This window comes from Zalophus californianus, chromosome 2 (assembly GCF_009762305.2).
Source record: "Zalophus californianus isolate mZalCal1 chromosome 2, mZalCal1.pri.v2, whole genome shotgun sequence".
Taxonomy (NCBI): domain Eukaryota; kingdom Metazoa; phylum Chordata; class Mammalia; order Carnivora; family Otariidae; genus Zalophus; species Zalophus californianus.
Genome location: NC_045596.1, coordinates 83,984,417 through 84,209,810, shown reverse-complemented (window position 1 = coordinate 84,209,810; position 225,394 = coordinate 83,984,417). Strand labels below are relative to the sequence as shown.

At 39.5% G+C, this 225,394-nt stretch overlaps 1 protein-coding gene and 1 non-coding gene across 4 annotated transcripts; one reads left to right on the top strand and one right to left on the bottom strand.

Annotated features, from left to right (window-relative positions):
* Positions 1 to 1,348: 1,348 nt before the first annotated feature.
* On the bottom strand, positions 1,349 to 110,931 carry NFKB1 (nuclear factor kappa B subunit 1). Of its 3 annotated transcripts, none has more exons than XM_027597801.2 (24): positions 110,806 to 110,931; positions 89,089 to 89,134; positions 84,306 to 84,381; positions 80,417 to 80,457; positions 76,285 to 76,383; positions 48,029 to 48,177; positions 38,652 to 38,815; positions 37,304 to 37,462; positions 35,734 to 35,838; positions 33,629 to 33,720; positions 31,608 to 31,746; positions 24,800 to 24,943; positions 22,592 to 22,681; positions 20,923 to 21,108; positions 19,635 to 19,776; positions 15,945 to 16,059; positions 10,862 to 11,063; positions 10,227 to 10,396; positions 9,783 to 9,885; positions 7,355 to 7,479; positions 5,892 to 5,958; positions 5,401 to 5,573; positions 4,476 to 4,656; positions 1,349 to 2,200 (listed from the first exon to the last, which is right to left on the bottom strand). In XM_027597801.2, the coding sequence occupies exons 2-24, from the start codon at positions 89,125 to 89,127 to the stop codon at positions 2,043 to 2,045; spliced, it is 2,919 nt and encodes a 972-aa protein (XP_027453602.1). In that variant the 5' UTR covers positions 89,128 to 89,134; positions 110,806 to 110,931; the 3' UTR covers positions 1,349 to 2,042. The 3 variants fall into 3 exon arrangements, with proteins under 3 accessions (XP_027453602.1, XP_027453603.1, XP_027453604.1); XM_027597802.2 differs by having other exon boundaries at positions 1,366 to 2,200; positions 80,417 to 80,454; XM_027597803.2 differs by lacking the exon at positions 24,800 to 24,943 and having other exon boundaries at positions 1,366 to 2,200.
* Positions 39,560 to 39,670, top strand: LOC113926057. The gene has a single exon (XR_003521142.1). It is a non-coding gene; the product is annotated as a U6 spliceosomal RNA (small nuclear RNA).
* Positions 110,932 to 225,394: the final 114,463 nt, after the last annotated feature.

Below are 225,394 nucleotides of genomic sequence, written 5' to 3'. Positions count from 1 at the left end.
TGGAGCATGTGGAGAAATGGCAATGTAATAAAACATAGAAGTAGAGTTAAAAAAAAATATTTCTTTGGGGCACACTGTGAAATGAAGAACCCAAACTGTTTACCTCCAGGGGACAAAGTCTTACTTAAAAAGGGCCTCCTCTATTTCAAATAATCTATTTCAAGATTATTCACCCATGATTTCCAGTATTTCTAGCATTTTTATGGTTTCATTTTTGATATATTTGGAAATTATTTTGATGAAGGGAAGTAGGAGTTCAGATTGACTTCTTCCCAGTGATTAACCAGACGGAACATCTACTTATTGATTACCCATGTTTTCCTCATTGATTTGAAATTTATTATATACTGAATTCCTATATATTTTGGGGTCTACTTCTGGATTCAATTATTTTAATCTTTTTATCCTCACCAAGATAATTCTCTAGCCCATGAGCTCTGGAACTAGACAGACCTGGATATAGACTCAGAAGCAGCTTAGCCACTGCCTACTTGAACTCTTGGAGCTCAATGTCCTTCTCTGTACATTGGGGATAATTCTGTATACCTGATTGGGTTATTTTCAAGATTGCATGACTTCATAGGTTGTGCAGAAGTGGCCATCATTAGCTCCCAGCCCCTGTGCAGGTTGGACTCCGTGGAAGCCTGCTCTGAGATGGAGCCGGGGTGCCCTGGGACCCGCGTCTGCGGCAGGGTTGGGGAGGAAGCCGTCCTGGGCAGAGGGAAGACCGGTGCCGTGACAGACCCAAACAACAGCTCAGCCAGCAAGGGGGGCTTGGGAGCACACACGGCCCTTCACCGTCGTCCCACGCCAGGGAGCCTTTGTACACCACGTCCATCGGTGTTACTTGGGGCCATCAGGGACATGAGTGTGAGCTGGTGGGGCGGCTCTCTGTGGCCGAGGCGATCCCCAAAGGAACTGACAGGTAGAGAGGCCTTTAGCCAAGTGGGCTCCTGGCGGCCTGGTCTACACGGCCTTCGTTAAAGAGGGTTCTTGGTTGCATATCACAGTGTTCATCACAGCACCCGTGTGCTGAGACCGCAGGACCTGATGCTTCGCAGGGGCCCTGAGAGCACCCTGAGGGGTGCGGAAGACTGGTGTCCAATGAGGTGGCGGGAAGTGAGGCGGTACAACCTGAATGAAATGAGCCAAGCGAGAATTCGACAAACCCAAAGCTTTCATCTCAGCTTAAAACACTGCTCTTTTGATCTTTTTTTTTTTTTTTTGGTTCATTTCTGGGTTAAAAACTGGGCTCTAAAGGGGAATGTGAATGTGATAACGGGCTGTGGAATGATCCCATGATTACAAGGAATCATCTTAGAAAAGTATTTCTGGAGATCAAACAAAATGAGATCATCAATTTGCTTTTCCTTTTATTATAAAAGTAAAATAAAAAATAGCATTTATAAATCCAACATCTTTTCCTTTAAAGTATTTGATCTAAAAAACATATTTACAATAGCAAAATGCAGAAAAGGGGGGAAAAGACCTTTTTCAGCACTGATTGTTACGTTTACATAATGACATCACATGTTCTTTTTTCAAATCACATAGATAACCACATTAGGAAAAGCAGTCAAGGCTTTTTTTTTTTTTAATTATACACCACATCACTTTCATTTTAAAAATATCCCTTTTCATAATCCTTAATCTGAATGCACGACAGTGCTGTGGACGGCCAGAGAGAAGACCAGGTGGGGACTGGGCCGCCTTTTAATGCCGGTGGGAGTGCGGGGGTGGGGGGCAGCAGCAGTGACAACGGGAAGCAGCTGGGAAAGCTCACTAAGCGAAATCGCCCACGGCGAGGCGGCGGGCCGGCCGGCGACCACTCGGGACCATGTGTTCGTGGATGGGACTAGTAACATTCCAGTGAGAACCGAGGAAAGAAGCCGACTTCGAAGGGCCTTGAATGAAATTCCGAGAGATTCAGGCAGGCTGGTTTTCCTCTGAGCTCCTGCGGATGCACTTCGGCTTCCTTATTTTGGACGATGGTGGAATTTCAGAGCTTTGGTTTACACGGCGTGAGGGAAAGGGCCGGCAGGCTAGATTTTGCCCTCTATGGGTCCTTCCTGTCCGTACTCGTGGGGCACTTTGCTAAGAGTCAGCAAGGAGCTGCCGCTGGTCAGAGACTCTGTAAAGCTGAGTTTGCGGAAGGACGTCTCCACGCCGCTGTCGCAGATGCTGTCGTCTCGGGCCTCGTCTGGGGGAAGAAGCACAGATTCACTGGGGCACAGCTGGGGGAAAAGGCAGAGCTGTGGCTCTCATACACCTTCTATGCCAGCCGGGCTCCGAGTCTGGCTCTAAGAGGCTCTCCGGCAGCAGCTCTGCCTGTCCCCAGGCCCCCACCCCCACCCCGTGCCACCCGCCTGTCACTATGTCCCTACTGAGCTCGCCAGCCGAGGGAGGCAGAGCCCCGAGCAACAGAAAAACCGTGAAGACATCAAGATTAGGCAAATGTTTTCAAATCTCTTTCTTACCGTCACGTTTATCAGAATCCTTTCTGATTTCTCCTAACTCATGGTGGGCCTTTTCTTAGAAATCAGGTGTATTTTTCCAACCACTGTATTACCTATTTTCCAGCTGGGGAAATTGCTGAACCCAGGCAAAATAAATGCGTGACTGAAGTAGGAACTAAAAATGAGATATTTCTCTGGGCCTCACGTGCTAGTAAATGCTACACATTGCCTCAAAAACCTTCCGGTAGCAGAGAAAAAGATAAGGTGATTATGATGAAAAGGAGTCTGTGATGAACAATTAGGTCACATTGTCCTTGTTGACAAGTGTCTTTAGAGATCTGAACAATGTTGAATTATTTCCTATAGAGAGAAACTGATCAAAGAAACAAAGTCTGATATACACAAATCAAAATGCTATCTTCTCGTATATTAAGTTCCAGTATTAAAATATAAAGACCCTAATGGCAGTGACACACTATTGTCTTATTACTAATTTGGTTGATTTATTGATTCATTTGATTCACTCACCCAATCTTTGATGGGTTTCTATTATGTGTAGGAGGAATTTTAAAAATAACTACAAGTCAGAGATCAAATCAAATGTTAAAGATGTAAGTATTTTCCTATTTCTTTGTGTGGAAGGAGCATCAGGTCATGAGATAGGAGATGACGGTTGTTTTGCTGGTGGCTACATTACTCCTTCCAAAGTGTGCCACATCTGTTCTTACTCTCCTAGAAAGGCCCCTGACAAGGTGACACTTGGGCTGAAACTGAAGGGCAAGAAGGAGCCACGAGGTGAAGATCTTTGCAGGGAAGGGGAAGAGAAGGTTCCGGTCCGAAGATGGGATCAGACTTGTGAGCAAAGGGTTTGGGGGACGGGGGGGTACAGGGAAGTGGGGCAGGAGGAAAGGCACATGAAAGGGATTTGCGAGAGAGAATGGATAAAGGAACCCTGCCTTTATTACTTACTGCTCCATCTTCAGAGCCTCAAACAGGGCTAGGCACACAGGATGTGTTCAATAAAGATTTGGTGAGTGGACAGGTATAACTGGAAGGTACACAACAGGTATAACTGGAAGGTACACAACAGGTATGGGCATAGCGCTACTTTTCAAAAAGACTCTTAGTGCCTGTTGTGTCACGAGTGGACTGAAGGGAGGGGAGCAGACCGGAAGCAGGGAGACTGACCAGGAGCTGCTGCAAGAACTGAGGCAAGAAATGAAGCGTAGATGGACAAGAGAGGTTGTCCCAGCGGAAGGACTGGGGGCTACGTGCGTGTTGACTGCGAGCAGCAAGTGTCCGTAGACGAGGCTCAGATTTTTGTTTTAACCTCCTGGAGGATATGGCAGAGCTTCTGCCCGACACGGCCAACTGTTGGTCTCTCAAGGACGCGGGAATTCGGGTTGCTGCTGTGTTCTTGGTGGGGACTGAGAGAGGGAGGGTCCAGACAGAGCAAGCGCCAAGTGGTTGCTGAGAGAGTGTGAGAATACATTTGGCGGGAGACAAAGGGTTACTGGGCTGTTGGGAGTGCGTTCTGTGGCATGTTTCAGGTGGGTGACAGAGGCTCAGTGCTGGGGGCCTGGAGGAGGCGCAGGGAGAAGGTGAAACCACTTCTGGGCCGAGGTGAGGAGCTGAGGGTGCTGTGGTGGGAACTGTGGTGTCATCCCCAGTCTGGGGCCAGTCCTGGCTCTCTACGCCTTGCTCTCTGAGTTTCTTTCTCTCTTTTACATTTAAGAAGTGAGAGAAACACTATTAGCCTTAAGCAGCCACATCATGTTGTTTTTAGTATTTAGTACGAATCCAAGTGACTCCCGGGTCAACGTGACTCCTTCTGGGGAGAGCAGCCCACCTGACCGGCAGCGTCAGGAGAGGCACAGAGGGGAGCACCTGTGAGCTGCGGGGGTGACAGGCACACGGGACAGGGGATGACGGCAGGGAGGACAGCCACAGCCCAAGACGCTGAGACACAGCCTGGGGAGCAGGAGGTTACCTCAGGGGCTGGTTCTGTTCTTCCCTTACCTAATGGTGACCTCGTGGAGGCAGGTGAGAGGGGCAGCGAGAGGGTCTGAGGTGCCACCTTCCCGGGGCCGGAGGCCACAGTTCCTGGGGCGCAGAAGGCCGCCTGGATCACTTCGATGGCTTCGGTGTAGCCCATCTGTCTCAGGGCCTCCACCAGCTCTCTTACTGTCCCCCCGGAGACCTGCACGAGAGACAGGAAGTGTGTGTTCCCAAAGTGTTCCTGAGCCGGGAGCCAGCAGGTGGCCTGGGGCCACGACGCACGCCCCACTCCCCCTCTGCGAGTGCCCTGGGCCAAGAGGGCTCAGACCGAAGCCAGCTGCTGAGCCACACGGCCTTCGCGTCGAGCTTCCTGTGTCAGCTCCGAGACCGCTCAGGAAATCAGACAAGCGGCTTCCAGTAAGCGCGGAGGGCGGCGAGGGGGAGAGGGGCTGAGGCAGTGAAACCCTACCTGCCACCAAGGTCATGCAGTATTCCTGTTTAGGCAGAAGCTCTGAAAACCACTGAGAAGCCAGAGCGAACGAGGGCATTTTCAGTAGACAATGATTTCACCTCACAGAAAACTGACTCCGTGTCCCGACACGGGATCGAGGCACGCTCTTGGGGACGGGAAGATAATGCATGTGGATCACAGTCTATCAAGTTGGTTTGGGGGGCGGTCAGAATTCGGCGACAACCCTGACCCTCTACCTAGGATTTCTGCAGGAAATCCCAAAGTATTTGAAAATCGGGAACACCTTAGGGTATCTGAAAACTGCCTTCTTCAGAAGGCGGGTTTCCACCCTGGCCTGGGTCACCCTCCCAGGACAGGGGTAATGACTGATTTTCCTCCTCAGAGTTAAGGGCGGTGGGGCAGGGGGGACGACCATGCCCAGGTCAGCGACGTTAACAGAAGAGAGTCAAGTACAAATGTGAGGTGATGGGTTACCTCGTAGTTGTCCATAAGAGTTTTAGAAGGAGCAGGACTCAGCCGGAAGGCATTATTCAGTATCCCCAGACCTAGTTTCTGTGCCAGAGTTGCCCAGTTCTTGTCCGGATCAGGGATTTCTAGCAACTTGTAGAGCTGCAGCTTTGCATCCTCCGTCAGCTGTTTCATGTCTCCTGAAGGAATGAAGAAGAAGCACAGCTGTCCCAAGCGACCGGAGACATCGGCGGGGACTGAGCACGGCCACGCTGCTGCCCTCGGGCTCCCAGTGGGAGCACTGAAGCTGCTTTACTTGGAGTCGGCAGCAGCCCCGCTGAGTAACAGCAGTATGCGTGCTTTAGCAGATTACAACTGGACGGTCTCCTCTGCATATGTCCAGGATCTTTCGATGCTGGAATAAGCCATCGAGCCTTTCACAGTTCGGCCTGGATAATGCTGCTTCTCCCTTAGCCCTTTACATGACTGTGTGGAGGGAACACTGGTTAAGAACTCACCTTGTGCAAGTAAATCATCAGATGTAAACTCTGGCTCATATGGTTTCCCATTTAATATATCAAACACCTGTTGGGGAGAAAACCGTGGAGAAACATTATACATTAAAGGGACCAGAACGGGAGTCAGTTTCTTTGTAATGAAGAACTGTGTCCTCCTGAGGAGGGCCTAGTACCCCAAAGATGGAGGAATGGGAAGGAGTTAGTCCCATGACCCACAAAGTCATGACAATGCCCTTTGGGCGAAGAAAAGCCCTGGGGGCTCTGGGGCCAGGAGGCGGGGCTCTACAGGGGCTTCTGAGGTGGGTAGGAAGACCCAAGCCAACCTTGCAGAGAGCCGGCGCCATGGTCCTTCTGAAGGACAAAGACAGTCCAAGCCACCAGATCGGCCATGTGTTGGTTGGAGAGTCATCAGTAAGTGATGTGTCCCCGAGGGCCTGGATGAGGACTGAGCTTACGCAGAGCTTACACTGAAGCCAGCCATGCCTCCTCACTGCCCCTCCTCCCTAGGAAAAGCCTTCTGAGAACGAATTCTATAAACTTGCTCAAACTGAGGGACGGTAATGCTCACAAGGCTTGATGTTCTCTTTCCAGCGCCAGCTACATTTTAAACTGAAAAGTCTTAGGTTAAAAGGAAAAACACAATTCTGTAGCTATGGAGACCCTTCTGTGTGCTCTGCAGTCACTCTGTGCTCGCTGACTTAGGTGAGGACATGGGGTCACTGAAGTGGGTTATCTTTGTGTGTTCTGTGGTGAGGCTTCTGGGAAAGCCAGGTGCTCAGCATTAAAGGGGAACCATGTGGTCTCTGCCAGGGTCACTCAGCTCAACACCATGGACCTCGAAGGGGCAAATAAGCAGTTTTTGGATGTGCAGCAGCGCTTGGCCCTAAGAAAGTCAATTTTGTTGTGTTGGAGATCCGTCTGCTACCCGTGTCCTCCCTCTGGCTCTTCTCCCTGGGCCGTGAAGACCTACTCACTGCTTTTCATCTTCAGACCTCAGGTCACTGGAGTTTGGAGGAAGAGTTTAAGTCTATTTACTATGTTTATAGGTATTAAAATCCTCAGAAGAATCCCTGGGTTCTTTTTATGTAAAGAAATCACTTAGCAAAGTTCTAAGCCAATTGTAACATTTCTCCTAGCTTCCGAAATGGAGACGGGGACCATTCTGGTGTGAGCTCAGAACGGGAAACTCTTGCGTGAATTTTGTGTTTTCTCTTGCGGAACCCTCTCTCACAACTTAACCGTGATCTGATTAGGCATACACTTTCACACTCATAACTCCGCTGACCTAGATCTTTCATGGATAGGCTTTTCAAGATAAATATGTCTCTTGATAAGCAGACTTTCTTAAAAATAAAAGGCTTGCTCTTTGGGGAGTAAAAACCCAAGAAGACCATCTGTTCTTATATTCCTGAATCATTAGCTCCCTCCGGAGCTGCCATCAAACAGACTGGAGCCACACGTACCTGCCAGTTGGTGGCCATATCTAGAGGTGTGGTTCCAGGCACGACTCCTTCATCCTCTCCATCTTTTTCCCAAGAGTCATCCAGGTCATAGAGAGGCTCAAAGTTCTCCACCAGGGGATCTGCACCTGTTAAGTCAAGTTACACAGCATTAGGTAAACCCCGATCCTGTCGACTCTGAAATGCCTGCAGAGGTCAGATTTCCAAAGGCAAAGCACAACAGCTACTCGAGGCAATTACCTGGATAATTTTTATTACATAAAACATGCTTCCACTGAAATATTCAGAGAACTTCTTTTAAATTCTAATTTATTTTGACTGTAAAGATGTCTTATGATACTCTATATAGCCAAGGACATTTTCAAAGACAAAAGACTTGGAAGTACCCTGACCCTCACATTTAACTCTCTATGACAGGTTTCAACCAAATGATACACCTTTAAGCTGAGGAGGAACGGCAGCAATTTACAGGGGCTGGGCTGCACCCTTAGGATTCAGGACCTAATTTAATGTTCAAGTTCTTGCCCACCACTGCACATGTCTCAGGCTGTTCTCCCACTTGCTCAAAAGAGCAAACTTTGCTGTATAGGGACAACAGGCTCACTTTTATTCCTGGGTACAGCACTGCCAGGGTCCCGATCCTTAAACAGACGAACACCGTAAAAACCTTCTCCTACGATGTACAGTAATTGAAAATTTTAGGGCTGATCTTGGAAAAATCTAGTCTGTTTCTTAATGTGCAGCAAGAAAACACCAAAAGTAACTCAGAGATTAGAGCTAGTTACCTCTTAGAGGCTTAGAGACTATTTTTATGAGAGTGTTTAGTCTAATGTCTAACGAACAGTAGTCAGTTCAGTACACCCTTCTGGGAAGAACTTGTTTTTATCTTGCTGGGAGATCATTTGCTTTGTGCCAACTTCAATAACAGGAGAGGGCCTAATGAGAGTCAGAGAAGGATCTTCATGCTGTTTCTTATTTCAACCTTCCAGCCCGGGCCTGATCTAGAAGGCAGTGAGTGCCATCTGACCATGGAAACAGAATAGAAACAAGAGGAACAATTTATGGGCTGGAGAAAGCTAGAGGAGCTAAGCTATCTGTTCCCGAAGTTACCTTCTTCATGACTGGGAGCTCAGGACTAGGTTTTTCACCCGAGTGCCTTCATTTATATCATGGAGAAACTGTTACTCGCCACTCCTTTCATGGGATATTAAGAATTCAAGAGAAAGCATTTTTGAAAGGGTTATAGCTTCTTGTATGAAGGCATTTCTTAATTATAACCAGTGACTTCCCAAACTATTCATACATTCTGCAATCGGAGTCTCTTGTCCAAGAGAAAGTTTGACTTGACCGAGACGAAGAAAAGAAAAGGCAATTGTTTATTTGGATGTGATTTTATTTGCTTAGAAGTATGTGGGGCTCCCAAAGAAAAAGTCTGTACGTCTTTCTGGACTCAGTTTTTAAAGAGGTATTTAACTCGCTCTGTTTTCTTGAATTTATCAAGCATTTATTTTCTAAAAAAGTTTTAAATAACCTCTATAGTAAATCAGGTAGCTCAAGGTTTGAGAGACTACTCCCACTAAGCATGTGTTGAGGTTCTAAGTATACAAGGCAAGAGAGATTCAAGGGTGAGCAGGGATAATCTTCTATGCTTCACAGAACTAGAGAATTAAATGGAATAACACCTGCAGATCCCTGAGCAGAGCAGGGGAGAGAAATAGTAGAGAGAATAGTCTGGAAGCTCAGATGGACGAGGTGTGATTCATAGTTATGCCTTTACTAGGACCCCAGGACTGGGTCCCACAGGTCTCTTCAGTCTGTTTCGTCTGCTGTGAGGTGGGAAAAATAATAATGGTACTTACCTCTAAGGGTTGTTGCAGATTAAATGAGACAGCGCGTCTGACAGGCCTAGCACAGGGCCTGACACATAGTAAGGTCAATAAATGCTAGCAAGTTCTAGTGCCTCACATACGGTAGTACTCAATACACTGTCCATTTGTTTTTTCCTATTATTTCTACTTCTAAGGGACCTCTCTTGCCGAAGGAAATTTTAAAATGTCTTCTACCAATCAACTTTTTTCCTGGAGACTTCTGACATGATCCGAGGCTGGTACTGTATCCGATTTCTTTAAGGAATCAAATTCAACTTTAAGAAAGATCTCCTGTCATGGGAGCCAACCTAAACCACCAATATCCAAAACAAACGGATGAACTAGAGGGTAAAGACTGACATGACCATCAGGATGGAGCCCAGGATTACAAGTCCCAGCAGTGCCATTCCAGGGGGCCGTGGAAGTGTGACTTTTATTTACTCCTGCATTTCAGCAGGAGCTCCTCGGCTTACAGAAGGAGGCGGGGCTGTTCAACCCGGAGGAGTTGGGTTTGCATTCCCGATAGCACGTTCCAGCTCCACCCGCCAGGCCGCCTTCCTTACCTGCCGCTTTGAGAAGAGCTGCCAGCCTGGTGGACCCTCTCCCGGCTGCTATGTGCAGGGCTGTAGTCCCATCATAGGTGGTACTGTCTACATGGGCATCACCCTAAAATCCAGCCCACACAGGAAAGAGTTAGTGGAAGGTTCTCTCCCCCTTTAGACCCCACCTTCTCCTGTCAGCAGGAGCCCTAGGTCCTAGAAAAGGTCTTATTACTAGCCCGGTTGCTATGTGGGGCGGGCTCTGCCACTCGAGAAATGCGCAGTTAGAGAGAAGGGGCCGATGGTGTCAGGACTGTCCAAAGCTGACTACCCCGAAGCCTCGAGTAGCTATGGAATAAAGAGAGGTGACCTCAGGGGGAAAGGCTATTACTGACATCACTCCTTGAAAAGACGGTCCTAATGCCCCCTTGGGAATTCAACGCAAAGGCAAACACGCGCGTCGGTCACCTCCAGGAGCAGGCAGCCCGCCAGGGAGATGTTGTCGCGCTCCACGGCCAGGTGCAGTGCCGTGCGCCCGGACTTCCGCTCCTGCGCGTTGACGTCGGCGCCGGCTGCCGCCAGCAGCAGCAGGCACGGCATGCTGTTGCTCGTCACGGCTACGTGAATGGCGTTTAGACCTGCGGCCCAAGCACAGGGACGGTCATGCAGCTGGGAGGCTGCTCACAAGGCGGCAAAACTGGACCCCAGGGAGGGAATGCTGTCGACTCTCAGCACATCTAGTGTCTCTGCTCCAGAGAGCCTGGCAAGGCGCCGCAAGTCTGTTGTTCTGCATGGAAACCCACGGTCTCCTCGTATGTTCTCAGGAGACACTGAGGGCAAATAAACATTGTTTGGATAAACGATGCTTTCTACACCTCAAGACCAGTGTTTGCTCAGGCCTCTGCTTTTTCTACCTCCTAACAATTCCAAATCATCTTTAAAGAAATTAGGGCAACAGAAATTCTCAAGAGAGATGACAAACTCCAGGTGACTAAGGGAAGCACTTTCGGGTGCAAATCAAAGAACACACATTTAGCAAGTAGCTACCAATTGTTTAGAAAGCAGAGAGAGAAGGTTATCCACAAAGTCTGCTCGTCTCTTACCTTCCCCGTTAGGGTGGTCCATCAGTAGTGCTGCCTTCTTGTGCTTGAGTAAAATACTGAGAATTTTATCTTGTCCTTCTTTGGCAGCTAGGTGCAAAACAGAGTTACCCAAGCGGTCCAGAAGGCTCAGGTCGGCCCCAGCCCGCAGCAAGTCCTCCACCACAGCCTCCTGCTTGGTGATCACTGCCAGGTGCAAGGGTGTCTGGGGAGTGGAGAAGGGTCAGGAGATACACTGGTCAGCGGCAAACACTTGAACCGCCCCTTCCCCGGGCTTGAACCTATGGGTTTCGTGGCTACGCTGCAATAGGCGGCCTCATGCCTCAGGGCCGTTTCCCATTGCCAGATTAACTCCTCTCTTTTGCAAATGAGTTACGCCCTGTTCCATGTCCTATGCTAATGAAGTGTGTATGCCGGACTGATATTGAGCCCGCGATAATTAAGATTATTTTTATTTTAGAATTCTTAATCGCTTTCTTGTTTCTCATTACAGCCTGCTGACCGCTGATACGTTAATTCTTCTCTTAATAAATTTAGTTTCCTTGAATTTGTAGCAGGAATCTATCTTCAGCTGATAATTTTGTATATTAACAAATCAAAGCAAGGCTACAGTTTTACTGAAGAGGGTGAAATGAACTAACTACTCAATAGAAACCAATTCACAAAGGTGCTGTCATTCTATATTGACGTGGAAAGTGAGTTTGCTGAAGTAAAAAATATTTTTCCGTGGGCTGGCTCTGTGATGAGACCAATCAATAGAACTCTGGGCACCCCCATTTTATAGCAGGTGTCAAAGGATTCTAAATGTCATAACCAGGACGATAGAACCGTCTCAGTAAGAGGGCTCAGATGAACAAGCGAGCCGAATCGCTAATACCTAATAGGTGCATACACAGTCCATTTGATTACTCTGCCCACAAAGTAGTGCCTCGGTGAATGCAAATGAGATGTTTTGCAAGCTGAGTGTTTTCAAAATGAGCAAGACAAACACAACTGCGAAAGTATCTTTCAAAGAACTGAGGCCACTGACAGAATGAGATATTTTTATACAAATCAGAATCCAGTCTGTCTAGTGACAATTTGCCTAAACTTTCTCTCTCGGTAGGCGATTCCTGGCCACAGCAGCGACAACAAGGGTAAGCCACCGACGCCGGGGCTGATGCAGGACAACCACAGCCCAGGAGGGGCTGCAAGATGCTCCCGCGGCTTCCGCTCCGTTACAGTGATAACTGCAGACAGCAGAAGCCAGACAGGCTTTTGGGCCAAATTTCCATTCTCTCTTTTTTTCATCTTTTATACCCCAGCTTGAAATAGAATGATGTCCTCAAAAACTTTAGATACTGTAGCCAAGAGCCTTCTTCTTAAGAAATAAATATGTAAAAAAAAAAGGTGCATTTATTAATATGACATGCTATTTGGGGAGATGAAAAAAATCTGAGAGAGAATGAGATTGTAAAAATGATCTGAAATTATGAAATATTATACCACTCAGAAATTTGTAATTATCTGTAGTTTTAATATGATTTTTTTCACGTTATACAAATTCTGTTACTATGAGTAAGAGAAGCTTTTTTTTTTTTTTAAAAACATAGTCCCACTGAAGGTTTTCTATGAAATTTCAGGCTTTAGATCTTTAACCCCAGGATTATATAACACAGTGTGGACTGTGTGTGAGAGTATAGTAAAATATCTATATTTATTTCAAGTGTCTATGTTTACGTAGCCACCATCTGGAAAAGTACTTACAAATGCAATAGTTATATTTGGGAGTGGGGTTGGGGGACTTGTATACTGCCAGGGAGGGCAACTTCTGATTTTCCAGTGTATTTCCTTATGTACAATTTAAAGAACTATGAACATATATTATATTTATAAAAATTAAAAACATAGAAGAAAAAAAATCCACATGCACAAAACCCCTCATTAATAAATGTTTTATCTGCATATAAAACAATCCATATCAAACACACTGAGGGGGTGATCTATGGTGGGGAGACAAGAAGAGGAGAGGGCTTGAAGGCAAAAGATTTCAGAAATTTTCAGAAGAATCCTAACTCTATGCACTGGGATTATTTTGAGTGTATCTCTAGAGAGTGGGTGGGAAGAGAGATTTGATCATGACAGATGGTCACAGAAATGTACTAAGATTAGTGAATGGTATTTTGGGAGATTGTCTAAGACAATTGCCAAATAATCCAAATTACTTAGAGAACTGTATAATTTTTCCATCGAGAATAGTTACCAGAGAAACTTTACAAAGCTAAACGAGTCCAAATTTTAGCCTTTTCTAGTTCTCAAATTGAAGTTGCCGCTGGGTGTATGTTTGAGACCTAGAAGGCATTACCAGGGGATCCCAGAATCCCTGTCCATGAATGAGAGCGGTGCTAAGTTGGGGGAAAATGGACCTGTGTTCTCCCGAGAGTCCCCAAATCGGAAGGCAAGAAGTGTCAAAGGTGGTGGTTTCAAGATTTTTGTGTCTAGCACATCAGAGAGAGTCTCAATATACGTCACCAAATGATACAGTAAGGAGGTCAGCACATAATAAATCACGACTACTCATCCTGTTGTGCGGTGTCCTTTGCAGGGCCTATTTATAAACAAAAACAAGTAATTCCTTGAATCTGACCCACAGCCAGCGAAGCGAAGGCAGTCTTTGAAAGGAGGACCGAGAAGCGACAGAGTGCCATTCGTTCCCAGTTTTATTTGCACGCTTGTGCTGGTTGAGAGGAACAATCAGTCCTAAAGCCTGAGAGAGTCAAGCTTTCAGGGCCAGATGACTCTCCAAATACCAACAACCCCCAAGATGGTATGAAAATTTGAAGACATTCTTTAAATGTCTACCTAAAATTAGACTTCACCCTCATTACTTTATGAGTCAGTGAAGAATCCCCAACTTCGTTCTTCCGTTGACATTAAGCATTACCACCAGGGAAGGAGCTGAAAGCCTTACATCAAGTGGGAAGCTTATTTCCCTTAATAAGGAAACACCTATTCACACATAACAATCTAGTGAGAGCTGCATGTCAACATTGTAGTTCTTTTGCTTTGAGGAGATAAAAATGATTCACAGCACCTGCTTTAACAACTCAGAACTGGAACAGGTACCTTTACTGTGCAATTAATTGTACATGATTGTGGGCCATATTTTTAGAGTGACAGGTATGCTCGGACCAGGCATCTTTGAGCACACTGTCCAGGCCAACGAGGGCTGGGAAGTCACTTCGGGTGGAGCGAACAGAAGGAGAAAATGAGAAAGCTGACAAGGGGCGAGATCAGGAGACTGGCACCAAAGCCAGGTAGGGTGGGGGCAAAGGCGGCTGGGAGGGGAGAGCGCCCCTTTGGCCAGAGTGGCTGGGTCAGGTCTCAGGCTCCCAACACCAGGCTCCAGGCTTTGGTTCTGCCAAGTGCAGCTCCAATTTCCTTTGCCCACCTAAGGTCTGCACGTGCCCATCAGGCAGCCTCACCGGGTCCCAGCTACCTTCTCTCGGCAACATCTGAGGACCTCTGTACCAGGGTTCCTCAAGTTGCTTTTGAACCCACAGAATTCCTGTTCAAACCCAATCTGAGCAAAACTCTGGTGTTTCCTGTCTTCCTTGATTTGAGCTTTCTGTTTTTGAAAGATGCTTTCTCCTCAACCAACCTTTTTTTACTTTTCTGTGTTCTGATTTCAGCACCCTTTATTTGATATACACTTAATCTAGATGTTGTCAAATGTGTTTCAGCAGACTTCAAAATTCTTACACATTATTGGCTTTCCAAACTTAATTTTTTTCAATTGTATTTTTCTTGACAGAAGTGACATATTTACTCTAGGTTCTCCTGTACTGCATATTTGAAAGTTGTTACGAGAATAGATCTAAAAGTTCTTATCACAAGAAAAAAAATTTGTAACTACAGGCAGTGATGGATGACGTGTAAACCTATTTTGGTGATCTTTTTGCGATACATACAAATATCGAATTACTGGGCACCTTAAACTAATACAATGTTATATGTCAATTATATTTCAATTTAAACAAGAAGAAAAAGATGCTCAACATCACTCATCATCAGGGAAATGCAAATCAAAACCACAGTGAGATATCACCTCACAACTGTCAGAATGGCTAAAATCAAAACCACAAGAAACAAGCGTTGATGAGGATGTGGAGAAAAAGGAATCCTCTTGCACTACTGGTAGGAATGCAAGCTGGTGCAGCCTCTGTGGAGAACAGTGTGGAGGTTCCTCAAAAAATTAAAAATAGAGCTACCCTACAACCCAGTAATCCCACTATTGGGTATCTACCCCCAAAATACAAAAACACTAATTCAAAGGAATCCATGTACCCCTATGTTTATAGCAACATTACCTACAATAGTCAAACCATGGAAGCAGCCTAAGTGTCATCGACAGACGAACGGACAAAGAAGTGATACACACACACACACACGTACACACACACACATACACACACACGCACACACACAGTGGAGTAATATTCAGCCATAAAAAAGAATGAAATCTTACCATTTACAACAACATGGAAGGAGCTAGAGAGTATAATGCTAAGTGAAATAAGTCAGAGAAAGACAAATATCACACGATTTCACTCTGATGTGGAATTTAAGAAACAAAACAAACAAGCAAAGGGAAAAAAAAAAGAGAGGGACAAACCAAGAAACAGACCCTTAACTATAAAGAACAAACTGATGGCTACCAGGGGGGAGGAGGGAGGGGGATGGGTGAAATAGGGGATGGGGATTAAAAAGTACACTTATTATAATGAAAAGAATAAAATAAATTTGAAAAAGAAAAAAAAAAAAGAAAATGGATCAACTCTTTGACAGATTTCTAAAGTTTGAACTTTGCCTTCCCCCAGCAGGATGCTGAATTTCCTTGTGGAGTGATTTCTATTATACTCACAGATTAAAGGATCCTGAATCATAAATAATATTCCCAAGTTATGGGCTTTTAGGATTTAACCTACAAAACAAAGCACTGTATTTGTGCTACTGTTAACATTAGAAATAACACGTACACACATGCACACACACACACGTAAGCATGTACAAACTGGATTTTTCTTCAGTTGGCATTTCCGCTTACCTGGTAGAGATCATTTCTCATATTGATAATGTCATCAGAAATCAAACCAGATGTGACTTCTAGTAGATCCCTCACAAGCTGAGCATGAAGATGGATGATTGCTAAGTGTAAGACACTGGAACAAAAACAGAGTGACACGAATCAACTAAAGGGTTAGTGTAAAAAAAAAAAAAAAAAAAAAGATTCCCAAGAAAGGATCAGACTTGCAGACCGAACCTGGTTCTCATACTTCCTTTTATTTGGCCCCCAAATGTCTTGAATCTCAAATGTCTTGAATCTGAGGCGGGAATGTTCTACTGCCTACGCAGGCAGCTACACTCTTTTACCATGCCTGCCTGGCCTCTGGGGACATTTTGGTCTGACCTCGTGAGGCATAAAAGCACCTGGGCCTTGAGGGAAAGAGACGCAAGTTCAAATCCCAACTCTGCCTCCGTGTGATAGTTCAGGGCATTTTCTCTTCTAGCTTTTTCCTGGCTTCTGTTGACATACAGATGACGTATGTAAAATGCCCGGCCCTAGGAACTGTTCAGGAAAATGTAGTTACCTCCCCTAACCTTCCAGCCTCCTCCAAAATACAGTGTGGTAGCTTCTGAAAGATCTTCCTAGATCCCAAGAAGGGCGAGTGGGGTCAGGCATTTCACTACTGGGAGAGGACTCTTGAGGTAAACTTCTGAAGGAACATGTGATTTTATTTCTCCCTTGCAAATACTCCCCCTGCCTGCAATGGTTTTGCTCCTCTTCTCTGCCTGGACAGTGCCTACTCCACCCTTCATATTCCGGTTCAAACCTTACCTCCTCTTCGAACTTCCTAGGCAGAGCACATGGTCTCCCCTCAAGTTTACTGCTTGGTTATGTAACTGCGGTTTTCTGTCTTTCCCCCTCTCTGGCCTGTGATCTCAGGGCTGGTCCTCCCTGGGTCAGCCTTACAGCCCTGGCACACAATTCAGGCACTAAAATAAGGGTGACAGAATGAGCCTCAGGGCTTATGCTAATAGGGCTGAAAATATTGGCAGGTGCCAAGCATCAGTCCTAGGGACACAAAAAATTTTTTTAAAGATTTTATTTATTTGTCAGAGAGAGATAGAGAGAAAGACAGAGAGCTCGCACAAGCAGGGGGGAGGGGCAGAGGGAGAAGCAGGCTCTCCGCTGAGCAAGGAGCCCAATATGGGACTCGATCCCAGGACCCTGGGATCATGACCCGAGCCGAAGGCAGACGCTTAACTGACTGAGCCACCCAGGTGTCCCGACACAATTTTTTAATTGTTAAAAAAACTTACTACTAAAAATAATTTGAAAGGACTCAAAAAAGTGGATACTTTGGGTTTAGAGCTTCTATTTACCAGGCCATGCTAAGTAGTTCACATATATGACCTGATTTATTGTAACAAGAAGCCCAGTGAGGTAGGTAATATTATCCTCATTTTTCAGATGATGAAATTGGGACTCACAGGTATAACAGAACTCAACCCACGTCACTTAGCTAGTGAGTGGCGAAGCTGGGAGCCCAGCCCAAGTCCAGTCCATCTGGCTCCAAAGCCACCTCTTCCTAATCCCTTAAGGCATCCCGATGTAGGAGGACATAGGCACTGCTCTGTAGAGCTGCAGATGAACCCCCAAGATAAGGAATATGCCAAAGTATGGACAGATTGCGATGGAGAGCATACTGAGTATCGCATGGTGGCAGGACATCTGGGATTTGAGGCACAGGCTAGATTTTGTCCAGTTGAAACATCTGAGGTGTCATGTTTTCAGGCCTCTTTCTTAGCAACAGTAAGTGCATCTTACTAGGGATTAACGTTGGCACAAGAGGGCCTAAAAAAACGAACTTGTGACTTCATTACTTGAGAGAGCAAACGAATGATGTCGAGGTTTCACTACTGTCTCTTGAAATGTGAGGCTGGAAGAAGCCTTCTAAAAAGGGCCCGAAGTCTGACGCAGACATGATGCACATGTACCAAGAAAAAGGTCATATTTCAAAACTGCCTAAAAATTTCCATGCGCAGCTCAGCATTTCACCGCAGAAGTACCTTCTCCCTCCCCCATAAATCTTCACACCCTCATGGGAATGTCCCCAACACCAGAAGTTCTTTTCTTCTCTTTATTGTATTTTCTGTGATGACTAATGGCTCCAGGACTCAGATTATTAGCTGAGCATGACAAGTTCAATGAAAACAGCCCTGAGGTGTGAGGACCAGCAGCTTTCCCCTGGCCACATTCTCATGAGGGTTCCTCTTGGGTCTCCCCTCTCCACCTCCAGCTGCGGCAAACCCTGAGAGCCTGCTGGTAGGAGTATATCTGGGATCCCAGGAGGGGACTCGAAGGATTCATGTTCTGCTTGGGCAGGGAAGACCACCTCCTGGGCCCCTCCGTATGCGTCCTTACACGTGCCTGCACCTGCCCCTCCATGCACCCACTGAATGCATGCGCCTTGTAGCTTCTGCACAACCCTCCCTCCATAGGCCGCAGGCTCCCGCTAGCTTCCACGTGCTCATCTTTCTTAGGCTCCTCAATTCCGCAGGCCCATAAAAATGTCACCTGAAACACTGTTGTCTTGGGTAACTGGCTGCTTTCTCTTGTGGTTCTATGCTGCTGAATGCTAATTGGAGTCTTCAACCCCGTAAAAGCATTCTGCTGTTCACAGCATTACACAAAGGAGGCTGTACCAGTTCCTCTCGTACTGTATTAACAAGGCCAGTGGTTATACCACATCCTTGGTTACGCTGCAAGGAATGAGAACAAAGGTCTCTGTTTGAAACCCTGAGGTTGGCACTTTCCTAAAGCGTTCGGTTCAGTGTTTAAACCGAGGCTTAAAACGCAACACTCAAGAGCTCCTCTACAGAAAAGGATTTCTCGGGGTTGACACTATTTTTGGAAAGTTTTAGATAAGGCACTTGACTTGAATCTGAGGGCCGTTGTCTCTTGTTGTTCTCACAGGCTTTTGAGATCATTTTAGGAGACTCAGTGCAAGGCCCAAGAGAACGGTTTTAGAAAGGAGCCAGGTGCTTTGCCAATATCAGCTCAGTAACAGCAGAGATTGACCACCGGTGCTTGGAATGCTCGCCTCCCACACGGCGTGAGGTAGAGCAGACACAGGGGCCTGACCGGTCACAGACTGGCAACCAGTAACGAAGGCAGGAGCGAAGGAACCAGTGCCTGGGAAAGAATGACAGTCGGCTCTTAATTGTTCTGTTGTTGTCCTTGCGCTGTCTTCTTTGGGCTTTTTCTTGAGTACACGGCCATCGTAAATACGCAGTTGGGGTAACAAGTGCTTGAGGGATCTGGTTGGACCAAATTTTATTATTATACCATTTCAGTAAATAAAGCAAATGTTATTAATCCCATAAATAAATAGGTCTATTAAATGTTATTCCACATGTTATCCCAATAAATAAAGAAAGGTTTTTGAAAAAGTACCACCATTCCCCACACACGTCTTCGTTTTCTTGCCCAGAACGATGTACTCTCAGATGAGGACTCGAGCTACGCTAGGGCCCAACAGGTGAGAGCCATGGGACAGGAGAAGCAAAGTAGGGATGCGACCTTACTGACACATTATTGTCCACCACAGTCTTCCAGTGACAGGACCCAGTACCTTTAAATGATTCTTTTTATCTCCAGCCAGTGGGCATACAGTGATTTTCTCTGTTCCCGACCCGAAAACAACTTTTGTTTGCACAAGTCCTGACTTACCTGTCCCCATTCTCATCCTGCACTGCAGTGAGGTGGCGCTGGACAGCCAGCAGCATCTTCACATCTCCTGTCACCGCATAGTCAAAAAGGGCGTTGGCATGCCGCTTGGCCAGCTGCATAGCCTTCTCTAGAAAGAGCTCATCTGCAAGGCAATGACCACAATCACAGTTGAGCCTCCTATACTTGCTCTATAGGTACGGCATGCTCGAGGTCAAAACCATCGGCATCAGGGTTCTGATACCTCGACACACATCGTTTGAGTTGCAAATGCTCCTTTCAGTACTTCTGCACTGTGTTCACTAGAAAAAGCACAACTGGACATTGGCTTACTAACAAATACAGAGGCTGATCTGAAAAATCGGTCTGTGGTTTGTCAGGGGAAACAAATTTAGAAATGTCTGTTATCTTAGGGGAACACTCAATCTCTAAATAATGTTGATTTGATTTACTATATTGTAAATAATCCATCTCCTGATGAAATAATCCTTCACTGGAGTCTTAAACAACTCTCCAGTTAGACAAAGTGTCAAAAAACACAGACAGACTTTCCACAGGCCTTCGGTGTGCTTGTGAAGTTTGCTTCTGGAAGGTCAGGGGAAGGCAAATTGAGATCTGCAGGCCAAAACCATGGGTGGCCTGTTTTTATATGATCCCCCCACCTAACTAACCATGCTTTGTACATTTTTAAAGTGGTGTTAAAAAAAAAAAAAGAGTATGTGATAGAGACCATAAGTGGCCAACAAGTAGAAATATTTGCCATCTTTCCCTTCCCTTTTCTCTAATGAGCACTGGTTCAAAATATGCGCAGAAGTGCTCGGTCCCTCTTAATCCTAATTGTTCAAAGAGGGCATCAGGGCAAAAGGAAACGGCCTTATTTTCAGGCAAAGTTCTACTTCGGTATGGCAGTCAAGCTACAGTCTCGAGAGATGAGACTATTAAAGTTATGGAAACTTTTCCCTATTATCTGTGATAGAAATGAATTAGATGATCGCTCAGGATACCCTAAAACTGCATAATTATGATTGGAGAACGCGTACGTAAACTTCAGTACTTTATATTCGAGAACAACACGCAGAAAACGGAAATCTCGGTGTGAATAAAATGTTCAGACACGTTTTTCAAAAAGCACACAGGACTCTGAAGAGCAAGCACACTGAACTACGTATTGATGCATCGTTTTTAGATTAACAGAAAATAAACCTGTGTTTTGGCAATAGTCTCCACACCTCCAACCACAACCCAACTCCTCACCAGTCAGTACAATGTAATCGTGTGTACGCTCACTTACCCTGAAACCTACAGTTCTCTCCCTTTACTCCCACTGTATACGTCAGAGCAACCTCGTCATCCCCAGTGCTGGACTCCTTATCTTGTTCTGTGGGTTCAGTTACTTTCCCAGGGAGGCTGGCCGCCTCTCTGTCCACACTCTTTCCACAACCTTCAGAATCATTTTTAGATGGGGTGTCTATGGTTCCTAAGATAAAAGCAAAAATATCAGCTTTTTCTCAGTAAAATCTATTCAGTTATAATTTACTGTTTCAACTGTTAGATAAAGATGAGAGGCAAGTTTACTGCAAAGGGGAAAAAAAAAAAAACAGTAATTTCAAATTCCTTTTAAAACAGTCAAATCATTAAGTAACCTGTTTGGGGGCTATTTTAAATGCTCACTTCTAAAAGACACATTTTTACTGAGGCATAATTGACATATAACATCATATTAGTTTCAGGTGTACAGTATAATGGTTTGATATTTGTATATATTGTCAAATGATCACCACAATAATTAACATCAGTCAGCACATATAGTCATAAAGTTTTTTTCTTGTGATGAGGAACTTTTAAGATCTTAAAAAATTATTTATACTTCTAAAGACTTACCTTTCATTCTGTTTATTTGTAAAGGAGAAAAAAAGAAATACAGCTCTTCTGTGAATTGTAGGGAAGTAGTTTTTGTTTTTTTTTTTAAAGTGAGCTCCATGCCCAGCATGGGGTTTTGAACTCACGACCTTGAGATCAAGATCTGAGCTGAAATCAAGAGTTCAATGCTTAACTGACTGAGCCACCCAGGCGCCCCTGGGAAGTGGAATTTTTTAAGTTTAAATAAAAACAGAGGAATTATTTTTTTCCTAATGCTATTTAACCAAGCAAGTTGTTAAGATGTGATATCAAGTCACGTTCTTTAGTGTGGGAGCTACTTGGGGCGCCATTTCTGTGCTCTTTTAGGGCCGACCACGCTATCTGACACGTGCTCTGAGAACACCTAGGTTTTATGAGCAGAACTGGCTCAAATCCAGGTTCTGCTGTTAACAGGTATGTGCCTTCAGGGGGTGAATGAACATGTCGGAACCTCAGTGTCCTCTGTCTGTAAAATGGAGACACTACTATTTTCCTTACAGAGCAATCGTGAAGATTACAGTTAAAATATGTAGCAGCCCCTGACATAAAACAGGCATTCCATACATGGGAAGGCTTCATTGTATTATCTCTTCAACGGGTAGACTAGAATGGATGTGCAATATAAATTATGAACCCGTGGTGTGACAACTGCAAATTAGGGGATGCATTTGATGGGAAAGGCCATTCCTATAAAACTCAAAATATCTGCAAAAGTATAGTATTTGAGAAGAAAAAAAAAAAAGGGAAAGAATAGCCAAGTTTGGTGACTTTTTTATGTTTGAAGAGTCAAGTCTTTCCATATGTCCCTTCTTAATGCTCTTTTCCTCCCCCTGGTCATGCCACTTACAAAGTCAATATATAAGTATAAACACAGCACTGGGAATAGAATTTATATTCACCACAGGGAATAATATTTTTTTTTGAAAAGTACCTTCTTAGTTTATTGGCATTTATCAATTTTTTTTTCCAAGGTGACAATGTTGTGATAGGTAATGATAAAAAACTTCTTGGCATTAATTTTTTTATTCCTTTCTCACTATTAAAAAAACTACCTTACTTACCGTGTTTCATCCCGGCATTAGATTTAGTGGTTCCAGGATGGAAGGCAATTCCACTGTATGTAGGAAATCCATAGTGAGGGAAGCCGTACCCTGAAATGGCAAGCAAAACAACTGAAACCTCATGATGTTTTGTTTTTTTGGTGTTTTGTTGTTGTTGTTGATGTTGTTTTTTAACAAAGACTCAGCCAAGCTTGGTGTCTTTTCCTAAGGTGAGCACAGGCTCTGGTGTGGGAGGGCAGTGTGCCCGATATGGTGCTTCCGTTGGGAGTTAGCAAGACACATTGTAGGGGATCGTGGGATGATCAGAATTCCACTCTGATCAAGTTTACATTTTGGCAACTCCGGCAATGCCCAGGCTTGGGGCAGCATGGAGGAGTGTTTGCTGGAGAAAGGCTCCCACTAGTGTGTGGAAAGGAGAAGCCAATGATGAGTGGTCACCACCCAAACTCAGACTTGCAGACACAGAGGACCTTGAAATAACCTCTGGCGGTTAAAAGTGAACCAAACAAAATACAGAAAAAATACTGACTCCTCAAAGGAAACATGGCCACACTGTTCATTCTCAGGCATTTTTGGTGGAAGCATAAACTCGTATGTAAAACTCTTTGGGGACCATCAAAAAAATCGAAATCTTGCCATTTGCAACGACTTGGATGGAACTAGGGGGTATTATGCTAAGCGAAATAAGTCAATCAGAGAAAGACATGTATTATATGACCTCACTGATATGAGGAATTCTTAATCTCAGGAAACAAACTGAGGGTTGCTGGAGTGGTGGGGGGTGGGAGGGATGGGGTGGCTGGGTGATAGACATTGGGGAGGGTGTGTGCTATTGTGAGCACTGTAAATTGTGTAAGACTGTTGAATCACAGACCTGTACCTCTGAAACAAATAACACATTGTATGTTAAAAAAAAAAAGATAGTAGGAAGGGAAAAATGGGGGGGGATCAGAGGGGGAGATGAACCATGAGAGACTATGGACTGAGAAACAGACTGAGGGTTCTAGAGGGGAGGGGGGTGGGGGGATGGGTTAGCCTGGTGATGGGTATTAAAGAGGGCATAACTGGGTGTTAGATGCAAACAATGAATCGTGGAACACTACATCAAAAACTAATGATGTAATGTATGGTGATTAACATAACATAATAAAAAAAACTAAAAAACTCTTTGGGGGAAGCAGCTGGTATTAGACGTCATACTCTCTGACACTGTAATTTTACTCCATTCCAAAGAATCTAATTTACAAAAACAATCTGGAATAAAAGAAAAGCAATGTGGACAAAGGAGTTCAGCAAAGGACAGTAAAAAACAGGAAACACATTCAAGTAAGTAGTGCTACGAATCATTAAACTGATGCTTAAAATATTATGCTTACATAAAATTTATATTGCCACAGGGAAATGCTTATGTTCCTTTAACCCATTAGGGAAAAGCAGCATATATGACTCTATATACACAATCATGATGTGTTGATAATAAATCATACAGGTAAAGAGATTAAAATACTATGCATTATGAGGACTGCAGCTTTTGAAATTTGAAATTGCAAATGCAAAAAATACATAGCATAATTGCACAGAAAAAAAAAATGTGAAGAAGTTAACCTTCAATGGCAGGATTTTATTATCTTCAGATTTTCTACAATGTAGTATATATAATATGAAATCCTTTCAATGTTTCCAAAGAAAACCAAGACAGTAGGGAAGGGAGGGACGGGAGGGAAGGAAGGATGAAAGAAAGGGGAAATATACCAAAACGTTAATAGACACAGTCTTCAGATAACTGGCCTTGGGTGACTTTTTTTCTTCTTTACCGCTTTTGATGTTACCTACGTACTGCAAGATGAACGTGCGTTTCTTTGAAAAATTCTGTTGGGAAATTTTAATTAATATATCGCACTCAATAACGTCACAGGCACTGGACCCACAGACAGTCTGGGAAACCTAGGAAAGGAAAATTCGACGCTCTCCCACGTAAAAAGCTTTATTATTTTATTTATTTATTTGACAGAGAGAGACAGAGAGAGAGGGGGAACACAAGCAGGGGCAGAGGGAGAGGGAGAAGCAGGCTTCCCGCCGAGCTGGGAGCCCGATGCGGGGCTCGATCCCAGGACCCCGGGACCATGACCTGAGCTGAAGGCAGATGCTTACTGACTGAGCCTCCCCGCCGCCCTGAGAAGCTTTAGAAAGAGTAGACTTGGTTCGTACCTGGCCCCGTACTTCCGGCAGCCCCTCCTCCACCGCCACTGCCAAACATGCCGCCGCCTCCGGCTCCAGCCCCACTCCCGCCGCCGAAACTATCTGAGAAATTAGGCATGAGCTTCTGCCGTTTCCTCTGCACTTCCTCTTTATCTGTATTTAAAGGAAGAGAAACCAGAGGAGAAAAGACTGATTCAATTCCACTACTAGCCACAGAAAGAATACTGATTCTGACGGTATTTTTAAACATCTTAAAGGGAAACAGAAGTCACCCAAGGAGGAAGAGATGCCAAATTTCAGGAAGCATTGTATTTATTCCAATGGATCTGAAGCCTGAGAACTGGCCTCAGAGAGACCCCAGAGCGGTACACGCCCAAATCCCCTCCACAACAGTTTAAGTCCCAGGTGTCATTCAAATTAGTGAATGACTAGATTTCCCGTCAAAGGTTAAGATACCAAAGACACAGAATAAGAAAACTGTTATTGAGCATTTTCATTTGGTCATTCACAATGACTAACCAACTACCACTGATAATGCCTCTACTATGAGCTAAGTGCTAGGGAGAACAAGAAGTGTGAATAGTCTTTGCTGTCAGGAAGCCCCCAATATATTTTCAAGGTTGCGGAGGGGGAGACCTGGAGAGAGAGAGCACCACAGTGCTATGTTCCTTAAATACATGGTGCGCACCAGTGTTCCAGGAGTTCATGGAAGCACTTCTAGTAAGTCCCTATGGGCTGGAAAACTCAGGAAAGGCTTCCAAGAATCAACTTTATATCAGGAGAGGGCAACGGGAGGATGATCTGGAGATGGGATATAGAGGGAAAGTAATAAAGGAAGGAATGTGCACTGTGTGCTTCTGAGGCTGTAGTGGTTCCATTTAGCTGAGGTCAAAGTTGAGCAGGAGAAAGTCTTGAGAAATGGGGTGGATCAGGACCACCCTGTAGAGCTCTGGATCATGAACCGAAGGGGTTTACCAGCAGGAGAGCCACTACATGTTTCTGAAGTGGGGGATGATGTGCACAGGGTGGTATTTTAGGAAGCTTCTTCTGTTATTGGTGCTTGGGACAAAATGAAGAGACAAAGCAAGAGGCAGAGATAGTCCAGACATAAGGAGATGGGGGCCGTTCCTTAGTGGGCACCATGATAATACAAGTGGGCGAACCCCAGAAATACCAGGAAAGAGGGATCGGTAGTCAGTGGTGACTGATGGGAAATGGGAGGCTGAAAGTCTAAGAGCACAACTTGACTAGAATACAGTGATGCCCACTGTGACTGCTGACTGTCAAGGTCTATACCCTCATTCCTTTTGTAGTTGCTGTTTTTCTTTTGCTTTTCACTCCCTGTTCTCACCAGCCCCACTGCCTTTGTGGTCCATTACAGTGTTCTTGTTTCTTCTTTCTGTTTCCGTTTCTTTCTCTTCTCTGGACTTCCTACCATAAATTTTTTTCTCCCTTTTCTCTTTTGGGCTAAAAGGGTGATGGAAGGTTTTTGTTTAAGTAAACAGCCAGTGTGGTGTTCTTTTTTTCAGTCAGCAGCCTGATACTTAACTACCGTCCTGTTTCTGATTCTTTAAGGTCAGTTTTGGTTAGTGTTTATGTTCAGAAAGATCTCCACTTATTTCTAATTCTGTGGTTGTTCCAGTCATCTCAGGGCTCGAAAGAATGCTCCTACTGATTACCTCACAGTGACCTTAGTGCCACTGGAAGACTGAAGCATGGAATAAGATATAGCCAAATACCCTTACAAATAATCGTTTAGAAACTGATCATGTCCAGACTTGTTAGGAAGAAGAAAGCCAATATGGGTCAACTTGAAGAGAATGTGCTTCCACTAGAAAGGTTGGCCTCAAAGTGGAAAAATTTTACAAATGTCCTTAATAAAGGTTTTGAATAGATTTACAATATTTTTCTGTCAGTTGTACTATAACCAACTAACAGTCATACTTATTACTCATCCTATATACAGTTGATCTCACATAAAATATTAATTCACTAGAAATATGAAACATAAGAGGGAAGCAGACCATTTATTCATCTTCATGAATGTTATCTATTGACATGCTTTCTAGCAAAGAGATCATTTGGTATTTGCTATGTAATTCTTCTGACTTAGAAAACAGAGATGTTCAATGGTTATATTTCACTGTAAAATGGGAATTTTTGAGAGTCAATTAAAAATATTAACTATTTTATACCCATTTAAGATTTCAATGACAAGAAACTGATACGGAAAATTTCATTATGACAGGTTTTTAAATAAAAGAACCTGCAGTCTAAATTTCCCCAGAAATGAACATGGAGATTTTCCCACTGTGTTCATTTATCTTTGTGGTCTGCCTTTGACAGTGGCATCATGCGTTGTACTATGAAACATCAACCTATTCTAGAAGGGACCTAAGTGGTCACTCACTGCAAGCCCTCCTTCTACGAAGAAGAAATAGAAGCCAGGATGATTAAGGGACTTATCAGAGAGCAGGGCAGAGTAAGGATCAGATCCCAAGTCTAGGGAGCTTTCCATTTTTGGGGAAACATTCCAAAATATCACTGCTTCCTTTTTTTTTTTTAAGATTTTATTCATTTGCTTGAGACAGAGACTGAGCAGGAGGGAGAGGGAGAGAGAATCTGAAGCAGACTCCATGCTGAGCGCAGTGCCCCATGCAGGTCTTGATCCCGTGACCTCAAGATCAAGACCTGAGCCGAAACGAAGAGTCAGACGCTTAACCCACTGAGCCACCAAGGCACCCCTCTGTTTCTTTTAATAATCGATGATTATGGTAATAGTTTAGTTCACAAACATAAACTTTTAATCTCTACCCTTTTTTGATGTGTGTATGCCTTAAAAGTACCTCATTCTCATTTTTCAGGTTCTAGTGTTCTAGTAAAGATGTCTGCATTCCTTTCATAATTTAAAGATTATGATTCTGTTTCTTATGAATCTCTATCTTTTCTGACTGAAAAATCACATGGTCTTTTTTTGCTTTCATACAGCAGTTCCTCAACTATCTTCTTACCTTTTCAATCATCCCTTTCTTATTATTTTGTCTTCCTTGAACCCAACCATCTCCCTGAAGTTTTTATAAGGTACAATGTCAATAACCATACAGGGTGCAGAGTTCTGGGATGGATGATTCTATACATTGAAAAGAATATGTTATATTTATTTGTCTGATGTCCTCCTTGATGGCACCCAACAAATTACTAGCCTTTTGGATGAGGAGGGCAACTTGGTTGGTCACTCAATAAGTCAGCTTTCATATTTACAGAAGCCAGGATATGGAAGCAGCCCAAGTGTCCATTGATTGATGAATGGATAAAGAAGATGTGGGATGTGTGTATGTATATATAATATGGATTATTATTCAGCCATAAAAAAGAATGAAATCTTGCCATCTGCAATGACATGGATGGAGCTAGAGAGTATAATGCTAAGTGAAATAAGTCAGTCAGAGAAAGACAAATACACGATTTCACTCATGTGGAATTTAAGAAAGAAAACAAAGAGAAAAATAAGAAAGAGACAAATCAAGAAACAGACTCTTAATTATAGAGAACAAACATGGTTCCCAGAGGGGAGGTGGGGGGGGGATGGGTGAAATAGGTGATGGGGATTAAGGAGTGCACTTGCTGTGATGAGCATGGGGTGATGTATGGAAGTGCTGAATCACTATATTGTACACCTGAAACTAACATAACACTGTATGTTAAGTAACTGGAATTAAAATAAAAACTTAAAAAAAAATAAGTCAGCTTTCAGATATATCTCAGCATCTATCAGATGATGTATATTAAGGGGTGCCTGGCTGGCTCAGTCAGTAGAGCATGCAACTCTTGATCTCAGGGTTATGAATTCAAGCCCCATGAGGGTATGGAGCCTACTTAAAAAAATAAAATATATGACATATACTGTTCTAGATGTTGGAAATGTAGCAATGAACATGAAAGACCAAATCGATGACTGAAAGGATATTCTTCTTATTGGAGATGGAAGAAGACAATAGATATACAAATTAATAGATAAGACAATTTTATGTATTGATAAAAACAAGGAACAATACAAAATTAGGCAATGACATAAGGAGTGACTGCAGGGCCTGGGGCAGTGGTAGGTGTGTTCAATGACTTCTGAGAAATGTATACAATGGTTCTCTGGGGTGTATAGTTTGGATTCGTTCTCATACACTTACTCTTACATTAAATGGCCCGCTACTTTTCGAACCAGTCATATGTCTGGTGTGATGATTGCTCCTTGCCATTATTTCATCCTGGGATTTTATAATCCAGAAGGTTTTATTGACTAAGATAATTTGTTACCTTCAATAAAATAGTTCTAATCTCACACGACTTAATCACAATGTATGTTGGCCATTCTCTCTGTGGGGCTCAACTTCTCTTATTTTTCCAGATGGTTCTTTTTATTTGTTTGTATTACATGGAACTTTTAGTCAATGACAGTCTGGAAGTGCTTGAAGCATACAGGTGGGGATTTTGAACTTTAAGGAGACCCCATTCTCTAACCCCAGCATCTGATAAATCCTATTATGAATGAATGTCTGAACATGCCCCCGCTGTATCTTACTCTTTTGATGAACAGATACCACTGGAAAAGGTAGACAGGCGGCCTAGAAACCAAGCTCAGCTTTGAATGTTTCTAGGCTCATACACGTGTAGGTAATCTGGGTATCCTTTTTAAACATAATTCTCTGTGTGAAAGAACTGACATTATGTAAAGATATATTTTAGGAGAAGAAATCTGTTTTTTCCCTCAGAAAGTACCCCCCAAATTAGCCATATTTTTCTTCTGTGTCTATTAAAGAAAAGTGTTTAATCGAAAGCAGTGATTTTCATCTTTATGCAGACTGATACATTTCGAAGACCTCAGGCTGTCACTGGCTGGAGAAATAAGGGGAGGTGGGCTTCTAGGGAAGGCCGAGTGGGTTGGCTCCCCACTTCCACTTTAACCAGAGCCTGTTGGGCATAAGTACTGGGATTTTGCATGAAATTTTAGGTGGAGGGAGAAAAAAGGCTCTTCTGTTGACAATGTTTTCACACAATGGTAACGGAATGCACTATAAATTGGACCCATTAGGGGACAGGTCACAACCTCTGAAAAGAAACAAGAACGCATAGAATCATCTTCTAAATGTTCCTGCCACACTGTGAATTCTAGGAAAAGAAGCCCTCTTCAAGGATCCCGCATCACATGTGGCTATCACAGGATCCAACACCCATGTGCACCATCACTACGGCACCTTTGTGGCTTCTGACGTCAGTCAGGACATGACCTGTGACAATCATTTCACTGACCTCCCCCAATGGTCTCACTTCCCTCTAACCCAGGGGTTTCTGATTTTGTTTGTGTCATGACCCCTTTTTCAGTCTTGTGAAGTCTATGGATCTCTTCTTAGAATCATAGTTATCAATATGTAAAATACAAAATAGGATTATAAAAAAAGCTAATTATGTTAAAGTCCATTTCTATCCTTGGACCCTTTGGGGGTCAGTGGACTCCAGGCTAAGACACATCTTTGGACAATTATCCCATTTAGGGGCCTATCATACTCATTCTGTGAGGATTCTCAATGCTGAATTTCCCACCCTGCTCTCTGGAGTTCCAGTCCTGCCTTTTGATCAGCTTATTAGGAATTTGCCAGAGAAACCTAAAAATGCAACATGTTTTAAACTGGGCTCCCTCTTTGCTCACTCAAACCTAATTTTGCTCCCTTGATTCTTTTACCAACTCAACCATGTAACAACCTTCCTCGGCTGGGATTCCTAAAAACATCTAGACTCCTGAATTTTTCCTTTACCTCCTACCTCAACCAGCATCTGGGTCTTCTTGACACCACCTTCTTCTTTCATTCTCTGTACTAATACCTTTATGAACCTCACCTTTTCTCACTTGGATTCTTGCATTACTCTTTGGACTCCTTGTCTGCTACTCAGATAGTCTCCTCAGTGTCCATATAAGGATGTCAGAGCCATCATTCTAAATCCAAACAGGCCTGATCATTCCCCTCTCCAGAATCAATCAGAATTCTTCAGCTGCCCATCACAGCACTTCTGAGCCTGGCCCTGGCCTTCCTTACCTGCCTTGGTCTGCAGTGGTCCATCTTGGTGCTCATAAGGCTCACTTCTTTCTGAACAAACACTAACTGTTCAGTTCCTCAAGTTTCTTAAGCCTAGGAAACCCCTACCTTCCCTGTTTCTCACCCAACTACTGAAATACACCCCCAGGCCGAAGAACCTTGAAGAAGCCTGCTTCTTGGTGGCTTCTTTCGAATCAAGGGTCCTCGGAACTCTAATAAGTGTTTTTGGATGCTTCCCTTTGGGAGTTTATCAAAATCCTAATTTGCATTATAACTATGTAAGGAGACTATTCTCTCCCCTTCTTGGGGTGTCTTTTGTGGGGAAAAGAATGATACTTTATTCATTTTTATGGTTCCGCACTGCATGGTGGCTGAGTCTCCCATTCTGTTGCCTGAGGCCAGTTGATGGAGTGGCTGATTCCCTGAACAGCCATCTTAACTGGCAGAACCCAAAGATCCTCAACAAATGGCAGGTTCTCAGATTCAAAGACCAATCCTAAAATGTCTAAATCTCATATAAGCTTGGTAAAAGTTAACACCATTTTGAAAGGCTAGACTTAATTCCATGATCCCCAAAATAATATATTACTTCTCTCTTCTCTAAAAATAAATACCATGGGACCGGGGGCTAATTCCTAGGAAACCATTCAAAGGAAGTGGCCAATTGATCTTTTCTAATCAGCTTTGTCCTTTTATGGGAAACAGCACAAGATTGTAAGCCACCGAGTTACCTTTGATTTCAGGGTAGTAGAGAAAAGGTTTGGGTTCGCTAGTTTCCAAATCAGATTTCCTTCGAAGTTGGACAAACACGGAAGCTGGTTTTGTGATGTTGACATCTTTATACTTTGGAGTTTTGAAGACGATGGCGAACTGCAGGATACAAAGATCCAAATGTTGGGGTAGGTCTATATTTTTTTTCCAGCAATGCTACTCGTTAAACGTATTCTTTATGCCCAATGTTTAGACAGAGTATACTAAAAAATACAGCATCCTAGAGAAAGTTACAAACTCAGAATTCTATGCCCATACGTTGTGATTAAATTGCCGCTGTGCAATTGAAATACAAGTCTATGCTAATGTTTTGCAAATCTTTATTTTCATTTGTCTAATATTTCAAATGTCTTCCAGTTGTAAATAACCATGTGAGTAAAATACATTGCATACTCCTCTTTCTCTTCTAAATCAGTCTTAAAATGCTCCAAAATTATTTACAGCCACATCAGAAACCCTGGTTGTGGAAAGAGAGAGTGAAGAACGTGGTACTACAATCAGCCTGCAGGTCGGCCGACAAGGAGAGGAAGCTAAATGCTGCAAGGGAAACATGTATTTTCAAGTGAGGATGGCCAATGCTCTGACATCGAGGACATTCTGTAACACCTCTAAGCTAGCCTCCTCATTAATTTCTGGTAGTGTCACAACAGTTTGGCATTTTTACAGTTTCTTGTTCGATTTTTTGACTATGTAATGTATTCCCAGGGATCAAGACTTTGTAAAATATAGAAAGGTACACAGTGGCATACGCTGTGTCTGCAGACACCTGCATACACCTCTCCTGGCACTCCGATCCAGGCAGTTCCTACTCTGAGGAGGCCCCCAGAGGGAAACACGATGACGCTACTCATTCTTTTTGTATTCTTCCAGAGACTCCTTATGCGTATACAAACACGAACAATTTTTTTATATGTACTTTGTTTTATATCTTTAAAAAGTTTTTAATGTTATACTTTTGAGATTTTTCCGTATTAGTTCATCGATTACTCATTCTCTTTAATAACTGCATAATATTCCCTCACACAGATACACCATAATTCATTTAACTGGCCACTTACTGATGGACATTTGGATTGTTTCCAATTTTGGGGGGTGAAAATAGTATTTCTCAATCACTCAGAGTGATTAAAATGCTTAACAGCATTTTCGCCTCTTGGTCATATCCTCAGTTGTCACTGGGAACTCCTGATTTATCATGATGATATCAGCCTCAAGTAGAACACTCTTCCTTTCAACACTTTTCATTAGAATATCTCTTTAACAGGTCTCACCATAATTACTGTGGTAGAACACCATAGCAGACGACTGCATCCCCTCAAAATTCACATGTTGAAGTCCTAATCCCTAGTGTGGCTATATTTGGAGAAAGGGCTTTTGTGGAAGTAACGGAAGTAATTAAGGTTAAATGAGGTCATGAAGGTAGTAGGTTGTGACTGGACAGAATTAGTGTTCTTATAGGAAGGGAAGAGACATCAGAGAGCTTCCTCTCTTCTCTCTGCCATGTGAGGACACAGCCAAAATGTGTCTGCAGGCCAGAAGGAGAGAGCTCTCACCAGGAATCAACCCTGTCAGGCCTTGATCTGGGACTTCTAGCCTCCAGAACTGTGAGGAAATAAATTTCTGTTGCTTAATACACCCAGTTGATGGTATTTCGTTATGGCAGTCTGAAGAGACTAATACCAATACTTAAAATATTTCCACTAAAGGACCCAAGGGCCATTGCCTTAATGGGTATGTGACCAGACATCCAAATGATATGTCTTAACAAGGTCTCAGAGCCAGTGGTCCAAGGCCTTGCTCATAATTCTATGGTTGGTAACTTTTCTGAGAGACCTGCAAGAGTCTTAAAAAAGTAGTACTCTTTTATGAAAATTAAATAAGTATTTATGATTTTTCCTTTTTCATACATGGAGATTAAGTACTGAATTTCAATAGGACAGAAAATGTAAAATCATCATCACCACCATCATCATCCACTTACTTGTCTATGAACATCTGTGGGGGAAAAATCTCCAAATCCTTCCCAGATCCCACCATTTTCCTCCTCTTCATAAAATCGAATCTGGATGTCATCTGCCAACAGTCACATTCAGGTGTATAATTTCACATAGAGTAATAATATTGATAAGCATGCTGAAAAAATGCAGCTGGTTCGAGATTCTACCTACTATGTACTTAAACTTTTTAAAAATTAATATGAAATAGACTTTTGAATCATTTAAAATTTTCACAAATTACTGAATTTTTTTTTATTAGTTACCACAGTAATGGACCCTGAGTTTCATTTACATTGAGAGAATACTAGATTTACCTATTCAATCTGATTTTTCTCTTAATCAGTCTTTGATCTTCCCATTTCTCCATCACTAACCCAATTCATTCCTGAGAAACATGAAGGATGCTGAGGAATATCAGAATCCTAAAAGGTGGTTCAAACTCATATAGATCTACATAATAATATTTAACTTATATAAAGTATACTATATGGCAGGCACTACTTTAAGTGATTTATATGTATACATGAACTGATTTCATCCTCACAATAACTGTGATGCAGGTATACTATTAACTCCTCATTTTGCCGAAGAGAAACTGGAGTCCAGAGAGGTTAAGTGACTTATCCAAGGCTGAATAGCTATTAAATGGAGAAGCCAGAATTTGAACACAGACTCCAGGCTCATAAACATTCTACTATGCTGCTTCCCTATAATACCTTACTAGTCCATACTGAGAAGCTGTTAAAAATATTATATTAGTCAAGTCCCTTTGGATGAAATAAGAATGTATAAATTTCACACTTGTGTCATGGATTCTACCTCTGCAGAAATATGATGACTTAACTCAGATTGGCATCTCCCTGGCTTCACTTTCCATTTTATAGGAAGGACTGTACTACTGACTTATGAAAACTAAGTTCATATTTCTATTTAAAAGAATTTTAGAAATATTAGGGTTGGATAAATCATCTCCTTATCTCCTGGTCAATTCCTTTGCTTTTGGGTAGGACTAAACTGGACTTAGTTTTTCAGACTCTTTAAGCCAGGTACAAGACTTCTCTTAATAAGCCTTTCCAATGTAATGATAATGATTAAGAATTGCATTTATAAATAAAGGTAGTCAGATTGTTTTTACTCATTGAATGCACACATATTACCTGAGTAGAATGGGCTAAAAGAAGGCTGATACCAGGATATGCAGAGAAAGTGTAAACTTTTTTTGGATAAAAATAGATATACTTTTACCTTAAAATTGGATTGTATTTTTTTCTGACTTTTAAATCTCAGGCCATTTGCCTCAAATCAGAGTTTTCTTTTTTTAAAGCCATCATTCTTTTGTTTAAGAGCTATATTTTTAGTTATGCACTCTTTACTTTGAAAATGCTCATCACTTTGTAGTGAGTAGATCTTTATTATACTATACTCTCTATCACTGTATTTTAAAAATGAGTTGTTTGAGAAAATAGCACAATCTCCTTCAGCTTTTGCTAATTTATAAATCTTGTACCATTACTAATGAAAGGTAAATGCCAAGAACCTTTCCTAAAAGTGAAAATTATGAGAAATATGCTGAGAATTTCCCTATAGTCCTTATTCTCTTTTTCATAATGGACATCAGTGTCACATTAAAGTTTTAGAGAAGCTTTCTCAGTGTTGCAATGAAGCCTTATAAGAGAAACTAAATTAACAATTTTACACTATATAAAACATTATTTACTCTGTGTGCATGTGTGTGTGTGTGTGTGTGTGTGTGTGTGTGCACGCAGGTGTGTGAAGCATGGGCTCTTACTCATTTATTTTAGTTTAACTAAGTTCAGATACCAAAGTTTAAAGTACAGAAACATTGAAATGTCACTGATTACAATGATCACTATTTTTTTTAATTTCTCTTAATTTCTATTGAAAGTTTTAAAATGAATTAGCTGGGTTTAAAAAAAAAACACAGACATATTTGGAAGAGGTGAATGTGTAAATTTTCTAAAGGAGTTCTATGGCAGAAGAGGCATATTACTGGATTTACTGCTAAAAAGTGACTCACAGACACACTCAGAATTACATTTCACATTTTGAGATCAGAGCATGTATTTACCTTTCTGAACCTTGTCACAGAGAAGATAAATCTCTTCCCCTCCAGTTACGCATCCAGCTGTCCTGTCCATTCTTACAATTTTCAAGTTGGACGCATTGGGGGCTTCTGTCCACAGGAGAAAAACAACAAACACCATGCTTTATCCTCAGCTTCATAAGCCAATCTCTTATGGGGAACCCTGCCCCTAGCACACATTAACCAAAGAAAGTTAAAACAGTTTATCGTGGTGAGCACTAAGCAAGGTATAAAACTATCGAATTGATATGTTTTATGTGTGAAAGTAATATAATACTGTATGTTAATTATACTTTAATTAAAAAAATAAATAGATGCTTTCACTTATATTGCTTTAACAAGGATACAAATAAAAAAGCTTTCGGAAGTCCTGAGAAGTCCTCACTTCTTGAGCATGGATCATTCATTACTACCATTACACGAGGCAGAAAGGAACAATATTTGTATCTCCCACTAACACAGTAAGAAAGATTAATACAGAAAGAGAAAGAGCTTTTCTGATGTTTCAGGAAGTACCAAGCCAATGGATTTGTGGAATTTCATGTAGGTCAAGACCTTCAATTATTTCCACGATAGTGATATACTATTTACAAGAGTCTTAAAAATTTAGAAAAAGCACAATTTTCTTAAACTGCTTATAAATTCTTATCTTACAGAAAAGAAAAATGGAGAGGTTATAGTTCTTTTCCCCAGACTAAATTAGAATTCTGTGTGGTTAGGGGCAAAAGTTTCTTGTGGTAATAGTATAAAGCTTCCTTTTTTTTTCCCCCTCCCACAGCTGCATTTTAAGGTGATCTTTAGTATACAAGTCTACATCATTTTATAACTCTTTCACTTCCCTTCCAACTTGTTTAAATTAGAGAAATCGGTCAGTTGTATACTTGGGGCATGGAGTTTTCTACTTAGACCAAACTCTATAAAGTTTCAGTGAGCCTAAGTACCACACTTGCACCCTCTGATTTGTTTAATAAATCCCATGCATACCAGACAAGAAATCTGCAGGGTAAAGGCTGAAGACCATTGTAAAACTCTTAAAAAGTTCTAGGAACTACAGACTGAAATAGAATTTTGAAGTCACATATTGTCTAGACTACTCATTCAGTTAACTTGAAGTCCTTATCTTGATAAAAGCTAGAACATGCAAGAATGAAGATGGATAAGAATAACAGTTGTTTTTTTATTAACATCTCTTTAGAGCCTCAAAAGAAAATATTGAGATATTTTTCTAGGAGCACCGACAATATATCCTCATGCCATAAGTGATTCAAAGTAATAAGAGATCTGTCACCCTCAAATGGCACATAAAAGTCTAGCATGCACATCGGAGGAAGGAGAACCATATTTGTTGCGCACCTCGTAACATTCACTTTTAATCTAGACATCAACGTTTCAAGCTGGATTTTAGTATTCCCATTTTGTAGATGATTAATGTGAGGCTCCAAGTGATTAAGTTACTGGCCCTGGGACTCTGAGCTAGTCAGTAACTCCCAGGGCTGGCTTAAGTCTGTACTTGACACTACACCGAGCTGCCTCGTGGTAGAAGTCAAGGACTCACTGCTGTCATAGATGGCGTCTGACACCACGGGTTCCAGGCGCCTCGTGAAGCTGCCGGTGCTATCTGGAAGAAAAGCTGTAAACATGAGCCGCACCACGCTGAGGTCCATCTCCTTTGTCTGCTGAAGAGCTGCCTGGCGGATGATCTCCTTTTCCCGATCTAGGACCATAGAGCACAGCGCATTCATGCCCAGGGAAAGAGTGAAGCCAGAACACTTTAGATGTTTTAATAAAGCCCAAAGAAAGAACATGAATTGAAAACAGAAATCTGTTTTTTTCTTTTGAAAGTGTTTGTATTGCTAATACAATTTTAAAAACTGTCTCATTTATGTCATCCAAATTAAAGGCATCAGAAGAAGACTTGCATTTTCTCTGGATGATAGTGAAAACTGTCCTCTGTGTATCGAACTGCCTCTCTCCTTTCTTTTCTTTCTCTGACCTCTCCTGTTTCTCCCTACAGTTACAGTTAAAGGCACAAAAGATGTGAGGCCATGGAATGCAATAAGTTGATTATGCATCCGTTGTATTGTGAAATGTGAAAATTAAGTCTTCCAAAGGCTCCCGGAGCACAGGGACTGTGTTCACTCCATAGCGCCTAGCACAATGCCTGGCACATGGGAGGTATTCAAAAAGTGCTTCTGGAGAAACTGAATGACTCAACTGCATTTGACTCCTTCCTTGTCTCTTGATGGAGGCTGGGTTGCCTGAGTATCAGATGATGACAGGATGACCAGACTAATGGACAACGTGTGAAAGCGGCAATGGCACATGTGGTAGGACAGGGATTGGGGTTGAAAGAAAAAAAATATAAGTAAAAGCAGGGAAACATAAAATTATAGCATTTTTACCAGAAAGAATAGTTTATGATGTGTCTGAAGAGCCTGAAGAGATTCCTTCTAATAAGGTGAGCCAGGGGAGGTAAAACAGAGGGAACTAAAACAGAGGAACTAAGTGTTGGCTTATGCATTGGTTATGACAGGCTGTAAAGGGCAAGGTGCGGTGTTTTAGGTCGAGGAAGACACATATGAAGGTATGAATCTGCATATCTGTATGAGTCTGTTCAGGGGGCAGTGATGGGGAGAGGGGCGTATGTGGTGGGACTGGAGATAAGGCTGGAAAGGTGGCTGGGGCCAGATTGACGGCTTTGTATACCACGCCAAGGAGGTACAGATTTTATCTAGAGAACAGTAGGACGCCATCAAAGGTTTCTGAGCAGGGAAAGTGTGTTGGCAGCTTGGGGTACAGTCTGGGAGAAGGAGAAACCTGGGGCAGACAGATGAGCACCTAGTCTACACACAAGCAAAGGAGAGCTGATCTCAAAGGATCAAGGCTGGGAGCACGACACTCACCTGTGAGCTGCCGGTCTCCTCCACCTTCCGCTTGCAAATAGGCAAGATCAGGATGCACCAAAAGTCCGGGATTATAGCCCTTTGTACATGCCTCTGTCATTCGTGCTTCCAGTGTTTCAAATACTTTTTTCTTTGTCACATGAAGTATACCCAAGTTTGCAAAGCTGGAGAAAAAACAATAACAGCAACAATCACCCCCAAAAGTTAGGCCGTCAATGACGAGAGTCTGGTTTTACTTTAGCAAAGTGGCTTTTAAAAAAACACACAAGCCCTCAATCGCTGGAGTCCACACTATAATCAAACACATTACTATGTCTGCAGTGAAACATATAAAGCAGACTCACCAAATGGAATAATAAAGACTATAAACCACTCCACATCAGGTCAGACTGGGTTTTGCCACCAAATGAGTCTGTGGCAAACTTAGCAAAATCTTTTGGTTTTCAGGGTTTATTCAACTTTCAAACGATGATTCAGGGAGTGGGGTGTACACACACACACACATATATATGTCTTGGTAAGGAAGTTTTACCTAGACTCATTTTGAAGTATTTTCTAGGAGAATTTCTGAATATAGTACTAACTTATCTAATTCTTTTAAAGAATAAGAGGAATATTATAATTGGAAGGATTTTTTTCTTTTGGATCATCCTTGGGTTTCTGGAGGGGCTTTAAAGTCTATAGTGGAGTCCCATCTCCTTGCGGGTTATCTCTAAGGCTGGAATTACTTATTACCACTAGAATGCCATCTAACGCTACATGTTTTCAGGACGGAGAACCTTTTATCTTGTGAAGTCTACATACATTTTGGGCAAAATATGCTAATAACCTAAATAAAACAAGTTAAGGGATTTTAAAGAAAAGGCATAAATTACTCCAGCTATTCATTTTTTAAAGTACATGGAACAGCGCTCGTTTTGGCAGCACATATACTAAAACTGGAACGATACAAAGAAGATTAATTAGCATGGCCCCTGAGCAAGGTTGACATGCAAATTCGTGAAGCTTCCATATTTTTAAACCATAAGAGACTCTTAATGTCAGGAAACAAACTGAGGGTTGCTGGAGTGGTGGGGGGTGGGAGGGATGGGGTGGCTGGGTGATGGACACTGGGGAGGGTATGCGCTATGGTGAGTCCTGTGAATTGTGTGAGACTGATGAATCACAGACCTGTACCCCTGAAACAAATAATACATTATGTGTTAGTAAAAAAAATTTAAAAAATAAAGTACATGAAACAAAAAAGTATACTCAATAAACATAATACAACGAACAAAAAAGTACTTTACCAAGGAGACCCATTCATTCAACAAATATTTGTTCAGCTCCTTATTAGTGCCAGGCAGTGTCCCAGGTGCTTTCGTCAGCACCCAGGAATATATTCACCCTTCGTAGAATTTATATGCTAGTGTAACCAAAGAGAAGAAACAAAGAAGAGATGTTACAGTATAATTTAGAAGGTAATAAATGCTACCAAGAAAAATAAGGTAGGAATGGAGAAAAGGAAAGGTAGTAGTAGAAGACATGATGTTTTAAAATAGGGAGAGGCCAGAAAAAGTCTCATTGAAAAGATGACACTGAGCAAAGACTCAAACAAAGTGAGCGAAAAGATGTGGATATATGGAAGAACAGTGTTCAAAGCAGAAGGAATAGCCAGTGCCAAGACCCTGAAGTAGGACCATAACTCGTGTTTTCAAAAGACAACAATGGCAAGAAGGCCGAAGTTACTGGAGGAAAATCAACAAGAGGTGAGTGGTAAGTGAAAAGTTCAGAGATAAGTGGGCACACAGATCTTTTAAATCCCTGTAAGCTTTTGCAAAGACTTTTCTTTTGCTCTGGCTTTTACCCAGAAAGAAAGAAAAAAGATTAGTAATGGAAGACAAATATTATGACAACTGGACTAGATGAAACAAAGAATAAGATAGTGTGGGAAGACCAGATGAACCAGAAGAAGAAAATATAGGAGGTGAAGGCAGAATGAGATGAGCGTTCATACAGAGGCCCAGAGACACAATGAGAAACATGTCCAGATAGTGACAGAAAAAAGTAGGACATGAAGTAGCATGATGTATAAATCTGTCAAATCACTATGTTGTACACCTGAAACTATTGTAACATTGTGTGTCAATTATACTAAAAAAAAAGGTAGAATAGCTGAGACACACAGAGAAGAAAACAGACCAACAGAATATAAGCTCCTGATGGCAAAGATCTCCAGTGCTTAGAACAGTGTTTGACATATGGGTGTCTAATAAATGTCTGTTGAATAAATGAATGCATGAATTCATACAGCACGGAAAAATACGCAACATGACATCGTGAGATATGCACGGAAGCACCGGCAGTTTTCCAGAAACAACACCTTCATCTTTTGGCCTTTAGGCTGTACTCCTATGTAGATCATCCACCACTACCTACGTATAGGTAGTGACAGTGACAAACACCTATGTAACACTTTACACTTTACCATATAGAAAGTGATTTTCATGTATATTATTTAATCCCTATTAAAAGGGCATCTTTTATGTGACTAATTTATTTACTCTGGTAATAAATGAAACAATAATATATAAATAAATCATAATAATAAAAAAACAGTAATAAATAAATAAATGAAACAATACAGAAGCCAATCTTCTGTTTCAGATAATGAGGGGAGTAACAGGGACCGTATTGAACCTTTAGCCTTGAGTAACATAAAACACATGAAAAAATGGTTTTCCAACACTGGACAACAGGCAGCACAGGATAGTGATCCTTAAGAAAAACAACTAAGGTGACTCTTAAAATAATGCTCAGGTTAATGCCTAGAGTTTCCAGGCTGCAGCATAGGAAGGGAGACCTAAACAGGACCTGGTAATCTCCCTGAGTTTTGGAGACAGATAAAAATTTGAGGAGGCTAAAGAGGCTAGAATTCACAGGCAGAGAACCAGAGAAGAAAGAACCACATACTGAGAGATATTCAGAGATGTACAGTGGCCCTGCCTTGAGTCTTCAGCTAAGTACTGGTCAGAACATGTGTGTGAGGAAACAACCAGAGACTTGGGGGGGAAAAGCCACCAGAAAGGAGCAGGCAAAACATTTCTCGGAGCACAGTGGGGCTGGAATAGTTCAATAAATCTTGTAATACATGAATCATCAGGATGAATATTCAGAAAGTTATTGGCTTAGTAATGGTGTCAAATTAACCTCAGACTAAAGGTTGATCTGGTTTTCCTAACAAAGCTTAAAAGTCAGTCCAGAAAGCATCAAACTGTTCGCAAATTTAATTTCATTCCAATGTTCAAAAATATTTAAAGGCATACAAAAAAAAAAAAGCCAGCATGCAACAACCTAAAATTCAAAATGTATACCAATCAATCAAAAGTTACCAGGCATGCAAAGACACAGAAAAATACAGCTTATAATGAGAATAATAATGACTCAATAGAAACAGATCCAGAAATGAGACAGAACACAAAATTTGTAGATATGTACATTGAAATAGCTATTATAGATATATTCCATATGGTTAAGAAGGTAAAAAACTTTAATATGTTAAGGAGTACTTGCAAGATATAAAAGAGACGTCAAACAAACCTACAGAGATGAAAACTGTAATGGCTGAAAACAAAAATACACTAGATGGAATTAAAAACACGTTAGACACTATAGGCTAAAGGATTAATGTACTTGAGGACACAGAGAACAATCCAAAATGAAACACAAGAAAAAGAACAAGTTTTAAAAATAACAGATCACCAGTGAGCTATGGGACAATTTCAAACAGCCAAATATACAGATAATTGGTGTTTCAGAAGAAAAGGAAAAAGAGGAGTGGATGGAAAAAATATTTTGGAAAAATAATGGCTGACATGTTTTAAAATTTAATTAAAAACTTTAAACCCAAAGATCTAAAAATCTTAATGAACCCCAAAGCACAAAAAAGAAAACATGAAGGAAACTATGCTAAAGCCCATAATAAAATTGCTTCAAACTAGCGAAGGGAAATGAAAATTAATGAAGAGAAAATCTGAAAAGCTGATAGAGAAAAAAATGACACACTATGTGAAAAGGAACAAAATACCAAAATGACAGCAGACCTCTTGCTGGAAACAAGGCAAGCCAAAAGACCCTGGGGCAGCATATTTGAAGAATGTGAAAGAACATTGTCAACCTGGAATTCTATACTCTTCAGAAATATCTTTCTGAAACAGAGACAAAATAAGGAGTTTAAAGATGTATGACAACTGAAGAATTTATCAGCAGCAGACTAGCAGTAGAAGAAAAAGGAAAGGAAGGGCTTCAGGCAGAAGAAAATGCTACCAGACAGAATTCTTGACCTATGAAAGAGAATGAAGAGCACTGCAAATGATAAGTAGGTGGTTAAATATAAATACTTTTTTCCTTATTTAAAATTTCTTTTAAAAGATAATTGAGCATGCAGTCATTCTGGAAAACAGTATGGAGTTTCCTCAAAAAGTTAAAAATAGAGCTACCCTACAACCCAGCAACTGCACTACTAGGTACTTATCCAAAGGATAAAAAAATAGTGATTCAAAGGGACACATGCACCCTGATGTTTATAGCAGCAATGTCCACAACAGCCAAACTATGGAAAGAGCCCAGATGTCCATCGACAGATGAATGGATAAAGAAGATGTGGTATACATATATATACAATGGAATATTACTCAGCCATCCAAAAAAATGAAATCTTACCATTTGCAACAATGTGGATGGAACTAGAGGGTATTATGCGAAGCGAAATAAGTCAGTTAAAGAAAGACAAATACCATATGATTTCTTTCATATGTGGAAGAAAGAAAACAGATGAACACAGGGGAAAGGGAAGGAAAAATAAAATAAGATGAAAATTGAGAGGGAGGCAAACCATAAGAGATGCTGAACTCTAGAGAACAAACTGAGGGTTGTTGGAGGGGAGGTGGGTGGAGGATGGGGTTGTTGGGTGACGGGCATTAAGGAGGGCACTTGATGTAATGAGCACTGGGTATTGTATGCAACCGATGAATACCTAAATTCTACCTATGAAACCAATTAAAAAAAAGATAATTGAGCATTTAAAGCAAAAATTAAAAAAACAGTATATTGTGGAACTTATCACATCTGTAGATGTAAAACAGAGCACACAATAGTACATAGGCTGAGAGAGGAGAAATGGAAGTACTGTTCATATACTATATATGAAAAGGTATAATGTTACTTAAAGGTAGACTATGATAAATTAAAGATAGTATAGGAAGCTGTAAAACAACTTCTAAAAACTGTAAAGAGGTATAAACCAAAAGGGAGATAAAATAATAGCAAATAATTAATCTAAAAGAAGACAGAAAAGAGGAAAGGGGGAACAAAAATCAGATAAGATAAGCAGAAAACAAATAGCAAGATGGTAAAGTGAAACCAAACCCTAGCAATGATCAGATTAAATAGAGATTATTTAAAGACATCAATTAAGAGGCAGAGAGTGTCAAATAGAATAAAAAAAGTAAGACCCAACTATATGCAGTGCATCTTTACTCTGAATATAAAGACACAAATAGGTTAAAACTAAGAGGATGGGCAAAAAAATTAATGCTAACATTAATCAGCAGAAAGCTGAGGGGCGCCTGGGTGGCTCAGCTGGTTAACCATCTGCCTTTGGCTCAGCTCATGATCCCAGGGTCCTGGGATCGAGCCCAGAGATGAGCTCCCTGCTCAATGGGCAGTCTGTTTCTCCCTCTGCCGCGCCCCCCTCCGCCGCTTGTGCTTTCTCTCTCCTGCATAAATAAATAAAATCTTAAAAACAAAAAAAAAGGTGAAATAGCTATATATTAGTATCAGTCAAGGTAGATTTTTTTCTTTTTTAAAGATTTTATTTATTTGACAGAGAGAGAGGGAATACAAGCAGGGGGAGTGGGAGAGGGAGATGCAGGCTTCCCGCCGAGCAGGGAGCCCGATGTGGGACTCCATCCCAGGACCCTGGGACCATGACCCGAGCGAAGGCAGATGCTTAACGACTGAGCCACCCAGGCGCCCCTAGTCAAGGTAGATTTTTGAGCAAAAAAGTATTACCAGGGATAAAAGGGGGTCATCTCATAACCATAAAAGGATCAATTCATTAAGCAGACATAAGAATCCTAAATGTTTATGTATCTAATAAAAGAGCTTCACAATACAAGAAACAAAATCTTATAAACTGGAAGAAGAAATAGATATATCCATAAATATCGTCAGAGATTTCAACACCTGTCTCTCAATAACTGATAGAACAAGTAGGGAAAAAGTCAATAAGGATACAGAAGCCTTGAACAACACTATCAAACAACTTGACTAAATTGACATTTATAGAACATGCATTCAACTTGATTAGACTAATCATTCTTTTTAAGTGCACAAGGAACATTTACCAACCACACCATATTCTGATCCATCAAACAAGTCCTCAAACAAGACTTCAGATCTCTCTAAATCAGGGCTGCCAGGAAACAGAGGGTGTGGTGATTATTGGTGAGGAAGGTGGCTTAAAGCAAAGTCAAGTAACAGTTTCCATTGATTGAAAATTTCAGAGAACTAAAATGTTGTTGAAATAAACCGTCGATATTCAAGGTCAAAAATAAAATACCGAACTAAAATTATTTTTATGAGGACAGGCACTAAAAGCTAACTAAATAAATAATAAAATGTAAAAAATTAAAGCTAAATAAAAACAAATTTTTAAAGGCAAAATCCCCCAAATGTAAGCACTCAAACCTACAGTTGTGACTCAAGTTATCTAAAACATGAATATTTTAATCTAGATAACGAAATATCTTTGAAAATAGAAACTAAATTTTATTGAGAACCTCAAAGAAAAGTATTTTTTTGGCTTTGATAATTTATTTTTTTAGTTTGCTTTTAGTTTTTAAATTTTAATTCTAGTATAGTTAGCATATAGTTTTGTATTAGTTTGAGGCGTACAATATAGTGATTCAACACTTCCATACATTACTCAGTGCTCATCAAGATAAGTGTACTCTTAATCCCCTTCATCTATTTCACCCTCCCCCCAACTTCCCCTCTGGCTTTGATAATTTAAAGGTTATTTATCTCCCCTGAGTTATTCCATATATATTCTTTTTGATATGTTGGATTGGTGCCCTGCTCATGAATATATACTCTTAGCCTAAGCTGTATTATTGAAGACAGGTTATCTTGGTTCCATTTCTAGTATTGACAAGTCTAAGGAATAACTCTGGCTATCTTCCTAAATTTCCCTAGGTGCTATTCTTACCTACAAGTTGGAACCAAATAATAGTAATCGATGACATTCCATAAATACATATGTTGCAAGTCAGCTCATGTTGTGTCATAATATTAGCTAATGTTAGCTCAGTCTGCAATTTTTGAGAGGTAAAGGGCCTGGAGATAAACTCTGTAGCCTAACACTCATATTTTATAAGGGAAGGATTTAAAGTGCTCAACAAGTCATATAAATTGCCCCTAACCCTACTGCTGAGAGTGACAGAAATGAAAAGAGAATTCTGGTTTCCAGACTACTAGCATATTCTCTCTACTAAAATGCAACAGGTTCTGACATTAGAAACTTAAATAAATAGATAAATAAATAAATGGGACAAATCATGAAGGAATTGCTGTATTTTAGAAAACACTGTAAGCAAAAGTTTCTCAACTAAAAATCAATTATAAAGGGAGTACCAGTGTTTCACAGAACGCTCTAAATAAGAAAGTCTACTGAGTCTGTTGTAACTCTTACGTGGCATCCTCTTGACTAAATTTCTTATAGGGGTTACAAAAATCCCACAGCATTATGATGAGACATCTTGATGATCAAACTTAGGAGTGAAGATGCTCAAAATGTTTGCTGAATGAATGAGTTCTCCCAACAACAGAACCCCACTGCAGGAGAGTAAAGGATTTTTTTCCCTACCTTAGAAACAGGGAACTTACTTCTATTCCCGCTGTAGGTTTCAAACCAAATAACCATTAGTTCCTTCTAAAATCCTAGAAGATTACTAAGCCAAGCCACAGAAACACCAAATTATAGACAACATACTGGCCGTTTTATAATAACAAATATTATTAGCAAGGAACTTCATCTACAATTTCCTCTAAAAGGATATGATTATCACACAGATTAAACAGGACCAACACTTCAAACTGACAGCACCCTACTCGGATAAATCCGCAGAAACACTAAGTGATCAATTAGTCTGAAACTCTGACAATTACCCTGCATTTCAAAGCTCTCATAGGTCAGCCGGGAACTGTAAGAGTATTCCAAAACAGACGATGAACCAACTGTGATAGTCAACAGGAAACAGGCCAGCCTTTCAAGAGAATGTTGAAACAAGTTCATATAAAGCACAACTGAATTTTTCAAATCAATTTAAGCTTCTTCCTCCAATCTAGAGTCTTTTTTTTCTAACATCAAAAGAATCAGATTTTAGTGACTTAAAAGAAAGCTCTCTCTCTAGGTTTTTCACACTTGAATATTTTCACAGTCAAACAAAGAAATACCTAGGAACATGAAAGCTCAACCTCCCCAATACCAACCAACTTAAAACTTGATTGGAATTCAAAGCCTGAAATGCTTACTTACGGCTGATTTAAACAATTCCTTTCTTTTGAGCGAATAGTCCAGATTAACTGGGATTTTATCATTAACTGTTTAAACCAGTATTAGGAAACCCTAAAAGGATATTCTTAAGAATTAAACAAAATTAATTTAAAGTTTCTTACTCCTTTTGGGCTGAATTTATTTTACAATCTTTCATTCATTTAAAATTGCTTGTTCTGTCTGTCTAACTCTTAAATGAGTATGTCCCTTTGTATTTACATTTCAAGTCTAATGAATGCCAAAACAAATTTGCATTCCTGCACTTTTTCTCTGTGTACACTTTCTAAATAGCAGAGAACTGAAACAATATTTATCTATCTTTTTCATGCTCAAAATGTTCACCCTATAAATCCAGACTCAATAGTTCATTAAAAGAATCATCAAGAGTATAAAACGGTCTATAAGGTGTTTATTTCTGCCATAGTTCAGTTTCTTCTAATTTGTCTTTATCTTTATTTCCAGAAGGAAGATACAGCTAAAAGTGGCACAAATGCCTCATAGGTTAAGTGACCATATAATTTATCATCCAAACTGGGCCACTTCTGAGACTAAAAGGGGGTCCTATAAATAATTAGGCCAGAACCACCATGCAAACTCAAAAAAACCCAGACATGCGGGTTTCTTTTTCCTTGGGAGTCCAAGTGAGAGTTCACAGTTTCATCTTAAGGACCTCTGAGAGTCTTGGGAAGGTTCCTAATGAAAAGGACATATTCAGTCAAACTCCCCAGGTGCCATGTTGCATCTGCTCCTGCCTCCCACAGTATCAGACACCCTCACTTACCCGACCACCATGTCCTTGGGTCCAGCAGTTACAGTGCAGATCCCATCCTCACAGTGTTTTCCCACCAGGCTGTGTGCATGCAGGTGGATGTTTTTCCCATTTGTGACCAACTGAACAATAACCTTTGCAGGTCCCACATAGTTGCAGATCTATGTAAGAAGCACATTTAAAAAGTTAGTACATCTGACCATACTGCAACATGGAAAAATGCTTATGACAAACCAGTAAGTGTAAAAAAGTAGGATACAAAATTGGGCATACCTGTACATATATGACCACAGTTCCATTTTTTAATAAAAAATATGTGATGAACAAAGGACGGGATGGAAATAAAGTAAAATGCTAATGCTGGTTGTTTTGGGTATGGAGGATATACTCCAGGAAGCAGGCCACTTAAAATGTTGCATGTATTGTTCAAGTTGGAACAGCACTTCGTAGATGATGCTGTGTGGCCATGAAGCATCCCCCTTCCTATGAGCCGAGAACACATTTTCATCTGTACCCTCATCACAACTTTCAGTCATGAATGAATGCTGGGTAAAAGATCCATGGGAAGGGAAGTGGCGTTGATGGATTGATGGAAATCGAGGGAAGGAGAGAGGGAAGCAGAAGCAATGTAACCCCAAGTCTCTGCCATGAGATTAGGCAGGAGACACAGTCCTGCCAGGGACCTGGCTCTGAAGGTTGGCCATGGATATCCAAGCCTATGGACTTGGCCTGTGGTGATCTGTCAGGACACTGCAGCCTTCATCAGCACTCTCTGCTATGAGCTCTGATAACTGAGTTACATATGTCCAGGTCATAGTAAGTTTCTTCAATTCAAGTAAGTGCACTCCCTACCTGCCAATCCTTAGGTCTGACACCTATTTAGCTCTTGTTTTATAAAACCAGATTTTTCTATTTAAGGTCATTTATCTTTTTAACTGTCATACTTTTAAAATGATGACAGGAGCCATAAAAAGGAAGTAGCATGGAGAAAAATGGCATTTTAAAGCAAAGACAGCTTGGACACCCTTTCTCTTCCAGTTGGTCCTCCAGCCCCCTCTAGTAGACCACGGATTCCTCCCTTGAGAAAGCCCCAGTACTAAAATCATACTAACAGAATGGACCAACGGCCTTATTTTTACTTTCCTGAATCCTGTAAGTCAGAATACTGTGATAAATTCAGCCAAACTATTGAAAATGCACTATATTTCCTTAAAGGGTAACCAGCCATCCTGGTTTGCCTGGGACTGAGGGGGTTTCCAGGGCTTTCAGGGCTAACACTGGGAAGAGCTGGTCATCCTATTTCCTTAGCTCATCTTGTCTCTTTTTGAAGAAGTGACTGACCTAAATCCAGGATCTCCCAACCATACAATCATCAGAAATATTTTATTCTGTACAAGCAGCCCATAGCTTGGAAGGAAAAGAAAGTAGACCGAAATCCCATCTAGCAACGAATCCTTGATGGAAGTCTTTCCAACATTAACTTGAGGAAGAATCTACACTTGCCAATAAAATTTCTTGGGAAAAAGACAGAATCCCCTTCAACCAGTCTACTTCTACTATAAATATCATCAAATGGATTCATATTCCATTGAAGCAGGGTTTTGTTAGGATTTTTTCAATATGGATTTTTTCCCAATGCAATCTCTCACTGCAAGAGTTGAGGAGAAGTTGATCAGAGCTGGGATTGTCTGGCAGAGGGTTTTGGGGAGAGAAGTTTCCCGCCCTGAGCAAAGGACAGAATCCTTTCTAATCAACAGTATAGCTCCCCTGGAAACACTAGGGCCTCTCTGCCTGAACTTTGGCCCAGAGCTGCTGCCAAACCTTCCCAAGAAGAAGGCCTTTCCCATGAAGTGGCCTCCTGTCCTTGCAGAGCAAGCTCATGACAAAGAATGCTGAGGATTAAATTTGGATTTGACTGCCACCTCCGAACACAAATAATTTCTAGAGCAGGTATAGCACTTAAAAAAGCCTTCTGGGCACAAAGATAATTATGAACTTAGTGCTATCCCTTTTAAAACAGGCAGAAGAAAGGCTTTGCCCTTCAGGGCAGGACAGGGAATGAAAAGTTCTGGGTTTGCGCCAAACTTGGTTGTTGTGCCTGCAATAGTCCCTGGATTGCCAATGCTGGTTCTGGGCCTTGGTGTCAACATGTGAAATCAGCCTTTGTTATGATGACATATTCTACAGGGACTTCTTTAGCAATAAATGAACAGTGAAAAGCACTCAACAGACCATGTAATTTCACTCCTACGTGCTCGGAGCACAGGAATGCAACAGTGTAAGGCATGATGAAATGCTTCACTTGGGTGAAATCAGGTAGGCTCTCCACTTAAGCAGAACACCAGAAAGAATCTAGCAATTAGAGCCCAATGCCTTTGGATACCAGGACCCTTCAATGTCACCACTCTGAAGGAATCAGTCACTCTGAAGGAAAGAGTACGAGGTGTCCTCAAAAAGTACTCACATCTTTTCTTGCTATTACTTCATGACTGAAGGGTGGCAAGAATGAGGAACTGAGTAGTCTCTGAGGTAAAAGGACCTGAAAACTTTGCCAGTGACTAATGTGCAGTTTGATCCATTTAAAAGACTTCAGGTCAGCATGGCATCATCTGGTTTTTACACCGACCACAGGGCAACGACAGGGAGGCCCCTGGGTTTTGTGGACTTTCCAAAATACTGACTGAAAGAAGAAAGCTGAAGTGTGGGGACAGAAAAAAAATGATACTATTTTCAGGTTGTATGGCAAATGAAGACAATGGAATTCTAACTTAGGGGAGGCCATACTTCAGAGAATGCTGCCATGACTGAAAGCTATTTGCAACTGATCCAGAAATTCATTTGTTCTACACAGAATTTGGTTATTTTTATTCAGCCTCCCTACTTCTTTGAATAGTGGTTCCCTTGAAAATTAAGTTTACAGAAAGCAACTGTATCTGCCAGGAAGGCTGGGTTATTTTTGAAAGAGTCTGAACATAGCAGGCTCTTACATGCTAAGGGCTTAAATACAAGTTAAGCTTTCAGTGAAGCCAGGGAGACAAAGGTGAAAATGTGAGTAATTGGCTACCAAGGGACACTGGAAGAGCGTGTACTTCAAGGGCAGACTATCCAGGTCTGAAGACAGTTCCACCATTTACTAGCTGTGTGACCTTGGGCAGTGTTCAGTTCCTCATCTGTAAAATAGGGATAAAAATAGGGCCTTGCGGATTTGTTATGAGGATCAAGTATGTTAAAGTTTTTAGAACGCTGCCCAGTAAATAAGAGCAATATACAGTGTTAACTATTATCTTTGGGCCTTGGTGTTATCTTATTATCTTATTATCTTATTGATTACTGTAATGTACTTCCCTACCTAGAGATATAACAGCCCTGAGATGATTTTTTAAAATTCCCGTCTAAAGGCAGGGGCTGGAATAAATGACCAATTCAAGTCACTTTTGTTCCTAGGGTTAAGTTTTTGTTTTTTCCCAGAGTGCCATGTTTTATTGGGCTTTGTTAATTTTTTAGTAATAAATTGTGTTATTATAGTAACAGCTATCATTCTGGAGGTGCTCAGGATTTCTCAGCTTCCTTGATGAAATTAAACCTTTCTTCCAGGAGCTTTATGACACAATAGTCCTGACGACCACAGGCTAGATCTGCTTTTTGAGTAAAAAACAGAAACCTAGTGTCGCATATAATACCAAACTTAGTCAAATCACCTCCTTTTATTCAAAGTTACTCTCTGTCATGCTCTAGCAAAGTTCATACTGGTTCTTAAAAGGTGACTAAGAGAAGTAGCCCAAAATTTTCTGGGAATCAAAATTTGAAATGTCCGGTTTACTTACTGAGGAAATTTGACCGAATCACTTTGGCAGAAGAGTAACATGAATGTGCGACGTGACACACGAAGGAGTTCTTTTCTGTTTAGTTTTTCTCATGAAGTGATAACCATGATGATGATGATAAGTGACCAGAAGGAGGAGGGAAAAAAATCCATAATTTTCAAACAGAAATCTATCCTAACTTTACTTGTGTACCTAACTTTGTCCCTCTTCGCTAAAGCAATGGGGCAATCTGATTCAATATAAGAGCTCAGACGTCAAGCTGCCAGGCTCAAATCCCTCTGTTGCCACTTATTCTATAGCTGGGTCAATAGGGAAAGATGGCTAACATCTCTGGACATCAATTTCCCCATCTTTAAAATGAAATGAAATGCACTTGATTTCACAAATTGTTTTTAAAGATTAAATGAGTGAATACTGCGCTTGCACCTAATGGGATTAGCAATCTCAAATATAAACCCTTTCTCCTATCCAGACTATTACTTCACTGAAAAGCAAAACATATCCATTTATTCAGTGAATGTTTCTTAGGCCCCTTCTATGTTTCATGCACTACAGCAGGTCGGGGAATGAAGGGATACAATGTGAGTGCAAAACAGACATAACCTCTGTTCTGATGGGAATTAAAGAGCGGGGCTGATAGTCCTCAAAGAAACTCACAGAGAAATATACACACCTAACTGTGAAGCCGTTACAAAAGACATAGGTAATAGGGATCTGACCTGGTCAGAAGTCAGAGAAAGGTTCCTGAGGGAGCAATGAGCGCTGAACTCTGAAAGAGGGGCAGGAGTGTAACAATGGAAGGGGTGGGTAGGAGACAGCAGGTTGAGAACAGCATGTACAATGGCTCTGTGGTGAGAGTCCTCCTCACTGTCCCCCCAAGCCATACTCATCACCAACTTCTTAGGGTTTCCTGCAAGTGGTTCCAATCTCCCCAGGGGTGTCCCTCCCATCTCTTCCCTATCTAGAACCACTCGTTCTTCAAAGGTAGGACCTAAATATGCATCTTCCATGGCACTCTCCTCACCACTTTAGCTCACAAAACTCCACGACTGTCCCCTTTGGGGTGAATGTGATTGGAATGGGGCAGGAAAAGCAAATGCAACTTATTGCAACAAGAAGATGGTAAAACCAATGGGTAACTTAAGGGTTACTGGCTTACCTCTCTTGCTTGTTAAACACCCAGAGCACATACATCTATACCTCCTAACTTACTGTTCTTACGGAAGGCAAGGGAACGTGTTAACTCAGCCAATCTTCACGTCAGCCCTGTGGGGTGAGTAGTGGTACCCCATTCCACAGCTGAGGGAACTGAGACACATTAAGGTGAAGCAAACTGCCATCGTTCCTATAACTGGAGTAATGGGCAGCCCTGTGAACCTGGGTCTGTCCAACTCCAAAGTCCATTCTCATTTTCCATTACATGGCTACCACTGGCTCAATGACTTTTTCTTTTGTAAATACCCCATCTTCCTGGTGTCCTACAGCTCTCCTTTGCCTAGTACAGTGCTGGGACATGACAGTTATTCCTGAATAACCTGTTTGTTTGGTTTTGTTCGTGTGTGTTGTGAGAAAGGAGGTCTCAGAGTTAGTAGTGAGATGGCAGAAGTGCACTTGCCCTCTTGCAAGTCTCCTTCATTAAAAAAACCATGCCACAGACACCACTCAACTATACATTGATTCTTCTCTGTTAGGTTGCACCTCAGATTATAAAACAAAGAAGAAAGAGAGCAGGAGGCCCAGGGAGGGGGTTGAAGAAGAAGGAGAAGAGGAGAAAGAAGGAAAATAATAGTTTTCATTACACATCTTCTCTTGGTGATGACCAATAGATTTTACTATTCTTTATTCTTTTTTGAGCGCCCAGGAAGTACAGAATCACCTTTATTAAATGAGACAGGACAGAACCATGTCTAACACACTTTCTGGCACGGAGGAGGAAGATGCTCAGTAAAGCTGGTTCTTTCTTTTTAAGGTAGGGGATTTAAAATTGATCCAGTCTGGGATCAAATGCCAACTCTTTCTTCTTCTAGCTCTGTGGCCTTACATATAAGTTAGGTAACCTCTCTGAGCCTCACGCTCCTCAGCTACAAAATGGGCTAGTAATGTGACCTCAGATGGCTGCTGAAGGACTACACAGTGCCGGGCACATGGCCAATTCCATGGGGGGCACCAGTTTCTTTCCTTCTCTTTTATTTTATAAAGGGCCCGGTTCTCCCTGGGCCTCCCAGGGACCCTTTTGGGTAGACAGAGATGACACTATCATCCCCATTTTGTAGATAAGAAGACAGAAGTTGAGACAGATTAACAAGTGATATAACCCAAGGTCAGACAGCCAAGAAACAGAGGACCTTGGAATTCACCCTATGTCTTCTGAATGTAAGTGAGGTGTTCTTGGTAAGGTGGGATGATGTGAAAATATCCTCTTTGACCCATTCACTGTTGATGACATGGCTGTTTTTCCAGTAGAGCTCCTGGCTGTGCACTGAGTCAGTCACATTCCTTTACCTTGTTTACTGTCCTACTTGCCTGACCAACAACACATATGACTCAGATGTCAGGCTGGAATAAGAAAGGCAAACTGCCATCAACACAACAAAATGCGCTAAGAGGGTGTTACAACTACACAGAGAGAGGAATAAAATCTGTCTACCTATAACTCTGCTTTCAAACTCTTGAGTTTTCTGTCATACTTTGACCTAATGTTTCTTTTTTATCTGTTCTATTTTAATTTTGTTTTATTACATTAATATAGCTGCTTACAAATCATGATTCTTTCAGAAAATAAGTAATATGTTTTCCCTAACTTCAAGAATTGTTGGGACTTGTACCTCAACAGGTGTCATCACCTCATTAGTGAACTACAAATAAATCCTTACCCTTTATATGGCCCAATCATCCATGGTTGCAAAAGAATAGAGGAAGACTACACAACATGTAACTTATGAATCAATCGTGTTACAAATGTTCACTTATAAGCCAGTTTTTTGGAACTGGGGTTTAGTCTAGAGCAGTGGGATTCTGGTACATCTCTTACCTTCCTTACTGCACTATGTGCGTGCTCAAATTCTTTTTTTTTTTTTCCAACACAGCATAAAATATATAATATCTAGTCAGCCGTTCAAAAAATATCCCAACTCTGACCACTTCTCCCCACCGCCACTGCGATCTGTCTCCCAACTGTGTTTCCTGTGCCTGCCGCACTTCCCCGCCGCCCTTTCTCCTGAGTGATCCTGCTCAAGTCAGGTCACGTCAAGTCTTGTCACTCCTCTGCTCAAAGTCCTCCCAAAGTGAAAGCTGTGGAAGCTGAATGATTAGCACGAGGGGACTCATTATATTGTTCCACGTATATATGATTAAGATTTTCCATGATAAGAAGTTAAAACAACTCCAAACCGTCCAATGCCTTTCCATCCTAACAGTCCTGGGCGATCTGACACCTCCACCCCATTTCCTCCTTGATCTTGTTTCTTACTGCTCCCAGCCCAGCAGTCACATAGCCTGCTTGCTGTTCTGGACCTGGCCGGCTCAACTCCCGCCTGAGAGCTTCGACACTTGCTGTGTCCTCTGCCTGGAACACTCTTTTCTCCGGATACCTGCAAATTATTGTGTCTTTCTTCCGACTTTGCAGAATGCCATTCTCTCTGGGGGGCGGGGGGGAGCTTTCATGGCTCACTGTCGGAACTTGACCACTGCAATCCCTGCATTCCTTGCTCCTTTCTCCTGCTTTACTCTTCTTTCTACTTAATTTACAACACACTTTACTTGTATTGATTATTGCCTCTCTTCTCGACTAGAATAGAGGCTTTATCAGAGTAGGGACACCGATTCCTTTCCTGATAAATCCCCAGTGCCTGCAATAATGTTTGTCATATTGTGGGCATTCGATAATTGAATCTTTAGTGAATGCACGATGAAATAATTAAGCTATGATTAAAATGTGATCCATGGAAGGCAATTTATTAAAATATAAAGAGCTGTGCTAAGTAGGAAGTGGAAATAAGGTAACTACATTCTTTCTCTTATTATTTTAGCTTTTCCAAAAGAAAAACATGGCTAGGGGCGCCTGGGTGGCTCAGTTGGTTGAGCGACTGCCTTTCGCTCAGGTCATGATCCTGGAGTCCCAGGATTGAGTCCTGCATTGGGCTCCCTGCTCAGCAGGGAGTCTGCTTCTCCCTCTGACCCTCCCCCCTCTCGTGCTCTCTCGCTCATTCTCTCTCTCAAATAAATAAAATAAAATATTAAAAAAAAACATGGCTAGATCCCACTGTAACCTCTCAGTAGGCTATTTAAATTAGAATATGATTATTTTACATCAGAGCACCACATTAGCCTATGTTGGTGGAAGGGTGTCTGGGTAGGTGCTCTGGAACCCCAGGACGGTAAGAGGAATCCAACTGCTGAGTGGCAGGAATTCTGGTAGCTGTAGGAAAGGGAAGGAAAGGCCACTCTTAAATCATCTCCCTTGGAAAACCAAGGTAGCAGCTTTCCTCTTAAAGTCCAAGACACCCCCAGGTCCTTCCCTCTCCCCACCCTAACTGTTGCCCATCAGGCATTCTTCCACAGTGCTAACTAGTCCTAGCCCCTGACTCAAACATATCTCTATTCTGTGCCTTGTTATTGCCCTCAGGGACCCAGAATTCATATTTCTGGTCCACTCTGGTTTCACAGTCCCTTCCTCCCCATGTGAGAGGGCTCTTCTTTGATGTTCACTCTGGTGACTGACAGCAATAACCATCCCGCAGGACTTGATCATGAGACAGCACAGCTACACCTGCAAGATCTCAATCTACTGGGGCTCCTTTTTTTCCCCTCCCCTAGGCTCCCTTTCCATAGAGATCAGGCTCTGGAGTCAGACAGTCCTGGCTCTAATGCCCCGCTCCTCCCATTATTTGCTATGTGATCCTGGGAAAGAGAGTTAGCCTTTTTGACTTGTTTTCGCATCTGTATAATGTGAATGCAAATACATAATCTCTGAATTTTCACGAGGATTAAAGAAGATCATTTAAAGTGTCTAGCATAGTTTTCAGTACCTGGCAGGCACAAAATAAAGGACAGTGATTCTCATTTGTCTCTTCATGCCTTAAACAGATTATCTGCAACTGAGGTCACCTCTCACTTTGTTGAGAAGGTGGAAACCATTGCATGCGAATCTGTTTAACCTCCTCCTCCTTACTGTTCCTCAGGCTCAAAATGTCTCTGTTACTTCACATAGCCTCCCCTAATTCTGAGAAAGGTAGGGCTGGCTGTTCCCTTTTCCAGAGTTAACCACTCAGTTTTTGCCCTTAGTGCCTACTTATTTCAGACCTCCTTCAATTACCCTCCTCCCTTACTCTCACAGGGACCCTTCCTCTTAGTCACAAAACATGTATAGTCTTCTCCCTTACTCTAAAAAAAAAAAAAAAAAAAAAACCCTTTCCTGATAAATGATGACAACTGTAAAGGTTATTAGCATTTATTCAAACCTACGGGCCAGGCACGACACCAAGAAATACAGAAAAAGAGAATGATTCTTTCATTTCATCTTTTCCCTAATAACCCAGTGAGAAAGGTTCTTAAAAGGTATTTCTCCTTACGAAGTGTGCCGACAAAGCTCTCATCACCTATGCTGTACTTAACCTGTAGCCTTTTGCAAATGAACTAAATCCCCTATCCACCGCACCCCCCCAAGGAAAAGTGCTTCAAGGTCATGATCGGACTCCCTGTTTCCAAACCCGCTAGCCATTTCTTATTCTTCCTTCCTACTTAACCTCTCAGAAACCTGGGCTGTATTACCATTCCCTTCTAGAAACTCTACCCTCCTACTTTTCGGACACTTCTGCTAAGGTGCTCTCCTTCCTCCCCAAAGGGAAGTTTCTTCAGTGATTCAGTCTTTATCTTTACCATGATCACTCTCTTGATGTTCTTTTCTAGTCTCCCAGAGTTGTCTGTGCCAAGCAGGTAACTCCTTAACTTAAAACCCGTGTGTTTACCTTCCTTTTAAGCGTCTGTTAACACCACCGGCTGTCTGTAGAGCATCTTCCTGTCCATAACATCTTTATAACTTATCTGCCCGTGACTGAATTAATCGCCTTTGTTCTGGAACCTACTGTACTATTTGATGAAACCACCCCCTTCTAAGCAATTGCCCTGAATCCTCCCTATCATCTTAGACTCTTTGCTGTCTTCCACACTCAATCAGCTGCCAAATTTCAGCCAGGTCATAGCCCCCCAAATCTCTGGCATTTGTCTTTCTCTTCTGCTCTCATTGCCTTAGTTTTTATCCATCTCAGCCTGACCTCCGAGTTTAACTCATGGAGAACCAGTGCGGTTCTTCTAACTGGTGTTCCTGTGCCTTTCGCTTCCAAAATCCCTTGGCACGTTGTTACCAGGGTTATATTGTGAAGGCACAAAGCTGAGTATAGCAGCTCATTCTTGTATTGAAACTTACGTAATAATCTACCCATTTTCCCCCAAACCCAGGCCAAATTCTTGAGCCTTACACAATTTGGCCCGGTCATACCTCTCAAGCCTTAGTCCTACCTTTCTCTTTCATGTACTCTTCACACCAGCAGAATTATTCACTATTCCCATTCAACCTCAGATTTCTATTTTTGAGGCTTTGCTGCTGATTTTTCTGCTTGTGTTCTTTTCTCCAGTTAGAGGTTTGCTTTCAAATTTCTACCTTTCCCTCAAGATCCGGGCCAAAATGCAATCTCTGACTCAAAGTCTTCTATGACCACCCTAACTAGCTGGCTCTTTGTCTTTGTCTTGGAGCCATTAGGTCATTCATTGTTCCATCCAAAAAACAAAACAAAACAAAAAAACCCAAACAACTTTATTCAGCCACCCCTACATGCCAGCTACAGGTGCTGATTAGGTAGCAGTGAACAAAACAAACACAGTATTTTCATCTTTCAGCTATTTCAGGACATGTTTTAGTTCTTCTATTAAACTGATTGATCCTTGAGGACAAAGGGGCTATTTAATTCTTCTTTCCCTTTCCCCAACCCCCGGCACAGGAACAGAATCGATTTAATCAATCCTTCTTAAAAGAATTAATGAGTCTGGTTCGATCTCGGGTTTCAGCACCAAATAAATAAATAAATAAATAAATAAATAAACAAGTAAGTAAATAAAAGAAGAACTAATGAATGAAAAAATATTTGGCTCCAGGCTACAAGGAGGAAGGAAGGAGCAGCAAGTGGTTAACCACTTGGGGGGGCAGCAGCGAGCAGAGAGGAGAGGGGGGCTGACTGCAGGGCCTACCAGGCTATCTTGCCCTGAGGTCACTGTCCTGTGACAGGGTTTGTCTCACTAACAGAACCAGGAGGGACTGCCCAGGAGGAGTTTCTGAAAAGTTTTAACAGAAAGTGTGTGAAATTCTACTAACTCTACTAACTCCCTGGCTTGAAATCACAGTGAGGCCATTGAACCCTGGCCCTATATTTATTTCTTAGGAGATTATTTTGTTGAAGCACGTTTCCACTGAGAAAAATAACTGCCGTTTATACACAGACTGGCCGCAGCGAGGCTACCTCTTTTAAGTTTTATAAGTTCAGTTCTCAGGCGGGATTTAACCCTGACATACAATTTCCCAACTGTGCTGGGGGTAGGCCAAGGTGGTAGGATGGCTGGAAAACAATCATCGAGGTCGGTTCCAGGTAAAACAGAAGTGAGAGCTGGAGGAGGGAAGTGCTGCGTGGGCCACAGGCCCTGGGTGATCAGAGAAGTGGACCTCGCACACCCCATCCCTGCCACACTCTGCCAGGGACGGCTGCCAGGAGAGGGCTTTCCCCACCAGCATCCCAGAGACGCACTGTCACCCTCCCGCCTGAAAGAAAGCAGCCAGAACTTCACCGTGTCAGTTTATGTTTTTAAGTCACTGAAAAATATCCCAGGAGTGCAAACTCAGGAAAATTTAACCCACCTGAAGCCGTTAACTTATTTTTTAGTGTGATCCCAGGTTTGGAGAAAACAATAGGGATGACAGCACAGTTGGTCGAGTATGAATAAATTGTGTTTAACATAAATGGCCTCAAAATTCTTAAATGTATGCAAGAATGTTTTCCTGAAGTCTGCAAATTTTCAGGTAAGAACATCTGGGTTAATTTTTAGTGCTAAGTTTTCGTGCTCCAGTGAGCAGCCAGAGGTCTAACCACAGCCACTGCTGCGATCCTTGGTTAGCCACCTGTCCTCCTCGGGCCCCTGAAGTCTTTGTAGAATCACTACATAATGACTAATACATCTTCCAGCTCTAAAATTCTATGATTCCTGTTTATAGGTATAGGACACACAGGACAACACCCAAAGATCACATTTTCAAACTGAAGGGGAAAAAAAAAAGTTTAAGATCACAGAATTTCTGAGTTGGAAGGAACCTAATAGATAAACTTCATTTTAAAACTGTGAACATTTTAAAAACATGTCACCACAATTACAAACTGAGAAAACATACAATCAACACTCAAATTACCTGTTGCAATGGGGCCTCTGATAGCATGGAAAATCAAAATTCAGAGACAAAGAAAACCTTTATGTTAGGCACAGATTTCAACTTTTGTCATTAAAACTGAAATTGAGTACCCACAGTGTTTATTTTCAGTTAATTCAAGGAGGGCCCTGCTGGTAGTTAAGTCTTGATAATAAAGATCGGTCTCTTCTGGGGATATGTCAGAAATGCGTCAATTACACAAGTGGGTGGAAGTGGGGACAGACAAGCAAAACAAAGTCAGAAGGAGAAATTTTAGTCTACGGAAGTTTTTTTTTAAATCCATACAAACTACATGAAAATAATTAGAAGGATTAGACCACATAAAAGGTATGACTGATGTATGTCCAAAATAAAAATTTTAGGTTTCTGATTTATTTACTCTTTGAAAACAGAAATTATTAATATAACTTTTTAACATTATCTTTAAATAGTTTAAAGTCTCTCAACACATTGTTTTTGACTCAAACATGATTTGAGATAATTAAGATTATCTTCCAACTGGGATATTCAAATTTAGTTGGGATTAGATATCACTAATTTCGTTCTTCTTAAAGGCATAAAATCATCCTCACGACATATTTTTCTTGCTTACAAAACCCATTCTATTAGTTTCACTGAAACCCACTGGTTAAAGAAGTAATTAAATAATTTGGCTTTCAATGACTGAAAGTACTCAGAGACATCATTTGATGTAGAATTTAATTTGTACTAGAGTAAATACAGCTGCCTGTACAAGAATGTGGACCACTCTGGGAAGAAGACAATTAACTGCTCCTTTCTTCAGAAGGAAAGTACATAAGATAAGGCATTTCAACTCTTCTTCCGTGATTTCCTGTGGAAAACCCCTACTAAATTAGGAGAATTACGAGTGAGTAGAACTGGGAAATTTTCTTTGTCTGATTTCTTGTTGCCACTTTATTGGCTAATTTACATCCCAGACATTGATGGAGCAAAAGAGAAAACGCGACCTAAGTGTCAGACTGAGGTTAACCAACATGTTGTACCATCTACATACTATGATGTAAGCAAAAGGAGGAAGGGGGGAAACACCAAAATTTCTAACAAGCTCTAAAATAACAGCCAGGAATTTGGAAAAATGGCAGGACTTTAAACCTGCAAAAAAAAAACCCCTTCAATGTGATAACTTTATATTGTTCAGTTCAGTATAAAATGACTAAAACACAAAGTATATTAAATGACTCAAACACACTGATGCTTGGATGAAATGATCTGCAAGTTATTGATTTCCATTTTTGGGGATTTGCCAGAAAATTATAACTGCCTTATAACCAAATCCTGATTTCCCTTATTATAAAGTTATTAACGTATTAAGCAAAAAAATATTTTTAAAGACATAAATAAAAAGGAACTTTTCTGACCATAGAGGATCTTACATAAGTTAGCTTCCCTGCCCTGTAGTCTTCCAGTTTATTCCTGAGCCAGTGCAGTGACAATGAACTTCGTTCATCCTGAGGCTATACATTCACCCTTAGGCAGCTCTAACTCTCAGTAACAACTGAAACCGCTCTCTCCTAGAGTTTCCATTCATTGTTCCTCATTTCATCCTCTTGTGATAGGATAAAGCTCATCTTTCCTCTCCCATGATAGCCATTCAAATATTTGATAACAACCAAACTCTCCAGGCTATTAACAATCTCAGGTTCAAAGACTACTCCCTTTTGAAGGTTGAGTTCTGTCACGATTCTGCCCTGAACAAACTCAGGTTGGTTTCTATTTGTCTATATATGCGGTGCCTGTCAGTATACACAGTTCTCCTCCAGTGGCCCTTCAACAAAGAGTGGGAGCGAGACCACCACCTCTTTGGTTTTATATACCCTACTTCTGTTAATGCAGCCTAATATGGAATTACTTGTTTGGTGGTCACATCACACTGTTGTGATGTTAAGTCCACTGTTACCTAAAACTTCTAGATCTCTTTGCCTGCGTACCCCACTCTGTATCTGTGGTAATTTGCTTTTTGGATGCCTTCATCTCCTTTAAATATCACTGCTTAAGAATTTAGCCCTTTGCTCCCTGCTCAGTGGGGAGTCTGCTTCTCCCTCCTCCCTCTACCCCCACCTCGCGTGCTCTCTCTCTCACGCTCTCCCTCAAATAATAAAGAAGTCTTAAAAAAAAAAAAAAGAATTTAGCCCTTTGCCCCAGCTTTTCAAAATAAATTTGAACTCAAATTATTTGTTATCTATCACTTCATGTTTCTGCAAATGTGGTAAGGCCTCCATTGGAGACATTGATAAAACACATTGAAGTGGCTGGGGAAAGATCCCTAAGGCTGGAACTATTCTTCCCGTAGACAGCATCAACACAAGAAATACTGTCAGGGGCAACTGGGTGGCTCAGTCGTTAAGCATCTGCCTTCGGCTCAGGTCATGGTCCCAGGGTCCTGGGATTGAGCCCTGCATCGGGCTCCCTGCTCCATGGGAAGCCTGTTTCTCCCTCTCCCACTCCCCCTGCTTGTGTTCCCTCTCTCAGCTGTGTCTCTGTGTCTCTCTCTGCCAAATAAATAAATAAAATCTTTTTTAAAAAAAAGAAATACTGTTAACCCCTTAAGTACCAAACCAGAGGATCTCCAGCACCTCAACCATGTTCCCACTCCAGAAACCTGTCAAATAAGACACGGAGGTACACTTGGTGGGATTTGATCTTACTGAGGTGCTTGAGATGGATATCCAGCTCTCTAGCCTCTGGTTTGGAAATATACCTATCAAATGCCAGGAGCATTCTGTTACAAATGGGGATGGGGGCGAGTTGGAAGTGTGGAAGCCAGAAGGTGATCCCATGTAAGGCTGTGTTTTCCTCCAGCCCTCCCCAAGATACACACACGCACGCACACACACATATGCACACGCAAACAGACACACACACACACACACACACACACACACGCACTGCAGAGCATCCTTGAAGAGGCATTCCTCCAGCAAATCTGGGTAACATCTATATTACCATCCTGTATATATCTGTTTCCATGTAGCCCTGGGAGGCAGAGATGATCACATTCATGTGTGTGACCAGGGCGCATAGCTCAGCACCCTGCCTGGCATGTGGGGTGTACTAGATAAACATGTGCTACATGAATGTGAGGAAGGGAGGACAGCCAAGCAGCCTTTGAAACCTACACATGGAATGTCCTAGGTTTAGATGGATTCAGGTTTCTGAACTAATAATCCAGAACACAATTTACATCAAGGCTCTCACTGATTCCTTTTGTGTCTATATTCCTATTTTTAAAAATAACAAAACAATTTGACTTTACCATGATTTCTAAAGAGTCGAGTTAATTTCATGTAAATGGTAGATAATGAGATTGAAAAATACTGATACTCAAAAAAATAAAATGAAATCAATAAGGATGGGAAATTCCTAAAACTGAACACAGCAAAAAGGATGACTATGTATCCCAATGATACCGTACCTATATAGAAGGATAAAAATTTAATCCAAGACACTTCTGCACCCATTGCTTTGAATATCCTCTCTTGACTATATTTGAAGGTCAAAAAAGAAAACTGCAAAGAAAGTCTGAACTATATTTAGTTAAGTTTGTATTGATATCAGTATAGCAATTTAGAAGCTATTCTGTATGTACTACGGGGCTGAGCAAAATGAGTAGGGATACTAATATCGCTGGCAACTAGGGTTTTCATTATTAGAGAAAGGTGACACAAATATGGAATGGGGGAAGGAAAGGAAGAAGTCTGTGGGGATTAGACTGGAATTAGAGGTATCGGTATGAATTCAAAAATTTTTTTTAAAAAATTAATTTTCTAGCTCTGTCTAATGAAAGCCTGGAAGAAATTTCTCTGATAAAAGGAACCAGGGCTTCTTGAAGAGATGGATGAATCCAGGGTTGGCACAGGGAAAGTACAGGGTGAGCTTAGGGCATTCTATTATTTCAGAAATAAGGAAGTATTCAAAAATTGAGTGGGGACATATCAAAAGGACAGAGGAGCAAGTACAAATAACTCTCACTGGCCAAGACTGGGACCAATTTAAGCATCAAAATAAATAATGACAGGAATGGCTTATAATACACTGACTAACAAAATGACCAATGAGTACATACTGATACTAAAAAAAAAAAAGTTTTTAAAGGAATGCGAAGAAGAGAAAGCTCTGTATTTTTCTTTTTTGAGAAAGCTTGATTTTTAAAACAGAATTCCAACTAACAAAAAGTAAAAGGAATGATATAAGTCGAAAATCACAAGTTTGTCATCATCAATTGCTAATAATAAATAATTCAGTAAAGAATCATCCATGAATGCTAAAACCACTGGGAGAAGAAGACGAGGAGAGTGGCTTGTACCAGGGAGGCAGCAGTGGAGGTAGGGACGAGTGATTAGGTCCTGGGTAGGTTCTGAAGGCACAACCAGTAAGATGGCCTGATGGATCAGATGTGGGGTGTAAGAAGAGAGGTGTTCAGGATAACCCCAAGGGTTTTGGCCTGAGCAAGTGGAAGGATGGAACTGCCATTTTCCAAGAAGGGAAAGATACTAGGAGGAGCAGTTCTGTAGGGAAGATTTGCCATGGAGAGAGACCTCTGAGGAGTCTGAGGCAGAAGAGGCCCATTTTGACTCAGAAAAGTTAGAGATGTGGCTAAGGTCTAAGTTATAGTGTCCCAACTCACTGGGACACAGACATGGATCACCTGATTCTCGGTCAGGTACGGTAAGGGAGGAAAAGGAAGAGAAGGCTGGTGAGATGGAAAGAACGAGACGGACAGCAACTGGAGTGAAGCCTTGAAGGCTGGTCAAAGACGTGATGCTTCCAGTAACAACCTATTATTATTACATCATGTTAAGTGTCTCTTCTTTACTACATTATGATAGTACTAGTGCTTCTTTTGGGAAGTCTGATTCTAGCATTTCCTGCATGTTGAATCCAAACAATTTATTGGTCACCCACTACATATGATTCCAGGTGCTGGAGATACAGCAGTAAACAAGACAGAAAAAAAAAATTCCTGCCTGCCCTCACAGAACTAACAATCATGTTACAGACATTTTCATGATTTTTTTTAATTAAAAACATAAACATATCCTGAGTGAACACTTAATGCTATAGATGTGCTGGGTGCTTTTATGTCAATTACTTCACTTAATTCTAATACTTATATGAAGCAATTCATTATCTTCTGTAGATCCGACTATTGTTCATTGGGGTTAATATCTAGGATATGATCTCATACCTTTCTCTTTATGAAATCTTGCAGTGGTACAGATGGAATTGGTCTGACCTGCTCACAGGAGCTGGCTGTTAAATTTCCAGAAATTTTGCAAGCCAGTATTTCACACTGATAGCTTGAAATTGACCATGGTGGGAGTACTTACATCCAGGAAACTGACAAATACTACAAATCAGGGCTTTGCTTTGTTCTCCTGGAGAGCCGGTCATTAAACAGTTACCAGCACACATGAAGGCCCAACATCTACTCAATGGGGGAAATAACACAGGAGTTACTTTCTTAAATAAATTATTCAAAATACTGACAAACTTCTCTAACTTGAAAGATTTTCTGCTACTCCCTAAATACATATTAATGATATATAAGGGAACACAATGGATACACGTAAATGTCTTTCTGAGTGCAAAATGGGGCTAAAATGATCTTTATCCCATACTTTGAGACCACTAGTTTATAAGCTTAATGCCAGAACATACGCCTAATGAGTTGAATAGTGTTCCCTTGAAATTCATGTCCACCCAGCACTTCAGAATGTGACCTTATTTGGAAATGGGGTCTTTGCAGATGTAATTAATTAAGATGAGGTCATACTGGACGATGGTGGGCCTGAAACACAATGACTGATGTTTTATAAGAGAAAGGACAGGCAGATCCAGACACAGAGGGAAGACAGCCATGTGAAGACAAAGGCAGAAACTGTGGAGTGCTGCCGCTAACAAGTCAAACACTGGCAAGGATTGCCAGCACCCAACCACCAGAAGCTAGAGAGAGGGAGGGAGGATTCTTCCCTGGAGCCCTCAGAGGGAACATGGCCCTGCTGACAACTTGAGTTTTGACTTCTAGCCTCCAAGACTGTGAGAGAGTAAATTTCTTTTGCTTTAAACCACCCAGTTTGTGGTAGTTTGCTATGGCAGCCCTAGGAAACTATAATACAGTACTCATGCAAATGAAATCAGTGCATGCATAGTGTCAAAGAAAACACAGTTAAGGAGCCTAACAAAAGTTTAATACACTGCTTTCTGGCTTCCAACTACCTATATTTTCATAAGAAATCATGTGTTACATGTACAAGTAAGCTTTTGGCACAGGATCTCTTTTCAATCTCCTACTTTAATAACCCCAGAAGGAAGGAAGGACATGGTGTAAATAGAGTGGAAGCAATACTAATTAGTGAGGTTGTGCTAAAAATAATTAGTGGACTGGTGAAGCTTTTGTGTAACTCCATGATTCCATAAACCAATCAGGAAGGTTGTCACTCAACACTTAAATTAGTGTGGGTATATAAAAATAAAAGCAAAGGGGTGCCTTGGTGGCTCAGTTGGTTAAGCGTCCAACTCCTGATTTCGGCTCAGGTCATGATCTCAGGGTCATGAGACTGAGCCCCGCATTGGGCCCTGCACTGGGCGTAGAGCCTGCTTGAGATTCTCTCTCTCCCTCTGCCCCTCCCCCCCGCAATCCCTGCTCACATGTGCTCTCTCTCATAAATAAAATAAAGCAAAATAAAATGAAGTAAAATAAAAGCAACTATCATTTTTAAGTGCTTACTGTGTGCCATGCACTGAATAACTTAATTTATATGCATATCCTATGGAGTAGGTATTATTTATCTCAACTTTACAGATGAAGAAACTGAGGCTTGGCCAAGTTGAGCAACACTGCTAGTTAGTGGCAAAACAAGGAATCAACATCACGCCCAACCCTAAACTAGCTGACTTCAGAGCTAATGCTTTAAAACCTACAGGTGTGGTCCATAAGCCACACCTGACCTTACCTGAGCCCTAGAACCTCTAAGCATAGAACCAGAAACCTACAGCTTTATCACCTCCTTCCAGGCCTTCAGTCATTCACCTGTTGCTCTCTCTCCTGCACCCTTTATCTCACCCTTTCTTTCAAGTTTTCCATCTTTCTGTGCTACATTCCAGGAAATTATTTCAGATCTACTTTTCCATTTGATAATTGAAATAGACTTTCTCTAATCTTGATTTTAACTCATTCACTGAGTTAAATCATTTCAGAGATTATATTCTTAATTTGGAATCCTGCTTTTTTCTTAACAGTAGCCCATGAGCAGTTTTCCGTGTTGTACAGTCTTCATTTTTTTAAAATTTTATTTAATTATGTTGTTTTTTAGAAACAGTGGCATATTTTATTCTGCAATTATACCATGACTTACCTATTCATTCATCTGTTGTTATATCTTGTCATTATATGACATAAGTCCTTAGAAATTATCACAGAATTATAGAATCCCATATTGGCTGAACGACCCATTGTTGCTTTTTTTTTTTTTTAAGATTTTTACTTATTTATTTGAAAGAGAGAGGACGAGAGAGCACAAGCAGGGGTAGCAGTAGAAGGACAGGGAGAAGCAGGCTCTCTGCTGGGCAGGGAGCCCGATGTGGGGCTCGATCCCAGGATCCTGGAATCGTGACCTGAGTCGAAGGCAGATGCTTAACCATCTGAGCCACCCAGGCGCCCCTAAACGACCCATTGTGATTTAGCATGTGTGGAACGGGTCCCAGGCATCTCTGATGCATCTCTTGGGTGATTCTGCTGACCGAGAACCACAGATTTAAAGGACCCTCACGAATAGACAGACCCTTAATATTTCAATAATGAATAGTATCCCATGAGTATGGACTCTTAAATCATACTGTCTGGGGCTGCCTGGGTGGCTCAGTCAGTTAAGGGTCTGCCTTCGGTTCAGGCCATGATCTCAGGGTACTGGGATCGAGCCCCACTTCGGGCTCCCTGCTCAGTGGGGAGCCTGCTTCTCCCTCTCCCTCTGCTCCCCTACTCCTGCTCTCTCTCCCTCTCTCAAATAAATAAATAAAATCTTAAAAAAAAAAATCATACTGTCTGAACAGAAATCTTGGGCTCCATCCCAGAAAGACTGTGAGACTCAGGGTAAGCTTCTTAACTTTTCTAGGCTTTGATTTTCTCATTTATCAAATGAGGATCAGAGAACCTACCTCAGTGGATTGTTGTGATGCCTAAATGAGATGATGAAAGTAAGCACAACAATCCATTCTTATAATCGTTCTATTGGGTTGATGGGGACCTCGATGTGAGAGGAACAGTCTGTGAAAGTCTTTACGCACCTTCCAGCGCACCCTCAGGAGACCTCAGGGAGGCGAGTATAGGCCAGAGGGTTCTGATCTGGGCCCCGTCCCCCCGCAGGTGAGAATAGTAGGCTGAGACTGCAGGGGAGTCTACCATCTCACCTCTAGACCAGCTGACAGGCTGAGAAACAGCTTGTCGGTGGAAGAGGAGGTGTTACACATTTTGAGGGCATAGTACTTCTGGATATTCTTATCTTATCAAGAAGAATTACCAGTATGTGACTTTATGAGACCTACATTCTTGAATGGAATGGGGAGACACTATATATAATCTTCAGACTGAGACCACAAGGGTTAGAAGCCATCAGAGATTTGCTTTAGATTGAAGAATAGTCCCAGGACAATCATGTATTTAAAGAAGAGTAGAGGGAAGAAAACTAAGAATGACCAGCAGAGGAAGGTCACCAAGCCAGGACCGACAAAACAAAACTTAAAATTCAGACAATCTGGGGTTCCCTTGATAATCTCTAAGGGTTAAGCTTCACAGCTATGATCTCTGCTAGAAGTTTCCTTAATGAGTAGCCCTCTCTAGTTCATAATAGAGACAGTGAACACATATGGTGAGTTTAGAGGGCTATTTTTAAAAATATTCTACCAGGTAATATTTTGTTCAAGGGGCCAAATGCAAAACTTCTGAACTACTGGAAAGAAAAATTATCTAGAAGTCTAGATTGTGGTTGCACACTGGAGAGAGTTTTGTCTGCTTGCCTAGAGAGGACCGGACACACAGGGCTCAAAGAATATTTGTTAAATGAATTTTCTCTCTTTTAATTTCAATCACTAATGGTTACCTTCATGCTGAATCAGCATCAATATGGAAGGGCAAGAGAGAAAAAGCAGTGAAGTCTATTCACTTTTTTCGTCTGTTGATAGTAAGTCTCCCTTCTTTTCCACCCTACAACCAAGGTAAAGGGAGGCTTTCCTGAGCTTTGTGTTGGCAACCTGAAGTATTCAACTCACTTAAAATGGATTAAAAAAAATGCGAAAACATATACAAAAATAAAAACTGAAAAAATTTACAAAGACATTCTATACATATATATACACCAACTAATCTTTTAATTAGCTGCTATCAAAAAGCTAAAGAGATGTACTTCACAGCATTGATTCTTAACCATGTTTGAGTCCTTCCCTTTGAATATCTGATTAAAAAGTTATTTCTTCAGAAAAATGTATGTACATTTGCATAAAATTCTGCACAGAAATTCAGAAGTCTCAAAGTTCTCTGAAACCACAAAAAGGGACCCAGGCCACAAAGCCCTCTCCTCAATATACAGAGCACAGGGCTCTCTGCCTAGGGGATGTCGTTATTTCCCCTATGAACATATGCAAATAGGAAACAGCTTAGGGTTGCTGATGGAAATTTTAATAAATGCTATGAACCTAGGTTCTATATGCATGCCTAACTGATTACTGGTGATTTTCTTCCCTGTTTTTAGAAATTGAGTCAGATTAAATTATTCAAAATTCGTATTAAAACTAGATCCTTAAAATGGCAAACCTCCTGGATCAGACAAGTTTATACAAAGGAAAGGTTATGCAAGGATATATGATAGCCTTAAATGCCACAGCAGATCAGCCAGTCTTTATTGGACCTTGACAGAACTCACCATTTAGGATTTTTAAGTGAGAGGCACTGAGAGTGGAGATTTAAAAAAAAAAAAAAGAAATCAAGTGGGTAGGGGGACAACAAAAAAGCTGTTGTTGACCTACATATTTCAACACATGCCTTCTGTTCAATGTAAAACACTCAGGAAAGAACACATATGTGAGACAAGCTTTCAGAAAACATTCGATTAAAAATAGTTACACTCCCATCAGCTGTGTTTCAAGTTGTAGTCCATTGCATTTGATATTTATAACTAAAGAGAAAATAAAAATACCCACTGGTAAGCTATTTGTATTTTAGAATCAAGGTCACTGACACTGATTTCTGTTTGGCATAGAGTGGGCTCTGCTGGAGGATGGGTACTTTCTGCCACACTGGAAAAGAATCACTGGGAGTTTACAAAGCCCCATGGAGCTGCTCCTATTGGCGCCTTTCCACCTCTGTGAAGAGGAAAGCAGCTTGATTAATAAAAAAATCTGATGCATAACTTTCGGGAAAAAGGGAAACGAGCCTTCCTAGGCACTCCTTGCTGAGTCAAAAACAGGCAGGGACAAGCTTGGCCCCAAGGAAGCTACTTGGGCTTTTCTACCAGCCTCTTCCATTAGGAGCTTCGTGATGAAATCAGAAGTGAGGAAACTTTAAAGAGAAATTTTGCTGGATAGTATAATAGAATATTAAATGTTTAACAACAGGAAAGCTTTCTTTAAAAAGGGCAAGATATAATGGTTCGTCCACATATTTACTTTCCCTAGATTTTTCTCTTAATGTTATTTTGTTGTTGTTGTGAGTCAGAATAAGCTCCACAGTGTAAATGAATAAATTCTTTCTAGCTGATAAAGACGAATCAGCAGGATCAAAGTGAACACTGATCTTCGACGGAGCCTAGTTTTAACTCTCGTTTGCCCTGAAAAGGAGCCATGAAATATAATAGAAAATAAGGGTGGAAGCCAGTAAAAATTAGTTCTCCTGAAAATGCCAATATTTATGGAAGCATACTTAGCGTAGTAAAAGTATTAAAGCATATCAGAGAATGAAAGTTCAGAGTAGTGGTTTACTTACCAAGAAGGAAAAAGTGATAGAAGGCTTGTAGCTGTAACTGCGTTTCATTGATAGATTAGAAGCTCACATGGTAGAATGCTAAGATCTATTAAATCCAGATGGTGTACCTGGTGTCTGTCATACCAATTTTTAAATGTTCTTAAAATATGCTTGAAGTATTTTGTAATTAAAACAATTTTTTTTTAAAAGAATGTGAAGGGGTGCCTGGGTGGCTCAGTCTGTTAAGCGTCTGCCTTCGGCTCAGGTCATGATCTCGGGGTCCTGGGATCAAGGTGCTGCATCGGGCTCTCTGCTCAGGAGGGAGCCTGCTTCTCCCTCTCCCTCTGCCTGCTTGTGCTCTCTCTCTCCCTCTTTCTGTCAAATAAATAAATAAAATCTTAAAAAAAAATAAAAAGACTGTGAAGACTTACACAGCAAGGCTCTAGAAATCGGAACAGGATTCTGACTTGAAAGAAGCATGCAGAGCACCAGATGGTCCCGTAGCTCATAGCCTGAGTTCTAGAAATAATCTCCACATGGCAAGAGTGCGTCTAAGCCTGGCTTACACCCAGCTTATCAGAAATAGGGTTTTAGGCATGAGACAAAATTCCAGTAGAAAAAGGAGTGGGTAGACCCCTAGAGTTGTTTTAAAATGATTTAACTTGAGTATCATATCTGGACAATTAGCAAGAGAGTAAGCCAAGTGGGTTTTACGTTCATGCACTCTATAAAGTGTTGTTAGGGGTCACAGTGAACCCCAGCAGCTTTCAGGGTGGCCCCCGACCCTTTGCTGTTGCCTACGTGTGACAGCACAGGGAGCCTTTCAGAGGCCTCTCACGGGAGTGGTGTGCTCGAAGAGAGGGAGAGAGAGAACAGTAGGAGGCTGGAGGTGAGGAAAAGGCAGAGCCCGTAATATTTCACTGTTAAAACTGAACAAATGTACTTAGTAAGGATGTAGCATATGTAGACCTCAGAAATAGCATTTCTTCCCAGTAAATCTAAATGCCCTCCCTCTGAATTCCTGCAGGAATGCGTTCTGCGGTGAGTGTGGGGCACCCCCTGTTATACCTTCCTCCACTGGAAGGGAGGGTGAGGACAATTCCACTGATGCTCCCACTGCTCACACACCGACAGCGGCCCTGCAGGCTCGCTGCCTGGGCTGAGCCTGTTTCCACTTTCACTTTCTCTTCTGCAACAGTTCATACCCGAGTGCCAACAGAGCTCCTATGTTAACTTTTAGATACGTAGTTATCAGAATATGGAAGGTTGAAGACATCTTTTTTCTTCTCTTTTCTTTCTCTTTAATATCCAGTACGCTAGCTCAGAGATCCGAGAAGAAATTATACAGTCACTGTGATCATCATCTTGAAAATAAGTATCTACTAATAATGGAGAAAAGTACGTATGTTTGCAAAATAATATACTTGGGCAATTCCATATAACCCATGTGCAACAGCTTTATAAGTAGAAAAGTACGCATAGGAGAAAGGTTCCGGTTGATTTGACCCTGCATCTAGATCAGTGGTCCTAAGGCAGGGTAATTTTGCCCCCCCAGGGGGCATCTGGCAATACCTAGATAACTTGGTTGTCACAGTTGTCGAGAGGCTATTGGCTTCTAGCAGGTAGAAGCCAGGGATGTTGCTGAATATCCTGCAACGCACTGGCAAGCCCCCCACAACAAAGAGTTTTCTGGTCCCAAATGTCAGTAGTGCCGAGTCTGAGAAACCCTGATATAGTTGTATCTGGCCCACTGCTTCCCCCTTCCAGCCTCACACAAGAAGGGTGCTTAGTTCACTACAACAGAAGACACGTACAATTGTAAAGATCCTCCTGAGGAGAGACAGATACTGAGAGCAACTCTTTCCTCTAAATTTTACAGAGAGTAGGGATTTAAAATCCCTTTGTAACCTGAAAGGTCCCCTTTTAGGATCACTATTAAAAGTGAGATTGGGAGAAGAGCTCTAGGACAAATGCCTCATGGTTGTGTCTTTCTCTCCCTCTTCTCCAGCCTTCTGAGTAAGAGCTTTTAAGATAAATAAAATGACTTCCTTTAACTGTTATGAACAGCAGAGGCATTTAAACTCTCAGTGAACAAAGACAAGCTAGAAGAACAATGACAGTTTGTAACAGATTCTCTAAACTGTTCTTCCTTCTCTTACAACTGGACTAAATGCTTAATAAGTATATGTTGAATTAGTGAATAAAAAATAAATGATTGGGTGAAATAATGACACTGTAGCTCAGGTGTAATAATGAGCAATCTTACACATTTATATTTTGACTTTATTTTTAATTGTTTATATACCTGTATTTCCCACTAAGTATTAAACTCCTTGATACAGAAACTATGATTTGACAAGAACCTCTAATGTCTCCACTAGGCTGTTTCATTTCTAAATTATTTTGTAAATGTGAGGCAGCAACCACTACATGAGAAGGATGTATGAAGACTGAGCATAAATGGATAAAGTTTTTTTTAATTAGGTAATAAATTTACAACAAAGGTAATGCTATGTATTTGTTAGTATCAAAAATTGTTACTTAGCCACAAGAGACTGGAGGAATTCAAGTAAATAGTTCACGAAAATACCATAATTTACATTTTTGGTACAGAGCCAGTCCGGAAAAAAAAAACAAAACACCCAGTTTGTCTCTTAATGTTAATTCTTCAGTAATTATAAACAATACCAAAGCAGATAACATGTATCTTTCAATTATCCTTATTGTAAGCACACACCCATAAACACATAAAATATTTATATAGATGATACACAGTCACATATGTTAAAAAGATAAGCACTGGAAGGGGCCTGAGTGGGTCAGTCAGTTAAGCATCCGACTCTTGATTTCAGCTCAGGTCATGATCTCAGGGTTGTGAGTTCAAGCCTCACATGGGATTCTCTCTTTCCCTTTCCCTCTGCCTCTCCTTCACTTTTTGCATGCATGCACTCTCTCTGAAAGAAAGAAAGAAAGAAAAAGAAAGAAAGAAAGAAAGAAAGAAAGAAAGAAAGAAAGAAAGAAAGAAAGAAAGAAAGAAAGGGAAAGAAAAGAAAGGAAGGAAGGAAGGAAGGAAGACAGAAAGAAAAAGAAAGAAAAGGGAAAAAGTGGTGGATTTGACTCCCTAACATCTGAGTACCCCTTCGCCCCCAGCCTCTCTCCCTCTTGTTTTCCAGAGTTACAGTTCTCTGCTCCTTTTTGCCCTTTTCCTCCCATGCCCTGTGCCCTCGGTCCCTGCCTCCAGCACCACACATGCACACACTCCACGGGAGAGTTCGACAAGCAACAGCCTTCGAAGAAGAGCCAGCGATCCTTGAGAAAGGTGAGTGAAGTCCTCTCTCTGAGCCTCAGTCTCCTCACAGACATTACACTTTTTACTTACAGGGGATTGTTGTGAGGATTAGAAGAGGGGGCGCCTGGGTGGCTCAGTTGTTGAAGCAACTGCCTTCGGCTCAGGTCATGATCCTGGAGTCCCGGAATCGAGTCCCGCATAGGGATCCCTGTTCAGCAGGGAGTCTGCTTCTCCCTCTGACTCTCCCCCTCTCATGCTCTCTATCACTCTCTCTCTCAATAAATAAATAAAAATCTTTAAAAAAAAAAGAGGATTAGAAGAGATCATATATGTAAAGCATTTGGCAACTCTTTGGTGCTTAATAAATGCTAATTCCTTTGTTTAATTGCTCCTCTTTCCTCACCCAGATTCTAAAGGACTTGAGACCATAAGGCTGTGGTTTCCTTCTGTGAGTTAAACACATCATATTTACCCTCCCTGATGACCCTGAATGGGAAAAACATCTTCCATCCCACACGGCAGCCAGCTTGCAAACATGACAGGTAGGGCAGATGCTAGATACTATGGGTGAGTTTCACTCAAAAGGTAAGGAATAACATCACAGTATTTTGTCTTCTGTCTTGGAACAGGGATAAGAAATTAGAGAGGCCTTCACCTAGAGGTGGAGAGGGAGGAGAGGGAGAAGGCAGAACACAAGGCTGGCAACACCAGAGACAAATTTCCGTGTTGCCAAATTTCCTTCACATCACAGTTTTACTGAGGCTCTGTCCTATTGCCCTTCACCTAGTCCTCAAAACAAACCAACAACAAAAGATATGAGAATGTTCTACCCTGAGAGGCACACACACCTTAGTGGGAACTGAGCTGATAACCTTTTGCCAAAGTCCTGAATTACTGAACAAACAAAACTTTTACAAATGGCGAAATTGTAATTATTGACTGGCTTATCTGCAAAACGCTTAGCAATCAGCCTACGAAACACGGAGTCATGTTATGAGAATAAAAAACTCAAACTAACTCTGAGAACAATATTCTCAATTAAACTAACAGACAGAAAAAGAACTTGAGGATGTGTAAAAGGCTGGACCAAGCCCGCTGTAGGCACATCAGGAAGCAGTAGGTTCCTAGGACCGGCATGTGTTGTTGTACAGTTGCTCAAGGAGAGGCCCTACAGCACTTTCAGGCTCTCTGTGGAACACTAATATTCATGTTCTCATTCCCTCTCTACAAGACTCTATGAGGTACACACCATTCACATTTCTGCATCGTGCACATTAGGGTCCAGAGGTTTAGAAGTGTTGGACAAACCAGTGAGAGCCTGGATCGGAGTTCATGCTGTTAAATACCGTGCCACATAATCCACACACCCAGTCATCTGTTGTCTCTCACTGAATCTCCAAAGGGCTGAAATCAAGCACTTCTTTCGAAGACTTATTAAAATTTCAGGAAGTATTACAACGAAAAAACACTTGAAGGTGATCAAGAAATAGTAAAAGTTGGTTAATGTTGAAGTAAGTTCTACTCCATGGAAATATTAATAGAATCTTAAAACGTGTCACTTCTATTGCTAAGAGACAAATTTCTACTTAAAAATTATAATCATCATGCGAACAGCTTAGGAGCAAAGGCAGATGGTATTCACTTAAAGCATTCCATTCTTTTGCTCTTAGGAAATCAAATCTTCCAGAATCATATAGAAGGACACCACAGACTTACTTTGACCTGAGGGTAGGACTTCTTGTTCTTTTCACTAGATGCACCAGGGAGTCCACCATGGGATGGGCCTTCACATACATAACGGAAACGAAATCCTCTCTGCAAAGGTGAATACAGAGCCAACAAGTTTGAGAAACACTTGTTAAAAATTATAGGGGCAAAGTTATATACAAATGTTTAATTCTTGTGTGTATTAGGTGAGAGAGGAAAAACATACACTGTGAAAGAGGACTCTGCAAATGAGAACCACTTTTCCCATAATCTTATTATAAACATAGATGTTAACTGATACTTGTGTACTGAGCTGTGGCTAAGTTAGCTGTGGCTAACCCTGCAGGACCTCTCCTGCTGTGCATATGCGGAGAGTGAGCCGCTGAAGATTTTAAGCCTTGGACTCGACATGCTGCAGCTTGTTTGAATCAGAGCTTCCTCATCTTGAATTGCTGCTGCCAAGCTCTGAACTTGGCCATATTACTGACTTACGCTTCTTTGACTCTTACTTAAAGGAATTCCTTTATCTACTCTGATTACAGTTGGTTCAGGAGGGGATACAGAAATGTCCTGTTAAATATACTGCATCCGTGTTGTAGAACACACTCCATGCAACAGTTCAGAAGATTTTGGATTTTATGATTATTGATATCATCAAGCTCAAGCTTGATATACTGACCCGAATAATCCAAAACCAGATAATCTCTTTCAATATTATTAACCCAAGAATTCTACAGATATAGTACATCAGTGAAGAGACAGCTGGAGGCCTTTAACCATGTGAACTACTGTGGGCTGATAAACACCGAAGTTCCATGTTGTTGTTGTTGTTTTTTTTAATCTATACAAATGAGAAGATTAGACAAGACCATCTGTAAGGTCTAATCCAGTGCTAGCATTTTATGATTTACAAAACTAACAGTGATAATTGTACGTATTTGTATACCAAGAATAAAGCAAGGACGATTATGAAAATGGATCTGATATTAAGGAAGCTTAATAATGAGGGAGCTTTCAATATTTTTCCTGAAAGACTCAACTTTATAAAGCTGTCAGTCAATATGTGTTAGTGTTATAGTTTAAGCTTAATCAGACAGTTTTTCTTTTTTTAAATCCTTTTCAAATATCTTAATATACTTTAAGAAACATCCTCACCTTTCATTTATTTTTACAGTGGGACTGATTTCATATAAACAGTGCTAGATCACTAGGCCATCAGGAGCTCCGCACACCCACTACTTGCTGGTAGGGGCTTTCTACCTTGCATACTCAACAATTGCAAAGCCTGGCAAATGCAAAGGTTTTAACAGCTTTGAGCTCATGGGCCAATGTAGAAATTCTTGCCCTCCTTAGATTGCACTACATTTCATTATGCTTCATAGGGTCTTGCAAAATAGTCTGAGTGGTCCAGGAGCCCTGAACTAATAATTTAAACCTCTGGTAACAATCTGGAACTGTCCCTATATTTTCTGAGAACTTTCTGATTTCCAAAGGGGATCAGTCCTAAAGCATATTTCACGGGATGAGTGAGGCCTGAAGTAAATTCCCTAGTGTGGGAAAGTTCCTCAAGTCACACATGGATCTGGAGTGTATGATCAACTCAATAAATTGGGACTTAAAGCAACTTTTGCATATGACTCCTCAGGAGATTTCAAACCTAATACCAGGGAAACCTTTTGAGGTGAGCTTAGGAGCAATTCCTCTGTTTTGCTTCTCACCAAATTCAAACCAAAAAATAAGTTACATGTTCAGCCCTGTACCTTTTGTAGACAAAGGCTTTTGGCTTATTTTTAATAATTAAATGAAATTTCTAAAAGCACGAAAAAGCAACAGCATGCATGACATGAGCCTCCAGAAGTGACTAGCCATAAAGATATTTATTGACTGTTAATCTACTTAAATACAACCTTGGTTTTTAAAAAGCATTAGATAATTAGCACTGAATAATATGCGACAGAACTGGATATTCTAAAGATTAGTAGTCTACGCTATGACTCATCTCAGAGCTGGGGAAAATTGTGGCAAAGAAAAAACATTTTTCTAACTTTTATTATAAAAACTTTAATAAAGTAATTCATTGTCTTTAATAACAAAATTCCTTTAGGCAGGTGGAAAAATATATACATATATACTTCTATATCTTATTGGGAGTCGTGTCAAATAGAATATGAGTAAAGAGACATGTCTTAATAGCTTGCTAACAGTTTGAAAAACAATAGATAGTATTCATGATTGCATAAGAGTATCTAAACTTCTGTGCAAAGGAATTTTTAGCCTGAGGATGGAAATTTATTACATTTTTTTTCAGGAAGATAAGATGTCTTCACATGTATAGTCTAAATGTGTTTCTGATTCTAAAGTTTTGAGATTAGAGGTTTGTCGATCCACAGCCATTCATTTTAGTAACTCCATTTGCTTATGATGAGTCATCAACCTCAAAGGCAAGGGCTACATCCATCCGGTCAGAAAGTCTGACTTAAATACAATCTTTTTACTTTCACTGGAGTCAGACATCAAAATAACATCAGCTTGGTAAACAAACACATTGTTTTACTCAGGTGAGCTTTTAGACATCTACGCATAGTGAATTAAATTTTGAATTTTGGATTTACACAGCCCTTTCGGTAAATCATATGTGTCAATTTTTCCTTATAACTGTTGGACCCATAATAAGGAACTGCATTTAAAAATTCTTGTTTATGCTTCTGAAAATAAATATTTGAAAAACATGCTTTGCCTGGTACGCAGAGACACAGATTTTAGTTTGATCTCTCACTTTCAAGAGCTAGCAGATTTTGAAAGCTAGGAAGTTTTCCAGGAGGCGAGACCACTGCACAGACTTCCAAGGGGATAAACTTCCACTGGGAGGGTCTTTGAGAAAACTGGCTACCTCTTGTGAGAAGTCACTGTTAAAGAACTGGACATGGAGGTAAAGCAAAGGCAAGTCATGTTGGCAGCCCATGGAGTCGGTCTGCCACTGCAAACGACCAGAACAGTGTCCAAAGTCTCATGTGGCATTCCATCTCCGCATCAAAAACTTTTATCTCAGTCCAGCCTTATAATGATAGTTAAGATAGTTCTATCCTTTAAATTCTAACTGAAATCTAAACACATGTCACAATTACAGTAACCACAATGGATGCTTTATTTAAGTTCTTGACCTAGTTAGGATTTGTTAGATGTTACACAATGCAGAAGAGCTACTAGAAACATTAAGAAAGGTTTTGGGTATTAACTGCAAGACAGCAGGTATACGCATCTCCAGTCTCACACAAATGTGGTAATCACATCCATTCAGAGATTTACTTGCTCTGCCCTCATTCTGTGGGGGACTTATACTAGTCTCCTAAAAATCCCCTCATAATTAAGCTCTCCCCTATACCTTCTAAGAAAAACATGAAGATTCTCTTTCCTCCTCTTTCATAGCAATGGTCCCATCCAATTTCCAATAAATATTTATCCACAGAGTCAGGGCATGGTGAGGTAGCCACTTCAATTCCCAAGCATCCCCGACAAAATCTAGTGGTTAAGAGGAAGAACCTGATAAAATAAAATGCTCCTCTCCTGTCTCCAAAGGGGCTGAGTCTCAGGCTAACACCCAGAGGGAGAAGGACTCAACTGTCCATTCTAATACATTACCTACACCTCACTGGTACTTGTAATACCTTAGGTCATGTGTCCCAAAGAAAAAACAGAAGGGGCTGGAGCTTCTAAAGGAAGGAGGAAGGCTAAGAAATTACCGTCTGTGCAGGGACAGGGTTGATGGGTATAAGTTAGTGTCTATGAACTGCATGTACGGTTGTTTCCTTATAAATGAAAATGAATGGAGACAACCTATGCCTTTCCTAGGAGTGGCCGCTAAGCACAGAGATGGTGGAGATAGTGAGGTAGTAAGGATCTGTAATCATCTAGGTTTTACAGAACTACGACTGAGGCTCAGGACACTTGGAAGAATGACTAAGATAAATGTAAAGCAGACAAATAATGTTGTCAAATAATTTGGTAGTAGGCTGCTAAACTTCTAGATAAGCTACTTCCTTCATAAAATTCACTTATTATTTTATTCAGTGCTTGAGATACGAATATGAGACTTATGGATCTCACATTTAAAGAGGAAGTCCCATCCCTTTAATCCTCTTACCTGTTTAGGTTGCTCTAATATTTGAAGGTATGGACCATCTGCTAAAAGTGAAAACAACAAACAGAAAGCAAAAGAAACTGTGAGGCTTCTCAAATTTGCTACAAAATATAAAGTAAAAAAAAAAAAAAACCCTGAAACTATGTTTTTAAATAGAGGTTTCAAATTCATTTGTTAGCTAAAATTCCATACTGATATAAATACCTTCCTCACTTGACTAGTAACTTTATTTTTAATAACAGTTTTATGCGTTTAGAGAACCACGATAAATAAACATATGTTGAATGGTGATAGCACATTGCATCAATCCAAGAAAAGGTGTGATGTCCATCTGGCAAGGATGAAGATGTCAACAGCCTTCAAAATCTTGACTACTAACAAAGCATTTTTAAAATGACACAAATACCAGTTAAAAGCAGCAACCATTTCCTGGGCACCATGACATTTCCTTTTGCCTTCACCTCATTAGACACTGACTTCCATTCCTCAAAGAGAACGTGCTTAATGTGAAAGTAGAAGAGACTGAGCTAGCGCCCACATGTGTGAAATACACTGATAGTGATCTCAGGCTACCTGCCTTTCCTGAACTAAGTGTTTGGTTCCTTTCCCTTATCTGAATCCCCAAGTACTGCCTTCATTCCCCAACTGGCTAGGTTGTTTTCCCTGCCCTCCCAATTTCATTTGGTCTATTGCACCAAAAATCTGGTGGACATTTCCTGCTAATTCATAGCTTTTGATGTTTGTATACAATCTCTGAATACTGAGTACTCTCATATCAACTCTTCTGAAACAGCACAGGCATTTTATAAAATCCTGTAAAAAATTTAATTGACAATAGCTGCATTTCAATAAATTATGATAAAAACATAAAGAAGACTAGAAGCTTAATCGATACCCAGACTATATCTGACTTTGGAAAATTCAAAGGCAAATCAGAACCTCTGGTAGTATAAAATCAAATTGTTCAATATGAGAAAGTCCCTAAGCTCCCCAGCTGGTTTTTATGTTAATAGTATAATAACCCTCAGCTCTGCAATAGAGGCATATGGTGTTTCTCACTCATTTGACTGCAAATTAAGATGTCTGATACTAACAAAATTGTAGGAGAATGTTTCTGTGTTCATTTCAGTCTTTCACAGTCTCTTAACCAGAAGTTCATTCTTTTAGATAACAGAAGTTCATATTATTTTAGATAAATAAGTTTATGAAGAAGATTTAAATCTTCATGTTGAAATTAAAAAAATCAACTATAACTTAAGAGAGAATTTATTTTTATCTTCTCAGTGTTATGATGAATCAGGATAAGGCTAGAGAGGAAACAAAGGTATAATTATTTCCTGTTATTATGCAAGAAATTTATAAGGAAGTCAGTTGAAAAATGACTGAATTTGAAGCAAAACATACACAAGAAAGGAAAAATGGGTAGTGACTGGCCAATGCAGTATTAATTTAAGAAAATTATCTTCTCTTGTCTGTATGAAATTTATCCTGGATACCTTAAAATACTTTTAGGAAAAAAATTGCAATTTAAAAATTCCAAAAAATGGCTAGAACTTAATTTTTGACAGGGAAATAAAACTGCTTAGAAATAGAAACATTTTCACACTACTAATACAGCTTTGTGATAATGTAACAAATCTACTCATAAAAACATTCCCTCTTGAATGCTGTATCAATAAGAGAAGGCTCTAAAAAAGCAACCTTTGTATGTCATGGAAAATACAGAAGAGTTAGATCACGTTTATGTTAAACTTCAAGTCTCTCACTTATTAACTCTTCTAAAAATACTTGAAGATTTGCTATTATTTTTTGCTGTATGGCTTAATTTCCTTTAAATATGTGAAATTCCAAGTTTTGGGAATTTTATTAGTGAAGTGGGGCCATTTTTCTCTTTTAGGGAACACACTCAAAAGTTAAATCAACTAGAAAATTAGATTTGATATGCATGTAGTCATTTTAATGCCAATTTTATTTTGGCCACATTTCTATGCCATGAAGTAACATCCCACTATGCAGAGAAATTTAACTTACAGTATATATAACATTATAGACCTAAAAGTTGTACCGTATCACATAAAATTTTCAACAAGTAGTAGAACTAATAGTTTCAGATTTCAAGAAGATAAAACATCCATGAGAATTACAAGTTAATATTGGCTTAAATAACCTCTCTACCCTTTAAAAAGTGAATAAAACATCCATACATCTTGGATCATAATAATTGGACTATGCCACTGCAACAGAGAGGGAAAAACATAACAATAAAAATGATGAGGTAATAACTGGAATATGAGATTTTGAGGTATAATTTTAAGAGTTTTTCTAATACTATGGCAAAATAATTTCTACAACATGAAGCTCTGACCACATAATATTTACTGAGATGTTTCTTTTTATAATCTTATTTCAACCTCCATAAACTTGATGAAATAAAAACATTAAGAAGGCATTTACTCAGGGTACTATTTAGCATTTACAAGGCATTAAATGGAAATGTTTATGTTTTCTGACGACAGAACCAAGTTCTTAGGCTTTCAATAAAGCTAAGAAAGAACTTTGATACTAAGAAAGAACTTTGAACCCCAGAATAAAAAGTTCACAGGAAACACAGAAGCTACCAAGATCTTTACTTGTTCCCAGGAAGCTGACCTACAGCTCAGATTGGACAGCACTTCACGAGATCTCTCCTACAGCAGCCTACAAAATACATTCTGTGGGGTAAAGAGAAAGGCCTCAGCCATACAACTTCTGCTAGGGAAGGTCAACATATAGCAGATTTATTTTTTCCCTCCCAAGAATTCCTAGATATACATAATAGTGATAAAAAAATGCAGAATATTTTGATCTAAAAAAAGAAAAAGTGGCTACCATAGTAACAATATTAATTTTAAGTGAGAATGATACAAACTGGATGAAGTCTCCCAATGAGGACAAGCAAGTCCATGGTAAATAGAATAGCTGAAGTCCACTCGGTGATTACAAGTCTCTGGGTTTTTTGTTTGTTTGTTTGTTTAAAGATAATCTCTACACCCAACATGGGGCTCAAACTCACAACCCCGAGATCAAGAGTCGCATGCTCTACTCACTGAACCAGACAGATCCCCCAAATACAACACTCTCTGTTCTATATACAACTTCCACAATTTACTCACGCTGCCTCAGAGCATATGTTAAGTCCCACTAGTGATATGAGGAGCACATAAAAAGAGCCATCACACAAAGCTTACATACAAATCAATAAATAAAAAGAGACTAAAGGAGCTGATTTTTTTAAATCATCCATATGAGATTCAACAATTTGTCAATGGCAATAATACAGTCATATTAGAAGGAAGGATGATTAACCTAAGTTTTATCCAATTGGTCAGACTATGAAGCCAAAAGCTTTTAAAAGATGATTTTTCTACTGAGATGATTTTTATGATTTTTGTAAACTTTTGTAAACTTTGTTTCCCCAGTGCCTGGCACACTGGATGGCACACAACAGACGCTCAAATAAATGTTTGGGGAACAGAGGTGAGAAGTGGAGAATACCTCATGTGCATCTGGGATAAAGGAAACAGGAGTTATAAAGAACCCAGAGCTAATAAGACTGGGTGAAAAGGAAAATGCTACCAGAAAAAAATTCCTTCTGAGCCATCCTCACAGATATCACTAACAATTAAGTCAGACAATGGGTAAGTGGGATGGAACACCACTTTTGTGCAAGTATAGTCTGTGCAAATATAGTTCCAACAAGTCTAGTGAAAGTTGGTTTTTAAAACATGTATCACCATTTCCTTTCTAGGCATATTAGTGACTTGCTACAAGAAGCTATTAGGGAATCTTGAATTTAAAAAAAAAACAAAAGCAAAATAAATGACAGGGTAACAGGGATGAGGAGTTTTCTTACCTGTAGTTAGTGGCATCTCTGGTTGAAACAACTCTGGGTTAAATATTGTATGAGTCAAAGGATCCAAATGAAACATCTGTAAAAAAAAAATTTAAATAATTCAATCTTTACTTTTCCAACATTGTATTAAATATCTGAAGTTGAAACACCTAAAACAATTATTGGAACAAAAACGAAAGCACAAAGAAAAATCTGAAAATATTTCAAGTCAGGATTTTAAAAACATGTTCATGAGACCTAGCGAAATTCTCATGTGTACAGAACTTTACATGTTTGGGCCATGTTTATGTGACAAAGGGATCTGAGAAGAATGACCTAACTATAAAGTCCACAGAGGCCAGCACCTGGTGTAGCTTGCTTATTAGTATATCTTTAGGGCCCAGTGTATATTTATCACAGAGTGGATACTTAATATTTTTTTAATGAATGATTTAAAGCTGTACTCTCAAAAATATGAGAGTAAGAATATAGTCCTAGAAATCCTAGAAATATTTCTCTGATGATGGTAAAGAAACTCCTGCTCTAGCCATACAACTTCAAGACCTATAAGAATTAGGCAACAGCCCCGGAGCAATTTACAGAAAAACTAAAAATGTAACTTACAGTCTAAGCAGCAGATATAACTGAGCACAGAGCTCCCTCACTTTTTTTTTTTCCACCTCTACTTACTTAGCACAATGCAAAATACCTGGAATTTAACAGGTGTGATAGGCTGGATAATGGTCCCCCTCAAAACAACTATATCCTAATCCCCAGAACCTGTGAATGCTATCTCATATAGCAAAAAGGAGTTTGCAGATGTTATTAAATTAAGAATATGGACACAGAAGGGCGCCTGGGTGGCTCAGTCTGTTGAGTGTCTGACTTCCGCTCAGGTCATGATCTTGGGATCCTGGGACTGAGCCCTGCATCAGGCTCCCTACTCAGCAGGGAGTCTGCTTGTCCCTGTCCCTCTGCCCCTCCCCCTGCTCGTGCTCTCTCTCTCTCTCTCTCTCTCTCATATGGACATAGAGAGATAATCCTGAAGTATTCAAGTGGGCTCAGTAAGAGGGATGGAGGAGATCAAAGTGAATGGTAGGAGATATGACAATGGAAACAAGAAGCTGACGTGATGAAGGGGTCACAAGCCAAGGAATGCAGGCCACTTGTAGAAGCTCAAAGAAGCAAGGAAAAGAAATCCTTCAGAAGGAATTTAGCCCTGTGAACACCTGGATTTTAGACTTCTGACCTTCAGACTGTAAGAGAATAAATTTGTGTTGTTTTAAGTCACTAAATGTCTGGTAATTTGTTACAGTAGCAACAGAGAACTAACACAGTGGGCAAGCAATATGTGTTGATTGAATTATATATTCTATCTTGATAAGTTACTAATAAGTACTTACCCCAAGAGAAAATTTCCTTTCCATTTAGTTCATTCAGGACTTAAAATTTGTACTTCTGAGCTAGCATTTGTTTCAACCTAAAGTCTGTGGACCGCACAAAAACCAACCATATTTCATTTTTTATGATATGCTAGTTAGTAAGCTGGTATTAAACAAAAAGAAAAAGGAGCATTACAATTTACTCCTTTTAAAAAAAAAAAAGATTTTTACCTACTTGAGAGTGAGTGAGCGAGACAGCGAGATAGAGAGAGACAGCAAACAAGCAGGGAGGGGGCAGAGGGAGAGGGAGAAGCAGACTCCTTGCTGAGCAGGGAGCCTGATGCAATGCGGAGCTCGATCCCAGGCCCCTGGGATCATGACCTGAGCTGAAGGCAGATGCTGGAGCCGAAGGCAGATGCTTAACCGACTGAGCCACCCAGGCACCCCTCCTTTTTTTTTCTTTTATTACTATATTGTTGGAGGTTCCTGGAACCTACGAGCCTAGTATGCCTAGTTAAATCAAGAGTAAGAAGCACAGTGTTTAAATAAAGAACATTTCAGATCCAGTTGTGAGGTATGCAAATTTTCAGTTGAGGAACAGTAAATCTGCTCCACTTCAATGCTTAAGAGTAAAGTTCATCTATGCTATCCATTGTTCACTGGAAAGGAAACATAGGAATCAAAAAACATGCTATTGTAAAAAATGGGCCCCACCTTACAGAGTATTTGCCAGTCTCAGAGAAGAGATGACCTAGCAAAAAAATGTCTTCCCTATGGTCCTGCGAGTGGCTAAAATAACCGAGGAGAGGGAAGAGCGGTGGTCTTGGAACTGAGGCGCACACTCCACTTCAGACAAGGAAGACAGAAGCCGCGTTGTGCGCTGCACCTTGCATTGTGTATCAGGTCACGGTTGGACAGCAAATTCCAGAATATGTTAAAAACACTGGGGATATTTCACTGAGGACATGTACACTTCAGGAAATATATACCGTTAATCTTGAGACAAGGAGAAAAAAAAAACCTCCTACTTCAAGGACCTCTCGCCTCAAAAATGGAAATATCAGATCGTACCCCACCCCTATTGCTGATGATCACAAAAGTGCCCACATAAGAAAAACTCTCGAAATGAATGTTTTCAGCAGGTTTTACTTTTGTGTGGCATTAAAGGACCATCTCTTGTTGATAAGATTTCCTGTGTATAGACAGGAAAGCATGGTCTAAAACCAAGGAGAACAACCCTAATGCTGATTAGAGTCTGCCTTCAAATGTTAGAGATAGCATATTAAAAATGAAAGGTAAAACATGGGTTTTGATAATATGAGTGGCCAAATATCTCTTCTGCTGTAATCAAAGAAAATGTTCCTAGATTGATCCTATATCACCATTTGTACAATAAAATTTAAAAAGAGCATCTTAATGTGAAAAGCAATGTATATTCATTCTTTCTAAATAAATCAGAAGATTGTCAAGAGTAGTGAATGCTACACAATATTTTATTTGCAGAAGTGATACCAGATCCCTTGAAAAGTATTTCACTTTTGGTTTTATTTTCCTGTTTGCATGCATACATTTGGAAAATCCATTTTTTAGGTGGTTGCCAGTGAAGTTTTAATGTGAAATGATTATGAATCTTGGGCCAGGGTGTCCTGGTACCTAGTGTTCCCTCTCCTTGTCTAGTCTAGCAAAATACATTTTCCAAATCGCAGCTTACAAAGACTTTCTCTGGAAAGTCGTTCATAACTCTGCTCTTCCCTCCAGGTAGTAGAGTGATCCCTTTTGACATTTCTAGCTCATTCTGTACAAACTACTATGGCAGCATTTATCACTATATAGAAACTATGTTTCTGTTCCTCCTATTAGAATGGCAGCTCTATCACTTTGTAGTCCTTCTTAGCCAATGTTCTGGTACATAGTAATGCCTCAATAAATAGCCGAAATACTCCTTAAAAATCATTATGTTAAAAATTTAATAGTGCTATTGTAATTACCCTAGACTCTGGAAGTTGCTTTCAAATGGTTCATTTTATATACATCTAATATAAAATATATAAAACACATATGTATGTATGCACATACAGAGGGAGGGAGGGAGAAAGAGAGGGAGGGATGGGGAGGAAGCAAAATATTCAACAAAGATCTGTTGGACTATTCAATATTTCTATAGACCTGAAATTTTTCAAAGTAAAAAGTTGGGCGAAAAAAAATTGGTATCCCTTCATAACCGAAAATAAAATTATAATGAACTGTTATATGTTCCCCAAACACATTCATTGCCCATTCAGTCTTTTCAACATCCTTGTGAGTATGGGGCTAGCATTCCTATTTTGCAAATGAGAAAAGTGGGATGGTGGGGGGCCAAGTGATTCTTCAAGTTTTAAGAGCTGATCAGTAGAAGTCAGCATCTACAAAAATATATTTGAATTCTAAGGCCAGAGTTCTTTTCACTACACTAATTTGCCTCCACACTAGATAAGCTTTAAATAAATATTTTGTGTTTCCCCCCAAAAAGACACATTCAAGTCCTAACCCCCAGTGCCTGTGTACGTAACTTTACTTAGAAATAAGGTCTTCACAGATGTAATCAAGTAAAGAAGATGTCATACTGAAGGGTGGACCCTAAATCCAGTGACTGGGGACTTCGTGAGAGAAACGAGAGGGAGATTTGGATACAGGGACACAGGAGAGACACCCAGGGAAATAGGCAGGTCTGCAGGAGCGATGCAGCTACAAGCCAAGGAGCACTGAGGATTGCTGGCAACCACCAGCAGGCTAGGAGAGAGAAGCCGGGAACAGAGAGTCTCCTTCAGAACTTCCAGAAGTCACCAACCCTGTCATCATCTTGATTCTGGATTTTGATATTTCTAGCCTCCAGAACTGTGAGAGAATATATTTCTGTTTTCATGTTTTGTTTTGTTTTGTTTTTAGAGAGGGAGAGGGGGAGGGTACAGTGGGAGAGGGAGAGAGAATCCCAATAGGCTCCACACCCAGCACAGAGCCTGATGCGGTCTTGATCCTACAACCCCGAGATCATGACCCGAGCCAAAACCAAGAGTTGGACGCTTAACTGACTAAGCCACCCAGGCACCCCATATATTTCTGTGTTTTTGTTTTTTTTTTTAAGCCACCTGGTTTGTGATCATTTGTTAAAGTAGCCCTGGGAAACTAATATGGTAGTTATCATTTGACCCGTAGCATATATAATTTTTATGCAATAGTACGTGTGCTAGGAGGGTTTAAGTTACTCATTTTATATGACACGTCCTCTCTGACCTCACATGGAGGGACAGGGAAACTGCAAAAACAATTTAAAATAAATTTCTACCAATTTTAGAGTTTTCCTGATAACTACTACTGCTGCCTCTGTATATTTAAAAATATGAATACATTTACAAAAAAATTATCAGTGAGATTATAATACTTACTTGTTCATGCCCTCCCAAATATGTATCGTCTTCTGCCATTCTGGAGCTGTGTATCAAAACAAAACAAAATCAGACTATAAGAATGTAATGACACTTAAGAATTCCATCATGCAGGAGTAAACTATATTATTCCAGTAAGACCAAACATAATCCTTTTTAAAAGTCTTAGGAGGGGGGACATCAACCTTAGAAGAGAAGTTCCTTTTTGAAATTGAAATCTACCAGCAGGAAAATTGCACAATCAAAGAATTACCACGTATGTACAATCCAAAACCATGGCAAGCTCACAACAGTGTCCTGGAGTTTGGTGCAACCAATCTTCATCCTCTGTATAAAAATCATACATACTGAAATTCTTAGAGGTCATTTCTATTTGTCACCATCTAGACTTCAAGGATTTAGTCTTAGCTCTGTGTGTAGATTACTTTCCAACCTTTCATGAATTCTGCGATGGTACTAGAACTGTATCCAAGCTTTCTACCCACTTCTAGAGTTGAAAAGCTCAGAGAAGGTCCTCCTGCTGTCAGAGGGGCCTGGTCAGTGATTTGTGCAGCACTAGGAGGGGACAACTACGGTGTGCCATGCTCTGCCCTCCAGTGCGTTCCACTGCAGTAAGTCATTTCCTACCGTTGTCCAAGTGGTATAGAAAGGCGCCTGGGTGGCTCAGTCGGTTAAGTGTTGGACTCCTGATTTCGGCTCAGGTCATGGTCTGGGGGTCCTGAGATCAAGCCCTGTGTTAGGCTCCACGCTCACAGCGGAATCTGCTTAAGATTCTCTCTCTCCCTCTGCCTCTGCCCCTCCCCTCATTCGCATGCACGCTCACGTGCTCTCTCTCTAAATAAGTAAATCTTAAAAAAAAAAAAAACAAAGTGGTAGAGAGAGATTGTAAGAGTCCTTATTATCAAGGCTACAGTCTCAGATTTAATCAACCCCAGCCAGATATTAATGTACTGCAGGCCCTAGCAGTCTTCTATTACCCAGAGGCCCTGAAAAAAGTGAGAAACCACATGGCCAGATAAAAACAGTATCTAAAAATCACATATCATTTTGGATTTACTTACTTAAGAAATATCCTTCTCATTACTTTAAATACAGGCTGATTTTATTTAAATTTACCTAGATCAAATTTTAGATCTATTTACGTGAAAGATTAAAGGACAAAAAAGGCTGAAAGCAAATATTAACTCCTGAAATAAATTTTTCTTTCATTTTTTACTGAAATATAGTTGACACATTACATTAATTTCAGGTATACAACATTCCTGAGACAAGCTTTTTGTTTGTTTGTTTTTTTTCCCATGAAGTCTATAAAGCACTTGGGATTCGGGCTGAGAATGTTAACTGTATGCCAAAATCTGTACTCTCCTTTTGCACGGTAATAGTTGTAGCTGGAAATGTAACTGCTCAGCTAGACTATACCCCACACTTCCTTAGAATGAGGGATGGCCACTTGATGAAATGCTCACCAGTGGAATGTCAAACTATCTCTGTGCCACTTCTAGGTCGGGGCTTAAGGCCCTTGACATGTGTCCTCCATGTTTTTGTTTTGTGTTTTCTCTTTCCTTCTGGATAAAACCTAGACATGAAGAAGACCCAGCTTCTACCAGAGATGATGATGAGTGGCAGCTAATACTGGTAGTGATGTGAGAGAGAAAGAAATCTCTTTGGTCTTTGACGTAGGGCATTGCTGGGTCTCTCTATTAATACAGTCTAATGACTACGTCTCCAGTAAAGGACAAGATCCTTCAAAGAGGACCCTGGTTTTCAATGACATCCTCTCCTGCCAGAGGCCTCTGTGCCTGACAAGGAGTGAGCAAGCCTCCTGAGAACTGCTAGTGGGATACAGAGCAGTGTCCAACTTCAGCAGAAGGGAGAAAGGTGTGTCCTATAAATATAACTCCATGAGGATTTGAAAGAAATATTTGTCTAAAACATAAAACTGCTGAAGATTGACAAATGACTGTAATCAATTAAGATAAGTAGCTTAAAAAACGGGGGGGGGGGGGGGGATTGCCCTGATACAGTAAAAAGGAATTAAGTCATTCAAAATTCCAGAGTTCTTCCACTACTTGGGTGTGTGACTCTGGATATACAACGAAACTCACTATGGCCTTGTTTCTTCATCTGTAAAATGAGGGGTTTTGATGGGATCGACCTCTGACAACAGTAGAACTTTGCTGAGCTTGCAGTAGGTTAGTTGACTAATAAATGCTTACTCAAAGAACAAATCACAGCTCTTTTTGTAAACTTGGATTTTTACATGTACTTAGGTATATATCTATATTAAAGAGTCATTATCATAATTTTCAGTTATTTGAAGAATACTAGTAAAATAATAAGTGTTATACTGAAATGCAGTGCTAATGCCAGCTGCAATATTCCATGTGGAAAATCCTTATTCTTAGAACACCCAGGAGTCCAAACTTCCAAGAAAGATATTAAGACAATTTTTTTTCTTTTTTGCCTTTAGGCTTTCCATTAATGTGGGCTGACCACCTGAATCCTCTCAAACAATCTTAGCCTATGGTCTTCAAAAGCAGAGGCGAGACTGTTGACTTATTAAATAGACAGAATCCATTGAGTACCTGTTACTTTGAATATATATGTGTACCTGTACATGCGGCTGTGGATGGCTTCCTGACCTTTGAATATAAAGTGGCCCTCACCTTGATTTTAAAAACTCAACTAAAATTACTCTATTAGAACTGCCACAGGGTTCTTATCATGATCTTTACTGTAGTTAAAACTTTAATGAAGATCTCCAAACTGTAGGCACTGAACAAAATACCCAATTAAACACAGTCCTCCTGCCAACATCCTCTCCATGCTTTTTGCCCAAAAGTGTGCCAAAATATCACTGTTTTAAAAGCCCAACAGCAGCCCAAGAGATACCAGGATGGTGATTAAAATCTGAACTTTTACAGGCTTTGTAAGGCAGTTAAATTCACCGTAAAGAGCTGAGGTAACAGGAACCCTCGGAGTGATGTCAATGTTAATTCATAATTTAAAAATAAAATGTCAAAAGAAACCAAGAATTCTTTGGAAAGGATGAATCACTGAGTAATATTTGCATCAATTGTAAAAGCAAGTTTTATTTCAAAATTCTGAAATACCAGCTAAGCTTTTGGAACTGAAGGATTAGGAAAGACCAGGGAAAGCCCCTCCTGCCCCCCTGCTCCCTGAGCCCTTCCTCTCACTTTCCCTTCGCACAGTTCTGTGCTTTTGAGGAAGGACCTTGAAACAGAAAGGAAGATACTGGGTTGACTAGTGAGAAGATGGGCCTAAGCTCTGCATCTCTCTCCTCCAATGGTGAGGTTTTCAGGAAAATGTTCACCCGTGGAAAGAGAAATAGAAAATGTAGCTAGCTAGCAATAAAAATAGCTTCTCCAGAGAATTGTTTGTGTTTCTCACATGAGAGGCACAATGTTATAACTGGCTAAGTTCTAAACACGCGACTAGTTCTATATGAAATGCCTAATGGATTATTTTCTGCACATCTGTGACAATCGCACCACTGACCTCAAAGGCCAGCACAAAGAGTTCTTAGTGAAGGCAGCAAGACCAAGCCCACTTCCCTCCTTATAAGTGGAGGAATTTTCTAGGATCAGATATATTCACATTCTTTGGGCAGGGCCCACTGTAAGGAAACATACTCTTTTTGTTCTATTAGATTTCACTAAAAAGAAAAACAACAAACTTTTCAAACCCCCTAATGGGTGACAATCTGCAGTTTGAAAAACAGAATTTTAGGTGCCATTCAGAGGACACAGCTGGGAATCAGAGAGATAAAGTGTCTCTATTTTCAAGATTATAATCAGCTATAACAGAAACCACTTAGGTGTAATTTTAATACCTCATCCTGGAGAGCAGTGAGGATGAAATTATAGGAAAGACAGTGACTTTTCACCATTTCTCTGTTGAATAATAAATTGATATAGATAAAGGCTATTTATCTAGACAGAGGAATTTTTTTTTAAGATTTTATTTATTCATTTGAGACACAGAGATACAGAGAGAGAGAGAGAGAGAGCATGAGCAGGGAGAGAGGCAGAGGGAGAAGAAGCAGGCTCCCCGCTGAGCCAGGAGCCCGACGTGGGGCTCGATCCCAGGACCCTGGGATCATGACCTGAGGCGAAGGCAGATGCTTAACCACCTGAGCCACCCAGGTGCCCCTAGACAGAGGAATTTTTTGGAAGTGTACTGTAAGGTATACACACATGTGTACTACACGTAACGGGAAACATTCAACTGAGATTATCTTTTGACTCTGCAATTCCACTTCCAGAAATTTGTACTAAAGAATTATATGAGCATATGTGCAAAGAAATTAGTACGAGGATATGCACTGCCGCAAAAAACTGGAAACAATCTAAATGTCCTCTGATAGCAGATTGCTTAATTATAATTAGGCTACACTCATAGCTTATATGTTACGTAGCTGTTAAAAATAATAATTTGGATCCATATATAGTGACATGGAGATTATTACTCCTTAAGTTATACATTCCTATGTCTTAATTTTCTAACTCATCTATGTAATTAGAAATATATGTTAAGAAAAAAGAGAAAAACACTGCTGAACTTAAAGTTGAAGCTTAAAGTTTAACTCTGACATCTTTAACAATTAATGACATAGTGAATCACACATGAAGTATGAATGAGTGAACAATTTCTAAGCACTACTGGCATCCTCTTCAAATAAATATAATAGAAAAAATTTAACTTTAAAGGGGCTACTTTTTTACATCTTTCTTCTGATATATCGGTTTAGTGATGATGAAAAAAATGTTAATGGTGGGTTTACTTTTCTCAAAATAGCTCTATTAAAACTTTTTGAAAAAAAATCAGTATTTGTAATCTACCACATTTTAGATTTGTATACTCACTTTCCATGTTTTCCACACCTCCAACCATTTTCAGTTCCTTAATGTTTTATTTGGGTGCAATGCTACCAATGTGACCAACATAGAAAATAGCTCCCTCAGAAGTACAAATACATCACAGTTGGGGCTGGTACAAGGTCCCTGTTCACAGTGGAATGCCAATCTAGTCGAGATGGCAGATACATATACAACCTTCAATCGTTAACTCATGCAAAGCTTATTAGCATAGTCAGTGGCACATAGTAAATGTTAAGCATCTTCTTAGAGCGTAACAAATTTGTTTATGTTAGATTATGGGAAAAGTAATAGAGACAGTAAGGGTTTTAGGCATTCTGAGAACAATCAAGTACTTTTCTTTCCTATTCTACATGTATGGATACACTGCCACATTCCCTCTTTCTCTCTATCCTTATTACTCTTGAATAAAATGTCTGCATATTTTGCCACTAGGGACATGTGGCAATGTCTGGAGACATTTTTAGCTGTCATGCTGGTGGATAGTCCTCCTGGAATCTAGTGTGTAGAGGTTAGAGATGCTGCTAAACATCCTATAATGCACAGGACAACTCTTTACAATGAAGAAATATCTGACCCTAAGTGGCATTATTGACAAAGAGAAACCCTGATGAATGCCATCAAATGACAGTACTTTGGTTCACATGTATAAAGAACTAAACTTATTGATTACTTCTCATGAATCAGGAATTATAGCTAGTGCTTCATGTATTTCACTTATTTTTTCACCATATTCCTGAGAAATATGGTCTTGGAGGAGAAAACTGAGGTTTACAGAGAGTAAGTCCTTTGCTGAGGTTGACAGAGTAATGCGAGCTAATCTTACTTCACAGACTATGGTTCGTTCATTTACCTAAGTGGCAGATATGATTTTTTTCCTTGACTTACAATTTTATTCATTTTCATCCAGCATCTTTGCTTCTGGTCTTCTGCATGTTCAGTTGGAGCTAGTCTACCCATAGCATAGCCTGAAAAGCCGAATAGGACTGTGACAATGCACTCAAGTCAGTTCTTCCTGAGACAGTCAAATGTGGTGAAAATACAAAACAACAATAACTCCAGCAATAGCTTTGAATATCTCCTTTGTTCAATTACAAAGGATAGAAGGAGAATCAAGAGACTCTCTAAAATACGTCCATAGAAAACACCATACTCACTAATGGTATAATAAAAGTATGTATATCTTTAAAACTAAGGTACATTGAAATATTCCTTGAATGCATTCCTCCCTCCATTAATTTAGTCATTCATTAAAAAAAATATTTAGCCTTCCTATGTGTCAGTTACCAAAGACAGCAAAGTATACAAGAGTGTATTCCCAGGGCCCACAGCTGTGGTCGACTGAAAGCAATGACCAAATGTTCTTTGCAACCCCACCCAACAAAAGATAAAATCTCTTTCTCCTCCATCCCTTGAATCTTGGCAGGCCTGTAACTGCTCTGACCAACAGAATGAGACAGAAGTGTGAGTTTAAAACACCAGTTTCAAGAGGCCTTGCAACAGCCATTCTTGCTCTCTTGGAACACTGCTGCCATGTGAACAAGCCTGAGCTAGCTCACTGGAGAATGAGAGATGGTGTGGAGCAGAGAGGTCCTACTGGACGCCCCCCTAAACCAGACAGCATCAGATGAGCAACCACAAGACTTCAGAAATCAGCAGAGCCAGCCCGGACCAGATGACCTACTAGAGAGATCACCAAATTGAGGGCAATAACAAATGTTTGTGTTTTAATAAGCTTTGTGGTACTTTTTTACACAGTGAAAGCTAACTAATGCAATAGTTAGGAAGACAGAGAGGCAAAAGCAACGCAACATGGTAAGGGTCACGGGAAGTGGAGGGTGTGTAGGGCATGGGTTATTTATCTTGGTAATTTAGTAGTTACATTTTCTTTGTTAGGGTCCTATTCAGAACCCACTCCCCAGCCCCCACCCTTTGTACTCATTTTTACTGTATTTGCTTATTCAGTTCCTAATAAAACAAATGAAACAAGTACATTAGTCAAAAATAATGTAATGTAAACAGAAATAAAATTATTACTGAAAAGCCTTCAAAATGTAAGTATTAATACAGTGTTATTAGCTTTAAGCACTGATACCATTAAAAACAATTTATAAAGCTTTTAAATACTTTCAACTCTCTAATATCTAAAATCAAATTAATCATTCCTGCTGCAATGGCTCTGTTCTTGACTTCCCAATTTCTGCCAATATATCATTGTCTCAGGTACTCAGGGTCAAAAATTCAGTCACCTTTTTCTCCTTTCCCTCTCCTTATTTCACACATATTCAGTCAATAACCAATTTCTGCTGATTTCTTCCTTATATTATTTCTTGTATCTTCCCCCCCCAACTTTCCATTCCCACTGTTGTACCCTAGTTGAACTCTCACTGCCTCACTGCTGAATGACAGTAGTAGCCTCCCTACTGTTCTCCCTTATAAGGTCAAAAGCCCTCAACCACTCAGATTATATTATTACATTAAATCATATTATAAACATCATCTATTACTATGTCCTAACCAAAACCCTTTATTACAGACAGACTGATCATGTAAAAATGCCTTGCTCATTTCCATCTTGTGTTTTGTTCATGGTAGCCTTGCATCCTGAAATGCCATCTTTCTTACTTACATATTACCTACTCCTCAAGCCTCTACTCAAATCTGACCTCTGCCCAGAAACCCTGTACTTCCTCTAAAACCTACAGCTATGCAGTCCACACAAAGGCTATAACCCTTAGGTGTACTGGTGATTTTACACTTGACAACATACTGGTCTACTACAATTTAACTTTATATATTTACCATCTTCTTAAGTGGATAAAATGCCTAAAAAGTAGATATAAGAGCTTCGCTTCTTTGTATCACCAAATTAGTAAATACTAAGGACTTTTAAAAATTGTTATTATATTAATAGTAGGAAGCACTGCAATTTCAGATTTGTCAAAATGTGGACTCCTGGTTTCAGTCATGACAGGGTAATGATTATTGAACTTGCCCGACTCAACTGTAAAACTATACCAATAACTGAAACAATAATGGAAGTCACTGGACATGGAAACACTTGAGGTGAGCTCTAAATTCACTTTTTGACTGAGAGTATGTTCCAAACCATGACACAAGGAAGTAAGAGTCCAAACAGAGAACAGCAATCTCACTGGGCAGGGTATGAGAAGTGAGGAATTTACACAGACAAAAAGGCTCAGAAATCTATATAGGGGTCACTTCTGGTTAATGAATACATACTAAGCTGTACTAGTGCAGGACAAGTCTACTAGAAAAACGGCTGCTGGAAATCTAAGAGCTGAATGGAGATTCCAGAAGTTTTGGGAACCTATGAGAAACACTGAAATTCCAATCATCCAGGGTAGAGACATCACTCAACGATCTAAGCATTCAGCTATGACCCCAGAAAGACCACGCTATTGGAATAAGGGACATACCCTAGAATAAAGACTACTCTAAGCCCAACTTTATAAAACCAGGTGATTCACCAGTAAATTTATCGCGTATTACAACAAAACTCAACACTTTTTAAAGGAAGACAAAAATACATACTCTCTACAATGTAGTACTCACAATGTACAACAAAAAGGACAAAACATGCAAAGAAGTAGGAAAACATGACTCAAAAGAAAATAATGACACAGATTATGGAATTGGCAACCAATGACTTTAAAACTGTTAATAGCAATATGTCCAGGGGCGCCTGGGTGGCTCAGTCGTTAAGCGTCTGCCTTCGGCTCAGATCATGATCCCAGGGTCCTGGGATCAAGCCCTGCATCGGGCTCCCTGCTCAGAGGGAAGCCTGCTTCTCCCTCTCCCTCTCCCCCTGCTTTTGTTCCCTCTCTCGCTGTGTCTCTCTGTGTCAAATAAATAAATAAAATCTTTAAAAAAAATAGCAATATGTCCAAGAATATAAAGGAAAAGATGAACATAATAAGTGGATAGGGAATCTTGGAAGAGAAATAGAAATAAAAAAGAAAAAGAACCAATGGAAAATTCTAAATCAAAATGGGATTTTATTAGGTGACCTGATCAGCATATTGAACACTAGAAGGAAGAATCAATAAACTTGAATATTAGTCAATAAAATCTATCTAAACTGAAGCACAGAGAAAAAAGGCAGGAAGAAATTAAGACACCTTTAATGACCTATGAGATGATAATCAGGTGGTCTTAAACATATGTGTCATTTAGAGCCCTAGAAAGAGAGAGAAGAAAAAATATTTGAAGAAATAATGGCCAAGAATTTTCCAAATTTGGTTTAAAAAAAAAATCAACCCATAGATCCAAGAATCTCAAAGATCCCCATGTTGGATAAAGACAAAACCATGCATAGTCACATCACAACCAAATTGATAAAAACTAATGCTAAAGAAAACAATCTTAAAAACATCCAAGGACAAGGGGTGATAATGGTAAGTATGATGGCTGACTTATCAGAAACAATGATGAAAATTGTGAAAGAAAAAAAGATTAGCGTACAGTTCTCTACTCAGCAAAAATAACCTTTAAAAATTAAGGTGAAACTGACATTTTTCAAATAAACAAGAGCTGGGAGAATTCATCCGCAGCCTGTTAAAGAAAGTTCTTCATGCTGAAGGGAAATGATACTGGATAGAAATTTGGATCTACATGAAAGAATGAAAAATGCCAAAGATGATGAAAATGTGGGTAAATATAAGACTTTTCTCTCATGTGCAATTAAAAAAATATGATATACTTTGGGGTTTATAACATATGCAGAAGTAAAATGTGTAACAAAAATAGCACAGAGGAAGGTTAAAGGACAAGTAGAAGTATACCACTGTCAAGTTCTTATATATGAAATGTTACAGATTAACCTGTGGTAGACTCAAGGATGCATATTGTAATCCCTAAAGTAAACAGTTTAAAATACAGGCAATGAAGAAGATGAAATGGAATTTAAAAAATAAACTTATTCAAAAGATGGCAGGAAGGGAGGGAAACAATAAACAAAGAACAGATGGCACAAGTAGATAATAATTACCAAGACGGTACCTTAAGCCCAACCATATCAATAATTATATTCAATGGCAATAGACTAAACAGACCAAAAGAAGGTAGAGATGGTCAACGTGGACAAAAAAAGCAAGACCCAAATATATGCTTTTCATAGAAATTGTTAAAAATTAAATATTAAAGACTCAAGTAGTTTAAAAGTATCAGGATAGAAAGTTATGACAGATATACCATGGAAATACTAACTACACAAAAGCATGTTATACTAAAGTATCAGATACAGTAGACTTCAAGAGAAGAAATATTACCAGGGGCAAAGAGAAATATTTCTTAAGAATAAAAGGGTCAATTCATCACAGAGAAATAATGATCTTAACGTGTATGCACATATTAACAGAGCTTCAAAATACAAGAAGCAAAAGTGGCAGAACTAAAGGAAGAAATGGAAATATCTACAATTATAGTTAACATTTTTAACACTCTTCTCTCAGTAATTGATGAAAGCAAATCAACAGAACATCAGTAAAGATATAGAAAATGTAGGAACAACATCATTAATAAAACTAAGTGCATGTATAGAACACTCCAATAACTGTGGAAGACACAAGTGCATGTGGAACATTCACCAAGACAGACTGTAGGCTGGACCATAAAACAAGTCTCAATAAATCTCAAAGAAGTGAAAGCATACAGATATGTTATCTAAACACAGTAAAATTAAATTCAAAACCAGTAACAGAAAGATACCTAGAAAATCCTCAAATACATTTTGATCAAGATGTTAAACTGGGCGGGGAGAGAAGTACCTCTTAGAATCAATAAAACATAGTAAATATAACTTCTTTTCCCTGTGTGAGAGAAGCATATAAATTCTTACTGTATCATGTCCACTGTACCCATGGAGGACAGAGATTTTCTGAGAAAGATCAGAATGCATTCTAATATGTTCCGTAAGTATCAATCTTTGCCTATGCTTGTTTTCTTAATCATAAATGACTGAAATTTATAGGGTCAAAAAGATGTTCTGGACATTTTCTAATCATATTATAATTAAGGGTGATATATATTAAATGGCAGATTCCATTCTAAGTAAAATTTATTTTTGTTTATAGTAGGATGAAAATGATGAATCTAAATTTGTATCGCTAGAGAAGTTCTCTAAAGATTACAGTAAATTAGATAAAACCTTACATGTTATAACTGAATTCACTCATGAGATATTGTTGTCTTCCATTTCCACATAAAAACCAATTCAATACATTTACTCAAAGTTTGAGGTCTTTCATTCAGGTGGCATAAGAAAGGGATTTGATTTACTACAGGTTTCTTCTCTAAAAATAAGAGTATGATGGTGGGGGTAGCGGGTGAAGGATGAATAGGTGGAACACAGAGGACTTTTAGGGCAGTGAAAATACTCTTGTATGATATCATAATGATGGATACATATCCTTGTATATTTGTCCAAACCCAAAGAATGCACAACACCAAGAAGGAACCATACACAAAACTATGGGCTTTGGGTGCTTACAATGTGTCAATGTAGGTTCATCAACTGTAATGAATGTACCACTCTGATGAAAGATGCTGATAATGGGGAGACTATGCATATACAGGGGCAGGGGTGTATGGGAAATCGCTGTACCTTATCCTCAATTTTGTTGTGAACCTTAAACTGCTGTAAAAAAAATTAAGACTTAATTAAAAAAATGTAGTACAACCAACTTTTAATTTCATGTCTGGCCTTTGTCTTGAGCACCATTTTGGAGTATTTGTATTGTCAGACTGAAGAGGAAGTAGACCTCACGAATTATGAATTAGAGATTAATATTATTTTGATCAGATATAGAGAAAACAATCAAGTTCTCTTAAATTTGAGTGTGACTTCAGTTGGATTTTCATTTTTATTTATCCTCACATATCTATAATAAAGTATATCCTTTAAGTTTTAAATGAAAAGAATTAATCATGTGAACCAGCAATACTTGCTTGGTTCCATGGATATGGTGACAATCGCTCTGGAGGGAGAAAAGGTTTCCTTGAAGAAATAAGAACAACAGTGACCTTCCAATTACACAAACACACAAATGATGATTTGCAAGCATCAAAACCAGGCCTTATACAGGGAACTTTCAGTCCTTAAATCTAGTTATGAAGCCATTTCCACATTGACCACTCACATAAATCCTTTAATTTATGCAAATGTCAGTCTATAAAGGAGGAAAAAACTACATTCTCTTCGGGTCTGATAAGGTCTGATTTGAGTACTTCTTTCTCCCATATCTCTTTGTCAGTGACCTTGACTGCTGGGCAATAAACAAAATATTTACTCAAACTCGTAAATGACAAATTAATATGAAAATGTGATTTGTTTTTTATTTTTACAAATTATATTTTGTTTAGTGATTAAAGTCTCAAATGAACTCATCTTAGGGCTTTTAATCATAGCACAGTTCTTACTTGTGTGAAGCTCATTTTTAGCACCTTGGAGTAATGAATTCATTCAGTCAATTCTCAATTGTATGTGGATGAATTTATATGTGGACTCATGGAATCAACACGCATATAATCCAAAAGTCATTAGTGAAAACTTTTATTTTTTTTTTAAGATTTTATTTATTTATTTGACAGAGAAAGAGAGAAAGCGTGAGCACAAGCAGGGGGAGCACGACAGGGAGAAGCAGGCTTCTCACGCAGGGCTCAATCCCAGGACCCTGAGATCATGACCTGAGCCTGAGGCAGATGCCCAACCGACTGAGCCACCCAGGTGCTCCATTAGTGAAACTTTTTAAATGAGAGTGAAGGGTAGGTGTCCTGACTATGAAGGGGCAGAAATAGGGCTTTTGGGGTGCTGGTGATGTTCTTTCTAGAGCACCACCTAAGTTAAGTGTATTCACTTTGAGGTAAATCATTAAAGCTGTACTCTTATGATTAATGCAATCTTTTAGTTATGTGATTCTTCAATTTTTAAAAGGCTAATGTAAAGAGAAAATTTTTAAAAACTGAAAACATTACATGATCTAATAAGCTCCATGAAATCATGGATTTCTCTCTTGTTCAGTATTTTCCCAGTTCCTAGAACCTGGCACATGGAAAGGACCCAATGTATATTCAAATGAATTAATGGTTAAAAAAGATATCTTACTATGCAAAGGTAGAAGAGCTTCTACAAAAAAGCAAAGATTCCTCTACCCCACCTCTCCTCATCTCCAATCCTGCTTTTCAGAGTGACTGACTTTTTAACACTCTTAACTTTCTCTTTTTGGTTTTCCTGGGGGTTCTTTTCATATCTACAAATACTATGTTTATATCTTTTTTCTTAATTTGTCGATTTTAGACATTATGTTCTTGTTCTGACACATGAGGATTGAGCTTACATTACTACCACTTCCCTTTTTTCCTCCTCCAACTGTAATTATAATTAAGGAGAACCTGAACCCAGTTAGAGTTAAAATATTGTATTTTATATTCAATTTCTGTATCAAGTGTGTCTTCAATTTCTTTGGAGAAATATGAATGTAAATATATAGTAGAGATTAATAACAAAAAGATGCAACCCCAGAAACACCTGATGTCAGAAAGAAACTAGACTAAGACCATAAATGATAACTCACAATCCAAAAATGAACAGTTCCTCATATTATCAAAATGACAGTCAAGAATTGTCTTTGTACCTTCTCACACGCATTTTCCTTAAGGTGACCTTGCTCAATAGAGCAAGAAAATCTGAAGTCTTCCAAATAATACTATTATATCAAAGAAACAAAGAATTTTAGAAGTAGATGGTCATTTAGTCTAACCCTCTCATTTTTATACACAGAGAAAATGAAACCCAGAGAAGTTAATTTGCCCAGAGCCACACAGTTTAATCAATAGCTACCTCATCAATACCTGCTGACATTCTGTCTAGTTATTTACTTACTCATTTAGCAAACCTACCAGGTGCTACGCAAAGAAAAAGTCAAGATAAAATCCTCACCCTCAACATATTTTCTGTCTAGAAAACCTAAGAAGTCAAGAGAACATGGATTGCAGGCACCTAACTTCATGGAGAGGTCAGGGAGAATGGATAGAGGAGAGCAAGAGAGAAATGACGCCGGACCATCCCTGAAGGTTGAGTAGTTGGCGAGGAAGGGAAGGACACTCCTCACACAGGGAGTGAGTATACAGAGGCATTCAAAGGGAGAACACACAGAAGGTAAAGAACTGAAAACTGATGTGGATGATTTGAGAAATAGGGGTGGGGGAGGAGCAAGGGTGGGAGGTGAGCTGTGCAGGAATGAGCCTGTGAAGACAACAGAGATTCATTTCAGAAATATAAAGTTTGTGACATGATCAGACTTGCGCTTTGGAAAGCTGACCTTTATGTTGGAATGAATGACAGAACTGAAGGAGATAATGAATCAGGAGACTGCAAAAATGAAAGCTAGAAGTTCAAGGAGGAAGGGATGTTCTGGAGGCGAGGAGGAGGCTGAATTAATAGAACCTGGGGACTGGAGGAGATAAATGAGAATGCATGAAGAATGGGATCCTAAATTTCTGGCACGGGGAACCTACCAAATGGATCACAGTGGGCTGACACCTGCATGCCTTAATGTGCGTGGGGGGTGGGGGAGGGACTGCAATGTGGTGAATGAGGATGACCATAAATTTGGTACCGGCATACTGATGGGGATATCTATGTGAAGATACTTAAGTGGCTCCACAATAAAATTACTGTTTTTTTGTGGCTTGCCTTGAATGACTGGATTCTTCCAGTTTAACAAATCCTTAGTAAATATAGCACAACTGCCCCCCCCCCCCCCCCCGCCAATCATCCATTTATTTCAGATACAGGATTGAACTACCTTTGTAAACAACTTGGACTGATTCTTATTTGGCTATTACAGTACACTTTCTAAGAGAAATGGGATACTTTCTCTGACCATCATAAAAAAGAACTTGAGGGTAACTGACTGCTAAGGCAATGTTTTAAAAAAGTCAGGGGAACCTGGGTGTTCAGTCGGTTAAGTGTCTGCCTTCGGCTCAGGTCATGATCCCAGGACCCTGGGATCCAGCCCCGCCTTGGGCTCCCTGCTCAGTCTGCTTCTCCTTCTCCCTCTCCCCCTGCTTGTGTTCTCTCCCTCTCAAAGAAATAAAATCTTAAAATAAAATAAAATAGTCAGGAAATATTAAAATGTTCTAAGGTGTACTTGTTAAATTTAGTTAAATGCCTAAAATGGGAAATTAGGTAATGATATGGAGAGAAACCATCAAGATATTTTATCAAATGAATGCTATGTTATGGCATGAGAGCAAGGAAATACATTTAATTGTCAAATACCATGCTTTTGATTTTAATTTCCCAGGTGTACTGAGGTTTGCTTAATCACAAGTGACTTCTAAAATGTTTTCAGAATGAGGAGGCAATAGCCATTGTTTGCAATTAATCAAAAATAGGATAATCCACAGTGAAATGCCTATAAAAAAAGTTCTTTTCAATCTCTCTCTTTTCATCATGACTCTCCCCTTCTCATCCATGATACACAGGACTTATCCTTTTCTCTGGAATTCTGATTCACTTTCTAGATTATTTTTCTTGTTCATATTCAAGTCAGTAAGAAAGTTCAAGATCTAATTTTATAGAACCCTCAAAATATAGTCATTCTCTCCATTCCTAAAATTCTTGCCTCGGAAGGCCTATTTTCTAAGACAATCAAGTAATTTATTCTCACTATTTGAATGAATTGCAGGCGTGGGCACAGAACCAATAAACAGGTAGACTGATTAGGGAGTCTGTCATCACTTTTAATTATTATTCTTTCATGCTTGATATATGTTAGAATTGATTTCTGGAGATAAAAACTGACTTCTGGAGGGAGCGGTATGTCCTGACATTGAAATAGAGCATAATATGTTCAGTCTGAATCACATGATAAACAATAACAACAAACAATTTTTTTTAAATGACTGCTATTTTGACCAAATTCATTCTAGCAATCAGATTTTTTTAATATTAAATGCTTTCTATAGAGGTATGCTTAACTTTATGCAGGCTTTGTATTTTTTTAGTTCAAGTTAAAGAAAAAAATCTCACCAACAAATACTCATGTATCAAAAGCCTTAAAACTAAGAAAAATCCATAGCTTTATTTTCCACTATTAAATGTATGAGCTGGCCATAGATTTTTGACAAATACAGTAAAAAAAAAAAAGGCCAACATTATAGTTTTGTGTTTTTGTTTATGTTTATGTTTTTGTTATGTTTCTCTTTATCAGCTGTAGACTGAGCTGATTATGTAACGGAACACAGCGGAATTTATCCTTCTCTGAAACTTCTCGCAGGGAAGCTACCAAAGTACTTGGATTATATTTTATTATTTTAACTAGCAAACACTGCTGTGAGTACTTTTCAACAATGACAGCTTTATAGTGTACTTGTTATATAAGTACACAGGTAGTTTCTTCCACAGTTTATTGGCAACCATAAAAATGATTACACATAGAAATCTTTGTAAACAATTCTTTAAATTTCATTTTTAAAACCTGAATGTATGTAAGTGATTCGAAGAGAGGTCCGTGTCAGCACCAGAATTAAGTGGGCAGCAGAGCAGGGGGGACAGAAATCAGCAATTTCCAATAACATGGTTCTGACTCTCCCTGGGGTCAGGACACCAGGCCTGGACTGCTGGCATTGTGCTCTTTTCTAGTCTGGATGGCAGACTTCATAAATCGTGTCCACAGAGAACACACGGTTAGCTTTAGCGTTTCAAGGACAGTTTTCCAAAAATGCTACAAGTGAAAAATAATCAACAACACCCCGATGTGAGGAGGTCCTGGGTATTGCAAAATCACTAAAGTGTGAAAGTGGAAAATACAGTATACCTTACTAACTGCCTGCTTGTTCCTGAGGTTTTCCAGCTAATAACTTTTCCCCCTTCGTTTTTTATAGGTTTAGGTAAGTATTTAATTCTGGATGGCTTAACATATTTTGGTTTTACTTTTTAATTGATTAATTTAGATAGGCTTTAACAATCTTTGGATTACAAAGCAGTGTCTGTAGCACTGTTTCCTTTTTTGGAGATACTACTATTGAAATTACAGTTTCAATGGAGCTCAGGGAAATTCTAGAGTAGCCAAAAAGTTACATTTTTTCACTTGCATAAGCACCTATTATCATTTCAATTACTTTATTACCTGGCTTCGTAAGTGCCTCTAAAACTTGGAAACTAAAAGCCTTTTTTATTTCCAGTTCATAAACTCATCTTTCAGAATGAAATGCTTTCCTTTTGAAAGGCATTGGGTACTTTTTAAGAAATTCCTTGTTCTAGTAAACTTTGTGTGCTCTTTAGATAAGAATATAATATCTAGGAAGCAAGAACTAGTTTTTGGTTTCTTTCTTCCCAGAAGGCAAAATAGTGTAATTTTTGTTCCTTGTAGAAAACAGCTGCCCTAATTTTGAACAAACAAAACAAAACTTATGCCATTCCTTCACTCAAAAAATAGTTATTGATGACCTACTAGTACCAACAAGCACAATGCTGAATGTTAGATACGCCTTTGTCAGTATAAATTAGAGATGATCTCTTTTCAGCCAGAACTATAGGATTTTGATTCTTTCAGATAGCTCTTTTCCTCTCCTTTCTATTATTTTTTTTTAAGATTTTATTTATTCATTTGAGACAGAGAGATACAGAGGGAGAGCGAGAGCATGAGCAGGGGAGAGGCAGAGGGCGAGGGAGAAGCAGGCTCCCCGCCAAGCCAGGAGCCAGATGTGGGGCTCGATCCCAGGACCCTGGGATCATGACCTGATGCTCAACCATCTGAGCCACTCAGGCGCCCCTCCTTTCTATTATTTCTTAAAATAATTAGGTTCTTAAAGAATAAGCCATATAGAATCTTTATATTCTTTAAAGCTCCATCAGTCAGAATCTTTTTTTCACATTTAAGGAAATTGAGTCTATAGTTTAAATTTATTAATATCTATTGAAAGTATGGGTCAGAATAAAAGGTGGTTATAATATTTTGGCCTAATGGTGAAATATAAATAAAAAGTAATAAGCCAATTTGTAATGGGGAATTAAGCCTCCATTTCATTATTCTAATTTCAAAAATAGGCAACAAATCAAAGCAGATGAAACTTGTACTACTGATAATTAAATCTATTAGTTACTACAGGAAAATAAGGAGAGAATAATAATTAATTGATTTCTTTTTAAAATTTAAAATACAATATTTTTATGATTAATACTCTAAATGTTTTCATTCATAATCTACTCTTGAGGATTCTATGATCTTTAACAAATGACATCTTATACTACTTATATGTAAAACTGTTAGGCTTTAAATTATTTGTAGTGAGGCAATAAAATATTATTTCACAACTTATTTTCTAAACTATTAGTTGATTTTCAAGGGTAGGTCTATCAACCTCACCCAAAATATTAAAAGACAGCACATTAATTTGCACCCAGGAATACCCTCTTTAATACAGCAGAGACCAAAGGTACAAAGCAAGTTTATCATCATGAAAAGAATGCTTTTTTTTTCAATAGTGAGGCACTAGGTACTCATTAATGAAATATTACAAAGATAAGAGTCTTAGTTACGCTACTCTACTACCTTTACCAAATTATGTGGTTTCAAATATTAATCTTCATTGTTAAAAAAAAAAAAAAGTCAAGGAGCCAAACTAACTTGTAGGACTGTGACACAAGTCCAAACACTCCTTCCTAAGGCTGAATGCCTCTAGTTCTTGAAAATCCTCAAGGTCTCCTCAGTGACAGGGTCAACTCATAGGGGTATATATGCTTCTGATGATTTACCTGCTCACCTCTAAGAACATTACAGGGGAGTTCAGGATTTGTGGAAGGTGCAAGAGTGCAAATGAGAATTCCCAGAAAGCAGCACAAATTGCTTCAGTGTGGTTTACTGGTCACCAAGAAGCAGTTGTCAATTAACTCTAATCAGACATAAATGTAGATGTAAGAGTAGAACATTTAAAAGTGTCCTAAGACACTAAAATTCTTTTCTTCCTTCTCTTCCTTCTTCTGTTCTTACAATATGTAACGATCTTGCCACCTTAGATGATTCATACTATAAACAGAAAACCAATAAAACAATCGCCCTGCTAATTTGCATAGCCACTGATTCTTATGCATCCATTCCTGCTAATGTGATTCCTGTTCAATCTGTAGACTGGAGGAGCATAATCTGAGTATTTACTCTATTGGTTAAACTATTCTGCATTTCCAGACACACTTTCTATTGCAGCCATCTCTATGCGCAGAAGAACACATCTTCTAAGAAATTCTGAAGAAGAAAAAGATGATATTTTCACTACTTTATCAAAAATCCACATGGAAACTCACATTTTTTTTACTTATTATTTTAAAATGTCAATACTGTTCTTACTTCTCCCAAGTTCAAACTAATTGAAGATTATGAAGTAACCACTTCCCCCCAGAAGCCAGAACTTTCACCTCTTCTGAACAGGGGAATACCTCTCATAAATTAGGTAAAAAAGAAAAAAAAAAAAGATCTTGCTGATTGAATGATAGTCCAAGATTCCTGCAGCCGCCAGGTCTTTATCTAGCCCTTCTATCTATCACAATGAGCAATCCGGGAAAGTGAAGGTAGTAACTTACTTCAATTATCTGGAAGTCTGAAAGTAGTAGTAAAAACCAGCCTTAAATATTAGTTTCTTAAACTAGCTTCAGTTTGTTCCAAGGAACATGACAAGAGAAATAGGAGGAAAATGATCACTAAATCTAACATTCTAGCTATTTCAGACTAAGCTTTTTACCAAAGGCAACTCAGTCATCACAGATGAACTTAAGAGGTAGAAGTAAGAAGGAAGTGTGAAGATCAAAGTAGTGCTTACAAAGGGGAACAACTATTTTTGTATGTATACTCTAGTATTTACTAACTGGGTTTGAAAAACAGGGTGTTTATTCAGCCCATCTGAATGCCAGCTGCGGAACATAAGATCAAATTGAAATTTGCAAACAAAGATAATAGATTTTCAAGCCCTAACTGCCAAACCCACCAACACCTAATTGGATTATAATATTTCCTTTAAAAAGTCTTTCAAACAGGTTAGAAGTGATTTACTATTCACAGCAAGGAGTATTTCAGTGCCAGCATTAAATCTACACATAATGAGCCTTTCTTTGTGTTCACATTTGTCCAGTAGGCTGTGGCCCAGGAAGACATTTTATCTAAACAAGCTCCAGAGGGCATTGGGGAGTTGCAGGTATATCAATATGGATGAATAATTTCAGGAGATTTCATGTTTCCATTTATGATATATGTTCAACTCCCCTTAGCAACTTAATTACATGATAAACGTAAAATGCTACAGGAAACAAATCTTTATATTTCCTGTCTTCCCAAGCTCATAAGCTCAAAAAATACTTTGCTTTAAATTATGTACATTTCTTTAGTGCACCAAACAGTAAAAGGATTCATCTCTAGAAAGCACAATATTAAAATGAGGAAAAAAACATACTTCAGCTAAGAACTTTATTCTAATTAAGAGTCCATTTTAGTTTTAACAAACACTATGCAATTTAAACTATTCAAGAATATTCTACCGAGATGTTTTGCTAGAAAAATAAGCACTGGACATCTTGATCCCAAGCTTCAGTGTTTACCAAAGATCACCAGTTTACAGAACATTTGTATGCCAGAGTTATTAAATGTTTTAGTAAAACTCTAGTCATGTTCTCAGATTATGGGCTTTATAACAAAATCTTTAAGTTAAATATAGTTATTTAATAAGCTGCAATGCTGAAAAACCCGACTTAACGAAGTCCATGAAAAGGTCTTAAATCTTGATAATCAAGTACTATATCATCAAGTCCCATTTAGGTTTCAGTATAGGCCAATAAATCAGGGCAAACATCTCCACTGTTATCTATTTTTAAAGACCATAAGAAAACTTGTATTTAGGATAGGCTTTGTTTATATCATTATTTTTGTTTTAGAGGTCATGCATGATACACGGTGCTGTTGTCCAAGTGCTTTACATAATCAGTGTCTAAAAAGTGCTCTAAGTAGGTAATTTCTTTTCTCAAATGCCAGGCCCTGTAGGGTTAGTACCAGGCCCTCCTTGATTTTTGAAAACAAAGATACGGATCCTATAGTAGGTGAATACATTACATCCTGGTTGGTCGGTGTGTGTGTGTGTGTGTGTGTGTGTGTGAGAGAGAGAGAGAGAGAGAGAGAGAGAGAGAGAGAGAGAGAGAGAGAAGTGTTCTTTTTGAAGTAGGAGATGAAGGAATGGGAGAGAGTGAGAGAGAAGTGTTCTTTTTGAAGTAGGAGATGAAGGAATGAGGCTGTTCTACTCAATTTGGGGGAGCTGGGGAGGGCTTTCCCAGTCAAGAGGACTGACATACACTTCTGCTTTCATTTCATGGAACGCCCTTAGGTGAAATCTGGTTCAGCACTGCACCAACCACCTTCCCCTCTCCGAAGCTCACCTCAACCCTCAAGCCACCCGCCAGGAGGGGCTGGGGGTGGGGGTGAACATTAAAAAAAAAAAAAAAAGTTTGCGAGAGTTCCCCCCACAGGTCCCGGTTCCCGCCTGGCATTGGGACGCGAGGAGAAAGGACGGCCCGGGCAGCAGCGGCCCTCTGGCCAACAAGCCCCTGCGAAGTCCAGATGTGCCTTTTGCCCCTCTCTCCAAGCCCATGTGCCTCTCAACTACTGTCAATCTGGTCCTCCGTCCGGTCTAGCCCAGCGGTTAGTGCAGGAATGAGGAAGTCCGAACAGGGCTAGAGGGGGTGCGGGGCGGGTAGGTGGCGGGACTCGGGCCACACGTCCCCGGCGTGGCCCCCACTGGCCCGAGTTCGGCTTACCGTGGTGGCGAGTCCGCGCTCGGCCTCCCTGCGCCTGTGGGCTCCCCTCCCGGGCGGCGCGGGCCTGCGGGCCGTTGAAGGAAAAAGCAGCGGCCGGCCGGAGCCGGAGCGGGTCCGGTGCGGGTCGGGTCGGGTCCGGGCGAGCGGGCGCGCGGTCTCGCCGGGCCGGGCCAGTCAGCGCCGCGCCATGTCCGCAGCGCGGGCGGAGGGAAGCGCAGGGCGCGCGGTGGCCGGGCCGCGGCAGTGCCGCCTTCCCGGCCGCGGCGTCTCCGGCCTGGGCTGCGCTGGGCTCTCGGAGCGGGGCCGGCGGCGGGGCGCAGGCCGAGGGCGGCGACGGCGGCGGCGGCGGCGAGAGGCCCGATCGACGGGAAGGGCAGGGGAAGCTGTCAGCGCGTCGCCGGGCCGCTCCGGTGGCGAAACCTCCTCTTCCTGCCCCGGCTCGCTGGTGCACTTCTCTCTCTTTCTCTCTCGCTCACTCTCTCACTTCCTGGCTGGAAATTCCCACTGACGTCGAGAGAGAAGACAGACGGACACCCGCGCGCACGCAGCGGGGGCGGGAGGTGGGGTCGCCGCCGGGGGTGGGGGAAGCCCGCACTTTTGTGGGCGCCGTGCGCCCCCGGCCCGGCCTCGCCGCCCCGGCTCGGCTCCTGCCCCTAAGAGCCGCTGTGGGACGCAGGACTGGGGGCGCGCGTTCAGCGGCCGGGACGCCCGGGTGCCCTGCGGAGCTCCGGCTCCCCAGCGGGCGCTCCCAAAGCCTCAAGGGCAGGAGCGGACGGGGACGCCCCCCTGGAAGCGCCTGCGGGGCCGAATTGTCCCGGGAGGCAGGCGGCGCGGAGGCGAAGGCTGCGCGGCCGTTGGAGTCTGGCGATCCAGAGCCCTAAGGACAGGCCCAAGCATCTGGAGGGGATGATGGGGCGGCCTGGAGCCAAGCATGCTGTGTATAAAAAGAAATCTCATCTATATATTCCTTTTAAGTTGTCTCGTTTACACAGATCTCTCCACAGATTAAATGGGATTGCTATATCATAACTGACTTCTGTCCAGTGGATTCTGAACATCTACTGGTTTTTGGTGAGGTCTTAAATCTCCTGGTTATGACAGTTATTCAGAACGTTCATCTGTAGGGTGTTGTCAGGCCTTTATGATAATTACCGTGGATAGAATTATAGTAATGGTGGTAGCAATAGTTTTTGGTTCCCAGCTGATAAAGAGAATACTGATCCAGCGGATGGGAGTTTTTTTCTTTCTTTCTGGAGAGAGCACTATTAGAACTGGCAGACAGGTCTCCCTGTGACCACCATTCTGTAGCTTATGGGCTTCTTTACGTGCCTGGCACCTTGCTAGGCAAAGGGCTGGGGATACCTTAGGATAGAATAGCTCCCAGAATAAGAAACCTTGAGCTGAAATAGATACTGTAAAGCTCATTATCTCACCACTGGGTTCCGTGACAACTGTGTAAATTTAACTTTAAAAACCCTAATAAGCACGCAATCACCACGCGGTGTTGCTATGGCATTTGATTGCGGTTGCAAGTTGGCCATTGTTTTCACGCCGGCTCCCAGCCCCCTTTCCTCCCTCCCTCCCCTCCCCGAGGCAATCACAGGGTTCTCAAAGGAGTGTTTGGCAGGGGTGTAGAGATCCATTTTGACTGGGTTTGGGGTGAGTCTCTGCAATGTCTTTGGAATCAAGCAACAGTCTACCATGAAGCGATTTCATTTAACTCCCAGAGGTTATTTGTACAACTGGAATCCAGGAAATTTTATAAAGATTAAAGACAATGACTTTTTAGAAACCCCATGTCGTTATTTATAAGACATTATTAGAGGGGCGCCTAGGTGGATCAGTCCGTAAGCGTCTGCCTTCAGCTCAGGTCATGATCCCAGCGTCCTGGGATTGAGCCCTGCATTGGTCTCCCTGCTCAGCGGGGAGTCTGCTTCTCCCTTTCTCTCTGCCCTGAGGCGCCCGCACGCAGCCTGCGCGCGCTCTCTCTCTCAAATAAATAAAATATTTTTAAAAATACTTCTATTAAAAAAAGACATTATTAGAAATGTTTTCAATATTGTATTTTAGTAGATGAATATATAGTGTACGTAAAATTATTTTTGCCACTCATATGAGTATAAAGAGTGCAAACTTCCATGAAACGAAAAAGTATTAGGGAAGTAGTTTTCTTTACTGGGCAGATGTGAACATTCGCAGAGTGAATGTGGGGTGTGGGGTGTGGGGAAGTGGGGGTGGGGTAGCCCATTGATGAAAGAATGGAGAGATAGGATTGTTAGAAGAGTAGAGCCATCATGACATATTTTGGGAACAAAAAATAAAGAGTATTATTTAGTAAAATGGATTAAATCAAATTTCAAATTCAAAATTTTCCCACAGAATAAACTTAAAATTGAGGATGGGGTGTTAAGCAGATAAATTAGCTTCCTGAGGCTGCCGTAACAATTACCAAAACTAGGTGGTTTAAAATAACGGAAAGTTATTCTCTCACAGTTCTAGAGGCCAGAAGTCAGAGATCAAGTTATTGGCATGCTCCCTTTGAAGGCTCTAGAGAAGAATCTTTCTTTGCCTCTTCCTAGCTTCCGGGAGCTCCCACAATCCTTAGTATTCCTTGGCTTTTAGCTGCATCACTCACATATCTGCCTCTGTCTTCACATGGCCTTCTTCTCTGTGTCTCCTCTGTATCTTTTCATCCACATCTCCCTCTCCTTTCTCTTATTAAGACACTAGTCATTGAATTTAGAGCCCATCCCAATCCAATATGACTTCATCTTAACCTGATTACATCTGTAAAGACCCTATTTCCAAATAAGGTCATGTTCATAAGGACCTGGGGTTTAGGACTTCAACATTATCTTTTAGGGAATGCAATTCAGTGCGTTACAGTAAGCAAAACTGTAATAGTTGCCCACCTGCTCTTTTTGGTTCACCAGTTAATTTTCATGTATTCCTGCTTTGTTTCCTAACACTTTTTCTATACCCTGTACATACCTGCTTTAAGGAATGTTTCTTATGAATTCATCTACCCTAACGTGTCAAAGGGCATTTGTCATTATCAGGCTACAAAGGAAAAAATGCCCAGATGTGGAATTTCACACATCAAGACTATGGAAAGGACAAGTTGTGTGGTGTTTGTCACCAGTCTGTGAAATCACATAAATTTCCCTTCTCCTGAAGCTGGGTTTTGGAAATGTTGGTGTCCAGAGAAATTTTTTCTTTAAATATATATATTTTTAAAGATTGTATTTATTTGTCAGAGAGAGAGAGAGCATAAGCATGGGGAGAAGCAGACAGAGGGAGAAGCAGGCTCCCCACTGAGCAAGGAGCCCCACATCCCGTATCATTTTTTTTTTAAGATTTTATTTATTCATTTGAGACAAAGAGATAGAGAGAGAGACAGCATGAGCAGGGGGAGAGAGAGAGGGAGAGGGAAAAGCAGGCTCCCCGCCAGACCAGGAGCCCAATGTGGGGCTCGATCTCAGGACCCTGGGATCATGACCTAAGCCGAAGGCAGACGCCCAGCCATCTGAGCCACCCAGGTGCCCCTAGGTATCATTTCTTGAGTGAATATTGTATGCGAGGGAGTATGCTAGGCACTTATTTTTTTTATCTCATTTACTTTTTAATTTTTTAAAAAGATTTTATTTATTTCTTTAACAGAGAGAGAGAGAGAACCCAAAAGTAGGGGGAGCAGCGGAAGGAGAAGCAGCTCCCCACTGAGCAGGGAGCCCTGACTTGGGGTTCAATCCCAGGACCCTGGGATCATGACCTGAGCCAAAGGCAGACGCTTAACCGACTGAGCCACCCAGCACCCCTGTCCAGAGAACTTTGAGATTGAGATCTGTATAGGGCATACATTGACAATGAGAAATGATTTAGTGTGTGATGGGGATTCACAAATGCAGATCCATACGTCTGAGTCTTGCAAACTCTAAGACCCGTCTCGGTGATACAACAGGCCTGAATTGCATTTCTGTAAAGGGTACAACTTGCTTCAGGTCATGAAGCTACCTCAACTTGTTTGGTCACAGGTCTTGGCGATGGGAGCCAAGATGAAATGGAAAGGTTTCACTAGACTTGAAATCAGACTTGAGGTGGAAACCTGGCTTTGCCTTGAATTATCTGTGTAACCTTTGCCAAGTAATAGTTTGTATGAACTTCAGTTTCTTCACTTGTACAATAAACATAACATTATGGCTTATACATTGTGCTGTATAATAACTATCTGTAATGTCTTACATTTATATGTTGTATTGCTATGATCTGAATGTTTGAAAGTTCAGATGTTGAAATCCTAACCCCCAAAGTGAAGGTACTATGAGGCCTTTGGGAGGTAAATAGTTCTCATGATTGGATTAGTGCCCTTAGAAGAGACTCCATGAGCTCCCAGGTTGGTGAACACGTGGAGGTGGGGGAAGAATGGCATGCCTGGAGAGAGCATGGAAGCTCTGTGTCCTTTTCCCATGCCTTGCCCTATGGATCGCTTCATCTGGCCGTTGTTTTGTATCCTTTATCATATCCTTCAATACACTGGCAAATGACACAGAAATATTTGAACACCATGGACTGTTTTTCCATGTACTGAGACTATACATCATCCAATGACTATCAGTTTGATGGGGAAGTTATTGAGGAGTACACATGCTCCTCCATGTCAACAGAGACACGAAAAGGGTATCATTTGACTAGTGACACCTGTATCAGACAACACACACACAACAGTCAAAAAATCAACAAATTGGGGCACCTGGGTGGCTCAGTCGTTGGGCGTCTGTCTTCAGCTCAGGTCATGATCTCGGGGTCCTGGGATTGAGCCCCGCATCGGGCTTCCCGCTCAGCAGGAAGCCTGCTTCTCCCTCTCCCACTCCCCCTGCTTGTGTTCCCCCTCTCGCTGTGTCTCTCTCTCTCAAATAAATAAATAAAATTAAAAAAAAACTCACACAAAAACTTTTTTTAAAATCCACAAATTATTTGGAAGCTATTATGATGATTTGTGGGACAATTTGTTCTACAAGCCTATCTTTTGGCATACATAAACCAATTCCTGAAGAATGGGCCAGCAGCTGCAAATACACGGCTTTAGCACTGCAAAGGCTAGATTCCCCACTTCCTATCCTTCAATTCACTCAGGGATATTAAAAGAAAATATCATATTCAGACAACTGAACAAATTATTAAATTCTTGTGTATGCTGTTGGTAGAGAGAGAGAGAGAGAGAGAGAGAGCGACTCCAGAGACCTACCTCCTCCCTTTTGCCATGTGAGCCATGTGAGGATACAATGAAAAGTCTGCAACCTGGAAAAAAGCCTCATCAGACCAGCTCGACTTTCAGCCTCCAGAAGCCAGAAATAAATTTTTGTTGTTTATAAGCCACCCAGTTTGTGGTATTTTGTTACAGCTGCCCAAGTTAGCGGACTAAGATGTATATATGCAACAATAATGTATGTGTTACATTATAATAACCCTACCTCACCGAGCTCTAGAGCAAAAGGGGAGAGAGAGAGAGAGAGAGAGAGAGAGAGAGAGAGAGAGAGAATGTAAAGCTTATACAATGTAAACGTTTAGCCTAAGAAAAAAGACTTGACATTAATTTTCTCCTAGGCTTACAGGGCAAATGTAGTTCCACTGTTGACACACACTGGGTAACCCACTCAGCTTTGCAACATCTCTCCCTGCTGATAGTGGAGCATTTCATTTCGCCACCACTGGAGTGCTTGCCGTATTCTGTGTGGTGCTTGCACAGTTAGCAAGTCCTATTGCATGGACACTCAAGTAGCCTGTGTAAGTGGTTGCAAAAGAGAAAGAAGATACAATCTCTACTAGAAGAATGACCCCTTAGGGAATAGCCGGAACAAAAGTAATTTGTACTCTGGATTATTTCACTAAGAATAAAACCAATCTGAGAAGGCAAAGAAATCACCTTCCTCTTTAGATTATATAAAGAATCCAGAATTGTATTCCCTTGCAATGAAGATAAAGACAGCAATACATTTTAAAAAAGAATGTCACTAGGACGCCTGGCTGGCTCATTTGGTAGAACATATGACTCTTGGTCTCCGACTAGTGAGTTGGAGCCCCGTGTTGGGTACAAAGTTTACTTAAAAAAGAAAAAAAAAACGGTCATAATTCTAAAAAAAATAATAAAAAAATTAATATATTAAAAGAAGAATGTCACTGATCTAATAGATACTAACATCTTTTCTATCAGTGCAAATGGATATTTATGTACTGCCATCACTGCCTTCAAAGAGCTCACAAAACACAAAGGAGTGCTTGAAATTATAATCTAAGGCAGAGTACAATGAATGTTTTCATGGAGGTACACCAAATCCTTAGGCATAGGTAGGGAGAGAACCCACGATGCTTGCAGTATTGCCAGGTGCTTATGCTCTTCAGCTGTGGAGTCCAGTGCTAAGTTCACCTTTGAAACTGTACCTGATTGTGCTCTTCACAGAAAATAATGCACTCCTGTTCTGCCCTGAGTCGCTGTGTGACCCTGGAAAAGGAACATCATTGTTCTAAGCCTCCTTTTCCTTACCTGTAAGACAGGATGATAATTATACCCACCCCATATTGGTATTGTAAGGGTCAAATGAGATACATGTCAGATGCTCAGGAAACTCACATTTATGTTGGTTATTATTATCAATGCAGTTGTTTCTCAGAGGAAAAACCAAATGACGAAGATAGCATTTAGTGGATGTTAGAATAGTGGATAAGATGTGATGGTGAATTGGGGGCGCCTGGGTGGTTCAGTCTGTTAAGTACCTGCCTTTGGCTCAGGTCCTGATCTCAGGCTCTTGAACTCAAGCCCCGCAGTGGGCTCCCTGCTCAGCAGGAAACCTGCTTCTCCCTCTCCTTCTGCCACTCCCTCTGCTTGTGCTCGCATGTGCTCTCTCTCAAATAAATAAATAAATAAAATATTTAAAAAAATATGATAGTGAACTGATGAGGAGGAAAAAAACCCCAGATGAATGGAGTGGTGAGAGTTCAAGGCATGAAGTCTGACTTTAAAACACAGTTTATAACAAAAAGACTGCCACTTCCACTTCCTAAAAGTAGAATTGTATGTTGTAATAATTAAAAGAAAAAAATCTAGATTTAGGGATGCCTGGGTGATTCAGTCAGTGAAATGTCTGCCTTTGGCTTAGATCATGATCCCAGGGTCCTGGAATTGGGACCGTGTTGGGCTCCTTGCTCAGCGGGGAGTCTGTCTCTCCCTTTCCCTAAGCCCCTTGTGCGTGCGCTCTCTCTCTCTCAGGTGAATAAATGAAATCTTAAAAAATAATCTAGATTTATTCCCAGGCACCCACCTGCTAACATTTTTTGTCTATCACCTCTCTAAAGCACACTCATAGCACTTAAAATATATCCCATAAATAATAATGAAATGTTCAAAAAGACTATTCTCTTAAAAACTGTAAACTAAGGGCCTGATGGAAACAGGGGAAGTACGTATTGTTTCACCAAAGAATTGGCCATAAAAGCATATCCTATACATGGAGAGACTCAGGAAGAAGGAGAGGATGTGGGAGAGCCAGGATTTGAATCTAAGTCAACTTGACATCTACATGCGGGAGGCTGAGATGCAGGTGGTGGGAAAGAAGTTGCAGTTTGTGAACATATAGAAGTCCTGACATCATTTACACTTTTCTTTGAGGCAGACAAGAAGGAATGGAATATCTATTGTTTTCCTCTTTATAGAGATCACAAAATAATAGTCTTTTGCTGCTTCTAGACAATAGTCATTCTGGAATTTACCAACAATAAAAGTGGGCAAAACAAATACTTTCTTTTTCAAAGACTTTTATAGCAAAATACATCCTAAATAAATGAACTACTCAGACCAGAAAGAGTTGATATTTTATGTGATCCTTTCATAATCTAAGTGAAAGATGATTTGGATTCAAGCTAATGTAATGGTAGTAGAAATAGTAATCTCTATCATTTATCGAATTCTTCCAATTTGTGACATTGTTTCCAGTGTATTTATATGATGTTTGGAGTAAATAATACTAGCGGCTATTAAAAAAAAAAAACAAATGTCAGGCGACTGGGTGGCTCAGTTGTTAAGTGTCTGCCATCGGCTCAGGTCATGATCCCAGGGTCCTGGGGTTGAGCCCCGCATCGGGCTCCCTGCTCTGCAGGAAGCCTGCTTCTCCCTCTCCCACTCCCCCTGCTTGTGTCCCCTCTCTCGCTGTGTCTCTCTCTCTGTCAAATAAATAAATAAAATCTTAAAAAAAATAAAAAAAACAAATCTCGGTGACTTAACACAACAAAAGTTTTAAAGTTTACTTCTCTTTCACACAAAATTCACTGCAAAGGTTTGTGGTTGGGTGGCTCACCTGGGCAGCTCTTCTCGAGCGATTCAGAATCTTTCCATCATCCAACTTCACCATTGTTATTTGTTGCTTCCAGTGTTGCCTCAGAAAAGGAAGAGAGAGCATAAGAAATGTTAAGTCTTCTTTTAAATGTCTTTAATTGAAAGTGACACAATACTTCTGCTTACATTCCATGGTCCCACTTCGATGCAATGGATCCAGGAACTACAGTTTGTCTGGGTATTTAGGAAGAGGAAACAAGTTGAGTGAGCATATGGTTAATAATTGCTACATACATATTAACTTATTTAATTCTCCAACAATTGTATAAGATAGGTTATTACCCCCATTTTTACAGATGTGAAGTCAAATCATTGTCCTAAGTTTTCATAACCAATATGTAGAAGGGGAACCCGGATTTGACCCTAGCTGATTTGCCTCCAGCACCCATGCTCTTAACCACTACACTAAACTATTTTTCCAATGAAATGAAAAGGAGAAGAATTTAAGAGATTTTTAGGAGATAGGGCCAATAGGACATGTTTATAGGTTATATGGGCAGTATGAGTAAGAGAAAGAGTGAGAGACAGCTCTGAGATTTTTAGGCTGGATGATTGGAATGGTAACATCACAACTGAGAAAGAATCTATGGGAATATCATATGTTCAGTTTTAGACGTGCTAAGTATGATAAACTGAATGAGATCTCCATGTGAAAGTGACTAATGCTCAAATGAAAATTCAAGCCTGATGCTCAGAGAGACATACGGTTGGAGCTCTAAATCAAGAAAGAACTGCATGATAGTAGTCGTGACCCAATATGAGTGACCAAAGAGAGCTGGAAGAGAAGAGAACCAAAGAGAGAAATCGGAGGAATAATTATTGCTGGGATTGATGTGTGTGTGTGTGAGAGAGAGCGCGCGAGAGTACAGGGAGCGCAAGAGCAAGCTGGGGGAGGGGTGGGGACAGGAGATGCCTAAAGACTCCTGAGGTGCCATCGAAGGCAGGAAGAAGGCCTAGAAAACGAGAGAAGAGAGAGAGTTTCCGGGATCAGAGTGTTCTACAGTGTCAAATACTGAAGTCAGTTCCTGAAAGGTGAGGATGAGAAAAGACAGTTGAATTTGGACATTATGAAATCCCGTACATGGTTATAGGGCATGGTTCTGCAGCTAAGGAAAAAAAAAAACCAGTCTGTATTCTGCTCACTCTGTTCACTCTGTTTGGAAGAATAGAGAATTTTACTAATGCTCAAAATGGTGATGATAACAGTGGTCGTGGTCCTATGTTACTTTATGGGATTGTTTCAGTATAATGATGAGAGCCAAGAGCCAGAATCTAACCTAAAAAGTGAGTGGGAAATGGAGAAGGGAAGGCCGTAAATGCAAAAGAATCTCAGAGTTTGGAGGGAGAAGAAGGAAGGAAAGAGAAATTAGTGTGATTCTTCGTTTATTTAACTAACGTTTATAGAGTGCCAGGGGTAAAGAAAGTTTGGAAGCGTTGAAAGATAGTTTACTGAGTTAGTAGAATTCATAAAAGAGAGAAGATTAATGAAGCAGCAAGGTGCCAGAAGAAAAGAGAAGGGGGATATGTAGGGGTCACAGTCTAGGTGAAGGGATTAGGGAGGACAAGTCTTCCTGTCTGAGAAGTGAGGAGAAGTGAAGCGAAGAGAAGCTTCGGAGGAGATTAGACTCTAATCATCAGCTGAAATGCACTAAACCAGAACCAAGGATGGCTATTAGAAGTTTATTAGTTTGTTAGGGCCAACATAACAACATACCACAGGCTAGGTGGCTTAAACAATAGAAATTAATTTTTCTCATGATTCTGGAGGCTACAAGTCCAAGAACAAGGTGTTGTCTGTGTTGGTTCTTTCTGAAGTTTCTCTCCTTAGTTTTTTGATAACTGTCTTCTCCCTGTGTCTTCACATGGGTCCCTCAGTGTGTCTGTGTCCCAATCTCCTTTTCTTATAAGGACACCAGTCATATTGGAGTAGGGACTACTCCAATAACCTCATTTTTAACTTGATTCGCTCTTTAAAGAGTCTATCTCCAAATACAGTCACATTCTGAACTACTGGGGATTAAGAACTCAACATATGAATTTTGGTTGGGACACAACTCATAACAGAGATATCCTCTATTGATTGGCATAAAGACACGGAGCCAGAAAACCACCTCATCCCTGTTTGCCCGGGACTATTCTGGCTTTAGCATAGAAACACTTTGTGTAGGACATCTCAGTCCCCAGCAACCCAGGGTGGCTTGTCAGGCTACTTGAAGCCAACAAAACTGGTTTGAGTGAAATCAGACTTGCTAATGGGCATCCCATTGAGACAGCTATCAATTACTTGTTTTTAAGAAGGAGGTTTCTATTTCCTGAAAGATTCCATATCTAGTTGTCAAGGCTATTCATAAGTGATGGTCTGATGCCTATATATATATATATATATATCTTTAATATATCTAATAATCTCTCTCTCTATATATATATCTTTAATAGAATAATCATGTCCTTGCATATATATTTCTCCTGACAAACTTTTATAGAAATCTGGAAGAACTCATTGTAAGAGTAATATCCATTATAATAGATCTCCATTTATCATTTTGGCAGCAAGACTTCTGTAGAAAACATTTTCAGGACTTGTTTTTTTTTTTTTTTTAAAGATTTTATTTATTTGACAGAGAGAGACACAGTGAGAGAGGGAACACAAGCAGGGGGAGTGGGAGAGGGAGAAGCATGCCTCCCGCGGAGCAGGGAGCCCGATGCGGGGCTCGATTCCAGGACCCCGGGATCACGACCCAAGCCGAAGGCAGAGACCCAACCATCTGAGCCACCCAGGCACCCCAGGACTTGTTAAAGAACAAATTCAAATAATGCTGTTTATCTATTGACTATTTCACTGTTTCAACAATTTTTTAAAACTTTCAATTCAGGGCACCTGGGTGGCTCAGTTGGTTAAGCACCTGCCTTCGGCTCGGGGCATGATCCCAGTGTCCTGGGATTGAGCCCCACATCGAGCCCCGCATCAGGCTCCCTTTTCGGCGGGAAGCCTGCTTCTCCCTCTCCCACTCGCCCTGCTTGTGTTCCCTCTCTCGCTGTGTCTCTGTCAAATAAATAAATAAAATCTTAAAAAAAAACCCATTTCAATTCAGTACGCTTTAAAAGTACAGTCATTTCACATAAATGAATTGTCTTTACAGCATTATATAGTCCTTCCAGCCAACCTTTTCTGAGTGTGTGAGTGTTGAGTGTATGTGCCCGCACAGTTGCAGGAGCTGATGTTAGATCTGGGGAAGCAGGGGAGCCCTGCATAAAGCTGGGAGTCACACTGGGAACAGCTACCCCTGGTGGTCCCAAGACTGTCATGCAGTGAGGTCCACAGTCCCTGAGTTGAAGAGGGCAGTGAGATAGATGGCCAAGTCCTACTGACTTTCTCAGTGGCGCCCTTTCCAACAGCCAAAATTGCCTAAGATCCTCTTATCTGCTTCTCTAGTTCCTGGGCCATTATATTTAGTTCATTGTATTGAACTGTATGATATATATGTTATATATATCATATAAATCATTGAGTCCATATTTATTATTTTTAATATAAAAATGTAGAACTTTCAAAAATAATGTCATAAAATAAAAAAGTACAGAATATAAAAAGAAAATCCAAGTTGATAAATATAACCGGTTGAACTTGCTCTGTGGAGCAATCTGAGCGTGGACAGAAAGCAGAGGGTACCTAACAGAGCCATGAAGGAGAATTTAATGAAGAAGTTTTTGACAGGGGTGGGGCAAAGTTAAGGGAAACCAGTAAGTGATGGCAAAGCATCCCAGAGATAACAAGAAAAGGGAGACTTTGCCACTCCTAGGCTTTCAAAGACAAGGAGAGAGAACGGTTGCCCAGAACCATGAAAGAGCTGGTAGCTGTAGGAGAAGAGTTTTAGAAAAGAGTTGGGCATTTCACTGAGGAACTGGCCACGGACAGCTCACCCCATGGCAGGGAGGGAGCCAACAGAATATATTACCCAACACATCTCCAGTGTTTCCCATTAAGATGACTTAAATGGAAGCCAGAGGCACAAAGCAAGATGGAGAGAAGTGGAGAGAGAGAATGGATCTGGAGGAGAAAAAGCAGAATATCCCGAACATAATGCAAGTCCAAAGTCACTATTATAAAAAAAGAATTTAATGGTCAGTTTATAGTGGTGCATGCAGACTCCTGCAATTAATTCATCCTGACCGGGACAAAGGGTGGTTGTGGGGAACAGAATGGTACAATGCCTGGAAATATCATTATACAAGTGTGACCTGAAATACTCAGGAATCCCATTCCTTTTACAAGCCTGTTAGATGGAGATTAAAATACGGAAGAGAATCTATCTATTCTTACCAGAGACTAGATCAGAAGAAAGCCTCCTAAGTACCAGATTACATTGGTCCATTGAAAAATAATTTTTGGTGGTTTGAACCTAAATTATTTCTAAAGCATTTCATCCACCTGGTCAGATCAGGTCACTTCTCAGTTCAAAATCTTCCAATCGTTTCCTCAGTTACTCAACACAAATACCACAGTCCTTACAATGATCTAAAAAGATCCTTCATAATCTGGTTGTTTGCTGATTCTCTGATTTCATCTCCACTCCACTGGTTACTCTCTCTGTCCCAGAAAATCCGCCATTGCTGCTCCTTGAACACCCCAAGCACACTCCCCACACTGCCACCGGGATCTTATGTATCCACTGTCTTCCATGCTTGAAACACTGGGCAATACTCCATATGGTGCACTCCCTCACTTCCTGCAGGTCTGTGCTCAAATGTCACTTTGTAAAATAGTAACACCAGCCCTTCAGCATCTGCAATAGAGGTACAATCATATTAAAGTCAATTTGAGTCACTTTTTTCTTTTCAAAGTGGCTTTCATTGTTGCTTTTAGAAAAGTCAGCCTGGAACAGCCTAATTGCTGCTTTTCTGATTTTTTTTCTTTTATTTTCCTTTTTTTCTGATTTCCTTGTGATGAATGTAGATGTGGTCTACTTTAAATGCCGTACTTTAATTTTATTGTTTTTTTTTAATAGGGCTTTTGGATCTTAGAATTTAATATCTTTGAACAATTCTGGAAAAATCCTAATCTATTGTGTTTCCCAATATTGACTAATATTACTAATAATATTATAAATACCATTATGAAGTTATTACTGTCATTTTTATGTTCCAATATCTCTTAATATCTTTGTCTCTTCCTAGTGCATTCTGAATAATTTCTTTACATTTATCTTCCAGTTTACTGATTCTCTTTTTCAGATTTATCTTCCAGTTCACCAGTTCTCTCTTTAACCACATCTTATTTGCTATTTACTACAGCAACTGCATTTAAAATAATAAATTGTCTACATTTCTTGAAACTGTATCTTTGGAAATTTTTTGAAGCTTAGATTAAAATTGAATACTCCAGAGAATATTTATGTTTCTTTTTGCCTATACTTTGGGTATATTATTAGTTTAGGAACACTTTAAAAATTTTTTTCTATTTTTTAAAGATTTTATTTTATTTATTTGAGAGAGAGAGCACGTGTATGAGTGGGGGGAGGGGCAGAGGGAGAAAGAGGAAGAGACTCCCCACTGAGCAGGGAGCCCGACAACAACCTTTGACTTGGTCACAAGACCCTGGGATCATGATCTGAGCCAAAGATAGATGTTTAACCTACCGAGCCACCCAGGTGCCCCTAGTTTGGGAACACTTTAAATTAAATTCCCTACTCAAGTGTTTTTGACCTCCACATATAAATTGAGTGGTTATGGATTCCCAGGAGAGAATTTTTTCCTTTTTACATAGTGACAAGGCCTAGACAGGCAATTTCTCAGCTGTTCATTCCTGTTTTCAGCTTTGAGAACATATGAATTTCTGACTTTCATGCAACCTCAGCAATGCATTAATTTTTAGAATATGTTATGTGGCATTTCAATCAGTTATTTCTTTTTTTAAATTTTTATTAACATATTATGTATTATTTGTTTCAGGGGTACAGGTCTGTGATTCATCAGTCTTACACAATTCACAGCGCTCACCATAGCACATACCCTCCCCAGTGTCCATCACCCAGTCACCCCATCCCTCCCATCCCCCTCCACTCCAGCAACCCTCAGTTTGTTTCCTGAGATTAAGAGTCTCTTATGGTTTGTCTCCCTCTCTAGTTTTGTCGTGTTTCATTTCCCCCTCCATTCCCCTATGATCCTCTGTCTTGTTTCTCAATCAGTTATTTCTATTAGTTATTTCATCTTAGTTACTTCAGTCAAGAAGTGCACACTGTGAGAAACACATGGAGTTATTACATATTTTTTAAATGATAGTTTTTTTCCCTCTAGTTAGGGCATCTGTCATAGATTTAACTGTTAATCTTTTAAATTTTAGTTATATATTCTTGAGTGATTTTATTACTTTTTAAAAAAGTTTTCATCTGACTGCCAACAGTTCTATTTCAGGGAAACACCTGTTTGAAGTGTTTATCTTGGTTTTCCTCTCTGGCTTGTTGGTACTACTAGGGCAAGTAGTTATTTTCCACTTCCTGTTCAGACCTCAAACTTTGTATACACTGACCTATAAGTAAGGGTCAAGTAGTTAGGGTCTTTTATGCAGTGGCAAATTTGCAAGGGGGAAAGTTTCTGCTCTTGTGGGCTGGTGGTGAGGCAACTGGCAATAGTCAACATCCAGCTGAGGCTTTGGAAGAAAGTCTTTCTTCTTCTAGATCTCCTCGGGTGCAAGGGAGGACTCTTTTCTAGCCTCAGGGGCCAGGAGCAACTCATCTCTGGGTACAGATCTCCTCCATAGTGTCTGTCTGGATTAGGTCAACTCCCACAACAAACAAAGAAACACATAAGTAAGCATGTGTAGCTCTTTCCTGGAGGTGTTAATATGTTTCCCAGGACTAGCTTTCACTGGGACCATGAAATCCAGACCTTTGCTTTATGCATGCTCCAAACAAAGGAGAGTGAGGGTTTATCTTTTCCTTTAGAAGACCATGAAATCTATGACTCAAGTGCCCCATCCAGTTGCCCCTGCTTACCTGCTCCAACTTTGTTCTTGTTTGGAGAAGTATCTGAGGGGGGTTGGGAGGGGGCTTCGGGGATCTGGGCTCAGTTGCCCATCTTCCTACAATGCCCTTTGAATCATATGTCTACTCTTAGTGACAAAGAAACTCTCAACTAAAAGACATGACCTAAGAGTGCCAGAGAGGCTGTTTGCTAAGGGAAAACAGGAGTGCTATAATTAAAAGAAGGAAAAAGAGATGTTGGGAGGGTATAAACATCTGATATTCCCTGTATTGTAGCACCTATAAACCTGACACATAGTAGATATACGTAGACTACAGTTTTTAAAAAAATGTAATTTGGTTAAATTCCAGGAATAGAATTCCATCCTGATTGCGTATTGTAAATTATTAATGTGGTTCTCAAATGAGAATATGCTTATCTTGGTTAAGATGTTTTTCACTGCAAGGTATAGAATCCCAACTCAAAATGATTTAACAATTATGGAATATTATTAGATTGTGTAGTTGAACTCCTTAGATAAACAGGACTTCAGATCCAATGCAATGAGGACTTTGGCTCCCTTCCCCTCAGAGGCATTTCTTTCTGTTTTCCTGTCTCTGTGTTAGCAGTTTTCTCTTGCTGGCTTTCTTCTTGGTCAAAAGATGGCTTCCAGCTATACCATGGACAACATACATTCTCTTTTTCACACTGAGACACTGAGAGGGAGACAGAGAGAAAGAAAGAGAGAGAGTTCTTATGACTTTTTTTAAGATCAAAGAAGAACTTTCCCCCAAACTTTTAGCAACCTTTTCTTTGATTCTTGCTGGACAGAACTGAGTCATACACACATTCTTTTTAAATGGCTTTATTGAGTTATAATTGACACACAATTAGCCACATGTATTTAAAGTACACAATTTGATAAGTTTTGTTATGGGTATACACCATGAAATCATCACCACAATCAAGATAATGACAATATATATCACCCCCGAAAGTTTCTTCAGGGCCTTCTGTACTCCTTCATTTTCACTCCCCCGTCCTTAACTGATCTGCTCTCTGTCTCTATAGATTAGTTGGCATTTCCTAGAGTTTTACATAAATGGAATCATTCGGTGTGTACTTTCTTTATATTGGGCTTCTTTCATTCAGCATGATCATCTTAAAATTCACGTTCTGTTATCAGCAGTTCATTCCTTTCATAGTTGGGTAGGATTCTGTTATATAGATATACCACAACTTATTGATTCATTCCTTTGTTGATAAACATTTGGGTTGTTTACAGTTTTGGGGCTATACAAATAAAGTTGCTAAAATATTTGTGTATAACTGTGTGGACATATACTTTCTTTTCTCATGGGTAAATGCCCAGGAGTGAAATGGCTGGCACATATGGTCAGCATATGTATAACTTTTTAAGAAACAGCAATCTGTTCTCCCAAGGAAGATATTTACAATCCCACCAGCAGTTTATGAGAGTTCTAGATCCATCATGCCCTTGCTACATTTGGTAAGGATGATCTTTTTCATTTAATCACTCTAATTGGTATGTATGGTGGTATCTCACTGTGATTTTTTGCATTACCCTAATGTCTAATGATGACAAGCATATTTTCATGTGCTTATTTTCCTCTTTTGAAGAGCAGAATTTTCAAATTTTGATGAAGTCTAATTTATCAATTTTTTTTTTTTTTACTGCATTGTGATTTCAGCATTGTATCCAGGAATTCTTTGCCTAATTCAAGCTCATAAAGATTTTTTTAAAGATTTTATTTATTTATTTGAGAGAAAGAATGAGAGAGAGAGAGAGCACATGAGGGGGGGAGGGTCAGAGGGAGAAGCAGACTCCCTGCTGAGCAGGGAGCCCAATGCGGGACTCGATCCCGGGACTCCAGGATCATGACCTGAGCCGAAGGCAGTCGCTTAACCAACTGAGCCACCCAGGCGCCCTCATAAAGATTTTCTATGCTTTCTTCTAAAACTTTGGTAATTTGAAGCTTAAATTTAGATCTATGATACATTTTTCAGTTAAGTTTTGCATATAGTGGTGCAAAACATGGATTGAAGTCCTTTTTCTCTTTTATTAAAGTATGTGTATCCAATTGCTCCAGTATCATTTGTTGAAAAGACTACTTTTTCTCCACTGAATTGCCTCCACAACTTGTCAAAAATCATCTTTACATGGTCTATTTCTGGAGTCTTTATTTTGTTCTATTGATCTTTTTTGTCTTTACGATGATATCACACTTTAACTATTTTAGCTTTATAATACATTTTGAAATCAAGTAGTGCTAGCCTTCCAACTTTCTTTTACTTTTTCAGAGATATTTTGTCTATTTTATGTTCTTTGAGTTTCTGTATGAATTTTAGAACCAGCTTGTCACTTTCTACAACTAGTATACTAGGATTTGGGATCCCATTAATTTTACAGGTCAATTTGGGGAATATCGGTATGTTAATAATGAGTGTTCTGTCCCATAAATAAGGTATATGTCTCCATTTATTTAGAAAATCTTTAATGTTTATCAGCAATGTTTTGTAGTTTTGTGTTTTAAACTTTCACATTTTTTGTCAGATTTATCCCTAAGTATATACATATATATATATTTTAAAGATTTTATTTATTTATTCGAGAGAGAGCGAGAGAGTGTGTGTGTGTATGTGTGCAAGTGGGGGGAGGGGTACAGAGAGAGGGAGAGAGAAACTCAAGCAGATTCTGCACTGAGCACGGAGCCTGAGTTGGAGCTCAATCCTAGGACTCCAAGATCATGACCTGAGGGAAAATCAAGAGTCAGCCACTTAGCCAACTAATCACCTAGGTGCCCCCCCTAAGTATTTATATTTTTAATGATATTTAAACTGTACTTAAAATATTTAATGCTTAATTTCAATTTTTTAATACTAGTATATAGAACTACAATTGATTTTTGTTTATTCATCTTGCATTCTACCACTTTGATGAACTCACTTTTTACTTCTAGGAGGGGCTTTTTTTTTTTTGTAGATTTCATTGTATTTTCTACATAGATGATTATATCCTCTGTGAATAAAAGGTTTTATTTCTTATTTTTTTTAAATCTAGATGCCTTTTATTTACTTTTTTTGCTTGATTGAACTGAATCACCAGCACAACACTGAATACAGGGGTGCCTGGGTGGCTCAGTTGGTTAAGCATCCGGCTCTTGATTTCGGCTCAGGTCCTGATCTCAGGGTTCTGGTGTTGAGCTCCCACCAAGCCCCTGCATCAAGCACCCATGTCCAGCCCCTTGTCCAGCCCCACGTTGAGCCCCGGTTGGGCTCTGTGCTCAGCAGGAGTATGCTCCTCTCCCTCTCCTTCTGCCCCTCTCCCCACTCATGTTCTTTCTCTCTAAAATAAACAAATAAATCTTAAAAACAAAAACAATGCTGAAAAGAAGTTGTGACAGCAGACATCATTGTCTTCTTCCTGATTTTAAAGAAATGATGTTTGTTGTAGGTATTATAGATGTCCTACATCAGGCTTAGAAAGTTGCCCTCTAATCCAATTTTGCAGGGATTTTTTTTTTTTAAATCATGTATAGGTGTTGGATTTTATCAAATGCTTTCTTCTGCATCAAGGAGATGGTCGTATGGTTTTTCTTTTTTAGTTTATTAATGTATTGAAATGCATTGATTTTTGAATGTTAAATGAACCATGCGTTCCTGGCATGAATCTCACTTGTTATTATATATCATCTTTTTATATATTATTGAATTCAATTTGCTAAAAATTTGTGTAGAATTTTGGCATCTATGTTCATGAGGGATATCCATCTGTAGTAGTTTTGTCTTGTAATATCTTTGGTATTGGCTTCAGGGTAATGTTAGCACTTTAGAATGAGTTGAAAAGTGTTCTCTCTTCTTTGATTTTTGTGTGTGTGTGTGTGTGTGTATTTGTGTGGAATTGGTATTATTTTTTTTCATAAATGCTTCATAGACTTTACCAGTGGAGCCTTCTGGACCCAGAGTTTTCTTTGCAAGAAGGGTTTAAACCACAAATTCAATTTCTATTTATTTATTTTGTTTTATTGAGAGACAGGGCATGCACGAGCGAGTGGGGGAGGGGCAGAGGGCGAGGCAGAGAGAGAGAATCCCAAGCAGGTTCCACACACAGTGCAGAGCCCTATGTGGGGCTCCATCTCATGACCTTGAGATCATGACCTAAGCTACAATCAAGAGTCTGCTGCTTAACTAACGGAGCCACCCAGGTGCCCCTACAAATTCAATTTCTTTAATACATATGAGACTCTTCAGGTTATCTGTTTCTCTTTAGTAGTTAACGTCTTGTAAAGAATTTGCCATTTCATCTAAGTTGTTCAATTTATGATCATAAAGCTGTTCATAATATTTCTTTATTATCCTTCTTAAAAACTTATACTTTTTAGGAGCACCTATGTGGCTCAGTCGGTGAAGCATCTGCCTTTGGCTCAGGGCATGATCTCAGGGTCCTGGGATCGAGCCCCACGTTGGGCTTCTTGCGTCTCGGGGAGCCTGCTTCTCCCTCTCCCTCTGCCTGCCGCTCCCCCTCCTTGTGCTTACTCTGTGTGTCTCTGTCTCTGTCTCTGTCAAATAAACAAACAAACAAATAAATAAATAAATAAATAAATAGAATCTTTAAAAAAATTATACTTTTATTTTGAGATAACTGTAGATTCACACGCAGTTATAAAAAAGAATACATAGATCCTGTGTACTTTTTTACCCAGTTTTTCCCAATGGTTATATCTTGCAAAACTATACTACAATATTACAGCCAAGATATCACCATTGATACAGTCAAGCAATAGAACATTTCCATCACCAAAAGGATTCCTTCTATTGTACTTTAATAGCCACATAATCTTCTTTCCTTCATACTTCTCTTCTTAGCCCCTGGCAACTACTGATCTTTTCTCAATTTCTGTAGTTTTGTTACATAAAAGATGTTACATAAATGGAATCATACAGTATGTAACCTTTTGAAAACTTTTTTTTTCACTAAGTCTAATTCCCTGGAAATTCATACAAGTAAATGTATGTGTCAATAGTTCATTCCTTTATATTGCTGAGGGGTATTCTGTGGTATAGATGTTTCTGCTTATTTACTCATTAAAAGACATCTGGGTTGTTTTTTACTTTTTGGTTGTTGCAAATAAAGTTCCTATAAACATTCTTGTATAGGTATTTGTGTGAATGTAAATTTTTATTTCTCTGAGATAAATGCCCAGGAGTATAATTACTAGGTCATATGTCAGTTGCAAGTTTAATTTTTTTTAATTTAAAAAAAATTTAAATTTTTTATTGTTATGTTAATCACCATACATTACATCATTAGTTTTTGATGTAGTGTTCCATGATTCATTGTTTGCATATAACACCCAGTGCCCCATGCAGAACCGGCCCTCTTTAATACCCACCACCAGGCTAACCCATCTTCCACCCCCCTCCCCTCTAGAACCCTCAGTTTGTTTTTCAGAGTCCATCATCTCTCATGGTTCATCTCCCCCTCCAATTTCCCCCCTTCATTCTTGCCCTCCTGTTATCTTCTTCTTCCTTTTTTTTTTTAACATATAATGTATTATTTGTTTCAGAGGTACAGATCTGTGAGTCAACAGTCTTGCACAATTCACAATGCTCACCATAGCACATACCCTCCCCAATGTCTATCACCCAGACACCCCATCCCTCCCACCCCCCCACCACTCCAGCAACCCTCAGTTTGTTTCCTGAGATTAAGAATTCCTCATATCAGTGAGGTCATATGATCCCCGTCTTTCTCTGATTGACTTATTTCACTCAGCGTAACACCCTCCAGTTCCAACCACGTCGTTGCAAATGGCAAGATCTCATTCCTTTTGATGGCTGCATAATATTCCATTGTATATATATACCACTTCTTCTTTATCCTTCATCTGTTGATGGACATCTTGGCTCTTTCCACAGTTTGGCTATTGTGAACATTGCTGCTATAAGCATCGGGGTGCATGCACCCCTTCGGATCCCTACATTTGTATCTTCGGGGTAAATACCCAGTAGTGCAATTGCTGGATCATATGGTAGCTCTATTTTCAACTGTTTGAGGAACCTCCATACTGTTTTCCAGAGTGGCTGCACCAGCTTGCATTCCCACCAACAGTGTAGGAGGGTTCCCCTTTCTCCACATCCCCGCCAACATCTGCCGTTTCCTGACTTGTTAATTTTAGCCATTCTGACTGGTGTGAGGTGGTATCTCATTGAGGTTTTGATTTGGATTTTCTTGATGCCGAGCGATGCTGAGCACTTTTTCATGTGTCTGTTGAACATTTGGATGTCTTCTTTGGAAAAATGTTTGTTCATGTTTTCTGCCCATTTCTTGATTGGATCATTTGTTCTTTGGGTGTTGAGTTTAAGAAGTTCTTTATAGATTTTGGATTCTAGCCCTTTTTAAAATTTTTTTAAACTTTTAACTTTTTTAACTTTTATTTTATTTTTCTTTAAGATTTTCTTTTTAAGTGATCTCCACACCTAACATGGGGCTTAAATTTACAATCTTGAGTTCAAGAGTCATATGCTTGGGGCCCCTGGGTGGCTCAGTCTGTTGTGCCTCCAGCTCTTGATTTCGGCTTAAATATGATCTCAGGTTCCTAAGATGGAGCGCCATGTTGGGCTCGGCACTGAGGGTGGAACCTGCTTAAGACTTTCTCTCTCCCTCTCCTTCTGCCCCTCCTCTCCTGCGTGCGCACTCCCTCTTTTTCTCTCTCTAAAAAAAAAAGAGTAGCATTCTCTATCGACTGAGGCAGCCAGGCGCCCTGCATGTTTAATTTTTTAAGAAACTCCTAAACTGCATTCCAGGATGGCTGTACCATTTCACATTTCACCCAGTGATATTTGAGTCCTCCAGTTTCTTCACACTCTGACCTGCATTTAGTGTTGTCACTATTTTGTATTTTAGCCATTCTCATAGGTGTGTTATAATACTTCACTGTGGTTTTAATTTGTACATTCTTAAGGGCTAATGGCGTTGAACATATTTTTATGTACTTGCTTGCCATCTGTTTATCTTCTTCAGTTAAGTTTCTGTTCATGTCTTTTATCCATTTTCTAACTGGATTGTTTATTTTGAGTTTTGAGAGTTCTCTCTATACTTTAAATACTTTGTCCTTTGCTGCCCATATGGTTTGCAAATAGATTCTCCCAGGCAGCAATTTGGTTTTTCATCCTCTTAAGCACATCTTTGCAGAGCAAAAGTTTTTAATTTTGATAAACACCAAAGTATCATTTTTTCCTTCACAGATTATGCTTTTGGTGTCAAGTCTAAGACTTCTTTGCCTAGTTGGGATCCCAAAGATTTCCTTTTATGTTTAAAAAAAGGTTTTATACTTTACATTTTACATTTAAGTTCATGATCCATTTTGAGTTAATTTTTAACTGAGGAGAGTTTTTTCTTTTGTTTGTTTGGTTATGCCTATGGATGTCTAATTGTTCTAGCAGGACAATTCAAAAAGGCTATCTTTTTGCTTTTGAATTGCTTGTGCACCTTTCTCAAAAATCAGCTGAGCATATTTCTGTGAGTTTATTTCTGAGTTCTCTATTCTGTTCCATTGCCCTGTGTGTGTCTATCCCATTGCCAATTCTCACAATCTTGATTACTTTAGCTCTACAATGTCTTGAACTTGGGTAGACTGGTTGCTTCCACTGGAAAAAGTCTGCATTTTTTTTCAAAATTCTTTTAACTGTTCCAATTCTTGTGTTTTTTCATATATATTTCTAGAGTAATTTTGTCCTTTCATTTTTGTTTTTCTAGTTTCTTTATATTTCCATTTTATTTTAGAATAATTTTGTCTGCATCTACTAAAAGGTTTGCTAGGATTTTGATAGAAATTATATTAAACTTCTATATTAATGTGGGGAGAATTGACATATTTACTCAATGTTGAGTTTTCCCATCCATCAATACAACGTGTCTCTCCATATATCAGCTCTTTGATTTCTTTCCTTGCCAGCTGGTTTTTTTTTTTTTTAAGACTTTATTTATTTATTTGACAGAGAGAGACACAGCGAGAGAGGGAACACAAGTGGTGGGAATGAGAGAGGGAGAAGCAGGCTTCCTGCCGAGCAGGGAGCCCGATGCGGGGCTAATCCCAAGACCCTGGATCATGACCCGAGCTGAAGGCAGATGCTTAACGACTGAGCCACCCACGCACCCCACCAGTTGGTTGTTTTAAGCATATACATCCTGCGCCTATTTTACACTTAATATTTTATTTTTTTGAGTGATTGTGAATTGTATTTTAAATTTAGTGTCCATGTAGTCATTGCTGGTATATAGAAATACAATTGATTTTTTAAAGTGTATTTTGTAGTCTGTGACCTTGTTGGACTTTCTTATTAGTTACAGGAGTTCTTTTGTAGGGCCCTTGTGATATTGTATGTAAAAAACCTTATCTGCAAATAGAGAGTTTTATTTCTTCCTTTTTAGACTGTATGCCTTTTATTTGTTTTTTAGCTTTACTGCAATAGCTAGAACTTATAGCATTATGTTGAATAAAAGTGGTGAGAGTGGGATCCTTGCTCCCCATCTGAGAAAGAAAGCATTTGGTCTTCAACCATAAAGTATGATAGTAGTTTTAGGCTTTTTATGGATGCTGTTTATGAAGTGGAGGAAGTTCTCCATTCCATTTTCCTTATTTTTTATTTTTATCATGAATGGGTGTTGAATTTTGCCAAAATATTTTGCTGCATCATTTGATATGATCATGTGATTTTTTTTCTTTAGTTTTTTTATATGGTGAATTATATTGTTTGATTTTTAAATATTGAAGCAGACTTGGACCCCAGAAATAAATCCCGCTTTGTAATGGTATATAATTCTTTTTAGATATTGTTGAATCTACTTGTTAAAATTTTCACATCTATATTCATGAAAGATATTCATCTATAGTTTTCTTTTTTGTACTGTTTTTGTCTGGTTTTGGTATCAGAGTAATACTAACTTCATAAAATAGATTAAGAAACCTTCCTTTCTCTTCTTTCTCTTACCTTCCTTTCTCTTCTGTTTGCTGGAAAAATCAGGTAGAATTGGTGTTAATTCTCCTTTCAATTTTTTGGTAAAATTCTCTGGAGAAATCCTCTGGGCTAAGATATTTCTTTTTTTGAAGTTTTAAAATTATGAATTCAATTTTGTTAATAGTTAGAGGGCTATTTAAACTATTTTATACTGGGTGAGTTGTGGTAATCTGCATTTTTTCAGGAATTGATCTATTTCACTTAGGTTGTCAAATTTATGCATATATAGTTGTTTCCTTATTACCTTCTGATGTCTTCAGGGTCAACAGTGATATTCCTATTTTATTCCTGATATATCTGTTTGACCCCTTTGGATTATAGTTTAGTCACAGGTGAAATAAGAGGCTTTCACCAGTTAAGATCCTTTCTATCTAAAGACCTACCACACCGTATGGAACCGTGATTCAGAACAACACATGCTTATCCTCATTTTAAGTGGAATATTTATTTCCAGCCTCCCTCTTGTAAAACACTGATGACATACTTAAGATCGGAATTCAAACTCTTAGAACAATACTGTGGAAGTTGTTTAGAGTTTAGATTTTTTAAAAACCAGTAACAAAGAAGTGGTAAAGAGTTAAAGAGCTGCTCTTCTAAAATCCGTTATTCTACAAAATAATCTATTTTACAGTTTCATAGAGAGGATTCAATCATTCATTCCCAATAACTCTAAATTTGGGTTTTAACTGAAAGGATGTGGATAGTAAACAGTACTCCCTCAAACAGTTCACATCTTTTTATCAACAAGCTTAAATCCTGCTGAAGGAAGGAAGTTGAATACAGGAAATAACTCATTTAATGACGTCATGCATTGAAAAAAAATACTATCTCTACCATCAGCACCAGCATCACAGACTTAGATCAAACCTACCTCTATGCGGCCATTAATGATGGATCAGAAATTTTGCGCTGATTCACCTCAATTAGTTGTACTATCAATTGCTTTCTCATTTTCTCCTATATATATATTACTAGTGAGATTCGTTGGCAATTTGTGTGGGCCTTCTATAAAAGTGCTGGTTATACTAAAATTTACATGCAAGGAAAAGTTCAGTTGTAGTAGCAGCGGTGGTGGTTGTGTTCCTATAACTATAGGATGCTTTTCGAGATGGCGCAATCACCATGGAAGCAAGAGTATGGAGCTTGGAGTCAAAGCCATCTGATTATGGCCGATTATGAACCTTTGTATTACAACTTATTAGCCATATGATATGGGCAAGTTACTTCAACTTGAACTTTAATTTCTTGATGAAAAGTGAGATTAGTAGCAATTACCTTTTAGTGTCATGAGAATTAGAAAAAGTTTCCACAAAGAGCTTACCACAGTGCCTCCCTGATAATAAACATCCAGCAAGTGGTGGCTATTATCATTGCTCTACAAGAAGAAAAAGAAATAAAATAAATTAGTTTTTCAGTACTACTTTAAATACTGAACTGGAGTTGTAAATTTAAATGACATCTGGCTAGCAGGTATTGTTTCAGTAACTCTCTGAATTTCTCACAAAGATATTTATGAAAACACAGTAAAAAAATAAAAACTCATATAACAATGAAAACTAAGCCTGACAGGGTTTTTTAAAGTTATTCAAAGAGTAATCACAATTAATGGTCATGCCCATAATTTATGGCCAGTGGGGGTGGTTTTGTTTTGTTTGTTCTTTATTCTTTTTCTTCCTGAAATGGAATTAACTTATTTCCTTGAAAGTAGGTAGAGAAACCTATTATTTGCTTCCCTCTCAAAAGAAAAAAAAAGGTTCTGTGGCAATGGATAAAAAGAGGGGAGGACTATCTCTCTGTAACCCAGGAATTATTTTCGAGGCACCGAGAGGATGGTTCCTACTGTGATCCCAATCTCTTTCTTGGTTCATTGGTACCCATCTTCATAGATCCATTTTGAAACTGCAATCTTTATGTAACCATTTAGAAATAAGACAGGATATATGGAGTTTTGGTGATCATGTTAGGCAGTAGACTAGCGAGAACAACAGTGGCTCGTTGTGTATGAAGAAATACAGTCCTGAAAGAAAATGAACTTATTTAGGGTAAACATTGAGAGAACATTGGGTTGTGGATTTTGTGTATCCTGTGGGATGAGAGGGTCAAAGAAATTGGCAGTCTGGGTCTCAGAAGACCCGAACTCAGGCCTATAAGATAAGAAGATTAAACCAGTACATTTGCACGTCAAGTTGCATCCCAGAAATAGCCTAAGGAGAGAATTCTATTAACACCAGAGACTGAGGTAAGATTATGGGCAAGTAAGACTCTGACTGTTGGCATTTAGAAGGCCTGGATAAAACTCTTCATTGTTCAGTGGAATTAATGAGGGAAAAGAAAAAAAAAATTAAGGTGTGCTTTTTTATTTTTTAAAGATTTTATTTGTTTATTTGCGAGAGAGAGCGAGAGAGAGAGAGCGCAAGCAGGAGGGAGGGGCAGAGAGAGAGGGAGAAGCAGACTCCTCACTGAGTAGGGAGCCTGACACAGAGCTCCATCCCAGGACCCCAGGATCATGACCTCAGCTGAAGGCAGATACTTAACTGGCTGAGCCACCCAGGTGCTCTTTAATGTGTGCTTTTAAAAGAAAAATGAAGACAAGAAGAAGCCACTTTTTCCCCTGAGAATTTAGAAGGATTGCATATTTTGAGATGATTTTCTACTAGAACCAAGAAAATGTTTTGGAAAACTTTTTGGTAAAATCATTAAAATGCCAGAAAAGATAGTCTTTATGAAGTTGCAACATAAAACTGAAGAAGAGAATACAAATTAGTCTAAAGAGATAGCACTGTGAAATGTGCTGGGAAAATGTGATAACATAAAATCAGCTGCCTCAGATGAGGAAATTGTCAAGAAAATGAGAAATCTAGTAGAATTAAAAGCAATAAGGTAGTCAATAAAAGCAGACTCAATTTAACAGGAATTTTAATCAATGATATGGCAGAATGACTTGAAAAAATTTTCCTAGAATGTAAAAGCAGGAAAAAAAAAAAAAGGAAGAAAAGATGGTAGGTACAAAGGATAGAGAACAATGATCCATACTAAAAGTTATAGGCTTTCAGGATGTGAGGGCCATCTGGGTGGGACATCTGTCACCTCACTGATCACCAAGGTTGATTTGGCTGATCTGGCTGGCTAGGCAGGTGTCCCTGTCCTCCCTCACCACTCGATGTGTGCATCCTTCTGGAAGCTGCATGCTCAGTCTAACACTAGGACCTTCCCCGATAGAGGAGGACCATTTTTTGGTCAAGAGTATAGGAATAGCTGCCTTCCCCCACTAGACCCTCCAAACAAGCTCTTGAGGTCCATTTGTAAGAGAATGTCAGGTAGTCAAGCTTCCAAGACTCCAGACACAGCCAAATGAGGTCCTGTGTGTCACAGTCTGCCTTTCTCCTAAAATAAGGAAAAAGAAAACAAATATAGGTTTTCAGAATAGGAAATCAGAAGTAAAAATCAAAGATTAAAAATTGGAAAAAAACAACCAACCAATCAGCCAACCAATGCTTTTCTGAGCAGAAAAAGAGATACCCTAACACTATGTTGGTTTAAAAGACTTAACCATGTGGGCACCTGGGTGACCCCGTCGGTTAAGTGTCCAACTCTTGATTTTGGCTCAGGTCATGATCTCAGGGTTGTGAGATTGAGCCCTGTGTGGGGCTCCACGTGGGTGTAGAGCCTGCTTGAGATTCTCTCTCTCTCTCTCTCTCCCTCTCCTTCTGTTCCTCCCTGCTTGCTTTCTCTCTCTCTCTAAAAAAATAAAATAGAAGATTTACCATGTTACAAAGAAAATTAATGGAGAGAGAAGCATATCTTAGCAAAAATTTCCATTTTAAGGATAAAGCAAAAGAATTTTAAAAATTTTAAATATAATCATTTTGAAATAAAACATGTTACCTATGAAACAAAAGTCAGCAGACTTGAGAATTTTCTTTCACAGTAGTAAATATCAGTTTATAAGGCATTCTTTTCTACAGAATTTTAAAGGGATAAAACTGTTGCCCAAGAATTTTATATCCACTCAAGTTTTTGTTTACCTGCAAAGGCAACACAAGGACACTTGGAATATATATACAATGGCTCAGAAAACATACTATCTACATACTTTTTATTTAAAAAAATTACCTGAAGACATATTTCAGATGACTGTGAAGTTAATCAAAATTTAAACACATATAAGTGTTTATATACAAATATATATGTAAATGGACTTATAGTGTACATTGAAATAATTCAAACATAAAAGTAAGTGCATTAGGGTTCTCCAGAGAAACAAAACCAACTGAAGATTATATAATATATATTATTATATATTATATAAGATTATATAACATACATTATTATATATTATATAAGATTATATAATATATATTATATTCTATATATAATATATAGAATGAAAAATTGGCTTGTGTAATTATGAAGGCAGAGAAGTGCCAAGATCTGCAGTCAGGAAGCTGGAGATCCAGGCCCTGGTACAGTTTCAGTCTGAGTCTGAAAACCTGAGAATCAGGAGAGCTGATGCTGTATGTTCTAGTCCAAGTAAGTCCAAGTCCTAAAGCAGAAGAGGACTGATATCCCAACTTGAAGGCAACTAGGCAATGAGAATGAATTCTCCCTTAATCAATCTTTTTCTTCTATTTAGGTCTTCAGTGGATTGGATGAGGTGCACCTGCATTGGTGAGGGCACTCTGGTTTACTTACGCTACTGAATGAAATGTTAATTTCATCCAGAGACACCATTCCAGACCCACCCATAAGAGTGTTCATCAAACGCATCATTATGTGAGCACTTTGTCATCTAGTCAACTTTTTTTTTAAAGATTTTATTTATTTATTTGAGAGAGAGCAAGAGAGAGAGAGTGAGAAACAGCATGAGAGGGGAGAGGGTCAGATGGGGAAGCAGGTTTCCGGTTGAGCTAGGAGCCTGATGTGGGACTCGATCCCAGAACTCCGGGATCATGACCTGAGCCGAAGGCAGTCGCTTAACCAACTGAGCCACCCAGGCACCCCTCATTTAGTCAACCTAACACATAAAATGAACCATCACACTGGGTTGAAATAATTTGTTGTATGTTTGGTTATAAAAAATGAATGCAAATGTCAGAAATAGTTCTTTAAAAAGAATAATGTTAAAATTATATATAAAACTAAGTCACAATAAAGTGGGCCTAAATGTCCAGATAATATGAATGAAGACTATGAATCAGTGAGGAGAATGCTAACTGGGAGAAAGTAAAAAGATAGCTAATTGCATTTAAAAAAATGTTATGTGGAAGTCAGCAAAGAATGGAAAAGAATGATTTTTAAGCAGAGTAGCAATATAACTTAAAACAGGACTGAAATCTTCCAAATCGGCAGAAGATAAAATCAACCCAAATAGCAATGACAGAAAACAGAGGAAGTGACATAAAAGCCTGCCAAAAGGAAGAAGGAAAAAAAAAGCACAACCAAAGATTGTAAAATAAGATGATATCAGTTCTGATAATAAATTTAAATGGGTTATACTTCCCAATTAAAACAAAGTTTTGCCAAATGAGGAGGTTAAAAAACAGTATCTCTGTGCTGTTTTCAAGGGGCACTTCTAAAAAACCCCACACATTTTAAATATAAGAGATTGGACAAAGATTCATAAGGTAAGTTGAAAAAAAGAGATGCCATTAATGATTTCAAACAATGTACATATCAAGGGTTAAGGAAAATATTGAAAGGCTAGAAAGGTAATTTCTATTGTGTACACTACATTGCACAATGGAGTTATAGCAATCATAAATTCTTATGCAACGACTAAAATATATCAACATATAGAGTAAAAATTTATTAGGAGGAAAAAAGAAATGGACAAAATACTACAGTTGCAGGAAAATTTAACATTCACAACTCAGGGTTTGAAAAATAGAGTAGGCATTTCTTTTTTCTGCCCCATGTTGCTTCATTTGAGAACTGTCCCTCCCCCAACCCATCAGAATGTTTTGGTGGTGTCTGTCAAGAGGCCGCATCTTGGCCATACAGGACTGGGCAAGTTTAGCAGATGCTTGACGCCCCACTCAGATTTCTTTGGATTCCTTTTGACCAGTTTTGTGAGTCCATCCCCAGCTTTTGTGTGCTTAGCTGTTAAAGCTCTGCTCTTGAACCCCTTCGAGGCTAGCGCTTGGGCATTGGGTCTGCCTTGTCCTGGTCCCTTTGCCTGAGGAGGACAAACTTGGAGGTGTAATTTAGGCTCCAGAGCTCCCTTATCCGGCTTTGGCAATTGTAGGCTTCTTTCCCTCCCTGTTTGGCTTTCCCCACTCCTTTACTCTTTTCTCCTGGAAGCTGGTCCTTGATAAATTACTCTCAATGGAATTCCTGACTCAAGATTTGCTCAAGATCAGTGTGAAACCTGACCAGAGATGGCAGGTGACCTAAACGGACCAGAGTGGTTTGTCTTTCTAACCCAAGGATTGGCCGGAGTTGGGCAATTTACCTAAACTAGGTCAGTCAGAATCCTTTATCTGGTCTTGGCATGGTGCTGGGAGAAAGAAAGAGTGTCTCTAGAGATCCCTCTGATGACAGCATGCATGGACCACCTAAGTCTGGATTTCCCAGGAGCTTTCTCGTTGCCAAATAGACAGAGCCTGAGAGAGGAATGAATTCGGGCAAGTAAAGCTAAGAGAATAAGAAAGACAGTACAAATCACTTAAACCCCGAATCCAGCCTTTGCTGAAGAAGTTTGTATTTTGGCAATTCGGGTTATATTAGTTCACTAGCTCTTTTTTTTAATGAATTGTGCTACTTTGAATTGGGTTTGTTATTTGCAACGAAAAGATCCCTAACAATGTAGCAGTTCAAGCAGGAAAGAATAAGTTTTCAGAGAGTTTGAATAGTATAATTAATAATGGATTAATAATAGATAGTCTCTGGAAATGAGATGGACTGTACGTCTCTTTAAGGTAGATAGTATATTGGGGCACCTGGGTGGCTCAGGTGGTTAAGCTTCCAACTCTTGATCTCAGTTCAGGTTTTGATCTCAGGGTTGTGATTTCAAGCCTCTAGTGTGGAGCCCACTTAAAAAAAAAAAAACAATAGGGCGCCTGGGTGGCTCAGTTGGTTAAGCGACTGCCTTCGGCTCAGGTCATGATCCTGGAGTCCCGGGATCGAGTCCCGCATTGGGCTCCCTGCTCAGCAGGGAGTCTGCTTCTCCCTCTGACCCTCTTCCCTCTCGTGCTTTCTATCTCTCATTCTCTCTGTCTCTCAAATAAATAAATAAAATCTTAAAAAAACCCAAAAAAACAATAAAATAAAATAGGTGGTATACTAGCTACAAAAACAACCTCACTTTATTCCTCGAAACATAACTTTCAAAGAACACATTTTCTAAAATGTAACTATCTTAGAAATTAATTGTAAAAGGTCAAAGAAATACAAAGACTCATATGGAAACTAAAAAATCTTTCTCCCATAACATTAGGATAAAAAAGAGAATCTAAAATTAATAAAAAATGGAAATGTTAGTATTATGTGGATGTCATTTTAGAGACAATTCTCTGTCTGACCCATATTTCTTTTTGTGCCCCTTCATTGTTTCAGTATGCAAACATTTAGACCAATCTGCCTCCCTTGGCTCAGGAAAGGGATGTGGCAGGGTAAAAAGAAATATTTTATTTCTTATAGTTATGGAATCTGTCTGTGAAGAGCTTAAGGTCTTTAGGGAAATGTTGAGATACAGAGAAAACGTTTGAGCAATGGTGGTAAGATATTTTCTGCTACTCCTCTCAAGAGAAAAATACTCCAGAGTTGGAAAATGAGGGACATCATCACTGGAAGTTCTGTATTGGGTCCTTGTGTCCTGTCTCATTAGAAGAGTTCTGGGAAATGGCGTCTGCCTAGAGAAGGAAAGACTGGCGAGTGGGTCCAGGCCCACAGGTAGAGAAAGTGTCCAGAATGCCCGTGCCTTAGGGTGGCTGTCACGTGTCATTGTCACCTTGTTTGGGTTGATAATGTTCAAGCCCTGAGGACGAGACTTGATGATGAATATCTAAGCTGGTGTCTATGTGGGTTGTCAACACTGAGGAGCAGATGTTCTACCTTTCACCTTGGTGCTACATCAAGAACCGTAAAGGGGCGAAGGGGGCCAGCCCTCCCTTGACTGACTCCTGGTGGAATGGGAACTTGAAATAGATACTGAGTTGATTTGTAGAAAAATAAAGTAAGTTTTATTTCTGATGCTTTTGAGTTTGTGACTAAAACTTAAAGTCACCACACTTCCTAGTCACACTTGTGGGATGTGGTCAAAGGAGCTTGGGAAAGCAGAACTTTACTTCTTTAACTCCAATCCACTAACCTCAAGTGCAGCCTTTGTTCATGTAACTGAGGTTCATAGAGCTAGTTTAACACTTCATTTTTAGAAATATGTCAATTTCAACTTCAAGTTTTTTGGCTTTTGCATTCAATTCAGTAGCCATATTACAATAATGTTTATAATATAATCTAGTGCCTTCTGTCTTTCCTTCTCCCCGCCCCCACCCAGGACCCAGAAGAGCTTTCATTTTTCTGATGTAAAACCTTATGATGTGACTGACTTGCAAGAGTATTTATCATCTTGCTACAAAATTCTATGTTTGGATGAAACAGTTGATATTACCCCAGTTTTTCTGTTTGGGTTTCTTGTAATGCAGGAAAATAGTTACTTCAGGAAGACTAAGGTGAAAGTCCTGTATCTCAGAAGGTAAAGAGAAAAGCACATTGATAATTCAGAAATGCAAATTGCCCTTTGACAGAAAGTATACATTGAAATGTACAAATACACTTTGTCTTGATTGCATGTATTTTTATATCCCATTCTAGGGTCCACTCCTTCACTTGCAGTCTAGGCTGCGGTGGAGAGTATAAGACAGCTCTATGTCCGTGGACTTGGGAGAATGTGCTCATGTTCGCTACTGAATCTTGGAGATAGCTGAAGTATGAAATGTAAGGTCAGCTGAACTATGTTCCATCTCCTTCCAGACTGTTTTTGGTTTGAGGGTGGGAGCATTTGCTATATAGTGCCCGCATCTCCCTTCACACTGTTTTAGTGAAAATTTTACCCCAAATTTGGCCTAGGGTCTTCTAGGTTTACCGAACTACTTCAAGTTTAAAAACAAAACCAGCTATATTCATGGGTATGTTAACGAAAAGTTGGAAAGAAGCATATGAGGGAAAATTGAACCTGCCTCCTAAAGTCCTGAAAATTTTTCTCTTTAATTTCCTTGTGGTTACCCACAAAACATAGAAGTACTTTCCTCCCTGTAATTCCTAAGTGACATAGGAGGGTTTTGCTTGTACTTCACGTTGCCACAAAAATGCATCAGTTCATTTCATCTCTTTTCCTGTCTTCCACAAATACTTGTGCCACTCTAAGCATTTCCTCCTCTTTTCAAACTACACAGGTCCATAAATTTGGTATTGTGTTTTTATAAGCTTGTGTGTGCCAGGCTCATCCAGATAGAATCTCACAGAACAGCCATTTCAAGTAAGAAGACATATTACTGGCTGCATGCAATTCACGTTCACGTGATTAACAATGTAAACTTTTTTCTTAAAAGAAAGAAGATTTCAAAACCAAAGACTTTAAATTATATATATGTATATGTACATATATGTATGTATAGATATAGCCATGAATATTTCCCAAAATAACACGTTTTAAAATTTCTTATTTAAATTCAAATTAGTTAACATATACTGTATTATTAGTTTCAGGGGTAGAATTTAGTGATTCGTCAGTTGCATAGAACACCCAGGGCTCATTCCTTCAAGTGCCCTCCTTAATACCCCATCCCCCCACCCAGCTCCCCTCCAACAACCCTCAGTTTGTTTCCCAGAGTTAAGAGTTTCTTATGGTTTGCCTCCCTCTCTGTTTTCGTCTTATTTTATTTTTCTTTCCCTTCCTCTATGTTCATCTGTTTTGTTTCTTAAATTCCACATATGAGTGAAATCATATGGTTCAAAATAACATTTTTAACATTTATAAATCTAAAACTTCTTCATTGCATTCTTTAAGTTTTCTCATCTGTCATGTAAAAAATGTTAGATTATATTATCTTTATATTTCTCTTCTAGCTCTACATTTCCCTTTGAACCTTAGTAAAGTAGAATTTGGTGGATTTTTAAAAAGCAGTTTGGGTCATAAACTTGCACATATATAACAATTAGCATGTCTATTCTTTAGAATTTTGAGTCATTCCAAACTGTGCATGATTCATTGCTTGTTCATTTTTAGTTCACTCCAGATGAAAAATTCACAAGGTGCAAAAAAGGGGAGATATTATCCTAGAATATATCTTAGTCTTTAAAGTTTTGAGGTTTGTTTCTAATAATAAGAATATTACACATTAATGGTGAGGTAAAATTTTGTAGGAAAAGAACAGCAGGACTTTTAATCAACATATTTTGAAGTCTTCACAGTATATCTCAGTGGGATAAATACGAGCCACTTTTTTAAGTTAGGAAAGAACTTCTTTTTTAAGTTACTCTATTCATGATTTAAAGTGATGAGACGTATGGTTAATATCTTTCTGCATAGGAGTGTAAATTAGGAGACCAGTTAATGATAAGAAGGGAAGCCTTGAAAATTGAACATTGATCTGAGGCTGTGGCAACTAGAATCATTGTGAGTCTTATTGTTAGTCTGCATCCTTGCTCAGAAAGAACAACTTCATTCCTGATTTCCTCTCTAAAAGGTTTGTCTGCTACTATTTCCCAGACATCCGTGGCTATTATATTTTTAATGACTTTTCTATGGGGAAAGTATGAGAAGCAAAAATACAACTCCCAGGGGTTGATGAAGTAGCCAGTAGTCCCAGGGCAAATCTTCTGCAATAGTGGGAATGGGTTAAAAAAAAGAAATGAACATTTACTGAGTTTTCTTTTTTCTTCTTCTTTAAATTTTTTATTGTTATGTTAATCACCATACATTACATCATTAGTTTGTGATGTAGTGTTCCTTGATTCATTGTTTGTGTGTAACACCCAGTGCTCCATGCAGAACGTGCCCTCTTTAAAACCCATCACCAGGCTAACCCATCCCCCCACCCCCCTCCCCTCTAGAACCCTCAGTTTGTTTCTCAGAGTCCATCGTCTCTCATGGTTCGTCTCCCCCTCTGATTTACCACCCTTCATTCTTCCCCTCCTGGTATCTTCTTCTTCTTTTTTTTTCTTAACATATATTGCATTATTTGTTTCAGAGGTACAGATCTGTGATTCAACATTACTGAGTTTTCTTAACGTGTACTTGGCTCCATGCCAAATCCTGCACAAATATAACGTGTGAAGCAAGTTGTTCGTGAGGACAGTTGTGGAACTACACTTTAGTCATTGTCTCTCGACTAAAATCTGTGCTCTCCTTGTGTCCCTCTTTCTGTCCTTTGAAAATCGCAGTAACTTCTTTCTCTTCTCACTAGCCAAGATTTTTGTCCTATGTCCCCAGGTTTGTTTCACTTTCGAGTACAAAATTAAGTTCTAATATTGTCCCAATGCCTTTTCCATCTCAACAGACTGCGGCCACCTTACCCTCATCACACTATCTTTCTCCCTCCCAATGGAACGCACCGGACCCTTTTCTCTGAGAACCTCCGGTTTAATTCCAGTCACACAAGCTGCAATGAATGCTGCCACCTCGTGGCATTTTTTGAAGAGCTGAAATCTGCTAAGTCAAGACTCGCGCTTGGTTCAGATGCTATTTGCCACTAACTACACTCCTCAGACATGGCCCTTCGTGTATTTATTCTCTGCTTGCTTCGAGTCATCTGAGTCGGGGTGCTTATGGGAAAACAAAAAAATCTTGGATTGGGACATCTGTTCTCCCACTCTGTTCAACCTGATGGAATTTGAAAACCTCGTTGGTGACTCTGTTTTGCCATTTAATAGTCAGCAGGGAAAGTACTTGATGCCCCTGAAAAAAAGTGAAATCTTTGATGAGTACAAGCCTTCCACTGTTTATACTATACATAGAAGTTTGAGGCAGTAGCCATGACTTTAATTTGGAGCACTCGGCCATATAAAGCCAAAATTCGGTGAAAATTTTCTTGCCACATTACTATACATATTTGCTTTAATTTTATTTTTTATTATTTTCTAAGATTTTATTTATTTATTTGACAGAGAGAGAGAGCACAAGCAGGGGGAGCAGCAGAGGGAGAGGGAGAAGCAGGCTCTCGCCTGAGCAGGGACCCCGTTGCGGGGCTCCTTTCCAGGACCCTGGGATCATGATCTGAGCCGAAGGCAGACGTTTAACCAACTGAGCCACCCAGGCGCCCCCGTATTTGCTTTAATTTTAATTGATACAATCCACCAATGCTTGCAATAACATAGTTTCAGTAAATTATGTCATGCAAATGAAAGATTTTAAGTTGTGTTACTAGTTGGTTCAAAATAGACCAATGCTAGTTCATTGGATTAAATTGCCATTGATTTTCAACATGTAAACAATCTGGCCGAATTCCTAAAAATATGTCAGGAAAAAAGTTAACACAAGGAACACGTTGATTTATTTTGATTTGTGGAATTAAGAAAAGATCATTTATTAATTGATCGATGAAAAGTCTTTTAATCCATATTCCTTTTACTCCTTTCAGGGAACAGAATAAACAACAATAAATACAAATAAAAAATATTTATTTGTTAAAAACGAGCCGATTAAACAGTAACATAATAACATATCTATATAAAATAACTATATCTTCCAATTCTTTCCAAAACTAATTTTCCAAAACAACATTTAATGAACTGAATGGCCTTCTTTTACATTTTTACACATCTCTTTAATGTCTGGCTTAATGAACACGACTCAATTTTCATATCTATTTTTACAGTCAATCTGTTGAAATATGTTGTTTCAAAGGCACTTTTTGGTTTAGTTATTGTCTGAATGCCTAGTACCCACCACAAAGCCTAGCACATCCTAAGCTCCGTAATGCTAATTGAATGAATGATGAACTCCCAAGCTTGTCATTTGTAACGGTACCTGAATTCTCTAGATTAATTTATAAAATTCTCTTTAAACTTAGCAGTGGATATGGCCATTGCAGTAAGCAGATGCATACTCTTCACCTGTTACTGGTCAGAGTGTGTTTCGGAGATCAGCCGTACTTAGGCATCACTCAGGTACCTGTGAGAAAGGCTGAATGAACGTCAGACTCCACCCCAGACCTACAGAATCAGAATCTGCATTTTAGCAAGATCCCTCAAATGATTCCTGAGCACTTTCCAGTCCCAGTCTGAGAAGCACTGCTTGGAAGCATCTTTGTTGCCATTACCATTTCTGTGTGGCTATAGAATTCATTCTTCCATAGATTGCTGTTTTCCTCCATGAAATTATTTTATGACTTGACTTTGCGCTACTTTCTAATTGAGTCTATGCAAAATAAGTTTTCACATCTTTGCTTCCCTCTTTCTTTTCTAAGGGTGCTCAAGCTTAGAAACTGTGAATTCCTACTTCTGAGCTGTGAGTCAGGGGGGCTTTCTATAAGGGAAACTCCCTTCTAGGACCATCTGATTAAAATTTTTAAATGATCAAACCAGTGGATGGCTATTAAGATATTGCTGCTTATGTAGTTTTCTTCCATGAAAGAATGTTTGTTTGGTGTAGTATAGACCTGGCACAAATTTAAGGGAAGACTTCTTGCCACAAATTATTTTCACAGCTCCCGAAAGAGAAAGTAATTATCACAAGTCAGTTAGGTCTTTTTCTTTTTCTTTCTTTCTTTCTTTCTTTCTTTCTTTCTTTCTTTCTTTCTTTCTTTCTTTCTTTCTTTCTTTCTTTCTTTCTCTCTCTCTCTCTCTTTCTTTCCTTCCTTCCTTCCTTCCTTCCTTCCTTCCTTCCTTCCTTCCTTCCTTCCTTCCTTTCTTTCTTTCTTTCTTTCTTTCTTTCTTTCTTTCTTTCTTTCTTTCTTTCTTTCTTTCTTTCTTTCTTTTTCTTTCTTTCTTTCTTTCTTTCTTTCTTTCTTTCTTTCTTTCTTTCTTTCTTTCTTTCTTTCTTTCTTTCTTTCTTTCTCTTTCTTTCTTTCTTTCTTTCTTTCTTTCTTTCTTTCTTTCTTTCTTTCTTTCTTTCTTTTTTTTGTCCTCCTGAGATTGCCCAGGTGTAAAATTATGGAAGGGGGTTGGATCACTAATTTGTTCATTTAATTATTTGTTTTCACTTAATTCACTCAACAACTTAGTTTTTATTAGAAAGACAACTTTGGCTGATTTTAACCTGCCTAAAGTTATTAAGATTTTTGGTATAGAAAAGCACTTACAGTAGTTGTTATTTTACTTTTCAATTTAATGAGATGCTTATCTAAGTGTGTCTATGTAAACAGCTCCAGCATACAAAGCAGCCCCGGCCAGGGCCAGCATCAGTATGCCTGGGCTAGGCCATCCTTTGCCTGAGGAGAGGTCCTATGCAAGTCTGGGGACCTGTGGCAAGAAAAAGAAAACACACTTGGAAAAATTAAACTGCCAACACACATGCAGGTTTTGTCCTGGTACTTAATCACTCTTGGTAGAAATGATCTGTTTACTAGTGGGTTGTGAAGGACCCTGGAAAGAGCCTGGGACTTTGGAGTCAGATAGACCCAAATCCCCTATGACATGGTGGGTCTTCTCAGAACTCCAGATCACTTTTTTTTTTTAAAGGTAACAGTGATAACTTAGAGCTATGGTTGAATACTGTTAAAAAACAAAATTCAGGGCACCTGGGTGGCTCAGTTGTTAAGTGTCTGCCTTTGGCTCGGGTCATGATCCCAGGGTCCTGGGATCGAGTCCCACATCGGGCTCCCTGCTCAGCGGGAAGCCTGCTTCTCCCTCTCCCACTCCCCCTGCTTGTGCTCCTGCTCTCACTGTCTTTCTCTGTCAAATAAATAAATAAAATCTTTAAAAACAAATAAAAAACCCCCACAAAATTCAACTGAATAAACTCGAAGATCTAATTGGCTTTATTAAACGATACATGAATTGGGCAGCATCCTGTCTAGTAAGCAGAGGGGAGCTCCAAGGAGTTGTGCAGAATGGAAGGTTTTTAATAAAAGAAGGATGTGGCAAGAAAGCTCCTAGAAGAAGTAAAGGATGGTCCTGAAATCGCTCAATGTAGGTGAGTGCATGAATGAAATAGTGTCTAAATGCTTGCTAACAGTTCAGGTACTTCCCACTCATGTTTTCTCACTTAATCCTCACAATACTCTTATGATGTAACACTAACTAACACATTTGTCCCAGACAGTGTTCTAGGCTCTTTACATGTATTAACTCGTCTGATACTTGTAACAATTGTTTGATTCTTGAAAGTATGTATTACTGTTATAATTTTCATTCACTTATGAGGAAATTAAGGCACAAAAGGGTGAAATAAGTTGCCTGAGGTTATGTTCACAGACAATCAGTCTCTACTGATTGATTTTGAACCAAGCAGTTTGATTTCAATATCCGTGCTCTTAACTGTCATGATAAAGTTGTTCATCAATTTTCCCATTTTGTGAGTGAGGAAGTTGAGTATGGGTTTCGTTAGAATCACACCATCTATAAATTGCCCAAGCAGGGAATTGGGCGTGAGCTGCCCACCTGTAGGCTAGGGTTCTTTCCATTACAGCACATTTCTAGACATTTCATTATGACCTTAGAGATGGAGATTTCCAAGAAGAGCCTATTTGAATCTCCATTGCCAAAAAGGTCAAGAAGATTCATCATCTGAGGCACAGTAAAACAAAATAAAGCTTTCCTGTATTTCAACAAAGCCCCTTTATGTATAAACCTGTAACATTCTTTGAGGCTCCAGTCTACACATCTTAAGAAATATATAGAAAGATGTTATAGAAAGCCCAAGAACTACATGGAAAAAGGATGGAGGAGCTGCTGTGTGAGGGCATATCTGCAAACGAGGGTGCTTCAATTCAGGAGAACAAACATGACGGTGAATTTGCCTAACATCTAAGAATTACAAAATTTATGACCAACTTTTAAAACAAATCCCAAAATACTATTGAAGTTTGAATAATTTAAGTCTTTAGAGTTTAGTCTAAATAAAAAAGTTTTATTTATTTATTTATTTATTTATTTATTTTAAGATTTTTATTTATTTATTTGACAGAGAGATAGAGAGAGAGCACAAGTAGGCAGAGTGGCAGGCAGAGGGAGAGGGAGAAGCAGGCTCCCCGCTGAGCAGGGAGCTCGACACAGGGCTCGATCCCAGGACCCTGGGACCATGACCTGAGCCGAAGGCAGACGCTCAACCGACTGAGCCACCCAGGCGCCCCCAAATAAAAAGTTTTAGACATTGGATTATTCTAAACTAATGGAGGTAACTAGACCAATTGGGATAAATACATGAATGTGTTTTTAAAGGCTTGATAAGTTAAGGGACACATCCCTAATGTGTAATTGAGGAGAATTTGGCCTTATTATTTATCTCTTATCCTTGAGATAGACATCCAAGAGCTTGGTGGCAGGAATCAGACAGATCTAGGTTTATACCCTAGTTCTGCCTCTTAACTTGTTATATGACCTTGGACAAAATTCTTAACCTCTTAGTTCCTCAGTTTTTTCATCTGGACAATGGGATACTAATGATCCTCACTTTGAATTAGGTTTGAATTGAATTAAAATCATTGAATTTAAACACATGAAAAGTGTAAAAAACAGAGACTGGTACATTGACAGGGCTCAGTAACTATTGACTAAAGTTATTAGTCATTGTGAATGCCCAAGATGGCATGAACTACTTGTCCTTTGCCCCAGTCAAACTGGTCTCAGTTTTAGGAAGATAATCCAGAAATATTTCAGTAAAAAACAAGATCTACTGTTCTCCCATACCACAGAATTTTTATGTGGAACCCTCTAGTGATGTGGTAGCTTTGTCTGCGTAGGGTAAAGTCCATGTCATAACTGTTCCCAACTGTTTGCATTTTCTTTCTTTCTTTCTTTTTTTTTAAGATTTTATTTATTTATTTGAAAGAGAGAGAGAGAGGGAGGGAGTATGAGTGGGGGGAGGGGCAGAGGGAGAAGCAGACTTCCGGCTGAGTGAGGAGCTCCACTCGGGGCTCAATCCCAGGACCCCAAGATCATGATCTGAGCCGAAGGCAGACACTTAACCCACTGAGCCACCCAGGCACCCCTCTGTGCATTTTCTTTCAGAGATTTGAAGGTGTTAGATCTGACAAAGATACTAAGAGCTTTCTTATTAAACCTGTATCCTCCGTGTTGCTTCAATGTGCCTACATATTAGGCATGCGGGAAGCTTGCTGAATGAAGAGAATGGGTAAATACCTAGTGAATGGTTCAGTGACTGGGCAGAAAACTCCCATGAACAAAGAACTCTGGCTAAGATGTTACCTTGTTCCTGACTGAGTCAGATAGAAAAAAGTCACGCAGATTATTAATACTAGGAAGCTAATTCTTCTGTGTGTGGCAGTGGTCTAGGTTTTAATGGAACAAGTGGTTAGAAAGTAAAAACCATCTCATCTGAAATAATTTCCAGTGTGTACTTACAAAATAAGGGTGTGTGACCCTTTACACACATACTGGCCACAATTCTAAAAAAATCTTCAAAAGCACTGCCAGTTTAATGAGGAAAATGTTCAATTTTGTTAATAAAACACAAAGGTAGATGATTGTGCTTAGATATTTTTCTTTTCCAGGATGGCTAAACAATTTTAGATATTTACATATATTAAGAATTCGTCAAAAGAAAATGCTGTTAAAAAATTGGAGAAACTTGGGGCGCCTGGGTGGCTCAGTCATTGAGCGTCTGCCTTCGGCTCAGGTCATGATCGCAGGGTCCTGGGATCGAGCCCCGCATCAGGCTCCCTGCTCCGCGGGAAGCCTGCTTCTCCCTTTCCCACTCCCCCTGCTTGTGTTCCCTCTCTCGCTGTGTCTCTCTCTGTCAAATAAAGAAGAAAAATCTTAAAAAAAAAAAAATGGAGAAACTCTTACATTCATGCATTTGTAATGTAAGTAGGTTCAATCTTTTTCAAAGAGCCATTGATATTTGTAACAAGAACTATAACAAATTTCATGCATTTCCACTGGAGTCCATTATTGAGAATTTATTTTAATCAAACAATTGTCTTTCTCTCTTTTGACAAAGACTCTCTCTTTGACCAAACTTTAGTCAGGCTCCTCTGAGCACTCTTCTCAACTAAGGCCTTAACCTTGGCCTTTCTTGCCTGTCTTGCCCTAGCTGGGCCTGCAAAAATTACATTAGCAAGAATTCTCCCACCTTTGATACATGATCACCCTTAATATCTGATCAAGTTCCTCATCCCTACCTTTGCTGTGTAAGTCCTTGGCTTGCTTTTAGCAAGGTTCATGTGAGGTCAGTTTAGCAAGAATCCCCCACCCTTGATAACCCCTCTTATACTCTTATTACAATAGTCTTGAATAAATTCTTTACTATCTTTAACAAGTGTCAGAATAGTTTTTCTTTAACTCTCTCTCTCTTTTGTTAGAGTAGAGAATTGGAAATGACCTTAATATTTAATAGTAAGGGGTTGACTAAATAAATTCAAAACCAAAATCTTTGAAATAGCATGCTGGCATTAATAAATGCATAATGGTCAACGCTCATAGACTACCACTGTTCACACTGAATTAAGTGCTTTATCTGCTGGCCTCCACAAGAAACTGAAAGTCAGCAGGAACCCAAAGGAGCAGAGCTGCTCTTCATCTTGCATCCTTCGCTTCATTATTCTCTTCAGCAGTTACTTCTTCCGTCCCTCAGACCTTGTAGCAGGAAACATGGCTGTTGCTTCATCGCTCACATATTTAGTAAAGAGCAGACCCTTCTCCTTTTCCTTCCAGAAGGGAGCAGATATCAGAGGAAACAATTCTATCCTTCTTTCCACTCTTATGGCATGTTCCTGCTCATAGGAGGAGGACTAATGTATCTTCCTGGTGACACAGAGCCATGACTGGTCTGCACTGAGTTTTCTTAACCAGCGATGAAGTCATGGCTTCAGAATGTGGGTCTCTTGTCTCTGGTGGCGTCTGTGTTGGCCCTTGTCCTTTGTCTCCTGGAAGTAACAGGCAAGACAAAGGTTTGTGAATGGCAGGCCAGTTTAGTTCTAGGCCTGCTAATGGGTGAGTGGATTAAGTGAAGCTGCTCCGGGGGGCCCAGAAGTCTCATTTCAGGAAGAGTCTCAGCAGAAAATTGTGTGCCCCAACATGTTACCAAACTCTTTGTTTGGGGATTATTCGGTTTCACCTGACCTTGTAACGCCTGGTTGGTACTTTGTTCTCTAACTGGATCCTTATGAATATTTGTCAGGTCTTAGGAATCAGGGAAGAAGGCAGTGGCTTGCTGGTAAATTGGCTCTTGGTGGGGGGAGGAGAGAGAAGGGCTGGGTTTGTAGCAGTTGCTGATGTTTGCAACGTAAATGCTCCATCACAGTGTATTTCCAGCTCCCGAAAGGCTGCTGGACACAGTTTCTGAGTGTTTAACCAAAGATCCTTGTGAATGCGCTCTAGCACACCACGGGAAGCTTCATCCCGTGTGATTCACAACAGTGAGGGAACAATTTTTCTCACTGTTTCCCAACTTCTGGGGAAAATTCTTAGTGGCCCAGCTTGTCTATCAGGCTTCTGTTCCCAGTTTTATCAACTGTGACCAAGAGACCGGGACCACACACTAGAAGGAAGCATGGTGTTTGGAAGTCTGCTGCAATGGTCAGAGAGGCACCTGGGAGTCAGTGTGGGCTGGGATAATTTCCCACTCTTAGTTTGGGTCTCTCCAAAGCAGAACCTGCAACAAAGGCTTAGCTTATGTACTTAGATATTTTTAGTACATCTGAGTTTATCTTAGAATCTGATTCTGCAAAGCCGAAGTACAGAACCGATAGGGAAAGAGAGAAAGACGAAGATATATTACTACGTTTACAAAGCTAACACTTCTGTTAATATTGAGTAATAAAAGGACAACCTCCCCAAATGATACATGGTGAGAAATGAGCTGGGAGTTGCCCCAGGCCATCACTGGAGCTTGAGAACAAAGCCAGTGCAGATGAGGGTAGAGCTAAGAGAGGAGGGCACAAACCAAGTCTGGTGACATCACTTGATGTCACTTGAATTCCTGGATTGAGATGTGCTGTGTGTCAGCTCTATGAACCACTCTCCCTCCTTTGATTTTGGTTGTGCGAACCGATTCATTTCTTTTTGCTTAAGCCAGTGGGAAATGTTTTCTGTTACTTGCTACTAAAGAGTTTCAACTGCTAGACTTCCACCATAACAAGGATCACATCGTATTCTAGTTGTTTGTTAGTGTTTTTTCCAGGAAGTTGTTGCTTCCTTGAGGTCAGGGCTCATGTGTCTTATTCAGCCTGTGTCCCCACACCTAATAGAGCACTTGGCACATGGTAGAATTTCAGTAGATGTTGGACTGAAGGAATAAATCTATAACCGTAATTTGGCATCTTCTGTATTGATACTTTTAAGTCTATTAGTGCTTTCCTTTTATTTTATTTTATTTTATTTTATTTTATTTTATTTTATTTTATTTATTTTATTTTATTTTATTTTATTTTATTTTATTTTATCTTAATTTTTAAGAAGGCTCCATGCCCAATATGGGGCTTGAACTTACGACCCTGAGGTCAAGAGTCCCATGCTCCACTGATGGAGTCCGCCAGGCACTCCTGTTAATGCTTTCTTTTCTTTCTTCTTTTTTTAAGATTATTTATTTATTTATTTGACAGCGTGCTAGAGAGAGAGAGCACAAGTAGGCAAAGCAGCAAACAGGGAGAGGGAGAAGCAGGCTTCCCGCAGAGCAGGAAGCCTGATGCAGGGCTCAATCCCAGGACTCTGGGATCATGACCTGAGCTGAAGGCAGACGCTTAACTGACTGAGCCACCCAGGCTCCCCATGTTAATTCTTTCTTAAAGAATATACATGGGTTAATCTTTTTTTCATGCAGAGAAGAAAAACATATGAAAATTTATAAGAAAATTTGATGAAATACATTCATTCAGGAAAAAAAATAGATGATTAGAGTTAACATTATTTAAAGATGTCCTATCAAAAGTACATCTCTTTAGACCATTTTTTTTCTTTCTGACTATAATAGAGCTAAAAGGTTAGGAAAGGTATAGTTATAACTGATTGATTTTAAGCTGTAACTAATATAATGGAAAGACTTTTTTTCTCTGTTTTTATTTGTATGGACAAAATTATGGCAAAGAGAAAATGCCATGATGTTGATAATATTTTATCTTGTTAAAAGAGACTTATCATAGGGGTGCCTGGGTGGCTCAGTTGGTTGAGAATCCAGTTCTTGATTTCAGCTCAGGTCATGATCTCAGGGTCCTGAGATGGAGCCCCACATCAGACTCCTTGGTTGGTGCGGAGTCTGCTTGGATGCTCTCTCTCTTTCTCCCTCTGCTCCTCTCCCTCTGCTTCTCTTCCCGCTCTCATGCACATGCACTCTCTCTCTCTCAAATAAATAAATAAAATCTTAAAAAAAGAAAATTATCATGAATAATTATGATCTTATAGATTAGAAACTCACAAAAGATAAGTTTATTGCATATTTGAAAGTTGCTAAGAGAGATCTTAAATGTTCTCATCACAAGAAAAAATATTATAAGTATGTATGGTGATATTAATTAAAATTATTATAGTGATCATTTTGCAATGCATGCAAATATCAAATAATCATGTTCTACACCTGAAACTAATATAAATTATATGTCAATTTATATCTCCATTGAAAAAAAGAAAAGCTTATTCCATAACCCACTTTATCCCTTTATATTAAGACTATACTACCTCTTCCCTCTTAATTGAAAAGCTTTCTGAAAGAGAATCGATTAAGTGAGAAATTCAGAAAGCCTACAACTATTCATTATTCTACCTGCATCTTTTGCACATGGCTCATTGAATGAAAATTTAAAGCAATCTTTTTTTTTTAATTTAAAACAATCTTTATGTGAAACCTTAAAACTATATATGATCATCCAGATTGAATCATGAAGCTGTTATCTGGGATGCTCACTATGTAGCTTTGCTTTTGACAAGAAACTAAAAGTAATGAGTGCCATCCAAATCTATTTCTCTAGAATCTAACATTTAGGAGAACAGAATGCAGATAAACAAAAAGAGGATATATTTTAATAATAATATGTTGAGGACCGCAATAAATTTAAAGCAAGCTACAAACTCTATTTTCCTGTCAGAACCTCAAATACCAGTTTTCACTAAGCCAAAATATTAGCAGCTATTAAATTTCAGTCCCTAAATAAACTTCTTTTAGACTAGTGGCAAAAATTTAAATTTTTTTTTTTTTTTTTTAGTTAAAATTCCAGACTGAATCAAAAGAGGAGGGGAAAAAAAATATCCTTTTTGCCTTTTAGTTAGGTTCAGAAATCAGGAGCAAATTAAGTGTGATAGAAAGAGCACTTTATGATTTCCTTCTTCCCAGATAAGGGACCGACATGTCAGGACTGGCTTCCTTCAAGTCTGACGATGCCCTGCTTGCTCTGGGTTAGTGAGTGGCTGCATTAGTGTATGAGGTTAGTCTATCATGGAGGCTGAGCATTCTTTCACAGATGTTTTCTAGACTTCTACAGAACTGGAATGAGTAAATAATGACTCTGCATTTCTATAATGCTTGTCTTTATTTGCGAATATTCACTTTATATTTTCCCTTCCAGGATCCTTTTGAAAATAGTTTCATCTTGATTGATTCTCCTTAAAGTCATTTATGTTAGAGAAATTACTGAAATTTGAAAAAAAAATCCAATGCTATGATTCTTCAGTGTGAATTTGAGCTTACAATATTTTAAATGAATGAATCTCTCTAGTAGAAATGAAATATTTCACCTCCAGACCCTTTGTCCTAGATGTAATTATTTTCATGATTTCATATTATTTTTCTTGAAACTGTTAAGACTTAAATTTTTTTTGTTTAAATATAGATAGCAAACATTATACTTTGAATTTTATGTAAATGATACACTGCTAACTCTTTGAACTATTTTCCAGACTTTTAAAAACCATTAAAAAATGTTTATTGCTACTAAAATGTCCTTTTTGTAATTAAAAAATTTTGTTATAGGGTTAGCTAGGGAGCTGGTCAGAATGCAGGAAGGCCACTTTAAAATCTAAAATCCTCTCTTGATTTATTAAGAAATCTTCCCCTCTCCCTTCCTTCCTCCTTCCTTTCTTCCCACCCTCCCTCCCTTCTCCCTCTCCGTCCCACCCTGTCTGTCTGTCTCTCTTTCTTTTTCTTTTTTAAAAGGATGATCTCAGTCTGGAATAAACATTCTTGCGAAACTGGCCAGGAATTTTGCCAAGCATAGGGTGTACACGTCAGCTGTTTTCTGGAAAATAATTGCACCCTGTGACAATGTCTCTGATTTTAATTAGTACTGAGGACTGCCTCCGAGGCATTTCATCAAGCCGGTCTTTCTTACACAGGCAGGGGCTTTTCAGTTCATCAAATGCCGATCAAGCAGATAGATGACATTTGACATTTTGTAGAGGTGAACAAAATAATTGTTATCATTAATAAGCCAGAACTCACAGAACCAATAAGCCACTCCTTAAGTATACAAAAGGCTGAGGACCTGCATCCTGAAGAGCGCAGGGCGATCTTCAGGGTGCAGGGATCTCATTACCCAAAGGAAACATTTAACTCTGCGAGTATGGGAAGGCCATTCTCCCGGAATGCCCTGGCACGTCTGGGGGGCTTGTCATATGGAGCTTCCAAGGTTTAATCAGTCATCTGGGGTCTGTTGTATTTCCAGGATACTTACATCTGCTTGTGTGTTAAATTCAAGAGGTCTTAATTCCAAGACCTGAGAAAAGAACTACCCCATGAAACTGGATTGAGAACAAGGCATCCAGAAATTCACAAACCTGAGAACAATGTGTTGCCAGTAGTGCTGAAGAGGGGAAAGGAAGCTTTGTTTCCTCTTTCCACAGCTGTTCCCCTAATATCACTGCAAGATGACTGAAGATTAGGAGAAGTGTACATCTGACAAGGAAGACAATTTCTAGTCGTTACACAGTGTCACACAGTATCAACGTGATTTTGTAATAGAACAAAACCCACATCTGTGGACTGTTTTTGTATGTCTTCTGTGTGTAAAAAGGGGATTAGTCAGTTTTCATCTGAGGCTTTGAGGAGGCTGGAAAGCCACACATCTGTGGGTGAATACGATCTCCTGTCCGAGGTGGGAATCCCTGATGTTAGGTGCTCTGGGAAGAGGAGGTTCTCAGACTGGAACTGGACTGACATACGTTGAGGGAAGGAACTCCCTTCCTCTTCTGGGTCTCTTAGTCTAACTACACCAGAAGACACTGTTCTATGCTTGTGGGTAGGTTCTAAGACTGCTCATCACTAAAGTGCTGGAACCTGACCCAGCCAGGCTTCGAGGAGTACACACACATCATTACGTGCGAGCGATGCCATCTACGTAAAGGGTCTCTTTGCCCTGTGTACTCCTGGAATTTAAAAATGCCACTTTTTCCTGTTTTCTGCCTGGTTCCTCCCTCCACTCCTTAGTGCAAGAAGTTAGACAAGAAGTTCAATATTAATAGTCAAGACAAGCTTTGCATTGCTTAAGAAACCTAGGTCTTATTCAGTCCAGGAAAACTGGGGGAAGGCTGTAGTGTTCTGTCTGTGTTGTTCTGTATACCTTTTCACTTCCCAGGATGGTCCTGCGGTGCACTCAGAGTGGGGAGACTTCGTGATTTCTGCTCTGGTGCTAAACTCAGCCACAGGAGCCTCTGCTGATGTTTCTAAGGCTAAGCACGAGAGCCCAGGCACCCACAGCATGGTCTGTGACTGAGACACTGCCACATCTGGGGGACAGCATCTGGGTGGGGTCTTGGTCTCCATCTCCGGGGGGGGGGGGGGCGGTCTGTGGAAATATGCAGTCTGGTCCTCTCTCTTGTCCTGAGGGGCCTCTCCTACCTGGTTCAGGTGCTTACCTCTCTACCCAATGTGGCTGCCCCTTTCAGGGCAATTTACCCTAGTCATCTAACCACTTCTAAACAAAAGTACGACTTTTTTTTTTTTTTTTTTGGAGAAGGGGGTTATTAGTGAGGATTATTTCTACTTTTCTACTTTTTAGCTTCCAAACAGAAAAAGGTCAGCTTCCTGCCACCTTCTACCCTACAATGCTACCTCCAAGGGAATCAATTAGGATTCCACCAGGATTTGGGATTACCAAGGTCTAGCCTTTTTCGGTAGGGAATTAGAATGGTGGTGGTGGTGGGGTGTTAGGGACATGATTTAATTTTCTCCTAGTGACTATTCAAAAACCAAGGGATTAGTTAAATCTTTTCACATATTCCCCCCGATGGAGCTAGAATAGTTCTGTTTCCATCACACTTCCTATGGTTATTCCTTTACTTAGTCAAATCTTGTTCATATATGCTGGCCATGTTGCAGTTTTACTTGTTGTTGTTAAAGGAAAGGCCTTTGCCCAAAATTGGGTGAGGGTGTTAAACGTGAAAGGGCATTCCCATTCTCCTCATCTTAAACCCACCTAGGAGTGGCAGGTGTCAAAAGTGAGTTCCCTCAAGAGAAATTAATCTGTCAACTTGAGATGGGGCTTCATGCCTCTGCTATTCTTTTTTGTGTGACAATTTTTTGACCATTTGGCAAGATCTGGATTTTATTTATATTAAGGAAGAGACAAATTTTTATATTAAAAGCCATGGCTCTGCTGGAATCCTATGTATTATGTGGCACTTGCTGTTGCAACTAGGGAAACCTCCTAAATCTTGCATCTTGTATTTGTGTTTCCTTTTCTTTCTTTCTTCTTCTTCTTCTTTTTTTAAAGATTTTATTTATTTATTTTATAGAGAGAGCAAGCGAGTGGAGAGAGGGGTAGAGGGGGAGGGAGAGGGACCGGAGAGAACCTCGAGAGGACTCTGTGCTGAGCAAGGAGGCTGACATGGGGCTTGATCTCAGGACCCTGAGATCACCCCGACCCCAAATCCAGAGTCAGAAGCCTAACCAACTGCGCCACCCAGGTTCCCCTGTATTTGGGTTTCAAGGTGACATGGCATTTCTTTCTGACTGACAGGAGAAATTAAGAAGAATCCTTTGCCTCAGAAGCTCAGATAAAAGGGAAGCAGAATGATAGTCACAGGGTTCCTCCCCCCACCTCCTATTTCTTTACTTGTTTAAACAGTATACGAGTGAATCTAAGCTAACTAGTTGCATAAACTTTGCATTTCTGCCTCTAAGTCATGACTTAGTCAAGTTTTGTTAATTAGTAACTGTGTTTAAAGAGTCACTACAGCTGGATGTTCTTAGTGCTGTGATAGAAACAGAGAGAAAATATGTGAGTTCCTGTTTCCTAGGTTGGACATACTAATAAAGGAAATAAGTAGTTATTTTAATATTTTGTTTCTATTTGAGAACTAAATGGTGATTAAAGCTATGAGAAATAGGTCATTTTAAAAACTACGACCAAACTGTTGCAAATATTTTAAAAACACGCAAAACTGTAGTATATTTTCTTTACTTTTGAACAAGATTTATAGATACTCCAATTTAAAAAAAAAAAAAAGAATAATTACCCTTGAATGTGATGAATTTCCAACTCCAGTTTTCTAGGCCGCTTTATTTATTTATTTGCTTATTTATTTTTTTAAAGATTTTATTTATTTATTTGATAGAGAGAGGCACAGCGAGAGAGGGAACACAAGCAGGGGGAGCGGGAGAGGGAGAAGCAGGCCTCCCGCCGAGCAGGGAGCAGGATGTGGGACGTGATCCCAGGACCCTGGGATCATGACCCGAGCCGAAGCTCGACTGAGCCACCCAGGCGCCCTCAAGGCCGCTTTAAAAAGAAATCTACTGCCACCTAGCGTCTAACTCCCAGAATAACTGAATTACTGTGTTTAGCCGTATTTGTAAACTGGTGGCGCTTGGTGCCGCTTGGTGGCGCTATGGACAAGTACATTCGAGGCACAACTCCCCATTTCCGTACTACTTGCTTTATCTTTGCTCATAAGAGCTTGTTAAATGTGACAAATACATTGTTTTCCCTTTCAGATGAACGGTGCTGTATTTTCTAAGACAATCTGACATATTTTTGGAACTGCTGTTTAGGTTTAACCTCCTAAGTCATGAGAAGGCTGAACACCTTCAGATTTAATTCCTGATTCTTGACGTTTTCCGGCTTTCAATAATTCAAACTAGATTGTCCTTTCATTCCTTTCTCCCATTTATCCATAAAAATGTAATCCAAACCAATTTCAACATGAGGACAAAAGTTTAAAACATTTGCACAAACACCAAGTGAAAATACGCAACACATTTCCCACATAATCCAAAAGAAGAAAGAAAAACAACTCAGATGTAACCATAACAGAAGATTTTTGTATTTAAAAGTGTGTTGGCAGAGGGGATAACTTGTTTTAGAGATTAAATCTAGTGGGAAAAATGTACCTCTTAACAAAGCATCTGCCTGAGATGATAATTCATTATAAGGTGACACGTAGCTTGGGTCCAGAGAAATCAAGAATGTTAGTATGGAAATTTTTGTACTTTAATATGTGAACATACTTTAGGTTTTATTTTGTTTTTGATACCATCAAATTTGGTAGTAGTGACAATGGGAAATGAAATTAATTCCATTTCCTCTAACTGGCAAAAAAATTCTTGAGGAAATTGCTCTAATAAGCTGACTTCCCTTCTGGTTATGCAAGCAAGAGAAGGATAAAACAAATCAATGTTTGAAAACATAACAGCTGGTTAAAATAAACACTGTACCCTAAACACATCAAAACATCAAATAAAGCTTTGGTACTTAGTATTATCTATCTATCATCTATCTATCCATCCCCCATCCATCACATGTATATAACATATACATCCATATATTGTTTAGCTTTTGCAATTTTGTTAAGTTTGGTATCTTAATGCTAAGAATATAATGATTCTGTCTAAATAACATTGCTAGTGAAACAGGAAGACCAAGTGCCAAAATGTTTCTTTGGTGTATGTCCTGGTATTGATTATCAAGATTTTAAAGGTTTATGAGAAATGAGTTCCCATAGCTTGTCGCAGCACAATAGAACATATTTGTTTAAGAAGCAGAATCAGCCCTGTAAATACAGAGAACAAACTCTTGGATGCCAGAGGGGAGGAAGGTGGAGGGATGGGCAAAATGGATGAGGGGGAGACAGAGATACAGGCTTCCAGTTGTGGAGTGAATAAGTCACCGGAATAAAAGGCACAACCTAAGGAACATAGTCAACGATACTGTAATAGTGTTGTAGGGGAACAGGTGGGAGCTACACTTGCAGTGAGCAAAGCATACTGTATAAACTTGTCAAATCACTATGTTGTACACCTGAAACTAATGAACATTGTGTGTTACATAGACTCAAATTTTAAAAAAAGTAATTTACTTGTTTGATTAGATTTCTTTGTCATCCCCGTTAGCCTCTATTGCAAACCCCATCGTTCTCCTCCACATTTGACTCGCAGTGCTCTCAGTAGAGAGCCTTGTCCCCTAATCGACAGAGTTGGCCACCTGTCGGTTGTCAGCCTACCCCGCCCTTACTAATATAGAAGCATTTCCCTGCCTCCTTTCCTCATCCTCGGAGGATGATATGCTCCTGTTTCTTCTCAAAACCAGATGTGGAGCCCTTGGTTCCAGCCCTCCCTCCTGTCTCCATCGCTGGAATGTTGCCTCATCAATCACTCTCCCTTGGTTCTGTACTTCCCACCTTAATCTTTCTGTTGGCTCTGATCCGAAGTCCACAAACCCAAAGTCTTTCACATCCCTAAGAAACAGACAAACAAAATATCCTCCAAAAACAATTTTTAAAAATTCTCATAGCCAATAAGCAAAACAGATACAACATATAAAAAATCAGCTGACTTGAAATTTTTGACCTGAAATTCCCCTTTGACTTGCATTTCATCTTTTCCTTCCTTTTTTTGTCCATGAGTTGTCTCCACTTTTTCATGTAATGTTCACTCCTCAACTTACTAAACTCTAGTTTCTTCTCTTAACCCTAGACTGACAGAATTTGTGAAAGTTGCCAATGCCCATTTTATCTCTTTATTTTATTGGACTGCTTTGCCAAATTTAACGGAATTTATCACAAGTCCTCCTTGAAACCATCCAGTGTTCTCTTTATAGTTTTCTGGTAATCTCTGTTTGGTCTTCTCTTACTCTGTTCATTCCTTAAATGTTGATTTCTCCTTGTTTGATTCTCAAATTTTCCCTCTTCTCATTTGGCACCAAGAATTTTTTTTTTTTTTTGGCATCAAGAATTTTTAAACCCAAGTGGGTCTCCTGGGTGGCTCTCGGTTAAGCCTCTGACTCTTGATTTTCGCTCAGGTCATGATCTCAGGGTTGTGGGATCAAGCCCCCCCATCTGGCTCCGTGCTTAGTGCAGAGTCTGCTTGAGATTTTCTCTCTCCCTCTGCCCCTCGCCCTCCCCCACTTAAGTCTGTGTGTGTGCACATGCACACTCTCAAATAAATAAATTAATTAGAAAATTTTTTTTAAGTACAGGTTTTCAAGGGTCCACAGACCTCTTGAAACTCTGTGCAGAATTTTGAGTGTTTGGTTATGTGTAATTTTCTAGTGAGAAAGTCCAGAGTTTACAGTAGATTCTAAAAGGCATTCATACCCCTTAAAAGTTAATAATCACTGTTCTCTGTGGTCTTCCAAGGTGATCTTAGCAATTAATTTAGTTTTTAAACAACTAATATGTTTCAAGGGCTACCTAAGTGAAGGTATAATAATTTTATTAAGTAACCTTCAAAAGAACTGTATGAAGTAGGTATGATAAACCCCACTTTACGGATTAGGAAACTGAGGCACTGATCCATAAAGTGATTTGGCTAAGGAGATGCAGTAGGCAGTCGCTGTCATGGTTTTAACTCTCTATGTGCTGATAATTCTCAAGCTCACATCTCCAGTCTGTATCTCTCAAGCTTCAGATTCGTGGATAACTTGGTAAATCATTCCCACAGAAGCCCTGGGGGTAACAAGCTCAATATTTCTGACACCAAATTGTCTTCTTTCCCCAACCTGTTTCTCTTGTATTTTCTATTCAGGGGCCGTGCTACGGGAGTCATCTGCATGGTTTCCTTTCCTCTTCTACATTTGACCAATCTTCAGTCCTACCGAATTTAAATCCAAATTATTGCTGCTTCAGTTCAGGCCCTAATCATCTTCCACCTGGTTTTATTTTTTATTTATTTATTTTGTTTATTTTTTAAATTTTATTTATTTATTTGAGAATGAGAAAGAGTGAAGGAGAGCATGAGCAGGGGGAGAGGCAGAGGGAGAAGCAGATTCCCCACTGAGCAGGGAGCCTGACGCAGGGCTCCATCCCAGGACCCTGGGCTCATGACCCGAGCTGAAGGCAGACGCTTACTAACTGAGACACCCAGGAGCCCCCGCCCGCTGGCTTTATGTAACAACGTCCTACTCACTTAAAATCCTTGGATGACACAGCATTGTGTGGTGACAGGATAAATGAGACAGGCCTTCCCTGATCCAAACAAACCCAACCTACTTATCTCCAACTATCTCCAGCTTCTTTCTTCCCATGAGTTACCCTTGATTTATGCTTAATTATGAGGTGTTCCTACCAGATATCCTGGTATTTCTCACTTTCATGCATGAGCTCCTGCGGTCCCCTCTGTCTGGAATACACTTCACTTCCTTTTTTTCATTTTTCCTCCAGCTGAGTCCTATTCATTCCCAGGTGTCACATTGTGAAGACTTGCAGGCTCATTCCCTGTGCTACATGATTTGCTGATGGGACAGATGAGAAAGGGAAGAACTGAGGATGACTTCAGCGTTTGGGCCTCAACACCTAGAAGAATGGGATTGTCATTCTCTGAGAGGGGAAAAAGTGAGGTTTTAGGGGGTAAGATCATGATCTGGCTTTGGACATATGTATGGAGTTTGAATAAATATTAGATATCCAAATTAAGTTATTGATTAGGCATTTGGCTAGAAGAGACTGGAATTCCGAGGAGAGGTCCAGACCAGAGATAGATATCAGCATAGAGATGGTGTTTAAAGATATGGGACTGAGAGAAAGTACCAAGGGAATGAATGAAGGTCCAACGACTGAGGCACCGATATCGGAGTAATCTGTTTATGTGTCTATATCCTCATTAAATGATGAGAAAGGGTTTCAGTCACCCCTTTCTTTTAAGTACCTTGTGAAATACTGTGTGCATGAGCTTTGCTTAATAAATGCTCATTGAATCAAATGAGTGAGTGAATGGGTGGATGAGCCAAAATGGGAGATATTAAATAGAGGTCACTAAGTCCAATATCTATTGGACTCAGGCAATTTTGCAAGTAAATGAAGGAGCTTAGGTGTAAGTAATAAGTGGCATGGATCATGGGAAATTGAGAAATACATGCCCTGGAGAAGGGAGAAGCCATAGCTCAACTCCATTTGATTGCTACTGTGCATAAACGTAGGTCAAGTGTAGTCAACTGTTCAGATTTCAAGAGAAGCTGTAAATCTCTGATTGTTTTAGTGTAAAATTTTCTGTGAGCCAAGATTCTGCAGGTCAAATGAAATTTGTCCTTGAATCTGTTCATTATCCCACCAGGTCACACCCTTTGATTAAGTAGTTCAAAATCATTTTATAGATGGAGAAAAGCAGGCCATTATTTTATCTATTTTTTAAGATTTATTTATTCTAGAGAGAGAGAGTATGCGTCAGTGCACATGGTGGGGAGGCAGGGCAGAGGGAGAGGGAGAGACAGTCCCAAGTAGACTTCTCACAGAGCGCGGAGCCAATGCAGAGCTCCATCCCACCACCCCGAAATCACCACCCCAGCCAAAACCAAGAGTCAAACACTTAGCTGACAGTGCCACCCAGGCACCCCATCTATTATCTATTATTAGATAGGGTACTACCCTTGACAGGCATCAAATTACTCTTTAACCCTTTGGCCAACATTTAGGCTGACTTTTAGCTTCAACAGAGATGCAGAAAAAATGTAACCATGAAAGCTGCTCAGTAAATATTCTTCTGCTTTAACTTGATTTCTTAAATCACTCTTTTAATTTGGATTCCAAAGTTTTAATTACCACATGTATCAGTTTTCCCATCTGAAAAATGGGGATAATAAACTTTGCCTTAATTATCTAATGGGTTATTATGAAAATCAAAAGAGATATTCTATATTTAAGTAATTCGAAAGTCTTAAATAGAAAGCAGCTGTAATGTGTTTTTACCACATCACTCCAGAGGTTAATCCAGGATAAGACATAAATAGCTGGTTAAGCTTAATGATCTTAGCCAGTTTGATATCATATAGTGGGTTCTTTCCCCTGACATTTAATTGTTTATTTCCCCCCAATTTTAAATTCTTACTAAACTTTGGAGTCAAGAAATATGTAGAATAGTGTAATAGGGATGTTTTGTTAATGGAAAATTGAAAATATTTATCTCAGAGAATAAGATATTATAGCACACAAATACTTTGGAAATTAGGCAACATGTTGGTGAGGATGTGGGGAAAGGAGAACACTCTTGCACTGTTAGTGGGAATGCAAACTGGTGTAGCCACTCTGGAAAAAGTATGGAGGTTCCTCAAAAAGTTAAAAATAGAGCTACCCTATGACCCAGCAATTGCACTACTGGGTATTTACCCAAAGGATACAAAAATACAGATTCAAAGGAATACATACACCCCAATGTTTACAGCAGCATTATCAGCAATAGCTAAACTATGGAAAGAGCCCAAATGTCATCAACTGATGAATGGATAAAGAAGATGTGGGATGTGTGTGTGTGTGTGTGTGTGTGTGTGTGTAATGGAATATTACTCAACCATCAAAAAGAATGAAATCTTGCCATTTGCTGCAACATGGATAGAGCTTGAGTGTATTATGCTAAGTGAAGTAAGTCAGTCAGAGAAAGACAAATACCATATGATCTCACTCATATGTGGAATTTAAGAAGGAAAACAAGTGAATATATGGGAAGGGTTGGGGGGGAAAACAGGGAAATATACCATAAGAGACTTTTAACAATAGAGAACAAACTGAGGGTTGAGGGAGGGAAGTGGGTAAGAGGATGGGCTAAATGGGTGATGGGCATTAAAGAGGGCACTTATTGTGATGAGCACTGGATGTTGTGTGTAAGTGATGAATCATTGAATTCTACTCCAGAAGCCAATATTGCACTGTATGTTAATTAATAAAATTTGAATAAAAATAAAATAATTAAAAACAAATTAGGTAATTCAACTGTGTCACTTTGAGAGCAAAAAAATAAGATGAGAGGTGCTATAGAGCTTGGACAAGTTTACATAATTCAAACTTGAAGTCTTTAGGGTACATAGCATAAAAGTGAAATTTACAATCAGGTTTTTCAGGTAGGAAAATACTGTTGGCTGAAGTCTAAGGCAGTTCTGCCCTGTACAGAATTCTGCTTTCTATCATTTATTCATATTATTGTGAGGCTTCACTGAGTTATTTTTAAGCAAATCCCACCCCCCCCATTTAAAAGGTATTATATGTTGAGGAGTCCAAGATGGCGGAGGAGTAGGAGACCCTAGTTTCATCTGGTCCCAGGAATTCAGCTAGGTAGTTATCAAACCATTCTGAACACCTACGAACTCAATTGGAGATCTGAGAAAAGAATAGCTGCAACTCTACAAATAGAAAAGCGACCACTTTCTGAAAGAATGACAAGGCAGAAAAACTCACCTCAAAAAAGAGAACAAGAGGCATTACTGACTGCCAGGGACCTAATCGGTATGGATATAAGATGTCAGAACTAGAGCTCAGCATAATGATTATAAAGATACTAGCTGAGTTTGGAAACAGCACAGAAGACACTAGAGAATCCCTTTCTGGGGAGAAATAAAAGAACTAAAATGTAATCAAGTTGAAATAAAAAAGGTTACTAATGAGAAGCAATAAAAAATGGAGGATCTAACAGCTAGGATAATTGACTCAGAAGAGAGAATTAGTGATATAGAAGACAAAATTGATGGAGAATAAAGAAGCTGAGAAAAAGAGACATAAACAACTACTGGATCATGAGGGGAGAATTAGAGGGATAAGTGATACCATAAAGTGAAACAATATTAGAATAACTGGGGGACCCTAGAAGAAGAGGAAAGGGAGAGAGGGGCAGAAGGTATATTGGAACAAATTATAGTGGAGAATTTTCCTAATCTGGGATAGGAAACAGGCATCAAATTCCAGGAGGCACAGAGAACCGCCCTCAAAATCAATAAAAATAGGTCAACATCCTGACATATAATAGTGAAACTTAAAATTTCAAAGAAAAAGAGAAACTCCTGAAAGCAGCTCAGGACAAGAGGTTGGTAACTTAAAAGGGTGGAAACATTAGATTGGTAGCAGACCTATCCACAGAGACCTGGCAGGCCAGAAAGGACTGGCATGATATATTCAGGGTGCTAAATGAGAAAAATATACAGCCAAGAATGCTTTATCCAGCTAGGATGTCATTCAAAATAGAAGGAGACATAAAAAGCTTCTTGGACAAATAGAAACTAAAAGATTTTGTGATTGCCAAACCAGCCCTACAAGAAATATTAAAAGGGATCCTTTAAGCGAAGAGAGGGCCCAAAAGTAACATAGGCCAGAAAGGAACATAGACAATATACAGAAACAGTGACTTTATAGGTAATACAATGGCACTAAATTCATATCTTCCAATAGTTACTCTGAATGTAAATGGGCTAAATGTCCCAATCAAAGGACACAGGTATCAGATTGGATGAAAAAGCAAGACCCATTGATATGCTGTCTGTAGGAGACTCATTTTACACCCAAAGACACCTCCAGATTGAAAGTGAGGGGCTGGAAAACCATTTATAATGCTAATAGACACCAAAAAAAGCTGGAGTGAGGGTTGATGGAGTGGTGAGGGGTGGGAGGGATGGGGTGACTGGGTGATAGACATTAGGGAGGGTATGTGCTATGGTGAGCGCTCCGAATTGTGTAAGACTGATGAATCACAGACCTGTACCTCTGAAACAAATAATACATTATATGTTAAAAAAAAAAAAGAGAGAGAGAGAGAAGAAGAAGATAGTAGGAAGGGAAAAACGAAGAGGGGGAAATCGGAGGGAGAGACGAACCATGAGAGACTATGGACTCTGAGAAACAAACTGAGGGTTCTAGAGGGGAGGGTGGTGGGGGGATGAGTTAGCCTGGTGATGGGTATTAAAGAGGGCACGTTCTGCACGGAGCACTGGGTGTTATGCACAAACAATGAATCATGGAACACTACATCAAAAACTAATGATGTAATGTATGGTGTTTAACATAACATAAAAAAAAAGTTGGAGTGGCAATCCTTATATCAGACAAATTAGATTTTAAACCAGGCTGTAATAAGAGATGAGGAAGGACACTCTATTATGATTAAAGGGTCTATCCAACAAGAAGATCTAACAATTGTAAATATTTATACCCCTAACATGGGAGCAGCCAGTTATATAAGCCAATTAATAACAAAATTTAAGAAACACATAGATAATAATACAATAATAGTAGGGGACTTTAACACCCTCCTCACCGCAATGGACAGATCATCTAAGTAGAAGATCAACAAGGAAATAAGGGCTTTAAATGACACACTGGACCAGATGGACTTCACAGATATATTCAGAACATTCCATCCTAACGCTATAGAATACACATTCTTCTCTAGTGCACATGGAACATTCTCCACAACAGATCACATCCTGGGTCACAAATCAGGTCTCAACTGGTACCAAAAGATTGGGATCAGTCCCTGAATATTTTCGGACCACAATGCTTTGTAACTGGAACTCAATCACAAGAGGAAATTTAGAAAGAACTCAAATACATGGAGGCTAAAGAGCATCCCACTAAAGAAAGAATGGGTAAATCAGGAAATTAAAGAAGAATTAGAAAACTCATGAAAACAAATGCAAATGAAAACACAACTGTTCAAAACCTTTGGGATGCAGCAAAGGCAGTCCTAAGAGGGAAGTATATGGCAATACAAGCCTTTCTCAGTAAACAAGAAAGGTCTCAAATATACAACCTAACCTTACACCCTAAGGAGCTGGAGAGAGAACAGCAAATAAAGCCTAAACCCAGTAGGAGAAGAGAAATAATAAAGATTAGAACAGAAATCAGTGAAATAGAAACGAAAAGAACATTAGAACAGATCAACGAAACTAGGAGCTGGTTCTCTGAAACAATTAATAAGATCGATAAACCCCTGGCCAGACCTATCAAAAAGAAAACAGAAAGGACCCAAATACACAAAATCATGAATGAAAGAGGAGAGATTCACGACCAACACTGGAGAAATACAAACAATTATAAAAACATATTATGAGCAACTATATGCCAACAAATTAGTTAATCTGGAAGAAATGGCTGCATTCCTAGAAATGTATAAACTACCAAAACTGAAACAGGAAGAGATAGAAAACTTGAACAGACCCATAACCGGAAAGGAAATTGAAACAGTAATCAACAGTCTCCCAACAAACAAGAGCCCAGGGCCAGACGGCTTCCCAGGGCAATTCTACCAAACATTTAAAGAAGAATTAATACCTATTCTTCTGAAGCTGTTTCAAAAAGTAGAAATGAAAGGAAAACTTCCAAACTCTATGAGGCTAGCATTACCTTGATCCCAAAACCAGACATAGATCCCACCAATATCCCTGCTGAATACGGATACAAAAATTCTCACCAAAATACTAGCCAATAGGATCCAACAGTACATTAAAAGGATTATTCACCATGACCAAGTGGGATTTATTCCGGGGCTTCAGGGATGGTTCAACATCTGCAAATCAATCAATGTGACACACTACATAAATAAAAGGACAAGAACCATATGATCTTCTCAATAGATGCAGAAAAAACGTTTGACAAAATACAGCATCCTTTCCTGAATAAAACTCTTCACAGTGTAGGGATAGAGGGAACATATATCAATATCATAAAAGCCATCTATGAAAAGCCCACAGTGAATATCATTCTCAATGGGGAAAAACTGAGAGCTTTTCCCCTAAGGTCAGTAACACAGCAGGGATGTCCACTATCACCACTGCTATTCAACATAGTACTGGAAGTCCTAGCCTCAGCAATCAGACAACAAAAAGAAAAAAAAGGCATCTGAATTGGCAAAGAAGAAGTCAAAATCTCACTCTTTGCAGATGACATGATATGCTATGTGGAAAACCCAAAAGACTGCACCCCCAAATTGATAGAACTCATACAGGAATTCAGCAAAGTGGAGGATATAAAATCAATGCACAGAAATCAGTTGCATTTCTATACACTAACAATGAGACAGAAGAAAAAGAAATTAAGGAGTTGATCCCATTTATAATTACCACTTAAACCATAAGATACCTAGGAATAAATCTAACCAAAGAGGCAAAGCATCTTTACTCAGAAAACTATAGAACACTCATGAAAGAAATTGAGGAAGACACAAAGAAATGGAAAAACATTCCATGCTCATGGATTGGAAGAACAAATATTGTGAAGATGTCTATGCTACCTAGCAATCTGCACATTCAATGCAATCCCTATCAAAATACCATCAACGTTTTTCACAGAGCTGGAACAAATAATCCTAAAATTTGTATGGAACCAGAAAGACCCCGAATAGCCAGAGGAATGTTGAAAAAGAAAAGCAAAGCTGGTGGCATCACAGTTCCGGACCTCAAGCTCTATTACAAAGCTGTAATCATCAAGACAGTATGGTACTGGCACAAAAACAGACACATAGATCAAGGGAACAAAATGGAGAACCCAGAAAGGACCCTCAACTCTATGGTCAACTAATCTTTGACAAAGCAGGAAAGAATGTCCAATGGACAAAGGACAGTCTCTTCAAGAAACGGTGTTGGGAAAACTGGACAGCCACATGCAGAAGAATGAAATTGGACCATTTCCTTACACCACACACAAAAATAGACTCAAAATGGATGAAAGACCTAAATGTGAGATAGGAATCCATTGAAATCCTAGAGGAGAATACAGGCAGCAACCTCTGTCACCTCAGCTGCAGCAACTTTTTGCTAGACACATCGCCAAAGGCAAGGGAAGCAAGGGCAAAAATGAAATATTGGGACTTCATCAAGATAGAAAGTTTTTGCACAGCAAAGGAAATAGTCAATAAAACCAAAAGTCAACTGACAGAATGGGAGAAGATATTTGTAAATGACATATATGATAAAGGCTAGCATCCAAAATCTATAAAGAACTCATCAAACTCAACACCCAAAGTACAAATAATCCAATCAAGAAATGGGCAGAAGACATGAACAGACATTTCTCTGAAGAAGACATACAAATGGCCAACAGACACATGAAAAAAATGTTCAATATCACTCAGCATCAGGGAAATACAAATCAAAACCTCAATGAGATATCACCTCACACTGGTCAGAGTGGCTAAAATTAACCACTTAGGAAATGGCAGAGGTTAGCGAGGATGCGGAGAAAGGGGAACCCTCCTACACTGTTGGAGGGAATGCAAGTTGGTGCAGCTGCTCTGGAAAACAGTATGGAGGTTCCTCAAAAACGTGAAAATAGAGCTACCGTATGATCCAGCAATTGCACTACTGGGTATTTACCCCAAAGATACAAATGTAGTGATCCAAAAGGGCACCTGCACCCCAATGTTTATAGCAGCAATGTCCACAATAGCCAAACTATGGAAAGAGCCCAGATGTCCATTGACAGATGAATGGATAAAGAAGACGTCACACACACACACACACACACACACACACACACACACACACACACACACACACACACACACAGGAATATTATGCAGCCATCAAAAAGAATGAAATCTTGCCATTTGCAACAACATGGATGGAACTAGAGGGTATTATGTTAAGTGAAATAAGTCAATCAGAGAAAGACAATTATCATATGATCTCATTCATTTGTGAAATTTAAGAAACAAAGCAGAGGATCATAGGGGAATAGAGGAAGAAAATAAAATAAGACAAAATCGGAGAGGGAGACAACCATAAGAGACTCTTAATCATAGGAAACAAACTGAGGTTGCTGGAGGGGAGTGAGGTGGGGGTGGAGGTAACTGGGTGATGGACATTAAGGAGGGCACTTGGTGTAATGAGCACTGGGTGTTATATGATACTGATGAATCACTGACCTCTACCTCTGAAACCAATATTACATTATATGTTAATTAATTGAATTTAAATAAAAATAAATAAATTTTTAAAAAGTATTATACATTCCTTTCAGAATATTTGAAAAATACAGAAACTGAAAAGAAGAAATAAAAATTACTATTAATTCCAATAACCAGAGATATACACTGTACATATTTTGGGATATTTTCTTTCAGATACACACACGTTTGTGTGTATATATGTTTGTGTGAATATGCACACACATAATATATATAATGTATATACATATAAATACTTTAGCAAAAATGGAATTGGTTTTTTGATCTTCTCCTCATCTAATGGTAGGAGCTTCTCATTGTGTTTATGAATTTATCTTGTCAAAGTAAGTGGGAAAAGTTAAATGAGGATAAAGGGGTTTTATGCCCTGAAATAACATCTGCACATCTCTCTAATGATTTGTTTGACTAGTGAGCCATATTTAATCCATCAGTACCTAAATGCAAATTGGTTATTTGGCTTGAATGTATAGATTGAATTATCACTACAACTGCTGATAGAGTAATTAAAATGATGGAACCAACTGGTGCTCCTAGCATTAAAAACCTACTACAGCTAATCTAAGGAGATGTGACACAAGATGCGCTTCTTAAAGCTTTACTAGTTATTCAAAGTGTTATTTGTTCCCTGAGGCTTTTTTTCCCTTAAATTATATCTCAACTTTCACTTCTACATGATTATATGCTTTCCTAAAGTTCCAGTTTATACCATGTATCATTCTGTGGCATTTTGTTACTAATAAACAGTTAAATGACTTTTAAAATCAACAGGGTAACAAACAAACCCACACATGATCATCTTTGCCACCTCAGTTTTAATTTAGTATTGTTAAAAGTTAGTAGTGCTGTGATTTTCTTATTAGGTCACGAGAATCATTTGCTGTCTCTTATTTTCCTTGCCGTTGTTTCCTTCTAAAATTTCAGAAAAAAATTTGCTTGACCATCAGTTTTACACAATTGACATTAGGTACAGATATGAAAAGTTTGGTGAATTTTGGGGGCAGGTTTTATTTTTATGATAAGCTCCAATGCAGCAGAAATCTTTAATGGCACCTTTCTCTCAGCTGGAGCTGGGACTATTTTAAAGGTACCACAAAGATCCTGGAGCAGTGACTCTATCTTCTCATTTCCGGCTCTCAGAGAGGTAGTCCTGTGCCCCTTGTTCGATTGGAAGGTATGCATTTATAGGCACTAGGACACTTTTTCATTCCTAGTCCAAAGTAGGAAATATCCTGGCATGTTCATAAGGGATAATCTATTTAACATAAGAGGTAGAAGTTTTGTGAGCTTTTAACAAAAATTAGAAAAATGGCTTTCTTTCATTCTTTTCATAAGAGAGAAAAAATACGAGGTTTTTAATCATAAATCCCCAAAGGCTCATCACTGCTCTCTATGAATAAATTTAGTGAGAAATTTTTGGTCTCCTATAGTAATACCAGAGACCAGGAAGCCAACTTTATTCTCCCATTAATATTTCTAATATTATTGGGGTGCCTGGCTGGCTCAGTTGGTCGAGCATGCGACCCTTGCTCTCAGTGTTGTGAATTCAAGCCCCACACTGGGTATGGAGCCTCGTTAAAAAAAAGAAGAAAGAAAAAGAAAAGACTATTTCTAGTATTGTAAGATATAAATTTGCATACGCAAGTGAAAACTTTTCTGTTTTCAGGAGAGCCTGACTGGCTTAGTTGGTGGAACATGCGACTCTTGATCTGGGGGTTGTGAGTTTGAGCCCCACACTGGAGGTAGAGATTACTTAAAAATAAAATCTTAAAAAAAATTTCTATTTTTAAATAAAAAATGTTCAATTTGTTAACAAGGAGAATTTGATAGAGTGATAGAAGACAGCACGGGCATAGAGACTGGATGGAATCGAGTGCAACTGTGTTAACAGATTGGAAAATATTAGTGGGCTTTTCTCTCAAAAATAGAATCCATGTATTCTAGTCAACCAATTCTGTCTCTCCTGTCTGGATTGTCTCTAATGTCTTTTTGTTTTCAGTCTTCTGACAGCTGTGTAGCCTTTCTGTATTTTAAATCTCCATGTTTGAAATAACTGGTGTGTTTTCTGTTTTCTTGGAGGGGACACTGATGAAGTGTTATGTTTTAAACTGAATAAAGATAAAAGTGTGTTTTTCCCTACTAATTAGTGGCTGGCACTGGGCAACAAGACCATTTTAAACCGAGGCAAAATAACTGAGATACATTTTCTTTGCATATCTGAATCATAGTGTGAATGCAATTTGCAACTTCACTATACATCTCATTTCTACTTTTTGCAGCTTGGAACTTCATTTAGGATTAATGTTTCTTTGTCACAGTTCTGCTAATGAAAAGTAACAATTCTGAGCAAGATAATCCCAGACTTTTCAGGACTTTTTGCAAATACTATTCAGAGTACATATTTCATTAGAAATGTTTTCCTAAAATTGTAAATTGGCTCCCTTTTAAGATTGAGATGCTACATATTGTTTTCACATAAACCAGATCATGGCTTTTTGTAATTTTCATTTATTTAAAAACACGTGATACCTTCAGGGGTTTCTATTATGATTAACCCAGTGGTGTCTTTACCGGCATTATCTATTCTGCTTCTTACCAAATCCTACCCACTATACAAATACTCAGAAAGCTTTCTTATCATGGGGTTATGATCATTTATTAAATTATAACCTACTTCCTCTCAAAAAGAAAATTTAAGATACCTTACTGGATCACACATGGTATAATAACATAAAAATTAAAGAAATGTATGTACAAGGAAAAGAGATTTAAAATGTTGAATTTTAATTTTAGAAAGTCACTGATACACAGAAATGTATGCTGCAGGGTTCCACACAACTCTTAAAAGAGAACTACATATTTATGTTTGGTTCCAAACTTCTGATTCATCAAAGTCAAAGGACACCATTATGAAGTAAAGAGAAACACTGTCTATATAATGATAATGATAATAATAATAATAATAAATGCAGATAGACCTAAAGAAGTCAATGTTCTGGGCGCCTGGGGGGCTCAGTTGGTTGAGCGACTGCCTTCGGCTCAGGTCACGATCCCGGAGTCCGGGGATCGAGTCCCGCGTCCGGCTCCCTGCTCCGCGGGGAGTCTGCTTCTCCCAATGACCCTCCCCCCTCTCGTGCGCGTGCTCTCTCTCTCTCTCTCTCTCTCATTCTCTCTCTCAAATAAATAAATAAATAAAACTTTAAAAAAAGAAGAAGTCAATGTTCTTCTGGTTACAAAATTTGAGGAAAATTTCCCCACAAATTTAGTATTTTGGATGCTTAAGAGTAGGACAAAGAGTATTAAAATATCACATTAAATAGTATTTGATTACTGAGGTAAAAAAAAAGAGAATAGGACAAAGAATCTTGGAATGAACAATATTAGCAACAACAGCCTTAAAATCAAAACAACCTGTTTCCCGACCTTCAGTGGAAGTGGAGGGCATGGGGCGGACGCATGATGTCGTAAATGCAGTTCTAAGTGGGTAGGACAGAAATGAACAAACAAAAAACAAAGAAGCTCTCTTAATGTCTGAGGTGATCTAAGGATCAGTATCGGAATTACTTATTGGGCTGGGTGGACTCTATTCCCCATCATTAGTCCTTCCTGAGTATTATTTCTTGCACTTTGACTTTTGATAAAAGTTGGTTGATGACAGGTAATTGGAGTAATTATTGGAGTAATTATTTGGTGTTACTGATTGAAGTACATGTATTTTCAAAACTCACATACCTCAAAATGTGTTTATTGGGAGAATCAACTGAGCAAAGAGAAATAAGTAAATGTCCCCTTACAAAAATTAAGGTGCCTAACTTAGACTTTGTCTTGAGGAGGCACTGGCCTACCTCTGAAGAGTGGAGGCCTGGGGAACACTATAGACAGCATAAAGATTTTTCTCAGAAAACAATTCTGGGTCTGCTCCAGGATAAAGGCAAATCAATAAACAAGGTTCCAAAGTTCTGCACTGTAGACCATGGGTTTGACAGTTTTAACCTGGAAAATTTTCAAAGCAGAATTGCCCGTAGCAAAATTTTAGAAATCCACTTGTGAAATGCGTGAGTGTGAGAGCTTCCCAGAAAATCTTCGGCGGGGTCCTTATGAAGTGTACCCTATGCTAATGAAAAGTGTTGACGTGCCGTTTAGAGTTGTTGATTTCAACCGATTAAACCTTGGAGGACATCTGCCAGAAATGTGAATTGTGTGTTCAGAGATAAATTGACCTTAAATGAACTCTTTCTGACTGTTACATGGTAGGAAGATTGTGTATAGAGCCCAGCACAATCATAAAATAGGTCTCTTTTTAGTTTTTGGGGGTTTTTTGGAAGGGGAATTATATGTGGGTTATAAATTTGAGATTGGTATCTCTCAATTCCTTATAGTCTTAATGAGATTGCTGTTAACTGGGTATTTGTCTGTAAGTTATTAACAAGTTACTAATATTAGGATTTTCCATACAACTGCTCAAGAAAGGTGGAATAGTAGAATAAGTACCCAGAGGCCTTCTGAATCTCCACTTAGTAGATATGAGCCAAAACCATATGTGGGGGGCCTGACTGGCTCAGTGGGTAGAGTATGTGACTCTTGATCTAGGGGATGTGAGTTCAAGCCTCCTGTTGGGTGGAGAACCTAGTAAAACAAACAAAAACTCTATGTGTTGAAGGAACCCTCAGTGACTGAACTTGTGTATAATGAGTCATACCTCAGTCACATAAGATGGCTTCTGTCCTCTGAATAACCTCATGACTTCTTCATTAACATTTCTAATTTTAACTGAGGTGCTATAGCATGCAGAACTTCAGGAGTGGATCAACAAACATTACCATAGGAGCTTGGGAGGAAGGGAGAAGGAAAAAGAAAGTTGGCATGCTCTAAGGCTTTAAAAAAAAAATAAAACAACAATTTTTCATCTTTTTTTTTTAAGTAGGCTCCACACCCAGTGTGGTGCCAGACATGGGGCCTGAACTCACAGCCCCAACATCAAGACCCCGAGATCAAGACCTGAGCCGAGATCAAGAGTTGGACGCTTAACCGACAGAGACGCCCAGGCATCCCAACAAGTTTTTCACCTTTAATCTCTCTTTAAAAATTGCAAAAGTTATGTGAGTTTAGTGTGAGTAAAATAGTATAAAGATAAATTTAAAAAGTGAGTGATTAATCATTTTTCCCACCTCCTTTTCTACCTACCCCCTCTCCTGGGTCCTCCCAAGTGACAAACGTTCACAACCTGGTGTCCACCCTTTCACACACTTCTACATGCTCATTCATTCCCAAACCTGTATGTACATACATGTGAAATCCCATGAGTCTTGAATTCAGCTTCTTCTTTCTCTCAACAGACCTGGACTTGGACTATCTTTTTTCTTTGTCTTTTTCTTGTTCTAAAAAGATTTTTGTATTTGCTTGAGAGAGAGAGAGAGTGATAAAAAGCGTGCGAGGGGAGGGGCAAAGGGAGAGGAGAGAGAGAATCTCAAGCAGACCTCCTGCTGAATGTGGAGCCCAGTGCAGGGCTCAATCTCACGACACTGAGATCATGACCTGAGCCGAAATCCAGAGTCAGATGCTTAACTGACTGAACCACTCAGGCGCCCCTGGACTATTTTTTTCTTATGGACATTGAGTAGTTGCTATAGCAGCCTGGGCTGTGCAATGAGGGCTGGCAAGAAACTTGGAAAGAGCACAGCAGAGATGGCTCTGGGGTCTCAGGTAGGATGACTCAAATGGCTGGGGTGACTTGAGTGACTGGGGATGGAGATCTGTTTCTAAGACAGCTCCTTCATTACACATCTCTCCTGGGCTGTGATGACTGAAGAAGCAGCTCAGCTGGGATTGTTGGTAGAGCCTCTGTCTGTGCCCTCCAGCACGGCAGGCTCGAGGTAGTCATATTTCTTCTGTGGTGGCTCAGGTGATTCCAAGCTGAGCAAGGCAGAAACTGCATGGCTTTTTATGACCTCACCCTAGAAATCACACGGTTTTGCCTCCTCTGTACGCTGTTGGTCAAAGGAGTCACAGGCCCACTCAGATTCATAGGATGGGCACATGGGCCATCTTTTGATGGGAGGTCAGGTACAAAATTTGTGGTCACTATTTAAGAGTCCTCATATGAAATAGTTATCTGAGAAGCTCATACTTGCATTGTATCAAAATGGAGTATGGAAAAGCTAATGGGCAGACAGTTTTGTGTTGCTCTTTTAAAAAGTTGTTCTTTGAAAACATAGGGCTGAGTATATTCTAACAAGGCAGGACCATATTCTTTGAGATTATTAAGTGCCAATAGAGATTTAAAAGCATGAAAGTCAGCCTGCCAGAGAAGATCTTGACTGCATCATGGCAAGAATTCCTCATTAAGTATTTTATTTAGCTTGAGCTGTTAATCACCTCTTCTAAAGGTAAAAACCTTACTGACACTGAGGTAGAAATAGGCCTGGGTCACAAAGTTCAGAATCATTGCCCTAAAAATACAGCTGAGAAAAGCAAGCTTCTCAGGTATCACGTGTGCTTTGGACGTGCATGGTCTCACCCAACACAGTGATAATGTTGGCTTCCTTATCTCCACATCTGCCTTCACTAGTGCTTCCAGCAGTGGAACTCAGGCCCTGCACAATCATTTATTATACGTCAGGGTTCACAGTGCAGCAAGAGGTTTACAGTAAAACTATAGCTAAGTGGTGGGCATGGTACCAGGTGCTCAGATATAAAGATGAATAAGGCAGGGTGGCTGCTTACAAAGAACACACAGTCTGGTGGGTGTTTCAGGCATGTGAACAGATAAACTGCAACACAAGGCGTTACTTGTAAATGAACCAGGTGATCTCAGAGGGAGATCTTCCTGCCTGGGTGTTCACCTGGATTAGCACCTATAACCACTACCTCTCTGTCTGCACCTGAGCCTTTGAGCCTTATCTCTTATCTGGCCTTCTAGGATGTCTCTTTGATAGTCTTCAAACCCAGTTTTTCCCTCTGCCTAGTTTTTTTGCTTTAAGTTCCGACCTGTATTTTTATCTCTTTCCCTAGCATTCTCCCTCCTCCCCCGATATCCTATTTCAATGCTGTTTATTGCATCTGTGCTCTAAAGCTTGAGGGCCAGAGATTCATTCATTAAAAATATATAAGCTGAACAGTGACTCTCTGCTGGGTGAAATGTTAGATGCTGGGGATATAGTGGTGAGGTGGTTAGATACAATTCCTGTCTGTTGCAAGGAGCTTAGTTCTAGTATGATGCCTCCTCAACTCTTGAATTGTATGCCCAGCCTAGTCAAATGTGGGGTGGTGTAGACCCTAAGAAAAATCAGAAAAGCCTTTCTAAGTCAGGTGAAATTTGATCTACTTATTTTGTTTTTTTAATGAAAAAATAGTTTTCCAGGTAGGAATGGAGGTAGAGTGGGGAAGATCAGATATTCATGCAGAAGGCATAACACATGCAAACAGTAGCAAGGACGCAGTTTGGGAGATGAAGAGAAATTCATTTTTGAGTGTAGTGAGGCATATCAGTGAAGCAGGAGAAGTAGATTGGGGTCATACCGGGAAGGGCCTTTTATGGATAGCCCTTTTGATTAAGCGTGGACTTAATTTTATAGGCAAGGGAGAGTCAGCAAAAACTTCTAATAGGTTTGTGACAAAATTGGATTTGTTGTGTGTTAAGAAGATAAACCCAGGGGGATGGTCTCAGAAGTGGGGAAAAGACAAGTGACAGGAAGGTGATGTCACTTAGGAGACTATTGTATTAGCCTAGATTAGAACAAAGAGGAATGGGAGCCTGAGGAAAATAGCGGAAGAGGGAACAGAGAGTAGAGGTTAATTCTGTGACAGCATTTTAAGGTGGAATCAAGAATGCTTGGCCACCCATTAGCATGGAATGCTTGATGGATGGTAAGATCATGAATCTAAGGTGGAAAAAAGGGAAGAGGAGCAGATTTTGTAAAATGATATCAAGTTTTGTTTTGGATACTTGGATATTCAAGTGAAACGAACAGTAGGCAGTTGGAGACTTTGATAAGAATCCCAAAAGGGAGAGTAGATGGGCTAGAGACCCATTTTTGGAGGCCAGAAGAGAGGCAAGTGGACAGAGAATTAAACAAATATTTGAGAAAAGAGGAAAAAATTAACAAAGATGTGGAATCAGTGACTAAGGAGGCGAACTGGGGAAAGATTAGCCTCCTGGAAGAGAGGAAAGGTCAAATGGATGAGTAGTGTTTCTTTGCTGACCAAAGTTCTGTGACTGCCAGAGTCAGATGTTGGCCATGTCATGACAAAGATATAATAAGGGTCAATTGTCAGCCCTGCTGCTTGGAAGGTTGCCATTGATGGTTGCACCAAAGGTGATATCCTGTATATTTCCTGGCCCTCCCTCTTGGTTCTTGCCTATCAGGAGTTAGAATGGAGTTAAAATACTTCCCAGATTGGTCTGTCTCCTGAGAAAGAGAAGACTCCAGAAACTTGGTATACCACTTTCCAAAACTTGGAAGACATCACACACATTGTTGTGTCTTGGGAGATAATAGCACTCACGTTTTGTTTTAAACCTGTTTTCTGTGCCTGAATTTCTTTTGCCCTATTTTTTTGGTTGAATACAAATTTTTGTTTTCTATTATGTTAGAGATGTTTTTAAGTGTACATGTTATGAAATTTTATGCTGGACAATATTTCAAATTATTCTAATAACTTCCTCTCTGGGAAAGTGGTAAGAATTCTCTCTTTCCTTATCAAACATAAATGCACAAGCTGACCTGAAGAGAAGACTTGTCCAAATGTCATTTTTTTTTCACAGTTTATTTATTCATTTAATTCATTAATTTACACTGGGAAGTGTATTAATTATAAATGTTCCACTTGTTCAGGATGAGTCATTTAATTTGCCCCGTCACTTGTGAGTAGTGTTTGATGTCAAGGGATCTGGGCTCAGTTCAGATGCTAAGCGACACTTAACTGGGGTGTGGTGGAGTTAGGGCAGAATGATGCTGGCTAAGTGCCTCAGAAGGATTAATATCCAAATCCTGGATTATCTAGCTGGATGAAAGCACTGCTTGTAGAGTAGAAGAGAGTATAGCAGCCAGGTGACCTGGAATTAATCATAACAGTGGAGGGAAGTCACCATAAAACCAAATCAAACCAAGTCAAATCACTTAGTCTGCCCGAGGCAGGAGATACTGGGATGGGGCTTATGGGAGCCCTGAATTTCATTTCCAAGATTTCGTCTTTGCACCCCCTCATTGTTTATAGCATTTTCATTTTTATTCCTTCTATGTGATGCAATCTGTGTGATGACTCCTTCCTTCTTTTTAAAAATTAGATGTTAATCAGCAGTGTAATTGAAGCTTTCCTGTTTGACCTATGAATGGAAGTGCTCCATTATATACATTTAACCAGGCTTTCTTTCAGATCAGAATCTCTGTTGTAAAATACAGTGGCAATCACGCGACACCTATTGGCTTGTATCCGCTCAACTCTCCGTGTACAAGTTGTATTTTTCTTACTTTATAATAAATACCTCGAGGGTAGGAAACACGAGCCTTTCACCCGTGTGTCCATCCAGCCATTTACGTAAAATATGAGTATCTCTGTGTCCGGCACTGTGATGAATTTAGGAATGACCAAGTCTTTTCCCTCGAGGAGCTCATGGTCAAGTTAGGCTGGTGGTTCCCAACTGTGGCTGCACCTATGAATCACTTGGTTGCCAGGCTTCACCTTCAGGAATTCTGTTTTCATGGTGCTGGAGTGTCACCTGGCTGCTCCAATATATTTTTTTAAAGCTTCCAAGGTGATTCCAGGAGGCAAACAGTTTGAGCGTCACTGAGTTAGGCACATAGACCCATATTATGTTAAGTCTATAACAAAGAAAAAACAGAATTTTGCTGGCACACAGAATGAAATACAGTCACATAATTTGTTTTTCTTTTACTCCTCGTAGCACCGACCATAGGGCACAAAGTCTTGAATATATTAAACATTTCTTTAATTAATGAACTTATTACCATTAGACTCAATCATCCACTTCAGTATTATGAGATGCTTTTCTGTATTGCAATTAAATTAGGACAACTCTTTCATTTATTAATTGGCTTTCTGTCCCAACTTAAAGAGAGCTTGGGGTCCTTTTAAAAAAAGAAATAATGAATTTAGTCATTTCTATATTTACCTTTATAGAATTTGGATTCTTGATTTTATTTGTTAAAATCTAATTTATCTTTTTATGGGTGAAATTCTTTTTTGATTTCAAAAAACCTGACTTGTTTTTTCTTATTGGTCTTTCCTAGTTTAGTCAGGTAGCTTACACATGTAAGTGATCTATTTTAATGCACTGCATCTGCTTAAAATTTTAATCGCAACTCCCATAAAGTAGATACGAAACTGATATCAACTCCTGATCTAGGGAGAACATTTGAAAGATCACTTAGGCAATATTATGGTACTGTACTTCTCTTCAACGGGGAATCCATTTCTGCTCAGATACCCACTGTGGAAATGACTCTTCTCACTCAAGTTCAAATGAGATAAAATTCCCCTCTGTTCATAGTAATCGTGAGATTGGAGAGCACACAGGGTTAGACTGCTGAGTGCACAGCTCTAGTCCAGCTCTAGTCATGCTAAGAGAAGCTGGTTTTGGGGGGAACCAGTAAACAGTGGCAAATATTAGTGGTATATTGAAGGTAGCCAACCTCGTCAGAAATGTTATTGATCAAATGTAGTTTTTTTTTTTTTTTGAGAGAGAGAGAATGTGTGGGGGGAGGGTAGAGAGAGAGGGAGAGAGAGAATCTTAAGTAGACCCCATGCCCATCGTGGGGCTGGACGTGGGGCTCGATCTCACAACCTTGAGATCATGACCTGAGCTGAAATCGAGAGTTGGACACTTAACCCACTGAGCCACCCAGGCGACCCTGATCAAGTGTAGTTCTTACAGTGAACTTTGAGCAGTTTCAGAACAAAAGTGTAAAAATCTGCAAGTAAGACTTTGGCATAGGAAAATGGCATCTCAACACAGACCATGTTTTCTAGTTTCCCTTGCAGAACAGTGTGTCCATGTGACTAATTTCTGGGTAAGAGGATGTGAGTAGAAGATCTATGTGCAGCTTCAAGCTTTTGCTCTTGGAAAGGTTCTCTCCTCTTCCCTGTCTGTCTTCCCACTTACTGAAACACACATGTGGTGGTGAGCTACATTGGAATATGTGGATAAAGACAAAGATAATAGGAACAGAGACCTGGATGATTTTACGGAGCAGAGATATCATACCTACTCAGACTTTTATGGGACAGCAGAATGAACTATCAAATTCAAGCCAGTGCTACTCTGAGTCTCTGTCATATGCAGTCTGTACCATATCTTAATTCACTGTTCCTTCAACTTGCAGTGTGTTTTTTCAAATAAAGATGGATTTTATTTATTTATTTATTTATTTATTTATTTATTTATTTATTTATTTTAGAGAAAGAGAGTGCATGAGCAGAAGGGGAGGGAGAAAGAAGGGGAGGGAGAGGTTTTTTGTATCTTTTTACTTTCACCTTGCTATTCCCTGTACCTGAACTGCATTTTCAAATGCATTTTCTCCATCAGCCAGGTAAACACCTACTCCTTTTTTAAGACTCAGATTAAATATTACTCTCTCTAGGAAGTCTTCCTCAATATTTCCATATAGAAGTGAACATCCTTTTATGATTGCCCTCAGTAGACCTTGTACCTAATTACAATAATGACAATATATACACTTCATTGAGTATCTACGGTATGTCATATACTTTAGATTTGCTTTGCATAAAATAGCTCATTTGTTCTCACAACAGTTTTATGGGGTGTGTGTATTAAACTCATTTTATAGATGAGAAATCCAGACTTGGAGAGAGAGGCTAGAATAATTTGCCCTAGTTCATAATGTTAGAGTAAATAAGAGAGCTGGAATTCAAAGACAGATAAATCTGGTTCCAATTCCATGTTCTATCTACCCTGCCTTCGTTGTAGCACTTCTCATATGGCCTCACATTTATTTGTTTACGTGTACACCTTGTCCAATTATACTCCGGATTCCTCACCTCTAGCTCATTGTGGGAGCTCAGTAGATACACGTTAAATTAACTGAGCTACTCCGTTTTCCTCACCATTTGCCTTCCGGAGTTCTGGTATAAACTCCAGACAGAGCACCACACTGCAGGTGCAGGGCCACGGGCAATCCCTGTCTCGTATTCTGATTTCTTTCTGGATTGTGTCTCTGTAATTGATCTAGTGCGTCATCTGCTCTGCCAGGCAGTGTATTAGTCTGCCAAGGTTGTCATAACAAAATACCACAGGCTGGCGGGGGGGGGGTGGTGGGGTGGGTAGCTTAAGCAGCAGCAATTTATTTTCTTCAGTTCTGGAGGCTGGAAGTCCAAGATCAAGGTGCTATCAGGGTTGACTTCTGCGGAGACTTCTCTTCCTGGCTTGTAGAAGGCTGCATGCTTGCTGTGTTTTCATATGGTCTTTACTCTCTGACACACATGCCTGGTATCTCTGTCTCTTTCTTTTTCTAAGGATATGAGTCCTATCAGATTAGGGTGTGGCATCCTAATCACCTCATTGTTTAAGTGAATTTCTAGGCCCAAGATGGAGCCATTCCTGCCCCCGGTGCCAAGTCCATCCTTAGATAACTTTCCTTCCCTGTGAATGCTCCCCTTGACCTAAGCCACAGTATATCCAGTCAGCCAATTCCAAGCCAATTCTGGACTCTATACTTATTTTATTGTTCCTTATTCATTTTTCTCTTTTTCTCTTTTTTGCTCCTTATTCTTTATCCAGTAAAGTTTCCTGCCTTCCACCCCATTTTGCAGTTCTCTGGATCCTTGGGAATAGAGGCTGCCCGCTTCATGGAGTGTTGGATGGAAGTTGTTGGTGTCACCTAAATTGTTTTCTTTAGTCATTTTTAACGCTCCACACACAAAAAGCTCTCCTCCTCACTATGTTCTCTGTATCCTGCTGCCCGAAAGTGTTGTGAAGACGTACAGTATGCCGGCTCAGCCTCCCTCATCCTTAGTTTCTTAATCTTTAAGATGGGGATAATGGTAACAGTCCCATATAACTCATGACATTTATTTTTTGTTTTCTTTTTCTTTAGTGTCAAATGCAGTAATATTCAGAAAGTGCTTTACCTATTAAAGGTGGTAAGTCTGAAATGTTCTTTCCCCAACTGCCTGGTAAGTGTTGACTCATTTTTAAGACTCAGATTCAATATCACCTCCACTGTGGAGCCATTATTCTTGCTTTTCATATGTGTTGACTGGTGGATGGGTGAAGTTTTTAGATCCCCAGGGACCAGATCTCATTTGGGTAGAATATAAAAAGAGCACAGATAATTTGCTGAAATCTTGTAAGTAACCAGCCCTTGCTTTTCTAACTTTGGAGGTACATGGTCCTGAGTAAGTCCAGGCACAGAGCAGACTTCTGGTTACTTTTCCTTCCTTCTCATCCCATTTCTCATCAGTGTCTTACAGAAAAGAGTGTAAGATTTGAAGGTAGATTGAGCAGGGGTTTAACTCTTGATTCTGGGGGCGCCTGGGTGGATCAGTCAGTTGAGCATCTGCCTTTGGCTCAGGTCATGATCCTGGAGTCCCAAGATCGGGCCCTAAGTCGGGCTCCCTACTCGGCGGGGAGCCTGCTTCTCCCTCTGCCCCTTCCTTACCCCCCTCCTCTCTCCCTCTCTCAAATAAATAAATAAAATCTTTGAAAAAAAATCTTGATTCTGCAACTACCTACTTTTTTGACCTTGGGCAGCTCATTTGACCTCTATGAGTCTCAGTGCTCTATGAGTCTAATACTTCAGACAGAATTGCTTCTCTGATTTGGTTGCTACCTCTGCATGGACATCAAGTGCAGGAGTTGTGGGTGCAAGAGAAAAGAGACAGGTGGAGGAGAGTGAGAGGGAGAAGTACTAACAGCCGCGAGGATAAGTGGCATTTGTGCCATTCTTTGAGTTTTGATTGCCATGTGTGTCCCCAAATTGGGATCTCTCTCTAAAACCCGTGGCTCTTCTATGTTAATTTCCCACTGAGTAAAATCAGGCTTGTGTTTTCTTTTATAAGCAGTACTCTGTGTTTGGGGGAGACAGATGTCATAACTTATCACGGAGTTCTAGGAACTGGAGCGGGAAGCAGGAGGCATGACGGGTAAAGCAGGTGGGCAGGCCATCGACGCCCATAAAGTGTGTGTGTGTGTGTGTGTGTGTGTGTGTGTGTGTGTGTGTGTGTGGAGTGTTCTTATTGTGTTTACTTGGCCTAGAGTATAGGAGAGCTTGAATTTTCCAAGAAGGTGAAAGAATTCTTGTTTGGCACATGTGACGGCACGAAAGAAACTAACCTTTCCTGATGGTTTCCGATTTGCAAGGCTCTAAGGAATTTGAGGAGGGTGAGCCAATTGAGCAGCAGTGGAAGCTGCACAAACTGAATCAACTGGGTATTTTGAAGCTTGCACACATACTGAATATGGCCCAGGCCTTTTCAGTAAACATTTATGACATTTCTCAATTCTGAGATAGCGAAAGAAAAAAAAAATGGAAGCACCTAACAAGAAGAACCAATTTGTGAAAGGACAGAAAAGGTTTTATCATAAGACTTCCAGTAAATGCTGTTTCATTCCAAGATTATCTGAAATGCTTAGTAGTGACTTAGAGGCTTGACCTCCCCCTGCTCTAACCTGCTGTTGGGTAGAGATTCATTCTTTCATTAGAGTGATTTTTTTCCAATGGACAATGTTAACCCTTACCCATCCAGAGATTTAACATAAGCAATGTACTTGTGGTTTGAGAGACTCCAGGGAAATGAATAGACAGGTATCTAAGAGCAAAGTTCTGTAGTAATGATTGGGTTATAAAATTTGCATCTGAGAAGGGTTTTTTGGCACCAGGAGAGAGAAAGTGCTGGGAAATGGGAAGTATAAGGGGCAACTGTCTCCCAATCCAGACTGTACTTCCTCCACCCCGTCCTTGTGGTCTGTCCTGTCTCTTGAAACACCTTCCCTTGGAAAACCTTGCCCAAAGAAGCAAAATCAAGCGCATGTATATCAAAAGGTGACTGATACATTGAGTGCCTCCTTAAATTAAGGAATCAGTGGCCTTGGTTTGCGTTCTTTTAAGCCTGTTTCCTTCTCTGAAGAATAAAGACAATAATAATAGCTATGTCTAGTGAGCATCGACCAGGTGCTTCACATTCATTATTTTGGTCTTTAAAACAACCCTATGGGGCGCCCGGGTGGCTTAGTTGGTTAAGTGTCTGCCTCCGTCTCAGGCCATGATCCCAGGGTCCTGGGATGGAGCCCCACAACGGGCTCCCTGCTCAGCCAGGAGTCCGCTTCTCCCTCTCTCTCTGCCCCTCCCTCCACTCATGTTGTCTCTCACTATCTCTCTATCTCAAATAAATAAGTAAAATCTTAAAAAACCCCAACCTTATAAACTAAGCACGATTTTCTCATTTCTCATTTAAATAGAAGAGAAAATGAAGTACAAAGTGGTTAAGTAATATACCTGAAATCACCATGAGTGAGTGCCTGAGTCAGGATTCAAGGCAGACCTGTGGGATTGTGGGACTGACAGCCTGTTCTTGTTGGTGGTGCACTGCAGGCCTCCAGGAGCACAAGTGCTGTCCTCAGGACTGAAGTGTAAGCACACCCTGTGTGAAGTTGGTACATACCAAGCATTTTTCACATGTTGGTTCCCTTACCCTTTACTTCAGGTGCCCAGACCCTTCATGTCAACATTATTTCCTTCTTCAAGATAGACTTGTGTGTGTATGTGTGGGATCCAGGGGGATTGATAAGATGCCCATGTTGATCCAGTACCACAATGATTAATCATGAAAAAGATGTTCAGCTCCTGGTCGCTTAATTTTAATTTATTTAAAGGACAATCAAATTCTATTTTTCACTGTACTTTGGGCCTAGATATGAGGGGAAGCCTAAACATTGGAGGATTGGGAGAAGAGACATACTTATAATGAAAACTGTGGTACCATGTCCAGTATATAAGGGGACAGGCCAGAGACTCTGTAGTGGGGTCCCAGGGGAGGCAGACAGTGGCCGATGCAAAAAGTCTCTTCACTGAGGAGTTCAGAATAAGCTGAGCATTGCAGGACAAGGGCCCAGCAGGCTTGCGTGAGATTAAAGTAAACCCATAGGCCAGGGTCCAATGGTATAGCAAGTTTTTTGATTTGAAGAAAGGACCTACTTTCTAAGAAAATAGTAATGAGGCAAGATTTCTCAGGGTCAGTGGGGGTGATTTAGCAATCCAATAATGGTGACGTGTATCTAATCTCTGAAGGGCCTTTGACCATATCTAACTAATAGTCTAGCTCTGATAATTCTGGGGTAATGTGTTGACTGATATTCTCTTTGAAGAGAACTTTGAACTATAGATTCAAACTAGAAAGAAACAATAATCAATAGTAAAAGAAAAGCCAGGCAGGTAAGAAGCCCTAGTTTTAGGCTGCTGAGGAGTGAAATGTACTGCAGATAAATGCCAGGAATTAATACCAGGCAGTGAATTGGAAGTTGGGCCTTCCCGGAAGGGCTCTTTCTTCTTTCTTTGCCTTTTTTTTTTTTTTTTGAGATTTTATTTATTTATTTATTTGACAGAGAGAGAGAGACAGAGAGAGAGAGAGAGATAGCGAGAGAGGAAACACAAGCAGGGGGAGTGGGAGAGGGCGAAGCAGTCTTCCCGTGGAGCGGGGAGCCCGATGTGGGGCTGGATCCCAGGACCCCGGGATCATGACCTGAGCCAAAGGCAGATGCTTAACCAACTGAGCCCCCCAGGCGCCCCCTTTCTTTGCTTTTTGCAGGAGACTACATCGAGTCCCATTTTTACTGACTGGAAAAAATAGTGCGTGAGCAGACAACGACTGCCAGAGTGACTGCTGAGTTTTGCAAATCTTCCATCAGCCCTGCCGAAATCAAGAAGAGAGAAGTTTGGTTTAACATCTCTCTCTCTTCCTCACAGTGCACCACCACTACAGAAACAAAAACGAGAACAAAAACAAGTAAGACACAACAAACAAAAGCAAAATTCCATACTAGACAGCTAGTGATTGACTCCCATTGCAGAGGCTGAACTAGTAGTTGTGTCACAGCGAGGCGATGGCCGTATTTTATTTTTTTAGTCTGGTTCAGACATGCTGTTTAATGAAAGCAGGTACTAAATTCAGGGATTCGGTATTGGGGATCTAATTATAGATCACAATACATGTGGGCCTTCACCGTGCCTAAGCTAGAGTGTGTGATGAAGGTCAGGACGGGGAGTCTGCGGCCTCTAGTCTGAGGAGCTGTCCCCAGAGGAATCTTCCTTACAGATTTCTCTCGCACTCTACTCTTTCTGATCCAGGGAGGGCGTCAAGTGTCCTATATATAATTCTCGAAGATTTCCTTTGAAATTTACATCTTAGCAATCTGTCTCATAATTCAATTTTATCTTTTTAATTTTTTAAAAAGATTTTATTTATTTACTTGATAGAGACAGTACAGGTGGGGGAGGGGCAGAGGGAGAGGGAGAAGATGCTGAGCAGGGAGCCTGAGGCAGGGACTTGATCCCAGGACCCTGGGATCATGACCTGAGCTGAAGGCAGATGCTCAACCAACTGAGCCACCCAGGCGCTCTCATAACTCAATTTTATATCTGATATCTTTTTTACTTTGGTTTTTAGTTGCAACTTCCAAGTTAACATTCTGGGGTGTGTGTGTGGGGTTGCGGGAGAGAGAGAAGATTTGAATAGTCCTTATTTTCTTTTTTATGCTTATCTCTATTTTTTGTAATAACCATATATTACTTTTATAATAAGAAAGATTCATAGGAAGTGTGACTCTCATTCATTTATCTTTTTAGCTCCAAAATGCTCAATGAGTGGTAGACAAATTCATAACACCAATCATGTACAGAAAGATTGCATGCATAAGCAAAGTAAAACAGTTTGGAGAAATATCTCTCCACTTACTTTAATTTTGAAATAATTTTAAATGTACAGGAATGTTACAAGAATATTACAAAGAACTCCGAGAAATCTTTTGTCCAGAGACCGCATTTAAGTTTCCCATTATTGTAGTAATGGTTCTTATAGCAAAAGGATCTTATTCAGGACAATGTGTTGCACCCGGTTGTCAAGGTCTCCAGTCTACTTCAATCTAGAACGGTTCCTCAGTACTTCCTTCACTTTCAAGACCTTGATATTTTTGAATATGATAAGCCAATCATTTTATAGAATGTCTATCAATCTGGATTTGTCCATTGTATCCTCGTGATTATAGCTGAGTTTTGCATTTTTGCAGAATATCACAGAAGTAATTCTCTGTTTTTCCCATCTATCCTGTCAGGAACATACCGTGGCTCTTTGTCTCATTACCAGTGGAGTTAATATTAATCACTTTATCACGATGTGTCTGCCTGTTTTTTTATTATAAAGTGGCTTTTCCACTTACTTAATATTCATGGGGAGACACCTTGAGACCAACTAAAATCTTTTCTTTTTTAAATTGGTTGACTCTTTTTTCCCCTTATTTTTAAATTTTATTTAAATTCCAGTTAGTTAACATAAAGTGTAGTATTGGTTTCAGGAGTAGAATTTACTGATTCATTACTTACGTGCAACACCCAGTGCTCATCCCACGTGCTCTCCTTAATGCCCATCAACCACCTCGCCCTTCCCCCCACCCACCTCCCCTCCAGTAATCCTCAGTTTGTTCTCTATATTTAAGAGTCTCTTATAGTTTGCCTCCTTCTCTGTATTTATTATTTATTTATTTATTTATTTATTTATTTATTTATTTATTTATTTTAGAGAGTGAGAGAGTGAGAGGGTGGGTGTGAGCAGGGTGGGAGGGGCAGAGGGAGTGGAAGAGAGAAAATCTTAAGCAGGCTCCACACCCAGTGTGGAGCCCGATTAGAGTGCTCAGTCTCACAATCCTGAGATCATGACCTGAGCCAAAATCAAGAGTCAGATGCTTAACTGACTGAGCCACCCAGGTGCCCCTTTTTTGTTTTTGTTTTTAATTTTAATTTAAATTCAATTTAGTTAACATATACTGTATTATTAGTTTCAGGGATAGAATTTAGTGATTCATTAGTTGCATGTAACACCCAGTGCTCATTACATCAAGTGCCCTCATTAATGCCCATCACCCAATTACCTCATCCCCCACCAACCTCTCCTCCAACAGCCCTCACTTTTTTCCCTATAGTTAAGAGTCTTTTATGGTTTGCCTCCCTCTTTGTTTTTATCTTATTTTATTTTTCCATCCCTTCCCCTATGCTCATCTGTTTTGTTTCTTAAATTCCACATCTGAGTGAAATCATATGGTATTTGTCTTTCTCTGAATGACATATTTCACTTAGCATAATACCCTCTAGTTCCATCCATGTTGTTGCAAATGGCAAGATTTCATTCGTTTTGATGGCTGAGTAATATTCCAGTGTGTGTGTGTGTGTGTGTGTGTGTGTGTGTGTGTGTGTGTGTATACATCTTCCTTATCCATTCATCAGTCGATGGACATCTGGGCTATTTCCATGTTTTGGCTATTGTTGACGTTGCTGCTGTAAACATTGGGGTTCATGTGCCCCTTTTTAAAAAATATTTTATTTATTTATTTGACAGAGAGAGAGAGAGTATAAGCAGGGGGAGTAGCAAAGGGAGAGGGAGAAACAGACTCTCTGCTGAGCAGGGAGCCTGATGTGGGACTTGATCCCAGGACCCTGGGATAATGACCTGAGCCGAAGGCAGATACTTAACCGACTGAGCCACCCATGAGTGGCCCTCATGTGCCCCTTTGAATCACTACTTTTATATTCTCTGGATAAATACTTAGTAGTACAATTGCTTGGTCATAGGGTTGTTCTACTTTTAACTTTTTGAGGAAATTTCTTACTGTTTTCCAGAGTGGTTGCACCAGTTTGTATTCCCACCAACAGTGCAAAAGGGTTCCCCTTTCTCCGCATCCTCCCCAACTTCTGTTATTTCCTGAGTTGTTAATTTTAGCCATTTTGATTGGTGTGATGTGGTATGTCATCATGATTTTGATTTGTATTTCCCTGATACTGAGTGATGTTGAGCATCTTTTCATGTGTGTATGTCTTCTTTGGAGAAATGTCTGTTCCAGTCTTCTGCCCATTTCTTGACTAGATTTTTTGGTTTTTTTTTTTTTTTGGGTGTTGAGTTTGATAAGTTCTTTATAGATTTTGGATACTAGCCTTTTACCTGATACGTCATTTGCAAATATCTTCTCCCATTCTGTAGTCTGCCTTTTAGTTTTGTTCATTGTTTCCTTTGCTGTGCAAAAGTTTTTTATCCTGATGAAGTCCCAATAGTTCATTTTTGCTTTTGTTTCCCTGCCTCTGGAGATGTGTCTAGTAAGAAGTTGCTGCAGCCAAGGTCAAAGAGATTGCTGCCTGTTATCTTCTATAGGATTTTGATGGTTTCTTGTCTTATATTTAGGTGGAGATCAGGTAAAATCTTAGTCCTTTCCCACCCTCACCTATTAGTTTTAGCATTTTTTGATAATAGTTCTGCAAATTAATTATTATGATGGTGATTGCCCAATTGTGATTTCAGTTTTGTCATTCATTCTACATTTATTAGTTGGCATTCTACTCTAAAGAGGAACTTACTTTTCCTCCATTTATTTACTCATATATTTATTTATATTGATGGTCCTTTGAATCCTTATTTTAATAAATAGGTTATAATTCATTGTTGTTACTAGTTATTGTGATGCTCAAATTATTCCAGATTTGGCCAGTAACAGCCTTTTCAAATGGTTTCTGAGTCTGTTTGACGAGTCTCTATCATTTTTTGAACATGTTCTAGGATCATCTTGTTCTTTCCCTTTTCAAGTCCTAGAATTAGCCACTTTTTCCAAGCACTTTGATTCTACTTAGTGGAGAGTGATATTGACAAGTCCAAGATGTGGCTGATAGGTGTGCTTATTGCTCCCAAAATATTGTTGTTCTCACATCCTTTCCATGGACAGCATTAGAAAAAAAAATATATATATATATATATATACACAAATCTCTATCTTATTTATTTCTATCTATATTGCAAAACATGAGTTCACACTCATGTCTCCCATTGCAGCTCAACACCACAAGGTATATTCCAGCTTTCCTTCTTTCTGTATTTGTAACTTTCTTCGCTGGCACTGAGAAATATTGCTACCATTATCCTCATCATACTTACTTACTTTTTCAATCTCTCTGAGTACCGCTTTCTTGACCTCACCAGGCTGCAGCCCCATTTGGCCACCCTCTTTGTGTGGGCCCTGAGACACCCTTCTCACTCAGACATCCTTCTTGTATGACTCTTATTTCTGGTGGGCTGCTTTCTTGTCCTCTGGGACCCTCATATGGGCTCTGGCCACCTCTTGGCTGCCATCAGGGAGAAAAGGAAAAAAGAAAAAAGAAAAGAAGAAAGAAAGGGAGGAATCTGAAGAAATAGCCACAGTGTTAATGATATAAAGGAAAGCCATTTATTTATATAGTCCTTATCTTTTTGGAAACTCAAGTTACAGATTGTGTTGTTTTATAGCCATTATTATGGAATTGTTGCACTGAGGCCTAAAAGAAAAGTTAAAGAGTTTCTAATCAAATTCTCTCATTCAATACATATGAAATAGATATCCTGAGAGCATAAATTACTTGGAAAAGTCACATAACAAATTAGAGGCCTTAGTCTAAACAAGAAGTCAAGATATCTGAGTCCCTGGAAGGTTCTGTCTTTAATAGATTATCCCAAGGCATTAGAAAATGGTTTATTTTATTTTTTTTAAGTATCAAAGATGGTTTCCTTATTATAATGGATATTTGTTGTTTTTGCTTTCTTGGTATACCATTTTTTCCTTTTGGGAGATGTCTCATTGCCACTGTTAGTTTGCTCTCAGCCATCACCAAGTGTGGGGCTAACTCCACCCTCTGGCTCTAGGAGTGGGCATGGCCTCAGGCCTGTCTAATGAGAGTCACGAGGGGCCTTTGTGGAGCCCTCATGAGGGAGGTCCTCTCTACTGGGATTGTTAAATTGGTAGGAGATAAATCTGGCACTGTGTGGAAAAAAGATCCCAAAGACGGACTTGATTACAATTTAGGAAAAGGCTGCCTATTAATGTAGCCAAGAGATGAAGAAAGCTTCCTGATGACATCCTTAATCTCTGGAGCAGTTTGTGCTTACAGTTGTATTATCCAGTAAATTCTTTTTTTGCTTAAGGCAATTTGAACTGGGCTTCTGTTACTTGAAACGTAAAGAGTAATATGCTCCCAGTTAACATCTCTGTCTCTAAAAGTGGGAAGCGGTAAAACAAAGCTGAGTTTATCTTCTGTTAACTTGATGTCAAAGAGTTCTTCCTTAATATTTTGATACAGAATAGGAGGAGGCAATGAGAAGTATTTGTTGAGTGCCTGGTCTCTCAGGAAGAAGGCCAGACCCTTTTGCTTAATTATATAACCACAGTTTCACCCATGTGAAGTTTCTAAGTGGTGAAGATCATTACTTCACAAAATAGATCTTTAGTGGTAAACCACATCATCTTTCAGCAGAGGACTTTATCCTTGTTTTTAGTAGTTAGCCTCCCTTAAGAGATCATTCCTACTGTGGAGCAATGGTGGTTTACTTACCTCAGCCTAAAAATAGAAATGTATACACATCAGATTGGTTCTGTTTTCTCTGAAGAACACTAATATAATAGCACACATTTTTCTTCTCATAAAACTCTTACGAGACTTCCTAAAATTAAGTGATTAATGTTTCTGCTTCTTTGTGTCCTCCTGAACCTCAGGAAAGTCTTGCCCAATATACAGAGGAAGAGAAGTCGAGTCGAAGGTGCTCAAGAAATCCAACTATTTAAAAGTCAGCTGCTAAATGATTGAGATGTTAGTAGTAGTACATTTCTGAATATCTGAGCAAAATGAAATCACAGTACCTACATTGTTCACCTCATTTCATCTCATCATGTAGGCATTTTATCTTCTCACATCTTCACAAGAAAAAGATGGATGAGTACCGTACACTAAGATATTTTGAGAGAGAGAGACCACAATTGCATAACTTTTATTACAGTGTATTGTTATAATGGCTCTATTTTATTATTAGTTATTGTTAATCTGTTACTGTGTCTAATTTATAAATAAATGTTGTCATAAGTATGTATGAATAGGAAAAAACAGTATGTATAGGGTTTGGTAGAATCCGTGGTTTCAGATATCCACTGGTGGCCTTGGACCATATCCCATGTGAGTAAGGGGGGAGACTACTGTACCAGCACTTAAATATTTCCACAAAAATGATGAGACTTAGACCATGCTGCCTGATCAAATGTAAAGGATCTAATACAGTGATCTCTTGGAATTTTGTTGGAAAAATGCTAACAAAACACACCCAAATTCAAATAGTACTTTGGCTCATATTTTTTACTTGTTTTTCCTCCTCTTTTGTTTGATTGCAAGTGGAAAGGGTTAACTTAATAATACTTTTTTGGCTAATACATTGTATGTTAAAAAAAAGAAGATAGTAGGAAGGGAAAAATGAAGGGGTGGAAATCGGAGGGGGAGACGAACCATGAAAGACTATGGACTCTGAGAAACAAACTGAGGGTTCTAGAGGGGAGGGGGGTGGGAGGATGGATTAGCCTGGTGATGGGTATTAGAGAAGGCACATACTGAATGGAGCACTGGGTGTTATATGCAAACAATGAATCATGGATCACTACATCAAAAACTAGTGATGTAATGTATGGTGACTAACATAACATAATAAAATAAAATTAATAAAAAATAATACTTTTTTGGCTCATGACATACCATTATTATTATTCTATTAAGTCCCTCTTTTGTTCTGTCAGTTATCTATCTAACTATCATCACCTATCCATCTCTCATCTATCTCATCTATTCTGTTTTTACCCCATTTCTTAATTCTGTTCAGCAACCTCCCATATGAACTCTAACATATTTATTGTGTATCCAAGTAATGTCATCCTTTGACCCTTGGATCTTGACTTTTAGACTTCACATTAGAGGGACCTGAATATCACAAAAACAAATTTATTTAAGAGCAGCCAGGAGCCTCTATCACTCAGAATCCAGTGTCCAGAGATACAGCCATAACCTGTCTCTCTCAGCATTCACACTCCTGACTAACGCCACTTACTACTCCGGGGAGAACTTCTGTGTCTTTTGCCTGTATCTTTTGTGGGCAAATACATAGAAAGTTTGTGCATTGTGCTGTTGCCAGCATCAGGACAGACAATGTCTGCAGGCCAGGAAGGGTTTGAGCAGTGCAAACACTTAGGTAAGAGAAAAGACAAATTACTCTGTCAAATCCTTGCTCTCAGATAGTATGAATGTCACAGATTATGGATCAATGAAATATCATTTTAAGTGTTAAGTATTTTCTTGACTTCTCTTTGGGTCCATTTCTTGCTTCTCCTTGTGTTCAAGTTGTGTGGTTGAAGAAGGATTTGTGAATTAGTGTGTTATTTGCAACAGTTACACATGGCAGCCAAGGAATAGTCTGTAATTCAACAATTACTCAGCCAAACATTGTTGTACCATAACAGAACGCTCAGCCATGTGCAATGATAGTGGAGTTCAATCTCATCGCTGATATTTTGTCAAATTTTATATATATATCTCTTTTACATATATGTGTATATATATATTTGTAAAGGTATCTTTACATATAATTTAAAATTTTATCATTAGGAAGGTGTATTTGCTAAAGTAAAAGTATCAAACATTTTATTTAACAATACATCAGCTTGATTTATAACTCTTAAATCTTTAGATATATGCAGGCCTTTATTTGCATTCTTGTTCCAGGCCCTGCAAATTTTATATGTGGACTTGATCCATTTGTTTGTTAGTTTTTGCTAAACCTGTATGGCTGTTTTATGTGTATTTTTAAAGAAAAACTATAGAAATGCTATTGTCTTGTAGATGTCATCTCATTCTTTCTTTTTTTTTAAAACTTGGCTTCTTGATGTAAGATCTATCTGTGTAACTGTGTAAATAGCACAGTCTTTCAAATATTGTGTAATATTCTTTACTGTGCATCTGTCACATTGTACTTATCAGTTCCCCTGAAGGAAGACTGTGAAATTGTCTTTGACTTGCTTTTATGACAATGCTGTGATGAGCATCCTTGAATATGTTTCCTACAGATTTGTGGGGTTGTCAGATTTCTCTCCAGAGAGACTGCACCAGTTTGCACTCCTGTCAGTAGGGCATGGGAGTTCCTCTATCCGTATATCCCTGCCAAAACTTGGCATTATCTTGCTTGCTAATTTTTGACAATATAATGTATATAAAGTGAAGATCACTGTTGTTTAAATTTGAATTTCTCTAATGGCTGATAAGTTTGGTTTATTCTGTGAGTTGCTTGTTCATAACTTAAGCCTTGTCTTCTTTTTTGTTTTTTTTTTAAGAGAATTTTTATCTATTTTACATATTAGATCCTGGTAGATTTCACATATTTCTTTCAATCTACCACTCATTTGCTTACTTTATCGACATTGTTATTTGTTGGAAAGACATCTTTACTTTTGATCTAATCAAATGAATCAAATTTAAACTTATGGTTTGTACTCCTGGGATTTTATATAAGAAGTTCTTTCTCTTGTTCATAAAGATATTCTCCTACATCAGTCTCTAATGCATATCATTTTAACATCATTCTTGGGTCTGTAATCCATCTGTGATCCCATGGTGCTTATGATGTTAGATCTTCAATCCATACATTGACTCACTTTTCCACTGGCATCCGCTGCAATAGTCCTTACCTTCCCCATTGATTCTTTGTGTCTTTTTCATCATATATTAAATTTCTATATCTATTTTTGCGTTGTCTATTCTGATACATTGTTTCATTTTCTCTTCCTGTGTTATAGTATCATCATAATACATTTTAATATCTGGCAAGGAGGTCCTTCCCTTTGCTCTTTTTTTCGAGGTTGCTTTAGTTATTTGTAGCCATTTATTTTTTCATATCAATGTTAGAATTACTCATTGAGTTTCTTGAGTTGAATGACTTCATTTCTCACTACAATTGAGAAGTTATATTATATATTTAGAAATTATATATTTTCTCTCTTTCTAGGATCCTATTTTCAAGATATTGGTATTTCTACTTCTGTTCTCCATGTCTCTTAGGTTTTCTTTGATATTTTTATTAATTCATTTTTAAGATATTTTATTTTTAAGTAATCTCTTACCCAATGTGGGGCTCGAACTCAAAACCCTGAGATCAAGAGTTGCACACTCCACTGACTGAGCCAGCCAGGCACCCTTTCTTCTATATTTTTAGTCCCTTTACACTTTTCTGATAGTTTCTGGGAGAAGTTCCTTCATTTTATCTTCCAGTTTATTGACTTATTCATTAGTAGTATCCATCTTATTTATCCAATTTATTGTGTTTTAATTCAATTATAATATTTCTTCAACCCCTATGACTTCTTTTCTGGGTTCTTATTACTATTACGCTCTTGTGTGTCATTAAGGATAATTATTATGCTTACTTTAAATTCTTTTTTAAGTGGTAGATTCTTTTCATTTTGATTTCTTTCTTTTATATTGGTAGTATTCCTCACATGATTAGTTATGTAGGCAGCTCCTAGTATTTCCATGGAGATACCAGCTTCCTGTCTAGAAACACATATTTAGAAGAACTCTGACCTTAGGCAATTCCAAATAAATAAATCATTTCAGTGAAGGTAAGTGGTTCCCATATGGGAACAAAAAATCAGGCCAGTGTGATGGAATGGATGTGGGAATGTTAGGTATGTTAGCATTGACTGGTTGGTAAGGGAAGGTCTTTCTGAGGTTATAGCTGAGCTAGGAGTGGACTGGGAAAGAACAGCAATGAGCAGGTCTGTGACATGAGCATTCCAGGTAGACACATATGTACACTTTGAGGACAAATAGACTTGGTATATACTTGAAGAACAAACAGAAGACCAAAGTCATTGGAGCAGAATGACACCATGATGGAGTGATACTGGATGAAAACAGAGAGCTCTCTTTGGTCTAGATTATACAGGGCAGTGCAGGCCATGCATCAGGAGTCTGTGTTTTATTCCAAATGAGATGAAAAGCTTTCTTAGGTTCTAAATAAGAAATGAAATGATCTCATTTGCTCCCCTTGCCCAACATCTTATTATGATAATTTTAAACATAAAGCAAAGTTGAAAGAATTTTACATTGAATACCTGGATGTCCATAGATTCTCTATTAACATTTTTCCAAACTTGTTTTATCACATACTTATATACTTGTCCATCCATTAATCTATCAGATTTTTAAATGTATTTTATAATAATTTACAGACCCCAGTATATTACCTCTAATTAATTTGGTATGTTTATCTTTACTTAGAGTTTTGATTCTTTTTATTTTAATGAAACATTTACATAAAATGAAATGCACAAATTGCTGACTTTTTAAAAAATTTAAATTCAAGTTAGTTAACATTTAGTGTATTCTTAGTTCCAGGGGGTAGAATTTAGGGATTCATCAGTTGCATATAACACTCAGTGTTCATTACATCAAGTGCCCTCATTAATGTATATCACCCAGTTACCTCATCCCTCTACCCACCTCTCCTCCAACAACCCTGACTTTGTTACCTATAGTTAAGAGTCTTTTACGGTTTGCCTCACTCTGTTTTTATCTTATTTTATTTTTCCTTCCCTTCCTCTATGTTCATCTGTTTTGCTTCTTAAATTCCACATCTGAGTGAAATCATACGGTATTTGTTTTTCTCTGATTGATTTATTTGATTTAGCATAATACCCTCTAGTTCTATCCACATTGTTGCAAGTGGCAAGATTTCATTCTTTTTGATGACTAATATTCCATCATATATGTACTCCATGTATTCCATATGTATATAATTAATTCCATCATTATATATATATGTTATATATATATATCTCCCCACATCTTCATTATCCCCTGTCTCCACATCCTCCCCAACTTCTGTTATTTCCTGAGTTGTTAATTTTAACCATTCTGACTGGTGTGAGGTGGTATGTCATTGAGGTTTTGATTTGTATTTCCCTGATGCTGAGTGATATTGAGCATCTTTTCATGTGTCTGTGGGCCATTTGTATCTCTTCTTTGGAGAAATGTCTGTTCCAGTCTTCTGCCCATTTTTTTTTGACTAGATTTTTTGTTTTTTTAGGTGTTGAGTTTGATAAGTTCTTTATAGATTTTGGATACTAGCCCTTTACTTGATACGTCATTGCAAATATCTTTACCCATTCTGTAGATTGCCTTTTGGTTTTGTTCATTGTTTCCTTTGCTGTGCATAAGCTTTTTATCCTGATGAAGTCCCAATAGTTCATTCTTGCGACAAATTGCTGACTTTTGACAAATACTACCACTTGTGCAACTCAAACCCCTATTGAGATACAGACAATTATCATCATACCAAAAACCTTGTGCTCTTTTCCAGTTAATTCATACCCTCTGCTCTAGAGGCAGCTACTGTGCTCATTTTTCCCCACCATAGATTAATGAAGCCCGTTGTAGAACTTCTATAAATATATTCATATAGTATGTGCTCTTTTGTGTAAGATGTCTTTCAGTCAACATGTTTTCTTTGAAATTCATCCATGTTGTTGTATGTATCAGTAACTTGTTCCTTTTTATTGTGGAGTAGTAGTCCATTATATAAATATTCGGCAGTTTATCCATTTTATTGATGGACATTTGGGCTGTCTGTGGTGCTTGGCAATTATGAATAAAGCTGTGTGACAAGATTCTTGTACAAAATCTATAAACATGTATTTTCATTTCTCTTGGGCAAATCCCTGGGAGTGCAGTTGATAGGTCATAGAATAGGTCTGTTTCATTTTACAAGAAATGAGCAGACCTTTTTTGAATTTCTCATGTCTTTCTCACTGAGTCTTAAAAATGATCATTTCATTACAGTGTGGGGAGGATTGGAAGGAAATGGAATAGAAACCGGGAAGCCAGTATTTGTCCTAGCCTAATGCCAAAATGTATGTGTAGGTTTCCACCCAGAATTTTTGTAAAATATTTGTATGATTTTTAATTGCTAGTAAAGCTGATATTTAACTCAGAAAATGATAAACTAACCACTTGGCTAGTTTCAAATGTGTACTTTGGAGATATGAAAGGAATTTAAAACTCCACTTCTACCTAGAGGGAAGAACTCTTCATTTGAGAGAAGGCAATACTTGTAAATCATGCAGGGAAAATATTTCCATGAGCCTGTTTGGTGTTGTCCATGTGAGTGATGAGGTGTCAAATAAAGCTGTATTAGTTTTTTTTTTTAATCACAAGGCTCCTATTTTTTTCTTTTTTATTGTAAAATAAAATATAGATCCAGAAAAACCACACAAAAGAATTGCATGGCTTCAAATTATTATAAGCTGAACACTCTTTTAACTACCACTTACACCAAATGTAAAACTTTGCCAACCATTCCAGAAGCCCATCCAGGTGATCTGTTCCAAATACACCCACCCCTTTCTCCAAAGGTGATCACTATCTTGGCTTTTACAGTAATCACTTCCTCCCTTAGAATTTATCACGTGAGTATGCTTTTTTAGATACTATAGTTGATTTTACCTATCTAAAAAAATTTGGTATGTCTTTTATGTTTCTTTCATTCTACAGGCTTATCCTCCATCACATTCTTTGCCTTACAGCTTATCTGTTGAAGAACGTAGGCCATCTAACATAAAGTATCTTATACCCTGGACTTCTCTTATTGCATCCTGATGGTGAAGTTCAGCATCTTTTATATTCTGTGTTTCCTAAACATTGGCAGTTGGATCCAGGAGCAGGATCAGTCTCAGATTTTATTCCATTGACCCATATGTCTGGCTCCTTTACTTTATCTGATGTGAGCAGACATTAACACTCATTGTTTCAAATTTTTCATTCATTGAGGGTTGTAAAAGGGTAATACTCTAATTCTATCATGGTTTGCATTTATTAGCTAAAATGCTTTCATGAAGAGATGCTTCCTTCACTTACTACTGGGTTATCTCCTAGTACAATGTATATAGGAAAGGCAGGATAAACTTTTGATTCATGCCCTGTTTTTAAGTAAAGAATTGGAATTGGTTCCATATCATCTTCTGTAGGTGAATAATTAGTTTTATATATGTATAGGGAGAAGGAATTTAAAAAAGATTTTGAAAAATTCTCTTACCTACAATGCTAGCGATTGTGCTAGTATTAAAAAAAATTGGCTGTTTTGCCAAGATATACATCATGACTGTGTGTGTCACAGGAGAAACAAACTAGCACAATAAGAATGTTGATGAATTATGGTACTTTGGCTAATATAACTAGCGCCCCTCACTTTCCACATAGTAATTTTTCCGTAAAGCAAGACAAATTACCACTGTTCGTCTGCTCTATGACATACTACATTGTATTAAATCACTATCCTTATGGAAGTTTCTGTCCTTAGGTTTATATAAGAAATTTTAAGTAACCATTTTCCTTAGTTCATAAATTCCTTGGCAGTAAAATATCACAAGAGAAAGGAAAGTTAGAAATTATAGCTACCTCATTAAGAGTTAATATGTGAGGATCTAAAGTTGACCAGACTCTCATAATCTCACTTTATTTCTTTCATTCAGGAGGTAGAACAACTTCATCTCCAAAAAATAAAAAAAGAGGATATGTACTTCCATGGAAGGCTGTGCTGGTGGCCAGACATTTTGGGGCATGCGATCATAGCCATAACCTGGGCACAGTGATTGTGGATCCATCCCATTCAGGCTGGGTAACTGCTCTGCACCAGCATGTCCTTGCACCACTTCCTTAAAGAGGAGTAGCCATTAGAAAGTTTTGTTCACTCTCCTGTGGTGAAAAGGGGATCAAGTAAGCACTGCGTATTTTTTTCAAGCCCTAGACAGAATGGGGAACATTTCTAAGTCTAAAAAATCTTGACTTCAGGAGTCTTTCAGCTAATATCTTCTCCTTAGGTGGGGTTTGTTGAAATTTAAGAATTTATATTTTCTATGCAATAATAAAGGGGTACAGATATCCATCACTTTCCAAAAGTTTGCATTACCCCACTTTGCTTTTTTAAAATTAATTAATTTATTTGGGAGAGAGTGTGCACAGGAAGAGGGGCAGAGGGAGAGGAAGGGAGAGAATCCTTAAAAGCAGACTCCCTCCTGACTGTAGAGCCCCACTTGAGGCTCGACCTCACAACCCTGAAATCATGACCTGAGCCGAAATGAAGAATTGGACACTTAAAAGACTGAGCCATCCAGGCACCGCATACCCCACTTTGCTTTTATGAGAGCTTTGCATTAGTTCCCGTTTTTGCTAAAAGAAATCCAAAGAGGATTTTCATTTTTAGGAGAAACACCATTACTGTGCTAGTGTAGATCTTTCATAAAAGGGAAATAGACTAACATGAATTTTTTGGAAATTTTGGAAATTGGGTGATACTCTTCAGTTTTGGCCACTTTGGCTTACAAACGTTTTCACAGGAACCCTCTGTTTTCAGATAGCGGGGGATACCTGTATTATGAAATCTGCTTGGCACCCTAGCCCAGTCCCAGATTCCATTTCTCAAACACCTCTAGTTTGAGGCTTCTAGGAGCCACTTCCATAGTTGTTAGCCTTTCAAGTTCCCCTCCCCCTTAAAAAAACACAAACGAAAAACAAAAAACTAGGGCTATTCTCAGCAACGTTAGGAATCACTTTCTGTAAATAATCTATGAATTGTGCATGAAAGTTCAATGCTGAAGTTCTTTGTCACTTTAGAGCTAAAATGGTTCTGTCTCTATTTTCGGCTTTGTTTTGATTATGTAACTTATCTCCTAAAGATGTCACCCTACTTAATGAAGTTAAGGTATAAAACTATGAAATGAGAAACAAATAACTACCATTTAATGGAGAAGAATAATTAGTACTGCCATTGTGAACCATGACTTTGTAGCTACTGATTCTTGTTGAGCTGATTTTGGCCAGTTTCTATTGCCTGAGTTTTTGAATCTAAGTCTTTTCACTGGTTGTTTGAATTATTTATCCTGAAGCTGCTATCTCTAGCAGTTTGACTGATCCAATTTAACTAGCAATCAATCTGTGCTACCTGAGGAGATACAAAGGTGGATAAAACATGCTCCCATCCTCAAGGAATATACATCCTAAAGCAGCACTATCCAAAGTGTGGGTCATGGACCAGTGCCAGTCTGCCCAGTTTCTTGCCCAGTATGAAATAATTACAGGGATTGAAAGTAATGTCTAAGAAATACTATAGCAATTTAACAGAGTCATTTATGTGTGTTGATTTTATTCTGCTAGCCATTTAATTTTATTGTATTTTTAAAAGTATTGGTCTGAGACAGACTGAAAACTAAAAAAAAAAAAAAAAAAAAATTTATCCTACTCTGCTGATGGTTTGAGAGGCACCTGTTAAAAGTATGTGAGTCAGGGGCACCTGAGTGGCTCAGTCAGTTAAGCGTCTGCCTTTGGGTCAAGTCATGATCTCGGAGTCCCTCCTCCTGCCTCTCCCTCTCCCTCTACTCCTCCCCACTGCTCATGCTCTCTCTCTCTTTCAAATAAATAAATAAAATCTTAAAAAAAAAGTATGTCAGACATGTAAACAAATAGCTATAGGTAATCAAGAACTATAAATAACCGATAACTAGGTTTCCTGTCATCAAATTAATCTCTGATTTCAGTATTTTCTTCATATCATAATAAGTGGTTTGCTTTTTCTCTTTTATTATTTTTTAACTGGGAAGTGATTCAAATAGGGTAAAATCAACCCCTTTGAAATCTACAATTCAATAGTTTTTAGTGTATTCACAAGACTGTGCACTCTACACCACCACCTAATTCCAGAACATTTCATCACCCAGAAAAGAAACCCCAAACTCATAAGGAGTCACTCCTCTTTTCCCCATCCTCCCAAGCCTTGGCAAACACTAATCTACTTTCTGAATGTATGAATTTGCCTATTCTGGGCATTTCTTATAAATAGCATCCTATAATACATGACCTTTGTGTCTTGATTCTTTCACTTAGTGTAATGGTTTCAAGGTTCACCCATGTTTTGGCAGATATCAGTAATTCATTCCTCTTTATGGCTGAACAATATTCTAATGTACAGATATGTCACATATTGTCTATCCATTCATCCATTGATGAATGTTTGAGTTGTTTCTACTTTTTGGCTGTTTTAAATAATGCTATTATGAACATTCATGTGCAAATTTTTCTGAAAAATATGTTTTCAGTTCTCTTGGGTACATATGTAAGAATTGCTGGATCATACGGTAGCTATGTTTAATTTTTTGAGGAGCTGTCAAACTGTTTTCCAAAGTGTCTGCTGTATTTTACACTCCCACCAGCAACATATGAAGGTTCCAATTTCTTCGCATTCTTGCCAACATTTGTTATTATTCATCTTTTCATTATAGCCATCCTAGTGGGTATGAAGTATCTCATTTTAGTTTTGGTTTACATTTCCCTAATGACTAACGACGTTGAACACCTTTTCATGTACTTGTTGGCCATTTGTATGTCTTCTTGGATAAATGTATATTCAAATTCTTTGCCATTTTTTAATTGAATTCTTTGTCTTTTTATTGTTGAATCATAAGAGTTCTTTATATAGTCTGGATTCTAGACTCTTATCAGATACATGATTTGCAACCATATTTTCTCATTCTACGGGTCGTCTTTTCATTTTCTGGACAGTGTTTTTAAAACACAATTTTTTAAATTTTGAAATTCAAATTTGTCTATTTTTCTTTTCATTACCTGTGAATTGCAAGTCCACAAAGTTCAACCATCTTCCAATGCTTGAATTCCCTTTACCCTTAGCTTTTCTTTCTTTCTTTCTTTTTTTCTTTTTTTTTAAAGATTTTATTTATTTATTTGACAAAGAGAGACACAGCGAGAGAGGGAACGCAAGCAGGGGAGTGGGAGAGGGAGAAGCAGGCTTCCTGTGGAGCAGGGAGCACAATGCGGGGCTCGATCCCAGGACCCTGGGATCATGCCCTGAGCCGAAGGCAGAGGCTTAACCTACTGAGCCACCAGGTGCCCCTACCCTTAGTATTTTTAAGTACGTATGTAACCTGTGGTTCAAACCCTCTGGTGAGAAGAAACTATCTCACCCATTCCACCTTGAGCACTTCAGAACATTTATTGTTTCAATGACCTAATTTTTTTTCTCATTAAAACCTTCTGCAGGGGCACCTGGGTGGCTCAGTCGTTAAGCGTCTGCCTTCGGCTCAGGTCATGATCCCAGGGTCCTGGGATCGAGCCCCGCATCGGGCTCCCTGCTCAGCGGGAAGCCTGCTTCTCCCTCTCCCACTCCCCCTGCTTGTGTTCCCTCTCTTGCTGTGTCTCTCTGTCAAACAAAAAACAAAAAAACAAAAAACAAAAAAACCTTCTACAGAGAGTGGTAAAGCAAGCTAAATGAGACAAGATTACTATTATCAGTAATAGTACAGTTAGCTAGAAAGTTAAAATGAATTGCTCCCATGTAATTTAAGAATAATAAATACTAATTTCTTTTTACTTAGAAAATGAAATTTGATGGCAAGTCAAATATCAAAAATAAACCGAATAGTATTTCTTTAAATTTATAGTCAAATTTTCGACTATCAGGTCATAGTGATCGTCATGGGTATAATAGGAGAAATCCATCAATTGAACATGTTTATTGAGGACCTCTGTTGTAGGTGCTGTGGATGATGAACAAAACCTTGAGATTCTGCCTTTTAATGGGCTTATAATCTCTTTGAACAAGTAAGATAAAAATAGAAAAAATAACTGAAAATATGAGGACAATGACAATATGGCCAGTGAATGGTTAAAAATAATAAAATGTAGGGCTTCCCAGGAAGGTGAGGAGGTACTGAGAGATCAGTGGGAAGCACTATGGAGTTTGGAGGGTCTGGGGACTGATGGACGACAGGACTTACCTATGGATAGGGGGCGGGGGACTGAGGTACACCTCCAAAGCTGGTGTGACTCATAGGACTGAGGATGAGGCTGAGGATGAAGAGGCCATTTCAGGCCGAAGGGTGTGAGCACAGCCCCAGAGAAAGGACAGAAGAATGCCTGCAGGGAAGTCTGAGAGCTGCCGCAGAAAACGTGACAAGGTGAAAATGGGGCAGGTGGTAGAGGGCCAGGCTAAGGAATGCAGGTTTTTGTCTTGCAAATGTTTGGGAATTAAAAAATGCGTTCGGATTTTTTACAGGGCCATGCTGTACTTCTGAAACTCCAAAAACCCAGAAGAACAAAGGAGACTGCAGTTATGTAGACTTTGTGATTATTTCAGAATTGAAAGTCCAGTCTGCACTGGTACTGGTGGGAGGAGGAGAGCAGGGCTGGATGTTAGCGAAGTGATACAAGAAAAATCAGAAGAATTTAGCAATTTAGAGTCAAGGGGCAAATAACTCTCAAACTTTTTGATAATTATTATTCTAAGACAGGCATTTATATTTTTCACATATAAATACGTATATGAATAATACATGTATATGTAAAACAGAAACAGAAATGCAAATTCTAAGAAACAGTATTTACCTTTACTTTAAAGTGACTCTTGCCTTGACATTTCTATTTCATTAATAAATAACCTAGTGTTAACCCACTCAATGGGTTGTTATCCCCAATTTGAATACTATGTCCCAAGGGGTAAGATTTAAAGGATACCACAAAGGTATTTTCCCCTAAGACCTCTTACTGATGTTGCATTTCTAACATTAGAAATGAGATTTTGGTTCTCTGTTAAAGGAAACATCTTTGGAAAGGGCTAATTTTTGCCAATCTAGTACTCGAGAGTGAATGATTTATTAATTTTTCTGGAAAGCAAGTTGTGTGAGAGGTAAGAGTAGAGAAAAACTGGGAGCTTGAAATGTATGCCCGAAAGGGACAAAAGGGGAGAGATTCTGAGAAAAATGTTACCTTTACCATTTTACCTAGAGGTTACTGCAATACATACAAAATAAAAGTAATATTTCTTGCTGAGTCGGGACCTTAATAGTTCATTCTCTGAATGAGGAAGAAAGAATCTGGGAAGAAGGTTAAACCAGGATTGGCAAACAGGACAGTAACATGTCATTTCTTAACTGTGCAGATAAGGTATTAACCAGTACAGCTGGAAGATGGAAGACGGGAAAGGGAGTGGTCTGGAGTTACCAGAAGAGGAAAGGAGAGAAAATGTAGGGTTTACCTTATTTATTTATTTGAGAGAGCGAGACAGAGAGAGAGCATGTGTGTGCCAGGGGGAGGGGGGAAGGGAGGGACGGGGCAGAGGGGGAAAGGAAAGGTGGGGGAGAGGGGGAGGGGAGGGGAGAGGGGGAGGGAGAGAGAAGCAGATTTCCTGCTGAGCAGGGAACGAACGTGGGGCTAGATCCCAGGACCCTGAGATCATGACCTGAGCCAAAGGGAGATGCCCCGGGGATTACCTCTTCTAAGCAAGATGTGTCAATGGGCCCTAATAAAAGTGACTCTGGTCTTCAAGTTTAGGCAAGTTGCCCAATCTGGGTCCTCTATCTTTTGTTACCAAGACTCAACCCCAGCAGAGTAATCTGTTCAAGCAAATCAACAGCTGGAGAATTAGGAAAATTGGTTCAGAGGTCATCAATCGTTTTGTCAGGAGGACAGAAGAGTCAGGCTGCTTGTATTCTCCTAGTGGTTCTACGGATAAGAAAAAGAAAAGACATATTGGAAAAGGGGTTTTGAGCACATGTCTAAATTTGTGTGTCTAGAGAAGAACTCTTGCTTCCAAGCTTGAATTCTGCCATGTCGGTATGTTCTGCACTTCCATGATTTTGTCTGGGCTGAGGGGTCACTTACTAACAATGCAGGATTATTTTTTGCAGGCCACTTTGTCAGTATGTAGAACTTGGCAGTTTCACCCTCAAAACCGAGGTGTTAATTTGTTACAAATAGCGGTCAATGAGTGAAGTCAGATAATTTAAATGGAGCACAATGGATGCATTAAATTTTATCACAGTCTCTGTGATCGGTTGCATGAGACTACTTTTCTCTGGAAGGACCAATACCTGCAGAGAAAAGATCAATTTTCCCTTATTTAATAAATAGAGGCATTATATATTATGTTGCAATTCAATCCTCAAGATTTCTACCTAAAAGTTTCTCTTTAAATTGGGAGTCATTTCTGTGGAACTGGAATAACCGGATGAGTTCATCTGTTTTCTCTTTATCAATTTACAGAGGAATCAGATAAAAGGATATGGCCACATTGCTTTCATCCCAGAATAACAATCACTCAAGTGCCCGAGAAGCCCAGCACAGAGTTCAAAGGCTTTATTTCTAGTCTCTGGTGAGAGTGTGAGAGGAAGAATGTGGGCCTGTTCTTACCTGCCTAAGATTGAAGAGGAAGGGAAGGGTGTGTTTGACCACCTCCCTGCCCCCTTCAGTGACTTTGCCCTTAAAGCTTTGCAGTCTGCCTTGAGTCCCCACTTGCCCTAGACTGGTAGCAAGAGAACTTAGCTGGATGGTAGGATCTGGAATCCCCCTGAATGTTGTAGCCTGAACAAGCTTTGCCATTTCTAGTAATTGTGTAAAACCACATACAACTAACAGTTGGCTGTGACTCCAGCTCCTCAACTCAAGTGCCCCCCACTCTCTAGTCCCTCTTGGAGATAGAGGTAAATCCTATCTGAGCCACACTTGGGATGCTGCCAGCCTGGGCCAGAGACGAGAGTCTGCAGAAGAACCAGTGGACCACGGCACTGGGTCTGGAAGTTCTGAGTCTCTCGTTCCGAAGCAGGGAGTACCTGTTTGAGATCTTCAGTGAGTCACAGCGCCTGTGTCCCCTGGCAGTCCTCCTTCATCACTTCATTGAGTCTGCAGTGGACCATACTCTAAAGGGTTTGCCGGGGGATCCGGTCTGTGAACATTCACTCCTAGTTCTGTTTCACAAGAACAAGTGTGAGAACTTCAAGGTCATAAACAAATCCAATGACCAGCCTGGAAGACCAATTCACTGTCTACAGGAGGATAGCATTTGCACATTTGATATGATTTCACAACCGTAATAAATGACGAAGAAGAGCATGAAACATGCAGTGAGCCAACTGCTCAAGAATGGCTTGGGGAGATTGCCTCTCCATCCTCTGAAAGACAAGGCTGAAGAGGCCTGATTTTTGTAACACATCCCTCTCCTCTCCTGAGTTGCAGTTGGATAAAACTCTGGGCTGTATACCAGTGATTCCCAACCCACGTGGTACAGTTATTCATGAAGGCAGGGTGAAATGAGAAAAGTCACCAAATGCAGTGGGTTGTTGACAGAATTTCTCTCACTTTAAGATTATGCTTTTACATTTATGTGATAAAATATCCTTCCTTCTAAAGGAATATTATGTAGAGTGAGTGTGGTTATACTGGTATGTGTATGTGTGCCCACGTGTGTATTTAATGTACTTACTTGGCAAAGGAAAGTGAAAAAAATCTGTCTCTTTCTGAGAAATTTTACTGGTCTCCCAACTTCCAAGATCTGGGAGCTGTTGTTTTGTACAGTGTTTTATAGACTGGAAGGTAAAAGAGAGAGCCTATTTCTTTAAAAAAATTAATTGATTTTAGAGCAGTTTTAAGTGTATAGAAAAATGAGTGAAAAGGACAGAGTTTTCATAAGCCCGCTTCTGTTCCCTCAGTTTTCCCTTAAAAATACATAATGTGCTGGCGCCTGGGTGGCTCAGTCGTTAAGCGTCTGCCTTTGGCTCAGGTCATGATCCCAGGGTCCTGGGATCGAGCCCCACATCGGGCTCCCTGCTCAGTGGGAAGCCTGCTTCTCCCTCTCCCACTCCCCCTGCTTGTGTTCCCTCTCTAGCTGTGTCTCTCTCTGTCAAATAAATAAAATCCTTAAAAAAATACATAATTTAGTATTCATTTGCTATTAATAAAAGGATATTCATCATGAAATTTCAAAAAATACAAGAAATATAAAAAAGAAAATAAATGTAAAAAAATGTTATTGGTCATCTCACTCCAAAGATCGCACTAGTAACTCTTAGTGCATATCTATACCCCCTTTTTCCTTAAATATATATCTAGCTATATTTGGAAGCTATATCTATGTCTTCATTTGCCTCAGTTTTTTTATAAGCCTGGGAATCATATATAGAGAGAGCTATGTCATATAGAGAGAACTGTATATACATATGTATAGTTTTGTATCCTAGTCTTTTTCCCACTTAACATGGAAACATTATGTGTACATAGTTTCAAACCTTTAAATTTTATTCTTTGGGAGACGATATTTAAAACTACACAGTGACTCATTGTATGATAAGTGTTTTTTAAAATGAACTGTATGTTATTTCGCTCTACTCCTACTAAAATATGAACTCTAAGAAAGCAAGGATTTTGGTCTGTTTTGTTCATCAAAGATCCTTTAGTACCTAGAAGAGTGCCTGGCAGACCCATAACAGGCGCTCCGAAAACATTTGTTGAATAAATGGAAGAATCGTATTTTGGAGATTTGTCTGGTGTCATTAGCTAACACCTTAGAGTCACCCAAGAGCTGATAGTAAAAGTTATTGCTTGCTAAATTGCTAAGAGGCTGAGCAACACTGTCTGGATTATGCTGGAAACAACTCCTACATGGTAGCAGCGATGCCCTGATGACTCTGATGACAGAGTCTCAGCTAGGAAGTGCTTCTCAGGTCTTCCTGGGATGGGAATCATTTACCCAGGGTGATTGGTAAGATGCCACAGATTCCCTGTAGAATGCCCAGAAAACCAAACTCCCCATCTTAGCTCACCCCAAATTCCCACTCATGCACTCAAGTGCTGTCATTTGTTTGTATCCCACAAAGTGGAGAGGCAGGGAACGGCAGGGATGACACATTATTTAGATGCTGGATAGCTGGGAAGGGTGGTTTACCAGGACATCCGGTAAGACTCGGATTCACCAAGGGGAAGGGAGGGTGGTGGGCAGGCAAAGGAGGCTTCTGATTTTAGAGCCCGGAGCTGAGGTGGAAGCAGTGAGAGGAGAAAGAGCACTGTCAGAGTGAGAAATCACAGATTCAAGGCCTAGAACAAGTTTTACTTACTTCTCAGTAAGGACCTTTCTTACTGAAAGGGTAGTCCTGGTTAGCACCTTACCGTTCCATTGAGTGAGGTCATAAATTAGAACCATCTCATTAAAAAGTCATTTCAAAATTCATTAGGTTATGGGATTGACTTAATTTTCCACTGAAAATGCTGGCTTTGTATTACAAGCTTTTAAAATTGCTTCCTAAGTAATAGATTTAAAAAGTCTGAGTAGGCCTGTGTCCATGGTTACAGCAGTAATGGTATCAAAGAATTCTGAAGATAGCATTTTTGTCCTAGATTTTTATAGAGTGTCTATTTATTAATCTTCCTTCTGTTTTGCTTCATCCTTTCTATATGATTTGAAAACTTGTTTGCCAGGTTTTCTGTTGTTGTAAAAATGTTGAGTAACATTATTCAACAATTTGTCTTTCATTTATTAATTCATTTATTTTACCAATATTTGTTGAATATCTGTGTAGTACTTGAGAAATGATAGGAAATAGAAACCCTCAAAAATTATAATCAAATGTATGACATAAACAAGTAAACAGGCAATTAAGACATAGCATAATATGTCTTGAGAGGAAATAGAAGAGGCACCTAATAAGTCAAAATTGGAGGTTTTTAAGAGTAAGTGCCAACTAAACTAGGAATGGCAAAGGTGAGTGGTAGTGGTGATGAAGAGTGGAAAAAAGCATTTCAAGAGGAGGGAGCAGCAGGTGCAAAGGTCCTGAGGCAAGATATATTGCATGGCTGGTCAGAGACCTAAAAATAGCTTAATAGATCCAGTCTACCAGGTGATAAATGAAGGATGAAACTGGGGAGGAAGACTAAAAGACCTTGCAAATCATGTAAAGGACATCATGCTAAAGACAATTGGGAATATTTGAAAGTTTTTATGAGCGCGTAAGTAGGATCAGACAGTCTATTTAGAAAGCACACACTGACTTCCCTCGGTAGAACAATTTGGTGAGGGGCAATTCACAAGGCAAAGAAAATTAGTGAGAAGATTGTAGTATTATCCAATTAAAAGTAGATGGTGGCCTGAACCCAGGGTAAAGGCAGTGGGCTTGGAGAGAGTAAACTAATTTGAAATCCATGGTAGAATCACCAGAATTTAATAATAGATGGCCAGATAAAATGGGTAAAGGAGAAAACTAAGAGAATGACATTGACTGTCTTCATGTGGGTTTCCCCTCAAAACAAGTCTGAGATTAGGACTGGGGTTCAGGAGGTTTACTTTGGAGGTGATCCCAGGAAGTAAGAGTGGGGGAGTGGAGAGAGTGAGTCAGAAAAGGAGAAAAGCCAATTTAGGAAGGAGGAAAACCAAAAAAGTGTACATTACTGAGCTGTTTATTGCTGCAAAAGCTGGAGCACAATCCTGAAGGGAATCTTCTGTGGAACTGTGTTAAAAGCTCCTCAGAAGTGTCCCTCTGGACCACTGGAGATGGCCTTTATTCTGGATTCTCCTCTCTTTGGTTTGTGAGTACCTCCAGGGATAACTCCTTTGCTCTTGAGAACTGCTGAGCAAGTTCTTAGAATTTTGGAGAAAACCCCAAGGCAGAAAATCTGAGAGAATTTCTGAGGTGAAACTGGAGTTTGAGGTGGGTGAAGGGGTTTGACATGGGGCACAAGTAGCATCTACTACAGTGACCATGTTTCTGACTCAGGCAACCAGATGCCCCAACATACAGTGGATTCTTGAAATATTTTTGAGACATCCATGTGGTGAGGTTTGGCAGAATTGGGTTATGACCTGGTGATGAGAGATGGCACCACAGTAAGGAGTTTAGGAGCCACAGCCTAATCATGGGTCATGTATGAATTTGCTGGGGTTGCCAAGCAAATTCCACACACTGAGTGGCCAAAACAACAGAAATGTACTTTCTCACAGTCTTGGAGACCAGTATGTCTACAGGGATGATTGCGTGTGAGGACTCTCTCTTTGGTCATCTCCTGCGTCTTCAGATCATCTTTTGTCTGTGTCTACTTGTGCCTAAATCTCTTCTTCTTATAAGAACATCATTTATATTGGATGAAGGCCACTCACATGACCTCATTTTAATTCAATTACCTCTTTAAAGACCATTTGAAGTCACATTCTGAGGTACTGGGCATTAGGACTTCAACATATGAATTTTGAGGGGACATAATTCAGCCCTAACAAGTATAACTGATAGAAAGGGAATAAACAAGCTTGTTCAAGAAAAGAGGATCCAGAAGAGGGTTTATTTTTTAAAAAGTTATTATTATTATTATTTAAAACTTTTCTTTTCTTGTAAAGCTTTTTATTTATTTAAGCAATCTCCACATCTAACACGGGGCTTGAACTCACAACCCTGAGATCAAAAGTTGCATGCTCTTCCAACTGAGCCAGCCAGGTGTCCCAGAACAGGCTTTAGAGGGACACCAGCATTGAACAAGACTACTAGACTACAGGACTACACGAACACTAGCAGGACTCATATGTAGCATTAACAAAACAGACTGATAAGGAGTATAGAAAAGTTGAAGAAAAACAAGGTGAGTGTGGCTTCATGAAAGACAAGGCAGCGTTGTTTCAAGGAGAGAGTGGTCAGCCAATGCCAAAAGCTGCTGAGAGACCTAGCAAAGGAGGGATACCTTGAGATCATTGAGCCTGTGGGTTGATAATTGAAGGTGCAAACTTTGGTGGGAGAAGAAGAGTGAAATAGTGTATTGGCTCCAGTGGAGCATGGAGTAGGTAGATGGGTGTGAGTGCTGCTGGGAAGAAACCAAGGGCCAGAAAAAGGATGAAGGTATGGGTGAGAAAGGAGACAACTGGTGAGCAGGGCTTCAGGTGCAGGGAGAGAAGAGGTTTTGTAGTTCAGGTACGGGACTGTCTTCAGACAAGTGTAGAGATGCCTCTTCCATTTGTCTAGGTTGGAAGGAGAAAATGATGGGAAATCTGATTGGAAAGTAAGGAAGGGTGGTTAAGAGGCAGGGTTGGGGGAGAGAGAGAAGAGAGTTGAGTTAAACCAAGGGTTGAAGTAATATTTCATAAAATAGAATGCAAATGTATTTTTATAAATAGTTTTTGTCTCGTTAAATCCAGTATCACTTGTCCTTAAAATTTCTGGAATTAATTTTCTTCATGAAATTAGTGAGTTAACATAATTTTTAAAAAGGTGAGTTTAGTGGAAATATGAAACACAGTATTCATGAAAGTATTGTTATTGGATATATACATGGGTGATTAAAATACTATTGTTATATTACTCCCATTTCCAAAAAATAGCTTGAAAAAAATTCATAGTATTCTTCTATGGAGGCCTCCATAGGCAGTGTAACAATGTATCCCTGATTTCTTCTTTAGCAAAGATTCAGTACCTTTAATTTGCTGCCTTATCTTGCTATTACTGGTAGGGAGGGCAATGAGAAAACGGGAAGACAAGTTTATGTGGATATAGATGGTTGATCACTGTGAACTATCACATCATAGACTGATGTGACCATAGTCTTATTCACATTGCAGATAATGCACTTTATGAATATGTCTAACAGTGCTTCTCAATTTTCTCTTTTTACTCAGTTCATTGTGCTAAATGTCTGCTGCTCCTCAGAGCACTGACCTGAGCAAGAAATCTTCATTTATGCATTTGTTTGCATAATATATCTGATTTCATATTCCTCATCTATAAATTGCCATAATATCCAGGAAGAAGTTATTTTTTCTCATTTAGTACAATCAAGATAATAATCTTAAATGTCAACAAAATTATAAGGTAGTGTTGATGGTGGGTGATTTTAGTGGAAATTAAACTGATTTGATCAGTTTCTATTTTCTCATTTATGCACTGAGATGTTACAATAAGGCCCTTTCGTTCATAAGTCACTTAGTTTCCAAATCTGTAAGATACAAGTTAAAAAAAAAAACTGCCTTTCCCCAATACATAGGATGAATGTGAAGATTAGTATCTGCTCATAGCTTGGGAAGGTATATAAAATAAAGACATCACAGTTTATCTTAGGGTGAAAAATGAATGATAATATATGCTTGCAATGCATAAATCACCTTTTGTTGGTAGTCTTCAAACTCCTGAAAACTGCAACAAATTCCTTACGAAATTTCTAGCATCCATAATTAAAGAGTATTTGAATCCCAATGGAAGCTTTATGCATCACATGTAATTAATGCTCTAAAAGTAAATGCGTTGCCTCATTCAACAAAATTTCACTAAGGACCCGCTGAGCGCCAGGACCTGGAGGGGGCCAGTGAAAACATACACCAATTCCCCGTCATTGTGGAGCTTAGATTCCGGCGAGAGAGAGAGAGACGACAGCTAAATTAAAAAATAAACATATAATGTTATTTGCTTTGAAGAAAAACAAAGTACAGTAAGTTATCTTGACAAAAATGGCAGCTGAGGAGTGGAGGGAAGAGTGAGGGTCTTGACCAGAATGAGTGCACCAGAGGACGGGGGGGTGGGGGGGTGGGGGGGAGAGTAAGTAATGGCACCACTTAGAAGGGACTCTCTAAAGACATTTCCTACAAAAAGGAAGCACAGGATTAGGGCGCTAGCTTAAGGAAGATTTAGGGTCAAGGGAATTTTTCAGTGATAAAAGGTAATGTTTTCTGCTCATGGGAATAGTGTAATACAGAGTGGAAATGGTCTATTTGCTTCCCAGGGCTGCTGTAAGAAAGTACCACACGTTGGGTGGCTCAGAACAGCAGAAATTTATTGCCTCATGCGGTCCTGGAAGCTAGAAGTCTGAGATCAGATTGTTGGCATGGCCATACTCCTTCTGAAACCTGTAGGGGAAACTCTCCTTGCTTCTTCCCAGCTGCTGGGGGTTTACCAGCAACCTTTGGCGTTCCTTGACTTGCAGCTGCACAACTCCAATCTCCGTCTTCATCGTCACGTGGTGTCCCCCCCACCCCCCCAACGTGTGTCTCTCTGTTTCCACATGCCCATGTTCCTACAAGACACCAGTCCTATTGGATCGGGACCCACCCTACTCCAGGAGGACCCCCTCCTAACTAATTTCATCTGCAATGACCTTATTTCCAAACAAGGTCATGTTTTGAGTTACCGAGGGTTAGGACTTCACTCTGTCTTCTTTTGAGGGAAACAATTCAACGTATAACAAATAGAGAGATAGCTTGAGACATTTATAGGGTGAGGGAAACTTGTAAGAGGTAAGAGGTAATGTTTTCTCTTGGGAATGATTGAATACTGAGGGGAAAACCGATGATATGGTCGGGGAGAGAAGGTATAATGTGGGGACAAAGACCTTGAGCAAGCAAGAGAGGATGTGATCCGTTGTTCCAGTGGAGGGCTGGGCTTGGAAAAAAGTTTGGAAAGTTCATATGCTCTACCAGGCAAGAAGGTAGTTTAAGAATTCAGATAAGGGTGGGCTACAGAGTTGATGTAGGAAAATAATGTTCTCTTCTGAGGGTTTATATTTTCTCAGTGAAAACAGATATTTCTGATTTGGAATTCAGATCAATGTCATAATCACAATTAGTATTATTTTAGGGAACTGGGGCACATAAGAAAGTATAGCACAGTGCTTGAGGCACACACACACACACACACACATCCCTATGCCTTTATGCTAGATCCTCTACATATATGACCTCCTCTAATTCTCATAATATTTGAAAAAGGCATCTCCCGGCTAAAGATCCTCTTTTTCTATATACCACAAAGGTTTGGGCTAAGTGTTAAATATGTTCACATGGTAGTCTAGAGGTTTACTAATAGCACGTTGTCATATCAACAGGTTCTGCGAAGGTTGTAATATAATCAGTGCAAAACTGAGAACAGGGTTTAACATTTTTTAAAAGAAGTATTTAGGATATAGATTTAAAGATCAATTAGTGAATATTTACCAAAGAAAACTACTTTATGAAAATCGGTGTTTATCAATGATCAACCATGTGCCTATAAGTGACAGGATCAAGTGGTCCCAAACCAACCAGAGCAAAAAGTCCTTCTTTTGTCTTTTAAATGTTTAAGGAACTCCATATTATTATTATTTTTTGTCATATATTTTAGATAATAATTAGCTGTCAGAAGAATCCAGGCCAGGAAAAGAAATGAAACAAAACAAAACACCAAAAAAAAAAAAAAACCGAAAAATAAAACCAAAAAACCAAAATGAAACAAAAGCGGACCCATTCTAACAGTTATAAAAGAGTTGCAGGTAGAAAAGTACCATGAATGAGCACACTTGGGTTCGTTGTAACCCACTTCACTGGCTGATCAAACACTGCAGCCTCTATGTACTTTGACCTGACTTCTTGGCAAGAAGCCTAGTGACCAGACATTGTCTCTTTTTGTTTTTGTTTCTCAAATGCAGATCAATTAGTTAGCAGGTAGTGCTCTTTACCACCCTTATCAATATATATATCAAAAGAAGACTACCAATTTGAAATATATACTGCATATGATGTTAATGCTGGTCTTTGTTTTAAATGAGTCAACATTTAAAAAAACCAGTTTACCTTTCTGTATTTTGCCTATCTTTGATTTATTTTTATTTTTATTTTTTTTAAGATTTTATTTATTCAACCGAGAGAGAGAGAGAGAGAGAGAGATCACAAGCAGGGGGGAGGGATAGAGGAAGAAGAAGGCTCCCCGCTGAGCACAGAGCCTGATGCGGAGCTCTATCCCAGGACCCTGGGACCAAAGACCTGAGCGGAGGGCCGACACTTAAGGACTCAGCCACCCAGGCGCCCCCTATCTTTGATTTAAATGGACTCCTAATAGTTAAGAACATAAACTATATGTGAAGAGTTCTGGTGAAGGCAATGAATTAACTTCCCAAATATTGACACACTGGAATTGAAATGCCAGGTAGTCGTTCAAGCACAGATTATATGGTAAGAATAACATCTGTAAGGAAAAGATGGCATTTGGCCAACTACACACGAATGGGGAAGATGCAGTGAAAACGCTGTTATCTTCATTGTAGGCTTCCATCAGACGGCCCCCTCAGACCAGCTTGCCTCAGAGAGATATTATGTCTTCGTAGGAACTATGGATCCGAGAGAGCAGATTACAGATAACGATTTTTGGCGATGGCGCTGCATCTGCGGCCATCAGTGTTGAGTTCTATAGTGTCAGTGGGGAGATAGCTGAGTAAAACATGACAGTGATATAAATGTTCTCTAATTATCTTAAATCCCAGGCATCTCTGAACCTGCTTTAGAAATGATTTTTGATATGATCTGGTCCGTGATGGTGCCCAGTTCCGTTCTTTGGTTCTCTATCTACAGATCCCAGGGGCAGTGTATGCAGATGGGGAAGCTATGGCATACCTCTTCCTTTTCTAATCCCAGCAATTCTGCTAGTCTTGTTCTCCAGAGTTGGCCAAATGGAGCATTACAAATCTCTTTTGATATAAAAGAGCAGAAAAGACATTGAGTTTTATCAGCTTCACTTCCTGTCTGAGCTCTCTAGATGACAACTTTATTTTGGCCCCAAGTTTGTTCCAAGATTTTTCTGAGGCTTCTTTGAAAATTCAAAGCCTAGAATCACACAATGATGAAGAATAAGGTAGGCAGAGACCTTATAGGAATAATTTTGCATTATTAAGATTAAAGACTTGAACATAATATTGGTAAAATCCTTTTTATATTAACCTTCAGTGGAGTAAGTAGGAAGAAGCAACTTGGAGAAGTTACTTATTCCAATTTTAGATATTTTGGATGAAATGCTTTAGATTATTTTAAGTTGTTAGTTTTATTTAGATTTTAGTTAGATTTATTAGTTTTATTTAGTTTTTAGATATTTGATAATATTTTAGATTAAAACTCTCTAAAGTAATTATTTTTCCTACGTAATATTTTATTTTATTATTATTTTTAAAGAATTTAGTGATTCATCACTTCCATATAACACCCAGGGCTCATCACAAGTGCCTTATGTATTCCTATGTAATATTTTAGATAAAAACTTGCAAAATGGTAACTGCTTAGAATTTTTGGGGCCATTTATTATATCTTAATCATTTAGAATTTATGGTTTTAGTCTACCTTTTTCCTTTGCATGTAGGAGGAAACGATTACAGTTGGAAAGTTTTATGAAGCCTAAAAATTCTGGCCTTTGGGGATTTTCCCCTGCTACATATTGAGTTTGCTAACTCAGTTTTTATTCTTAATGTGAGTTTATTATTAGCCCTATAAATAAGAAGGACGAAGAGTTCTTTCCTCAAATTAAGGGAAATCCCACAGACATGAAATCCACAATGGGAAAACTTCACCCCACCTTAACATTCGCTTTCTTTTTTTTTTAAATAAAGATTTTATTTATTTATTTGTCAGAGAGAGAGAGAGAGAGAGACAGCGAGAGAGGGAACACAAGCAGGGGGAGTGGGAGAGGGAGAAGCAGTCTTCCCGCTGAGCAGGGAGACCGTTGTGGGACTCAATCCCGGGACCCTAGTATCATGACCTGAGCCTAAGGCAGTCGCTTAACCGACTGAGCCACCCAGGCACCCAACATTGGCTTTTCAATAAAAAGTTGTGCATATCCTCATTCTACTTAACTCTCTAACTTTTCATTTTGTTGTTGCTGTCTTAAAATTAATATTAAACATTTAATTGTGAAATAATTTTTTCAGAAGATTTAGAAAATATGAAAAATCTTAAAAAAAGAACTTCACATTCCTACCATCTAGAGATGATCAGGGTTGATAAATTTATGCATGCAAGTCTTTTCTCTGTGCACATTTATCAATTTATTTTTTTACAAAAATGAATTCAAGCTCATTTAAAAAAATTAAGGCGATCTCAGCAACATTTTCCCATGACATTTAAAATAATGAAAACTGCAATTAAAGAGCAACAGTAGCAGGTGAGAGCTCAAATACATAATAAACCCCCAGGTTATCTTTAAAATATGAAACAGTTTAGAAATCACTGGGGATTAGATTCCATTTTTAATAATAAAACTAATTGGGAAGTGTCAGAGGAAATAAGAACTTAATTCAGTATATGCAACTCATTTTATCAAACTTGTATCATTATAGAATATCTCCCTCTACTGTCCTTCTTTTCTCCTCCCCTCAAATTCACAAGTGAAGATAATAAATGATGGAGAAGAAATCCATCTAAACTCTCTGTTTTCCTGGAATGAACACCATGATAGCAATTCTTTCTTCTTCTTTAAGAGAAAGACCTAGGCAGTAGTTCTAGGACTTTGGAATAAAGTACCTGCTTATTCCTGCTTGTAATAAGCTTAAAGACTCATGGTGCTTTTGTGTGAGTAAATATTTAGGCTTCTTTCAACATGAGTTTTTCTCATATCTAATTGAGCTACCAAACTTCAATGGAAAATATATTTTTCTGTACGAAAAAGAGCAAACATGGTTTGGATAGCTTGAATTAAGAAATAAGCTGTGGAGATCCTAGAAGACACCCAAGGGCCATCAGTTGTCCATCGGTTGTCCCTGCCTTCCTCCAGACAAGACAGTCTAGAGACTGTGCCTGCAACATAAAAAAACCTTGGACATTAGTAAACCCATAAATCTCTCAGTGGCACCAGATTTTATGTCTGGGGAATATTTCTTTTATCGCAAATACAAGTTGAAAACTACTCTACAGTCCTTAGGCCATTAAGATATGTTATTTTTGGACAGGACGTTTTCTGTGTATTGTAACTGTTATCTTTCCCTGTAATAGCTATCCTGCTTTTATTCTATTTTTGTGTAAATCATACTTTATTCCAAGTACATTTATCTACATTAAGACTTTCACCTAAGAATGGATCATATTTAAGTGTAAAGCCACAGGTATCAAAGCTTGGTTTTTCAATTGTGTGTGCCAAGAATAATGTTCCTCCTTCTGAAATGTACCAAACAAAGGCATCAAAACAAGAAATAGAACTAGAAAACATTAAAGTTTCTTTGATAAAGTGACAAACTCCATCCAAGTTAAAAAAAAAAAAAGCAAGCTGGGTATTCTAGAGTGAGCTCTCTGGACCACGCTCTGGTCCTACAGAGAAGTACTTTTCTCTCTGGAGAAGGTGCGCTACCTGGCTTGTTTGAGGTTGTTGTGTGCCTCAGAGAGACAAATCACATCACAATGCTGTAAACTGTGCTGAAAATGACATCAATCTGGTTTGGCTCGTTTGGAATTTTTTAGTTTTCCTTGGCTTTGTGGTTTATGAAATGCTTTAATTTGTATTCTCTCAAGGAACTCTTGTCACAACCCCTGGGATATCTGGAAGCACTAAGGCATGCCAACTACAGAATACAAAACTGTTCACATGTTTCAGTTAGAAGGAGAACGCAAGTCTTCTGATTCTTATTTCACTTTTTCTTCCTCAATACCTTGCTGCCAGGAGACCTGGGGTGGGAGTAGTCTCCGTGCACATTGCTTAGAAATCACGGAACTCTCTTAAACAGGGTTTAACCCCTTTATCAGGAGTCCTAGATGAATGTGCAGTAACAGTGAGAGCACTTCTGTTTAGCAAAAATGTGGTGTGAATGAGTTTCTGGAAAAAAGACTAAAAGTGAAACTGGTCAAGAGGATTCTACTAGCGCAGACACTGAGGAGATGACACGTAGTATTTTGTTTTCTTACTTCCAGTAGTCTCACTTAAATTCTTTTTTTAAAAAAAATATTTTATTTATTTATTTGACAGAGAGAGACACAGTGAGAGAGGGAACACAAGCAGGGGGGGTGGGGGAGGGAGAAGCAGGCTTCCCGTGGAGGAGCAGGGAGTCGGATGTGGGGCTCGATCCCAGGATCCTGGGATCATGACTTGAGCCGAAGGCAGACACTCAACGACTGAGCCACCCAGGCGCCCCTCTCATTTAAATTCTTAAGTTGAAAATGTTTTGTGAACTAGAAAAACCAGTGATACCTTTGGCGCGCGCGCGCGCGCGCACACACACACACACACACACACACACACACACAAAACAAATAGTCAATTAGCATTTTTTAATTCGTAATTTTTTATATTTTAAAGGGAACAGGAGATCCTGGGATTATAAGATGTGGAGGAAGGGAAGGCAAAGAAGAGGGTGTGGGTCCCAGGTATTAAGGGGTTGAGAACCCAGAGGAGAAAAGAGTTCCTTGTTATAGTTTCATTCTATAATTTTGCCTATGGC

What these genes read in the sequence shown, in the direction of transcription:
- NFKB1 (XM_027597801.2), bottom strand. Translation starts at nt 89,127, where the DNA reads ATGGCAGAAGACGATACATATTTGGGAGGGCATGAACAA. An exon ending in AGGAGACCGGCAGCTCACAG is followed by an intron (nt 37,463 to 38,651) that starts GTGAGTGTCGTG and finishes CTATGGTCCTAG; the next exon opens with ATCGGGAAAAGGAGATCATC. An exon ending in TGATGATTTACTTGCACAAG is followed by an intron (nt 5,574 to 5,891) that starts GTGAGTTCTTAA and finishes TCATTCCTTCAG; the next exon opens with GAGACATGAAACAGCTGACG.